This window comes from Typopeltis vanoorti, chromosome 26, assembly GCF_054136105.1.
Source record: "Typopeltis vanoorti isolate ZY-2024b chromosome 26, IOZ_Tvanoo_1.0, whole genome shotgun sequence".
Classification (NCBI taxonomy): domain Eukaryota; kingdom Metazoa; phylum Arthropoda; class Arachnida; order Uropygi; family Thelyphonidae; genus Typopeltis; species Typopeltis vanoorti.
This window is the reverse complement of record NC_143574.1, coordinates 37,830,166-38,118,523: the sequence shown is the minus strand read 5'-3', so window position 1 is coordinate 38,118,523 and position 288,358 is coordinate 37,830,166. Positions and strand designations below refer to the sequence as shown.

At 36.0% G+C, this 288,358-nt stretch overlaps 1 protein-coding gene across 1 annotated transcript; it reads left to right on the top strand.

The window, feature by feature from the left end:
- The first annotated feature begins 152,589 nt into the window (after positions 1-152,589).
- LOC150092472 (uncharacterized) lies at positions 152,590-285,358 on the top strand. Its single transcript, XM_090415164.1, has 5 exons — positions 152,590-152,605; positions 157,862-158,022; positions 188,705-188,803; positions 281,328-281,433; positions 285,275-285,358. Exons 2-5 carry the CDS (start codon positions 157,870-157,872, stop codon positions 285,283-285,285), a joined length of 369 nt encoding a protein of 122 aa, XP_090271290.1. The 5' UTR covers positions 152,590-152,605; positions 157,862-157,869; the 3' UTR covers positions 285,286-285,358.
- The last annotated feature ends 3,000 nt before the right edge of the window (positions 285,359-288,358 follow it).

Here is a 288,358-nt window from a genome sequence, read left to right as displayed (position 1 = left end):
GCAGAGGACATAGTGGAATTGTTCAATGAATACTTTATTAGAGTATTTTTTCATCCTGGTCTAATGGATATGAAACCAAGAGAGGCTCCAGGTTTTGATGGAATTCACCTTAGGGCACTGATAATTCTTTAGCCGCTTCATGCAAAACCCATACCGGTATACCATCAAATCCCACAGATGTATTCACATTAAGGTTCTGTAATTGACTATTCACCTCCACTTTATTCATCACTATTCCTGCATAAACTAATGGTTCCTTCATTTTTTCAATATCACCACCTGGATGATATACTTTTGCAAAGTGCTTGCTCAGTAACTTCACTATATATCAACTGATTCGGTGACCTCCTTACCATCGTCATTCCTTAATCATTTTGCCGTGTACATTTTTTTTTGCTTGCAGCATATTGAAAGAACTGTTTGGGATTCTCTTTAGCTTGCATAGCTAGTTTCCTTTCATAATCTGGTTTTGCCTTTTTTACCACACTAGTCACCCTTCTGGCCTGCACTTTATATTGTTCGTGTGCCTGCAGGTCACCTCTTTAAATTTCCTCCACAGCTGTTTCTTTTTTTGCAGCTCAAACTTAATGGTTATTCATCCATTTAACCTGTACTTGTTTTGCTATTCAGATCCTAGGTATACAATCAGCCATAACCTCCTGGAAATGCCCCTTGACCATTACCATGATCTGTCGACATCGAGCCCTTGCAGTTGTACATGTCATGGCACTGATCCAAGCAATCTCCTAAGCTTGCCATACTTGCCAGCATGGTAATTCCACATATACCCTGTCTTAATCAAATTCCACACCTTTAGCCATCTCTGAGGTCAAGCCCTTATGATCACTCTCACCAGTAGGTGGCAAAATGGTCATATTCATTAGTCAAATTCTCAGATGCTATTACCAGGTCAGGTACTCTCACACTCCTAGTATTTTCAATTACATGCTGTCTCAGATAGTTATCCATTAATAATTGAATATCAGTTTCCTTCCAATCAATGTTACCATAGTTGAAATCCCCCATAATAATTACCCTCCTTCCATCAATTTGTTTATGCATACTATCTCAACCATCTATTCCATCACCTGGTCTATAGCAGCACCCAACTGTATATTTTGTTCTGCCAGCCTCAATCTCACAATGAGCTCTTTTCACTATCCTGCAAATACAACTTCAATTCTCTTTGGCTGCAGTTCATCAGCTGTCATGCATAACACTTCTTCCCCATGTTATTCTCTGTCCCTCCTAAACACACTATAACCTACACATTCTATCCCACTAACTATATCATCTTCCGTCAGCCATGTTTCACTAATGCCAATAATCTGTGGCCAGGAAGAGCCAATCAACGCCAAAAATTCTTCCTTGTTCATAATACTCCTGGCATTAGTATACATGAAATGCAGTGGTTCCCTTGTCCCACCCCTATCTTGATGCGTTATTCTAACTATCCCATTCCGATTTTTTGTCCTTAGTACTGGTTTCTGCACATCCATTTTCACTTCATTCAGCAACACTTTTTCCAGTCTCCTCACACCAAATCCATTCAAATGCAGACCATTCATATTGTATAAATCCTTTCACCCATCAAGCTCATTCCACATCACACTGTCTGCATAACTTGAGCATAATGTCATTTGCAATTATGGCCCTCCTTCTAAACTCCTCTGTCATACCGCAGCAACAGACTCGCCATTCTAACTCTGTCACTCTTTTCTTTCGCTACCTTTAACAATACTTTCAAGTCCTCTCTCATAAAAAATTTATCTCCTTTCAATTCATTCGTACCCGCCATAACTATGAATTCTTTCACCCTCTGTTTTTGCGCTCTAATACTCACTCATACATCACAGATTTGCCTAATACAGTCTCCAAGAAATTTTGCTATGCTGATGACATTGCTCTTAGCATCTAGACACCAATTTTACTACAATGGAAGATACACTAGCAAATGACCTTGCAGAATTAGATGAATACTTCAGCAAATGGAGATTACGCCCAAATCCTAGCAAAACGGGTTTTGTTCTTCTACCTGAACAATAACCAGGCTATTTCAACCACAAACTGCTAAGCTACAACAGATTCCTGAAATATCTGAGTGTCACTTTGGATAGAACTATCTTTAAAACTCATTAACATAGCATCCAAGCTAAAAACATGAAACAATATATTGCAAAAACTATGCTGAACAACTTGGGGTGCCTCAGCAACAATGCTTCATTACACTGCTCTTGGTCTCATTTACTCTGCAGCTGAATATTGCTCACCCATATGGCTGAACAGCACCCATGTGTATCGGGTTGATGCTCAGCTTAACACCACTATTCGACTTCTCTCGGTCCTGTGAGACTCCTTGTTTCCAAATGTAAAAATTTGGTGGGAAAGATATTTCTTCAAACGACTATTTTGCACAATTTGACAAATCCTACTTTTTAGATAGGATGAAAAATTGAAAACTCGCTGGACCAAATGTACAGATCTCGATGGAGACTATGTTGAGAAATACACATCTTTTCCAAAAAAAGATGTGTAACTAAATTTTTTACCAAACTTTTTAAACAACCCTCGTAGATTACATGTCGTGTATCATATTAATGGCACTGTACTCCAAGAAATATGAAGCTAGAGATTTAGGGATGTAGTGGTAGACAGAAGTTTGGATGACATTTTGCTGATGTAGCCCAAAAGATTACTTGGCTATTGAAGAACACGTTAGGAAGTAGAGATAAGGAAGTTATTATTCTGCTTCATAAAGCCTTGAACACCCATATCTGGATTGCTATGCTAAAGATTTCTCCTCAGGGTTTTTGAGTATGAGGAAGTGATGGAAATGATTTTGAGGTTTGTGGCCTGCAGAATATTCGTTATAAAGACAGATTGAGGGTGTGTGGTTAGTTAATAGCAGAAAAAGTGGGGATATGATGAAACTAACATTGTGCAGTCCTGAAACCATCTTTGTTATCCACCTTTGTACCTTTCAACAGTTAATTTATCTCCTTCAAATCCTCAGGACCAAATCTGAGAACAATAGTCTAAATGTAGTCAGTCTTATACAATGCAATGATAACTCTTTTATCTCTGCATGTCAGCATCCTTCTCATTATTGCAGCAATCCTCTGTGTTACATTCACCACCTTTACAATATGTCCCCTGAATTTCATGTTTCTATCAATCATCAACCCCAGATCTCTTATCTCCCTTGCTTCATTCAGTACAGTTTCTTTTTCTTTTCTTTTTCGCCTCCATCTTGTTGCACATGTGTCAATGTGCATATTATCTTCATTTTCAACTGCAGTAGAATCAGCAGAATCACTTCATTATTTTTTCTTTCCCAAAAAAATTTGACTGTCTTTTCATATTTCACGAGTAAAAATACTTTTACAACTATAAAATTAAAATTTGTTGAATATAAGGTTTTTAAATATTATTTTTAAATTTTAAACACAAACCATTGTTATACATCAGTGTACTAATGAACACAGAATTAATGTTCCAGTGGAACAACCCATTGACAGTTTTACAAACATTTGATTGGCTTCTGGTTTTACCATATGATTGGTTACTGGGAAGGGTAAAGATAGCGTATGTGCTTATTTTATTTTCAAACTTGGGCACATTCGTTACAGAGGAGTTGAAACAATTCCAAATAATCTATACACTGCCAAATAGACTAATTTTTGTTAGGTTATCATATGAGTTTGTCACTTAATATATTTAAAAAAATTGTTTTTTTTTTTGAAAAAATAAAGTGAACAAGGGACTCGCAAATTTGAAGAAAATTTAACAAAAGGCTCGTGCAAGTCCCTTATATCTCGCCACTGGTTATACAGGGCGTTTCAATCATCAATAAGATCTATTATCATATATGGTTTTGAAATACATGTGAAATTTCTGTAATCTGGTTTCATGAACCAGATTACAGAAATCCTAATATTCAAACATGGAACTTTTTTCAAGGCTCCAATAAGTAGTGAAGGTGCAGGGGGTGTCTCGCATTAAAATGCAATTCATATGCCATCTGTAGACTAGCAAACAACCATGCCCATAGTAGGAGCCAAACCACAGCCTGTTGTCTGGAGAACAGATACACTAACCATTCTGCCAACTGTGCCATTACAAGGCATAAGAAAAGAATGTCTAGTTGACATACACAAAGTGAGCATAAACATTTGTTTGTTTGAATCGTTAAGTCTCAAAAAAAAACCATCCTTCATATTTTGATTATCTATTATTGATATCTGAAACCTGCTTTTTATATACACTTGTTAACTAGCATTGAGTGTTTGTTTTGTATTGTTTTTTCAGACAGTAAAAAATCTCCTTCCAGCACCATACACAACCAACTGCACTGATTATTTGTCAATTTGGAAATCAAGGGATGGTTTTGGTCCCTTATCAAAGCAGGTGCGTGCTTCCTACTTTACGGTTATTTTAATTCATTTCAGGTTATTACTGCATTATGCAAGAATTTACTAGGATTGTGCTCTGAAATATTTTGGAATATTATGTTTTATTAAGAATTAAATATTTTTAAATTACATATATTTAAGCTGTACTTCCTATGAATTAAGTTACCATCCAAAAGTTCCCAGTTTTTCTCCACTGAAAGCAAACTTCAGAAGAAAGAGGAGAGGCAGATTTTGTGTTTGCAGTTGCACTGTAATGCTATGCTGGGCAGCTGCTGCTTTTGTGTTAAGAGGTATAACAGAAGGTGGAGGAACGATAGTTTGCCAATTTACTGGAGGCGTGACCATGGAAGTAACCATAGAATTGACAGTGCTAAAAGATGGCATCTATGAGATAGAGGCTGAAGTAAATCTGTAAAGGAGGGATCATCAATGAGCCTAATTGCCTGCCTATGGACAACATCAAGGATTTTAAGAGGTTTTAAGTGCACCACCCTAAACATGTGAACAGTATTCTAAGTGTGGGTGGAATTGGGATTTGTATATAGTCAGGAGTTGGTTGGGAGTAAAATAGACATTTAAACCAAAGAGTGCCAAGTTTTTTGAATGCTGAGGAAGCAATTGATGTAACAAGTTTATGCCAGGAGAGACTGGAGATAAATCTTAGCTCAGGCAAAGAGATCTGATCTTGTCTAACAATAAATTTGACTCCTTAAAAACTGATTTAATATTTCATTTAGAATTACTGAAATATCAGTATTATGAAAAACTGAATATGAAGTTGCTCCAAACAACTCTCAGATCATGGAATTCATGTATATTGTAGATAAAATATTATCACTGGACACTGGAGGTCCAGTGATAATATTAATAACAATAATAATAATAAAATTTAGGTATAATGAGCTTCTAAGTTCTATGCCTTAATGATGTTTCTTAAGGGAAGAATGTGATGTACAATACTCCCATCTGTTACCAACTTGCTCATTCTTTTACATGTTCACATTGGGCTATTTCTGCATGTGTAGATATTGCCCGACCAAGCTATGTCACTTCCACATCAGGCAGGCATGTTTTCACACAGTTTATATGGCACATTTCAACTTTTCAAGTAGAAACTTATTTATAAAATTAACATTTGTGAAATCCTTAATGATATTGAAAATCTTGAAGGCCTTTCGAACTGACTTCAAGTGTTTTTATAAATTAAAGATCCCAATAATCTTTCTCACTTGCCTTAGTATCCCATAATGCAAAACACATCTCCTTATGGACATGTATTTGTAGAATAGTCTCAATTGTCCACATTAGAAACATAAACTTTCCACAGCATAAAATTTTCAAAATTATTTAAAAGATGAAAAATATAGTGAAATTTACCTTTTTTTGCCTTGACTAAAGTGATCATAAACTGGTAACGTTAATTTTTTCATTATAATATCCAGAATTCAGATATTATTCAGATAATATTCTGATTATTATAATTATTATTCAGGCCTCCATGGAGTCAAAAGACTTGTCATGGAAGGTCCTTCCTAAGAACATAAAGTCTGTCAAGACTCATTGATGGGAGGTCCCCTCCTAAGAAACACAAAGTCTATCATACCACTCTTTAAACTCATTGACCGTTCTCGCTCTCACCACTCCATCACACAATGTATTCCACAGTTCAACCACCCACCATGCAAAGAAACCACTCCTCACCCTCTTTCTCACAGTTTCCTTTTGTAACTTCCAGGGATGGTCTCTTGTCATCATTCCTTCCCACTGTTCAACCAAGCGAAAGAACTCCCCAGTGTCAACCCAGTAACCACCTCTCAACAGTTTAAGTCTCAATCATATCACCTCTCCTTCTTCTATCCACCAAAGTCTACATTCCCTCAGCCGATCCTCATAACCAAAATTGTACAGTCCTAAAGCCATCTTTGTCATCCGTCTTTGTACCCTTTCCACAGTTAATTTATCCCCTTCAAATTCGGGAGACCAAATCTGAGAACAATAGTCTAAGTGTGGTCTGATCAGAGACTTATACAATGGAATGATAACCCTTTCATCTCTGCAGGTCAGTGTCCTTCTCATAATTGCAGCAATCCTCTGTATTACCTTCACCACCTTTGCAATATTTCCCCTAAATTTCAGGTTTCTATCATATCAGCTTATCATGTGGCACTCTGTGAAATGCCTTTGCTAAGTGTAAGAAAATTGCAGTGTATGCCTTTCCCTCTTCTAATGTTCTTGTAACTTTATTATAATAGGCTAGCATATTGCTATAATAACAGCACCCTTTCGCAAATCCATGTTGACTCTCACTCTCATCTGCCCAATGCTGTATACGGACCCTCACTTCTTTCTCCAAGATCTTAACAACTACTGATGACACACAGACTGGCCTATAATTAGACACTTCCAGTCTGTTACCACCCTTATGCAATGGCACCATCTTACCTTCCTTCCATTCCCTGGTCACCTTTGCCAAAGACAGCCTTTCAATGAAAAGCCAGGTTATAGGCACTGTCAGTTCCCTAGCACATTCCCTCAAAATGCATGGTTAAATACGATCCAGTCCCACAGCTTTACTGACATCCAGAGTACTCGGTATCTGAAACAAACTCTCCTCCGGACCTCGTACCAGTCCTATCCCTCTAGCATTAAAACTGACTCCTCTAGGATGAAATACTCCAATAAAGTGTTCATTGAACAATTCCACTATGTCCTCTGCATCAGTCACTCTATTCCCATTTTTATCCCACAGTATCAATCTTCCACAGTCATTTCTCCTCCTATTGGCCACATAGATAAAAAATTCCCTAGGATTTTCTTTGGATCTTAGCGCCAATCTTCTCTCATATTCCAGTTTTGCTTTCCTTACCACACTAGTCACACTCTGGCCTGTGTCTTATATTCTTCATGCATCTTCTCTTCACCTGTTCTCCTTATCTCTTCCATAGCCTCTTTTTCGCATGCAATTCCTGTTTAATATTGTTTGTCATCCACTTTACTCCAAATTGTGTCCTCTTCTTCACTCGTGGTATACAACTTACCATTGCTGCTAGCAAATATTCTTTCACAATTTCCCATGCACTAATGATATCCCAGCCTTCCAATTCCTTCCTCCATGAAACTTCCCAAAATTGACGTCTAAGACTATTATAATCACCTGCATTATAATTCCACATAAGTTCCCGTCTCTTTGATACTCCTGCATGTATATTCATTTTCCAAGTCAAAACCATATTGTCACTCTCTCCAACTGGTGGGAGAGATGTCATCTCAGTTATCATGAACTCTTCTGATGCTATAACCAAATCCAAAACTCTTGAACCTCTTGTTCCCTCTGTTACACGTTGCCAAAGACATTTGTCCCTCAAGAATTCTAGAAATTCCATTCCCCTATTGCTACATGCATCTTCCTCTCACCAATTTATACTGCTATAGTTAAAATCTCCCAAAACAAAACTTAAGTGTCTAAACATCTCCTGGTCCCCATCCTCAGTGCTCCTGGATCTGTAGCAACACCCCACTAAATATCTTGTCTTACTTACCTCTACCTCGCACCACGCACTCTCAAAATCATTTGTCTCACTTCCTTCCAAACCCTCCATGCTTAGAGGACATAGGTCGTCACTTATTATAAGCAGTACCCACCATCATGCTTTCCCCCTCCTATCCTGCTGAAAAATGCTGTACCCCGCGACTTCAATTCCTGTTATTATATCCTCTTCTGTCAACCACGTCTCAGTGATCCCAATAATTTTTGGCCAGGCTGATGCTATCTGCTCCAATTCCTCTCCCTTATTCCGGATACTCCTGTCATTAGTATAAAGCATATAAATGCCATTGTTTCTATACCCAGCATTATCCCCTCTAGACTGCACTGGGCTCAGTGTTACCTGATGTCGTCTCCCTTCTCCCAAGTATTCATTCCCACAAGAGGCCATCCCTGTTATCATCCTCCCTGGGACACTGACTCATTCAGAACAGCAATCTGTCCAGATGCCTACGTCCTTCCTCACTCAAATGTAAGCGGTCTCTCGCATACAATCCTCTCTTTCCTCAAATGCACTGCAGGCATCCACATATACCAGTCCTCTCTTGTCACACTTTCTAGATATTATGTCATTCAATATTACTTGTCTTCTACTCAGCTCATCATTATGATACCTAGGCAACACGCGCACTATTTTTCTTCTCTCTATCTTCTTCCGTACTGCCTCAAGCAAAATTCTCATATCTCTCACTGCCCAACTTGCATTACCATTCAAGTCATTTGTTCCTACCATCACAATCATCTCATCCACTCTTTCACCTCTCTTAATTGCCATAGCCACCCTTTCTATTGTTCCCCCTGGTAAACACTCCTTTCGCATCCTATCTTGAACACCACGGATCATTGAGTCTCCTTTCATTATACCTCTTACCATTCCCTCTCTTCTATTGTTTCCATTCTCTCCTCTCCTCTCCTTTCATTCCCATAGGTCTCTCTCATTCCCTCTCCTCTACTTCTATTCTCTCTTATAGCATTCCCATACCTCTCTCTCCTACTGTTTCCATTCTCTCCTTTTCTAGCACTCCGATATCCCTCTCTCATTCTGTCTCTCCTACTGTTTCCATCCTCTCTTCTGCTAGCATTCCCATACCTCTCACTCATTCCCTCTCCTCTACTGTTTCCTTTTCTCCTCTTCTAACACTCCCAAAATTCTTTCTCTCCCCTACTCTGATTTGCCTTGCATTTATCTCTTCCATTCTCCTAATCTTATCTTTCATACTTCTGCTCTCATTCACAAGACATTCCACCTCCTCTTTCAGCTCATCTATCTCCCTCTACAGGTCAGTCACTCTTAATCTAATCTAAATTCACTCTCTCAAACAAAACCATCTCCTAAACTTTCAGTCACTCACGCCTTCTACACTATCGATTATTATTTTCTCATTCACATATATTTTTTTCATTCTCTCCTATCACACTACTTGTCTTCCTACATTCATTCCACATTCCTGGAGCAACAAGGTCAGATATTGATATTTCTAATGTACTTATTTCCTCCCACTGCCTGCATTTTGGGCACATACATTCTCCGCTCTCTTTCACAAGCCACATATTAAATTCCCGAGATGCATACTGCCACAAAGTCCCTTTTGATATTGCTTATAATAGTTTTTAAATCGCAGGGGACTCGGCGATACGCCACCTGCGACTTCAGCGGAATCCGCCGTCATTGCTCACTGCCCAATAGCGTAATCGTTAATTATTCAATTAATAAATTCCATTAAATAAATAAGAAGAAAAGTACAATTACAAGCAAAACAAAAGATTTAAGTACACTAAATAAAATGAAATATAACTAAATACAGTAATGAAAACTTAGCTTCGTTTTGTCTTCCACTGTTATGCATTAGATTCTGATGGTAACCAAAATATATTATATCACAACAGCAACTAACTTCCAAAAATCAACCACTAAAGTATACTCTTATTCAGAGAAACAATTTAGCATTCAAAAATGTAGAAAAATGGGGGGAAAAAACGGACTATTCACAGATTAAAAATCACTTTCTTCTGAAAAAAAAAGTCATGCTGCTCCTAATTACCTAGATTACCTTGACGGATTTGTGTTTTATTAATGGATTTCTCCATGAGAGCAGTCATGAGGTCACAAAGATGCCTCCAACAATCTCGATCTTGAGCCTCTTTCTCTTCCATGTTATAACCATAGATTTCACTAATGGGTCTTCCCATCTTGTGGGTGGTTTTCCTGGTTTTCTCTTTATTCTTGGTTGCCAATTAAGTATTCTATATATCCATCTGTTATCCCTGAGTCTAGCTATATGGCCTGCCCATCTCATCTTGTTTTCGTAGACTGCAGTTACATATTTTACACCAGATCTCTCTCTCTCTTAGTTCCATTGTTGTGTTCCATGTTTCTAATCCGTATGTGAGTGATGGAAGAATATCACTATTAAATAGTTTTGCCTTCACAAAGATGTCAAGATTTGATTGAGTGTCTTTTAGTCTGTTGAAGTACATGCAACTTTCTTTCTTTATACTAGTTCTTCAGATAAATCATTATTACTTTTTATTGTTTGTCCTAAGTAATTGTTAGTCAACCTGTTCTATAGCAATATTATTAATACGTTGGTGGATGTCGCTTATGTGGGTGTTTTTTAATCCATTTTTTTTTTTCTAGATTCATTTCGTAGCCCATGTTGATGCTGTTTGTGTATATTTTTTCTCCCATTTCTTTTAGGTATTTTGAATTTTGAGATAGTAGTAGTAGATCATCAGCAAACATTAGGATTTGTTTCTCTGTTTAGGGGTATTTTTCTCAGAATATATTCTAAAGTGTTGGTAAATAGATTTGGGAGATCATATCGCCTTTATAGGTTGATCGAATACAGTTATTTGTGCTGTCTGATTTTTGTTAATTTCTTTTTATCATTTTGATGTGAGTAGGGTCTACATTTATTTGCAGTAAGGCATGGATTACTGTTGTGTGGTATCAAATGTTTTTTTAAAATCAATTTTAATATCAAAAGAGGAAACATAGAGATATTCGGTATTCTCTGCATTTTTCTGTTAACTGCAAAATGGTCTGGACATGATCTATTGTGGAGAAGTCTCTTCTGAATCCTGCCTGCTCTCTACTGGAATTGTCTTCAAGAGTGTTTTGGATTCTATTTAGTATTACTGTGTTCATGATTTTATATATGTGAGAGAGTGGACAGATCGATAATTTTTTGTCTTCCTTATTCCCTTTTTTGAGATGTTCCATTCCTCTGGAATCTTTCTTTCTTTCAAATACCATGTGAATCAGATAGCCAAGGCTTTGAATATGGTTCATCCACTTCGTTGGATTTCTTCAGCCTTAACATGATCAAGTCCTGAAGTTTAGCTTTATTCATTTTATTATGGGTGTGTTCTATTTCTTCTGGAAGTACATCTGATATATTGCTTGGTTTTGGAATGATAGGTTCTGAAACTTGTCATTGTAGAAATTCTGCACACCTGTCTTTTTTCTATTAGTATCAATTTTTTTTTTTTTTCATTTTAATCCTGTAGAGCAGATGGAACTGACTGTTTCAAATTTAAGCCTCTCTATTTTTTTTAAGGCTGGTTTTTCCAATGTTACTTAGATTTCTTTAGGTCTTTTATCTTTTACAGTAGTTCTATGGTTTGAAGTGAGAATCACTCTTTTCTTTTGTTTCACAGGAATTTCTGATTTTTACTTGTACTAGTTGAATTTATTAATAATTTCACTATAGTCATCATTTACATAGCAGCTCTTAATAGCCCATTCAGTCTCTTCTATGCACTTCCTGAACTTGTGGTAGTTTATTTGTTTGGGCTGTCTTTTGTGGTTTGATGTTGCCCAAATATGTTCTTCTTTTTTATGGTCTATTCTTATAATTGCTCAGAGAAGTCTGTGGTCAGACTCTATGTTGAAATGTTTCACCTATTGTGCCAACATTTTGTACTATTACATCTTCAAAATTATGGAAGCAACTACCATGTTAGAGTAAAACTTCAGTTTAATATAAACCAAAATAATCGCTCGACATTTAGGTCATCAAGCATACAGTCTACATGGTGTGCTAAAATAACATTGATTTATTCAGCCATTAAAACTACCTTGGAGCAGAGCTACTGTGATCAAGCGGGTCCCTAGGTGGCGGATAGGGGAATGGCCATCAGAAATGGTGGTTGGCTGCGAATACCCAAATAAGCAGTCCCAGACCAATGTGGGCATATCTAGAGGCCCTAAGATGACAGCCCCATCACCAGAGTAGGCTGCTGATGGTTGGTAACCAGCCCAGCTGACAAATTCTTTTACTCGGAAATTTAAAGGGAATAAAAACCGGACAGCCCAAACTGATAACGAAACGGAAGTGGAAAAAAGGACTATGAACTGAATACGGATTGGAACAGTAAACATAAGATAAACATTAGAGGCATCAATCACAAGATCAAAGAAATACAAAAAGCTCTAACAGAAATGAAAATAGAAATAGCAGTAATTTCAGAAACAAAGAAAAAATCAAAAGATTGCACAGAACTTCAGAACTACAGTTTAATATACATATCTTTCCCATTCTTCTACTAATTCTGTTTCTTTTCCATTGATGCTTCTTCCTAATAATAATAATAATAATTATTATTATGATTATTACATGACACTTAAGAGAGTCCAAGGACCCATTGTATGAGAGCACATTACTCCATTATGCACACAACTCACCTCTCCTACTTAATCCTCCAACTACAACATAGAATGATACCACCGTCATCAGCACACAACAGCATCTGCTATCCTGGGGGGGGGGGGGTGGGGGGGGGGGGGGGTGGGGGGGGGGGGGGGTGGGGGGGGGGGGGGGTGGGGGGGGGGGGGGGTGGGGGGGGGGGGGGGTGGGGGGGGGGGGGGGTGGGGGGGGGGGGGGGTGGGGGGGGGGGGGGGTGGGGGGGGGGGGGGGTGGGGGGGGGGGGGGGTGGGGGGGGGGGGGGGTGGGGGGGGGGGGGGGTGGGGGGGGGGGGGGGTGGGGGGGGGGGGGGGTGGGGGGGGGGGGGGGTGGGGGGGGGGGGGGGTGGGGGGGGGGGGGGGTGGGGGGGGGGGGGGGTGGGGGGGGGGGGGGGTGGGGGGGGGGGGGGGTGGGGGGGGGGGGGGGTGGGGGGGGGGGGGGGTGGGGGGGGGGGGGGGTGGGGGGGGGGGGGGGTGGGGGGGGGGGGGGGTGGGGGGGGGGGGGGGTGGGGGGGGGGGGGGGTGGGGGGGGGGGGGGGTGGGGGGGGGGGGGGGTGGGGGGGGGGGGGGGTGGGGGAGTGTACAGCTTAATTATGATAATACGACATGAAAAAGTAACACCATTACTTCCGATCCGCAATTTTCTTTGAAATTAATCTGTTGTCTCTCATGACTCAAATATTATCAGAACTTATATGTGTCTGTCTTTTACGATCTAGCTCTGCTAGCACATTCCTAAATGCTAACAATGGCAAGTTCTTTCCTAGTATCCTCATTTTTAATGTGATACTGCCATTGATACCATTTATTTACTCCACTGATCTTTCTCAGAACTCTCATATCAGAGGGCTCCAGTCTTTGATGACGTGTTTTATTTTGAACCTACTCTCAGATCTCTGACCTGCTATGAAACAGCTTCTGTTATTGGATATTGGTGTCCGAAACCTAAGGACGAACACTATTCCTGAAGATTACAACCGCAAATTCAGATGAATCAACTTGTAGCTGTTTGTATAATTGGCGATTTGGAGTAGAAAATGGGTGTTCATTTACAGTTTCGAATTGCGTTCAAAGGGATCACTTGGTAGCACTCAACAGGTTAAAATTCTGCGTTACTCAAATTGTGTTTGAAGGAAGCTATTTTCTTTAAGAAAGAAAGTTGCAAACCTGGATGTCCAGTAATGTCCCAAAGACATTACTGGACATCCACCTAAACGATTTCACGTGGGGAAGAATTATTGTAAACCTTGGAAAGGTTGCGGAATTACTGAGACTGCCAGATAGTCTGGAATCTCGCATGGCATTGTATCCAGGCTCCGGGCAGCATTTTGAGTTAAAGGAATGTGTTCCAAACGTTTGCTAAGAGATCACCCTCGCTCTACCATGGAGCACGAAGACAGGTTTTTGGCAATAAGCAAAAAGTAATCAGTGTACTATGGCAGTCCAGCTTGCATGTCGCCGCCAGTCAAGCACCGGTCTCCAGATATCTCAACAAACTATGCAAGACGTCTGCAACAAGTAGGCCTATGTGCCTGAAAGACTGCTATCTACTGTCCTTTATCCATAGAGCATCATATGCCCATTTTTAGTGGTGCTGTTTACACTATTGGGCTAATGTACTCCTTACAGATGAGAATCATTTTATTGCTCCTTACGATTTTAGTTGACACTTGATCCGGCATGAAACCGATACTTCTTACCATCGTGGGGATGTTTTTGAAAGGAATAGATAAGGTGTTCTGGTGTCATGGTGTGGGGAGGGATTATGCTTAATTGACGCCCCGAGCTACAAGTGCTGGAAAAAGGATTATTACTGATGAATGATATTGTATCGAAGTTCTTCAATGTCATGTTCGATTGTTCTGTGGTGCTGTAGGCGATGTATTCATTTTTATGGATGACAATGCCACACCACATCGTACATGAGCAGTGGAAATACTTTTGGAGACCAAGGATATTAATCCAGTTGTGTAGCCAGCACGCTCTCCAGATTTTAACCCCTTAGAATTCGGAGCTATGCTTCTTAAAATTCCCCTAAAGAAAACAAACAAGGCCTTATATTTGTGCTGAAGGAGGAGTAGGCCACTTTGCCTCCTTGGCCAATAACAATTTCGACTTCAAAACATAAATTTCGGTAATTACACCACATTTTTTTTATTATTCAGTTATATAAAATACTGAAATTAATTTCCCGACAAGTTTCGTAAATCGTAGAATTAACATCTTCAGTGGGTAAATAGTATAACTTAAAGTTTAAAACAAGAGAATGTATAAGTACAAATCATAATCGTCTGGCTATTCATAAACTGAAATAACAGAATGCAGATATAAAACGTTATTGACGTTGAACAATACTGGACGATGTCACGCGTTCTTGTTCTCGTTCATACAGTCCAAGCTCAGATTGAGGTAGATTTTTTATTGGAGCTCACCACACTTGGAGAATTAAACCTTGATTTTTATTGAATTGGGTTGGGTTTTTTAGCATATTAGCAACTTCTTTATATTTTCTTATATAACTTTTGTTTTCTATGTATGACATCGTCGTTTTTTGCCAGAGTACATCGTGTCCAGTGGAAGTGGTATGGAATTTTTTTTTTGTTCTCTCTTGTATTGTACGTCTTTTTGGTGTTCAACCATGTATTTGTCCAGATCTTCCTGTTTGTCCTATGTAGCAAATCCTGCAAGAGCAATGGATTTTGTACTCTTTCAAAAAACGACGATGTCATACATAGAAAACAACGGTTATATAAGAAAATTTAAAGAAGCTGCTAATATGCTAAAAACCTCAACCCAATGCAATAAAAATCAAGGTTTAATTCTCCATCAAGTGTGGTCAGTTCTAATAAAAAATCTACTTCAATCTGAGCTCGTACTGTATGAACGAGAACAAGAACGCATGACATCGTCCAGTATTGTTCAACGTCAATAACGTTTTATATCTGCATCCTGTTATTTCAGTTTATGAATAGCCGGACGGTTATGATTTGTACTTATTAATTCTCTTGTTTTAAACTTTAAGTTATACTATTTACCCCCTGAAGATGTAAATCCTACGATTTATTTACGAAACTTGTCGGGAACTTTATTTCAGTATTTTATATAACTGAATAATAGAAAATGTGGTGTAATCACCGAAATTTATGTTTTGAACAAATAAGCCACAGAAGTCTACGCCTGCAATTTCGACTTCTTCAAGAGATTGAGATGTGAGCAAAACTAACTTGTGGTCTGAGATGGTATTACTGAACTTTATGTTTCTTACTTTCTCAACTCTAGGAACAAGGGATGATATTAGTATAAATTAGTACACCTTGTGCTAATGCTTTGACAAGCTATCCAATAGCAAGCAAACTTTATGTATGATGTATCTTCATATGTCTTCCCATGATGAGAAAAAAAAGAAAAAAGTATGAGAAAATACCGAAGCAATGTGGCGTTTGCATACCACGGTGCTTGACCGCATGAAGGAAGACTTCTTGGTTTCAAATCTAGTCGGCGATTAGAAGAAATTTTTTAACCCTTTTTCGACTGGTTCCCGAGTTAGTCGATCTCTAGCACCGGAAAGCGGGATTTTTCTCATGGAAATTCGGGTTTTTCGTTCCGTAAATTCAAGAAAATCGACCGTAGAACCCACATTATTTCTGACATTAAATACAAGTGTTAGGGTTAGGGACCACGAGATGGCGACACCTGTAGAGCCGTCTCTCTTCACTGCGTGCCACTTAATTAGTGATAGCCTTGGACCAGCTATCTCTGATTGGGTACCAGTGGAGATTGAATTGAACTGCCCACTCAGTCTCCAAAAGTTAGATAGGGCTAAACGGCCTCGTCTACTCCCTATATACGGGAATAAAAAAAGGCGTTAGCTTTTTTAGCCGTTTTTTTATTATTATATATTCGTTATATTGAAGCGAATAAATTTTCTGCAAATGACCTCTGATCTAGAATATTTTGATAAGAAGGTGAGGTGTTTTTTAACGACTTGTATTTGGAAAATACATGACTTTTGTATTGATTCAACTTTGATCTTCCTGGGTCTGACTTCTGCTATGTGGTGGTTTTTTTTTTGTTAGATAGCAGGTAATACCTTCTAATAAGTATAATTTCTTGCATTTTTTGAGGTACTAACATTGTACTTACAAGTTTTAACTTCGTATCTTTGTTGTTTCTTACTGACTTTGCTGATACTAGTGGCGGAGGGAATATTGCACCACTATCATGTGATTGATTCGACATAAGGCTACATCTTGCCTCTATTTTATTTTTGCAGATATTATTTCTGACCTATGGGATATTCTGATACTTGCTAGTGGTGCACACCACAGGATTATTTTACTTTCAATTGCCTGGCTGCATATTTATTCCTTTCAAAATATAGAATTTAATTGTTGAGCATAACTATGGTTTTGATTCCTCCCAGAACAAGAACTCCAGAAATAGAGGTGTGAAGAGCTGAGAATAATCATTAAAGTATTAAAAGAGATTAGGAAGGGATGAAATCTACTCCTTCACAATGTAACACGAGGAGAAATAAATAGTAACTAGATATAGTTAAAGGCATCATATCAACAAACAAACTACTTGAAGGTTTATCTGTAGAAAGGATCTTCACAAAACCAGTTATGGTAGAAAGCTTACTGCAGACAGTCAGAATTGAGGGGTTTTTCTATCAAATATATTGAGGGCAGTGATAACATCTTAATTCAAGAATTTGCCAAGTGGGGAACTGCTAGTAACATTAGAGCATATGGAAGTTTTTTTCACTTGACTATGCTACTAATTATATATTTGGTTTTATCCTTTATCCAAGTGTAAGCAAACATAGTTTCTGCCTGAAGTACTTTCAGGACTTGGACAACTCGTGGTAAAGGTGGTATAAGTTCTCATCACTTGCCTTAGTATCTCCTAATGCAAAGCACATCTCCTTGCAGACATGTATAATGCTATGCATTAAGGGAAGGGTCACCACCCAGACCGGTTTCGACCTTTATTGAGGTCACATCAGTGGGAGCCATGCCCAGAGGTGGTGAAACTAAGGTGAAAGTAATGGAGAAGTCATATTTTCATATACGAGTTGCCAAAAGGCGGACACCTTTTCGCAACTCGTATGTGGAAAGCCTGTTAAAAGAAGTAGGCCCACTCACATATAACCCATACACTGCATTAATTTACTAGTGGTTCTGAATCATCTCATGCATAGGAAGGAAGCATACGTAAAATGTCCATTGCTACCAGTGTTTGCCTGATTGAAATTTAATTCCTTTCCCCTTCCCATCTTTTCATAATACTTTATCACCTTTCGTCTATGAGCTACAAGTAATAGCAGGATTTCCTTGTAATATGTTCTTCAATAAATATTACTTTATTGAAGTACATATAAATGACTACAGTATTAGCCCAAGAATGAGTCGGATATCATGTTACTTATTTCCAAATTAAAACTTCTCTTATCCTAATGAAAAAATAATAATAAAAGTAAAACTATTACTGAAAATTGTTATAATATGGTGATCTCATATGTACATTTTAATCCTAGCGTAAATCGTAAAGTGCTTTGTGATCATAGGAAGGATGTATGTTTTAATGCAGACGAACAGCTTTGCAAGACTTATCCAATACTCTGCGAGAATGGAAAAATGCCCACTGGATATGAATTGGTAAAAAAGCTTTGTTGTTATTATTATTATTATTATTATTATTATTATTTTATTTTATATATTATATATTTTATATCTATTATATATTTTATATTTATTATATATTATTATATATTATATTATATATTACATATATTTATTGTATATTTATATATTATATATTATATATTTTATTATTATTATTATCGTGTAGGCAGACGGATGCATGTACGCTGTATCGCTGTTGCTGGTTTTATAGGTTTAAAGTGTTAATTAACTCATGTTTCTAACTTGAAAGTGCTACTATTTAATTCTTTTAGTCACGCTGAAGACAGGGACGTTCAAATTACAAAAATCGGATAAGTAAGATTCAAATTTTCAGAGTTGGAAGTTCATAGAGTGTACTGCAGTCACCTGCCAACGAAGAACAAAGGACGTCGCCATTTTAAAAGTCACACTATAGTCGCTAACGGGCAGAAAGACTAAAGGTCACGGAGACAGCGAAGATCAAACAAAATGAGCTGTAACAAATGCAGTAAGCCATTAAGTGATGAAGGGGTCGGGCCGCATTATTCCGGATGTAACAAAAAACAACACTTCCACTGTTCAGGGATCTCAGAAAGCACGTGGAAAGCAAAAGGAGCTGTGAAACGGATCGAATGGCGATGTCAACAGTGCCGTGAGAAAACGAAGAACAAAGACCAGACACCAAAGAAAAGTAACGACGCACATCAAGGTAAGCCACTTCCGGATCCTAAAATTATAGATAACTTTGATTCATTTAACTCATGGTGAAAGACTTATTAAATGCACACATGGATAAAATTAACAAAATATTCGAGGAGTATGAACATTACATACATTCAATAACGAGACCTCTGAAGGAATGTTAGGAACCATGCGAGAAATAAAGACGAAATTAACGGTAGCGATAGAAACGCAAGAAACACTCCAACGCGAAAATCAAGAATTGCGGAAAGAGGTAAACACACTCAAGTGTCAAATGGAACACATGCTACAAAAAGAAAGAAAAAAAGAACTTCAAATTGAGGGAATAACGAAAGAAAATACAGAAGACTTAAGCAACATAATGCAACTGATCGGCAGCAAAATTGGAATTCAAATCGCAACCACAGATATCACCTATATCAACCGAGGCCCACAAAAAAATAATGAGAGGCCGCCACCAATCATCGCTCGTTTTACCAACAGAAATCGGAGAGACTCCATTCTTACAGCAAGCAAGAAAACAAGGCCGACAACGACGATCCTAACTGATAAGAAACTCCCAACACCAATCTATATAACGGAACACTGGACTCCATACCTCAAAAATCTTCTATACCAAGCAAGGAAGACAAAAACAGAGAAAAACTACAAGTTCCTGTGGACAAAGAATTCCCAGATATTTTTGAGAAAGAATGAAAACACTCGAGTATACATAATTACAAGTGAATCCGACTTAGACAGCCTACCAATATAAAACACTAACTTTTCACATCCATAAGAATAAGATTAGAACTCATTTAAAAACTATGTAATGGAGATCTCAAACATAGGCGTACATATCCAGTCAGACAACATAAACTTCAAGGTCTTTGACTCTTTGAAGAAATGGTCAGACAACATTTCCACCAACACCAACTTCACTATCATACACACAAACATAAGAAGTATAAAAAATACTGGCTTACATTGATAACACAGCTCAATTATACCATGATAAATATAGATGCACTAATACTGACCGAAGTTGCAATAAACGACACAGAAATTTACGCATACAACATAAATAATTATAAAACCTACAACTTATGTAGACCAAACAAAAGAGGAGGTGGAATTGTGGCATTTATCAAAGAAAAATACAATGTGACAGAAAAACAAACTCACTTCGAACATGCAGAAACACTAATTTTGGAACTCACAAATAGCCACAATTGTATCAAATACATAATAAACACATTATACAGACCCCCAGATAATAATCCACTCAGTTTTCTTCACGAGTTAGAAACATGGCTAAACGGCATCGTACCGCGTACAACACACAGGCTCATCCTAATAGGAGACATTAACATAAATACTCTTAACCACGCTTCTTCAACCACTAACATATATCTTGATATTCTAAGTCAGTAGAACATAAACCCTACCATTAACTCCCCAACAAGAGAAGAAATACAAATAACTCACTAACACAATCATGCATTGATCATATGAACATACGGGCTCCCATCCATACATAGACATCATCAGTAATTAACGTAAAAATTGCCTATCACTACTTTGTCTCAACTGCGTTTTATTACGTTTCCTACCCCCCCCCCCCTCCCACCATCACAATACTCGATCATACTAAAGAGCATTATCGATAACCAAGTAAATAATACAGACTGGAATTCCATACTTAAAATAAACGATCCTGTAACATTATACGAAAATTTTCAACTAAAGTTCAGAGAAATATACAAAAAAAGCAACAAAATCTACGCAAACGAGGCGACAAACAGACAACAATCCATGGATAAATGATGACATACTAAATATTATTACTGAAAAAGAAAATCTATGGAAAAAACTTAAACAGTCACCCAGTAACACACATTTACAAACCTTATACAAAAACACAAGAAATAAACTAACAACAAAAATTCGTAGGGCAAAAAGACGATACTACTTCCAAAAATTTGGAATATAACGATAACATTAAGCAAACATGGGCTACACTCAACGAATTAGTAACCCGAAAAAAGAAAACTTCAGCACAAGACTTTATTGCAAAAAGCTTCGGTCAGGACACAAACCAAGAGGAACTAGCAGACTCATTCAACCATGCTTTCACAAACAACATCACACAACTCAAAAAAGACAAACTACCAACGATCAACAAAAAACTACCGACACAAAGTCAACAACAAACGATGTATTTTCCACACATAACAAAACAGGAACTGAAAGAAACAATCCTACAACTAAAACCAATGACCATTCCAGGAATAGACAAAATAAGACTCACAGACCTTAGAACACACTTTGAACAAATAAATCCGATACTTTTGAAACTCGTGAACATAATATTCGACACAGGCATTATTCCACAACAATTAAAATCTGCAGTAATTACAATATACAAACACGGCAAAAGAAACGATACTCAGAACTACAGACCAATAGCTACCCTACCAGTCATCTCAAATATTCTAGAAAAAATAACACACACTAGACTACAGAACTTTTTACAGAAGTACAACATCATCTCAGAAAACCAATACGACTTTCAGGAAACAAAACGCACCATTACTTTACTAGAAGACATCGCCGACACAATAAACAAAGCTCTCGACAAAAACAAGTACGCCGTCCTCATACTACTGGACTTAACAAAAGCATTTGACACAGTTGAACATGACATACTACTCACCAAACTATACTCAATAGGTATAAGAGGAACACTGCATACATGGTTCAAGAACTACCTCTCAAACAGAACACAAGTAACAAAAATAGGTACATGTCACAGTCGGAGTATACAAGTAAAACACGGTGTACCTCAAGGTGCCATGTTATCACCCACTCTATTCAACATATACAGGGTGTTCGGGATAAATTTGACATATTTATAATTAATTATATTTTTCCGTAAGTTACATGTATTAACACACACTTCTCTTCATTTAAAAGTTTGGACCCTTCTTCATTCATATACAAGATGTCAGAAAGGATGGATAGCTGGAACCCACCTGAATCATGGAAGAGAATAACTTGTATCATGATGATTCGTGCCCGCCATCAAAATAAGGATATTACGACTGCTGCCCAATGCTCCCTGAATACAGTAAAAACAATCAGGTATGAACTAGAGACTTGCAATGGTGACTACGAGGATGTAGCAAGAAGAAAGATCCCTAGCAGACGATCTGATTGCGTTCGTACAGCAGAATTCCTCGCAAATCTGCAGGAACAGGTGTTGAAGAACCCTGGCATTGGAATTCGGGCTTTGTTCGTGGAGTTGCTAACTGTAGTCAATCCCTGGATAACAAGGGTAGCCAATGGTAGGCAGTATGTATGGCAGCAGGATTCGGCCCCTTGCCACACCTCTGGGAAAAGTCAAAAATGGTTGTCTGAAAATTTCTACGACTTCACCAGTCCAAATGTTTGGCCTCCAAACTCCCCAGACCTTAACCCCATGGATTATTTTGTATGGGGCGCAGTTGAAAAAGACACCAATCGCACTTCCAGTAATACAAAAGCCCAGTTAATGGATAAAATTAAAACAGTTTTTGCGGCCCTTCCCAGGGAGACTGTAGCATCAGCTTGTTCGAGGTTCCGAAGCAGAATTGAAGCTGTGATCGATGCTAATGGTGGTTATTTTGAGTAAATCTTGTTGATAGTATTGTAGTTAACTCTGCCTGTAATGTTTTTTTGTCAATTCATTAAATTTAATAGATACAAAGAAGATTTTCTTTTTCCTTACGAAACTGTCAAATTTATCCCGAACACCCTGTACATTAGCGATGTTCATAACATATCCATAAGAAGTCAAATATTTCAATACGCAGACGACACTGCACCACTAGCAATCCACACAGACATTAACACAGCTCTCTGCAAAGCACAACAAGACCTAAACGAAATCACAACATACTTCCACCAAAACGCAATTCTAATCAACGGCACCAAAACACAGATGTTGATAATACACAACCCAAGGATCATACGCCCTGCATCACTACCGATACATTGTCACACATACCGCTGCATTAACAGCAAAAATACCTGCCAGTGTTCCGAAATCAAACATGTAACACACGCAAAATACCTCGGTCTCTACATAGATTCCCACCTTAAATGGACAAAACACATAGAATACCAACACACCAAACTCCGGATCATCGCAGCAAAACTCTTCCAAGTTAAAGATATTATTCCACTCGACATAAAAAAACTCCAATATCACGGTATCTGCGAATTCCTACTCAGATACGGAATAACAGTCTATGCAAATACATCAAACAGCCACCTAACAAAATTAGAAACACTACACAGGAAAATCGTGTCAGCAGTGATCTGGACACCTTACAGGCAATAACCAATATCCGACAAGCACATCGCGATACACAGAATTCTGTATTAAAAACCTGAAACACTACATGACATTAACAAGGAATTACTTCAACATCACCTACCGAAACAACAGACACATATCGTATAACACGCCCTACAACAACTCTTTACATCCTCACACCCTTCAACAACTCATACGGTTCTTTTGTGAGATCACATCAGATACCCACGCAACTCAACAACCTACCAAGAAAGTTGAAACACGTAAATAACGACAGAACATTAAAACACGAAATCTGAAAAATATACCAACAAAGTTAAAAAACCAGTAACACTAATATACAGATCAAAAATCACTAGCATCCAATGCCTACATCCCATACATAAACAGTAGCAACAACACAGATAGTGAAGGCTAATCCCACTCTCTTCCTATAAGCTAACCCAAGCTTCGAAGTAGGTGGGATTAACTTGACTCACTCATCTACAAGTAATCCTTATAAGCAAATGCAGAAATTTGTATGTATAATCATTCTTTCTCAAACTTTAAAAAAAAAAAAAAAAAATTATACGAAAAATTCTGTATAATCTCTTTATTAATATTAGAAGAAGATGGGTTGTAAATACATAATATAAAGGCAAAAAAACATTATTAAAAATTGTAATTTTTAATAATTTTTTATAATTTTTATAATTAAAATTATAAATCCAATGTAGGAATTGCAGCACTTGGGGCTGAACTCTATAAAATTATAAGATGCAATGTCACACAAGATGTTTATTGTATGTATAAATATTTTAGCAATCAATTATTACGAGAGGGCGAACTGTTGCATGCTGGAATAGTAGCTCCCGTTTTTTATAGTTTTAAAGTCGTTATAACTCCTGTTTTTAATTTATAAGTGTCATAAAGTAATTATGCGTGTCACGTTGAAGACAGTGATAATTCATCGAAATCGGCCAACTGGAATCCAAATTTTGAGTGTGCTGAAAATTTAACAGAGTTCACAGCAGTCACTAATGACCATAAAACAAAGGGCGTCGCCATCTTTATAGTTGCTCAAGGGAACAAAGGTGAGTCATGAAGTGCAACAAGTGCCCGAATGATTTATCGTCCAATGGAAGTCATAACCTGCAGCAAATGCCTTAGGAATCTTCACTTTGCAAGTTCTGGATTTTCAGAAACAACATGGCAACGCAAATCCAATGCTAAACAAGAAGAATGGAAATGCTTATACTGCAGAGAGAACAAAGAAACGCTGCAACACACGGTGCAACTGATTACACCGGAGGCAGAATCGGTCGATGAACTGAACAGACAAAAAATACCAGTGAGTCTTATAATTTGAATTCCATAAATTTATTACTAGAAAAAAGTTTAGAGAATATAAAAGCCAGCTTAGTAGATCTTGTCCAAGAACTCTTTGATAAACAGAATAAACAAATAACAAAAAAATTAACGAATACGAAGAGTTAGTTAAATATAATAATTCAACAGTTGAAGAAGTCTTACAAATAGTAAAAGACGTTAAAATCAGCATTAACAGATAGGCAACACAAATTGATGAAAGACACATCCGAACTTTGTCAAGAACTTAATTCCCTAAAACTACACTATCAACTTTTAAATCAACAACAACATAAAGAAAAAAAAAACGCGTGTTTTATTTTTTTTCCTCCAAAGTTATCAGTATCAGTTGGAGGTGACATCACTAAAAGATATCCGCAAACGATGAACTCACTCATCTCCACTAGCCTGAGCATACATCTTCTGGAGGAGAGTGGGGAGAATAGGGAGATGATGGGTTTAGGGCGTGGGGTGGGGAGCATTGCAGCAAAGACCTCTGTCACCCTCTTGATGACCTTTTCATTTCCACTACCTAATGCTATTTTTTTCCCATCCCAACAATTTTCGGACATATGAGTGAGAGAAACAGTCACATGGTCTAACATCAAAAACACTTTTTGAGGATAAAATACTTAACATAATGAGGACAAATAATATAGAATACCCTTCGAACCACAGAGATAAGATTTTCCCTATGATGTCTCAAAGTAAGATAATCTCACATCAACATCATATCCAACAGCATGTAGAAACACGTCCATGAATCATCTGCAAAAATTTCATTCTGGAAGGAACAGGCAGGGTTAAGGGTCAGGTAAACAGTACCATAAGGAAAAATAAACGAGTCAAGTGTCTGTGCAGATATGGCAATATTGTGAAATATTTTTAGGTAATTAAATGTTTAATTTTTCTCAGTGAATATACTTATAAATAGTATTTCAGCAAAATAAAATATGCATTTGAAAACTAAAGTGAACAAAGATGTGTTTTTTGTTGTTGTGGTTTTCCACAGTTAATTTTTTACTCATTTATTCTGATTAGAACTTCATATTTAAATCCACAACTTTATACCTTAATGCAATTATGTTTAATTATTTTAAATAAAAATCACTACCTGAAATTAATGCCAGGAATGGGGGGAAAAGTGTTGAAAACTGATATCCATGTATTGATTATTTTAGAAGTTGTCTAATGCTACCTCTTTACATTGTTTGAGTTATCTGAAAACAATTCGTTCACATAATCGAAAATCAGAGCTGTTAGAATTTGGTTGTTTTACAGAGATAGAGTAGATAACACTGGCCAACAAAAAAAAAACATTTTCTGCTGATTATGATCTGACACCTGATTTTTACTAATTTGGGTGCACTAATTTCAAATATCAAACCCATTTTTCTCTATCACGTCAGGTTTTTCCTCTATGGCATTTTCTTTTTGCTAATTTGTAAGTTTCGATAGTTTTAAGGAGGTAGTGCTATTTAGAGGATAAAAAAATCGATTTTTTAATATTATTTTCTGAAAGTATATACTTTTAAAAAGCTGTTCCTAACTTTTTATCAAGCCATTCGAAAAATTCCCGAAGATATAGCCTATTATTCAAAGCGGTGCGCAGATCAGAATTGGAGCGCTCACCGCTCTCATTTGTTAGTAAACGAATAAATGCGTAAGAACCTGTAATGGCATGTACTGGTGCTTTGAATGCGAGAGAGGCTGATAACGGACCTAATACATTCAGGTGATGAAAAGTAGGTGATGACAATTGCCTAAAACAAATGAATGCTATATGTGTCATAGCGGACAAAGAACAATCGAAATCAGTCAATCGTTAATCGATCGTGAAAGTATGATGAGCACTTATAACATTTCAATAAATTCTCTGTTTTTTTTGTCTTGTTAATTGCATGTTAGTCAGCAGTGAAGAAAATACATCATGTCTACTACTCGAAAATGTGTCAATAGTGTAGATTCCTTCTGCTACATTTGTGGCAGCTTTACTGTTCCCAGTCAAAGGACAAATATCAGTGATTTCATTAAGAAAGTGTACTTTGCATACTTTTACATAAAAATTGCAGATCAGGACAAGTCATAGGCTCCAAATAAAGTATGTAAGTTATGTGTAGAAAATTTACGACAGTGGAGCAAGGGAAAACGCCAAAAATTAGCTTTTGGCATTCCAATGATTTGGCGTGAACCGAAAAATCACATAGATGATTGCTAATTTTGTTTAGTTCAAACTTCTGGTTATAATAAGAAGAATAAGAAAAAAATTGTGTATCCAAATCTCAACTCAGCAATTTGGCCAGTTGCTCATTCCAATGAAATAGCCATGCCAATTTATAAAGGGCTTCCTTTACTTGAGAACGAGCATGATCGGGATATGCCAGATGTTCTTGAGGAGAAAGACCCGGATGTTGATTTAGACAATGAAAATTTAATTTTTAGTTCTGGACAACAACGTTTTACTCAAGCGGAATTGAATGACTTAGTAAGAGATTTGGGCCTATCAAAGGAATCATCGGAATTGTTAGCTTCAAGATTAAATGAAAAAAACTTACTGGAGCAAGATACGAAGATAACTTTTTATTGTAGCAGGGAAAGTAATCTTGTACAATATTTTAAACACAAGTGTGGGTTTGTTTACTGTAACAATGTGTCAGGTTTACTAACTGAAATGAGTGTTGTACGATATCATCCAAATGAGTGGCGTTTATTTATCGACAGTTCAAGCAGAAGTCTCAAGTGTGTCTTACTACACAATGGGAATGTATATGGCTCAATTCCTATTGGCTATTCAGTCCACTTAAAGGAAACATATGAGGACATTAAAAAGGTTCTGAAGTTAATAAATATACAGACCATAACTGGATCATCTGTGTGGATCTTAAACTGGTGAACTTTTTACTTGACTTTCAAAGAGGATATACAAAGCTTCCGTGTTTTCTTTGCTTCTGGGATAGTCTAGCTAGAAACCAACACTGGATTCAGAAACATTGGTCTCTTAGAATATCCTTAAATGTTGGAGAGCAGAATGTTATAAATCAACCTTTAATCGACAGAGAAAAAATCATTTTTCCACCTCTACACATCAAACTAGGTCTTATGAAGCAGTATGTTAAAGCTTTAGATTTACAAGGTGACTGTTTCCAATACATATGTGAAAACTTTCCAAGACATAGTTATGAAAAAATTAAAGCCGGTGTACATGGACTGCAAATTAGAACTTTAATCAGAGACCCAAATTTCATCAACTCTATGAACAAAATTGAGAAAGAGGCCTGGACTTCATTTACGATGGTTGCGAATAATTTTCTTGGAAACAAAAAAGCATGTAATTACAAAGATCTAGTGGAAACAATGCTTGAAAATTTCCAGCGCCTATGTTGCAACATGAGCATAAAGCTTAATTTCCTATACAGTCATCTTGATAGATTTCCCAAGAATTTAGGTACTGTAAGTGATGAACAAGGTGAAAGATTACATCAAGACTTAAAAACTATGGAAGATCGGTACCAAGGAAGATGGGATTCTAACATGATGCCCAACTACTGTTGGAGTATTCAAAGGGATTGCCAAAACAGAACACACAACAGAAACAGACATACAGCAGAAATTGCTACAAACAAAAATTTATTTCCTGAAACTCATGTGTAAGTAAAATTGTTATTTTTTTATAAATATTCTTGTAATTTTTAATGAATATTGTGAAGTAGTTATGTATCTAATTACCGGCTTCTCTCGCAATAAAAGCGCCAGTACTTGCCGTTTCAGGATCTTATGCATTTATTCATTTACTAACAAGCGAGAGCGGTGAGCGCTCCAATTCTGATCTGCACACAGCTTTGAATAATAGGCTATGTCTCCGGGAATTTTTCGTATTTCTTGATAAAAAGTTAGGAACAGATTTTTAAAAGTACATACTTTCAGAAAATAATATTAGAAATCAATTTTTTTGATCCTCTAAATAGTACTGCCTCCTTAAAAATATCAAAAACTTACAAATTAGCAAAAAGAAAATGCCATAGAGGAAAAACCTGACAGGATAGAGAAAAATTGGTTTGATATTTGAAATCAGTGCACCCAAATTAGTAAAAAACAGGTCTGATATAAAAGTCAGCAAAAATTGTGTTGGACTATGTAATTAACCCAAAAACATGACTTGAACTCTAAAGAAAAAATGGTATAGAAAAAATGTTTGTACTCTCCAGATAACGTATATACAAATTTTACCTTTCCCCACACAAAGTAAGATAAAAACACACACCAACAGCATAACCAGCAGCATGTGAAAACATGTTATTGAGTCATCTTTGCAAAAGATTCATTTTTGAAGGAACAGTCCAGGTAGGGCATGGTAAGTGTAAACAGTACTATTGGAAAATACCAGAGTTGAGTGACTTTGGACTTAAGGTAATCATTCATCCACTGCAGCTGCTGTATGGTGTTGTGGTGTTTTGTGTTTGGTAATGTAAAAATAATGGGTTAGCCACAAAATTCTTTGAAAGGTTCTTTGTGAAAAGTCCTAATTGTTTAGAATTTTGTAACAAAAAGTTAACACAAAATATACAATCTGAGCTAATAATAATAATAATAATAATAATAATAATAATAATAATAAATAACTATATTTATTTGTGCTGCCATATGAAGTAATCTAAGAAGAAGGATGAAGGAAAACGATTATGAAAAATCGACAGTGGGTTAAAAATACGAATTTTCAGTTAACATTGGGATTAATGATTACCAATTTCTTTTGAATAAGACTTCACATTTATTTCCTAAAGAAATTTTTATTTCTGATGGAATTATTGTAAGATATTCATTGACAAAATCACCTTGTAGTTGGAAAGAATTACCTGAAAGAGTTAAAAAACAGAATTCTTGGTTAATAAAATATAACCACCAGCTGAAGTGGGAAATTAGTTCTCTATCTCTAGACAAACTAAGAAATTGGATGATAGAATCAACATGCAAATATCAAATATTACTCACCAAAGGAAGAGAAAAATCAAAAACATTAACCAGGTTAATAGGGAGGCCTGTTCTTGATTTAAATGAAATTGGATGCCCAAAACGTGAAAACATAATGTGTACTTTTAAATGCTTTTGGAAACATAACAAAAGATTCTGTGCTTTTAATAATTCTCAGAAGTATATGTATTGGTTTCAAAAAAATAAACATGCAACCCTTAATTTTACTACAGTAATAAATTCCCAATGATCACCAGATGAAAATTAACTTTCAGATGAGAGTCACATTGTCAAAAACCACGTGATGGCAATTCCACAAGCATGGGAAGAAGTTTTGAACAACAGTGCAAATTTAATAATAAGAAAATTAAGGAAAAAAATAGATTGTATTTTTCACCTTTATTTATTTCTGTATGTTAGATTCAGTAAATACAATTTGTAAATAATATTTCATTCAAATAAAATGTGTAAATTTAAATGAACAAATTGGGTGTCATTGATGTGTTATACAATTTAAGTAAGACCATAATTTTTTTTTCTCCTTGTAAAATTTCATGCCACAAACTAACCAGAGACTTTTTTTAATCCACTCAGTGAAACTGAGTCAACTCTTGGAAGCAAATGGAAATGGGTATTAAATTAATAGGCAGATTTTAGTGGAGAATATTTCATCTGAAAAGTGACAATTTATTTATTATATATGTAGATACTTGTCTTTTTCACTTTTTTAATTTCTGTATGTTAGATTCAGTAAATAGAATTTGTTAATAATATTACAGTCAAATAAAAGGTAACATAGAAATTAACAAAGTATATATTACAGAGCTAATATTCATTTGAAATAATAAGAAATAACGATTTATTTGTTGTGCTGGCAAAAGAAATTTCTAATAGAAAACCCCATGGCAAGTTCAAAACCTTGTTTGTCACATATCCGTTACTTAAAATTACTAATTCTAAAGAAAAAAGAAATAAAATAAATAAATTTCAGTTACAGAAATAGGTTAAGAGCACAAGCAATCACAGGTAAAATTAATAGTCAATATTGGTTTTAAAAAAATAAATATAAGCATTAATTTACTACAGCAATAATTTCCCATGGGAACGAAGAGTTCCAACCTAAACACACGATTTCTCACCTACGTACAACAAAAATGGTGACCAGATAAGAGAGGTTACAGAGCTGATATTCGTTTGAAATAAATTCCAGTTTCTTAACTACACAAAATGTAAACAAACAAGCCATCTACTTGAAAACAATAAGTATATAAAATCTTTAATCAGAAATGAATAATTTTAGGGTATGTGTCATTAGAATTTTACACTAGAAAAACAGTCGCACTTCCCTGAACTGATAAAACAGCGCAAAACATCAAAGGGAGAATATGAATCATGACAAAGGTGATGATTGGATTGTGGTGTGCATGATGTATTATCAAATCCTCAAGTAAGACCAGGAGAATTCCAATCCCCCAGATGAATAAGTTTAGGAGATGTGTCATCACAAGCATGTGAATGCTAAACACTTAGTCATAAGTAAGTGTTTGAGAAACAACCAACAGTGGGAAAATGATACCTTTTGAACAGTACTGTAACAGGATGTGATTGATACAAACAGATTAAACTAGAGTTCCATAGTCTTTTTTCTGTTGTGAAAATATGTTAGCCCCAGTAATCTATAATGATATAGTCAACTGTATTTTCAGACTTGTGTTTGTGTTCTGTGCTGTGAATATATGTTAAAAATAAACAATTTGGAATATTCAAAAAACCTAGATAGTACAAAGATGTTCCCATTCTGGAAAGAAATGTAAGTTTTTTTTTTTTTAACTTAAACATAACAACTGATATTTGTAATTTCAATAATCATTGCTCATATTTTGGTAAATGTAATTCTAATACTGAATAGTTTTTTTTCATAAGAATAATCATAGGATACATATTAGAGTATCAACATGGATACGTTAGTGACTTTTCATGCCTAATGTGTGTGTGTGTGTGTTTGAGGGACACCAGCATATAATTAAATTATTCAGAAAAGCTCGAAACACAGTTGCCACTAGACTCTACTCTACTCTAAGAATTCCCACCCTTTAACAGGAAAGAAATACCCCTAAATGTACTGGAAAATTAGTACAGCCATCTATTGAAGAAAAAAAAGTTTGTGTTTGAGGGACACCAGTATATAATTAAATTATTCAGAAAAACCTAATCACAGCTGCCATCATGACTCTACTCTAAGAATTCCCACCCTTTAATTGGAAAGAAATACCCAAAATGTATTGGAAAATTAGTACACCCATCTATAGACAACCAAACACAAAACATGATGACAATGACGGATGTGTGTCACCCTGGGAAAATTTCAAGATATCTTATCTCAAAAACATCACCCACAATTTTATAGCCAAACCAAAACACCATGTGATATCACAGAGAGACATATATTCCCCAGAAATTTCCAAACACATAATGTCACGATTCTTATCTCTAAATATCACCCACAATGCTTTATGCGAACCAAACACACCATGTGATGTCCCTGACAGACGAGGGCCCAGCGAAATTCCAAACATTCCAAAATCTATAATAGCAAACATCCATGTAACGATTCCTTATCTTATCTTGATCTTGTTAGAAGTGTCCCACCAATCACGACATGATTCCTTATCCATTAATATATCTCTCTTTTCCATTTAAAACAATAACATCACTTATTTACAACTAACAAATGACATCACTTATCTACATCTCATAACACACACCCACATCACGATTCCTTATCTTATCTTGATCTTGTGAGAAGTGCACCACCACCAATCACAACACGAATCCTTATCTCTACCATCACCCATAATTCCATATGCAAACCAAAACACAAGAACTCACATCACTGACACATATGCCCTCAGGGAAATTCAAAACATTCAAAACACATGATGTCACACACACTGACGACATCTTCTTATCAACCAATTATGTCACGATTCCTTATCTGATCTTGATCTTGTTCAAAGTGCCATCCCTTCTACTTTGGTCGTTATGGGCAAAGTCTGGCGTTTAATCAAGTATTATTGCAAAATAAACAGCTTCCTTAATTTCTGATATTAATATTTCTAAAGATTAGTTTTATTAGCTATTACAGCTATGAATTCATCTCAAGTGTGGTAAGAAAGATAATTTGATCCACAGTTGGCGTACATTTTCATGTGATGTTTTAAAAACCATCAAATACACTAGGTGCGACTCATGCATAAACACTGCAGAACTCCCAATTTTTCTCGATATATAAATATATTTATTAATTTATTTATATTTGCTTGTGATATATAATTTTATCATCAACAATGTTATACAATCGTATAAAAATCCATCTTGTAGCACTTGGGAGGGCGAAGCACACTAGCAGCACTGTGTTTTACCACAGTGTCATGTTGCTACATGTGCAAGCATATGCACGTCATAGTGAGATACGAGCTATTAGCGTAATGTAGCACTGTCCGTCGCGCTGGTCCACTGTTGTTTATATGCAGTTTGCGCCAGTAGTGGTGTTGGTAGTGCTTATCGTGTTTACTCCGTCTCTCTAAATATTTGGACATTACAATTAAAGACATAACATTTGTTACAGTTTTTATTTTATAAGATTATTCTACAGTAGAGCCGACATACATGATTATTGTAAATTATTTGACTTGTTTGTGAAAATTTATAGCAGAAAATAATTTAGATTGTGTTCTTAGTGAAATTACTGTATTGATAAAAATTGTCTTGACAATTCCTATGACTACATCAGAGCCTGAATGCTGTTTTTCAAAATTAAAGACAATAAAAACATTTCTGAGGAGCACTATGAATCAGGATATTTTATAATGTAATTGTGGTGATTTCGACGGAGAAAAAATTCTTCAACAGTCACACAAACATCAAGGAAAAAGTTGACCTTTTTGCATGAAACAAAACAAGAAGAACGGATTTTAGTTTTAAGTAATTTTGAAGTATACTAAACTGTATAACACTATCGATAATAAACAACATTTTTTCATGAAACAAAACAAGAAGAATATATTTTATTTTAAAGTAATTTTGGTATAATTCAAACTGTATAATTTTATCGATAAAAACAATATTTTTCATGTTTAATTTTTGTTTTAAATTATTACCGTAATTTTGCTATTTTATCCAAACACGTTTACACTGTACTTACAGTGTGTATGTATATTTCGAAAGTTGCAGCACTCCCACGATGACAAGCCATGAGCTGCTACTGGTAAACACGCTAAATAATTTTCGCAAGATTCAGAATAAATATCATTAATAAATAAATATCAATAATTTTCTTCAGATTGTATTTGTTTCATCAATTCAGAATCAATTCGACTATTTACATAATTTGATTTTATTTTGCGATATGTGCACATAGCTCGTATATACTCAGTAGAATGCCCGTGATCACATAAGGTTTGTGTTATATTTCTCTAGACATTAAAACCATTCATTAAGCTATTATTTGATTAGAAAACAATTTACAAACAAAGCAGTAAATTGCTTTGCTGGTTTCTGAAAAAAATTAGCCACTCTCGTTTCTCCTTTGTTCCATTCGCCTTTTTACATTAAAAATGTGATTCTTTCACATTTCTGATTGTGTTCTGTGTGCCCTTTTTTAAATTTTTCGATTTTACCAACATTCTAAGGCATATTATATTAATAAATATAATAAATATGATTTATTATATTTATAAATTAATAAATATAATTTATTAATACTAATTGGCCATAATGCTATATCGGTAGGATAAGAGATAGCTTGCTTGCTGGTTATCTCTTATCCTACCGTATAAGTACAGACTCCGATTCAAAATTTTCTTAAAAAGCCCTCTTGATTCGTTTCATTTACTTCTTTCTCTATTTCTCTGTTTTCCACATTAGTTTGATGTTCTTCATTTTCACTTTCGTCTCCTCCTGATATTGAAACCAATGATTCGCTTTCATTCTGAGAAATTTGAGGTACAACTTCAGTTCTATGAAATTCTTCACTTCCTTCGTTTTCAGAAGAATGTAAGACAGGTAAAATTTCTCAGTTTTGACTATTTAGCTGTTTTTCCTTTTCTCTGATATGTTTTCGTTTACTAGCTCTGTAGGTTAAAGTGGGTCTGATGATTGTTTTATAAATGTGTAACTTGTTTAAAATGTGCTAACTTACCTTCTCCGGTTGAGGAGATAGAGCTGGTAAATGGTGAGTTGGTTTTGTTGCAAGCATATAGAATGTGGGGGTTAAAACTGAGATGACTGTCTAGTTGTATTCCTAATACCTATTTTGTATGCCACGGGATCGCAACATTGAACATTTTAATTTCTCCTTGATGCGATGTTTTCTTCTTGTAAAAAGTATAGCAGAGCTTTTGTCAGCATTGATATAACTATCCTCTATTTCTTGAACCACTTTTCAAGGTTTATTGCTGTGTTCTGCAATCACTGCATTGCTAAGTGTGGTCTGAGTGAATTGGTCATAATTTCCATCTCACCCGTGTAAAAATCCACTGTGGTTTAAGCTGTGCTTGGGACATCTGAAATGTAGATGTTGAAAAGTAGCAGGGACAACAGGGAGTCTTGCTGGATTCCTGCTGTAATTCTTCTTGCAGAGGATCTGAGCCCACGCAATTTAATTTGGAATTTCCAGTTTTTCAGGTAGGAGTCGATGAGTTTTTTGAGGTATGACAGAAAGTCAGCAACTAATAATTTGTAAATCAGGCCTTTGTGCTAGACCTTGTCGTAGGCTTTTGCCATGTCAAGGAAGACTGCTCCTGTCTGCTGCTTCCAGATAAACCCAGTTGTAATGTATTCAATTAATCTGTAGACCTACTGAGTTGTGCTATGACCTGTGCAAAATCAGAATTGCTCTTTAGGAATAAGGTTGGTTTTGTTAGTCTCATCTTGCAGATGGTTAAGGATTATTTTTTCTGCAATTTTTCCTGTGCATGATAAGAGGCTGAAGGGCCTGTAGTTCTGAGCGAACTGAGGCGCTTTCCCCGATTTGTCAACTAGGATAATATCTGCCAGTTTCCACCGAGTGGAGAAATAATTGAACCTTAGCACTGCATTAATAAGCTATTATATACTGTACATGACAGGGTTATGAGGAAGCGCCTTTATAACTTTGTTGGAAATCTCGTCAGGTCCAGGGGACTTTTGTTGCTGATAACAGTATATACTTCCATAGGTGAAGTATGACAACATTTTCGCAGCTGCTGGACTAACGAAGTGCGCAACGAATGTGCCAATGAATTTTTTCAATATGTCTGCATGTGAATAGTTAGGGCTGCATTGTAGCCGCAGGGCGTCAGTGAAAGTTTCTGCTTTTTCATCGTCTCTGTAAACTATGCCTCTACTCCATGAATTGGTTGCATATTGGAGGTCCATGCGGAGGGCTTTAACCAGTTTCCACAGCGATTTATCCTCGACTTTTAAGGAGCGCAGCTTTCTTTACCACTATTGATTCCTGTACTCCTCCTTAAGTGCATAACATAGTACATTTGTTGCTTTGTTTAGCTCTTGGCGATCCTAGGGAGATATTTAGTGATATCGGCGTCTAATTTTATTTTTGTCGTGGATTAAGTTTAAAATTTCATCCAACAGCAGGATGGCTTATGTTGGAGTTGTAACGGAGGAGGCTGCTGCCAAGTCAGCATGTATTGTGTTTTTTTAGATTAATGACCACTGAGTCTATTTCCTCGGGGGGAGGTGATAGTTGGTACGGAGCCTATAAGAGTGCGGATAGTTACATTGAATCTTGAGAAACTTGTGCAGGTCTTGCTTGGGATGAGTTCTATGTCCCCGCCTAGGCTTAACAGTATCGGGTTGTGGTCAGAACTGAGATCATTTATCACCTGTAACAGGCATTGATGTGAGATGTTTCTGAATATATCTATATCCATTACATCAGGTCTGCCTTGTGATATGTAGTGAGTTGGTTCAACTGGACCTACAATGAAAATTTCTTAACATAGCAAAGTTGTAGAGAGTAATGCCATTATTAGAAAAGCTTTTACTATTCCATAAGGGATGCTTTGAATTCAGGTCTCCCGCCACGATTATCACTTCATTAGAATCGAGAAGCTGAGAGAGATCTAAGGTTAGGAGAGGTTTGCCAGGAGGATTTTATACTGAGTATAATTTCAGGCTGCTTGCGTTGTTGGTATGGATTTCAATTCTAGTTTATTCTACATTTGTGGTTGAGGACTTTTTTGATTTCATTATATCGGATGATTTTTTAACAGATCTAGCTGTGCCACCTCCTCTGGCATTGAGCCTGTCATTTCTCAGCAGTAAATAATTTCTTAGCTTGGGGTTGTCACAGGGCCGAAAGTGAGGTTCGTTAATTAAGAGGATGTCATTTTTGAAGTGGTCTGTAAATTCTTGAGCTCATGTACTTTGTGACTGAGTTCATTAACATTCCAATATGCTACCTGTATGGAGTCATTTGAGAATGTCGGGTTATCATCATTAAGCATTAAAAATATGACGGGTATTTTTTAGAAACTTGTTTGTATCACTCTGGTTGGGGTTGGCTTTGCTGTTGTTAGCATCTCTCGCAAGGTAGCAGCTAGAATCGCAGCAGAGGGGTTTGACTGCTTCGAATGGGTTCTGCCGACTTAGTATGCGAGGCGACCACTGCGGCATAAGAGCTGCACGTTGTTGAACGCAGAGGGTTTTCTACTGCAGGATGTGTTGCACACTTCTGTGTTTGTGGGTTTCCTGCTTCTCTATATTTAGACAGATTGGCTGAATGCAGTGTGCAGCGTTTGTAGTTTGCCGGGTGCGGACCACCACAATTTGCACATTTGACAGGCGTAGTACGTTGTTTGGAGCCCGAGTAACAAGGGTGCTTGTCACCGTATTTGACTCATCTGTATTCTGCCCTACAGAGTTTCTGTGCGTGCCCGTATTTCTGGCAGTGGCGATATTGCCTTGTTGATGCTTTTCTTCTAAGTGGCTCACTTTTTATTATGAGATTACATACAGTTCTCAGATCGTAAATCTTTCGTTGTTCATTGCTGATTTCCAGCAGAATCAGCGGCATGGGACGTTTGTCAGCAGCCTACATAGAGGAAACCTTTATGGGATCTAGGCCTGGTGATTTTAGTTCACTAGCTATCTCCTCTGATATTATTGTTTAGACTAATGACTACTTAGTTTTTTTTTCACTCTTCAAAAGTATGCTATGGGATCTACAATTCATCCAGAAGTTTAATGAGCCGACGGTAGTCCGTTGCCCTTTCCGGCTGAATGCGGACTCCTTCATCGGAGTTTTTAACCGAGGTAAATTTAATCTCGGTGTTCTTCATAACATTTGCGACTGTCGACCATTTATCTTTCGCTCTGAGAACTACCGGCGAGAAACCTACTTTAGTTTGTGCCGCTGTGTCCATTGGTGCTTCAGTCTTTAGTGCTGGTGCCTTCTTTCATCTCTTCTTTCTACTGACTACCTGATAATAATCGGGTCATTCAACGTCTGAAGTTCGGCGTCTGAGATGAAGTCACTGGTGTTGTTATGGACAGTACTGGGAAGAAGACAGATGGGTTGTTATCTTCTGTTGCAGCTGCCGGGATCTTGTGGAGTTGTACTCTGCCAGGTCATTTGGTGTTGAGTATTATTCCGACTTGTGGATAAATGGAAAGGAGTTGCTTAAAATGTAGTTCCTCAAAAGGAAAGTGTTCCATATTGAGACTAGTAATAATTTTGTATATATATTGTATATATAATACTAACAAAATTCCTGAAAACTCTAGCATATTAACGAAATGTCGTATATATCTATATATACGACAGTATATATATATATATATATATATATATATATATATTATTTTTAATTAAATCTCGGTTTTAGTCATTCAATTTTTTTTTCATAAAAAAAATATATATATACTGATATATCTATTCATATATCTCCCCAACGCTTACCGTTGGGGAGAGAGTGTCGTGAAGTCACTTGGCCTCCAACTCAATTCCTACCTCACTACGAAACCAAGAAACCACCACTGGTCATGATGCAAGTGGGACCTACACGGCCATTTGACCTCATGCACTTTTCGTGCAGAGGGAAAGAATGTAGAATACGAGCTAGGTAGTAGCAAGTGCTATGTGAGAAACACTAAACACCTCAAAAAAGAAAATAGTGCGCGCCTAATCATTAAAATCACTATCACAAGAAAAACGGTGCTGACTCTTCATCGGTCACATCCAGTGGTGAGCTATAAGGGGCTCACAGGGGCTCGCGCAAGCCCTTCGTTAATTTTTTCTCAAATTTGCGAGCCCCTTATTCTTCTTGTTTACTTTATTTTTTCAAAAAAAAATTTTTTTTTGAAACATATTAAGCGACCAACTCATACGGTAACCTAACAGAAATGAGTCTGTTCGGCAGTGTATAGATTATTTGGAATTATTGTTTCAACTCTTCTAACGAATGCGCCCAAGTTTGAAAATAAAATAAGTGCATGCGCTATCTTTACCCTTCTCCCTTCTGGTAGCCAATCGTATGGTAAAACCAGTAGCCAAAAAAATGTTTTATAAAAAAAAAATTATAAAAATTCATTCTTTTTATATTTTGATAGTCAAAAAATGTTTTTCTTATGTAAGATAAATTAACACCGCTGATGGTGTGCAAATATTCCATGAAATATAAATATGATCATGAAATATTTGTTTAAAAATGATAGCCTTCACAGGTTGATTGTCCTCTCATACGTTTTGATTGGAATTTGTACACAGGCTGTATTAATAAAAGTTTTTGTGTGAAACAAGGTTTTTTTTTTTTTTGCTCGATGATGCGAGCCCTTTGTTAAAATTTCCATAGTTCACCACTGGCACATCCCAATGATGACTCATGCCAATTTTATGCAATATAGCATTTCCTGTTAGTTTTCTATCCTAAAGAAAGAACAAAAATGTATTTCAAATGGAGGCAGGAGGCCTCACAAATATTTTAGCGTCCTCTAGTTTTTATATTATGAATTTAATATTTAAAAATAAGTATTTTATTTTGGAACTATAACTAAGCTGTTTTTTATATTGTTGCTTGTGAGGAGTAAGATTTTAAAATGTGGCCCCATAGAGAGTGAGGCCACAGCTTGCGCCTAATGCTCCTTATGGTAAATTCGGCCCTGATTTTAAGCCTTTATGTGGAAGAATAATAATATTGTACTTAAATTAAGGGGATATTAGAACCCACATAGTTTTAAAACCGAATAAGAAACTCAAAGATTGGAATCAGAGAGTTTCTTGCCGAATATAGTAAACTATAAAGTATCGGCGAAACTAGCGTTAGCCAACGCAAGTGATCCTCGTACGTAGTACAATACCGGACGATTCGTTGCAAAGGTGGGGGAAGTTCAGATCGCTATTCTTAGGTATTTTCCATAATGTAAAACACATTTCCAAGGAAATGTATGCTGTTATTACATTATGGAGGGAGGTCACTACCCAGACTGGTTTCAGCCTTATGAGTAAGTAAAGCCGTCTCTAAAAATTCGGACGATCCCATCCCTAGGCCACTCAATCATGGGCGAAAGACCGTCCATCTCAGCGTTGGCTCCACTCAGTGATGGCCTTCCACCCACACGCCACCACCGAGCAGAACCGCTCAAATTCCGAAGAAAATCATTCACCGACAAAGCCCCTCAGCGGGCCGTGCCAGAGAACACTTTCCCCGGAGACTCAAATTGCTCCCTTAAGGCAAAAACCCCAAGGGAGCGAACTCATAATAGCCCCCACCGGTTTCAGCCTTTTTTGAGGCTTCATCAGTGAGTAGCTAGACCTAATACCAAAGTGTATAGCGAAAAGAACTTATGTACTCTGCGAACGAGTTTTTCAAACAGGTGCAACCATTAAGTTACTTAAGTATAAAGAGCTAATAAGCTTCATTTCGGCAATGAAAACATTACTTAAATTAAGGGGATATTAAATCCCGCATAGTTTTAGAACCGAATAAGAAACTCAAAGATCGGAATCAGAGAGTTTCTTGCCGAATATAGTAAACTATAAAGTATCGGCGCCACTATCGTTAGCCAATGCAAGTGTTCCATACCTAAGAATAGCGATCTGAACTTCCCCCACCTTTGCAATGAGTCGTCCGGTATTGTACTACGTACTAGGATCACTTGCATTGGCTAACGCTAGTGTCGCCGATACTTTATAGTTTACTATATTCGGCAAGAAACTCTCTGATTCCAATCTTTGAGTTTCTTATTCGGTTTTAAAACTATGTGGGATTTAATATCCTCTTAATTTAAGTAATGTTTTTCATTGCCGAAATGAAGCTTATTAGCTCTTTATACTTAAATAATATTGTACGCTATCTAGACTTCTTCCACGTAAAGGCTTAAAAACTGAATGTATATTTTATTCTGATCTATTCAACTGATTGTTTTTTTTTGCTTAATAAAATACTTATTTACTATTAATGAGAACATATTTATTAATTTTTCCTTTCTTTCAGATAAATCACCGTCATTTGCGACTTTTCTTAAACAGAGATGAATTTAGGGAATTTGGAGATAAATTTTCAGATATCGCCAAGTCTTGCAATATATATCAATTCGGTAAAAAAAATGTTCCCTGCAGGTAATTTTCTCTGATCTTTCTCTTACCTTCTTTATTAGATACATTCACAAAAAAAAACACTAATCAAAATTATATTAATTTTATTCTTATTTTTTTCCTTTCTTTCAAATTATGTTTTGTACATATCCTGCTTAGAAAGAAGTCAACAGACACCCCCCAGGGGCAAGGTTCATCATGTCATGTAACGAGTGGTGTTTGTAGTTTGCAGTATAAGTTGGAAGAATATGATGTTCTCAAGTAAGTGCAACTGAGTCCAGGTAAAATGGCTGGAGAGAGAACTGACGGAGTTTGCGACATTGTGAGGATGACATGTTACACGATTATCTGTTTGGCAAATTGTTGACAAATTGGACCATCATAGGTCAACAATCATTGATACTATACTGAAATAGAAGCAGAGGGAGTCACGTGCAAGTGCTCTCCACAGTAGATGACCAATCACACACACACCAAATGTAAACGTAGGGTGCTGTCAAGAATTATATGTAAAAACCACCATTCCTCAGCCGATACATTGAATGTGCAGTTCCGGGCATCAACTAGAACATAAATCTGCATAAAAACATTCAGAACTGAGGCTCACAACATGAGTTTCTATGGTAGGACCGCAATATGCAAGTCTCACATTACCCGAAGCAACATTCAGTGCTGTGTTCAGAGAGCATGTACAGTGAGACTTGGAAGTTTGGAAATCTGCATTATGGAGCAACAAATCATGCAACCCCCCCTATCAAGCAGATGAGTGGGGTGATGGATGTCTGGTTAACGTCTTCTCACCTGGAGTGTATAACCCCAACTATGAAATTTGGAGGTGACGGTGTGGTGGTATAGTTTTCTTTTTCCTGGTTTGGCCTCAGACCTCTGTGGTGCTATGAACACTGAATTTCGAGAGGTACCTAAAAATTCTGGACAGTGCAATGCTTCATCCTTTACCACATTTCTATAGAACCGTTCATTGTCTTTTCAGCACAGAATAATTATTCATGGAGAGAATTATTATTGTTGTTGTTGCCCTCTCCAGAGAGTCAGCAAGTTTAATGGGGGAAGTTCTCTCAACCTTAAAATCTTTTTAACACTCCTTGTATTAATAATACATTCTGGTAATGTGTTCCATTCACCCATAATTCTCTATGTAAAAAATCTACTCCTTACACCTTTCTTCACCACACTTTTACACAACTTCCAGGGATGCATCTGGATTTTCTCCTCTAACCTTCTATTTTTTTATAATCCCCCACTGTATTAATCCCTTACTAACTGAAATGCTTCCATCACATCACCTATTTTCTTCTATCAACTAAACTCTGTAATTTCCATTTCTTTAACCTCTGTGCATTGCCAGCATTCCTGATATTGCCATAGTCACTTATGTCTGGACCTTCTCCAATGTTCACTCATCACAATAAAAACTAGTTGACCAAACTGAGCACAACAATTCACATTTGTTATTACCAATGCCTTATAAGAGGCACCACCATCTCCTTATCCCTACATCACATACTTCTGAAAAGCAACAGTATGATGGGAAGTCTTCGCAACACTAGGGATGGCCCACTGTCGACCATCCCAAGATCTTGAATCTTAACTGTTTGCTGAAACACAGTTCAATCAGACTATTACAGCCTTATTCTCCCTTTTAAGGTTACACCCTGGTCAGCATTCATAGTGAAGAATTTATGGAGACACAACACACGTGTTAGAATAATGACTTTAATTAACATTAAGCAAGTAACAATCGACGTTTCGACCTTTGTATTGAGGTCATCATCAGGAACATTTTGCATAGTTCTGCTGCATTATACAAAAATAAAACTATTCTAAAAGTTTCTTAATTATTTATCTTATCCTGACCACTACGGAGGGATTTAAAAAAAAACAGAACTACATTAAACAATTTCTACAGTTCTTTCGTATTAGATTTTCTTCTGTCTGAGATTGTTCTGGGTTGCTATGTGGGTTGAAGATGGGTCCTCCACATTCTTGGAATAATTAATTCATCATTTTTGTTCAGATTTGGATGATGTTTCAGCATTTCACAATCTTCTTTGAACTTTCTTTCAAACCAGGTTTTGGTTCATTGTAGGAACAAAGTGCCTTTCCAGTCAATTTTTTTCTCACGAGAGGTCAGGCTAGGATAAGTGATTAAAAAACATTTATATTCATTGTACTTTTGTATAGTGCAGCGGAATATAGCTTGTACATTGCACATATATGTATTTTTCTGATGATGACCTCAATAGAGAGCTCGAAACGTTGATTGTTTCTTGCTTAATGTTGTAAGTAATTGTTAATTAATTCTCTTGTGAGAATTAATTAATAATGTGGTTGCAGAGTGGGTATGTTAACCACTATACCAACAATTCCAACTGCAGATATTTCAGATTACAGTTTTTTTAACTATTCACAAGATAATTATTATAATTATAGAGGCATCTCCGACGAGTCCGAAGACCCAAACTGTTCACAATCTATCATACCTCTCCTTGAACCCATTAACTAAGCATTCACAGCTGACCTTTCCAACTCATTCCATTCATTCAAAACTCTCCAAGTGAAAAATCTAGTCCTCACACATATTAACCACACCTTTACTCAAATTACAGGAATGACCTCTTGTTCTGCTCCTTCCAGCTGAAACATTTCCCCTACATCAATCCTTTTAAGTAACAAAACTTATTATATTCCCTCATTTTTGCCTATCAACTAACTTCTGAAATCTACATTCCGTCAGTTTATCCTAATAGGGCACGTTCCACAGATCACTCTCCATCCTGGTCACTTGCGTATGAATCCTCTCCACCATTTCCTCATCCTCAATAAAAACCAGAACAACTGCTTACGGTAATGTGGAGATAAATGTTGTCAAGTCCTTATAAAGAGGAATAAAACCTTCCTTATCTCTGCCTGTTATGTTAATGTGTTCTTCAATAGTCAAAAAATCTTATGATCTAACTTAGCAATATCCCTCTGAACTTCAATACCCTCTGTCTACCACCATGACTAAATCCGTAGTCTTGTCTATTTCTTGGAGTGCAATTCCTTTAGTGTGAAACATAGCTTGTAATCTTTGTAACCTGAAAATGCATAGCTTGATATTCCTCTACATTACACTGGTCCATTATCTTTTGCCAATACTGAAGGCCTATTTAAAGCCGTCAGTAATGGTAATGATGTGGCGTCCAAGGTCTCCACATCATTTTGATTATTTATTTCTTTACACAATTTGGTATTATCAACAAATAGCTAATTATCTTATTTCAGATGATTTCCAGTATCATTTATGTACAAATTAAACAGCAGTGGTTCGAGCACATTTAAGTGGTCCGAGCACAACCTAGTGGCATACCACTAGTCACCTGCTTTCTGCTGAATTCTGTTCTTCCTTATACCACTTATGTATTCCTTTTTTCTATCTGTTCAGTAGCCACTCTCTTATCCACATAACCAGTGTCACTTCTATCCCCATGCCTTCCAGTTTGTTCTAATTCAAGTAACAGTTTTATATGGTATTCTGTCAAATGCCTTTAAAAAACCAGCAGAATCATCATGTGACCATTTCCTCTATCCAACTCAAATGTCACTTTATTTAAAAAGTAAATTATTAAGGCATGACTGACCCTTCAGAAAGTCAGGTTGCCCTTCATAGAGTATCATATTCTTACCAACTGATTCTTCAATTCTCTTTATAATCATTTTTTTTTCAGTACACAATTCCAGAGATACTGATTAGTCTATCATTTGCTATGGCAATGTTAGAACCTCCCTTATGCAATGGAATTATTTTGCCTTCTTCCAATCCCTTGGAACTTTACCAGACGGGAAACTTAAATTAAAGAGTTTAGTCAGAGGCATTGCCAGTTCCCTTGAACATTTGTATGAAACACAAACTGATATCTAATCTAATCTCACGGCTGTGTTTACATTGAAATACTGCAATAGCCCAAGACTTTCCAATATATCCACCTATGTTCGAACAGAAGTCTCTGTCACATATGTCACAGCATTAACCTTACTAGTGTGATATACTCTTGCAAAGTGTTCACTCAGTAATTAAACTATTTTAGCTTCTTGTTTCACCTCGTGACGATCAGCACTTATTACAATTATTCTTCCTCTTACTCGCTATGTAATGAAAGAAGGCTTTGGGATTTCCTTTGGCCTGCTTGGCTAATTTCTTCTTATAATCTAATTTCGCATTCCTTACCATACTGATGACCTTTCTGGCCTGACCCATGTTCTGTTCATGAGCTTGCTGGTCACCTTTCTTCTTTTATACCCCCCATAACATTTTATTTTTATTTTTTGCAGCTTATGATAAATCATACTACTCATCCATCTTACTTCTACCTGATTAACCCTCTTGACCTTAGATATCGCTACCTCTAGGTGCCCCTTAACTATTCCCAAACACTTCTGTCATCCTTCTCTTGCAGGGTTTTATGACTTTGAATAACTTCAAGCTTACTTCTAAGCTTATCATAATTGCCTACCTTTGTAGTTTCACATATACACTTTCTTGACTTTACATTCCTCGTGTTTTAAAACTCCTAAGTCAAGTCCTCATGGTCACTTTCCCCAATTGATGGCAATGTGACCATCTTGATAACGGATAGCTCTTCTGATCTTAACACCAGGTCCAATACTCATGCACCCCAAATCCCTTCCATCCAATACTGCCCCAACTACTTATCTCTTAACAGGTATATGTATAAATTTCATTTCCTTCCGATCATGTGATCTTTCTTCATTCCAGTCTTCATCTCCATACCAGAAATCCCCCATAATAATCACTCGACCTGCACTCATTGTATTGATTGGCGGAGAATGCATATCTTTCAGATGATACCTGGAACCAGTAGCATCAACCAGCCATGTATTTTGCCTTATTGGCCCTAAACCACGAAGAATATGATGGTGCAACATGTTGAGATTTCATGCTGACTGATGCATCACCCAGTTAAACAAGGCATCTGCTGTTTTCATCTGAGAACCAGAGGGAGCAGTAAAAATTAGGCTACTGGAAGAGACTGAAGCTTAACTTCTAGTAAAAGATGGCAACCATCAATATAAGGAGCATTAATGGAAAGGAAATCGAGCTTGCAGAAGAACTGGAAAAATACCATGTGGATATAATTGTGCATCAGTGAAACAAAGAAGACAAAAATATGAAATTTTACTACACAATAAGTATACAATGTTATATTTGGATAGTAATGACCAAGGAAACTATCTTCCTTGACTGGAAGGCAGTTTCAAGTATAGTTATGTCGGCAATCTTCAAAATTGGAAAATGGACAATGAAACTTATTTGTGCCTATGGTCTCACAGAAAGATTTATGGAAGTAGAGGAATTTTTGAGTCACTAAAGAAGAAGGCAGCTGACAAAGAAAATGTAAAAAGTGGTGCTTGTTGGAGAACTGGACAGCATAGTAGGAAGTAATTCCCCCCCATCCCCAGGCATATCAAAATGTTTTCGAAAAATCTGGAGAAAACGGTAAGGCTGATAAGAATGGTATCTGCTGGATTTCTGCTCAGCATATGGAATAGTTGATTAACACCATGTTCCAGCATAAAGATGTGCACAAGCTCACGTGGAAAGAAAACACCAGAAATAAGAAAAGCCTCATTATGTTTATTGTTGGCAGTGATATCTTCATATTGGTTCAGGATACAAGAGTGTACAGAGGATTTTAAATTTACAGTGATCATCACTTACTTTCTAATAGGATAAAGATGAGTATCACATTGAAAAGAACAGTATTTAAATCTTTTTTTTTTTTTTGAAAGAATTAAAGTTGAGCAGCTTTTAAAAGTAAACAGTAAAACTCAACTATGCAAATATTATTGAAGAAAGAATGAAACAGTCCAAAAACAAAAACCATACTTGGGAATCTCGCTAGCAAATTCTGAAGCACTTTTTTTATTGTTGCCGCTAGAGGGCTACATGGTGTGTAGTGTTTTCAGAGAACTCCTGACAGCTAAGTATAATTTTGAGTGAAAATTGGAATATTGGTTTAAATCTTAACGTAGTATTGTTTATTTTTGATAAATAAACTGTTGTGTCTGTGTGATTTTGGTGTGAATTCCGTTATATTTAACTTAATATTTTAACGATACGTTTCATAGAATAGCACATGACGCCAATGCGACGTAAGATAATGGCGTCCAAACATACGATGGCTTTGTTCAAAAACTGTAATGTGAGGGAGTTTGTCCAATGTGATGTGTGTGTGTGATGTATGCATTCCCGAAGGAGGCTGGAGTTTGGATGGAAAGTGATAGTGGTGGGAGAATGTGCAGAAAGTGTAAGCGAAGTGAGGAGTTGAAGTATGTGTCAGGTTGTGAGACAATTATGGTTGAAGAAAGCCAGAATGAGAGTGAAAATACTGGCTCGATAGAAAATTGCGATGTTGTACAAGATGGCAATGAGAGCTGTGATCAAAGAGAGTGAAAGCAACTATACAGAGAGAGAAAATGGTTTAAATGATAAAAAAATTAGGAATTTTTTGTAGGGAGTGAGATCGCTAGGTTGCGCTCAGTGATACACAGTGCGCAGCTGCAGTTGAGCACCTGCAAAACTATTTCCAGAGTACCTCGCCTAACGGAAATAAACAAGTGTGTGAAAGGAGAAATAAGCGTAAGAGTGGGAGAGTTTCTGAAATGAACGAAAGAGTGTTGTATGGTGACTCGTTTATTAAAATTCAAGACTACTGTTGCAAATTACCTACCGATCAGCATATCAGGAGTCGTTGTCAAGGTCTTGGAGAAAATAGTCAAGGGAAAAATACAGGAATGGATTCATGAAAATGAGATACTGTACGGGGTCAGCATGACTCTTTGAAGGATACACATGCCTCAGTAACTTGCTCAAGTTTTATAGCAATGAGAACTGGATAAGGTTAATGTGTTTACAGTGATACTGCTGGACCTAGCAAAGGCATTTGACAGGATACCACATTGAATTCTAATCCGTAAATTACAACATATGGGAATGGATATAGGGTTGGTGAGATGGATAGGTGGGTGGTTGAAGGAGAGATATCAGAGAGTAGTTTATTCAGGAGTAGAATCCAAAAGACGGCCTGTGACTAGTGGTGTGCCGCAGGGTTCTGTTCTTGGACCACCGCTGTTTAATTTGTTCACTAACGATATAGGGAAGGATCTAAGAGGAATAGTTCATTTGTTTGCTGATGATGCAAATTGCGTAGGGCAATAGTGAGTGTAGAAGATGTGCAAATCTTGCAGGACGACTTGGATAGATTGGTGTTCTGGGCTAAGGAGAATGGATGTCAATTTAATGTGACAAATTGTAAGGTTATGCATTTTGGGGTGAACAGATTAGCAGCAGTATACCACATTGGTGGAACTGTTCTCCAGGAAATTAATGAAGCCAGAGACTTAGAAGTGTTACTGGATAGGGAGTTAAAGTTTAGGGGGCACATTGCAAAAGTGGCTAAATCAGCTCATCAATTCACTTGGTTGTTGAAAAATACTTTGACGAGCAGAGACAAGCAAGTTGTTGTACCTCTGTACCGAGCGTTGATAAGACCTCATCTCGACTACTGTGTGCCCAGATTTGGTCACCTAGGTTTCTTCTTGATGGGGAGGAGGTGGAGAGGATCCTGAGGTGAGTGACCAAGGTGATAGCAGGTCTATGGGATGAATCTTATGAGAACAGATTGAAGATTTTTGGGTTGCAGAAATTAGTTGATAGGCGGAAAAGGGGAGATATGATTGAGACATTCAAATTGCTAAAGGGTTTTTATAGGATTTATTCAGAGGATATTTTTCAGAATAGGTCTGGTGGTGGGAGAACTAGGGGACACCTATGGAAGCTAGGCAAGAGTGTTGTTAGCAAGGGTGTTAGAGATGGGTTCTTTACTTGGAGAGTGGTAAATGAATGGAATAAGCTGCCAGAGTCTGTTGTGGGTGCTATGACGGGGTACACGACAACTGGGCGATCGAATAAAAGATCAAATATGCAATTCTATTCTGTTGATCTATTACCAGGTAAATATAAATAATATTTTTTTTGAGAAATGAGTTAAAAGAATGATATAAACATAAAATTTGAAAAATCTGACTTATAATTAATTTTATTTTTATTGTGTAGAATTACGAATTGTATAGAAGTTATATTGAAATTTCCCATACAAAAAAATGAGTCAGCTAGTTAATAAATATTTATATTATATATTATCGTTTATATCATATATCAGAATTTGTAGAATCGTTTAAGAAATAGATGGTTAAAAAGAGTGGTCCGAAAATGATTTTAAAATGAAATGGTATAATTGCACAGTAATAAAATAAAGAAAAAATATAGTTTTGTTTTAATTCATTTATTAAGATTATTTTGTAATTAAGAAACATATTTACAAATGTTACATATATACAATAAAACAAAAAAGTATATGAAATTCGAAATATTTTTTTTGAATTTATTAATTCATATTATAGTTATATGCAATACCACGTAAATATTCTATTATATTTTCCCTATCGTAATTAATAACTTTTTTCAAAATTCTTTGGTATCACGTATGCAATTTAGTATACGATTAAGATTATAAATTTTGAATACATACCTTTTATTTAATGAAACTTGTTCTTTGCACGTGGTAACTGTAACATTGACACAAATATCGGAAACGATGTAATAAACAAACAAACAACTATTTAATAGACGTCAAAATATCTTGCGAATGATTATTAAACTAAATAACCGCACACAAAACGCCCAAATGATAAGGTAATAGACCAAGAGAATAGAATTGCATATTTCATATTTTATTCCGTCGCCCATTGGGCCATCGCCCAGTTGACCGTGTCCCCTATGACGGTGAGTGAGTTCAAGGCAAGGTATGATAGATACTGTGAGAATGTCGTATAGTTTTGTGGACATGATGTTTAGGGCCTCCCTTGATGAGTCTAAGGACACCCTGGAGTCACCCGTAATAATAATAAGAAGAAGAATGCCGTGGTGGACACAAGTAGCTAAAGCACTCCTGTAAATGAAAAAAGCATATACAAAAGTCATGGGAAGACTTTGACAAGAATATAGAAGATAAATACCAGGAAAGTGTTAAAGTGTTTTGGAGGCTATTGAAAAAGCTTATAAATGAAGGAAAGAGAACTGTAAAAGGAATCAATGATGATAAAGGTAATTGAAAATTAAAGATAAGGATTGCCTAGATGTCTGGAGTAATTATGTTGAAAGACTGTTAAATGAAACAAGCAGTGGCAGAACTGTAATTGAAAATTTTCAAGAGAAATGAAATTGGATAGGAGTGCATATTAATACTTGAGGTAGAAACAGCCATCAGAAATTTGAAATGTGGAAAGGCAGCTGGAGTAGATGATATTCAACCAGAAATGCTCAAATATGGAAATGTAAAAAAATTTCACTGACTCTCCTGAATAATTCAGAGGACCAGAAGGTCGAATTCCAAATAATTGGAAATGAGCTCTCATAGTTCCCATCTGTAAAAAGAGAATAAAATGTGACAATTACAGAGGAAGTTCTCTACTAGGGCTTCCGGGTAAGATTTATGCAAGTACACTTGAATAGAGGCTGAGAAAAATTGTGGAAAATAAACTGATAGAAGAACAAGCTTTATTGAAGCTACATAGAGGTTCTCAGGTTCAGATTTTCACTTTACTTCAATTAGTTGAAAAATCATGTGAATGTGACGAGGATCTGGACTTTGGTTTTGCATATCTGGGAAAAGCATGCAACAGGTTGCACAGGAAAAAGCTTTTTAAAACACTACAGTTATATGAGGTAAATCGAACATTATATAGGGCAATATATAGTCTGCATTAAAGTTGTAAATCAGTAGTTAGAATTGAATGAAATATAGGAAGATGGTTTCATGTACATCAGGTCTAAGAAAAGGATGCACATTATCTCCACTCTTATTCATCTATATGGATCACATTATGAAAGAAGAAAGTGGGGTTGGCCTGATTGGAGATCACAAACTTAGCTCTTTGCTTTTTGCAGATGATACGCCTAAACACATGCAATGGTTAGAAGTACAAATTTTGCATGAAATCAGTAATAAAAAGACCAAAATTATAAATGCAGGCAGGAAGATAGAAATAGAACAAATAAAATATTTTAGCTACTCAGGCACAGTTTTTAGTGAAGATGGCAATTTGAATCTGGAAATAGACAATAACATAAGCAAAGCTCGTATTACGGAGATTCAGCTGAATAAATTTATACGGAATAAGATAGATATTATTATTATTATTATTATTATTATTATTATTATTATTATTATTATTATTATTATTAAGATTATTTGAAGAGGGCGCTTTAGCAGCAAGCGGTTCGCAAGCACGCTAATTCGATGCTCTCATATTTTAAGTTGCAAAGTAGATTTTTTTCCTTGTGAATTAAAATTTAAAGTATATCAGTGAATTCCGTTCTTCAAGACGAACACATTGATGTAAAAACTCTAAGTATCTATTAAGTAATAAGTAACTTATAAGTATTCAAAGTTTGATCAACTACGCGAGAAGAGAACAAAGGAAGTCGCAGCAAGATCGTCAAACAAGAAAGATAAAGTGCTACAAATGCCAAGAAGACTTAATGGGGGAAGAAAACCATGTAACATGTAGGAACTGCCAGAGAAACATGCATTTTCTATGTTCAGGATTGTCTGAGGCTACTTGGCAGCGAAAATCAAACAAGAATCGTGACGAGTGGAAGTGTCCCTATTGCAGAGACAACAAAGGAATGTCGCCTTCGACCGCAGGCGGAAAACCGCACAGGCAGTAAATAGCTACCAACAGCAGAGGGAATTAAAAACAAAGAAAACAACGGAAACCCAGGTGAGCCAACTTTAAATGCATTACTTGAAAATAGATTACAAAACCTAAAAGACTGTTTGATCGATTTTGTTGGAGAACTATTTCAAAAACATACCGCACAAATTGCAGAAAAATTCAACCAATATGAGGAATTTATTAAATGTCATAACGCGGTAGGTGTATTACAGACCGTTAGAGAAATTAAAAACTGCTTTAAACAGCTAACGGAAAGAGAGCATAATTTAATTAAGGAGACAACGGAACTACGACAAGAACTAAAACTAAACTCTTTAAAGCAACAGTACGAACTCTCAAACCAACAGCAGCACAAAACTGATCTCCTCATAAATTGTCTCCCAGAAATAGCTACGGAACATCTAAGAGACACCGTAATACAACTAAGCCAAAAAATTGGCTCTCCCATTGAATCAAAAGCCATCCAGTCAGTGCATCGGTTACCACAGAAAAGGAAAAGACAATATAATACCCGTCCTTCTCCCGTCGTAGTGCGACTCACCAACAGCTCAACAAAAACTACACTTATATAAGCTAGGAGGATTAAAAAACCAGTAGTCAAGGATATGAGAGGAGACCACGACAATACCCCAATATACTTGTCAGAATACCTAACGCCATATTATCAGAAAATATTCCACCAAGCAAGGAAAGTAAAAACAGAAAAAAATTACCAGTTTATATGGATAAGACACAGCAAAATATTCCTTAGAAAGACATATTGACAACCCGTAAAGAAGGAACAGCACACCAACCAAACATGAATGCAGACCATCAAGCAGACGTAATCACCCCGGAACATGATAATTGCCACATTCTGAAATCAATATCAGAATGGAAACAAGTGACAATCCCCAAAAAAGGACTATCTATTCTCCACATCAACATCAGAAGCATTCAAAACTACCGGCTGACCCTGCAAGCTTATCTGAAGGAAGATATAGACGACATAGACATTTTATTAATACTGACTGAAGTGTCTACGACAAACGAAGAAGCATCCACCTACTGAATGCCACACTTCTAACAACACAAACACTGCAGACAAACAAAACGAGGCGGTGGCATAATAATATTTACCAAACATAAACTAGAAGTAATAGAAGTAAACTAAATTAGAATACGCAGAAAACATATGCATCGAAATTAAAAACACCAAACAAGAAAACTCCCTGATATTAAACGCAATATACAGACCACCCAACTTAAGCACCACAAATTTCCTAGAAGAACTAAACAGATGGCTTTCAGCCACGGAAGTAGGCACCTCAGAATACTTGATAATAATAGGAGACATTAATATAAACATTATGAACATAAATAACACAGAACAATACCTAGACCTCTTATCGGCATATAATATAACCCCATCCATACAGTCGTATACACCAGAAGAGATAGTCAGAAACACAACAACCTCGTCCTGCATTGATCATATAAATATAAGGGCCCCTCCAGACAGCCACACAGCAGCCGTCATAACATGCAAACTGGCAGACCATTATTGCACAGCATTACAGTTACACACTGAACCAGAATCCATAAAATTCACTGAGACTACAAAACAGTATTATAGCATCCGAAACAAAACAATAGTAAACGATGAAATCAGAAAAACAGACTGGATGCAGCTAGAATCTTTAGACTCTGCTGAAGCTGCATATAATAATCTTAAACTTGCATTTAACAAAATATATAACAAAGCATTACCAAAAATAAAAATACGCCCCCAAACGAAACCAAATCCATGGATAACAGACAACATACTAACAGACATAGAAAGAAAAGATGCCCTATGGAAATAACTTAAGTCGCCGAACAATATCGCTATAAAAGCTGAATACAAAAAAAAAAAAACGGAATGTCCTAACAACACAGATTAGAACGGCAAAAAGAAACTATTACAGCAACAAATTAACAACAGCTCAGAAAGACATAAAGGAAACCTGGCATCTGATTAATGAAATGCTAGACAATATACACAGAACGACTGCCTCAGAAACAATAAAACACAGCTTTGCCTGCGACCCCAAATCCCTCAAACAGTTGGCAAACAATTTTATTAGCACTTCGTGAACGCTCTCCAAAATCTAAAAGAATCAACCTTTCCTCACACAAACGAACATTCTCCACTAGTTCCACGAGCAACCCAGCCGATGTGGTTCCCCACAGTAACAAAAGAACTTTCACTGGCAATTCAACAAATTAACCCTAACAAAGGACCGGAGATAGACGGAATCAGACCAAAAGTCATCAAGAAATATTCAACCAACCTACTTCCAGTTATACCAAAACTCGTAAATAAAATCTTCGAAGCGGGACACATACCTGAAACACTGAAGACTGCATTAATCACACCCATACACAAACAGGGAAAAAGAAACATAAGTAATTACAGACCCATCGGCATGTTGTCTGTAATCAACCAAATCATGGAGCGCATCGTGCATCAGAAACTCTCCACATACGTTGAAAAATTTCAAATCCTACCCACAACACAATATGACTTTCAAAAAAATAAAGCAACAGCAACACTCCTGGAAGATTTCACAGATCTAATAAACATTGGATAAAAACAGAATAACATTAGTGGTATTCATTGACCTAACAAAAGCATTTGACACACTAACACACAAAGCCTTGTTAACGAAACTAACGCGTATCGGAATTGGAGGTCGTCTACTCCAGTGGTTTAAAGTATACACGAAAAACAGAAAACACACCACACGTATTGGATCAGCATACAGCAAAGAGGTACATGTAACCTGTGGAGTACTGCAAGGAGCTGTTCCTATCTCCCATTCTATTGAACATATACACACACAACATAATCCACCTTCCCCTGAAAAGTAAAATTTTCCAGTACGCAGACGACACGGCCATAGTATCCATTCACAACAATGCAAATATCGTTTACACAAATATGCAACACGACATCAAACAAATCACTGACTGGTTAACCTAAAACGGCATATATATATATAAACCCTGGAAAAACAAAGCTAATGGTATTCAAAAACCCCCAAACCCTGCCCATAGAAACTAAATATCTCACTATGCAACATTCATCCTCCTATACACAAAGCGCAGAACCTAAAACCACAACCATCACACAGGTGAAAACAACACGCTATCTCGGACTTCGCTTCGATACTGATCAAAGGTGGAATAGCCATACAAACTACCTACATACCAAGCTTAGGATAATAGCAAGCAAACTATACAGATTAAAAGACATTGCCCCAACCCACATAAAAATACTAATCTATAAATCATTATGTGAAAACATTTTAAAATATGCAATCACATCAAACGCATTCTGCGCAGACTACCGACTTAACAGGCTACAATGGTTGCAAGATAAAATGATAAAACTGATATTCTGGGAACAACCCACTCTTATGCAGGAAGCACTGACAAAACAGAAAATATTTAAGGTGAAACACTTACGCCACTACACATTCATGTTAAAACACTACTACAGCCCAACATATAGAGTAACCAGAACAACATATCAAATAATTAGACCACAGTCAACAAACTAAATAACACATAAGTACCACAATCACCACGGCAAAGCCACTCGAAACTTCTACGTACCTGACATGATAAACAAACTGCCGTTCGACAACAGAAACCTAGGAATATACAGAGAGCTGAAACAGGCGCTATATAAATATTATAGCGAGAATGAAAATTAGAGTTTCAAATTCCTGTTTCTCTCTCCCCCACACACATGCACACACAAAAACCTATGACAAACCCCCTCTCAAAAACCATCACTACAAGAACACAAAGAAACAAACACACCATGTCTAAATCCAACCCTAGTTGCAAAAAAAAAAAGAAAAGTTAAACTGTAATAGCTGTAATAACTGTAATAAACTGTAATTCGAAGTCTTCCAAGCACGTACCAACAAACAGTAAAATCAACACCTAGCTTGTGACCAGTATAGGAACATAACCATGAAACCACCACCATCTAACATCTATTATCTTCCTCAGATAAGCTCTGCTAAGCTTCGAGGAAGAAAATTATTAACTTGCAAGTATCTGTTAATCACAATTGTAACATGTTATAAATATTATATATATATATAATTATTACAGCATCTATGTATGCAATTTATCTGAGACATAAAAAAATAAAATAAACAAATTAATTAAATTAAAATTATTATTATTATTATTATTATTAGACACTTCCAGGGAGTCCAAAGACTCATCGAGGGAGGGCACCTACTCTACAGCTCTCTGTCTCCGCCACCCAATCCACCAACTACAACGAACCGCAACTACCTTCATCAAAGTAGAAATATAGAAGACGGTGTTCAAACCACTTTTAAGTTATGGATCTAATAATTGGGTTAGAACTACAACACTAGATCAAAGATTAAAGACCACGGACATGTGAGTTCTGAGAAAGATTATTATTTGCCTGAACTGATGGCATCAATGGTATAATCATATTTAAAATAAAGACATTAGAAGGGAGCTTGTGAATGATTGTTTGCATTCATTTTAGATTAGTACCATACCGCCATTTAAGGTGACCATACCACCATAGATTACTCTTGCTCAGAGGAGTAATCTAAGCTGATATGGTCACTTACATAGAATGGGAGAGGAAAGATTAGCAAAACATGTGTTTGAAGAAACGATGGCACAAAAAAGATCCAGAGGAAAACAAGGCTCTTGTGAAATACTTTACAGGAACAAAACGATATGACAATGTTGGAGTGCTGACAAGTAATAGACAAATTTGGAGGGAAAATTGTTGATAGGAGATTAATAATAATTTAAATTTAATCAGGTAATGCTCTCATAATAATCTAAACACCTATTAAGGGTACATATTAGTAAAGTGATGATAAAAAATGACGGTACGTTGCACTCTTTGTTTAGAAAAGGCCTTAGTTCATTCTCGTTGTGACGGGAGGAATCTTTCTATAGGTTTTTTCCGATTGCAGGTGAATTAGACCAATACTTCCCAAACTTCTGGATGTCAGGGCCCCCCTTTAGAAAATTTAAAATATTTCACGGCTCCCCTCGAAAAAAAATCATAATATAAATATATATTATTATAATATTTATTGTATTTATAATTCAATACAAAACATACAGTACACAGCGAATATTGTAAATCAAATGCAAATATTACATTTTTAGCATCTTACATACACATTTCACATTATCTTATATTTCTATATAGATAAATATATTGTTATTCTACATTTGCAGTACAAGCACATGAAACGTAAAACGATTAGTAATAAAGAAAGAATTAAAAACCTCAAAGAAGTTTAATAACAATTTAATGTGATGGATGAGTTTCAATACTGCTACACAAAAAGATAGTATCGGTTGAAATATTTGAAACTGCAATTCTTAGATTTCTGCTTTGAAATGAAACTTATATGAATAAGCATACATTTACTAATATTCATTAAGCGCCGAAATACGCAGGAAGCAAAATTTGCGAACCCTCACCAATGTGTGATTTTTTTTCATTAAAATATAAAAAATAATAAAAAAAATAATAAATAATAAAAATTAAATAAGTTTCTTTTAAGATAAAAAATCTACTTAGTCTTAAAACATTTTTAATTTGTTTTCATTATTTCACGCCCCCCCTCAACAAAACCTACAGCCCTCAAGGGGGCCGCGGCCCACAGTTTGGGAAGCACTGAATTAGACGATCTCATCCGGAGGTAGCTGGGTTTTTTCCTCCTGGAAACTCGGGTTAATTACCCTGCAGGCAAATCGGCCTTCAGAACAAACATTTACAGATAAAAAATACTAGCGTGGTGGTGGGCAGTAGATGGTCTTGGTTTAGATCAGTGTTTCCCAATCTGTGGTCCGCGAACCCCCGGTCTACAAGTAATTCAAAGGGGATCCGCGGGATAGTTCATTTTCATTAAACTTTATTTTATCATGTTGCTCACACCTGGCCTAATTGATATGTTCATATTCTTCCGAATATCTCCATTTATAACAGTATTGCATTGTCATAAATGACACATTTAGTGTTGTAAAATTGTAATTGATTACTTCAACTTTATGATATGTAAAATATAAAAAATTTCCATTTTGGATTTTATGGGGGCTGTGGTGAATTAACATTCGCTACAGGGGTCCGCGACATATTAAAATTCGCCATAGGGGATCCCCGACATATTAGCATTCGCTACAGGGGTCAGCGACATTAAAAAGATTGGGAAACACTGGTTTAGATGATGGAGATCTATGGCAGTAGTGGAGATGGCGAGTTGTAGAGTAGGTGCCCTCCCTCTATGAGTCTCTGGACTCCTTCGAGGTGTCACGGAATAATAATAATAATGTTGTTTAAAAGTTTTTCACTTGATTATACTATAAATTAAATATGTGAAGGAATTATATTGTTTCATCCTTTATCCAATTGTAAGTAAATAAAGGTTGCACTTGAAGTGACTTCATGACTGGGCTACTTGTATATAGAGTCTAATAACTTCACTACCTTAGTATCCCATAAGGCAAAACACATATACTTACAGACATGTGTGATGTTGTGCATTATGGAAAGGGTCACTACTCAGATCAGCTCTGACTTATTCAGGCAAAAAAGTAAAAGGATGCTCATCATAGTAGTTAATATAGGAGAGCAAGAGAGCCAGACAGTATTAAGAGAAAGAAACAACAGATAGATAGCTAGTATGAGAGAGAGAGAGAGAGAGAGAGAGAGAGAGAAAAGGCCTCATCTTCTTTTATATCATCATATAGTCAAAGGCCATCAGTTTTCCTTTTTCACCAATCTCATATAGATGAACAACAAAAAGACCAATTGAAACTAAAGAGTGCAAAAATTACTGTTACCAAGGTAGTTAGCCCCATCCGGGTTAACCGCTTTGAGTTTGCTTTCTCTGCCTGGGATTGCTCTCCAGTCATCCCGGCAACTGATTATAAGACTACATTGAATTAAGAGGATGAAACTATTTAAAAAAGCTATCACAGCAAGAATAGACAGAATTTTATCTCCCCCTGGTGAATATTGCATAATGTGGGTTGTCTACTCCATCTAGTCAAAAATGTGATATATTCTAGAATGTTTCTTTCAAAATACAAAATTCGCCTGACTGAACAATAAAATTTCCACAATACAATATCATAAAGCATTTGGATGTCATACTGCTGGTTTTCAAATCCATGTTTCTTTCTAACCTTCCATAAATGGTATTTTAATTCATTAATTATAAAAATCAAAATTCTCTTCCCATTGCTGACCCATTGGTGGATACTGCAAAAAAACATAACCAGTTTTGTTGTAAGTAATGAAATGCCCAACACATTACATAATCTGGTCCAAATACGATGAGCAAGAGGGCAGCTGTAGAATGCATGTTCTACTGTTTCCGATTGGAAACAGATGTCATAGATTGGGTCTACAATGATAAAGTACCTTTATTTCATGATATTGTCTGGAAGAAGATGTGCAATTCTGCAAATAAGATCCCTCCTGTTAGGGTATCTTTGGAATTTCAATAAGTTATGAAACAACGTGTTGTTGTCAGTATACAACTGTGGAAGTTAGCAATAAAAAAGATTAAAGATTTCTTTATACCAAATTTCACTTTTTTTTAATGGAAAGAATGTCAATTCCAGAGTGTTGCAGTATTCAGGAACAATCTCAGGTTTTGGACCTTTATAATCATTTACTCCAAACAGGAGAAGATGAAAACCCAGATAGATCTGCATATGTGTGATTGGTCTTCAATATTTTATGTATTTTTGAAGCTGTATTGCTTTAAATATTAAACTTTTAAGACTGGAAGCCCAAGTCCTCAATGTTTCTTTCACTTTTGAAGAAATTCCTTTTTAACTTCTTGGTATCAGCTCAGGGCTGGATCTAGGCTTAAATATATGTCACAAGAGGGAAATGGCTTTGGGGCAGCAACATAGTAAAAAAAAGTAACAGTATTAAGAGGACCAGAGAGTCGAAGCGGGTACGAGCAGTGCCCGCAAAAATGTTCTATATGCACTTTTTTGGCAATAACTATAAATTGCTTTTAGCAATAAAGAATTTTATGATGCCTGTCTTGTCTTACAATGCATTGATAAAACTTTCCTATGGGCGTCACATATCAGCTAGATCAAAAAATTGCTCAGGCTTACTATATACACGTAATTGCTTTTCTTCAGCTTCTGTGATGTCTGTAATATTTATTATTATTATTGTTATTATTATTACTGCTATTATTATGAAAACCACCATGGAGTCAAAAACTCATCGTGGGAGGTCCACTATTATACACAGTTTATCATACCGCGTTTTAAATATATTCACTGTCTCTGCACTGGCCACACTCTCGGACAATGCATTCCAATCACTCACCACTCTCCATGCAAAAAACTTGCTCCTAACTCCTTTGCTCACACCTTCCTTATACAGCTTCCAGGGATGACCTCTTGTTCTACTGCTATCCTCACCCATTCTGTGCAAAACCTCCCCGACATTAATCTGGTAATAACCTCTTAACAGCTTATATGTCTCAATCATATCCCCCCTCCTCCTTCTATCCACTAATTTCTGCAAATTGCATTTTGTCAATTTGTCTTCATACTCAACATTCCAGAGACCAGAAACCACCTTAGTCAATCGCCTCTGAACTTTTTCCAACGCATCTTCATCTTTTTGAAACCAGGTGTTATGACGTTTTCTTATCTTTATCTTAATTATCCTCTCGACTCCGCCTCTCAACTTCGCCCTTTTCTTATCTTGCTTGCTATTTCTTTACTTAATTAGTTGTTTACCTTTAATCTACCCTTTCTTAACTAATCCAGTATTCTATCTTTCTTAAACTCAAAACTCGTCTAACACTGTACCTTACTTATACATATTTATCCCTTATAATTTAAACTCTACAATATCAAATATTCTCTCCTTCAGTGCTTTGCAGTCCTATTGGCCTCTCTATGTACTAAACAAACAATCTGAAGAAGTTCACCCTATAAGTATTAACACATTTATATTTATACTGCGCCAGCTAATACCTAGGTAGAAAAGATTCTTGTTCAGGGTGACCCCTTTAGAGAGTTAATGATTATTTGATCAAGCATAAATTCATCTCCCCCCCCCCCCGCTTGTCCTTTTCTTTCTTACAGTCGCGGCTTACTTATTGCATTAGTATTCATGGGTTTATCCCGCTTGGTTCGTTGTTATTTTTATGAGCGGTAGTTTTGAATTCATATAACATAGGCAGATCAGGCAAGTACATGAATGAAACAATTTAATGAGCTTTAAGGTGATACACTATAATACATTTCAAACAGGATAATATGGTTGCACTCAACTCAGATCAAAAACTCTAATTAACTTGCACTTATCACACATATTAAATATCAATAACCTTAAATACAATCATAAAGTAAAATTCATAGATTATCATTAAGCCATTCGGATACACGTGGCTATCAGTGAACACATCAGCACAATTACACTTTTAGTTTAACATAATCTTGTATCTATTCGGCCTCTTGGGCAAACAATTCTTAACACTGTTTCGGACACGTATCAAGTTGTAGGCTACTCTTACATTTCTTGTAAGTTCAGTCCAATTTAAACGTTCACACAGGAAATTCACTCTCTTCTAGTTAATTTGTACTAATCACACATATTAAATTTCAATAACCTTAAATGCAATTATAAAGTAAAATTCATAGGTTATCATTATGCCATTCAGTTAAATGTGGCCATCAGTGAACACACCAGCACATATTACACATTAAGTTTAACACAATCATGTACTAATTCGGCCTCGTGGGCAAACAATTCTTAACACCGTTTCGGACATATACTTAGTTGTATGTTACTCTTACAGTCCTTTAGGTTCAGTCCACTATAAATGTTCACACAGGAAATTCACTCTCTTCTACAACTAGAATTAGTATTTCAAAAGAACTCTGTCCAAAAACTACAATAAACAACCTTTCCTCACACAAACGAACATTCACCACTAGGTTCCCGAGCAACTCAGTCGATGTGATTCCCCAGAGTAACAAAAGAAGACCTATCACTTGCAATTCCACAAATTAACCCTAACAAAGTACCACGAATAGACGGAATCAGACCAAAAGACATCAAGAAACACTCAACCAACTTACTTCCAGTTATACTAAAACTGTTAAATAAAATCTTCGAAACGGGACACATACCTGAAACACTAAAGACTGCATTAATCACACCCATACATAAACATCGAAAAAGAAACATTATAAATAATTACAGAGCCATCGCCACATTGCCTGTAATCAGTCAAATCATGCAGCGCATCGTGCATTGCAAACTCTCCATATATGTTGAAAAATTCCTAATCATACCCAAAACACAATATGGCTTTCAAAAAAATAAAGGAACAGCAACACTACTGGAAGATTTCACAGACCTAATAAACGCTGCATTGGATAAAAAATAGAATAACATTAGTCGTTTTCATTGACCTATCAAAAGCATTTGACGCAATAACACACAAAACCTTGTTAAGGAAACTTACACATATCGGAATCGGAGGTCGTCTATTGCAGTGGTTTAAACCATACACGAAAAACAGGAAGCACATCACACGTATAGGATCAGCGTACAGCAAAGTGGTACATGCAGCCTGTACCGTACTGCAAGGAGCTGTTCTGTCTCCCATTCTATTCAACACACACACGACATAAGCCATCTTCCCCTAAAAATAATATCTTCCAGTTCGCAGACGACACGGCCATAGTATCCATTCACAACAAGGCAAATATCGCTTACACCAATATGCAACACGACATCAATCGAATCATTAACTGGCTAACCGAAAACGGCAAGTATATCAACCCAAGAAAAACAAAGCTAATGATATTAAAAAGTCCTCAAACCCTACCCATAGGAACTAAATATCTCACTGTGCAACATCCATCCTCCTATACACAAAGCGCCGATCTTAAATCCACATCCATCACACAGGTGAAAACAACTCGCTATCTTGGACTTCACTTCGATGCTGATCAAAGTTGGAACAGTCATATAAACTACCTACACAAGAAATTTAGGATAATAGCAAGCAAACTATATATCGATTGAAAGAGATTACCCCGAAACACACAAAAATACTAATCTACAAAGCATAATGTGAAAACATTTTGAGATACGCAATCACCTCATATGCATTCTATGCAGACTTCAAACTTGTGACAATGGTTGCAAAATAAAATGTAAAATTGCAAAACTGATATTCTGGAACAACCCAAACTTATGCGGGAAGCATGGACAGAACACAAAATATTGCAGTCGAAACCCTTATGCCACTATACAGTCATGTTAAAACACTGCTTCAGTCCAACCTACAGACTAACCAGAAGAACATATCAAATAACAAGACCACGGTCAACAATCTCGATAACATCTAATTAGAATAATCACTACGGAAAAGCCACCCGAAATTTCTACGTACCTGACATGATAATCAAACTACCGTTCGACGACAGAAACCTATGGACATACAGAGAGCTGAAACAGGCGCTGTATAAGTATTATAGCGAGAATGAAAGTTAGAGAAATTCCTCTCTCTCTCTCTCTCTCTCTCTCTTTCAGTCACTCACAACACACACACACACACACACACACACACACACACACACACACACACACAAAATCTATAACAAACTCTCTCTCAAAAAATACCGTTACAAGTCGCAAGTCCCCAAATCCAACCCCACTTGCAAAAAGTTGAACCGTGCACAAGCAGCAGTAGTCTTCTAAGCACCTACCTACCAATAGTAAAATCAACACTTGGCTTGCGACAGGCATAGAAACAAAACCACGAAACCACCGCCATCTATTATCTTCCTCAGATAAGCTCTGCAAAGCTTCGAGGAAGAAATCAGAAATTTCACCCAAAGAAACAAGTAAATATTATAATCGATTTAATAAAAAAGTAAATCATTGTAAATTTAAATGGAACTTTGTAAATGCGTATGTGAAAAAGATGTAAAATCCTCTGTTAATAATCATTACCAATCCAATTTAAATAAGATATTTTCCTGCATTCTGTACAGAAAAAATATTATATAGATAGATAGATAACTAACAGATCCTGAGTAACAGAAGTATAACTGATTGTAAACTATTACAAAAATTGTTATTACTACAAATAACACAAAAATTGTGGTACTATATAACTTGCACACTGTACAAAGTATGAGATAAATTGGAATCTGAATTGAACTGAATGTGAAAAATTGTTGTATTATCTCTTAAATGTTATGTAGTTATATTACGCTACCGGTCGGGACGTATATATACGTCGACATTTTCATGGATGCGAAGTGCATATTAAAATTGTAATACCATTGAAATTTATCATGGATACAAAGCTTTTGGGGGTGCTTATTTGATCTTTAATGGATATATATATATATATATATATGTGTGTGTGTGTGTGTGTATATATATATATGTGTGTGTGTGTGTGTATATATATATATATATATATATGTGTATGTGTGTGTGTGTATTACACAAATTTTACGTATAATTAAATTGTATGTATACGTATGTAGTTTATTAGACAGATAATAAAGCATTATTTGATGTTAAATTATTATCATAAAAATATAGATATATTATTATTATCATCATCATCATAGGCCTGTGTAGCTCAGTGGAAGTGGTGCTTGCATCCTCTGTGCTAGGTCGCTCGAAGGTACAGCTTTGGTTGAAGTTTAGTCGTCTATTGGAGGAACTTTTTCTAAGCCTATTTTCGACGGATTCCCGTGTTAGGCGAACTCTGGCATGGGCAAGTGGGTTTTTCTTCCCAGCAACTCCGGTTTTTCATCCCATAATCTCAAGAAAATCTACTGCAGAACTCACATTATTTCGGACAGTAACATATCCTGTTAGCGTTAGGTACCACTACATGGCAGCACTTGTTTGCCTATCTCTTCATCGGTGCCGTATTTATATAAGTGACAGACATTGGCCAGCTATCTCTGATTGCCTGCCGGTGGAGATTGAAATTCCCTCTCAGTCTCCAAAAGCTAGATAGGGTTAAAATTCCTTTCTTACTCCATATAAGGGAATAAAAGGCATTAGCTGATTTATTTATTTTATTTATTATTATCATTTAGAGAGACCACCAAGGAGTCAGGTACTCATTGAGGGAGGCCACATACCACATGCACACCAGCTATCATAATTTCTTGAATTTAATCCCACTGCATGCACTGACAACATCCAATGGCAATCCATTCCAATCACACTCCACCCTATGAGAGAAAAATCTAACCCTCACCCCATCTTAGTGCCATACATTCTCACATTCCAAGCATGCTTCCTTGTCCTTTCCCAGCCCTCCATAAATAGAAAAAATTCCATCTATTGAAATCTTGTATGATCCTTTCAGAAGTTTGTAAGTTTCAATTATATCATCCCTCTTTCTCCTGTTTGCTAGTATCAGCAGTGTACAAGTTCTCAATCTTTCTTCATAATCAGTATTCCACAATCCTGATATCATTCTGACATTGTTTCCAATATATGAACATCAAAACGGAAATCAGGAGACCAGACCTGCACACAGTGGTCCAAGTGGGTCTTATCAAGGCCTTGTCAAGTGGCAAAATTACATCCTTATTTTTACATGTTAACGTTCGTTTGAGCATTGCGATTATCGTTTGAGTTGAATTTGCAATCTTTTCCATATGGCCCCTGAACTTCAACTTCCTATCTGCTAGCACTCCAAGATCCCTAGCCTCATCAGTTTCTTTCTAGTATAATCCCACCAATATAATACGATGTTGGATATCCAAGCAGAATAGTTAGATCTTTAACTAAAATTCCCTCTGACATTAAAATCAAATCTAACACTCTTTGACCCCGAGTTCTTTCTGTCACATGCTGCTTGAGGAAGGTGTCTTGCAACAGCTCAAAAAATTCATTTTCATTCTTCTCATGGGATTTCACTACAACTGAATCAATATTTGGATAATTAAAGTGTCCCATTATGATTTCTCTTATTGTGCTCATCATTTCTATTTGTGATCATTTCTTCATCACTAGCAACCGATCCACCAGGTCTGTAACAATGCCCGACTATGTAATTGATCTTTTTAGATTCCACCTCACACGGGATGGCTTGAAACTCACTGCCACACGAAATACTGCTACTAGTAGTACTACGATCATAGGTCTCACTTCTAACTGGATTTATGTCATCCAATATCATTAGCAGCACGTCTCCTCTTCTCCAATCCACTCTATCCTTCCTAAAAATGCTATATCTTTCACTCGATACCAGTTAGTATGTCTGTTTTTTAGAGCCAGGTCTCATTAATACCTACAATCTGACGTCACAACATATTGATGAAGGCAACAAACTCAACCACTTTTTCTGAAACTCCTAGCATTTGTGTACAGACATAATAATCTACCTGCATGTCTTTTGTATAGTCTTATCTGCCATCTGCACGTCACAGTTCGACAGCCTGCAGATCTCTATTTTTCTGTAATCCTTTATACATGTAGACATCTTTGCACATGTTAGATGGGTCCGAACTGGAGGAACACAAGTTTAAAATTGTTTACTCATCATCAATATTTCCATGACAAAGCCCATTCCCGTCATTAAAAGTTATATAACGTTGTTGCTCTTACACCCACATTCACACCATTCCTCTCTTTATAATTTAGTTTCCCTGACTCTCTGTGTTAGGTCTCATACCAGTTATTAGTTTTTCTAGACTTCTGATAACAAAGGCATTTAGGTTTAGGCTGGTCCTCTAATTTAAATCCAATTTTTCCTCAAATTCAAATTCCCTCAAACTCCACACATCAAAAAACTCGCATCCTTTCCTTTTACATAGCCTACGAATCAAATCGTTTGCCATTACAGCCCCTCGTCTTAATCCACTGTTATCATATCGAGGTAAAATGCTGACGATTTACACTTTCTCACTCTTTACTCTCGCCTCTTCCAACAACACTTTCATGTCCTCTGTCATATTGAACTTATGGCTAGTTAAGCCGTTAGTACCTACTACGACATACAATATATGAAGAATATAAGGAAGGAATAATTTTGTGCAAACCTTTGTAGTATCTTCCTGGTTGTCATCTTATTGAGCGGTATCTGGCGTATGTGGGATTGTTGTGGGTAACCCACAATCTTGTGCCTTACCCACAAGGTTGTGGATACGGCACAAGTTGAGATTTCAATCTTTCGCCTTCTTTTATCCAAAAGAAGGTGAAAGATTAAAATTGTTTGAGGAAAGGAGAAGAATAGAATATGATGAAACAAGATTATGGGTGGGAATAACGGGGTTCAGCCATTTCGACCGTGTATCATCTTTGGAGCTTGTGGGAGAAATCCAAAAATTTCTATCTTTCATCTGCTTTCCAAAGAATTCACTGCCTACCCTTAAAAACTTGATTTTAAATTTCATTTACCTTGTGTCTTATCTCCAATTTTCCCACATCTCTCTATCTCCACATTTCCAACCCCGCTTTCTTTCAGTCATACTTCAGTAATATCTCCATACGCCAGATACAGCTCAATAAAATGACAACCAGCAACGTCTTACAAAAGTATGTTCAAAATTATTCCTTCCTTAAATTCTTCATATCTTTAAAAGATCAGTAATGCCCTACAATTGAGTAAAAAGCCAATGATATCATAAAAGGGGTACTCCTAAACAAAAATAGGCAAAATAGCTATAAAAAGTAATGTTTCTGTTTCTTTTTTTTTTTTTAATGTAGGGTCCATACATGAAAGGCTGGTTGATCGACCTATTTTACATTCGTACTGTTTTCTCTTTATTTAATTATTTATGAATCGCCTGCCTTAAATATCAACTACCGCCATATATCTATCTCTACTATATATTCTCTGCCACGCTCTATAATCCAAAAAATGTATTTGTTTTAGCGACTGCTAAATTTAGACTTTATATTGAGTATGAGAATATGAGATCTTAAATCAGACTAAGCAGATATCATTTATATTCACTGCTTATATTATTCATACTTGAAACTAGTTGTGTCTTAAATATAATTCATATAAATTTTAAGTTTATGCAGGTTCGAAATTTTTAGGACAGTGCATCGAAAGAATCAGTCAAATGTGTTTTTCACAAATCATTTAATTAAGTCCAACAGAAATATATACAGAATGAGTTACATTTACATATATATGTATACACAATGTTATTACAACTTAGAACTTAGAAGAATCTAGCATAACCGAATATAAGACATACCTTGGTTAAGTCTAATTCACCATTAATATACATTATCTCAGACAGACTCCTGACATACATTCTTGTTCAGTATTGCAACTACTTACAGTTCTTGTTCAGTGCACAGTCTTTCACATTTACCTTTGTTCATACGTAAGCCTTCTTGCCTTTCTTTCCGCTTACTAATTGTTCCTGTTTTTCTGCTAAATTTCTTCCTTGTCTGGGTTGCCGACTTAGCCTTTCCTTATAGGACCCTTAACATAGCTGCAATGTACAGCTTCTTCTTTCAATCTGACTGGATACAGTAGTTCTCAGGTGGCAGTGATCCAGGTAACAGACTTGGAACTCACAATGCTTCTCTTTATACTTCCGACAGCGATTCAAGCCTAATGGGGCCTCAGATAAGCGAAACCTTTCACGAGATGGCAGCACTTGTTAGCCATCTTGTGATCTCTAACCATAACATAATATTTTTAATGAAATAGTGTGGGTTCTATGGACTATTTCCTTTAGTTTACGGGATGAAAAACCCGAGTCTCCAGCAGACAAATACTGCGTGACCATGCCAGAGATCAACTAACTCGGAAACCCACTCAATGTCCGACAGCGATCTTGGCGTGATGGGGAATTAGTTAAAAGAAGCTTAGAAAACCCTCAGATAAAATTCCTTCTAGATGAATTACCGTATATATTCCCTGACTTCTGTTGTGCGCATGCGTGTGTCTCTCGAAATTAGTCATGTATTTACCTTTGGATATGCTGACGTGATTCTTCACGCATCTTTGGAATTCTTTATCCATGGCAGCTATGGTCACATACTGACCTTTGGATATAATGTTATTCTTCAATGGTCTGTGAAAATTTTCAATGTAGATTTGAGCTATGGATAAAAAACGTGTTTTTAAACGGTGTATAGTGTGAATTATTTTGTGAATTGTGCTACATTTTTTCTCAGTAACACAAGTGTTCTTTATTGGTTCTGCTTTTAGAGTTTCGTTGTTATATATTGTGTTATGTTTGGGTTAGGGAGAAGGCGAGGTCACATTCGGTAGCATTAGTAGCGGAAGAGAAGTTATTCGCTATTTAGTATAGTTGAGTATATACATTTGAGTTTAGTATAGTGTATATACTGTATATCTGATCTGATCCTGTGGCTTCTTATCTTTGAGAGGGTTGCAGCTATTTATATATATGTATATATATATGAATGAATGTCGGGAGATGAGTGATGTAATAGGAATGACGAGTGAAATGAATGGGAGAATAAGCAGCGAGAGTGTGGAAGCCTTGAATGACAGTGAAGTTTTTATAGATGGTCTTGATTAGGGGAATAAATGGCGAGTAAGAGTGACTAACTTGCAGAGAGAGAGATAGATGAGCTGAAAGAGGAGATGGAATGTATTGTGAAGGAGATGAGAAGTATGAAAGATGAGTTAGGAGAATGAAAGAGATGAAAGCAAGGCGAATCAGAGTAAGAGAGAGAGAGAGTTTTGGGAATGATAGAACAGCAGAGAATAGAAACAGTGGGAATGAGGGAGCGAGAGAGAGTTATGGGAATGATAGGGGACGGGAGAATGGAAACAGTCAGAGAGAGGAAACGAGAAGAATGCAAGAGAGTGCGGGAACCAGGGACAGAGTGATGCCAGGACAAGAGGTAAGTAGGGGAACACATGAAAGGGTTAGAGGAGAGAGAGAGAGTGAGGGATGCAGGTGAGCAATCAAGGAACAGAGTGGTTAGAGGAGTGATGTATGGAGACTCGATGAACTGTTGTGCAAAATAGGATGCCAGAGGGATGATATAAAATGTGGCTATGGCACTTAAGAGGGGTGAAAAGGGGCACGAATGACTTGAGAGGCAGTGTAAATCTGTCGGCGAGAGATCTGAGATTCTTGCCTGAGATTGTGTAAAAGAAACCGCAGAGAGGAAAGATTGTGTGTGTGTGTGTGTGTGTGTGTGTGTGTGTGTGTGTGTGTGTGTGTGTGTGTGTGTGTGTGTGTGTGTGTGTGTGTGTGTGTGTGTGTGTGTGTGTGTGTGTGTGTGTGTGTGTGTGTGTGTGTGTGTGTGTGTGTGTGTGTGTGTGTGTGTGTGTGTGTGTGTGTGTGTGTGTGTGTGTGTGTGTGTGTGTGTGTGTGTGTGTGTGTGTGTGTGTGTGTGTGTGTGTGTGTGTGTGTGTTACTCAGGTATGACGTAGTGACGAGCTGACCAGAAGAGCAGTAATACTGAATAACATAATGGCCAGAATGTGTCAGAAGAGAGGAATGGAATATGTGGATGCTTGGAGAGCGTTTGAGGACAGAGAGGAATTGTATGCGAGAGACCACTTGCACTGGAATGAGGAAGAACGAAGGCATCTGGAGAGAAATTGCTGTTTTCTGAACGAGTCAGTGTCAAGGCAGGAAAACTAGAATTCCCAAGGTGGATGGTAGTAGCAGGGGTGGCCTCTTGTGGGAATGGGTGCTTGGGGGAAGGGGGACGACATCAGTTAACATTGAGTCCAGTGCGGTCGAGTGTGGACAATGATAGGTATAGAAGCAGTGACATTTGTATGCTCTATGGAGTATCCGAAATAAAGGAGATGAATTGGTGGCGTTGATAGCATCAGCCTGGCCAAAGATTATTGTGATCTCTGACAAGTGGTTGACGGAGGATGATATAATATCAGGAATTGAAGTGGCATGGTACAGCATTTTTCAGCTGGATAGGAAAGGAAAACGTGGTGGTGGTGGTGGAGTACTGCCTATGATAAGTGATGACTTATGCCCTTAAGAGTGGAGGCTTTGGAAGGTAGTGACATTAAAGGTTTTGAAAGCATATGGTGTGAGGTAGAAGTGGCCACGTCAGGATATTTAGTGGGGTGTTCTATAAAGCAGGGAGCACAGAGGGTGGGGAGCAGGAGATGTTTAGGCAGTTGAGCTTTGCAAATGCAAGAATAATGATTGTTATGGGAGATTTTAACTACAGCAGTATAAGCTGGGAAGAGAAAATGCATGTAGTAATAAGGGATTAGAATTTCTAGAATTCTTGAGGGACAAATGTTTCAGGCAACCTGCAATACACGGAACAAAAGTTTCAAGAGTCTTGGATTTGGAGCATCGGAAGAGCTGATAATAACTGAGATGATATGTTTTTCCCCAGATGGAGAGAGTGACCATGTGGTTTTGACTAGGAAGATGAATAGACATGCAGGAGTATCCAGGACCGAATCTGCCGACAGTGCAACACGTGGATTTGCACGGGACGATAAGTTTTGTGGTGCTACCTAAACTATACAAAAAAGAAATCATAAAAAATCATTTATTCCTTCCCTGTTGAAACCACACGTCAGGATGTCGTGGGTTAAATTTTTACATAATGAAACTTCATTATGATTCATTGTACTGTATATGTTTTAAATGTCGTAATCATTTAAAAAAAATAATGTAGTATTATGTTGCGTTTAATATCGCACAGTCACTTTTCATATCAGATGACGTGACAATTGCAGAACACCTCCTATCTTGCATTTATTTTCTATTCCATTGTTGGCCGTCAGTTGACCTTGACCTGACGGTAAATGTCATTTAACCAATGAGACCAAACGATCATTATGAGATAATTGGTTAAGAGTAAGCCAGTTAAAGAAATTGAATCGAAATACATAAATACACTTGTGTAGTGATTGTTAATAATACTTTTTTGATAGAGTTGTTAGGATTTGAATTTCTTAAGAATTTTAACACTCCAATATGCCTGATAAAAGAAAAAAAATCCATCAGGCACAGAAAATCGCAAATAAAAATCCGAAAAAGAACGCAGTATTCAGAAACAGAGCGGAGTTTTGTATAAATATCTAAACACTGAAACCGCTGATGTAGTACAAGAGAAAATAAGCGAAAGGACCGAAACCAAAATTTCTTAGCTCGTGGCAAGTACTTCTATTAGCGATCTCAGTAATTCGATATTAGTAACAATGTGGGCGGCAAACTTTCTAGGGCCACCTCTGTGAGTATCAAAGAAAAGGGAACATGTGGAATTATAAGGCGAGTAATTATAATAGTTTTATATATCAACTTGGGGAAGTTCCCTGGAGGACGGAATTGGAAGGACAGGATATCATTAGTGCTTCGGAAATTGTGAAGGAATATTTGTTAGCAGCAACAGTAAGCTGTATTCCAAGGGTAAAGAAGAGGACACAATTTGGAGTAAAGTGGATGAGAAACAATATTAAACAGGAACTGCGGGTGAAAAAGAGGTTATGGAAGAGATATCAGGAGATGAGTGCAGAGCAGATGCATGAAGAATATAAGACACAAGCCAGGAGAGTGACTAGTATGTTGATGAAGGCAAAACTGGAATATGAGAACAGATTGGCATGCAGATCCAAAAAAAATCCCAGGGAATTATTAGCTATGTGACCATTAGGATTATTGTGGGAAAATGACATTGTGATATAAAAATGGAAATAGAATGACTGATGCAGAGGACATAGTGGAGTTGTTCAATGAGCATTTTATCGGAGTATTTCATCCTGGAGAAGAAAGTTTTAATAACAGAGGGGTAGGGCCGGATCGAGATTTAGTGGTGCAAGAGGAGAGTGTGTTCCAAATACTGAATATTCTGCATGTCAGTAAAGCAGTCGGACTGGATGATGTTTCACCATGGGTTTTGAGATAATGTGGTAAAGAACTGACAGCTCCTTTGACCTGATTTTTCAATGAAAGTCTGGCTACAGGAAAGATATCCAAGGAATGGAAGAAAGGTACTGTAAGATAGTGCCATTGCACAAGGGGCGGTAGCAGAGTGGAAGTGTCTAATTACAGGCCAGTTTGTGTGTCATCAGTAGTTGTTATGATCTTGGAGAAAGTAGTAGTGAGGGACTGTATACAGCATTGGGCAGATGAGGGTAATGTTGTTTGTGAGAATCAACATGGCTTTTTTAAGGGGGGACACATAAAAGGCAATCATATTTGTTAATATGATTGCCTTTTATAAAGTGACAAGAGCAGTTGATGAGGGAAAGGCATACACTGTCCATTTTTTTGGAATTTTCAAAGACATTTGACAGGGTGCCACATGATAAGCTGATATTTAAGTTGCAGCACATGGGTCTAGATATCGGGATGGGCAACTGGATTCAGGATTGGCTGTCTGATAGGTATCAGAGAGTTGTGTATGGTGGGGCAATATCAAGGAAGCAGAAGGTAACAAGTGGGGTTCCACAGGGCTCAGTACTGGTACCTGTATTTTTTAACCTTTATATCAATGACATTGTCAATGGATTGCAAGGGGATATTCAGTTGTTTGCGGATGATGTGAGCTCGGAATGGGTATTAGTAATAGTGCAGATGTGGCTGAACTGCAAGATGATTTGAATAAACTAGACAGATGGGCAAATGAATGGGAGTGTCTGTTTAATGCAGCAAAATGTAAAGTCTTGAAGTTTAGGATGCATCGATGGGAGACTGCATACTCGTTTGCAGGAGCTGTACTGGAGGAAGTAGGGGTGATGATTAATTGAAAACTTAAATTCAGGTAGCATATTGCAAAGGTGGTGATTACTGCAATACAGTAATTCAGTCTGATGTGCCTCTCATGGATAACGTGGTCCGCATTAATGCACACCGTTCAACAGTTGATTCTTGCGTAGTTTCCTCTATAGTCGATACATTTTGTTCATCACAAACGTCACCTTCAGCTTTTCTTTTAGTAATTATAAAGTTATCCATTTTACGGGTAATTCAACACCAATTTGATAAATAAAATTGTGCGAATTTATTGTGAAGCTTTAACAGTAACTAAGCATAAAATAAAAGCACCACCTCTTCGTTTATTCACGTTGCAGTTAGAATAAGCATCAATAATAATTTGTGTGAATAATTGGGGCGCTTTATTTTTATTGGTCGAACGATAATAATACGATAATAGGAATCGAGCGACTACTACGTGATAAAACCACAGGGATGAATTCGGCTGCATTTATTCTCCATTATTTATCGAAATACATTGATATGAAATATTCTTAAAGGTTAAAAATAATTCAAAGATAGTTTGTATATATAATTTTGAGGCCTCTAACTAAAAGTCATACCGGTACTTTGCAAAATGGATTCCGGTGTGGAAATTTTCAGCGATTATTCTGTTTAACGCTTTTTGTTCGCGCGACACACCTTCACACTGCAGCCGACACACTAACGTGGCGCGACACACAGTTTGGGAAACTCTGGTCTAGGTAGTTAAATGAATTCACCTGGTTTAAAATCTTGTTATCTATTACTATTTTAGTTCTTTCTGGATCTTGTCCTTTAAAGGCCATCGTTTTTGATTATTCTGTTGATATTATTCCTCATATTATTGCTCATCATCAATATAAAATTGAAGAACTTTTTTTTGATTGCTCAGAATATTTACAAATTTCTCTAGAGTTCTTCAACCGCTTAAGACCTATTGCTGAACTTTCATTTGGTGAGATGTTGGAGGGAAAACACTTCTAAAAATCATAAATAAGAGAGTACAAATTTAGAGTAGCAGATAATATAATTTCATTCTCAGTACAACCAAAATCCCGCGGGAGTAGAAAGAATGCCAGAGGATCGGGAGCACATTGTCAGTGTCTTCATGAAGAGGTACGATAGATATTGTTTTGTCAGCTTGGATCTTCCACGGTGATTCTATTGACTACTTGGAGTTTCATGTGCAATAATAATATAAATATAAATTTTAACGCTAACAAAGAAAAGAGAGTCTTATCAAATGAAAGCAGCAAAAACAGCAATGAAATATTCACAACTAATTGAAATCTCTAATCTGTAAAATCTGAATTTTTATACTCATGAGAAAGACAGAGTGAACATTTGTAATGTCTTAGTTTGGTGTCTTTCCAAATGATCTCCATTCTCTCAAAATATTTATATTCCTAGATATCTGTGTTTCTCTATTTTAAAAAATAAATATTTCATCTTGATCTTATTTATATATGATGTCAATTCAAAAGAATTTGTTTGCAATGAATTTAATTTTTATTTTTTTAAATATATTTAAAAATACATACATACACACACGCACACACACACACACACACACACACACACACACACACACATATATATATATGTATATATATATATATATTTTTTTTTCAGATCAGCAAATGGTAACTTATCCACATTTGTTCCTATGACAGAACACTTAAGGCAAGTTCCGCATAACTGTTATGCATTCAATTCTCAATGGGGATTTCCGAATGCAGAAGAGAAATTTATTCATAAGGCTGATTGTAAGTTGCTTTAGTACTCACAATTCTCAGTAATTAAAGAACTACTAAAAAAATTAATTATACGTATTTTCATTTTTGAGCATTTTCAGGAATTACCATTTTGTTAACCTTTAATTTTTATGTCTAGTTCAGCTATTAGCATTATAAATATCTGACAGTCAAACGATCGAAAGACTCATAGACAGGGCGGGCTGGTGGCGTGTGCGAAGTGTGCAATATACACAGGCGCCGCAGAAGAAAAGGCTCCTAAAAGATGTCAAAAAATATCAGATAAGATTTTAAACAAACAACGAATGATAACATTCATAATTATATGTACAGAATGGTACATATAATTATGAATGTACGTCGTCTTCGGTTCGGGCCCCTTCAGATCTTCTCGGAAACCAACAAATAAATTCTGGAATTGTATCCTGAACCCGATTATATCACTGTAATCTTTGATTAAAATTTACGAAAATATACCTAAAATAGTTCTTTATTTTTTGATGTATCACAAATCAGCTTATGATTAATTGTCGAGTTCCGTGTAAAAAAAAATTGTATAAGCAGGACTAATCTGTAGGTAACATTATACTGTAAAGCGGTTCTTTTTTTTTTTCTTTTCTTTTTTTTTTCATTTCCTGTTCGTTTTATTCACACTTTATTCAAAAAAAAACTTTTTTGGAAAGGCGCCGAACACTAATTGCACACACAAGAAAAATACTAGGCGCCGGCGCTGCTCATAGATAAAGGTCAACGCTTGCAAAAAAAAATCAACTTAGGAAAAAATCAATGAGCCTTAACTCCACTCACCACACTTTGAGGAAATGCATTCCTCAGCAACCACCCTGCATGCAAAAACCAACTCCTCACTCCCTTGCTGACACCCTACTATATACCGCTTCCAGGAATGGCCTCCTGTTCTACTCTTGACTTCCTCTATTGTATGAAAAATCTTCATGTTGATCTGCCAACAATCCTCCCTCACTAACTTATATGCTGCAGTCATGTCCCTTCTCCATCTTCTGTTAACAAGACTCTGCAAAATTCATCCCTCAGTCTGTGCTCATATTTCATACCTCAAAGACCCATCACCAATCTAGCAAATTTTGTCTGAACTCTCCATAAGAGTTCGTGATTCTCTTGAAAACTAGGTGACCAGATCTGTGCACAGTAGCTCATATGCAAACTTATCAAGGATTTGTATAACAGAACCATACTCTATTTCAATCAGCAGGTTAAAGACTTCCTCATCGTTGCCAAATTCATTGTTTATATCCTCACAATTTGTATGCTTCCAAGAGTTTTAAGAGTTCAGAGAATGCTTCCATCAATATCTATTTTATGTTAACTACTGTATCGGTCTTGATGATTTCGCGTGTCAGTAAGCACATGGAGGCAAAGTGCCCATTGAAATTGAAATAATATTTCATTCTTATTGAAATGATGTACAGTATATGAAGCGTAAATCATATGATATATTGCATGCATATGGTTGTTTGGTTCATTAGAAATCATTCTGTTACTCCTGTTTTCAAATTGAGAAGTGACTCTATTCCTGATAAATTATGACATAGAGTGAAGTAAACTAGGTGAATGAATATGTAATTTTAATTTTCATGTTAATTTAGTCATTATACTGGAATCATTACAACATAAATTCCATTAAAAATAGAAAATTTGAGATAACTGCTAATTAATGGAAATCTATAATAAATACTATAATTTAAAATATCGAACAGTGAAAATAACATGATAACCAGAGTAAGAAACTTTAATGAACAGCACAGATTTTTCGTACTATCCTTTTCAGTACACAAAATCAGTACATTATCAGGGCAACAGGCAATTCAAGAACAGGAATACAAAGTAAATACAACAATCAGTTTACCGATGAAAAACAATTATCATGTGCTAGAATAATATTTAAAAAAAAAACTATTTTTAATATTTACATATGATGAGTCTCCCAAACTTTTGGGAAAAAGAGACAATCATTCTGATTCAGGGCGGGGCAGCGTAAAAGGCTTCCTTCACATCTTGTTTCAAAAGGCATCATATTTAAAACTGTTTCTATGGAGATGATGCGCTTCATCCCACAGGATAGTGTGCTTAGTATTAGTACCATGTTGTGTGGACCATTCTTTTCACTTTTCAGATATTCATTAATTATTTTTTCCACAGAATGACTTCTCTCCCCAAAGTATATCAAATGATATTCACAAACGATCTGATAAACATCAGTTATGGAAAGAGGCAACAGTTTGTCTTTTGTAAATGGTAGCAAATGAGAAATTTTGTTGTTAGGAAAATATGTGGGATTAAAGTGAACCTTCAACGTTTTACCAATCGGTTTAGAGATACCATAAATAAAAGGAATTTGAAGCCAGCAATCTAGAGAATAATTCTTAGATATTGGAATGTAAGAGACAGTTATCTGGATTTGATTAGGGTTGTAACCATTTTATTCCATTAAAGTTTTGGTGGTGACAAGTTCTTATAAGCCTGAAGGAGAGTAGAAAACGTTATTGGCTCTATTAAGCAATGATTTGACCACACTCATTTTTGGAGGCATGATATGAGCAGACTTTTGATGTACAGTATATGCCGGTAAAGGTAGGTTTCCAATAAGAATTGGTTGACAAAGTACTACAAGTTGTGTGAGGTGAGAAAGATGTCCAAGAATGGTAAACTACCACATTTTCTTTTTCCATAGTGAATTTAATAACTCTATAAAGGCCATTGATCCTAAGTAACAAGGTGGTAAATTCGTGTTCAGAATGAAGCCAAACAGCATTCCCATACATGGTACTGTAAAATCCGTTACGATATGTTGCTTCATAACTTATTATTATTATTATTATTATTATTATTATTATTATTTTATTCACATAATTGATACACAGTCAAAACAAGATATCATGTAAGCAAAAATTTGACTGGTGATTCAGAACAATTCAGATTCTACCCAAGAATCTAAGAATAGTCCGTCAGGTAGAGTCGTAAAATATGGACTGTTCCAAGTAATGCTGATTTTTGTAGGTCATATGGGGTCACTTCATTGATTTTTAATTGCTCTAAATAGTTGGACAGCTTCTTTGAAGTTGCACCAAGTGCACTGATAACTATTGGGATGACGTTGATGTATTTAAGCCACAGTCGGCCAACTTCGATTGCCAGAGCTTTTTAGTCATTTTTTCCAGTTCTTTGTTGTTAATATTGTTATCACTGGATACAGTAATATCCATAATCCAAACTTGTCGATTTTCGATAATTGTGATGTCAGGTCTATTATGTTCCAAATGCCGATCAGTTTGTATTCTAATGTCCCAGAGAATTTTTGCTGTTTCGTTTTCCAATACTGTCTCTATTTTATGCTGTCACCAGTTATCAGAAGTAGGAAAGCCATATTTTTTGCATACATACCAATAAACTATTTTGGCCACTTGATATCATGACGGTATTTATAGTCAGTTTGAGATATTTTGCTGCAGGCACTGATTAGATGTTCTACAGTCTTATCTTTCTGATCGCATAATCTGCATTTGCTGTTATTATTAATGTTCAAAATTCTTGCTTTCATTGCATTAATTTGTAATAACTGTTCTTGAGCTGCTAGAATAAATCGTTCTGTTTCTTTTTTAATGTATCCGTGTTTTACCTATTGCTATGTCTTGTTCACGTCAATTTTGTCCTTAGTATCTCGAAGAAATTGACCATGCAAGGGTTTATTTTTCCAGCGCACATATTGGATATTTTGTTGTTCCATTTTGTAATCGGATTTGTTTCCTGTTGCTTTTAGAAGGCCCTCTTGTGTAATTTCTTGAAGCACTGACTCGGAGCTATTGTTGATGTAACTTCTTAAACTAATTTCTTCTTCTTCTTCCACAGCCTGTCTCACTTGCAGCAGACCCCGTACACCTATTCTCCTCGGTAGGTACAACCGGTCAACATCACTTCGTGGATGTAATGCATGATGCATAGTCATTAGTTTTTTAGTTTTGCCGTCTAGTTTTTCCAGGTCTTCTTTTGTCCAATTTATTATGCCAGCTGTGTATCGGATCACTGGTATAGCCCAAGAATTCATTGATCTAATTGTGTTTAATCCATTTAGTTTTGTTTTCAGAATATTTCTAACTCTTTTGGTGTATCCTGTTGCTGCCTGTTGTTTAACTTTCGAGTGGAGAATATCATTGGCTTCTAATATTCCTAGGTATTTATAGTGTTCGTCAGCTGAAATTGCTTTTATATATTTCTCACGATCAAAATTAAAATTGCTGGTGTCATTAATTTTTCCTCTTTTAATAGATAAAATTGCGAATTTATCTACACCAAATTCCATTTTGATGTCCTGACTGAAAATACGAACTATCTTCAATAAAGAATCTATTTTCTGGGCCGATTTTCCACATAGCTTCAAGTCATCCATATACAACAGATTGGAAGACTTTAATATTACATTTTGGAAATTCATATCCAAGTATTGTTTTCTTCAGAATCATAGACAAAGGAATGAACGAAATGTTGAAGAGCATTACTCTTCAACATTGCTCTTCAACGAAATGTTGAAGAGCAATGGTGACAAGGAATCACCTTGGGAAATTCTACGTTTAATGCTGATATCTCCAAATAGTTCATTATTCACTATTAAAATGTTGTTTTCCATGATTTCATAGCAGTAGCCAGAAACGAACATATGTTTTTTGCTAATTCCATATATTTTTAGTGATTTTAGGATCGAGGAGTGTGGGGTGGAATCGAATGCTTACTTGTAGTCTATCCATGCCATGTTTAAATTAGGTTTTCGTCTTTTTTGAGTTTCTGAGAATCATTTCATTAATAAGGATTTGGTCTTTTGTTTCTCTAGAATTTTGAATATTGCGTTTTTGTTCAATCGGATAAATCTGATTATCTAAGTAGGGTATATGGAATTTGCTATGATTGCAGTGAACAGCTTAAGCATAGTTGGTAGGCATGTTATTGGACGATAGTTACTTGGGTCTGCACACTTATCCTTATCGTTCATGAAGAGAAAAGAGCGCCCAGATATAATCCAGTCTTCCACTGAGCCTGACTGCAACAAATAATTAAATTGTTCTGCCATTCGATCATGTAGATTGGTAAGATGTTTTTACCAAAATCCATGCAGTTCGTCTTTGCCAGGTGCACTCCAGTTTTTTTAATTTTCTAGCTCGAACACTGACCATTTCTTTAGTGATAATGACATTTTGCATTTGTTTTTGTTTCATTTCTGGTTCTATTTCCTTAATCCATGAAGCATCTTTATTGTGTTCAATAGGATTATCCCAGATTGACTTCCAAAATTTGAGTGTTTCTTCTTTTCTGGGTGAATGATGGTTTGCATTTGTATTTCTCCGGAGAGACTGGAAGAACTGACGTTGGTTCTGTAGAAATTTCATATTTAGCACATATTGGTTTATTCTTGCTTTACATATTTTAATTTTCTCTGCAGTCGCTATAATGTTTTGTTTTAGCTCTTCGGTAACTTCAGCAATTGTTTTGTTGGCCAAATTATATGTGTCAATCAGTTTGTTTTTGATGTTATTATTTTTCAACCGTCCTTGTTTAAAACTATTTAAGTTGCTTAGATTAGCTCGAAGACTGCTGACCTTTCATTTTAACGGGATTTTCCATGGTGCAGATTGTTTCATCCTCGGCTTTTGCTCTTGCGGTTTGCAACCAAGATTCACTGTAATGATATAGACCGTGCTGTATAGGAGCTGATTTGTTTCCTTTATACTGTTAGTTGTGATGGTTTCAATTACAGCATTTGCGTCTCAGAGGAGCTGTTTTAGCCTTTGTTGTAAAGATTTTAATGGTGGTAGTAGTATACAGTCATTTATGGAGTTCATATGTTCCAATATCCCTGACTTCATTTTACACTGCCCTTCTCTCAAAACATTCTGAGGTATGTCTTCAGCTTGATGTTTACTGAGTTGAATTCCAAAGTTTGATAAAGCTACCTCCTAATGATTTTCTGTTACTGGAGTTGTTGATTTATTACGGAACTCTTGCAGCTCAAGTTCAGTAAATGTTTTGTGACGGAAAATGAAATTCTTTTGGTCCATAAGTCTTTGTTCTGTTATTGCAGGTTCTGGAAATTTTTGTTTCCAAATTAAATGCATTAGCATTCTGAAACCTCGTTTTTCTGATGTTGATCTGTAAAAACATTTCATAATTTCTCAGTTTTCTTCTACGGTCCATATTTTACGTTTTTGGTTTCTTCTAGTCCCTTTTCAGCTTTCTGCCCTGATTGCCCAGCAAGGAGAGCTGGGTCCTGTAGCCCACTTGTCGCCTGATGCCCAGGATTCCCAGCATCTGACACAGTCCTTGATGACCCAGACGTCGACTGATCCGGTATGGATCTCTGCTTTCTTTTCACCATTAAGATGAGGGATGGAACACTGTTAGTCTGGCTCTCAGTTGAGACCTGTCAGACAAGGGTAGCCCTGCTGGCAGCTATGCTACCGCCAGAATAGCTCTCAACACCACTGAAGCATGCAAGCCCCACCGTCACGACAAGGCGATGTTCCTTCGGGGGGATTTTTATTGGTTTAGTTATTATTTGGTATTTTATTTTATTATTTATTAATATTATTATTATTGATATTGGGTACTGCGATATCGATAATCCAAAACTGTCAATATTCGATAATTGTGATGATAGGTCTATTGTGTTCCAAATGCCCATATGTTTGTATTCTAAAGTCCCAGAGAATTTTAGCTGTTTCGTTTTTCAATACGGTCTTTATTTTATGCTGCCACCAGTTAGCAGATGCAGGAAAGCCACATTTTTTGGAAACATGCCAATGAATTATTTAGGCCACTTGATCATGACGGTATTTATAGTCAGTTTGAGCTATTTTGCTGCTGCAGGCACTGATTAGATGTTCAACAGTCTCATCATTCTGATCGCATAATCTGCATTTGCTGTTATTATTGATGATGAAAATTTTTTTGTTTCTTGTTTTTTTTTTTGAAAATTTTCTCAAGAACAGGCATTAGTTTGTTATGCCTGTTCTTGAGCTGCTAATAAATCGTTCTCTTTCTTTATTAATGTATCCGTGTTGTAGCCATTGCCATGTCTTGTTCACGTCAATTTTGTCATCAGTATCTCGAAGAAATTGGCCATGCACGGGTTTATTTTTCCAGCGCACATATCGGATATTTTGTTGTTCCTTTTTGTAATCGGATTTATTTCCTCTTGCTTTTAGAAGGCCCTCTTTTGTAATTGCTTGAAGCACTGGCTGAGAGCTATTGTCGATGTAATTTCTTAAACCAATATGTTCTTCTTCCACACTCTGTCTCACTTGCAGCAGACCCATTCCAGCTATTCTTAATTGTACAACTGGTCAACATCACTTCGTGAATGTTAACCAGCTGTGAATTGGATGACTGGTGTAACCCAAGAATTTATTGCTCTAATCGTGTTTAATCCATTTCGTTTGGTTTTTAGAATATTTCTAACTCTTTTGGTGTATTCTGTTGTTGCCTGTTTGTTTAACTTTCGAGTGGAGAATATCACTGACTTCTAATATTCCTAAGTATTTATAGTGTTCGACAAATGAAATTGCTTTCATATATTTATCTTGATCAAAATTAAAATTTCTAGTGTCATTAATTTATCCTCATTTAATAGATAAAATTGCGAATTTATCTAAGCCATTATTATTATGTATTTATCTAAACTATTCATCTAAATTAATCTAAATAATATTTATCGATACGGTATAACAGTCTATGTAAACACTTCAAACAGCCACCTAACAAAATTAGAAGCATTACATAGGAAAATTGTGTGAACAGTGATTTGGACACCTTACACGCAACAACCAATATCCGACCAGCACATGGCAACACACAGAATCCTGAGCATTGAAAACCTGAAACACTACATGACATTAACAAGGAATTACTTCAACATCACCTTTCGAAACAACAGAGACTCATATCGTATACCACGACCTTCAACAACTCTCTACATCCCCACACCCTTCAACAACTCATACTGTTCTTTTGTGAGATCACATCAGATACCCACGCAACTCAACAACCTACCAAGAAATTTAAAACACATAGACAACTACAGAACATTAAAACACGAACTCTGAAAAATATACTAACAAAGTTAATATATTATTAACACTAATATACACATCACAAATCACTAGCATCCAATGCCTACATCCCATACATAACAGTAACAACAACATAAATAGTGAAACCTAAATCCCACTCTCTTCATAAAAGCAAACCAAGCTTCGAAGTAGATGGGATTAAAGTGCCTCACTCATCTACACGTAATCCTTATAATTAAGAAATGCAGATTATGTAACAATACAGTCAGTAAAGTATATAACAATAAAGAAGATACTGATATTAAAAAAATAAAATGAAATATATAAAAATTGTGTATGTGTAAATAGGCTGTAATAATTAAGCTATGATATCGATATTGAAAAATCAAATATGTGCATTTATATTTTTTTTTAAAAATCACTGTACCCTACATTTGTACTGAACAGAAAATATAATAGTATACTTTATTGTATATATCTAAATACTCTGTATGATGATAAATAAAATGTTATTACAGTTTTAAAATTATTATTATTATTATTATTATTATTACAATCCAGACATTAATAACAAAATCAGACATTAAAATGAGCATTTGCGCACTAAATGACAGGCAACACAATTTTATGAAAGAGACATCCGAACTCCTTTACACATGCTGAAGAACCATGCCTCTCTCTCCTTACAACAGATCAACAAGATCTCCAGAAAGAACTATTCCTGATATCTACCAACCTTTCCTTGAATGGATTTCCTCGAAGACTCGTCCACAAGACACTTTTCTCTGAACCCCGACAAAGACAACAAGATGATATACGTTATATTTCTGCCATCGTCATTCCATACTTAGGGACAGTTTCCAATACGATTGCTAGATTCCTTAGACCACATAAAATAAGAGTGGCCTTTAAACCTACAGAAACGATTAGACAATTCTTAAGATCTCCAAAAGATAGCCATCCTTCCTCTAAATATGCTGGAGTTTATAACATACCCTGCTCATGCTGCTTGAATTACATCGGCAAAACTTCAAGGAGTCTTGAAATTAGGCAAAAAGAACACATAGGTGACGTCAATAATAACAGAGAAGAAAAATCGGGGTGTTAGTTTTTCATTTCTCAAGAAATTACCATACCATACAGTAGAATAGAAGCACAATTCCTTACATGGAGGAGGACTTCCGCTCCCGAATTTGTAAGCAGGCCAAAACAGTTGACCGCTGTATACAAAACCTTAACAGGAACCAAGGGCTAATCTTGCGCCTGTTCTGGAACACCCTTATTAGAACCCTCAACTCGCCAGAACTGAATTATGGTGCCAACTATAGAACGTTCCTAAATAACAACAAGTGATATTGGATGACTTAAATCCAGTTAGAAGTGAGACCTATGATCGTAGTACTACTAGTAGCAGTATTTCGTGTGGCAGTGAGTTTCAAGCCATCCCGTGTGAGGTGGAATCTAACAAGATCAATTACATAGTCGGGCGTTGTTACAGACCTGATGGATCGGTTGCTAGTGATGAAGAAATGATCACCAAATAGAAATGATGAGCACAATAAGAGAAATCATAATGGGACACTTTAATTATCCAAATATTGATTCAGTTGTAGTGAAATCCCATGAGAAGAATGAAAATGAATTTTTTGAGCTGTTGCAAGACACCTTCCTCAAGCAGCATGTGACAGAAAGAACTCGGGGTCAAAGAGTGTTAGATTTGATTTTAATGTCAGAGGGAATTTTAGTTAAATATCTAACTATTCTGCTTGGATATCCAACATCGTATTATATTGGTGGGATTATACTAGAAAGAAACTGATGAGGCTAGGGATCTAGGAGTGCTAGCAGATAGGAAGTTGAAGTTCAGGGGCCATATGGAAAAGATTACAAATTCAACTCAAACGATAATCGCAATGCTAAAACGAACGTTAACATGTAAAAATAAGGAGGTAATTTTGCCACTTGATAAGACCCACTTGGACCACTGTGTGCAGGTCTGGTCACCTGATTTCCATTTTGATGTTCATATATTGGAGACAATGTCAGAATGATATCAGGATTGTAGAATACTGATTATGAAGAAAGATTGAGAACTTGTACACTGCTGATACTAGCAAACAGGAGAAAGAGGGATGATATAATTGAAACTTACAAACTTCTGAAAGGATCATACAAGATTTCAATTGATGGAATTTTTTCTATTCATGGAGGGCTGGGAAAGGACAAGGAAGCATGCTTGGAATGTGAGAATGTATGGCACTAAGAAGGGGTGAGGGTTAGATTTTTCTGTCATAGGGTGGAGTGTGATTGGAATGGATTGCCATTGGATGTCGCGAGTGCGTGCAGTGGGAATGAATTCAAGAAATTATGATAGCTGGTGTGCATGTGGTATGTGGCCTCCCTCAATGAGTACCTGACTCCCTGGTGGTCTCTCTTAATGATAATAATAAATAAAATAAATAAATCAGCTAACGCCTTTTATTCCCTCATAGGGAGTAGGAAAGGCCTTTTAACCCTTTCTAGCTTTTGGAGACTGAGAGGGAATTTCAATCTCCACCGGCAGGCAATCAGAGATAGCGGGCCAATGTCTATCACTTATATAAATACGGCACCGGTGAAGAGATAGGCAAACAAGTGATGTCATCTAGTGGTACCTAACGTTAACAGGATATGTTACTGTCTGAAATAATGTGAGTTCTGCAGTCAATTTTCTTGAGATTATGGGATGAAAAACCGGAGTTGCTGGAAGGAAAAACCCACTTGCCCGTGCCAGAGTTCGCCTAACACGGGAATCCGTCGAAAATAGGCTTAGATAAAGTTCAAATAAGTTCCAATAAAGATCAAATAAGCACCCCCAAAGGCTTCGTATCCATGATAAATTTCAATGTAATATCAATGGTATTACAATTTTAATATGCACTTCGCATCCATGAAAATGTTGACATACATATACATCCCGACCGGTAGCGTAATATAACTACATAACATTTAAGAGATAATACAACAATTTTTCACATTCAGTTCAATTCAGATTCCAATTTATCTCATACTTTGTACAGTGTGCAAGTTATATAGTACAACAATTCGGGTGTTATTTGTAGTAATAACAATTTTCGTAATAGTTTACAATCAGTTATACTTCTGTTACTCAGGATCTGTTAGTTATCTATCAATCTATATAATATTTTTTCTGTACAGAATGCTAGGAAAATATCTTATTTAAATTGGATTGGTAATGATTATTAACAGAGTATTTTACATCTTTTTCACATACACATTTACAATGATCCATTTAAATTTACAATGATTTACTTTTTTATTAAATCGATTATAATATTTACTTGTTTCTTTGGGTGAAATTTCTGATTTCTTCCTCGAAGCTTTGCAGAGCTTATCTGAGGAAGATAATAGATGGCGGTGGTTTCGTGGTTTTGTTTCTATGCCTGTCGCAAGCCAAGTGTTGATTTTACTATTTGTAGGTAGATGCTTAGAAGACTACTGCTGCTTGTGCACCGTTTAACTTTTTTGCAAGTGGGCTTGGATTTGGGGACTTGCTTGCGACTTCTAATGGTGTTTTTTGAGAGGGGGTTTGTTATAGATTTTTTGTGTTGTGTGTGTGTGTGTTGTGAGTGACTGAAAGAGAGAGAAAGAGGAATTTCTCTAACTTTCATTCTCGCTATAATATTTATGTAGCGCCTGTTTCAGTTCCTTGTAGGTAACTAGGTTTCTGTCGTCGAACGGCAGTTTGTTTATCATGTCAGGTACGTAGAAGTTTCGGGTGGCTTTTTCGTAGTGATTATTGTACTTAGATGTTATGTAGTTTGTTGACCCTGGTCTTGTTATCTGATATGTTGTTCTGGTTACTCTATAGGTTGTACTGAAGTAGTGTTTTAACATGACTGTGTTGTGGCATAAGGCACAATAGTTTTCACCTTAAATATTTTGTGTTCTATCCATGCTGCCCGCATAAGTTTGGGTTGTTCCAGAATATCAGTTTTGTCATTTTATTTTGCAACCATTGTTCATAAGTTTGAAGTCTGCATGGAATGCGTATGATGTGATTGCATGTCTTAAAATGTTTTCGCATAATGCTTTATAGAATAGTATTTTTATGTGGGTTGGGGCAATGTCTTTTAATCTGTATAGTTTGCTTGCTGTTATCCTAAGTTTTGTGTGTAGGTAGTTTGTATGGCTATTCCAACTTTGATCGGTATCGAAGTGAAGTCCGAGATAGCGTGTTGTTTTCATCTGTGTGATGGTTGTGATTTTAGGTTCTGCACTTTGTGTATAGGAGGATGAATGTTGGACAGAGAGATAATTAGTTTCTATGGGCAGGGTTTAGGGACTTTTTAATATCATAAGCTTTGTTTTTCTTGGGTTGATATACTTGCCCTTTTTGGTTAGCCAGTTAATGATTTGATTGATGTCGTGTTGCATATTTGTGTAAGCGATATTTGCCTTGTTGTGAATGGATACTATGGCCGTGTCGTCTGCAAACTGGAATATATTATTTTTAGGGGAAGATGGCTTATGTCGTGTGTGTATATGTTGAATAGAATGGGAGACAGAACAGCTCCTTGCAGTACGCTACAGGCTGCATGTACCACTTTGCTGTACGCTGATCCTATACGTGTGATGCGCTTCCTGTTTTTCGTGTATGGTTTAAACCACTGCAATAGACGACCTCCGATTCCGACATGTGTAAGTTTCCTTAACAAGGTTTTGTGTGTTATTGCCTGAAATGCTTTTGATAGGTCAATGAAAACGACTAATGTTATTCTATTTTTTATCCAATGCAGCGTTTATTAGGTCTGTGAAATCTTCCAGGAGTGTTGCTGTTCCTTTATGTTTTTGAAAGCCATATTGTGTTTTGGGTATGATTTGCAATTTTTGAACATATATGGAGAGTTTGCAATGCTCGATGCGCTCCATGATTTGATTGATTACAGGCAACGTGGCGATGGGTCTGTAATTGTTTATAATGTTTCTTTTTCATGTTTATGTATGGGTGTGATTAATGCAGTCTTCAGTGTTTCAGTTATGTGTCCCGTTTCGATGATTTCATTTAACAGTTTTAGTATAACTGGAAGTAAGTTGGTTGAGTGTTTCTTGATGTCTTTTGGTCTGATTCCGTGTATTCGTGGTACTCTGTTAGGGTTAATTTATGGAATTGCAAGTGATAGGTCTTCTTTTTGTAATAGTTTCTTTTTGCCGTTCTAATCTGTGTTGTTAGGAGATTACGTTTTCTTTTGTATTCAGCTTGTAAAGCGATATTGTTCGGCGACTTCTTAAGTTGTTTTCATAGCGCATCTTTTCTTTGTATGTCTATTAATATGTTATCTGTTATCCATGGATTCTGTTTAGTTTGGGAACGTGTTTTATTTTTGTTAATGCTTTGTTTTATTAAATGCACGTTTAAGATTATTATATACAGCTTCAGCAAAGCCTGAAGATGCTATATGAATCCAGTCTGCTTATATGATTTCATCGTTTACTATTGTTTCGTTTAGAATGCTATAATACTGTTTTGTAGTCTCAGTGAGTTTTATGGGTTCTGGTTCAGTGTGTAACTGTAATGCTGTGAAATAATGGTTCGCCAGTTTGCATATTATGACGGCTGCTGTGTGGCTGTTTGGAGGGGCCCTTATATTTATTTGGTTAATGCAGAATGTGGTGTTTTCTTTCGGTTTATGCGTTAGTACAAGTTTACGCCGCTTCTCCTATCGCTATTTTCGCAACGCTATTGTGCAGTTGAAAGGCGACATTTCATATAACCTTTCTGTGAATTTTCGTTCGGTCTACTTCAGTTGCGTGTGTGTAACATTTTTAGAAATCGAAGGAAATAACATACATTACCGTCATGTTTTGGTTTTTTATTTCAAGAAAGGCAAACGAGTTCGGAGGCCCATAACAAAATATGCAGCGTATATGGGGATGGGGCCTTAACAGAACGCGTATGCTAAAAGTGGTTTGCCAAATTTAGTTCTGGAGATTTCAACGTCAGAGATGCGTGTTGCGCCGGTCGCCCAACCGAGGTTGATTCTAGTGTTGTGAAGGATATCGTCGACACAAATCCGTCACAAACAGTGCTGGATATTTCTGCAGTACTGAACATATCTCATACAAGCATTGAAAACCATTTGCACATGCTGGGATATGTTTCAAAACTCAATGTTTGGGTGACGCATGAATTGACTAAGGCCAATATTCATGACTAGCATATCCATCCGTGATTTGCTGCAACGTCGCTAAGAAACCGACCCAATTTTGAAGTGGATGATTACGGTAAATAAAACAATGGGTCGTGTACGATAACGTGATACGTAAAAGATCATGGGGCACAAGAGTGAACCGCCGCAAACAACCTCGAATGCGGGATCGTACCCAAAGAAGATCATGCTCTCTGTGTGATGGGATTATAAAGGTGTTGTCCACTACGAGGTGTTATCGTCAGGCAGAACGATTGATTCAACTGTCTATTGCTCACAGTTAACGCGACTGACCCGTGCAATTAGCACAAAACCTGAATTGGCAAATCGGAAAGGAGTTGTCTTTCCGATTTGCCAATTCCAGACCCCACACATCGTTAACAACCCGGTGTAAGTTGTTACGTCTTAGCTGGGATGTTTTGCCGCATCCTCCATATTCATCGGACCTGGCTTCTTCCGATTACCCCTTATTCCGATCGTGGCAGAATTCTCTCAACAGGAAATCTTTCGCTAATGAGGAGGCTCTCAAAAGACACCTGGATCAGTTTTTCGCCAGTAAACCTTAGGAGTTTTATGAAAGCGGCATAATGAAGTTGGTGGAGAGATGGCAAGAGGTAATTGATAAAGAGGGTCAATATATAACTGACTAGTATGTATTATATATACTAAATAAAATGCGTTTCATTCCACTCTGAAAAACGGAACGAACTTATTTCCCAACCCATTCCGACTATCTCTTCACGCGTTTACGACTGTATGGATGAGGATGGGTTATATAGCGATAAGAGATCTAGGTATTCATCTGCATTGTTATTTATGTTCCTGGTATTTATATTCATGTCGCCTATTATTATTATCAAGTATTCTGAGGCGCCTTCTTCCGTGGTTCAAAGCCATCTGTTTAATTCATCTAGAAATTTTGTAGTTCTTAAGTGGGGTGTTCTGTATATTTCGTTTAATATCATGAGGGTTTTCTTGTGTGATGTTTTTAATTTCGATGCATATGTTTTCTGAAAATTCTAATTTATTGTTTATTTCTGTTGCTTCTAGTCCGTTTGGTAAATATTATTATACCACCACCTCGTTTTGTGTGTCTGCAGTGTTTGTGTTGTTGGAAGTGTGGCATTTGATAGACGGTTGCCTCTTCGTTTGTCGTAGATATTTCAGTCAGTATTAAATGTCTGTGTTTTCTATATCTTCCTTCAGAGAAGCTTGCGGGGTCAACCAGTAGATTTGAATGCTCCTAATGTTGATGTGGAAAATAGATAGTCCATTTTGGGGGATAGTCATTTGTTTCCATTCTGTTATCGATTTCATATGCGGCTGTTGTCATGTTCGGGGGAGATTACATCTACTTGGTGATCTATGTTCAGGTGGGCTGGTAAGTTGTTCCATTCTTTACGATATATCAATGTTCTCTTTAATGTGGCAGCCTATTTCTACAGATATTTGTTTGGATTGGCTTAGCATCTTATGTCATTTTAAGGAATATTTTGCTGTCTCTTATCCATATAAACTGGTATTTTTTTCCTGTTTTTACTTTCCTTGTTGTAGTTATAATAATAGTAATAATAATAATAATAATTGATTGATTGACTAATTGCTAAAATATTTACATATACAATAAACATCTTGAGTAACATTGCAACTTATAATTTTACAGAATTCAGCACTAAGCGTTGCATTTTCTACATTGGATTTCAATTAAAATTTTTAATAATACTTTTTTGCTTCTATATTATGTATTTACAACACACGTTCTAATATTAACAATAAAGATTATACATAATTTTTTGTAAAAAAATTTTTTTTTTCAAAGTTTGAGAAAGAGTGATTATACAAACAAATTTCTGCATTTGTTTATAAGGATTACTTGTAAATGAATGAGGCAAGTTAATCCCACCTACTTCGAAGCTTGGGTTAGCTTTTATGAAGAGAGTGGGATTTAGCCATCAATATTTATGTTCTTGCTAGTGTTTATGTATGGGATGTAGGCATTGGATGCTAGTGATTTGTGATGTGTATATTAGTGTTAATGGTTTCTTAACTTTGTTGGTATATTTTCCAGAGTTCATTTTTATTGTTCTGTCGTTATCTACGTGTTTCAACTTTCTTGGTAGGTTGTTGAGTTGCGTGGGTATCTGATGTGATCTCACAAAAGAACCGTATGAGTTGTTGAAGGGTGTGAGGATGTAGAGGGTTGTTGTAGGTCGTGTTATACGATATATGCCTCTGTTGTTTCGATAGGTGATTTTGAAGTAATTCCTTGTTAATGTCATGTAGTGTTTCAGGTTTTCAATACTCAGAATTCTGTGCATCGCCATGTGTTTTTGGGATATTGGTTGTTGTGTAAGGTGTTCAGATCACTGTTGACACGATTTTCCTGTGTATTGTTTCTAGTTTTGTTAGGTGGCTGTTTGATGTATTTGGATAGACTGTTAATCTGTATCTGAGTAGGGATTCGCAGATACCGTTATATAAGAGTTTTTAATGTTGGATGGAATAATGTCTTTAACTTGGAAGAGTTTTGCTGCGATGGTCCGGAGTTTGGTGTGTAGGTATTCTATATGTTTTGCCCATTTAAGGTAGGAATCTATATAGAGATAGAGGTATTTTGCGTGTATTACAGGTTTAATTTCGAAACATTGGCATGTATTTTTGTTGTTAATGCAGCAGTATGTGTCACAATGTATAGATAGTGATGCGTGGCGTATGATTCATGATTCTTGGGGTGTGTATTATCAACATCTGTGTTTTCGTGCCGTTGATTAGAATTGCGTTTTGGTGGAAGTATGTTGTGATTTCATTTAGGTCTTATTGTGCTTTGCAGAGAGCTGGGTTAATGTCTGTGTGGATTGCTAGTATTGCAGTGTCATCTGCGTATTGAAATATTTGACTTCTTATGGATATGTTATGAACATCGTTAATGTATATGTTGAATAGAGTGGGTGATAACATGGCACTTGAGGTACACCGTGTTTTACTTGTATACTCCGACTGTGACATGTACCTATTTTTATTACTTGTATTCTCTTTGAGAGGTAGTTCTTGAACCATGTATGCAGTGTTCCTCTTATACCTAATGAGTATAGTTTGGGGAGTAGTATGTCATGTTCAAGTGTATCAGATGCTTCGGTTAGGTCCAGCAGTATAAGGCCGGCGTACTTGTTTTTGTCGACAGCTTTGTTTATTGTGTCGGCAATATCTTCTAATAAAGTAATGGTGCTTTTTGTTTTCTAAAATCCGTATTGGTTTTGTGAGATGATGTTGTACTTCTGTAAATAGTTCTGTAGTCTGGTGTGTGTTATTTTTTCTAGAATTTTTGAGATGACTGGTAGTGTAGCTATTGGTCTGTAGTTCTGAGTATCGTTTCTTTTCCCGTGTTTGTATATTGGCGTAATTACTGTAGTTTTTAATTGTTGTGGAATAATGTCTGTGTCGAATATTATGTTCACAAGTTTCAAAAGTATTGGATTTATTTGTTCAAAGTGTGTTCTAAGGTCTGTGAGTCTTATTTTGTCTATTCCTGGAATGGTCATTGGTTTTAGTTGTAGGATTGTTTCTTTCAGTTCCTGTTTTGTTATGGGTGGAAAATACATCGTTTGTTGTTGACTTTGTATCGGTAGTTTTTTGTTGATCGTTGGTAGTTTGTCATTTTTGAGTTGTATGATATTGTTTTTGAAAGCATGGTTGAATGAGTCTGCTAGTTCCTCTTGGTTTGTGTCCTGACCGAAGCTTTTTGCAATAAAATCTTGTGCTGTAGTTTTCTTTTTTCGAGTTACCAATCCGTTGAATGTAGCCCATGTTTGCTTAATGTTGTCGTTATATTCCATTAATTTTTAAGTAGTATCGTCTTTTTACCCTACGAATTTTTGTTGTTAGTTGATATCGTGTGTTTTTTTATAAGGTTTGTAAATGTGTGTTACTGGATGACTTTTTAAGTTTTTTCCAAAGATTTTCTTTTACAGTAATACTATTTAGTATGTCGTGATTTATCCATGGATTGTTTTCTGTTTGTCGCCTCGTTTTGTACGTTTTGTTGCTATTTTTTATATTTCTGTGAACTTTAGTTGAAAATTCTCGTTTAATGTTACAGGACCATTTATTTTAAGTAGGGAATTCCGGCCTCTATTTTTTACTTGGTTATCGACAATGCCCTTTAGTATGATCGAGTTTTGTCAACTTTTGTGGTGGTGGTGGGGGGAACGAAGTTAAGACAAAGTAGTGATCGGCAAATTTGACGTTAATTACTGATGATGTATATGTATGGATGGGAGTCCGTATGTTGATATGATCAATGCATGATTCTGTTAGTGAGTTAATGAGTAGTTCTTCTCTTGTTGGGGAGTTAATGGTACGGTTTATGTTGTACTGACTTAGTATATCAAGATATGTGTTAGTGGTTGAAGAAGCGTGGTCATGAGTATTTATGTTAATATCTCCTATTAGGATGAGCCTGTGTGTTGTACGCGGTTCGATGCCGCTTAGTCATGTTTCTAACTCGTGAAGAAAACTGAGTGGATTATTATCTGGGGGTCTGTATATTGTGTTTATTGTGTAATAATATAATAATAATAATAATAATAATAATAATAATAATAATAATAATAATAATAAATCTATATTTAATGACGATGGTGATATTTTTTTTTCATACTTCAAATATTTACATATACACTATAATCATCTTGAGTAACATTCAGGATATTATTTTACAAAGTTTAGCACTAAGTGCTACATATAATGAGATTTCAATAATAATGAAGATAACATTTTATCACATTATTTTTTCATGTTACATAGTAATATAATATTAATAATATTATCACATAATAATCAGTATCTTCTTTATTGTTATATACTTTACTGACTATATTGTTACATAATCTGCATTTCTTAATTATAAGGATTACGTGTAGATGAGTGAGGCGCTTTAATCCCACCTACTTCGAAGCTTGGGTTAGCTATTATGAAGAGAGTGGGATTTATCCTTCACTATTTATGTTGTTGTTACTGGTTATGATGGGATGTAGGCATTGGATGCTGGTGATTTGTGATGTGTATATTAGTGTTAATAATATATTAACTTTGTTAGTATATTTTCCAGAGTTCGTGCTTTAATACTCTGTAGTTATCTATGTGTTTTAAATTTCTTGGTAGGTTGTTGAGTTGCGTAGGTATCTGATGTGATCTCAAAAGAGAACCGTATGAGTTTTTGAAGGGTGTATAGAGTTGTTGTAGGTCGTGTTATATGATATGTGTCTCTGTGGTTTCGATAGCCGATGTTGAAGTAATTCCTTGTTAATGTCATGTAGTACTTCAGGTTTTTAATGCTCAGGATTCTGTGTGTTGCCATGTGCTGGTCAGATATTGGTTGTGGCGTGTAAGGTGTCCAAATCACTGTTCCCACAATTTTCCTATGTAATGTTTCTAGTTTTGTTAGGTGACTGGTTGATGTGTTTGCATAGACTGTTATACCGTATCTGAGTAGGGATTAGCAGATACCGTTATATAGGAGTTTTTGTTTACGTTGGATGTAATAACGTCTTTTATTTAGAAAGGTTTTGCTGCGATGATCCGGAGTTTGGTATGTAGGTATTCTATATGTTTTGTCCATTTAAGGTGGCAATCTAGATAGAGACCGAGGTATTTTGCATGTGTTACAGGTTTGATTTCTGGATATTAGCAGGTATTTTTGTTGTTAATGCAGCGGTATGTGTGACAGTGTATCGATAGTGATGCGCGGCATATGATTCTTGGGTTGTGTATTATCAACATCTATGTTTTGGTGCCATTGATTACAATTGTCGTTTGGTACAAGTGTGTCAAGTTTTAATAAAGGTATACTGTGAGTAGACATATAGATACAAAATTAAGAACGGAAAACTCACTTACAAAGATTATTTAATAGTATAATTTTCGCCTCTGTGTTACAGGCATCTTAAGTATATTTTAAGCTCAAATTAAAAATAACTGACAATTCCAAAACGCGCCACCTAAGTAGCTGGTGTTAGGTAACTAAAATTGCCAATAAATTTCCTAACAACAACAAAAAAAAAATTATATATACAACAAAAAGTTAGGAAAGATTAGCTGCTTTATAAAGTGCTATCTCCAATTAAGGGGACATACGTAAACCCTGGGATCTGTTTAAGTTAGAATAATGAAGTAAACGTTCACATGTTTCTTTATAAAGACATTTCATGAGGAACCTACTTTTGTGAAGGACTGTTGTCTTTTTCCAATGAACTCTATGTCTAGTAATAACTAATATTTAAGGAATTGACAGCGTATACTAGAAATATAAATTAAATAAACTTTAATATATACTTTCCGATATTTCGGCAAACGTCATGTTGCCATCTTCTTGGGAACTTAATACAAAGACACATGCACACAAGTACTACATAACAGCAAATGAGAACTGAAGCTAGGAAGCTAACGTTTTCCTAAAGTCCTGATGGTGCCCCCTGGCGGGCTATATTGGTGGTTCTTGGCCTTTGGGCTGAAGTTCTTCTGATAAATGTTTCCCAAATTTGGGGCAGTCTCATGCATCCAAATTTATTGAGGTTTGGCATGTTCCTAAGGGCTGAGGCTGATTCCATGAATAGTCTTTCATACTTGAACTTGCTGCGGTGTATGACTGTGGCTTTCTTCCATCTTATTCTGTGGCGAGTATCCAGAGCGTGGTCTGCAAGCCCAGAGTGGCTCTACTGGTGAAATCGGATGTAATCCTTGTGTTCTGAGATTCTGATATTTGCTGTCCTGCCTGTTTGGCCAAAGTAAGACAATTTACAGCTGCAAGGGACCTGGTATACACCAGGTAGGTCTAGGGGAAGTGGTTGGTCTTTAGTGGAGCGGATAAGGGATGCCAATTTTTTATGTGGTCTGTAACAAGTGGTTAAGTCATGTTTTCTTAAGATTTAGTTGATTTTTTTCCGAGGTGCCTCGGATGTAGGGAATGGTGATGGATTTAGAGTAATCTTTTTTGTGAAGGGGAAGGGGTGGTGGGTTATGGATAACTGGGTTAAGTATTTTTTGGATTTTTTTTTTTGGGGGGGGGATAGCCATTGGCTGAGAAAGTGTCACGGATGTGATTTAGTTCAGTGGTTAGGGCTTGATCATTTGAACAGATTATTTTTGCCCTGTTGAATAGTGTCTTAATAACTCCATAATGTTTTGTGGGGGGGTGATGGGATTGTTGGTGAATGTATCTCCCCTGTATGGGTGGGTTTTCTATAAACTGAGAAAACCAAGGTTCCATCAGGTTGGCGGGTGACTAGTGTGTCTAGGAAGGGGAGGTTATTGTTTTCCTCTTTTTCCAGGGTGAACTTGATTCTAGGGTGTTGGTTGTTTAAGTGTGTTAGGAAGGAGAGGAGTGAATCCGGGCCATGTAGCCAAATAGCAAACACATTATCAACGTAGTGAAGCCATATGGTAGGTTATTGTGGGGCTAAGTTTAAGGCTTTCTCTTCAAAAGTCTCCATAAAGAAGTTGGCCAAGGGTGGGGAAAGTGGTGAACCCATGGCTGTCCCCACTATCTGTTTGTAGAATTTTTCCTGCCAAACGAAATAACCTGAGTTCATTGTAAACTGAAATAGGGCTGAGATATCGGTAGGAAATTTAGCTTGGATTAGCTCTAGGGTTTCTTTGAGGGGGCACATTCGTGAATAGGGAGGAGACATCAAAACTGACCATTATGTCATTATGTTGCAGTGTAAGGTTTTCTATACTGGCTTTGAAGTGGGCTGAGTTTTTTATGTGTGATGGTGTGTTGCCAGTATAGTGTGACAGCGCTTTGGCTAAATGCTTGGCTAGTTTGTAAGTGGGGTGATCTTCCTCTATTTGGCTAGAAGAACACCAATCTTATATTAAATACTTTAAACCTGAACAGCCTGGACTTGCAGAATATGCCATCTTCACTAGACATAGAGTTCATTGGAAAATGACAAGAGTGTCCTTCACAAAAGTCGGTTCCTCATGGAACAGCTTTATAAAGAAACATGTGAAACTTTACTTCATTCTCCTAACTTAAACAGATCCGATGGTTTACGTCTATCCCCTTTATGGGTGACAGTACTTTATAAATCAGCTAATCTTTCCTAACTTTGTATTGTATATATATATATATATTTGTTAGGAACTTTATTGACTTTTTAGTTATCTTACACGAGCTGCACGAGCTTTTTAGTTATCTTACACTTAGGTGGCGCTTTTTTTGGAATTGTCAGTTATTGTTTAATTTGAGTTTAAAATGTATTCAAGATGCTTGTCACACACAGGCGAAAATTATGCTATTAAATAATCTTTGTATGTGAGTTTTCCGTTATTAATTTCGTATCTAGAAGTATGTTGTGATTTCATTTAGTTTTTTTTTTTTTTTTGCTTTGGAGAGAGAGTCATGCTGATGTCTGTGTGGATTGCTAGTAGGGTGGTGTCATCTACGTACTGAAATATTTGACTTTTTATGGCCATGTTATGAACATCATTAATTTATATGTTGAATAGAGTGAGTGATAAATATGGTGCCTTGAGGAACACCGTGTTCTATTTGTATACCCCGGCTGTGACAGGTACCTATTTTTGTTACTTGTGTTCTGTTTGAGAGGTAGTTCCTGAACCATGTATGCAGTTTCCTCTTATACCTATTGAGTATAGTTTGGTGAGTATTAAGTCATGTTCAAGTTTATAAAATGCTTTGGTTAAGCAAGCACTATAAGGAAGACGTACTTGTTTTTGTCGAGTCTTTGTTTATTGCGTCAGCGATGTCTTCTAATAATGTGATGTGCTTTTCGATTTCATATATATATATGTGTATCAATTATGAATGTATGTAGTTCTGTAGTCTGCTGTGTATTGTTTTTTCTAGAATTTTTGAAATGACTGTTAGAATAGGCTATTGGTCTGTAGTTCTGAGTATGTTTTCTTTTACCATATTTGCAAATTGGCATATTTATTGCAGTTGTTAGTTGTGGTATAATGCCAGTTTCGAATATAATGTTCATGAGTCCTGAAAGTATTGGATTTATTTGTTCAAAGTGTGTTAAAAGGTCTGTGATTCTTATTTTGTCTATTCCTGGAATGGTCTTTGATTTTAGTTGTAGGATTGCTTCTTTCAGTTCCTGTTTTGTTACTGGTGGAAAATACATCGTTTGTTGCTGACTTTGTGTCGGTAGTTTTTTGTTGATCGTTGGTAGTTTGTCTTTTTTGACTTGTGTGATATTGTTTGTGAAGGCATGGTTGAATGAGTTTGCTAGTTCCTCTTGGTTTGTGTCCTGACCGAAGCTTTTTGCAATAAAATCTTGTGCTGTAGTTTTCCCTTTTCAAGTTACTAATTCGTTGAGTGTAGCCCATGTTTGCTTCATGTTGTCATTATATTCCATGAATATCTGTAAGTAGTAGTGTCTTTTTACCATACGAATTTTTTGTTAGTTGATTTCTTGTGTTTTTCTATAGGGTTTGTAAATGTGTGTTACTGGGTGAATTTTTTAGTTTTTTCCATAGATTTTCTTTTACAGTAATAGTATTTAGTATGTCGTCATTTATCCATGGATTGTTGTCTGTTTTTCACCTCGTTTATGTAGGCTTTGTTGCTTTTTTGTATATTTCTTTGAACGTAAGTTGAAAATTCTCGTATAATGTTACAGGATCGTTTATTTTCAGTAGGCAATTCCAGTCTGTATTTTTTACATGGTTATCGACAATGCTCTTTAATATGATCGAGTTTCGTCGACTATTGTGGTCATGGAAGGGGAGTAGGTAACGTAATAAAATGGATGTAACGCAAAGTACTGATCGGTAATTTTGACGTTAACTATTGATGATGCATATGTATGGTTGAGAGCCCGTATGTTGATATGATCAATGCATGATTGTGTTACTGGTTGCTCGATATTTCTTCTCTTGTTGAGAAGTTAATGGTAGGGTTTATATTGTACTGACTTAGCATATATATATCACGGTATGTGTTAGTGATTGAAGAAGTGTGGGCAAGAGTATTTATATTAATGTGTCCTGTTAGGATGAGCCAATGTGTTGTACGGGGTTCTGTGCCGCTTAGCCATGCTCCTAACTCATGAAGAAAGCTGAGTGGATTATTATCTGGGATTTGTATATTATGTTTATTCTGTGTTTCATACTATGTTAGTAGTAGTATGGGTGGCACGTCTGACCAGACAAAGATCAAGATAAGGTAATGAATCATGATGTGATTGGTTGTTCATATGATGATGTCATTGTGTGTTACATCTGCGTTTGGAATTTCCCTGGGGGCATATGTCCGTGACGTCAGTTCCTGTGTTTTGGTTTGAGTTTGGCATTGTGGGTGATGGTTCGAGATAAGGATTCATATCGTGATTGGTGGGGCACTTTGAACAAGATCAAGATAAGATATGGAATCGTGTCATGGATGTGTGTTGTTATCAGATGAAGATAAGTAATGTCATTTGTTAATTGTAAATAAGTGACATAATTTGTTTCTTGTAAATAAATGATGTTATTGTTTTGAATAGAAAAAGAAGATATATTAGTGGATAAGGATCGGGTTGTGATTGGTGGGACACTCTGAACAAAATAACAGATGAAAATAAGTGATTTAATTTGTTAGTTGTAAATAAGTGACGTTATTGTTTTGAATGGAAAAGAAAGATATATTAGTCGATAACGATTCATGATTCTGATTGGTAGGACACTTTAAACCAAATAGGCATAGCGTGTATGGGGGAAGCAACGTCCATGTCATGGATGTGTGTTGTTATCAGATGTAGATAAGTAAATGGTTTGCATATGGCATTATAGGGGATGGTTAGTGATAAGATAGAGTTTGCAATATTTCGAATTTCGCTGGGGCCTGTCTTCTGTCAGGGACATCACATGGTGTGTTTGGTTCACGTCTAACATTGTGGTGATGTTTAGAAATAAGGAATCGTGACATTATGTGTTTGGAAATTTCTGGAGAACATATGTCTCTGTGATATAACGTGATATTTTGGTTTGCCTATGGAATTATGAGTGATGTTTTTCAGATATCTTGGAATTTTCTCAGGGTGACACACACACGCACTTTTCTTCTTGTCAATAGATGAGTATGGGTATTCTTAGTTTATAGGCAAGATTGTGGTAGTTTTTAGGCATTTCTGAAGATGAATTAATGACATGCTGGTGTCCCCTCAAATGCTCACTTTTTTCACACATTGAAAATTCATCTGAATATTTTAATTTGTCTAAATTTGGATCTTAAATTTCAGTATTTTTCTAATTAACATTATCTTTTTTACAAAACATTTGACTAATGGTGTTCTTAGTTTACAGTCAAGGGAAAAACCAAATGTCATTTCAAAAAATAATTTAATTAAAATAAACAAAAAGACTTAAATGGATTAAAACAACTTTTTTATGTAGTCTAGAAATTCTAATAATTTAAATTTACTTATCGTCTTTCCAGAATGACTCTTCTTAATGCGAATAGATATTGCAAAATTAGTTAAATTAAAGCATATATCCTCAGCACAGCACAATTCAAACAAGCCTGAAAGAATGAAATTTCTTTAAATAACATGAAAAACTATTTGACTATTCTTCCCAAAGAATTTCTCTCTGTTTGGTATTTCATTGCTTCCTTCACATTGAGGTCATATTGTGTTTATATTCCCACAGCAGTGAGTATAAGTTTAAACAGTCTTTGCTTGACTATTATCCGCCAGCGATCAGTAATTTTGCATCTCTCAATGCGTGTTTTTTATATGGTTCTTTTTTTTAAATGATTGGTTTTTGATATTTTACTTTTAAAATTCAGTTAACTACATATTATAACCAGAATAACTGAGTAAAATACATAAATAAAATGTGTGTCCGAATTTATTTTCCCCAATTGTAGATATTTAATGTTTTATCTTAACTTGACTCATTTCCTGTCAAACTTTTGTTGTCCATACATGTGACATCCTCTGATTAGATTTGGAATTCTCTATTAGCATTTTCTTATTGCCACCACAAATAAATAAATAGTTATTTCTTATTATTTAAAATGAATATTAGATCTGTAATATAGTTTGTTAATTTCTATTACACTACAACACACAAACGTTTTTCTTTTTTGTTTAAACCAATACATATAATTCTAATCAATGAATAAATTGTGTGAATTTCTTCACTGTAGATTTTTCGGATGTATTATCTTAAACTGTGTCATTACCTTTCGCTATGCTGGTTGGTTTTATTTCCTCTATTTTACTTTTAAATTCAGTTCCCTACATATTCTAACAGAATAACTGAGCAAAATTAATAAATAAATAAATTGTATGTGAATTAACACAAAACAACAGCACACATTTTTGTTCATTAAGTTACAAATGCATATTCTATATTTTATATTGCTCAAATATTAAATCAATAAATGCTAACAGTCGCACTTTAATTCCAAAGCTCTGAACTTACTTATGCAACTGAAATTTATTTATTTTTCTTTTTTAGCATTAGTAAGTTAAGTAACGAAAATGAGACAAACAAGGTTTTTTGCATTCCTAAGCAAAAATTAAGATAATAAACTTAACACATCTCTGAAAGCATGGTTACCATATTTCTTAAAAACAATATGTAAACAATGTCAATGTCTCTCCTTTTTTGTCATCAAAAAAAGCAAGAAAGAAAGAAAAATTATAAGGAAAAATAAAATTTTTACCTTCAAATAAAAATTTATGATCACAGCAAGCAAGAAATTCATCAGCTTTTCAAAGTTTTGAAATTCCTGCCCATATTGTTTTCATCATTTGGTATCATTTAAGTGAACAATGGGACTGGCTATTAAGTTTGCTAATGTTTTTTGATTTTTCTCTTCCAATGATCAGTATTATTTGATATATGCATGTTGATTCACTTGTTATCTGCATGCTATCATACCTTTTTATTTTCTACAAGAAAGTTTTTAAGAGTGTAGTAACTTGATGGTTTAAAATATCTAATGCCTCTGTCTGTAAATAACAAATTTTTACAGTCATATTGTTAGAATTTGTTACGACTTTTTTTCTACTCTAGTGAAGGTATCTACAGATGTAGTAACAAAATTGTCACATTTCAGTTCATTTGAACTTTATTCACAAAACTACAATTCCGTTATTTGCTTTGCTCTCTGTTTTTAATTTCCCCGGCACTAGAATGTTTGGATGGTAATGTCGTGAAATAAGTTTCAACTCCCACTCAAGTCACTCGATTTTATTTGTGTAATATGATACCTTTTTTTTTCTACAGCAATGTTTTCAAGAGTTTTAGTAACGTGTTCTGTTCAAATATCTACTGTCTCTCTGTAAAATAACCAAATTCAAACAGTTGTACTTAAAGGATGACTGTTTTTTCTAGTCTGTTGGAGACATCTTACAATATAATAACAAAATTGTCACTTTTCAGGTGAAATATTCTTCACTAAAATTCTGGTTGTTAATTTAATATATAATTCCTTTTGCTTCAAGAGTTGACACAGTTTCTTGAAATATTTGAAGGCTTGCCTGAACAAATAGAACTTTTAGATCACTGAGTGGATTTTCAAAAAAAAGTTCCTGGTTAGTTTGTGGCATGAAATTATACAAGGAAAAAAATGGTCTTACTTAAATTTGTATAACACATCAACGTCATCCAATTTTTTCATTTAAATTTAGACATTTTATTTCAGTGAAATATTATTTACAAATTGTATTTACTGAATGTAACATACAGAAAATAATTAAAGTGAAAAATACAATCTACTTTTTGTTCCTTAATCTTCTTATTGTTCAATTCGCGCTGTTCTTCAGAGGTTTTTCCCATACTTGTGGAATTACCAGCATGTGGTTTTTCACAATGTGACTCTCATCTGAAAGTTAATTTCCATTTGGTCAAAGTTGGAAAATTGTTACTGTAGTAAAATTAAGGGTTATTTTTTTATTTTTTTTTAAACCAATAATATATATTTTTGAGCGTTATTAAAAGCACAGAATCTTTCGTTATGTTTCCAAAAGCAAAAAAAGCACGTTTTGGGTATCCAATTTCATTTAAATCAAATACAGGACTCCCAATTAAATCTGTTAATGTTTTTGATTTTTCTCTTCTTTTGGCGAGCAATAATTGATATTTGCATGTTGATTCTATCATCCAATTTCTTAGTTTGTCCAGAGATAGGCAAGCAATTTCTCACTTCATCTGATGGTTACATTTTATTAACCAAGAATTCTGTTTTTTAACTCTCAGGTAATTCATACCAACTACAAGACGATTTTGTCAATGCATATCTTAAAATAATTCCATTAGAAATACAAATTTCTTTAGGAAATAAATTTGTAGTCTTATTCAAAAGAAATTGACAATCAATTATAGCAAAGATAACTGAAAATCCATATTTTTCATCTGCTGTCGATTTTTCATATTCGGTTTCCTTCATTCTTCTTACCTTACTTCATATGCACCACAAATAAATAGTTATTTATTATTATTTTTATTTCACTCATTATTAGCTCTGATCTTATATTTTATGTTAACTTTGTGTTACAAAATTCTAAACAATTAGAACTTTTCATAAAGAAACTTTCAAAGAATTTTGTGGCTCAACCATTATTTTTACATTAGCGTAATCAAACCGCCACAACACAATGCAGCAGCTAAAGTGGATGAAGCATTACCTTAAGTCCAAAGTCTGTCAACTTGATTGTTTTTCCTTATAGTACTGTTTACTTTACCAACCCAATCCTGACCGTTCCTTCAGAAATGATACTTTCACACAAATGACTCAACAACACATGTTTTCGTATGCTGCTGGACATAATGTTGATGTGTTTTTATCTTACTTTGTGTGGGGAAAGGTAAAATTTGTATTTGTGTTATCTGTAGAATACAAACCTTTTTTCTATTTTAGAACCAAATTCTAACAGTTCGGATTTCGCTTGTGTGAATTAAATGTTTACAGATAACTCAAATAATGTCAATAGGTAGCATTAGACAATTTCTGAAATAATTAATTTCATGGATATCAGTTTTTGCCACTTTTTTCCCGTTACGGGCATTAATTTCACAGTAGTGATTTTTTTTACAATAATTAAACTGAATTGCATTAAGGTATAAAGTTATGGATTTAAATATCAAATTCTAATCAGAATAACTGAGTAAAAAATTCACTGTAGGAAAAACAACAACAAAAGCACACATCTTTTCTTAAGTTTACAGATGCATATTTTATTTTGCTGAAATACGATTTACAAGTATATTCAAAGAGAAAAATCCGAAACATGTAATTACTTAAATATATTTCACAATATTTAATTTACACTTTTACCATTTTCCAAAGAGTTCAATAAAGAAAATATTCATTACTCACAGTTTCTTGGTTACATTACGTCAAAATAGCTATTCATGCAAAAGAGATTTAAGATACTATGGTAAGCACAGCTCCATAGATTTGTTATTGTGTCAGTCTGGAAATGACACCATGCCTCCCTAAACTTTCTATGTATTCTTTTGTCACCAAATATTACACAAACAGTTTTCATAAAATGTTTGTAATGTCTCAAAATAAAGAATCTTTATCAAATTGAATAAAATCTTGAAAGTCTAATTTTACCATTGATGAATTTAAAAGATTAGCAATAATTTTCCCCATGTTACGAATAGCTGGTAATTTAGTTTCCAAAAATAGTAAATGATTATCAATGTCGTACATTTTTGTTGAAAATCTCTCAGAGTCTTGACAACTAATAAAGAAAAGTTCACTCCCATTAGCTTCTGTATCATCGAATTAGTTCACCAACATGGCATTTCAGAATATAACACTCACCGAGGTCCATTTCATAGTCAACTTCTTTGCAGGTAGCCGAGGATATCAGACCACTTCCTGCATAACTTTTCCCAAGTGGTCCTGGATAAATACATCACAAGTATATGTCTTGTAAAATAATAATAGGTTTCCATCTTTTTAGAGCTATGTGAAGATTGTCTCATGCTATTTTCCTGAAGAAAGAAAATTGCAATGCCTTTTGTGGCTCACCCGTTATTTTACTTTACTTTACTGGACACAAAACACCACAACAGAATTCGATAGCCACTGGATGAATGAATTGCCATAACTCCAAAGACACTTGAATCGTTTGTTTTTCCTTATAGTACTGTTTACCTGACCCTTACCATGACTGTTAGGAAAAACAAATGATTCAACTCTGTGTGAAACTTTCACAATCATCTTTGTGAAACTTTCACACAGATGATTCACAGACATGTTTCTACATGCTGTTGGATATGATGTTAATGTGAGATTATCTTACTTTGTGACATCATTGGTCAAACCTTATCTCTGTGGCTCGAAGTGTATTCTATATTATTTGTCCTTATTATGTTAAGTATTTTATCCTCAAAAGCATTTTTGATGTTAGACCATGTGATTAGTTCTTTCACTCATATGTCCAAAATTGTTGGGATGAAAAAAAATAGCATTAGGTGGTGTCAGTGAAAAGGCATTCAAGAGGGTGAATGGGGTCTTGCCTGCAAAAAAAATGCATTTTTTCCTCCGAAGTTATCAGTATCAATTGGAAGTGAAAACACTAAAACATATCCACAAATGATGAGCTCGCTCATCTCCACTAAGCTGAGATGTCATCTTCTGGAGGAGGGGGAGAGAAGAGGGGGTTAGGGTATGGAGTGGGGAGTGGGGAGCATTTCAGGGAATACTCCTGTCACCCTCTTCACTACCCTTTCACTTCTACCACCTAATGCTTTCAGACATATTAGTGAGAGATCTAGTCACATGGTCTGACATCAAAAATGCTGTTTGAGATAAAATACTTAACATAATAAGGACAAATAATATAGAATACCATTTGAGCCACAGAGATAAGGTTTGTCCAATGATGTCACAAAGGTGGTCAAATTTACAGAGAGAGATAGCAGATAATTTAACCCAAAAACCTGACTTAAACTCTTAATGTTTGGTACAGGAAAAAGGTTTGTACTCTCCAGATAACACAAACAAATTTTACCTTTCCCCCACACGAAGTAAGATATAAAATACACCAGCAGTATATCCAGTAGCATGTGAAAACATGTCATTGAGTCGTCTGTGCGAAAGGTCCATTTTTGAAGTCACGGACAAGACAGGGTTTGGTAAGGTAAACAGTAGTATAAGGAAAAACAATCAAGTTGAGTGACTTTGGATTTAAGGTAATTGTTTACCACTGCAGCTGCTATATTGTGTTGTGGTGATTTATGTCCGTTAATGTAAAAATAATGGGTGAGCCACAAAATTCTTTCAAAGTTTCTTTGTGAAAAGTTCTAATTATTTAGAATTTTGTAACACAAAGTTAATATAAAATATAAGATCAGAGCTAATAATCAGTGAAATAATAATAATAATAATAATAATAATAATAATAATAATAATAATAATAATAATAATAAATAACTATTTATTTGTGGTGCATATGAAGTAATAGAAATAAAAGAATATGAAAAATTGACAGTGGGAGAAAAATACGAATTTTCAGTTATCATTGCTATAATTGATTGTCAATTTCTTTTGAATAAGACTACAAATTTATTTCATAAAGAAATATGTATTTCTGATGGAATTATTTTAAGATATGCATTGACAAAATCACCTTGTAGTTGGAATGGATTACCTCAAAGAGTTAAAGAACATACTTGTTGGTTAATAAAATATAACCATCAGCTGAAATGGGAAATTACTTTACTATCTCTGGACAAACTAAGAAATTGGTGGAGAGAATCAACATGCAAATATCAAATGAAATTGGATGCCCAAAACGTTAAAACATAACAGGTACTTTGAAATGCTTTTGGAACAATAACAAAAGATTCTGTGCTTTTAATAATGCTCAGAAATATATGTATTGATTTTAAAAAAATACATATGCAACTCTTCATATTACTACAGAACAAATTACCAAGGATCATCAAATTAAAATTAACTTTCAGATGAAAATCACATTGTCAAAAACCACATGATGGCAATTCCACCAGTATGGGAAGAAACTTTGAACAACACTGCAAATTGAACAATAACAAGATTAAGGAACAAAAATATATTTATTCTTCACTTTATTTATTTTCTGTATATTAGATTCAGTAGATACAATTTGTAAATAATATTTCACTCAAATAAAATGTCTAAATTTAAATGAACAAATTGGGTGTCGTAGATGTGTTATACAAATTTAAGTAAGACAATTTTTTTCCTTATGAAATTTGATGCCACAAACTAACCATAGGGTTTTTTTTGAAAATCCACTCAGTGAATTAAAAGTCTTATTTCTTCATCAAAGCCATCAAATATTTCAAGAAACTGTGTCAACTATTGGAAGCAAAAGGAATTGGATATTAAATTAACAGCCAGAATTTTAGTGAAGAATATTTCACCTGAAAAGTGACAATTTTTTATTATATTGTAAGATGCCTTCAACAGAATAGAAAAAAAAGTCGTCCTTTAACTACGACTGTTTGAATTTGGTTATTTTACAGAGAGACAGTAGATATTTGAGCAGAACACGTTACTAAAACTCTTGAAAACATTGCTGTAGAAAAAAAAAGGTATCATATTACACAAATAAAATCGAGTGACTTGAGTGGGAGTTGAAACTTATTTCACGACATTACCATCCAAACATTCTAGTGCCGGGGAAATTAAAAACAGAGAGCAAAGCAAATAACGGAATTGTAGTTTTGTGAATAAAGTTCAAATGAACTGAAATGTGACAATTTTGTTACTACATCTGTAGATACCTTCACTAGAGTAGAAAAAAAGTCGTAACAAATTCTAACAATATGACTGTAAAAATTTGTTATTTACAGACAGAGGCATTAGATATTTTAAACCATCAAGTTACTACACTCTTAAAAACTTTCTTGTAGAAAATAAAAAGGTATGATAGCATGCAGATAACAAGTGAATCAACATTCATATATCAAATAATACTGATCATTGGAAGAGGAAAATCAAAAAACATTACAAAACTTAATAGCCAGTCCCGTTCTTCATTTAAATGATATCAAATGATGAAAACAATATGGGCAGGAATTTCAAAACTTTGAAAAGCTGATGAATTTCTTGCTTGCTGTGATCATAAATATTTATTTGAAGGTAAATATTTTATTTTTCTTTACAATTTTCTTTCTTTCTCCTTTTCTTTCTTTTTCTCCTTTTCTTTCTTTCTTTCTTTCTTTTCTTGATGGTTGACATTGTTGCATATTGTTTTCATGAAATATGGTAACCATGCTTTCAGACATGTGTTAAGTTTAATGTCTTAATTTTTGTTTATTAGGAATGTGAAAAAACCTGGTTTGTCTTATTTTCATTACTTAACTTACTAATGCTAAAGAAAGAAAAATAAATAAATTTCTGTTACATAAGTAGGTAAATTCAGAGCTTTGGAATTAAAGTGCAACTGTTAGCATTTATTAATTTAATATTTGAGCAATATAATATATAGAATATGCATTTGTAACTTAATGAACAAAAATGTGTGCTGTTGTTTTGTGTTAATTCACATACAATTTATTTATTTATTAATTTTGCTCAGTTATTCTGTTAGAATATGTAGGGAACTGAATTTAAAAGTAAAATAGAGGAAATAAAACCAACCAGCATAGCGAAAGGTAATGACACAGTTTAAGATAATACATCCGAAAAATCTACAGTGAAGAAATTCACACAATTTATTCATTGATTAGAATTATATGTATTGGTTTAAACAAAAAAGAAAAACGTTTGTGTGTTGTAGTGTAATAGAAATTAACAAACTATATTACAGATCTAATATTCATTTTAAATAATAAGAAATAACTATTTATTTATTTGTGGTGGCAATAAGAAAATGCTAATAGAGAATTCCAAATCTAATCAGAGGATGTCACATGTATGGACAACAAAAGTTTGACAGGAAATGAGTCAAGTTAAGATAAAACATTAAATATCTACAATTGGGGAAAATAAATTCGGACACACATTTTATTTATGTATTTTACTCAGTTATTCTGGTTATAATATGTAGTTAACTGAATTTTAAAAGTAAAATATCAAAAACAACCAATCATTTAAAAAAAAGAACCATATAAAAAATACGCATTGAGAGATGCAAAATTACCTATCGCTGGCAGATATCAGTCAGGAAAAGAAAGTTTGACCTTACACTCTCCATTGTGGAAATAAAAACCTAGTATCACCCCAATGCCAAGGAATTAATGGACTACAGAAAATCTAATGGAACAAAAGTTAAATAGCTTTTCAGGTTATTTACAGAAATTTCATTCTTTCAAGGTTATGTGTGTTGTTCTGTGTGCTGTGAATTCTGTTCTGTGCTTTAATTCAACTAAGTTTGGAATATCTATTCGAATTAAGAAGTCATTCTGGAAAGACTAAGTAAATTTAAATTATCATTAGAATTTGTAGACTACATACAAAAGTTTTTATAATCCATTTAAGTCTTTTCGTTTATTATAATATTTTTAAACTGTTTGGTATTTCTCTTGACTGTAGCTAAAAACACCATTAGTCATACATTTTGTGAAAAAGGTAACGTTAATTAGAAAAGTAAGGAAATTTAGGATCTTAAGTGTAGACAAATCAAAATATTCGGATTAGTTATGAAAATGAGAAAAAAAAGTGTCTTTGTGGGGACACCAGCATATAATTAAATTATTCAGAAATGCCTAAAAACTGCCACCATCTCGCCTCAAAACTAAGAATACCCATCATCTATTGACAAGAAAAACGTACGTGTGTGTGTGTGTGTTACCCTGGGAAAATTTCAAGATATCTTATCTCAAAAATATTGCCCACAATTCCATAGGCAAATCAAAACATCACGTTATGTCACAGAGACATATGCTCCCTAGAAATTTCCATACACATAATGTCTTGATTCTGTATTTCTAAACATACCCACAATGCTTCACGCAAACCAAACACACAATGTGATGTCCCTGACAGAAGACTGGGCCCAGCGAAATTCCAAATACTGGAAACGCTATCTTGTCACTAACCATCACCTATAATGCCATATGCAAACCATTTACTTATCTATATCTGATAACAACAGATATCCATGACACGGACGTCGCTTCCCCCATACACCCTGCCCCTATTTGGTTTAAAATGTCCCACCAATCACAGCACAAATCCTTATCCACTAATATATCTTCCTTTTCATTGAAAACAATAATGTCACTTATTTAAAACTATCAAATTGTCTCTTATTTCAACTAACAAATGATGTCACTTACCTTCATGTGATAACAATACATTCAATAAGACAATGATTCCTTGTCTTATCTTGATCTAGATCTTGTTCAAACTGCGCCACCAATCATGACATGCATCCTATCTCAAACCATCACCCACAATGATATACATGAACCAAAACACAGGAACTGACATCATGGACACATATTCCCCCAGGAAAATTTTAAACATTCCAAACTCATGATGTCACACATAATGACGTGATCATATGAACAATCAATCATGTCACGATTCCTTATCTTGTCTTGATCTTGATCTGGTCCGAATTGTTACCCATACTACTTATGTTTGTGGCTCTTTGTGATTTCCAAAATTAGTGTTTCCACATGTTCAAAATGATTTTGTTTTTCAGTGACATTGTATTTTTTCTTTGATAATACCATGATGTCACCTCTTCTTTTGCGTAGTCTGCATAATCTGCAGGTCTGGCAATTTTTAATGTTGTATGCGTAAATTTCTGTGTCTTTATTGCAACTTCGGTCAGTATTAGTGATTCTCTGTTTTCATGACATAGCTGAGCAGTTCTATCATTGTAAGCCATTGTTGGTATTGGTTGAAATGTTGTCTGACAATTTGTTAAAAGAGTCAAAGACCTCGAATTTTATATTGCCTGACTGGATATTACTATTATTATTAAGAGATACCTCCACGGAGTCAGAGACTCATCGAGGGAGGCCAAATACTACACACACCAGCTATCACACTTATTCTTGAATTCATCACACTGCTTGCACTCACAACATCCAATGGCAATCCATTCCAATCAAGCACCACCCTACACAAGAAAAATCTAGCCCTCACACCCTTCTTGGCGGCCTTCATTCTCAGCTTCCAAGGATGCCCTATCTCCCCACCCTCCATAAATTGGAAAATTCCATCAATTGAAATCCTGTATGACTTTTTCAGAAGTTTCTAAGTCACAATCATATCACCCCTCTTTCTCCTGTTTGCTATTGTCTGCAGTCTACAAATTCTTAATCTATCTTCATAATCAGTATTCCACAATCTTGATATCATTTTTAACATTCTCCTTTGTACTCTCTATGTTTGCCTGCGTTTGAGATTTCCATTATATAGTTTTTAAGTAATTTCTAATCTTGTTCTTAAGGATTTGAAGAGTTGGTGTTTTATATTGGTAGGCTATGTAGGTCGGATTCTCTTGTAATTATATAAACTCGGTGTTTTCATTCTTTCTCAAAAATATCTGTGAATTCTTAGTCAACAGGAAGTTGTAGTTTTTCTGTTTGTGTCTTCCTTACTTGGTGTAAAAGATTTAAAATAATAATAATATATCTATATTTTTATGATAATAATAGTAATAAAAATATATCTATATTTTTGACGATAATAATAATAGTAATAATAATATATCTATATTTTTATGATAATTTTTTTTCGAGGCCTGTGTAGTTCAGTGAAACTACACAGGCCTCGTGTAGTTTCACTGAAACTACACGAGGCCTGTTAAATGAGCTACATGATACTGGTAGCTCTCTACTTCCGTTTTAACAGATACGTGTGATACTTTCTATTTTGAAGGTAGTTTGTAAACCACCTGTTCAGAAGACTATCTATTCCAACATACCTCAGCTTTTCTAACAAGGTTTGATGTGCGAGTTTATCAAAGGCTTTAGTTAGATTAATAAAGACCACCATGGCGATTTTGTTTTTATCTAAGGCGGTATTAATTGCATCCCTATAATCTTCCAAGAGAGATGTTGTTCCTTTATTTTTGTGAAAAGCTTTTTATGCTTTGGGGATAAAAATTTTTATTTTAATAATAATAATTTTTATTTTTGGGGATAAAATGATGCAAGTTTACTTAGTACAATCCTTTCCATAAATTGATTGTGAATTGGTAGTGTTGCTATGGGTCTGTAATTACTGATTAAATTACTTTTTCCATGTTTGTATATGGGTGTGAATATGGCCATCTGCAACATATTTGGTATTTTCTGGTTTTAAATATTTTATTTATTAATTTTGGTAGGATAAGGCCTAAGATTGTTGCGTGTTGCTCGATATCTATAGGTCTTATACAATAGATTCCTCGGGCTTTGTTTTCTTTGATTTGTGTTTACGGAGAGAAGTTCTGCTTCTTATATGGTTAGGAACCATACTGTCTGTTTTTCTTTGAAAAATATCCCTCCAATCTCAAAATGTGCTGATTCTGATGCCATGTGTTCCCAGTCACCACACTAAGGCAATATTCATGCAATGCTCCACAGATGAAAAGCAACACAAAACAATAATATAAGAAGAAATTGTTAACCACGAAATAAGAAAAATAGACTGGGAACACATGGCATCAGATTCAGCAGATATCTTATACAACAACATTAAACTCACACTGGAGAAAATATATAAGAAAGCTGCCAAGAAAGTCAGAATTCGAACAAGAACAAAATCCTTGGATAACACAAAAATTAATCCTAGAATATATGGGTCTGATTATGGCTAAAGACCGCCATAATCAGACCCATATATAAAACATGGAAAAAGAAATTTAATCAACAATTACAGACCCATAGCAACATTACCAATTATCATAAAATTATGGAGCGGATCGTACTGAAGAAACTCATAGTGTATACAGAGAAATTTCATATTATCCCGAAAACACAATATACAACAAACTCTTAACAATAAGTGGCAAACTCTACAGGTTAAAAGACATAGTTTTCACACCCCTAAAAACACTAATATGCAAAGTACTACGCCAAATATACTAAGATACTCTATAACAACCTATGCTTTCTGTGCACCCTACAAACTAAATAGATTAATGTTGCTACAGTACAAAATGACAAAACTGATCTTTTGGGAACAAAGAGAAAATCACGACCTTATAAACATTGCAATGGCAGAACACAAAATACTGACAGCAAAACATTTATGTCACTATGCAGCCTTGCTAAAACATTATTTTGATGCCAACTACAGGACAATTAGAAATACATACCGTATAACAACACCTCAGACTACTAATTATATCACATATAAATACAATAATCACTACAGAAAGGCAACACGAAACTTCTACATCCCAGTCATGATAAACAAATTACCTTTTGAATACAGAAATCTTACAAACTACAATAGTCTGAAAAGAGCTCTAAGAACATACTATGAACAAGAAACATGCACCCTAAATACCATAGGATTATGTGTTGCGTTATCCAAGGAATTTGGCTCGTTTGTGAATGAATACTGATTTTCTTTGTAGCTTTCTAATATATTTCCTCCACTGTGATTTAATGTTGTTGTATAAGGCAGGAAGCAGTGATAGTATTCCCGAATATTTCTTCTCTAGTGCATGTTATTGTTGGTCTTAGGTTATACATGGATAATATGTCTAGGTATTGTAGTGTTGTTCTGGTTTTCATTTGCAATATTTATGTTTATGTCGCCGATTATCATTTGGTGTTCTGTTGAACATATTACTTGGCATGAAAGCCACCAATTTCGTGCAAAAATTTTATTATATTTAAGTTTCGTGGCCTGTAAATAGCATTTATTATTATGGGATGCTGTGTATTGGGTATTAGTGATTTCGATGCATAGGGTTTCAGCATGCTCAAACTGATAGACAGTTTCTTTTCCTATTAATTTATGTTGGATAAATATTAATATTCCACCCCCCTCTGTTTGTTTGGTGGCATGATCTATGTTGTCGGAAGCCTGGAATTTGGAAAGCAGTCGCTTTGTCATTAGTTATGGATACTTCTGTTAAGACCAATATATCAATAACACTGGTGTAATTCCTCAGATAAGCTTGTAAAAATCACCAATGTTTTTGGATGCTTCTGATGTTAATATGCAAGATTGAGAATCCTCTAGCTTGTACTGTGTGTTGTTTCCGTGCATCAGGCGAGTCAAAAGTACAATTACTGATGTATTCTAGTGTAATTACATGTATGATGGTTCACATTCATTTTTGTTGTGTTGAGGTCTTCTTGTTGAACTAATTTGGAGTCTTTTGTTTCACTCTGGCAACCTATCTATGCCTTCCAAGCTCTTTATTTGTATACACTTGAGATTTGTGTAAACTTGAGAAAGTTTGTGACTTTCTCAAAAATGTCTTGCTGTCTTTGATCCACAAAACTTGATAATTTTTTTCTGTTTTTTGCTTTTCTTGCTTGGTATAACAGATGCTGATTGAATGGTGTTAAATACCCAGATAGAACGAATTGTCAAATATTGTCTTGCGATGTTGTTTATTATTTTAACGGTATAATAGAACACAGAAACTAAGTAAATAATTAATTTATTGACTTGATGCTGATATTTCGCTGGTATTATAACCAGCATCTTCAGAGCACAAAAACACTGTTTGTCACAATACGCGAGACTAAAACAACATGGTGTACTTAACTAAAATTGTAGCAGCAACACAAAGACTAGAGTCCTGATTTTGGCGCCCTCTATCTGGAAAAAAAAAAAAAAAAAAAAAAAAAAAAAACGCTATCATATATTACTAGAGTCCTAGAAAAGTGCTAGTTTTTTCTTAATATGACTGTCTCCCAGATCTTCGGCAAGTTAATACAGCCATATTTGTTGAGATTTGGAGTGTGTTTTAGGGCTTCTGTCGCCTCTAAGAACAATCTCTCTGATTTATATGGGTTTCTGTGTAGTACTTTTGTGTTTTTCCAGTTGATCCTGTGTGCAGGGGTATCCAGAGCATGGTCTGCTAGGCCCGACTTCCCATAATGATATTTCCGGACGTATCGTTTATGTTCACTGATGCGGATATTCACAGTTCTTCCTGTTTGACCGTAGTAGGCTTGATTGCATGAGCAGGGTACTTGGTAGACTCCTGGATGTGATAAAGGAGGAATGCTGTCCTTGGGTGAGCGGATGAGGGTGGCTAATTTGCTACATGGTCTGAATGTGGTGCGTAATTTATGTTTATTGAGGATTCTTGAGATCTTTTCGGATGTGCCTTTAATGTAGGGGATGGTGACTGTTTTGTTGTAGTTCTCTGTGGTAGATGGTGGGAGGGGTTTCTTAGGAGTGTTTAGTATTTTGTTTATTTTTTGTGGATTGTAGCCGTTGGCCAAGAAGGTGTGGCGTAAGTGAGTCAGTTCAGCAGTCAGAGCCTTGTCATTTGAACATGTTCAAATGACAAGGCTCTGTTCAAATGACAAGGCTCTGACTGCTGAACTGACTCACTTACGCCACACCTTCTTGGCCAACGGCTACAATCCACAAAAAATAAACAAAATACTAAACACTCCTAAGAAACCCCTCCCACCATCTACCACAGAGAACTACAACAAAACAGTCACCATCCCCTACATTAAAGGCACATCCGAAAAGATCTCAAGAATCCTCAATAAACATAAATTACGCACCACATTCAGACCATGTAGCAAATTAGCCACCCTCATCCGCTCACCCAAGGACAGCATTTCTCCTTTATCACATCCAGGAGTCTACCAAGTACCCTGCTCATGCAATCAAGCCTACTACGGTCAAACAGGAAGAACTGTGAATATCCACATCAGTGAACATAAACGATACGTCCGGAAATATCATTATGGGAAGTCGGGCCTAGCAGACCATGCTCTGGATACCCCTGCACACAGGATCAACTGGAAAAACACAAAAGTACTACACAGAAACCCATATAAATCAGAGAGATTGTTCTTAGAGGCGACAGAAGCCCTAAAACACACTCCAAATCTCAACAAATATGGCTGTATTAACTTGCCGAAGATCTGGGAGACAGTCATATTAAGAAAAAACTAGCACTTTTCTAGGACTCTAGTAATATATGATAGCGTTTTTTTTTTTTTTTTTTTTTTTTTTTTCCCCAGATAGAGGGCGCCAAAATCAGGACTCTAGTCTTTGTGTTGCTGCTACAATTTTAGTTAAGTACACCATGTTGTTTTAGTCTCGCGTATTGTGACAAACAGTGTTTTTGTGCTCTGAAGATGCTGGTTATAATACCAGCGAAATATCAGCATCAAGTCAATAAATTAATTATTTACTTAGTTTCTGTGTTCTATTATACCGTTAAAATAATAAACAACATGTTCGACGAACACATAAGTCTGTCCACACGTTTATTGTCTTGCGATGCGTTTAAGTCCTTGACAACTGGTTTCTTTTTCCAGTTTTACTGGCTTTTATGAGATTGACTCTTATGGACTTCCTTGTCAGACGAACTATGACTCGTGCGGGTCGTGTCAAACATTGTTTTTTTTTTGTTCTTCCTGGGAATCCGATTTATAGTCTGAATATCATTTTGCTATAGTGGGATGTCAAATGCATCGCCTAACTTTAAAACTACGTCTCTGAGATTTTCTGTGGATGCAGTTTCTGGGAGACCGTTTATGACAAGATCTTCATGCTGTTGCCGATTTAGAAGTTTGTGTTGTAGTTTTAGGGAATTAAGTTCTTGACTGAGCTCAGATGTGTCTTTCATCATTTTGTGTTGCCTGTCACTTAGTCCGTTAATGCTGATTTTAATGTCTTTTACCGTTTGTAAGACTTCTTCGACTTTTGAATTATTAAATTTAACAAACACTTCATATTGGCTAATTTTTTAATTTGTTTATTATGTTTATCAAAGAGTTCTTGGACAAGATCTATTAAGATGGCTTTTATATTCTCAAAACCTTTTTCTAGTAATAAATTTATTTCTAGTAATAAATTTACGGAATTCAAATTATAACTCACCGGCATTGTTTTTGTCTGTTCAGTTCATCGTCCGAATGCCTCCAGTGAATTTATTTCGCCGGGGAGGCGGCGTTTATTTGTTCTCTCTGCAGTATAGGCACTTCCATTCCTCTCGTTTGGCATTGGATTTGTGTTGCCATGTTGTTTCTGAAATTCTGGAACATGTAAAGTGAGGATTTCTAAGGCATTTCCTGCAGATTATATAACTTCGGTCTTTAAAATAAGGTTAAAACACCTTAAAATAAGGTGTTTTAACCTTATTAAATAAAAATCTCTGGAGGAGATATAAATGTAGAAAGTATTTTTTTTTCCTCCAGAGATTTTTATTTAATAAGGTTAAAACACCTTATGGTAACTTGTTTTGGCGAAATACTTACAACCTCTGTACTAAATCTTGGTATTTCTAATTCTAGCCTAGCTCCCACTGACGAGACCTCAATAAAGGTCGAAACCGGTCTGGGTAGTGGCCCCTTGCCTTTAATACAAAACATCATACATCCCCTTCTTGGAGATGTGTTTTGGCATTAAGGGTAAATATTAAGATTAGTGATCGGTTCTTGTTCCACCTTTGCCACGAGTTGCCCTGGTCCTGCACTACCTGTGGGATCAGTTAGACTTGCATCAATTGCAGGCGCAAACTTGACTTTTAGTCTGTTTGCTTACTTGGGAAATGGAGTAAAACCAGGTTTAAAATTACTTGGTATCTTTAACATATTTATACCCAAGGTAAAAATACTTTCTACATATATATATATATATATATATATATATATATATATATATATATATATATATATATATACAATGATCATCTTGAGTGACATTCAGTATATTATTTTACAAGGTACTGCACTAAGTGCTACACATAATGATATTTCAATAATATGATGATAACAGTTTTTTGCTATTTTTTAAAATAACAATCACAGTAGTAATTTACAATTGCATAGTTCAGAGTTACAAAAGTTATATTACATATAGTTTGCTATTTTTTTTTTTTTTTCAAAGTTTGAGAAAGAGTGATTATACAGCAGTATTTACACATATGCCATTAAAATATTATATTTCCTAATTCTCGCAAATATACAATGTAATTATTTATTTAGATACTTTTTTAATAATGATTACGTGTAGATGAGTGAGGCAAGTTAATTCCACCTACTTAATTATAATCATAATAAAAATATTATTTTTATGATAATAATAATAATATATCTGTATTTTTATGATATTTATTTTTTTTTTTAATTTGTAACTACAGTTTAATATCTTTCAAAGAAATTGCATAAGTGTAGAGCACATTTTTACATGTTATTAAAATTATTATGATTGGGAAATATAACACTATAATTAATTTTAAAGTTGATAATAATCCTAAGAAAACAATTTACAGTTACATTAAAACAGTTACAGTTTTACATTAAAATAGTTACAGCTATTTTTGAATTTTGCCATCTGCATTTTTAATTTCATAGTTGATATTTTTATTCACAATTCATAATAATCATTACTATTTCGTTAATGCGCAACAGACAATGCTATATGCATTCATTTCACTTTTCACAATAATATATTTTCTAAATCGACTACAACTATAATTATATTATTATATTATTATTATTTTATTACTATTATTATTACATAATTATATACATTACATTATACAATGAAGAATGAACAATGAAACTTACAATTTTACACCTTTACATTTCTGTACTATGTGTACATTTGGGTACAATCATTTTGTATCACTTTACTTTCCTTTTTATTACCTCTCAGAGAACTGAAATATCTTTTATAATATTTATTTCTAATAATGATAATATTATTATTTTTAAATAATAATAACTTTATTATTATTGCCATATAATATTTACAATCCTTACTTGCACGCTAATCTGCATAGTAGTATTCACACGAACTTCTAACATATTTTTTAATAATATTTTTTGTATATAAGTATATTCTGTATATATATCCATATATGTTTACATTACATATGCAAATGCATTACATATAATTTTTTAAGATTTTATGATGTCTCAGGTAAAATACATACATATATACACAATATGGTAATTCGTATGAATAATATATATAGATATCTTTTTTTATATATTTTTTAAAAAATAAATATATTTTTTAAACTGTAATAACATTTTGTTTATCATAATACAGGATATTTTCATATATACAATAAAGCATACTGTATTGTACAGTCGGTTTTTTTTTTAATATAAATGTACATTTTTTTTCTATATCAATATCATAGCTTATTTTTATACAGCCTATATACACAATTAATAATAATAATTTATTGATCTAAATATTTACATATATACAATGATCATCTTGATTAACATTCAGGGTATTATTTTACAAGGTTCAGCACTAAGTGCTACATATAATGATTTCAATAATAATGATAACATTTCATTACATTTTTTGTTATTTTTTTAAAATAACAATCACAATTAATAATTTCAAATTATATAGTTCAGTGTTACATAAGTTTATATATCTATATCTATCTATATATATATATATATATATATACTTTTTTAATTATAATAATAATTTATTACATTATTTTTTCATGTTACATAAGATTATTATATTAATGATATTATCACATAATAATCAATATCTTCAGTATCTACTTTGTTGTATACTTTACTAACTGTTTTATTACATAATCTGCGTCTTTGGTTATAAGGATTGTGTGTGGTTGAGTGAGGCTAGTTAATCCCACCTACTTCGAACCTTGGGTTAGCTTTTGTAAAGACAGTGGGATTTAGGCTTCACTATTTATGTTGCTGCTATTGATGTATGTGATGTTGGCATTGGATGCTGGTAATTTGTGATGTGTATGTTCGTGTTAATGGTATATTAACTTTGTTGGTATATTTTCCAGAGTTTGTGTTTTTAATGTTCTGTAGTTATCTATGTGTTTTAAATTTCTTGGTAGGTTGTTGAGTTGCGTGGGTATCTGATGTGATCTCACAAAAGAACCGTATGAATTGTTGAAGGGATGTAGAGAGTTGTTGTAGTTCGTGTTATATGATATGTCTCTGTGTATCGATAGGTGTTGTTGAAGTAATTCCTTGTTAATGTCATCTAGTGTTTCAGGTTTTTAATGCTCAGAATTCTGTGTATCGCAATGTGCTTGTCAGATATTGGTTGTTGTGTGGAAGTTGTCCGGATCACTGTTGACACGCTTTTCCTATGTAATATTTCTAATTTTGTTAGGAGGCTGTTTGATGTGTTTGCACAGACTGTTATTTCATATCTGAGTAGGGATTCGCAGATACCGATAGGAGTTTTTTTTTTATGTTGGATGGAATAATGTCTTTAACTTGGAAGAGTTTTGCTGCGATGGTCCGGAGTTTTTGGTGTATAGGTATTCTTATATGTTTTGTCCATTTAAGGTAGGAATCTATATAGAGAGAGCTATTTTGCATGTATTACAGGTTTGATTTCGGAACATTGGCAGGCATTTTTGTTGTTAGTGCAGCGGTATGTGTGATTCTCGGGTTGTGTATTATCAACATCTGTGTTCTGGTGGCGTTGATTAGAATTGCGTTTTGGTGAAAGTATGTTGTAATATGATTTCATTTAGGTCTTGTGCTTTGCAGAGAGCCGTGTTGATGTCTGTGTGGACTGCTAGTAGTGCAGTGTCATCTGCGTATTAAAATATTTGACTTCTTATGGATATATTATGAACATCATTAATGTATATGTTGAATAGAATGAGTGATAATATGGTGCCTTGAGGAACACCGTGTTTTATTTCTATACCGCGGCTGTGCCATGTACCTATTTTTGTTACTTGTGTTCTGTTTGAGAGGTAGTTCTTGAACCATGTATGCAGTGTTCCTCTTATACCTATTGAGTATAGTTTGGTGAGTAGTATGTCATTTTCAAGTGTATCAAATGCTTTGATTTGGTCCAGCAGTATAAGGCCGGCACACTTATTTTTGTCGAGAGCTTTGTTTATTGTGTCGGCGATGTCTTCTAAGGAAGTGACGGTGCTTTTTTGTTTTCTGAAAGCAGTATTGGTTTTTGTGAGATTACGTTGTACTTCTATAAATAGTTCTCTAGTCTGGTGTATGTTATTTTTTCAAGAATTTTTGAGATGACTGGTAGTGTAGCTATTGGTTTGTAGATTTGAGTATCGTTTCTTTTGCCGTGTTTGTATATTGGCGTAATTACTGCAGTTTTTAGTTGTTGTGGAATAATGCCTGTGTCGAATATTATGTTCAGGAGTTTCAAAAGTATTGGATTTATTTGTTCAAAGTGTGTTATAAGGTCTGTGAGTCTTATTTTGTCTATTCCTGGAGTGGTCTTTGATTTTAGTTGTGGGAGTGCTTTTTTCAGTTCCTGTTTTGTTACGTGTGGTAAAAAATCGTTTGTTGTTGACTTTGTGTCGGTAGTTTTTTGTTAATCGTTGGTAGTTTGTCTTTTTTGAGTTGTGTGATATTGTTTATGAAGACATGGTTGAATGAGTCTTCTAGTTCCTCTTGGTTTGTGTCCTGACCAAAGCTTTTCACAATTAAATCTTGTGCTGAAGTTTTCTTTTATCGGGTTACTAATTCGTTGAGTGTAGCCTATGTTTGCTTAATGTTGTCGTTATATTCCATGAATTTTTGGAAGTAGTAGCGTCTTTTTGAAAGACGTTGAAAATTCTCGTATAATGTTACAGGAGTATTTATTTCAAGTAGGGAACTCCAGTCTGTTTTTTACATGGTTATCGACAAATCTCTTTAGTATGATCGAGTTTTGCCGGCTTTTGTAGTTGTAGGTAACGTAATAAAATGAAGTTGAGACAAAGTATTGATCTGCAATTTTGACGTGAATTATTGATGAGGGATGTGAGCCCATAGGTTGATATGATCAATGCATGATTGTGTTATTGAGTATTTCTTCTCTTGCTGGGGAGTTAATGGTAAGGTTTATGTTGTACTGACGTAGTATATCAAGATATGTGTTAGTGGTTGAAGAAGATTGGTCAAGAGTATTTATGTTAATGTCTCCTATTAGGATGAGCCTGTGAGTTGTGCAGGGTTCGATGCCGCTTAGCCATGTTTCTAACTCGTGAAGAAAGCTCTATATAATAATAATAATTGTTTCGTTTGTTTCTTTGGGAGTCATTTCTGATTTCTTTCTCCCTGCAAAACTAATTTCTTTGCAAAACTAATCTGAGGAAGATAATAGATGGCAGTGGGTCGGTTGTTATATTTCTATACTGGTCCCAAGCCAGGTGTTGATTTTACTGTTTGTTGGTACGTTCTTGGAAGACTTCAACTGCTATTACACAGTTTAACTTTCTTTTTTGGCAAAGAGGGTTGGATTTGGACATGGTGCGTTCATTTGTGTCCTTGTAGTGGTGATTTTTGAGAAGGGTTTGTCATAGTTTTTGTGTGTGTGTGTGTGTGTGTGTGTGTGTGTGTGTGTGTGTGTGTGTGTGTGTGTGTGTGTGTGTGTGTGTGTGTGTGTGTGTGTGTGTGTGTGTGTGTGTGTGTGTGTGTGTGTGTGTGTGTGTGTGTGTGTGTGTGTGTGTGTGTGTGTGTGTGTGTGTGTGTGTGTGTGTGTGTGTGTGTGTGTGTGTGTGTGTGTGTGTGTGTGTGTGTGTGTGTGTGTGTGTGTGTGTGTGTGTGTGTGTGTGTGTGTGTGTGTGTGTGTGCATGCGTAAGAGAGAGAGAGAGAAACAGGAAATTCTCTAATTTTCATTCTTGCTTTATTATTTATATAGCAACTCTTTCAGCTCATTTTAGCTCCCAAGGTTTCTGTCGTCGAATGGCAGTTTGTTTATCATGTACACACATAGAAGTTTCGGGTGGCGTTTCCGTGTGATTATTGTACTTATATGTTATGTAGTTTGTGAATTAGGTCTTGTTATCTGTGTTTCAACTGAAATATTTTGTGTTCTGTCCATGCAGGAGTGTGGGTTGTTCCCAGAATATCAGTTTTATTATGCAAACATTGTAACCTGTTAAATCTGTAATCTGCACAAAATGCATATGATGTGATTACGTATCTTAAAATGTTTTCACATAATCATAATGCTTTATACAGTGTGATTTTATGTGTGTTGGAGCAATGTCTTTTAATCAGTATAGTTTGCATGCTATAATCCAAAGCTTTCTGTGTATATTTTTATATGCTATTCCAATTTTGATCATCATCAAAGCGAAGTCCGAGAAAGCATATTGTGTTCACTTGTGTGGTGATTGTGGTTTTAGGTTCAACGCTTTGTGTATAGAAGAATGGATATCAGATAGTGAGATATTTAGTTTCTATGGGCAGGGTTTGGGGATTTTTGAATATTATTATTACAGCTGGCATTACCGTATTTGTTTTTCAATTAGCATTGTTTTTCTAGGGTTTATATATATGCCGTTTTCGGTTAACCAGTTAGTGATTTGATATTGATGTCGTGTTGCATATTTGTGTAAGCGATATTTGCATTGTTGGGAATGGATGCTATGGCCGTGTTCTCTGCATACTGGAAGATTTTACTTTTTAGAGGAAGATGGCTAATATCGTGTGTGTGTGTGTGTGTGTGTGTGTATGTTAAATAGAATGGGAGAAAGGACAGCTCCTTGCGGTACTCCCCACAGGTTACCGGTACTTCTTTGCTGTACACTGATCCTATACATGTGATGTGCTTCCTGTTTTTCATGTATGCTTTAAACGACTGGAGCAGACGACCTCCAATTCCGATATGCATTAGTTTCGTTAACAAGGTTTTGTGTGTTAGTGTATCAAATGCTTTTGTTAGGGTAATGAATATAACTAAAGTTATTCTGTTTTCATCCAATGCAGCATTTATTCGGTCTGTGAAGTCTTCAAGGAGTGTTGCTGTTCCTTTGATTTTTTTTTGAAAGCCGTATTGTGTTTTGGGTATGATTTTAAACTTCTCAATGTATGCACAATGCGCTCCATGATTTGGTTGATTACAGACAAAGTGGCGATTGGTCTGTAGTTAATTATGTGTCTTTTTCATTTCTGTTTGTGTTTGGGTATGAATAATGCAGTCTTTAGTCTTTCTGGCATGTGTCCCGTTTCGAAGATTTATTCAACAGTTTTGTATAACTGGACATAGGTTGTTTGAGTGTTTCTTGATGACTTTTGGTCTGATTCCGTCTATCATCGGTCATTTGTTAAGATTAATTTGTTGACTTTATTATTATTATTATTATTCGTGACACATCCAAGGTGTCCGAAGACTCATCGCTGGAGGAAACCTATTGTACAACTCTTCCACCACTACACTCAATCTCGACTACCAATCGTTTACATCAGCGCCATCTACTGCCCACTACAGCTAGTATTTTTGTCTGTAAATTGCGTGTTCTGAAGTGCCAATTTGTCTGTATACGGTATGAAAAACCCGAGTTTCTGGGAGGAAAAAACCCTTCTACCTCCGTATGAGATCGGCTAACTCACCTTCGATTAAAAAAGTTCGTATAAAGATTCCTCCATATAAAGAATTGCATGTGATAGTTAGTCTTTTGTTACTGTGGGGAACCACATCGACTGGGTTGCTGGTGGACCTAGTGGAGAATGTTCGTTTGTGTGAGGAAAGGTTGTTTCTTGTAGTTTTTGGACAGAGTTCAGGAAGTGCTGATTAAAGTTGTTTCCCAACTGTTTGAGGGGTTTGGGGTCGGAAGCAAAGCTGTGTTTTATTGTTTCTGAGGCAGTGGTTCTGTGTATATTGTCCAGCATTTCATTAATCAGGTTCCAGATTTCCTTTATTTCATTCTGAGCTATTGTTAATTTGTTGCTGTAATAGTTTCTTTTTGCTGTTCTAAGCTGTGTTGTTAGGAGATTCCATTTTCTTTTGTATTCAGCTTTTAAAGCGATATTCTTTAGCGACTTCTTAAGTTGTTTCCATAGGGCATGTTTTCTTTGTATGTCTGTTAATATGTTGTCGATGGATTCTCTTTCGTTTGGGTGCGTATTTTTATTTTTGTTAATGCTTTGTTATATATATTATTAAATGCAAGTTTAAGAATATTATATACTGCTTCAGCAGAGGATAAAGGTGCAATCTGCATCCAGTCTGTTTTTCTGATTTCGTCATTCACTCTTGTTTCATTCAGGATGCTATAATACTGTTTTGTAGTCTCAGTGAGTTTTATGGGTTCTGGTTCAGTGTATAACTGTAATGCTGTGAAATAATGGTCTGCCAGTTTGCACGTTCTGCTGTGTGGCTGTTTGGAGGGGCCCTTATATTTAGATGATCAATGCAGGATGAAGTTGTTGTGTTTCCGACTATCTCTTCTCGTGTGTACGACTGTATGGATGGGATTATGTTATATGCCGATAAGAGGTCTAGGTATTGTTCTGTGTTGTTATTTATGTTTCTAAAGTTTATATTCATGTCTCTTATTATTATCAAGTATTCTGTGGTGCCTTCTTTCGCGGCTGAAAGCCGTCTGTTTAGTTCATCTAGAAAATTTGTGGTGCTTAAGTTGGATGGTCTGTATATTGCGTTTAATATCAAGGAATTTTCTTGTTTGATGTTTTTAATTTTGATGCATGTCTTCTGCGTATTTTAATTTATAGTTTATTTCTGTTACTTCTAGTTTATGTTTCGTAAATATTATTATACCCCACATCGTTTAGTTTGTCTGCAGTGTTTGTTTGTTGTAAATGTGGCATTTGGTAGATGGTTGCCTCTTCGTTTGTTGTAGAGACATCAGTTAGTATTAAAATGTCTATTTCGTCTATATCTTCCTTCAGATAAGCTTGCAGGGTCAGCGAGTATTTTTGAATGCTTCTGATGTTGATGTGGAGAATAGACAGTCCTGTCTGGGGGATAATCACTTGTTTCTATTCTGTTATTGATTTCATAATGTGGCAGTTATCATGTTCCGGGATGATTACATCTGCTAGATGGACTTTATTCATGTTGGTTGGTGTGTTGTTATCTTCTTTACAAAGTCGTTAATATTCCTTTTAATTGTCAGCCTGATGAGATCTTCTGCGGATTTTATTTGGATTTGTTTTGTATCTTGTGTCTTTGTAAGGAATATTTGGCTCTCTCTTATCCAGATAAACTGGTAATTTTTTTTCTGTTTTTACTTTCCTTGCTTGGTAGAATAGTTTCTGATAATATGGTGCGAAATATTTAGACAAGTATGTTGGGGTATTGTCGTGGGCTCCATTCAGATAATTGAATATTCGTTTATTTAATCTGCTTACTTTTATAAGTGTAATTTTTGTTGGGCTGTTGGTGAGTCGAAACGTGACGGGAGGAGGATGATAATTATTTTCTCTTTTCCTTTTTTTGTGGTAACAGATGTACTGAATGGATATCTTTTCATTCAATGGGAGCACCAATTTTTTTTAGCGTAGTTGTATTACAGTGTGTTAGATCCTGAATGGAGAACTTTTGCAAGGAAATTATTCATTCAGGATTTAACATGTTAAATCTAACAACTTAAGGAGATACCTGCACTCCAGCAGAAAATAAAGAAAATTGTTTACTCTATGTGAGAATATACATTCCTTGCATGTAACTTACTAAGATATTGTTGCTCCCTAACTGGAAATCAAAATAGAGAATTTGTATAAGAAAATTATTAGTTTCATTAAGGTATCTACTTTGCTGTAAATCGCTAGACAAGTTGTAAGTAGCAGTCCAAAGGTCTCATGCGAACCATACAAGTTGAGCATAGAGATGGAGGCAATGGCGCATGCAGAAGGTGACGTTAGCATGCTTTCCATGAAAATAGCACTGCAAGAGCAAAGGGAGAGTAAGGGATCAACTTGGGGGGCATGAACAAAAAGGGTCATCTGGAAAATATGCAGCGAAAAAGAGGGCACACGAAGTGGGAATATAAGGCGATGCGCACCATTTTACAGGACCTTTTTTTCCTGGCTTTTCTTCTTGTGACTGGTGGTTTGAGATAGACGTGCATCAGTGCAGCGATGGCAGACAGTGAGCCTTTTCCTGGAGATGCTTGAGAGATCCCAGTCAGAGCTAATCGTGAGATATCGGTCTCTGCAGAATCGAGCCCTCGCTGATGTCCCATCGGAAGGAACGGAGAAAGTTTCCTTACACTCGGTAGCAAGCATGTTCATGGCCAGCGGCAGTTCAAGGACAGCGTAGCCCCAACACCAGGTGCAGAGACAGCCTAATCCGATGGTAACCAGGCCATACACGTGGAAGCGACCTGATATCCGGAAAAGTCGGTAAAGTAGAGAAGTTTATTATATGTTTCAGATGTGTTAGAAGAAAGAAAATCATGTGTAATAGCAGAATGTGGACAATTTATTAGAGAACTTTAGTGAGAATTCTTATTTGGAGTAGATAGCTTCCGTTAATAAGCTGATATTGCAGAAAGCATTTAATTGAATATCTTCAGAATGTATAATGTGTAACTAATGAGTAACTTGTGGTAAAGGATTATAGTTTATGTAGTATTGTGTTGCATTCACCTTATCTAGTTTTGTTTAACATATTCTTGAGCTAACGTAGCATGATTTGAATTAACTTAGTATGTACTGATTTCCTTAGCATGAATTTTATTTGGTATGAAATTGAGATCATTGAATATATGATACATCATAGTTGTAAAATGTCTTAAAATCCCAATAAATGTCTTTTATTATTCATACCTGAGTTTTGCCTGATTACGATATCAAATTACCACTTATAAAATTGAACCTAGACGGGAAGGAATTAGAAAGTGCATAGAGATAGATTACAGGTCACGACTGCTAACTGAAATCTATATGGCCATAACAAAGTGTTATTACTGTGTATATGCCTAAAGTTCTAAGATTGTCTCCCTGAGTAAGAGTCCTTTCTATTACAGGATACTGGCTTGAGCAGCTTAAAATATAAATTTGCCGATATCCAAAATGGAGACAACCCTAGATAGAAATTTCTCAGGTCCGAAAGCAGAATATATAATTGCGATTATAGAGATAATAAAGGTTAGAAAATAGAAGAAAGCAACGGCGTTTCAAGTGTTTGTTAGATGTTCTGTAGCAATTTCCGGGAGACCATCTACGAGGAGATCATTTTTATACTGCTGTTGGTTTTAAGAGTTTGTACTCTTGCTTTAAAGAATTTAGTTCTTGTAGTAGTTCCATTATCTCTTTACTCAGATTATGCTGTCTTTCTGTTAGCTCTTTAACGCAGTTTTTAATTTTTCTGATGGTTTGTAATACATCTTCTACCAAGTTATTATTAAATTTAATAAATTTCTCATATTGGTTGAATTTTTCTGTATGGTATGTTATTCGAACAGTTCTCCAACAAAATCCATTAAACAGTTTTTTATGTTTTTCAATCACAGCCCAAGAATCATGTGCCATGCACCACTGTCGATACACTGTTACACATATCGCTGCATCAAAAACAATAATACCTGCAAAATATCCCGAAATCAAACCTGTAACACATTTAAAAAATACAAACTGGAATTGCATACTTAAAATAAATGATCTGAAACATTATACGAGAATTTTCAACTAAAGTTCACAGAAATATACAAAAAAGCAATAAAGCCTACACAAACGAGACGACAAACAGACAAAAATCCATGGATAAATGACGACATACTAAATAGTATTACTGTAAAAGAAAATCTATGGAAAAAATTTAAAAAGTCACCTAGTAACACACATTTACAAACCTGTCGGGTGGAAACCACATAGTTTGTTGTTGACTTTGTGTTGGTAGTTTTTTGTTGATCGTTGGTAGTTTGTCTTTTTTGAGTTGTGTGATATTGTTTATGAAGGCATGGTTTAATGACTCTACTTGTTCCTCTTGGTTTGTGTCCTGACCGAAGCTTTTTGCAATAAAATGTTGTGCTGAAGTTTTTTTTTTTTCGAGTTACTAATTCGTTGAGTGTAGCCCATGTTTGCTTAACGTTGTCGTTATATTCCATGAATTTTTGGAAGTAATAGCGTCTGTTTGCCCTACGAATTTTTGTTGTTAGTTGATTTCTTGTGTTTTTGTATAAGGTTTGTAAATGTGTGTTACTAGGTGACTTTTTAAATTTTTTCCATAGATTTTCTTTTACAGTAATACTATTTAGTATGTCGTCATTTATCTATGGATTTTTGTCTGTTTGTCATCTCGTTTGTGTAGGCTTTGTTGCTTTTTTGTATATTTCTGTGAACTTTAGTTGAAAATTCTCGTATAATATTTCAGATCATTTATTTTAAGTATGCAATTCCAGTTTGTATTTTTTAAATGTGTTACAGATTTGATTTCGGGATATTTTGCAGGTATTTTTGTTTTTGATGCAGCGATATGTGTAACAGTGTATTGACAGTGGTGCATGGCACATGATTCTTGAGTTGTGTATTAACAACATCTGTGTTTTGACACCGTTGATAATAATAATAATAATAATAATAATAATTGTTTTAATGTCAAATAATACTTTGTTATCTGTCAAATAAATGACATACATATACATATAATTTAATTATCCATATAATTTATAATAAACATATAATTCACGTATTTATATACTACATACAATTTAATATGTGTATGTATATCATAATATCTCTCGGAAGACTAGAGAGCACGTCCCCTGGGTGGCTTATAGGGGAACCCACCAGATATAGTGGGGTGGTCCGAATATGTTGAATAAGGACTCGTGGACTAACAGGGCTACTGGGGCTATCCTCTTGATAGCAAGGGAAGTGGCTCTCCCATGGTCCCCTAGCTGGGTCTATTCTCTCTCCTCCCTCTTCTTTGAAGCAGGCCCCTTGCTCTTTAATCTTTCCTATATGGTATAGCATTCCTAACCCAACTTGTAACTCACGACCCTAATGCTATTAGAGTAATCGAGGGCTATGGGTCATTCTATTTCTATCTGTACTCTATCTCTATGTCTTCTCTTTAAAATTCCCTCCCACCACTTTAAGGCAAGCTTGAAGGCCTCAATACGGCAGCCCCATATCCAAGCTAGACTGCAGATGACCAGTAACCCTCTCAGTCAAAATTTTAACCGACTAAACAGACTCATGAAGATAGTAAACGTACAGACTTTTTTGGTTACGAACTGGCTTGGAATAAGGATTCGAGAAGAAAATGATCGAAAACAAAAAAAAAGCGAAATACACCTATTGGAATATAGCCACCTGGAATGTGAGAAATATCCACCAGAAAATCATAGAACTGGACCAAGCACTAGAAGAAAGAAATGTAAAAATAGCAGTAATTACAGAATCTAAAAAAAAAGCAGAGATGAACAGACGAAACTGAAAATTACATCTATATATACAGTGGTGTAAAAGCAGAAGAGAGAGCTAAATCTGGTGTTATGATCTTTCTATATAAATCTCTTACAAACAATATAATCCATTGCAACTTTTGGAGCGATAGAATAATAGAAATGAGAATTAAAATAGACAGAGGCTATATGACAGTAATTGGAACTTATGTACCTGAAGAAGGAAAAGAGGAGGACTCAGAAAATTTCTACACCCAACTGCAAAACATATTAAATAAGACCAATTCTAAGGATCACATTTTGGTAATAGGAGATCTCAACGCAAGGATTGGCAGTAAACCATATAAACCAAACATAGGACCTATCGGATAACTTAACTGTAATAGAAATAGAAATTGATTAAGAGATTTTACTATAAAGAATAACCTTAAAATAATGAACACCTTCTTCAAACAAAAAGACATCCACATATACACCTTGGAAGCAAGATACACAAGAAGCATTAATGATTACATAATCAGCAATATCAAAATGTCAGAAATGATAATAGATACCAGAGTATACAGAGGATCTGAAATAGAATCAGATCATTACCTTTTAATTTGAAAAATAAAATGGGAAGCAAGATGCAAAACAACAAAAAAGCCCAAGGAAAATAGAAATTTTGAATCCTTCAAAGTTAGACTTTTGGACGACAGTAGTATTAAAAAGACTTGTACCAAAATAGAATAAAGAACTGGATGACAAGTATAAAACAAAATCGGAACATAGAAGAAGAATGGTCAAACCTAAAAACCATAATGACAAAAGCCACAAAAGAAAGTTTAGGAACAAAAAAAAGTGGAAAAGAAAAATAGGTTTTAGGGACTGGGATGATGAAATTAAATGCATTATTGAAGAAAAGGAAAAAGCATATAAAAATTGGCTCAACCTAAAAACAATAGAATCAAAAATTGAATACAGCAGAAAAAAAAGCAATAGCAAAAGCAGCATGCAGGAGGATAAACAGAAACAGATGGAACAATTTTGTAGCAAAATTAGAGAGAGACTGTAAGTTCAAAAGACCTAATGCATATAAAATCCTCAAAGATCTAAGCAATGAAACTAGAGAAAAATCAGATATTAATACCATTAAAATAGAAACATGACAAAATTACTACCAAGATCTATGGTATGATGAAAACATTCAAAACAGAAAACTACCCTTTGTAAACATCTCTGATAATTTGGAAAACATCACTCTAGAAGAATCCACAGAAGCATTAACCCAAAGCAAAAGAGGAACTGCTCCAGGCGAAGACAATATAAACTTGGAACTTATCAAACATGCAGGACTTGAATTCTCACTCAGGTTACTTAATTTTTATAATATGATCTGGAAAGAAGGAAAATGCCCACAAGATTGGACCAAAGCAATAGTTATTCCCATCTAAAAAATGACAGAAATCTGATTGTATCAATTATCGTGGAATCAGCTTACTTAGTACCTGTTATAAAGTATATGCAAAAATCTTAGCATATAAACTTAAACGGATAGTAGCCCCAAAATTAATAAAACAAAATGGATTCAGAAAAAGCAGGTCTTGCATAGACTCTGCATTAACGGTAAAATTATTAATTGAAAAACACAGAGAAATGAACATAGAAACACACGTAGCTTCTATAGATTACACCAAAACATTTGATAAAATTATCAGAAAAAAACTATGGGAAATCCTAGAAGAATATGAAATACCAAACCAACTCTTTAGAGCCTTATATAATATATATCAAGATAATAAAATATCTGTGAAGTACAATAATTCAACACCAAGCTGGAAACCAACAAATCGAGGAGTACATCAGGGTTGCCCTCTCTCACCGGTTTTATTTAATATATACATAGATAAAATTATAAAAAAATGGAAGATAACTAATGAAGGAGGATTCAAGATAAACCGTAACACCATATTAGCTAATCTTCTTTTTGCTGATGACCAAATAATCCTTGTAAATAATGAAGTTGAACTACAAAAATCATTATGCAGTCTAAATAATCTGATAAAAACATATGCTATGGAAATATCAACAGACAAAACAAAAGTCATGGCCTTCAAAGGTGCTAATCCAATAAGAAGCAAAAGAGTAATAAACAACAAAATAATAGAGCAAGTAAATACATTCAAATATTTAGGTTGCACAATGCCATATGAAAATGAAGCTGATATAGAACCAAAGATATGAAACTTTTTAAAAGTTTGATATCTTTGGTTTAACAGGCATTAAAAATAAAATTTTTAAACCTAATTATGTACAAAAGCACACACGAATAAGAATCTACAATATCTATTGTTTCTACAGTGTCTAAACCAACCTTACTTTATGGCAGTGAGATATGGACAATAAAAAAAAGTAGTGAAACAAGAATTGAATCATCCGAGATAAAATTTCTGCGCAGAACTAAAAGGAGTCACAATAATGGACAAAATGAAAAGCAGCGAAATCAGAAAAAAACTTGGAATTATAACCTCCCTAAATGAAACAGTTATTTGCTATAGAGAAAATTTGAAAGAACACACACTGAGAATGAATAGAAGCAGAATACCTAAACAAATTCTAAATTACCACCCAAAAGGTACTCGATGCAGAGGAAGACCCTTAAAAAGATGGAATTGAGTCCGGAACAGGCCACTTAGTCTATAAACCTGGAAAGAAAGAAGAAGAAGAAAAAGAAGAAAATTTAATATATTTGCATACAATTTAAGAGATAATACTACAGTTTTTCACATGTGGTTCAATTCAGCTTCCAATGTATCTCATACTTTGTACAGTGCGCAAGTCATATAGTTCAACAATTCGTGTGTTATTTGTAGTAATAACGATTTTAGTACTAGTTCATGATCAATTGTAGTTCAGTTACACAGGATAGCTTACACGATTATCTATCTATCTATATATTTTTTTTCGTACAGAATGCTAGGAAAGTATCTTATTTAAATTGCATAAGTAATGATATTAACAACGTGTTTTACATCTTTTTTCACATACTTATTTACAATGATCCATTTAAATTAACAATGATTCTTCTTATCCTGTAGTCCTAAACTGACCATTGGGTGATTCATGGCTGGTAGGTGATAGTTTTGATTAGCCTCCTCCAATCATTTCGGTTTCTTGTTCTTGATGTCAGTTGAGAAAGGGAGGAATTTGTCCATTTTTTGATGTTATCAGTCCATCAGCCCCTAACCCTTGTTCCCGGAACGATTCCCTCTAGTGCTTGCTTTGGAATTCCATTAGCCCTCTTCACATGTCTGAACCATTTCATCTATCTTCTTCTGATGACTGTCAGAATATTTTCTCTCCTTCTTCCGTCTATTGAATCAATTAGTTTTTGGACATTTTCATTGGTTTCGTGAGCGGTATGGGGAATTCTCAGAAGAGTTCTGTAAGTTTTCATTTCGGAAGACAGGAGTCTCCTCTCATCTTCCTTCAATAAAGTCCAGGCCTCACAATCATACACGAGGATAGAATTCACCAAGATGTCAATTAGTCTTAGTCTGGTTGTGATTGATATTCTTTTATCTCCCCACAATGGTTGTTTTAACTTTTGTAGGGCCACGGTTGCCTTAGCAATTCAGCATTTAATGTTGTCAGTTTTTAAACGGCTATCTTGACTCAATGTGCTTCCTAGATAAGTGAACTTGTTTACATTCTCAATTTGCTTATTGCCAGTTTGTATCTTTAAGAATTTAATGTCTAATTTTGAGATTATCATTGTTTTTGTTTTGTGTAGGTTTATGTATAATCCATATTTTTTTAATGTTCCGAAAACGCAGCTGGTTATCTCTTGTAATTCTTCTTCACTTTCTGCCAGAAGATTGATATCGTCTGCAAAACGTAAGTTATTTATTCTTAGTCCGCCAACTGCTATTCCACTGTCATATTCATAAAGAGCTTCATCTATGACATATTCCAGAAAACAATTAAAAAGAAGAGGGGACAAGATGCATCCCTGTCTTATCCCCCGTTCTGCCGGAATGATTCATTGCTATACTTTTTAATTTCAATTCTCATATCAGATGAAGAATAAAGAGATCTAATAATGCCAATGATTTTCTTGTCAATACCATAATGTTCTAGAATCTTCCATAATGCCTCATGCCATATTGAGTCAAAGCTTTTTGAAGGTCTAAAAAGTTGTGACAGATTATATTGTTATGTTCTATGTATTTTTCGCCTAGTATGTCTATTGTAAAGATTTGGTCGATTGTACAGGTTTCCGGAAGTCCAGAAGACTTCCGGAAATCTGCTTGTTCATCTGATAGTCTGCTTTCTATTTTCTTTTAGATTCTTGACAATAGTATTTTTTACAGGATTTTGCTTGGATGATTAATAAGGCTTATTGTTCTGTAATTGCTACATTTACTGCTGTTTCCCTTTTTAGGAATAGGTACAAGGACAGAAGTTCGCCAATCAGAAGGCTAAGTCTCTGTGTTCCATACGTCCTGGAATAAATTTAGCAAAGTGTCTATGATGGTGTTCCATTATGACACCATCAATTCCCTGTGATTTTCTTATTTTTGAGAAGTTAACTGCTGCAATGACTTCTTTTAATATCGGGTAATCTCCTTCCTCCGAACCTCCTGCCAAAATTCCGTCCAAAATATCGTCAATCAGTTGAGGGTCCTTTTGAAAAAGCTTGGTTGCATAACATTTCCATCTATCAACTATTTTCTTCTTATCTGTGATAGGAGTTCCGTCTTCATCTTCTATGCTCCAACTAGTTGTAGTTAAAGGTTTGGTTAACTTATTGATAATTTGAAAGGCACTTTTAGAATTATTTTTATTTAAGTCCTTGTCTATATTTCTGCATTCATCTAGTATCCATATGTTTCTAGCGTGTTTGATTTCTTTTTTTAATAATCTTAGTAATATTTTTATACTGTTCTCTATTATCACTGCTATTAATATGAGATTTCAAATATCTTCTTTCGTCGCATAGGTCCAAAATATTTTTGGTTATCCATGGTTTGCTTATTATCCTTTTGTATCCAAGGATTTCTTCAGCTGCCTCAGTTATCTTTTGTGAGAAGTATTTGATTTTAGATTCAATACTATTATATTCCTTGAAGCATGTGTCAAAAATGTGTTTTAATTTGTATTTATATAGTATATTTATTTGAAGATCTTTTCATTTTTCTATATTATATCTTTTACGAGTTGATTTTGTAGGTAATGTATCCCTCATTTTCATATTCACAGTTGTGATGTTGTGGTCGCTGCCAGTGTCGGCTCCAGGAAATGATCTCGTTCTTGTGAGGTTGATGGAGTTTTTAAATCTTGTGCTTATAAGGATAAAGTCAATTTGGTTGTGTGTTTTACCATCAGGGGAAGTCCATGTCCATCTTCTGGAAAGTTTATGGGGAAATAGAGTGTTAGTAATGTTAAGTTCATTTTGTGAGGCAAAATTGATCAATTCAAAACCTCTTTCATTTGTTTCCCCATAGCCACACGGGCCGACAAATGGGAGATAATCGTTGCCAATGTCTGTTTCAATTTTGGCATTCCAATCACCCTGTACAATCAAAAGGCCTTTTCTATTCGCTCCAGTGATGTTACATAAGTTGACCATAAAGTTCCTCTACTTCAGACTCTCGTGGCCTGTGGTTGGGGCATAGACCTGGAAGATGGTGATATTGAGTGGTTTTTCCTCTTAGGCGGACTAGAGCAATTCTGCTATTGATAGGATTGAATTCCATGACAGAATTTCGTGATGATTTGTGTATCAAATACCTGACACCTTCTTTTCTGCTGCAGTCACATCCAGAGTAAAGAAGCGAATCCTTCATATGTTGTTAGCTCTCCTGTTTTGGGCAATCAAATTTCACAAAGTCCCATAACAGTCCATTCATATCCTTTTAGTTCATGCTGCAGTAATTTGAGTTGACCTGACTGCAGTAGAGTCCTAATATTCCAAGTTCCGGTCATTAAATGGTTGCGGAGTCTGAATCTGGATCCAGTTTTTCCATTACTTTTGTCAGTAATAGTGGTGATGATAGCGGCAGTCACTAACTTTTCATTGCCACCCCTAGGGCTGCTACCAAATGGCAACACGGACCTTGTTGAAGCGGGCAATGTCCTAGCCGGCATGGTGTGCTGTGGTAAGTCCTTTGCCATGAATGGCTAATGGGCAATAAATTAAGACAGATGGTGCCAATCTCCTCTTCTGTCTTTGCCTGCTAGCATTTAGCTGGGCATAGTGGGATGGCCTTCACGCCTTGGGAGGCCCTACCAGGAGTAATGATACTCCCGACATGCTTCACCCATCCCACCCAGGGTCACCCCCCGCCATGGTGAGGCAGCATAGCAGCAATTGGGGGGGGGGAGATACAGTGATTCACTTTTTATTAAATCGATTATAATATTTAATTGTTTCTTTGCGTGGCATTTCTGATTTCTTCCTCGAAGCTTTGCAGAGCTTACCTGAGAATGATAATTGATAGCAGTGGTTTCAAGGTTTTGTTTCTTATACCCGTCGCAAGCCAGGTGTTGATTTTCCTGTTTGTAGGTAGGTGCTTAGACGACTATTGCTGCTTGTATACGGTTTAACTTTTTTTGGATTTGCATATGGTGTGTTGGCCTGCGTCCTTGTAATGGTGTTTTTGAGAGGGGTTTGTTATAGGTTGTGTGTGTGTGTGTGTGTGTGTGTGACTGAGAGAGAGAGAGAGGGGAATTTCTCTAACTTTCATTCTTGCTGTAATATTTATATAGCGCCTGTTTCAGCTCTCTGTATGTCCCAAGGTTTCTGTCGTCGAACGGCAGTTTGTTTATCATGTCAGGTACATAGAAGTTTCGGGTGGCTTTTGCGTGGTGATTGTTATACTTATATGTTATGTAGTTTGTTGACTGTTGTTTTGTTATCATCTGATATGCTGTTCTGGTTAATCTGCAGGTTGGATTGAAGTAGTGTTTTAACATGACTGTGTAGTGGCATAAGTATTTTTCACCTTAAATATTTTGTGTTCTGCCATGCTGCCCACATAAGTGTGGGTTGTTCCCAGAATATCAGTTTTACCATTTTATTTTGCAACCACTGCAACCTGCTAAGTTTGTAATATGCAAAGAATGTGTATGCTGTGATTTCGTATCTTAAAATGTTTTCACATAATGCTTTATAAATTAATATTTTTGTGTTTTGAGGCAATATCTTTCAATCTATATATAGTTTACTTGCTGTTATCCTGAGTTTGTTGTGTAAGTAGTTTATATGACTGTTCCAACTTTTATCAGCATCGAAGTGAAGTCTTAGATAGCGTGTTTTCACTTGTGTGATGGTTGTGGTTTTAGGATCAGCCCTTTCTGTATAGGATGATAGATGTCACATAGCCAGATATTTAGTTTCTATGGGTAGGGTTTGGGGTTTTCAATATTGTTAACTTTGTTTTTCCAGGGTTTATATATGTGCCGTTTTCGATCAAATCACAAACTTGTTAGCCAGTTAGTGATTTGATTGATGTCGTGTTGCATATTTGTGTAAGCAATATTTGCGTTGTCGTGAATGGACACACACACACACACACACACACACACACACACACACACACACACACACACACACACACACACACACACACACACACACACACACACACACACACCTGTGTCATCTGCGTGCTGGAAGATTTTTAGGGGAAGTTGGCTTATGTCGTGTGTGTGTATATGTTAAATAGAATGGGAGATAGGACAGCTCCTTGCGGTAGTCCATAGGTTACAGTTACCTGTTTGCTGTACGCTGATCCTATACGTGTAATGTACTTCCTGTTTTTAGTGTATGCTTTAAACCTGTGGGGTAGGCGACCTTCGATTCCGATATGTGTTAGTTTCATTAACAAGGTTTTGTGTGTTATTGGGTCAAATGCTTTTGTCAATGAAAACGACTAATGCTATTCTGTTTTTTATCCAATGCAGCCTTTATTAGGTCTGTGAAATCTTCCAGGAGTGTTGCTATTTCTTCATTTTTTTGAAAGCCATATTATGTTTTCGGTATAATTTGAAATTTTCAAAATATGTCGAAAGGTTGCAATGCAAGATGCACTCCATGATTTGGTTGATTACAGAAAATGAGGTGATGGCTCTGTAATTACTTATAATGTTTCCTTTTTCATTTTCATGTATGGGTGTGATTAATGCAGTCTTCAGTGTTTCAGGTATGTGTCCCGTTTCGAAGATTTTATTTAACAGTTTTTGTATAACTGGAAGTAGGTTGGTTGAGTGTTTCTTGATGTCTTTTGGTCTGATTCCGTCTATCCCTGGTCCTTTGTTAGGGTTGATTTGTTGAATTGCAAGTGATAGTTCTTTTGTTATTGTGGGGAACCACATTGACTAGGTTGCTCGTAGACCTAGTGGAGAATGTTTTTTTTTTTTTTTGTGTGAGGGAAGGTTGTTTCTTGTAATTTTGGGACAGAGTTTGCAAAATTCTGATTAAAGTTGTTTGCCAACTGTTTGAGGGATTTGTGATCGCAAGCAAAGCTGTTTTTAAGGTTTCTGAGGCTGTCGTTCTGTGTATATTGTCCAGCATTTCATAGTGAAGTGCCAGGTTTCCTTTATGTCGTTCTTAGCTGTTGTTAATTTGTTTCTGTAGTAGTTTCTTTTTGCCGTTCTAATCTGTGTTGTTATGAAATATTCTTTTGTATTCAGCTTGTAAAGCGATATTGTTTGCCGACTTCTTAAGATGTTTCCACAGGTCATCTTTTCTTTGTATGTCTATTAATATGTCGTCTGTAATCCATGGATTCTGTTTAGTTTGGGAGCATATTTTTGTTGTTAATGCTTTGTTATATATTTTTTAAATGCAAGTTTAATATTATTATATACAACTTCAGCAGAGTCTGAAGATGCTATCTGCATCCATTCTATTTTTCTGATTTCATCGTTTACTATTGTTTCGTTTAGAATGCTATAATACTGTTTTGTAGTCTCAGTGAATTTTATGGGTTCTGGTTCAATGTGTAACTGTAATGATGTGAAATAATGGTCTGCCAGTTTGCATGTTATGACGGCTGCTGTGTGGCTGTTTGGAGGGGCCCTTATATTTATATGATCAATGCACGATGAGGTTGTTGTGTTTCTGACTATCTCTTCTGGTGTATACGACTGTATGGATGGGTTATGTTATATGCTGATAAGAGGTCTAAGTATTGTTCCTTGTTTTTATTTATGTCCAAATATTTATATTCATGTCTCCTATTATTATCAAGTATTCTGAGGGGCCTTCTTCCATGGTTGAAAGCTGTCTGTTTTAATTCATCTAGAAATTTTTAGTTCTTAAGTTGGGTGGTCTGTAAATTGTGTTTAATATCAACGAGTTTTCTTGTTTGACGTTTTTAATTTTGATGCATATGTTTTCTACGTATTCTAATTTATAGGTTACTTCTAGTTTATATTTCGTAAATATTATTATTTCCCCGTATCGTTCAGTTGTCTGCAGTGTTTGTTTGTTGTAAATGTGGCATTTGGTAGATGGTTGCCTCTTCGTTTGTCGTGGATACTTCAGTCAGTATAAAAATGTCTATGTTGTCATTAGCTTCCATCAGATAAGCTTGCAGGTTCAACCAGTATTTTTGAATGCTCCTGATGTTGATGTGGAAAATACATAGTCTTTTTTGGGGAATAGTCACTTGTTTCCATTCTGTTATCGATTTAAGATTGTGGCAGTTGTCTCCGGAGTGATTACATCTGCTTGGTGATCTACGTTCCTGTGGGATGGTATGTCGCTTACGACTCATTAGTGTTCTGTTTAATGTGGCAGCCTATTGAGTTCTTCTACGGATTTTATTTGGATCGGCTTTGTATACTGTGCCTTTTTAGGATTATTTTGCTGTCTCTTATCCATATAAACTGTTAATTTCTTTCTGTTTTTACTTTCCTTGTTTGGTAAAATAGTTTCTGATATCATGGCGTTAATGTATTGGAGAACATATATCGAACAAGTATATTGGGATATTTTTTGGGTTAATTCAGATCCTTGACTACTGAGTTTTTTGATCCTGCTGGCTTTTATATGGGTAACGTTTGTTGAGCTGATCGTGAGTCACCCCACGACGGGGATTACTTTCTCTTTTCCTTTTTTGTAATAAGCGATGTACCGACTGGATATCTTTTGATTCTATGAGCGCGCCAATTTTTTGGCTTAGATGAATTACAGTGTCTTTTAAATGTTCCGTGGCAATTTTTGGGAGACCATCTATGAGGATATGATTTGTATACTGCTGTTTGTTTAAGAGTTCGTAGTGTTGCTTTAAAGAGTTTAGTTCTTGTCGTAGTTCCATTGTCTCTTTAATTAAATTATGTTGTTTTCTGCTAGTTCTTTAACGTAGTTTTTAATTTCTCTAACAGTCTGTAGTACGTCTTCTACTGCGCTATTATTAAATTTAATAAATTCCTCATATTGGTTGAATTTTTCAATAAATTGTACGGTATGTTTTTCAAAAAGTTCTCCAACAAAATTGATTAAACAGTCTTTTAGGTTTTGTAGTCTATTTTGAAGTAATGCATTCCAAGTCGTCTCACCTGGGTTTCCATTGTTGTATTCTTTGTTTTTCGTTTCCTCTGCTGTTGATTGCCATGTTAGCTGTTTACCGCCAGCGGTTCTTTTCTGCATTGGCTGCTTACCGCGTGCGGTTGAAGGCGACATTCCTTTGTTTTCTCTACAATGTGGGCACTTCCACTCATCATGCTTAGCGTTTGATTTTTGCTGCCAAGTGCCCTCGGACATTCCAGAATATATTACGTCTTCCTGGCATTTTAGCACTTCATATTCTGGTTTAGATGATCTTCCTGCAACTGCTAATATGGCGACTTCCTTTGTTCTCCCCTTGCATAGTTGACAAACGTATACTTCGAACTTTGAATACTTATAATTTATTTATTACTTAACAGACACTTACAGTTTTAAAGTCAATATGTTTCGCCTGAGTAATGGAATTCACTGATTCACTTTACATTTTAATTCACAACAAAAATCTACTTTGCAACTTGAAATATGTGAGCATCGAAATAGCGTGCTTGCTACCGCTTTAATAATAATAATAATAATAATAATAATAATAATAATAATAATAATAATAATAATAATAATAATATATCTATATTTTTAAAACACCAGTAATGTCCTTAAAAATAGAATTAAAAGCAACGGACATAAAAGGTTACTCCTAAACAGAAATATGCAAAATAGTCATAAAAATTAATATTTATTTAGATGAGTAACATACAAATTTTTTAGAAATAATATCTAAAAAAACATTATCAATATAGTAAAACCAGAGAGGGTTGGGGATAAATGGATGAAAACAAATCACCTTCCAGATGATTCAAAGAATAATTTGCCAGGAGACAAAGGGCAACCCATGGCTGTGCTTTCCATCTGTTTATAGATATGTTAAAGATACCAAGCAATTTTAAACCTGGTTTTACTCCATTTTTCCCAAGTAAGCAAACAGACAAAAATGTCAAGTTTGCGCCTGCAAGTGATGCAAGACTAGCTGATCCTACAGGTAGTGCAAGACCAAGACAACTCGTGGTAGAGATGGAACAAGCTCCGATCACTAATCTTAATATTTACCCTTAATGCCAAAACACATCTCCGAGAAGGGGATGTATGATGTTTTGTATTAAAGGCAAGGGGCCACTACCCAAACCGGTTTCGACCTTTTTTGAGGTCTCATCAGTGGGAGCTAGGCTGTGAATACCAAGATTAGTAATACAGAGCTTGTAAGTATTTTACCAGAACAAGTTACCATCAGGTGTTTTAACCTTATTAAATAAAAATCTCAGGAGGAGATATTTAATAAGGTTAAAACACCTTATGGTAACTTGTTTTGGTAAAATACTTACAAGCTCTGTATTACTAAATCTTGGTATTCCTAGCCTAGCTCCCACTGATGAGACCTCAAAAAAGATCGAAACCGGTCTGGGTAGTGGCCCCTTGCCTTTAATACAAAACATCATACATCCCCTTCTCGGAGATGTGTTTTGGCATTAAGGGTAAATATTAAGATTAGTGATCAGAGCTTGTTCCACCTCTACCACGAGTTGCCTTGGTCTTGCACTACCTGTAGGATCAGCTAGTCTTGCATCACTTGCAGGCGCAAACTTGACATTTTTGTCTGTTTGCTTACTTGGGAAAAATGGAGTAAAACCAGGTTTAAAATTGCTTGGTATCTTTAAAATAATTATACCCAAGGTAAAAATACTTGCTACATGTTTATAGATAGTTGTTTTTCCAGCTGAAATATCCTGACTGTATAACAAATTCAAAACTCTACACAACATCAGGATGGAAATCATCATATAGAAAACAAATAGTGGCAGAACGATATATTGGTAAATAGCTCAGTGGATGTGGCATTTGCAAACCACGGCACTTGACTGCATGAAGGAAGACTTCTTAGTTTCGAATGCAATCAGCGACTAGAGGAAATTTTTCAAAGCCTTTTTTCGACCAGTTAGTCGATCTCTGACACAGGCAGACGGGTTGTTTCTCCCAGAAACTCGGTTTTTTTGTCCCATAAACTCAAGAAAATCGACCACAGAACCCACATTATTTCAGACATTAAATACGAGTGTTAGGGTTAAGGAACAGGAGATCGCCGCACTTGTTGAGCCATCTCTCTTCACTGCATGCTGCTTAATTAGTTATAGCCTTGGGCTAGCTATCACTGATTGGGTACCAGTGGAGACTGAACTGCCCACTGAGTCCACAAAAGTTAGATAGGGCTAAAACGGCCTCGCCTACTCCCTATATACGGGAATAAAAAGGCGTTAGCTCATTTTGTTTTTTATTTTGATGTCAAAACTGACTCTTGTATTTGCATATCCTTGATTTTTCAAGAAAATGTGTAGAATTCTTGATGAATGATTTGGATTGTCCAATGTGAGAAGTTAATAGACATGAAACAAACTTTGCAGTTCTATATTAAGGGGACCTTGTAACCCCTAGAGCGCGCGTCCCCTGGATGGCGGATAGGGGAGCCCACCATGTGTGTGTGTGTACATGCGCGTGCGTGTGTGTATATATATATATATATATATATGGTGGGGTGGTCCGAATATACTGAATAAGGACACGTGGACCAACAGGGCCATAAAGGGCAATCATCTTGATTGTAAGGGAAGCGGCACTCCCATGGACCCCTAGCTGGATCTATCCTCTCTTTCTTCTACTTTAAGGAGGACCCACTTACTTTAATCTTTCCTATAAGGCCTTATCAGCCAACTCTTCTTACATTATGACCCTTGTGCTATTAGAGTACTCGAGGGCCATGGGGTCTTTTCATTTCTGGCCTTACAACTATGTCCTCTCTATAAACCTTACTATATTTCTTCTATAATCTACCCTTTCCCCTTCAATATACCCTATTCCTCCTATGGGTTTAAATTCAGAAGAAGGCGAGTTCAGAAGCCTTAAGGTAGCAGCCCTACCACTGAACTATTCCATCGTCAGGCTAGTTCCCCTGACATGGAGAACATAACCATACTTGTAAGCTGACAGAAAAAGATAATCGGATTGAATCTATGGGAAACGACCGTGGAATGGAAAAGGGAAAACGAAAATGGAAACGATAAAATATAATACACATAGCAAACTGGAATGTAAGAGGAATAGCATATAAAGAAATTGAATTAGACCAGTTATTAAATGAAAGAAATTCTAAAATAGCAGTAATCACTGAAACAAAAAAGAAATTAAAAGGAACTAGGAGAACTGAAAATTTTAATGTGATATACAGAGGAGTCGACAGAGACCAAAGGGCACAAGCAGGAGTCATAATTTGGATTCATAACTCCCTTTCAAAACAGTTAAAACATTATAAATTATGGAATGAAAGAATACTAGAAGCTAGAATAAAAATAGATAGAGGCTATTTAACAATAATTGGTTTATATGTCCCAGAAGAAGGAAGAGAACAGGATAATATTGATTTTTATAATCAGCTACAAAACATATAATAAAATAAATAAAAATGATTACATAATTTTAGCAGGAGACTTAAATGCAAGAATTGGAAACACGAAAATTAATAATAATATAGGAATACATGGAGAAAACACTCTAAACAGAAATGGTAAAAAATTGATTGACTTTGTAGTTTATAATAACCTAAAAATAATGAATTCCTTCTACAAACATAAAGACATACATAAATATACTTGGGCAGCAAGAGGATGAAAATCAATATTAGATTACTTCATACTAAATGAAAAGACATCAAAATTTTCACTGGATGTTAGAGTTCACAGAGGATATGAAATAAGCAGTGACCACTTCCTTGTTAAAATAAAATTAAGATTACCACGTAAATGGCTACAAGTAACAAGAACAGAAAGAAAAATTGAAACATTTGTTTATAAAACTAGACTATTGAATGACACAAATGTACAATGGCTATATGAACAAAGAATTAACCAGTATCTAGATAAAATAAAACAAAATGAAGAAATAGAAATAGAATGGCTTAATATAAAAACGATATTAAATGCAGCAGCAAATGAAAGCTTAGGAAAGACCAAAAAATTCAATAAAAGAAAAAAACTGAAGATCTGGGATGATACAATCAAAGAAATAATCAAAAAGAAAAAGGAAGCCTATCACAAATGGTTAAGCAGTAAAAGATTAGAAGATGAAATAGAATATAAAAGAATAAGAGCCATAGCTAAAAGAGAAGTCAGAAAATGACATAGAGAATAATGGAATAAATTTGTTTCTAATTTAGAACATGATTTATATAAAATAAGACCCAATGTATATAAGATTTTGAAACACCTAAATGCAGATACCAAAGAAAACATAAAATTAAACACTGAATTGAAATGAGAAGAATTTCAAAATTACTACACAGAACTGTGGACAGACAAATATTTTAAAAAAGACAACTGGCAAACAATTAACGAAAATGAAAAGGAAATAACTGAAGAAGAATTAGAAATCAGCCTGAAAGAAACAAGAAACGGAAAATCACCTGGAGAAGATAAGCTAGGTTCAGAACTATATAAATACGCAGGAACAAGATTCAAAGGAAGACTCTTATTATTTTTAAATAAAATTTACTCAACTGGTATGCCCCCAATAGAATGGAAAAAAGCAATTGTGATTCCTATCTTTAAGAAAGGTAATAGAGATAACCCTAAAAACTATAGAGGTATCAGTATACTAAATTCATGTTACAAAATATACAGCAGAATCTTAAATAACAAACTAATGAAATATTCCGAAACCTTTATTCTAGAGGTACAAAATGGATTTAGAAAAGGACGATCACGTATAGACCCAGACTAAAATTAATAATAGAGAAAAGAAGAGAATATAATTTAGAAACACATATTGCATTTATTGACTTTGAAAAAGCATTTGACAAAGTTAAAAGAAACATATTATTTAACATATTAAAAGAAAGACAAATACCAAATAATATCCTAAAAGCTGTCACAAGTATATATGAAAATAATCAAACACAAATAAGATTAAATCATGAGCTATCATATACAAGAGAGATAAATCAAGTTTTCCGACAGGGATGTCCCCTCTCAGCAACTCTTTTTAATATCTACTTAAATGAAATAATAATAAAATGGAGGAAAAATTTACATCAAGGAATTAAACTTTCACCTACAGTTAACTTAAACCCTCTCCTCTTTGCAGACGACCAAATAATAATTACAAATTCTGAAGATAACTTACAGAAAGCTATTTTAAATCTAACTGAGATATCCGAAGATTATGGTATGATAATATCAACGGAAAAATCAAAAACTATGACCTTTAAAGGACAAGATCCAGCAAGAACTAAAACAGTAATAGATAACAAGATCTTAGAACAGGTGAATTCATTTAACTACCTAGGATGTATGATCACTTATGAAAATGAAAAAGATATAAACATAAAAATTGCAAAATATTTAAAAATAACAGGAGTAATTAACTGTATATTTAAACCAAACGTAGTTCAAAAACAAACCAGGCTAAAAAGTATATAATACATTAGCCCTACCAGTCTTAATGTATGGAAACGAAATCTGGACAATAAAACAAAAAGACAAACAAAGATTAACAACAGCAGAAATGAAGTTTATGAGAAAAACTGAAGTATACCCTATTTGATCACAAAAGAAACGAAGATATTATGAAAGAATTAAACCTATTTGATCACAAAAGAAACGAAGATATTATGAAAGAATTAAACCAAGAACCAGTAATTATAAAAATTAAAAAATATAAACATAGATGGATGGAACACGTTCAAAGAATGAAAACAGAAAGATTACCAAAACAAGCCTTAAAGTACAAGCCATTAGGAAAAATAAAACCAGGACGTCCTCTTAAACGGTTCAACGATGACTTGTAAGGCCGGAACAGGCCATACTAGACCTAAATCCTTGATACATATGATGATGATGATGATGATGATTTTGATGTCAAAACTGACTCTTGTATTTGCATATCCTTGATTTTTCAAGAAAATGTGTAGAATTCTTGATGAATGATTTGGATTGTCCAATGTGAGATGTTAATAGACATGAAAGAAACTTTGCAGTTCTATATGTCGGAAAGTCAAAACAATTGACAATGAGTCTTAAAGAACCACCTTCTTTTTGGATTTTTGGAAGATCATATAACTGAGGAGGACTTCCAAAATGAGTGTGTACCTTGTTCAAAGTATTTTTATCCCAGCTAACAACTTCATCAAGGAAATTTATTAATTGTTTATTCTATGTTTTGATAGAGTTATAACTAATTTCTTAAAAAGTGGAGGTATTCTGTAAAAAGCAATCTATATTTCTCTCATAGTTTGCCTTATGCATTACAACTACAGCTTTTCTTTTATTCACTTTAGAGACAGATAGAGTAGATTCACATTAACTGGGACGCTTTGGTTCTTGAACATTTTGGCTCAATTAAGTGGCTGCCCTGGTTATATGAAGCTTAGTGTTAATAGTTAAAAAGATATAAAAATACAATCTAACATTTCACTGAGCAACAAATGATTGATTCAAAAAAATTAATCACACTAGCAGAATAATATTTAAAATTTCTTCATCATTAATATCAACAGTGATCTGTTATCCTTCAATGTAATCCTATTAAAACAAAATACACAACACATTAGAAAATATTTCATATTTAAACATTTAACTTATGTAACTTTAATTTAATATCATGCCTCTATTTCCATTGAGACATTAAACCACCTGTTGCTTTAACATTATCATGAGCCATCTCCTGTGACTTCTTTTTTAACATCAGATGACTGATGAACATTCCTCATCCAGTTATAATGGAGAACCACTGATTTAGGGCATCATCAATTTTAGGATCCTCACCTTTATGCTTCTGTTTTTGTTTCCTCATTTCCATGGCATGCCCATTCTTCTCGCAGTTCATTTTGCTGTTGCATTAATGGCATTATCCGGCAATTAGCCTTTGATTTGGTCTAGTAACGCAATTGTTTCAGCTGTTGATAAATCTTATAAAATTAAAATTAAAAACAAAATTATCAAAAAACAGACCACTGAAAGATATCTACATTTTTCTGATTACGCATTGGCTCAGCATGAAAGATGACACAAGTTCATTCACCTAAGGATAGATAGAACAGCTCTCTCTTAGAAGGCAATACGCTATATAAGCTGAGTCCGTGAGAGGATTGATGCCTATATGAGTCATTTTTCACCTAAAGCACATGGAGGAACAAGGCTGATAAATCATTTATGAGCTGCGTTTTGGTACAGCATGACACTTGCACTTGTTGTGCCAATAAGTCTAAACTAACTAACAATTTACAAGTGATTAACTACTTCATCTGCAGCTTGTCCCACTTAAGTAGGGTCGCTGTTTGTACTGAATCTCCTTCACAACCTCCTGTCTTGGGATGTAACCACATCCCAGTTCTCTATCCTCAAGTCCTCCTCCACTTCTTTGGCAGCCCACACTTCCTCCTCCTCCCCTGCACATCCATCTGCATGACCTTTCTTGCCACATACTCGTCCTCCCTCCTCACCACATGACCAAACCATCTCAACCTTGCCTCCTGTATCTTTGCTCCCATTGCTCAGATGATTCTTTCTGGTCACACCTCATATCCACCTAAGAATTCTCATCTCCGCTACCTCCATCCTGCGAATGTTATTTTTCCTCAGGGTCACAATTTCCATCGCATACGTCATAGTTGGTCTCACTACTGTTCTGTAGATTTTGCATTTTAGATTGATCGGCACCCTTTTATCGCATACACTCCAGTCATCTCTCTCTCTCTCTCTCTCCAGTTCCTCCATCCTGCTTGTATCCTGCATCCCACATCCTTCTCAGCTTCACCATCCTCTTTCACTGTTGAACCTAAGTATCTAAAGTCACTGACCTTCCTGATGACATTTCCTTCCAGCTAAAGATCTGTCTCCTGGCTGCCATCCACTTTGCAATTTATTCAACTCGGCCATTTATTTGCCCTAAATAAATGGCTGCCCTAACTAACTGCATTCTAGTGAACATGGTTCATTTATTTTAATGAACACAGCACATGAAATTTAGTAGTAGATAAATTACACAGAGGTAATTTGCTTGTAAAGAGTAAGGCAGTAACTTCTAAAAGCAACAGGAAACAAATCCGATTACAAATAGGAACAACAAAATATCCGATATGTGTGCTGGAAAAAACCCTTGCATGGCCAATTTCTTCGAGATACTGAGGACAAAATTGGCGTGAACAAGACATGGACATGGCTACAATACGAATACATAAAAAAAGAAACAGAAGGATTTATTTTAGCACTCAAGAACAGGCATTACACACTAATACGTTGAAAGCAAAAATTTTGAACATCAATAATAACAGCAAAGGCAGATTATGCCATCAGAAATATGAGACTGTAGAACATCTAATCAGTGCCTGCAGAAAAATAGCTCAAACTCACTACAAATACCGCCATGATCAAGTGGCCAAAATAATTCATTCGCATGTATGCAAAAAATATGGCTTTCCTACATCTGATAACTGGTGGCATCATAAAATAGAGACTGAACTGGAAAACGAAACAGCAAACATTCTCTGGGACTTTAGAATACAAATTGATTCGCCTACATCAAGAAACTAAGTAAGTTGGCAAATTGGTCTGATCTTCAGTTGTTAATCTTACTTAGGAGTAAGTTGGTGGGAAAGGCAAAAACCTTCCTATATTCCTCCCCGATTCTGAAGGAAACTCTAGAATATGATAAGTTTAAAGAAACGTTAGTATCACAATTTTCAAGACTGAGGAGTATTGGACCAAATCTCTGGAAACTACAGGGCAGTGCTCAGAGGGACAAAGAAAGTGTAACAGACTACTATAATCGTTTGCTGACCCTAGCAATAAGTCACACTTAGACTGGGCTGTTCTTCTACAATTCGGACAAGGATAAAGACCTGAGTTATAAGAAAAGGCTGAGTAATCTAGAGGAATGCTATGAGGCTGTGAAAGAAAAGGAGCAAATGCTGGGAGACATTTTTCCCGATTCTCAATTAGTGCAGGTTAATGTGGTTAGAGAAAGTAGTAATTCGGGTAACAATGATAATTTAGAAAAGGGGCAGAAAAGGGAAAAAGGAAGTATATGGAAAACAAGGGAGTAATGACAAACATAAATCCAAAATTGTTAATCTGAAGGCTAATTGTGATGAGTGTACTGTAACAGAGATTAATCAGATTAGTAGGGAGGAAATTAGCTCTATGATAAAACATGATGTGGACCGATCACAGAAGTCTGTAATGGATCGTCTCGATGCTGTGTTGCAACAGTTGGCGACGTGTTCTGTTAAATCCACAGAGCCTCCTGTTATGCATGCAGACGAGATTAGAGAAACTATAAGAGCAGAGGTCGAACGACAAAATCTGCCTTTATTAAGCAAAATTGACGACCTAATGAAAAAATTTGAAACTATAACTGAACAAGGATCCAATGTCTGTAGATATCAGAATCAATATAGTCAAGGAAATTTTAAGGAAAACCCTAGATGTTTTAAGTGTAATAGGACGGGGCACATTGCGAAATACTGTTATTCTAATAGAAGGCCCTCATGGGAAAATGACAGAGGATCAAATTTGGGATATGTGAAAAGAAATAATAAGAATAGAAATAAAGATCATAAAAGTGAAAGGGAATCAAAATTGAAAGTTAAGGGAATAATACAAGGGTCATTTTGCGATGTATTGTTAGACACCGGTTGCCAAGTCTCAGTAATTTCTGGAAAGTACTTCCAGTAGATAAGATCATGCATATGGCGGGGGATTCGAAATCTCCATGAACCCATCAGGCTAGCAGGAGTATCATCGTCCTCAGCGTATATAGACAAAAAGGTTAGGTTGAAACTATATCTGCCAGAATTTAACATGTGAATTTGGCATGAGTTGCTGGTGCTCCCTAAGACATCCCTTACACAATTTCGGGTAGTTTTAGGAACTGACTTCCTAGAGAAGTGTATAAGTTATCTTGTAATCTATCCAGAAATAAGATTAGTCTAATTGGGAAGGAAACGGTTTGGTAGAGAGAATCACGGAAACAAAAATTGGAATAGGAATGAGAGATCACATAAAGAAAGAATGCAAGGAAAGGGTAATCTAATAGAGAAGAATGGAAGAGATTAAATTGAGCGAAACTGTCAGAATGAATCTCAAATTACGCCAATGGCTGATGCAAAATGTATAAATGAAACAAGGCAAAATTTGGGTGATGGAGTAGAAAATGAAGAAGACAAATCTGAGGAAAATTTGGGGCAGAGTGTTCAAAACCCATCAGAGCAAAACGTACGTGTAATTAATCTAGAAGTTTCTGTACCAGATGAAGGAAGAGAAACCCCCCCCCCCCCGGAGAAGATGCGGGAATAAGCATGAAAGAACAAACAAACAAAAAAAAAAAATTTCGTGAGGGAGGATGCCTTTGTTATGTCGGAAGACATAAAATTATTATTGCTTAAATAAGAAAACTAATAATCTACCAGAAATGAAGGAATATGTATGATTTTATTTTAGTATTGTGGAATTTCAGTGTTTAAAAATATAGTAGTTACTTAGTCGGAAATTTGTATGAACAACTAACCATTTGCTAGAAAAGAGAAAATCAAAATACTATACCAAATGTGAAATGGCCAACTTCGGTATATCTGTTGTGTAGAACGGTGCTTTCCCACCCCCTTCATTCAATGTAAAGTTACGAGAGTTTTGGTAGGTTGCCGCGAGTGGCGCTATGTGCTGGGAGAAGCAAGGAGCGTATGACGCATGCGCACCTGACGAGAGAAGGAAACGGCGTGTAGTTTAAAAGCGAGTGTATCACTACGCACCAGGCTTTTTAAGACGTTTTCCTGCTGCTGTTCACATGCTCCATGAATTGCCTGGCTGGTAGTGAACCTCCACATGGTACCCTTCGTAAGTGGTGAGTATGACATAAGAGAAACTACCAGTCGGAGACAAAGGAAAGCCCAGCAGATTTTAATGGTGGAAAACAAGTGTGAAGAATTCCAATCGCAGTAAGAGGGAAAATCAAGGTAATAGTCTGACATAAAATTCTGAAGTGGCCCAGAGAGAAAATGCTGTGAACCGGTAAGGTGAACTTTATATCTACTATTTAGTGAATTAAATGTGAAGATCTGAATTGTGTGATGAAAGACATTCCTAGAACTGTGGCCGATTATAAAGAAAGAAAATGTCAGTAGACTCGTTTGATGAAATGTGTTTGAAAGAGAATAATTTGAGTTTGTTAAAGTTTAAGAATGAGAACTGCATTAATTGGATAGGACTGCTAAGGAAAATCTTGAATGAACTCTTGTGTAATTATTAGTGAGATGAGACTAAGTAACTGAAAATTAAGATTTAGTATTCTGTGATCAGTATTCTGAAACATGAATTTTCAAGTGTGTTATCTAACTTTTGTGCACGAGAGAAGGAAACGGCAATTAGAATACACATACAATGATTTGTATGTGTATTCTAATTGAATGATTTAATTAAGCTTATATAAATGTGTTTGTATGATATCAGTGTAATTAAATTGCTTTATTATTATGAAATTTGTCTTCCCTGTGTCTAGAACTACTGCACTTGCTCACAAAGTAAAACGAACCACATAAAGGCGGGAAACAGTTAAGGTCACGATTGCAAGTCACAAAATTTTGCTGAGAAGAGTGAATGCTGACTGGTTTCTAACTCCTTGGTCATATTTTTCAGTATCTCCTAGGACTCAGAGTGGCACAGCTAAAACAAATTTCTTTGGGTTTGAAAAGGGAGATAGAGCCAGAGTTGGGACAAAGAAATTGGCATTCACCATTTGCAATTCTTTGTCTGACAAGACCTCAGCTTCACTCTTGTCAGAGATACGGCCAGAAGAGGTTATTGAGAGTTAAGAAAGGTAATTTTAAGAAAAAGTCGACACGACACAGGAAAGCGATGCTAATTGTTTATATAGTCCATAAATAGTTGAGAGGTTGTACATTTGTTAGTTTTTCAGATGTGCTTTGAATATATGGAATAGTGATAACTTTGGTATAGTCTGGTCGGAGAACCCAAATCCACACATTCTCTCCCTCTCCACGATGACATATTGCAGTGGTTGTTTTCACTGCAATTTGTCGTCAGATTTTAAATTCTATGTTCAGTCATTTCGTATTCTCCTTTTTCTTCTCCTTATTCTAGTTTAGCTCAAAGTGGCCAAGCATCCAATCTGTAGGTCCCAAATGTCAAAACATTACAGTTGAGATCCATTCATGGGATACACAATAAAATGACATCTGCATTCATTTGCCACCATTATATCATTTTCACATCCTTCTGAAAATCCACATCAATACTATTAATAAAAACCTTCCGAAGCTTCTCATCATCTGCAAACAAATGGTTACTTCCCTGTAACCAACTCGCATAAAAATTGAACAGCAATACTTCCAGTACTGAATCATGTAGAACTTGACTTGTTACCTTTCTATTCCTCAACACTATTCCTGTATTCAATTCTGATATGTATAAAGGCACTTTTCAATCCATTTTGCTAATCTGATATCTAAACCCATGTTTTAACTTAAACACCAACTTATCACATTTCATATGCCTTTGAAAAATCAAAAAATTGACAATTTTCACCTTTTCAATTTCTGTTTTTTATTATTGGACACCTCCAGGGAGTCCAAAGACTCATAAAGGGAGGGCACCTACTTTACAAATCTGTCTCCACCATTGAACCTCATTCAACCGTCATCTACACCAATGCCATCTACTGTCTACCACTAGTATTTTCACAAACATCCATGCTCACAGCGGGATTTGAACCTGCAGCCTTGCTGCTCGAGAGCAGATACACTAACCACTCGGCCAACCATTACTCTCCCATTTTTCCACATTGCTTACCACTTGATCAGATTCATTTTCTGCACTCACTTCCCTACCTTCCAGCAGCAGTCTCTTTAAGCAATTCACACCAAAACCACTCAAATGCAGTCCATCTCTCCTATATAGTTCACTTCGTCTTTCAAACTCATTCCACACATTAACAAACTGCACTCCTTTCTTCACATACATCCTCTCACATATTGGAAATAAAAACTAAAATTTTAATTTAGTCTACGTTGTCATTTTCCTGAAATAACATCGCCTATAATAGGAGTCTTCTATAGATTCTGCCATTGGGCAGATTCCATCACCTAGGTTTTAGGCCTAGAGTAGCCTGTTCCAGCCTTAAAAGTCATTGTTGAATCTTTTAAGAGGACATCCTGGTTTTCTTTTTCCTAATGGTTTGTAATTTAAGGCTTGTTTTGGTAATCTTTCAATTTTCATTCTTTCAACGTGTTCCATCCATTTGTGTTTATATTTTTAAATTTTTTCTATTGCTGATTCCTGGTTTAATTCTTTCTTTGTTTTCTTTTGTGATCAAATAGATTATACTTTGCAGTTTTTCTCAAACTTCATTTCAGCTGTTATAAATCTGTCTTTTTGTTTTATTGTCCAGATTTCACCTCCATACAGTCAGACTAGTATGTCTAATGTATTGTATACTTTTAATCTAGTTTGTTTTTGTACTAGGTTTGGTTTAAACAAATTTAATTACACCTGTTATTTTTAAATATTGCAATTTTTAGGTTTATATCTTTTTCATTTTCATATGTAATCAGACAACTTAGGTAGTTAAATAAATTCACCTGTTCTAAAATCTTATCTATTACTACTTTAGTTTTTACTGGATCTTGTCCTTTAAAGGCCATTTTTGATTTTTCCTCTTGATATTATCATTCCATAATCTTTGGCTATCTCATTTAAATGTAAAATAACTTACAGAAAGGTATCTTCAGAATTTGTAATTATTTGTTCAACAACAAAAAGGAGTGTTTAAGTTCACAGTAGGAGAAAGTTTAATACCTTGATGAAAATTTTTATTCCATTTTATTATTATTTCATTCAGATAAACATTAAAGAGTTGCTGAAAAGGGATATCCCTGTCAGACTCCTTGGTTTATCTGCCTCGTATATGATAGTTAATGATTTAATCTTATTTGTATTTGATTATTTTCATATATACTTATAATAGCTTTTAGAATATTTGGTATTTATCTTTCTTTTAATATGTTAAATAAAATGACATTTTTCAAAGTCAATAAATGTAACATGTGTTTCTAAATTGTATTCCTTCTTTTCTCTATTTTCCTTTCTTTTAAGCTTACATGGTGATCAGAATCCATTTTTGAAAATTATGGAGACAACTACAGTGTTTGAATAAAAACTTTAGTTTAATAACTAAAATCTACATTCAACCTTTATGTCAAGGTCATCTTCTGGAGCATACAACTACACAGATAACAAGCTACACTACAATCAAACTGGTTTGTTAAAGACACTGACCAACTGCTACAACAATTGTTGGCCTGACCTAGTGGGAAAAATAAAAAATAAATTAATTAAAAAAAAATTATACATCAACACTAGAGTCCTATTATTAGTGTTATCTGTTGGTTGTAGAAATACATTGGCACAACAACACATGTTAATATACATATATTAACATGTACATTCCAGCCAGTTGGCATGGAATAGTTTCTAATACTACCTGAAGATTAGGTAGTCCTGACTTATGCTGGATCTTATGTCAGGTAGGCTGAATGTGTGCCATCCAGATCCTTGGAATTTTCATGTAATCTTTGTTTGATATTTGGGTGGTTTATCAGGATTGTGCAAGCAATCCTGATAAACCACCCATAAAGGTCAAAACTAGTCTGGGTAGTGGCCCTTCCCTTAATGCATAACATTAGACATATCCGCAAGGAGATGTTTTGCATTATGGAAGATACTGAGAAGTGTTAGTAGCTTGCTCCACCTTTGCAAGGAGTGACCTGGTGTTGCACCACCTTACCCCAGTCCTGAAGATACTTTCAGGTGCAAACTTTGTTTGCTCGCACGTGGATAAAGGATTAAACTAAATTTATTATACTCAAACCAAGTGAAAAACACCCTCTTTATACATTTCAACATGTATAAAGAGGGTGTGAGTAGGGAGTGAGAGGCAGGTTTTTTGTGCAGAGTTATGAATGATTGGAATGCTGTGCCTGAGAGTGGGGTGTCTGCAAGGAGTTTGAATGTATTTAAGACACAGTATGATGAGCTGTGTGTGATAAAAGGACCTCCCAGATGAGTCTTTGACTCTATGAGCTCTTGGGGTAATAATAAGACTCCATAGAGTTAGACTCATCTAGGAGGTCCTTTTATCATACACACAGCTCATCATACTTTGCTTTAAACACACTCAAATTCTCTACAGACAACACTCTCAGGCAATCTTCTTGCCCTTGGAATAAATTTGCATTGCATCTACTAGATAACACTTTTGAAAATCCCCAAGCTGCATTGATCTACTTCTAAAATAAAGTTTTCAGAATATTTTATTAGTTATTTAAAATTCTGCTATATATTTTGTAAAAGGAATTTAGTATAGTTATACCTCTTCAGTTTTTAGCATCATCTCAACTACCTTTTTTAAAGATGGAGATTACAGTTGATTTTTTCCATCCTATCAGAGGATTACTAGTTGAATAGATTTTATTTAAAAATAAGTCTTTCTTTGAACCTTGTTCCTGCATTTAAAGTTAAAAAGTTGTAGCTAAAAAAAAGTTTAGCTGATCTATTTCTTTCGTGTATGTGTGTGTGTGTGTATATTTTTTTCTTCATTATTTTTCTTTTGCAATAAAAGGTGGTCCAAAAATAAAATCTTGCACATGGCCCATGAAAAGCTAGTTAAGGCACTGCATAAATATTGAATCAAGAATATGAACTGGAATAACTTATCCATTAAGTTAGTGATGGCTCATGCATTTCATCATTCTATATATGAGGGCACCTTAACTTTGCTAGCCATTCAATATATTTCTAGAAACAACCTTGTATCTTCATATTCATTGAAAACCTTAATTGTTTATCAACTATATACTGCTACTGTAATTGGAAAATTAATGATGGCCTGTCATCATAATACATGTTTTAATCTTAATATTATCAATATTAATGTCAAGTGCCAACTAGGTTTTGAGAATTGGCAAATACTCTTTAACAGTTGTTGTTTTCAAAAGTTTTTTTCTTTGCCAAGAAAAAACCTTCAAAATAAATTTGCTCTTATAGCAAGACTTTCTGTTTCATTCTCTAAGTCTTATAAGCAAGACTATAAACTTTCATTTAACAGTTTTAAACATTTTAAATCTGAAATACAGACACAAGATGAAATTTTTAATAACCTGTATGTTTTGATGCAAATTATTTCATTTATATTTTAGCAGTAGTGATGTTGCTAAATTTGGATCCATGGAATTATCTGACACAGTATATGTATCCATTCCATTATGTTACTGTTCACTCTCAAAAGGAGATACTAAATCCATTCTTGAATGGATTTGCTCTACCACCACGACATATTCATAGGATTCGTCTTACAAAGGTGAGTTTTGTATATATTTTTTTTTTAAGTTTATCACTGTGGGTTAGACAGGTTGTTTACACTTCACATTTATTGAATTTCAACATAATATATTAAATATAACAAGAAATTATATTCTTGGTTTCATCCTTTATTCAAGTGTAAGTAAACAAAGTTTGCATGTGAAGTAACTTCCTGACTGGGCTATGTGTATATAGAGCTATTGACCTCACATGGATTGCCTTAATATCTCAATGTAATTCACATATCCTTACAGACACGTGTGTGTGTGTGTGCGTATATGTGTGTATGTGTGTGTGTATATAAGGGAAGGACCACTTGCCCAAACTGGTTTAGACTTTTATTGAAACTCATCAATCGAAGCGACACCCAGAAGTGCTACCAAGGTTGAAGTAATACATGAGTCATATTTCCATATACAAGTAGTCAAAAGATGTCAGTTGCATTATGGGATATTAATGGCACTGATGTTAGTCATTAGCCTCTATACAAGTAGTCCAGTTGTGAAGTCACTTCACTGAAAAGCTTTGTTTGCTTACACTTAGATGTATAACAAAGAATGAAACCAAGAATATAATTTCTTGGCATCTTTAATTTATAGCATAACCAACTGAAAAAAAACTTGAAAAAATTTCAGCATAATCTTTCACCAACAGTGAAACAAATGATATTGAACGGAATGAGGATCATCAAATTCCTGACATCTCCCCTCAAGGGATGTACAGCATATTATGACTACTACCACAAGAAAAACTTACATCATTACTAACTTATCAAAAATTTTCCCCCAAATCAATCTGTTATTTGTCAAGACTGCCACGTTATTAATGAAGAAATAAATTTTCAGTTTTCTCAAGAATTTAAAACTTCCCAAAAACGTGAAGCACGGAAAGACGCAATTTCTGCAAGTGCTGAATATTTCATAGATATATTCTTATTGATGTTTTAAGGGCACACAGTTTTATCAAATGCAACAAAGTATACATCAAATATTTATTGGACTGCAGATTTGCAGACCTGTTCATTGTCAACAGAAGGATATTCAGTGAAGCCACAAAACTCAAAGCATGCATGGGCTGTTTCGACTCCCCCCAAACTTATCCCATCATATCCTTCCCCTTCTCCAAAACGTTTTTCTATATTCACCCCAAAATATTCTTTGCTCACAGTTAATAATATATTAAAAAAAACAGGCTTTTCAAAAAGATTCACCCTTGCCTCAACAATAATTCTTCCACATTGCTCTACCACCACCTTTTCCAAAATCCCCTTCCTTTCAGTCATACTGACATCAAACAGCAGATGAATGTTGTTTCCACACACCAGGATGCCACTGAATAAGACAGCCAGCAACATCCTAAAGGTTTATCAGAATGTTCCCTCTGAAATTCTTCATATTTATCTATGTAAAACTTCAGTAATGCCCTAGAACTCAGCAAAAACCAATGACATGATAAAAAAGCACTCCTAAACATAAGCTAATTTATTTTTTAATTAATAAAAATTAATTAAAAAATTAATAATTTCTTGGAGTAACATGGGAATTATTTTTAGAAATAAAACCTATAATTATATAGAATGGGCTCTCATAGACCATGTGGCCAGATACAAAAGTCTATAGCAAACAGAATCCTGTTAAACCTTTTAGTGTTATTTTTTCTCCTTTCTCTAACATGTATTGAATTTTGTTTTCATTCAGGGAGGAATTGGAAGGATGGGATATCATTAGTGCTTGCAAAATTGTGAAGGAATATTTGTTAGTGCAGCAAATGTAAGCTGTATTCCACAAATGAAGAAGACGCAATTTGGAGTAAAATGGATGACAAACAATATTAAACAAGAACTGCATGTGAAAAGTGGCTATGGAAGATATATAAAGAGAAGTGAAGAGAAGATGCATGAAAAATATAAGATGGGCCATGAGAGTGACTAATATGTTAAGGAAGGCAAAAGTGCAATAACAGGAGAGATTAGCTCTGAGATCCAAAGAAAATTTTAGGTAATTTTTTAGCTATGTGGCCAGTAAGAGGATAAATGACTGGAAGAATGGCATTGTGGGATAAAAATAAGAAAGAGTGACTGAGGCAGAGGACATAGTGGAATTGTTCAATGAATACTTTATTGGAGTATTTTTTCATCCTGGAGAAGGAAATTTTAATACTAGAGGGATAGGGCAGATTCAAGATTTATAGATACAGGAGGAGAGTATATTCCAAATCCAGAGTATTCTGGATGTCAGTAAAGCTGTGGAACTGGATGGTATTTCACCATGCATTTTCAGAGAATGTGCTAAAGAACTGACAGAGCCTTTGAGTTGGCTTTTTATTATACTCTATTTGATCATGAAAGAAATCAAGGAATTATAAAAGAATTAGACCAAGTATCAACAATAGAAAAAATTTAAAAAATATAAACATAAATGGATGGAACATGTTCAAAGAATGAAAATAGAAAGATTGCCAAAACACATCTTAAAGTACAAGCCATTAGGAAAAAGATAACAAGGACGTCCTCTTAAAAGGGACCGTATACAGCATTGGGCAGATGAGGGTAATGTTATCTGTGAGAGTCAACATGGATTTGTGAAAGGGTGATCTTGTTTTAGCAATATGCTAGTCTTTTATAATAAAGTTACAAGAACATTAGATGAGGGAAAGGCATATACTGCAATTTTCTTACACTTAGCGAAGGCATATGACAGGGTGCCACATGATAAGCTGATATTAAAGTTGCAGCACATGGGTCTGGATGTCAGATTGGTCAACTGGATTTAAGATTGGCTGTCTGATAGACATCAGAGTTGTGTATGGTGGAGCAGTTTCAAGGAGGCAGAGGGTTAAAAGTGGGGTCCCACAGGGCACAGTACTAGAACCTATATTGTTTAACCTTTACATCAATGACATTGCAAGTGGATATTCAGTTGTGCAGATGATGCAAAGCTGGGAAGGATTATTAATAATAGTGCAGATGTGGTAGCCCTGCAAGAGAATTTGAATATGCTAGATAGATGGTCAAATGAATGGGGGTGTCAGTTTAATGCAGCAAAATCTAAGGTCTCGAGGTTTGCAAAACATTGATGGGATGCTGCATACTCTATGGGAGGAGTTATATTGGAGGAAGTAGTGGGAGACAAAAGATCTGGGTTTGATGATTGATAGAAACCTGAAATTTAGGGGACATATTGCAAAGGTGGTGAGGGTAACATAGAGGATTGCTGCAATTATGAGAAGGACACTGACCTGCAAAGATAAAAGGTTTATCATTCCATTGTATAAGTCTCTGATTAGACTATTGTTCTCAAATTTGGTCCCCAGGATTTGAAGGGGATAAATTAACTGGAAAGGGTACAAAGATGGATGATGAGGATGGTTTCATATACAATTCTGGTTATGAGGATCGGCTGAGGGAATGTGGACTGCAGAGATTGGTGGATAGGAGAGGTGATATGATTGAGACTTAAACAGTTGAGAGGTGGTTACAGGGTTGACACTAGGGAGTTCTTTTGCTTGTTGAACAGCAGGAAGGAGTGATGACAAGAGGCCATCCCTGGAAGTTACGAAAGGAAACTATGAGCAGGAGGGTGAAAAGTGGTTTCGTTGCATGGAGGGTGGTTGAACCGTGGAATGCATTGCCTGATGGAGTGGTGAGAGTGAGAACGGTCAATGAGTTTAAGGAATGGTATGATAGACTTTGTTTCTTCGGGGGGGGAGGAGCCTTCCCTCGATGAGTCTTGACAGACTTTATGTTCTTAGGAAGTACCTCCCATGATGAGCCTTTTGACTCCATGGAGGCATGAATGATAATAATAATAAAAAGATTCAATGATGACTTTGACTTCTAAAGCCAGAAGAGGCCACGCTAGGCCTAAATCCTTTATGCATATTATTTCAAGGATTTAGAAACAAATACAGTTCGCTGACAAATTCAAGAATTTCTGTTTTATCCAAGAAGAGAGCATACATTACACTGCATTGACAGAAATATTCCTGGTAACAGTGAAGTGAAGGGAACTGGAGATAACTATAGAGAGGAAATTTTATTCCTAATTGGTTGAGTGGTTAATGTAGCCATTCTACAACAAGCTTAAATGCTGAAGGATATAATTTAGGATATTTACTGTGATGGAGTATGGTAATTTAGTTCAAGAAGATCCCATGAGTGGGATCCAATACATGGTGTGCCAGATGATCAATCTGGTCTTGCAGACCATGTATTGGATACCACTTACAAGATCTTCTGGAAGAAAACTGCTATGCTGCATGGTAAATTTAAAAAATGACAATTTTTGGAATCTGCAACAACACTCAGAAATTAACCAAATTTAAACAAATACAGGTGCAAAACACATTCCAAAATTTGGGAAATCTGAATCAGAGGTTCCAATTCACATCTTAGGTCATCTACAAATGCCCATAGAGCACATGCCACCTAGTAGGACTTTAGAATCATCATAGCCATGTTTTTCATTGAGTATGTTGCCTTTGTGTATGTTACAAATATTATTTGAACTCCCTGAAGATTTTTTAGTAAACAAGAGGAAATACTGAAAGCATTAAAATTTGTTTTAATCCTTGCTTAATGCTATAATACTCCATTAACCTCTAACATGAAGTTTGAATCATACTTGGATCTTTATGAAAGACTTTAGGTGAGAAATAAATTTTATTGCTACATTTATTGGAAGCCTGAAGTGGCTTGAAAAAGCTCCATGTTCAATATCTGGAGCAGGATTTCTGAGAGAAAACAAAACACAAGAACTTATCCCACCAATGATACTGCTGGGGGTTGCTTACTTCCATGGATGAGTCACAAATAACATACAAAAAAACCATATGATCATAATGAGATTCACTGCAAAGTTAGAGATGATAGCATTATTGTATCTGCAGCTGATCTGGAATATTGTGCATATTTGGTCAAAGATATTTAATGGAAAAGTGAATGTTGGAGTGGGTTAACAGCCAATATGAAATGCCACCACTGTTTACTGGTGGCCTAAAGTGCATTGAAGAATTCGGTACTTGAAACAGTTTCTGTATTATCTAACCCTTATTTTCCTAATAGTACTAATGAAGGTAGTTTTCAAAATTTTCATGGTTGTGATATTCATATAAAATACTAGCCACAACTGCAAAATATTAGATATGAAGACATTTATAGACAAAAAAATATATTTATTATTATATTAACATCTGCTTTCTATGCAGTCAGATTCATCATTGGAGGTACACACTATTCACATAATGCTCATGCTTTAAATAGATTCAATGTACTTACATTCACAACACACTCAATCAATGCATTCCACTCACCAACCACGTTTCCAGCAAATGCCTGTTCTACCACCTCTTTCATTTTATGAAAAATATCTATCCTGATAACTCCTGACCAGCATATATATATCTTAATCAAATCCACCCACTTCCTCCTATTCATGAGGCTTTGTTACATTCTCTCAATCAGTCCTTGTACTTCACATTCCACAGAATTTTGATTCTTCTCTGGACCCTTTCTAATATGTCTTCATCACCACTAAAACCCAGCAACCTGATCTATAGATCAGTAATCTATATGAAGTCTTATCAAAGCCTTGTACAATGGCATCATAACCACTTTATCCCTGTATCATTGCCATTATTTGTTGTGATGTCTTCAACTTTGTATACTTTGCATCAAATTGTTCCTTATCAAATTTCAAACTCATACTTTGCAACATTGAACTGAATGTTCCACTTATCTGCCCATTCGTGCAATCTATTAAAGTCCTCCTGCAAGGCCATAACATCTGCTTGACACTGAATTTCTGTTTTCAATTTTGCATTGTCCACAAACAGTTGCATATCACCAGTTCAACCCATCCCAATATCATGACTACAAATTGAACAACAATGGTCCCAAAACTGACACCTGCTATACACCACTAGTAACCTTCCTCTTTCAGAATACTGCACCCCAATATAGACCTTTCAGATACATCTGACAGCCAGTCACTGACAACTCAGAAGTCTATCAAATCCCATCTGTTTCAATTTATTTACCAGCTTGTTGTGGAAGTCTTATCAAAACTTTTTGCAAAATCCAAGTACACCACTGTATATTCATCTCCTTTGTCCAAGACATTTGTCATCTTATAAAAGAGAAGTTAGTAAAACATGATCTCCCTTTAACAACCTATGCTTATAATCACAGAAAATACTGCTGTTATCAACTGATTTCTGTATCCTACTTGTTACTAATCTCTCCAGTACCTTCACCACAACTCCAGATATACAGATTGGTTTATAATTTAGCTAGTCTTATCACTACCTTTTATGCAATGGAACAATTTACCCTCCTTCCACTCTTAGAACCTATGCTGCAAGACTCATTGCACAGGCATGCCTGTGCTACTGCCAGTTCCCTGGAACATACCCTTATGATGCATGGTGATATATCATCAAATCCTATCGCCTTGTTGACATAAGGTTTATTTCCTCAAATACCTCCTGCTCACTCACAATTAAGCCACCCTCTCCTTAAGTTCCTCATGATTCCACTCTGATCAGGATGAAACACTCTTATAAATTGATCACTTAATACCTAAAAATTTCTTCTGCAGCAGTTGCTGTTCTACCACTTTCATCCATTAACATCATCTTACCATGTTCATTCTTCCTTCTACTTGCCACATCTAAAAATCTCTAGTGTTTTTCTTCACCTGATTTCCCAATTTCTGCTTGTACTATATCCTTTCATTTCTATTTCTATTAGAATATCATCTTCATTCAATGTTTCACTTCATCCAATGATTTTGGGGCAATAAACTTAATCAGTTAAACCATTTCATCTCCCTTAATTCTGATACTTCTGGAATTTGTAAACATACACGGTAATTCATTTTTAGGTCTATAACCAGTCCTATCCAAGCCACTTACAGGAGATCTTAATGATCTTTATCAACCAACTGTTGTCCAACCAATTTTTTGTTTCATCAGCAAACAAATGAATATCCCTCTTAAATTATTCCCTATATCATTAACATTAAAGTGCAGTTACTCTAGTACAGGACTTTCAGGCCCTCTACCAGTCACCTTCACTCTTCTGAATTCCAGTCCACCTTTTACTGCTTTCTGTCAGCTACCACTTCTCCCTGTTGATGTAATTGGTTTCATATCTATTCCCATTTGCTCAAGCTGATGTAATAGTTTTACATTAAGTACCACAAATGTCTTTGCAATGCCAAGCAGTATAGAATCCCTTATAGCATAGCCATTTTTCTTAATTCTGCTGTCACTTTGTTAATAAATTTGGGTAAATTACAAAGGTGTGGTACTCTCTATAGAGTATTGTTGTGTCCCATTTTAAGATTATGCTTTCAACTATCCTTACTTGTGAAACTACTTGTCTTTATCCAAATCTTATCTATATACAAGATATCACCCAAATACAAATATTCAAGCTTCTTCTCCCCCTAGTGTCCCTAAATATTTATTTTTATACTGCACCTTTTAGGACATTTAGTTCAAGATATAAAATTAAAAAACAAGGAGGAATTACCAAAATATGTCTGAGTGTGAAACTAATATGCAGTCATGACCTTTATCTCGTAACTCAACAAAATTTCTCCCTCCTGCATGATCAGGTTCGTATGTTACAAGTGGTGCATTGAGCCGCAATCTCAGACAACTGCATTTTCATTGAACAAAAGTTTATCAAACTCTTAAACAAGGTACAATTCGTTCCTTATTAAATAAAAATCAATTCAATACTAAGAATATATAATACAAATCAACACTAGCTAAACAAGTATTAGGCTAAGATCCTATATTGGAATTGTGATCATACTGCCATAACAGATTCTATACAAACAAGCATGTGTAGTTCTAGAACTAGTTGACCCTTTATCTAACCCCTTACTAGTCTGATCACACAAATTCTGCACTTTCTAGGACATAGAAAATTAGAGTAACCAATTATATTACTAAGACAATCTGGATTAAAATTATTTTGCTGAACTAATACACACTTTTGACCCTTAAATGATACCTTTTAAACTCTCTTAAATGATAGTGCACATGCATAAATCTCTAGGCACATGAATACTTATTAATTAATAGTAACAAGCTTATTCTCACCTGACATGTACTAAAGTCCTATTATAATTCTCATTAATCCCTTCAACTGTTCTGGTATTGAACAATGATTACAGTCACATGATTTGAATTGACATGAGATTCTTACAATACCTTTTTTTTTACTTGGGTCTTCTACACTGGTTTGTACCTTCCTAGGACAAACTCTTCAATAACTTATCAATCCTAAGTTCCTTTGGCATTAAGATGGGCTTTCACAATCTTTACTTTACATGCTTCAATCAAGGATATACATAGGATCATCTATTCTATGGCTGTGAAATTCATCACGTGGGCACTGACTTCTTCATAGATTTCTTTCTCTCGGTACAATTACTGGATGATGAAACACAGACATTATCTTCTTTCTTTTAACTAAATGGCATCCCTCATTTCTTACAATAGGAACACTGAATCGAAATCCCACACATTTTGTTTCCTTATTGTGTCGGATGGAGGAAACTCCTAACCCGTCACTCAGGAAAACCACATGAGACCTATTCAACGACTCAAAGAAAACTCTGAAAGAAAAGCCACGTGGGGTTGGGGATTCCCTAACGCTTTTATGACCCTACCGGCACCTTCCTCAATTTCTTTTCCCCCCCTTTACTGGAGTCGATTTCACTGACCAATTAGAGTGGGGTTTTCTGCCAAAACATCCTGCGGTCCATGTGTGCACGACTGACACGTGACAGTCAATTCGGAAATTATGCCCTTGAGCTTTGTTTTTCTTTAAGCTAACCTTTGCCATCTGTACTAAATTAATCCCCTTCCAAAATTTTCTAAGAATTAACTCGAATCTTTAATTTCTTATTTCAAATGTAAAAACTAGCCTCTCGCACAAAATCCTATGACTTATTTTCTTTGCTTTACTTAACCTTATTTTATCATATCACAACTATAATAAAATTCCTTTTTTTTTTATTTAGTTAAACAATTTCAGCTATATTTTTCTTGGATGCAAGCATATTTTTTTCTTTTAATTTTATGTATTTGTTACTTTCAAAGGCTCTTAACAATATCTGCTTAGGAATAAGCATGCTTGCTTAGTTATTTATACAGGCTTTTTTATTTCTTCTCTTGTTACATCATGATAACTGAAATTTTCACATTAGGTTATCAGGGTGTAACAGTATCATATTCCTATACACTCATTCTTGGTTAATGATCTTTTCCAATACTTAACCACCACTCGTGTGATACTAATTGGTCTCTAATTACATAATCTTGCCATAAAAACCCAACTTTCACACATCCCCACGAACCTAGTTCCTTTAGTGACACTGTCTGTAGCCAACATACACATGTTTATCAGCAAGTTGTCTAGCTGTATGGGTTAACATGCAGTGGGAAGATTGAGAACCAAGTAGTAGTAATACTACTTCATAAGGTTGTAACGCAGCAACTTTTTATTTTCAATACAATAAAACACGTAGGTTCAGTAGAATGTTTGTGTATCAGGCTATTTACCATTATAACGATACAGAAGATGTATCTGATTGCCAAAAAACTGAAAACTAGTTGACCATGCTGCATGAGGATGCAACAGCATGCGAGGACTGAATTCAAGTCTTCTCCATAATCCTGTGAGAACACAGAAAGTGATGTCACAAGAGATGAACATTTCAGAGTGTCTTGTGTACTAGCTGACCTGTGGGTAAGCATCTATTGTCATTCTACTGGACACTTCCTAACACCGCAACTTATGCAGCAACAGGTAATAAAATCAATCTTCACAGATGAAGATTTTCACCATTGAAGTCTTAACTGCCAAAATGATAGAGTATATGCCCTGGGTGGTTGTACAGCACATGCCATAGTACCCAGGATTCAGAGAAATCCTCACTCCCACATCAGTAATGGTTTGGTATCAGGAATATCCAAGTTGCCTTTGAGAAAGGGGTCAAAATCTTTACCAGAGTGTATCAAGACAATATGCCAAACTGTAGTATGGGCCATGAACAACACCTTGTGTAGCAGCAGATGTTGGACCTTCCAACAGGACTCAGGCCCTGCACACAAGATGAGGACCACACAAAGTGGTTGGAGACAAATGTGTCTGACCACATACTATCCTGATTGGCCATCTGGAAGTCCCAATTTGAATCTGTTGGTCTTCAAATTGTGGTCTGATCTTCAGAGTATCCTGCAAGAAATGACACTCCAGCATTGCCGACCTGAAGGTGGATTTGGAGTGAGTAATTGCAGTGTTTCCATTGGATGTTGTGTCATCTTCTGTGTGTGTGCCACCATCGATATGTGCCCTTACAGATGTCTGTATGTGAAAACAGAAGAGGGATATTTTGAACATAGAGTGCTGCTATGTGCACATTATACATGTGGTTTGTAGGTGATGAAAGCTGTAAATGATTTACTGATAGATTAAAGGTTTATGCACTGTTCAAGTTGTAACTGTTATTTATTGCTACACTAGGTAATATCTCATTTGTATCCCACCTTACGTATCAGAGCTATGGTACCCTATTTTCACTTCCTTGGAACCTACAAATCCAATTCTCTTGGACATTCTTGTAGCATATCAGCTGACATACTGTCCAGTCCAATTGCTATATATTTCCAATGATATTTTTCAGTATGGTAAGTACCTCCAGTTCATCTACCTCTACTAGCAGATCAGTCTCTATCACATCAGCTGCTGCAAAATCTCCAGATGGATGATATAACCTTGCAAAGTTATCAGTTAACTCAATTATTTCTGCTTTTGTCACCTTTTTACCATTGTCAATGATTAAAATGATCTTTCCATAATCATTCTTCCTTACTCACTATATTAGAAAAAATTCTTTTAGATTTTCTTTGGTAATTTTCTTTCATAATCTGATTTAACTACTACTTACTACTAGTCTTCCTTCTACTTTGAACTGCTTATGATTATGCTAATATTTTTTTATTTTATTTTATATTCCCTCAACATTTTTTCCTTTGTTGCAGCTCCTGCTTTATATTGTTACTCATCTTAATCCATACTTAGTTTATCCTCCTGACCCCGAGTATGCACTCAGATACTGCTCCCTTCAAACATTCCCTGACATCTCCCATGCAATACTGACATTTTTTCCTACTAGTTCTTAAGCCATGGTACTGCTGTTTCAAGCTGCCTCCTTTTATAATTATCAGCTTCATAGTTGAACATAATGTTGAACTTGTTTAAGTTAAGGGATATTACATCCCATATTATTTCTTAGCCAAATAAGAAACTAGAGTTTGTTTCATGCCGAATATAGTAAAAACTATAAAAACTATATATAAAGTTCGGCAGTTCCAAGCGTAAGCAAATACCTGGATATTGCAGCACTGAACCCAAAGGGTAGTGCAAGCTGGGGCAACTTGTGGTAGAGGTGGAGCGAGCTCCGATCACTATTCTTGATACCTTTTTTGATTCCTTAACTTAAACAAGTTATGTCGCCAAATTGAAGCCTTTGGCTCTTCACATATCTAATAATTTATTAGAGCACCCCACGGCAATACTCGTAGTAGGGGTACAAGTTCTGTTTGCTACAAACTTGATATTAACTAGGTCTGGCTACTCACTGAGACCTCAAAGGTCAAAACCGGTCTGGGTAGTGACCTTCATTCATAATGTGAACAAATACAGTTCCTAGGAGCTAAGTTCACATTATGGGCAAATATCAAGAATAGTGATTGGAGCTTGCTCCACCTCTACCACGAGTTGCCCCAGCTTGCACTACCCTTTGGGATCAGTGCTGCAGTATCCAGGTATTTGCTTACACTTTTAATCGCCGAACTTTATATATCGTTTTTACTATATTCGGCATGAATGAGTTTCTTTTTCGGCTAAGAAACTATATGGGATGTAATATCCTTTAACTTAAACAAGTTATGTCGCCAAATTGAAGCCTTTGGCTCTTCACATATCTAATGTTGAACATTCCTGTAGGCCAGGAAATTCCACAGATGATCTAGAAGGCATGCATCGCCAAATTAGCACAATGGGTACAGGTTGAATGATTATTAGGGGCATCAACTATGGAGATATAGACAAGAATAATATGGCAAGAAGAAAATAGAATTTATACTCCTGCTGAGAGATACATGCTTAAAGTAGCATGTGATGGAGAGAACTAGGGGTGGAGGACATTGGACCTGGTCATAGGATCAGAATATTCTGTCAAGAAGGGTATATATGGAACTACAAGGCAGGTGATTATGATATGCTTAGGAAGAAGCTTAAATCTGTGCCATTACATAAAACACTGCAGGATAAGGATGTTAATAGTGCATGCAATATAGTTAAGGGTCATCTAGGGCAGTGCTTCCCAAACTGGGCCATGTCCCCCTGGGGACTATAGGTTTTGTTGAGGGAGGCCATGAAATAATGAAAACAAATTGAAAATGTTTTAAGACTAAGTAGATTTTTTTATTTTAAAAGAAACGTATTTAACTTTTATTTCTTTTTTGTTATTTTTTATATTTTAATGGAAAAATTCACACATTGGTGTTGGTTCACAGACTTTGCTTCTTGCATATTTTGGCACTTAATGAATATTAGTAAATATTGCTTATTCATGTTTCATTTCAAAGCAGTGGTCAATTGTATTTACTTAGAATGCTCTCCAGGGAAGCTCCAAATCTTCCTGTCCCTTTCATCATGCGTTAGTAATCAGGGACTGTTGATATTGACTTTAGATACATATCAAAACTCTTGATATTATCACTGTCATCCAAGCTAGTTTTCTGTTACCAATAAGTTTCGCATATACTTCACACATGAAAAAAGCTTAAACAAGTTCATGAGGGGAGATAATAACTCACTTGCAGTGGTAAACAACAGCCACTATACTGCAGAGGCAATAAAAACAAGTACTTTTATTATGCCATTGAATAAGGTATCAGGAGTCTATAATATTTCTCAACAAATAGTGCAATTAGAGAACTGGGATAAAAACACACTAATTAATGAATGACATTTCCCCTCATACAGAAACTATACTATATAGACTGAAACAAAACCATATGTTGCATGGGCAAACAGTGTCTAACTAAAAACTATTGTTATTAATTAGATGTGTGCAAGTTAGATTTCCCAAGGCAGCAATAAAATTCAACCAAATTTGTTAAAAGTAAGTTTATATATATATATATATGAATGTTGTGGCAGTTTCACATATGGAATTCAGTTGAAGAGAGTTAGAATTTCAACTCAATTGTCAGCTATGCTTTTATCTTTTGGTTGCACGATCTTTTGTTAATACTGCACCAATCATATGCAATATTTAATAACCTGCCTTTGCTGTCTGTTTCGCATTAGGCTTAATTACCTTAAAGAGAAAAAGGTCACAAAAGAGAAATGTTCCTGGTCTAGGGATTCCCTTATTCAGGTAATATTCACTAATTTCATGTTATCAGTGTGTGGTGTGCCAGTATCGGTAAGTGGTGATATTTGATCTATTCTACGTTAAAATTTAACCCTGAGATGGATAAGTGGCTGATTTAAAAAAAAACAACCGCAAACAATCGGAAGAAGCAGAAACAGACTCAAAAAAAAAGACTATTTCATATTTTACCAGAACAGCAAAAAATGTAATATGCATTTGATTTTTGCAATATTCACTGTATGTTTTGTATTGAATATAAATACAATAAATATTAGAATAATATCTCTATTGAGTTTTTTTTTTTTTGAGGGGGCCATCAAATATTTTCATTTTTGCAAAGGGGCCCTGACATCTCTAAGTTTGGGAAGCCCTGATCTAGAGGAAGCAGTATTAAATTCTTTACCTAGGGTAAGAAGGGTTAATCAGGTAGGAGTTAAATGAATGAGTAATATCATTAAGACCAAGATGTAGAAGAAAACGATGTGTGTGGGGTTATATAAAGAGAAAGATGACCAGCAAACTCATGAACAGTGCAAAGCTCATGCAAGAAAGGGGACCAGCACTGCAAGGAAGGCAAAATCAGATTATGTGAAGAAAATCCCCAGACTTATTTCATTATGCAATGAGTGAAAGAATGGCTATGAAAGTCTAATCTTAATGAGCAATGATGGTCATGAGGAGACAGAAGCGGATAAAATAGTTGAGTTATTGGAATCCTTATGTTGAGGCTTCAGTGCTGTGATGGCATCATGTTGAGGTTTAATGGAATGTTTTCAGCATTGGAAAAGGATTAAAAACTAATTCTAATGCTTCCAATATTTCATCAGTCACTGCAGGGATTACAAAACTTTTGTAACACACTCAAATACAATACAATACTAAATGAAACACGTGGGTGTATTTAAATAAATACAGTTGTATAAAACTTCCCAAAATTTGGGAAACAGTAATTATCAAGATCCCATGTTACATCCTAGGCCACATACAAACACCCATAGAGGGTGCACCACCTAGATAGGAATAGTCACTCACATGTTCGCTTAATATTGTATTGTATTTGAGTGTTGTTACAAAAGTTATTTGTAATTAATTAAATTAAATGGATATTAAATCGAACATTTCAAAGCCAAATACAGAAACTATAAAAATTTTCATACAGAAACGTATGAAAATTGACCAGAGCTTGTGGGAATACATTTGCCACTATACTATGAGTTGCCATAGCCGAACACATCATGGGAGCCAGAATGCCCAAAGCACCTGTATATTCACCTCCTATTGGTTCATTTGGATAAGATTTCACTGGTCTGACCTGTTTCAAACTCTCTGGTTTTCATAAGAGACCAAGCAGAAAACTAAAAGAGCAAAAACTCTCAGTAACGAATTCCAAGTGTCGGAGAGGTGTATTTTCCCGTAAGAGAACTCTGGGTTAGTGCATAAAGTATTTGCCAAAAGACCTCCCTTCGGCAATACACCTCTCAGGTGCTTTGAGTTCCATAGTATTGAGAGCTTTTGCAATTTCTTCTTGAATTTTGCTCCTGCTGAGGTGGGGGATTGGATTTTGGGAATTTGCCTTCAGAGAGCAAGTGAGTCTTTGGGGAAATAGTTTTCCCGCATGGCCTGTCTGGGGTCTTGTCAGTGGATGCTTTTCCCTGGAATATGAGCGGTTATGTTCAGTGATAGGGTGAGCATGTCACTGAGTGTAACCTACACTGAGTTGGACAATCTTGGTCATTCGTAGAGACTGAGAGATCACCTAATTTTTAGAGAGGCCTTTACTTATACAGTGTCTCTGACAAAAACCAATGAGTTTGAAACAGTTGTCAGACCAGTGAAACTTTATCAAAATGAACTAATAGGAGGCAAGTATACAGCTCTTTGAGCATTCGTGGCTCCCATGAGGTTCAGCTAGGACAAATCATATGGAGGCCAGTGTATTCCAGCAAGCTTTTTGGTCAATTTTTGCACAACTTTTCTGTATTCAGTTTTGAAATGATATTGGATTTAATATCCACTTAATTTATATAATTTTGTATTGCCAAAGTGAAGTGTTTTGGCTCTTTATTTTGGTTATTTGTAATCCCTGAAGATGTATCAGTGACTAAGACAAAATATTAGAAGCATTAAAATTAGTTTTAAATCCTTTCCCAGAGCTGAAAATATTCAATTAAATCTCCAACATGAAGTTCAGTTATTGAGTGATCACTTAGCAAGGTTATATCATCCTAATGAGATTGTAACAGAGGCAGATGAATTGGAGGTACTTAGGATATTGCAGAATCTCAATGTAAATACAGCTGTAGGATTAGATGGGAATAGTCACGGGTTTTGCAAGAATGTACAAGGGAATTGGCAATGCCTTTGACTAGGTCCTTTAATTTAAGTCTCAGCTCTAGGAGACTTCCAAGGGAGTGGATAGAGAGCAAAATAATTTCCTTCTGTTGGAAGTTTCTAAAACTGCAGTAGTAAATTATAGACTAATCAGTATCTCAGGCATGATGGTAAAAGTACTAAACAAAATTGATCAAAGAGAATTCAAGAATGGTTAGATAAAATGGTTAGAAAAAGAATAGGGTGTTGCTACAAACCAAGGAACACAGAGGGTGAGAACCAGGTGATGATTTGACAGGAGCTTGGCAAGTGCAAGAAGAATGGTTGTTATCAGAAGTTTTAACTGCAGCAGTATAAATTGGGAAGGGAAAATTGCATGTAGCAATAGGGAATGGAATTTTTAGAATTCTTGAGGGACAAATGTCTTAGGAAATATGTAATAGAGGGAACAAGTTTTCAAGAGTTTTGGATTTGGTCATAGCAACAGAAGAGTTGATAATAACAGAGATGACATCTCTCTCTCAACAGTTGGGGAGAGTGACCATGTGGTTTTGACTTGGAAGATGAATACACATGCAGGAGTATCAAAGGGACAGGAACATACATGGAATTATGAGGCAGGTGATTATAATAATCTTAGATGTCAACTTGAAGTTTCATGGAGGGAGGAATTTGAATGCTGGGATATCATTAGTGCTTGGGAAATTGTGAAGGAATATTTGTTAGCAGCAATAATAAAGTGTATTCCACAAGTGACGAAGAGGGCACAATTTGGTGTAAAGTGAATGATAAACAATTAAACGGGAACTGCATGTGAAAAAGAGGCTGTGGGAGAGGAGACAGGTGAAGAGCAGATGCATGAAGAATATAAGACACAGGCAAAGAGTGAGTATGGCAAGAAAGGTAAAACTGGAATATGACAGATTGACCCTAAGTTCCAAGGAAAATCCTAGGGAATTTTTTAGCTGTGTGGCCAGTAGGAGGAGAAATGATTGTGGAAGAATATCACTGTGATAAAAATGAGAATAGAGTGACTGATGTAGAGGACAGAGTGGAATTCAATGAACACTTTATTGTTGTATTTCATCCTGGAGCAGGAAATCTTAATACTAGAGGGACAGGCCAGGTTTAGAGGTGCAGGAGTGTTTCAAATACTGAGTACTCTGCATGTCAGTAAAACTGGGACTGGATGGTATTTCACCACAAGTTTTGAGAGAATGTGCTAAAGAACTGACAGCCCCTTTGATCTGGCTTTTCAATGAAAGTCTGACTATGGTAAAGGTGCTCAGGTAATGGAAGGAAGATAAGATAGTGTCATTGCATAAGGGTGGTAGCAGATTACAAGTGTCTAATTATAGGCCAGTTTGTGTCAACAGTAGTTAAGATCTTGAATTTAGTTAGGGACCATATACAACATTGGGCAAATGAGGGTAATGTTACCTGTGAGTGTCAAAATGGATTTGTTAAGGGGCACTCTTGTTTTAGTGGCTTCAGGACTATACAATTTTGGTTATGAGGATCAGCTGCAGGAATGTGGACTATAGTGTGGTGGATAGAAGGAGAGATATGATTGAGACTTAAAATGTTGAGGTGGTTACAGAGTTGATACTGAAGAGATTTTTTGCTTGATTGAACAGCAAGGAGTGATGACAAGAGGCCATCCTTGGAAGCTATGAAAGGAAACTGAGCAAGAGGGTGAAGAGTGGTTTCTTTGCATGGATGGTGGTTGAACCATAGAATGAATTATCTGATAGTGGTGAGAGTATGAATGGTTGAGTTAAGGAGTGGTATGATAGACTTTTTCTTTCCTAGGAAAGACCTCCCACAATGAGTCCTTTGGACTCTATGGAGGCCTAAAAAATAACAATAATAAAAATGAGAACATGAGGGTCAACATGAATTTGAAGGATTCATCATGCCTTAGTAACAAACTAAGTACTAACTTTTTATATTACAGTAACAGCTGAGTTGGATAAAGGAAATGGCTATGCTATGATTTTTTAACAGCATTTGACAGAATACCACATGGAACTCTGTTATGCAATGAATTAAAGATGCAAAAAATAATTACATTCTTGGTTTAATCCTTTATCCAAGTGTAAGACCAGTTTTGACATTTATTTAGGTTTCATCAGTGGGGCTCAGTTCCAGGAGTGTGTTACCAATGTTGAAGCAATATAGAAGTGATATTTCCCTATACTAATAATCAAAAGGTGTCACAACTTATTACTAAAATATCCTACATTATAGATAGATGTTGAAAGTTTTTCCACTTGGATATACTATAAATTAAGGATGCCAAGAAATTATATCATCATCAAATTCCTGTTAAGCAACCTCAAAGGGTGTACAGGATATGATAGTACTACATGAAAAATTTACATCATTATTAACTTCCTATCTACAATTTCCTCCAAATCAATCCTGTTTCCTGCCAAAACCCTAACATTATCATGTCATATCTCTATCTTCTAAGGCACTTTTTACTGTATCAATCCACCTATATCTTTGTCTTCCTCTGGGTCTTTTTCTTATCAGCATAGCAGAGAACACTAATTTTTCTAATCTTTCCTTTCCCATTCTGTTTAAGTGACCATACCACCTTAGATTAGCTCTGCTAGCTCATTCCTGGGAGCTAGCAATGTTTTTCTTAATCCTTGTTTTTAATACAGTATTGCCACTGATGCTATCTGTTCGTGTTTCTGTTCTTTCTCAGGACTCTCATATCTGTGGTCTCTAGTCTTTGATCAAGTATTTTATTTCTAACTGAGCTCTCAGATTCATAAGTGAAAATTGATTTGAACACTGTCTTGTATACAGTGTTCAAATTGTAGTGTATTACAAGACAGTGTATACTTTCCTAAAAATTGACTACAGCTAAAATACTATCAACAAAATTCTCTACACGACCTCACTAAAAAAACAAGATAAACTAGACTATAATAACATAGCATCTGTTAACATTACATCCCATACAACCATCCTGCAATTCACATGGCTGACTTTAACAGCCAGCACACACTATAGAAATATGCTTCCAACAATGAATGTGGAGCCACTTTGACCGAATAGGCAAATTCACAACATGCACCTAATTTCTGATGCAAAAGATGAATCTTCCTTCAGGTCAGCAGCTTGGAACAGGAAGTACAACTCTGACCTCTGCTTCGTCACTCAAGACAACAATGGACAACCGTTACCTATATTGAGAAGAGTTCTCTCCAACATTCCACGAAGCCAACATAAACCAATCTGCAGGTACTCCTTGTCAGATCCATTCATCATCCCTGGTGGAACTTTCAGAAAGCCGACTGAGATACATTTGCTACCTCTCTTGACAAATATGCCTGTTGGATCCCTCCAACATGCAATAATTACAAGAGATTTGTGGTAGCTGTTTTAGCTGTAGGCAGGAAGACCATACCAACAGGCTTCTGGAAGGAGTATATCCATGTATGGGACAATGACAGTACTAACCTGTAGCAAGAATACCTAGTGTGGCAAACCTGACATTGCAGATGAACTCATTCAGACCCTTGACACCAACCAACAAGAAATAGACTGAGACAGTAGAAAGACTCGATTTTCGGCACTCTAGAAGAAAACCATGGAGCCTTCTAAGAACTAGGCAGTCCACGAACAATCAGCTATTTCTCCTAACAAATATACATCACATTGTCAACACATCAAGATATACTGCCAAGGACAAACAACACTCTTCAAATAAAAAGAAATATTTGGAAAATAACAGACCATCAGACCTTTTTTATATTCATGACCTTTCACTCTTGACAATTTGACACTGCTCTAATGGATATGAAACCAAGAGGCTCCAGGTTTTGATGGAATTCACCTTGATTTCGTGTTGAAGACAGGCCAAAAAGCTAGACAGTGGTTGGCTTTTTTCTGACATCCTTGAGATAGGCACTCTTCCAAAAGAGTTTATGAAGACAAATTATCCCCATCTTAAAACCAGGAAAAACCAACAACAAACCCAACACACCAGAAAATTATTGGCTGTTCACCCTTGCTTAGCACCAGTTATAAGCTCCTAAAGACTCATTATCAACAGAATTGCCCCTAAGATAATAGAACAAGTCCCAGTGGAACAGGTCAGATTCAGACAAATAAAGCTGCTGTGATCAGGTTCTGTCACTCACCACACATATAGTGCTACCAATAATGCCTGAAAACAGCTGTAGCTTTTGTAGATCTCACTGCAGCTTATGATAGTCTGGAGGCATGTGGCAATCTGCAAGTTCCTCCATGCAGAACAATAGCAAAATTAATTGATAACATGCTAAGCACCTGCCTATTCAAAGCATGTATGGATGACAAGAAAAGTAAACAAAGAGCACTGAATAATTGATTACCACAAGACTCAGTTCTCACTCCTCCTTTTTACATATTACTATTATTACAGGCAACTCCAGGGAGTCCTTAGACTCATCAAGGGAGGGCCTAAACATGTCCACACAACTATACGACATTCTCACAGTATCTATCGTACCTTGCCTTCTCACTCACCGTCATAGCACCCACAACAGACTCTGGCAGCTTATTCCACTCATTTACCACTCTAAAATTAAAGAACCCTGCTTTAACACCCCTGCTAACCACACTCTTGCCCAGCTTCCATAGGTGTCCCCTAGTTCTCCCACCACCAGTCCTGATCTCAAAAATATCCTCTGAATTAATCCTATAGAAACCCTTTAACAATTTGAATGTCTCAATCATATCTCCCCTCTTCTGCCTATCAACTAATTTCTGCAAACCTTCAACTTGTTCTCATATGGTTCATTCCATAGACCTGCTATCATATTAGTCACTTGCCTCTGGATCCTCTCCACCTCCTCCCCATCAAGGATGCTAGGTGACGAAATCTGGGCACAGTAGTCAAGATGAGGTCTTATCAAGGCTCGGTACAGAAGTACAATAACTTGTCTTGCTCGTCAAGGTATTTTTCAACAACCAAGTGAGTTGATGAGCTGATTTAGCTACTTTTGCAATGTGCCCCCTAAACTTCATCTCCCTATCCACAAACACTCCCAAGTTCCTGACCTCATCAATCTCCTAGAGTACAGTTCCACCAATGTGGTACTGCTAATTTTTTCACCCCAAAATGCATAACCTTACATTTTGTCACATTAAATTTATCCATTCTCCTTAGCCCAGAATTCCAAGTTGTCTGTCAAGATTTTGACATCTTCTGCATTCACTATTGCCTTACCCAACTTTGCATCATCAGCGAACAAATGAACTGTTCCTCTTAGATCCTTCCCTATATCGTTAATGAACAAATTAAACAGCAGTGGTCCAAGAACAGAACCCTGCAGCACACCACTAGTCACAGGCCATCTTTTGGGGCTCTACTGCTGAATAAACTACTCTTTGATATCTCTCCATCAACCACCCACCTATCCATCTCGCCAACCCTATATCCATTCCCATATGTTGTAGTTTACGGATTAGAATTCCATGTGGTATCCTGTCAAATGCCTTAGCCAGGTCCAGCAGTATCACTGTAAACCCATTACCCTTATCCAGTTCACCGTCACTGTGTTATAAAAACTTGAGCAAGTTACTGAGGCATGATCTACCCTTCACAAATCCATGGTGTTCCCCATACGATATCTCATTTTCATCAATCCATTCCTGCATTTTCCCCTAGACTACTTTCTCCAAGACCTTGACAACAACTCCTGATATGTTGATCGGTCAGTAATTTGCAACCGTAGTCTTGGATCCTCCTTTATGCAGTGGAACAATTTTCCCCTCTTTCCACAACTTTGGGACTAAAGCAGACCTGAGACTCAGATTAAACAACACAATCAAGGGCACTGAATTCTTTAGCCGCTTCATGCAAGACCCATACCGGTATACCATCCAATCCCACAGATGTATTCGCATTAAGGTTCTGTAATTGACTATTCACCTCCACTTTATTCATCATAATTCTTGTATAAAACTTAATGGTTCCTTCATTTTTTCAATATCACCACCTGGATGATGCACTTTTGCAAAGTGCTCGCTCAGTAACTCCACTATATATCAACTGATTCAGTGACCTCCTTACCATTGTCATTCCTTAAAATCATCTTGCTGTGTACATTTTTTTTTTGCTTTCAGCATATTGAAAGAACTGTTTGGGATTCTCTTTAGCTTGCATAGCTAGTTTCCTTTCATAATCTGCTTTTTTTACCACACTAGTCACCCTTCTGGCCTGCACTTTATATTGTTCGTGTGCCTGCAGGTCACCTCTTTCTTTAAATTCCCTCCACAGTTGTTTCTTTTTTGCAGCTCAAAATTAATGGTGTTATTCATCCATTTAACCCATACTTGTTTTACTATTCAGATCCTAGGTATACAATCAGCCATAACCTCCTGGAAATGCTCCTTGACCATTACCATGATCTGTCGACATAGAGCCCTTTGCAGTTGTACATGTCCTGGGCACTGGATCTAAGCTTGTCATACTTTGCCAGCACGGTTAATTCCACGTATACCCTGTCTTAATCAAATTCCACACCTTTAGCCATCTGAGGTCAAGCCCTTATGATCACTTCTCACCAGTAGGTGGCAACATGGTCATATTCATTAGTCAAATTATCAGATGCTATTACTAGGTCAGGCACTCTCACACTCCTAGTATTTTCAATTACATGCTGTCTCAGATAGTTATCCATTAATAATTGAATAATATCAGTTTCCTTCCAATCAATGTTACCATAGTTTGAAATCCCCCATAATAATTTACCCTCCTTCCACTTATTTCATCAATTTGTTTATGCATACTATCTCAACCATCTATTCCATCACCTGGTCTATAGCAGCACCCAACTATATATTTTGTTCTGCCAGCCTCAATCTCACAAATGAGCTCTTTTCACTATCCTGCGATACAACTTCAATTCTCCTTGGCTGCAGTTAATCAGCTGTCATGCATAACACCTCTCCCCCATGTTATTCTCTCTGTCCCTCCTAAACACACTATAACCTACACATTCTATCCCACTAACTATATCATCTTCCGTCAGCCATATTTCACTAATGCCAATCTGTGGCCAGGAAGAGCCAATCAACGGCAAAAATTCTTCCTTGTTCATAATACTCCTGGCATTGGTATACATGAAATGCAGTGGTTCCCTTGTCCCACCCCTATCTTGATGCATTATTCTAACTATCCCATTCCAATTTTTTGTCCTTAGTACTGGTTCGTGTACATTATATACATTCTTACACTCAATTGTGTCACTGATGTCCGCATATCCACTTCCCACCCCTCCTTGGTAGTTTCCTTAGTTCTGCACATCCATCTTCACTTCATTCAGCAACACTTTTTCCAGTCTCCTCACACCAAATCCATTCAAATGCAGACCATTCATCTTGTATAAATCCTTTCACCCATCAAGCTCATTCCACACTACACTGTCTGCATAACTTGAGCATAATGTCATTTGCAATTATGGCCCTCCTTCTAAACTGCTGTCAGTCTGTAGCAACACTCTCCATTCTAACTCTGTCACTCTTTTCTTTCACTACCTTTAACAATACTTTCAAGTCCTCTCTCATAAAAAATTTATCTCCTTTCAATTCATTCATACCCACCATAACTATGAATTCTTTCACCCTCTGTTTTTGTGCTCTAATACTCTCACTCATACATCACAAATTTGCCTAATACAGCCTCCAAGAAATTTTGCCATGCTGATGACATTGCTCTTAGCAACTAGACACACCAATTTTACTACAATGGAAGATACACTAGCAAATGACCTTGCAGAATTAGATGAATACTTCAGCAAATGGAGATTACGCCCAAATCCTAGCAAAACAAGTTTCGTTCTTCTACCTGAACAATAACCAGGGCTATTTCAACCACAAACTGCTAAGCTACAACAGATTCCTGAAATATCTGAGTCACTTTGGATAGAACTATCTTTAAAACTCGTTAACATAGCATCCAAGCTAAAAACATGAAATAATATATTGCAAAAACTATGCTTGAACAACTTGGGGTGCCTCAGCAACAATGCTTCATTGCACTGCTCTTGGTCTCATTACTCTGCAGCTGAATTTTGCTCACCCATATGGCTGAACAGCACCCATGTGTATCAGTTTGCTCAGCTTAACACCACTATTCGACTTATCTCTGTCCTGTGTGACTCCTTGTTCCCAAATGTAAAAATTTGGTGGAAAAGATATTTCTTCAAACGACTACTTTGCACAATTTGATAAATCCCTACATTTTAGATAGGATGGAAAATTAAACTTGCTGGACCAAATGTACAGATCTCGATGGAGACTATGTTGAGAAATAAACATATTATTTTCCAAAAAAAAGATGTGCAACTAAATTTTTTACCAACTTTTCAAACAACCCTTGTAGATTACATGTCGTGTATCATATTAATGGCACTGTACTCCATAGAAATATATGAAGCTAGAGATTTAGGGATGTAGTGGTAGATAGTCCAAGTTTGGATGACATGTTGCTGATGTAGCCCAAAAGATTACTTGGCTATTGAAGAACACGTTAGGAAGTAGAGATAAAGTTGTTATTCTGCTTTATAAAGCCTTGAACACCCATATCTGGATTGCTGTGCTCAAGATTTCTCCTCAGGGTTTTTGAGTATGAGGAAGTGATGGAAACGATTTTGAGGTTTGTGGCCTGCAGAATATTCACTATGAAGACAGATTGAGGGTGTGTGGTTAGTTAATAGCAGAAAAAGTGGGGATATGATGAAACTAACATTAGTTCTGAAACCATCTTTGTTATCCACCTTTGTACCTTTCAACAGTTAATTTGTCTCCTTCAAATCCTCGGGACCAATCTGAGAACAGTAGTCTGAGAGTCTTATACAATGCAATGATAACTTTATCTCTGCAGGTCAGCATCCTTCTCATTATTGCAGCAATCCTCTGTTACATTCACCACCTTTACAATATGTCCCCTGAATTTCAGGTTTCTATCAATCAACCCCAGATCTCTTATCTCTCCTACTTCATTCAGTACAACTCCTCCAATAGAGTATACAGAGTCCCATTGTGTCCCAAACCTCAAGACCTTACATTTTGCTGCATTAAACACTGACATTTCATAGTCATTTGACATCTGTCTAGCTTATTCAAATCCTCTTGCATGACTACCACATCTGCACTATTACTAATAACCCTTCCCAGCTTCACATCTGCAAACAACTGAATATCCTCTGCAATCCACTGACAATGTCTTTGATATAAAGTTTACCAATATAGGTCACAATACTGAGCCTATGGGATCCCACTTGTAACCCTCTGCCTCCTTGAAACTTTCCCACCATACACAACTCTATGACACCTATCGGACAGCTAATCCCGAATACAGTTGACCAACCTGACGTCCAAAACCATGTGCTGCAATTTAAATATCAGTTATCATGTGGCACACTGTCAAATGCCTTTGCTAAGTCCAAGAAAATGGCAGTATTGCTTTTCCCTCATCTACTACTCTTAACTTTAAAAGCAAGCATATTACTAAAGAGCACCCCCTTAACAAATCCATGTTGGTGCTCAGATAACATTTCCCTCATCTGCCCAATGCTATATACAATCTCACACTAATTTCTCAAAGATCTTACAATTACTGATGACACCAAATTCAGGGGTGAATGCTGGTCTTGAAATTCATGCTTGCTCTTGTTATTACTACATTATTGCTACATCACTCCTCCAGGGAGTCCAAAGACTCCTCAAGGGAGGACATTACTCTACAACTCCTCATTTCACTACTCCACCAACCATCATCATATAACACGAACGCCATCTACTGCCGACTACCACCACTAGTAATTTCACAGAATCGCAAACAACCATGCCCATGCCGGGATTTGAACCTGCAGCCTTTGGGCTGGAGAGCAAATATGCTAACCACTCAGCCAACCAGGCTGTTATCATTCAGGGGGTGAGAGGTGCAATTTAAGTCTGATTAGCTTAATAATAAATTACTGACCATTTAACACTATATATTTAGAAATTTATGTACATATAATTTACAAATTCAACATTTATTTTAAAAATGATATTCTATCTTTTTCAATTTAGCTACTTCAATACAAATTCTACCCTCTGGTTCTTTATAAACTGGTCAATAACATAAAAAGTTGGTTGTAACTTAATTTTCCTAAGCAACATTTACATTGGTAAAGGTTTGCTAAAGCTCACTGGCTAGAGCTACTTTGACTGCATATGGCCTGTGTTTAAGACAACATGAAGGGAGCAGAAAGGCTATGCACATGCATGAAATCATTGTGCTGCTGTGAGGACCTGAAAGTTCTACAACCAAGCAAGCCTTGTCTAGCTTTGACTAGACAAGCATCAGCTTCAATACACGACGCAAAGCTCAGTTCTTGCCGTGCATGCTTAAGACATCGCCTGCCTACAAAAAATAAAAGCCTAAATAGAATGCTTTTAAATGCATGCATTTAAATGCATGCATTTATTAACAAATAAATATTAATTCTTACTCAATTAATGAGTTTGTGCAGCAAGCATAGAAGCATGGAGATCTTGCCACTGCACAAATTGACCTATAATTAGATACCTCCAGTTTACTACCACCCTTATGCAATGGCACTATCTTACCTTCCTTCCATTCCCTGGCACCTTTCCTGTACCAGACTTTCATTGAAAAGCTAGGTCAAAGGAGCTGTCATTTCTTTAGCACATTCTCTCAAAACTCATGGTGAAATACCATCTGCTCCCACAGCTTTACTGACATCCAGAGTACTCGGTATTTGGAACACACACACTCTCTCCTCCTGCAACCTCCCTCTAAACCTCAAACCTGCCCTATCCCTCTAGTGTATTAAAATTTACTCCTCCAGGATGAAATACTTCAATTAAAGAGTTTCTTGACAATTGTACTGTCCTCTGGATCAGTCACTCTATTCCCATTTTTATGCCACAATGTCATTCTTCCACAATCATTTCTCCTCCTTCTGGCCACATAGCAAAAAATTCCCAAGGATTTTCTTTGAATCTTAAGGCCAATCTCTTTCTCATATTCCAGTTTAGCCTTCGTTACCATATGGTCTTAACTATCAAAATATAATAAGAATAAAATATTTTATAATCACACATATGCAACAGTTTATTTTTTATGAACAAAATAAATTTGTTTTGTTTGTGATAGAAATTTTTATGACAGTCTATAAATAATAAATATTATATAAACACATTATTGAAATAAGTTATATTTCTTTCATTTTTATACTTCAAATGATAATCAACAGTACCAATCAAGGGACACTATTTATAGTCCCCATTTATGTGATTACCAAAACTGTCTTATTTGTAAAATGGTAGTAACAGTAACTATATATTTTATTTAATAAAATCATTTTTGAGACGATGAAACGATTTTACATGGGAAAAAAACTTGCTCCTTCACAGGATAACATTTACAATTATTATGACAACAGCTGCCACACCTTATTTCCTTCCTCCTTCACGTCGTGTGTTCTTTTGGAGGATCTATAGCAGAGCGATGATTTTCTAGAAAAGATTTGACATGAGGGATTCGGATTAAATTCATTCAAGCATTTTCCATTTACACATATTTTATTAAATCCGAAATGTTTTATAGTGACAGAAGATCTCTTCATCATTACAATATTATTCATCACACTAAAAGCTTGTTCAGCTTCAGTCCTGTTGACTGCAATTCTTGCCATAATAACAACTTTGGCTTTTTTCACCGTGCCAGGAATTTCATTTTGTTACTTTCCAGTCAAAGCCATTTCCACTAAATCTCTAAAATCATTGATTTTTATTTCATATTTCAAAATAAAATTTAAAGACCTTATTCTTTTTTCTCCTAACCATGGGCACATAACTTATTCCATGTTTCAGGATAACATACATCTAAAATGTTTTTCAGTTCTTCATCTTCCAAATCATAATTTTAATTTTTAAGTTTAAAATTACTTTGCTACATTAATCTATCCTTTAAAGACATTATAGGAGAGTTTAATGTTTTTTTTGCAGTAGTTTGTGAAATATGATTTTGCTTTCAATTGCTATTCCTTGAAATTCTTTTGATTTCAACATGGTATCAATTTTAGATTCATAAGAACCTACAGAATTTTTAAAATCATTAATTGCCTTAATTGTTTGCATGATTAAGGAATTAGCCTTTATTATAATACTTATATTGCAACTTTGTAAAGTTTCAGACAAATGTGATAATTCCTATAGGGTATCAATCACTAGTGCTAGATCTTTTAAAAATTCCAAATTGGGAAGTCAGTTTAAAAAGCCCTTATATTTATCGTTTGATGCAAAATGCTTGCATAAAGTATAATAAACATACTTTAATCCTTTATCCAAGTGTGAGCAAACAAAGTTTGCACCTGAAAGTATCTTCAGTACTGGGGTAAGGTAGTACAACACCAGGCAACTCGTTGCAAAGGTGGAGCAAGCTAACATCACTCCTATCTCAGTATCTCCCATAATGCAAAACATCTCCTTGCAGATATGTATAATGTTATGCATTAAGGGAAGGGCCACTAGTTTTGACCTTTATTGTCGAAAGGGTCTCTTCAGTGGGAGCCAGGGCCTGGCTCCCACTGAAGAGACCCCAGCCCTGAAGATACTTTCAGGTGCAAACTTTGTTTGCTTACACTTGGATAAAGTATTAAACTAAATTTATTATAGTCTAACCAAGTGAAAAATAAACTTTCAACAGCTTGCATAAAGCTGGGTAATCTCCACACAGCAAGAGTCATTTGGAGAAACTGCAAGCTGTCCATGGTTCAAACACACAGCTGATCTTTAAAATTTCCATACCAACGTCTTTTGTTTTGCAATCATATTTAATTCTCGTTGATTTTTTCATGATTGATAAAAAGCATGTTATTTATCCATAAATATTTCAAAAAGATTTATTTCTGTAATGATTTTTATCGAATTGTCTAATGCTAATTTTAAATGACAAGTTATTCAATGCCAAATCGCAATGTTGGGAAATTTTTTAGAAGTTTGATTGCAACACCTAATTTGTTTCTAACATTACACTAGCTCTATCAGAACAAAATGCAATGAGATGATTTTTTAAATAGTTATCAGAAAATCCATATGAATTTAAAGTAGCAATTATAGTAGCATTATACAATTCATTTTGGTATTTTCTACTTCTACAGGATCTACAAAAATCATACATGGTTCAGTGAGAGCAACTTGTATGTGAATAACTAAAATGCTTATTTTCGATAATGTTGTCGATTCATCTGCTATTATAGAAATTTTTGCAATTTTTTCTATTTTGGAGAATATTTCTAATTTTATTTGTTTAGAAATATGTTCAAGTATTCTAATTCCTGAGAATCTAGAATGCAATGATAATCCTAGATCAACACAATTTTAAAATTTCCATTTTAATTTGCAGCTCGATTAAATCAGACATTGGTCGGTTTCTCTTCACCAAACTATAAACAGAATTAAAATTTTTGAAGTTATCAAAATTTCTTTTTCATTTAGATTGTCAATTAAATTTGATAATATAGATTTGCTACATTCTTCATTTATTTTTATGATTTTATTATGAGCAAATGATTATGTTTAGATAACTTTTTATGCAAAGATGCTGTTCTTGTGTCTGAAGTGTTTCCATTCAGTTCTATTTTCATTTCCACCCATTCCTTTGATAGATGACAACTTTTTTCTCCTTCAACACCTAAGTTTTTATATTTTGAGCAAACATGACATCCTAATTTACCATTTTTAACTTCTAAGCACTTATACTGCATTTTGAAATATGATGCTTGCTTCTCATTCTAAGCAATCAGGTAAATGATTTTCTTTTTCTCCTCCAACTTGTTGCACATTGAGTCAATGTGCGTATTATCTTAATTTTCAACTGCAGTAGAATCGGCAGAATCACTTCATTATTTTTTCTTTCCCAAAAAAATTGAATAAATTTGACTCTTCATATTTCACAAGTAAAAATACTTTTTATAAATTTAAAATTTGTTGAATATACAGTTTTTAAATTTATTATTTTTAAATTTTAAACAATTGTTATACATCAGTACTAACGAACACAGAATTAATGTCCAGTGGAACAACTCATTGACAGTTTTACAAACATTTGATTGGTTACTGGGAAGGGTAAAGATAGCATATGTGCTTATTTTATTTTCAAACTTGGTCACTTTCGTTACAGAAGAGTTGAAACAATAATTCCAAATAATCTATACACTGCCAAATTAATTTTTGTTAGGTTATCATATGAGTTTGTCGCTTAATATATTTAAAAAAATTGTTTTTTATTTTTTGAAAAAATAAAGTGAACAAGGGACTCTTAAATTTGAAGAAAATTTAACAAAAGGCTCGTGCAAGTCCCTTATATCTCACCACTGGTTATACAGGGCGTTTCAATCATCAATAAGATCTATTATCATATGGTTTTGAAATACCACATGCAGAATTTCTGTAATCTGGTTTCATGAACCAGATTACAGAAATCCTAATATTCAAACATGGAACTTTTTTCAAGGCTCCAATAAGTAGTGAAGGTGCAGGGGTGTCTCGCATTATAAAATGAAATTCATATGCCATCTGTAGACTTTAGCAAACAACCATGCCCATAGTAGGAGCCAAACCACAGCCTGTTGTGTGGAGAACAGATGCACTAACCATTCTGCCACTGTGCCATTACAAGGCATAAGAAAAGTATGTCTAGTTGACATACACAAAGTGACCATAAACGTTTGTTTGAATCGTTAAGTCTCAAAAAAAAATACCATCCTTCATATTTTGATTATCTATTATTAATATCTGAAACCTGCTTTTTATATACACTTGTTAACTAGCATTGAGTGTTTGTTTTGTATTGTTTTTCAGACAGTAAAAAATCTCCTTCCAGCACCATACACAACCAACTGCATTGATTATTTGTCAGTTTGGAAATCAAGGGGTGGTTTTGGTCCCTTATCAAAGCAGGTGCGTGCTTCCTACTTTACGGTTATTTTAATTCATTTCAGGTTATTACTGCATTATGCAAGAATTTACTAGGATTGAGCTCTGAAATATTTTGGAATATTATTTGTTTTATTAAGAATTAAATATCTTTAAATTACATATTTAAGCTGTACTTCCTATGAATTAAGTTACCATCCAAAAGTTCCCAGTTTTTTTCCTGTGAAAGCAAACTTCATCTTCAAACAAACTTCAGAAGAAAGAGGAGAGGCAGATTTTGTTTGCAGTTGCACTGTAATGCTATGCTGGGCAGCTGCTGCTTTTGTATTAAGAGGTGTAACAGAAGGTGGAGGAACGATAGTTTGCCAATTTACTGGAGGCATGACCATGGAAGTAACCATAGAATAGACAGTGCTAAAACATGGCATCTATGAGATAGAGGCTGAAGTAAATCTGTAAAGGAGGGATCATCAATGAGCCTAATTGCCTGCCTATGGACAACATCAAGGATTTTAAGAGGTTTTAGGTGCACCACCCTAAACATGTAAACAGTATTCTAAGTATGGGTGGAATTGGGATTTGTATATAGTCAGGAGTTGGCTGGGAGTAAAATAGACATTTAAACCAAAGAGTGCCAAGTTTTTTGAATGCTGAGGAAGCAATTGATGTGACAAGTTTATGCTAAGAGAGACTAGAGATAAATCTTAGCTCAGGCAAAGAGATCTGATCTTGTCTAACAATAAATTTGACTCCTTAAACTGATCAATATTTCATTTAGAATTGAAATGTCAGTATTATGAAAAACTGAATAGAAAGTTGTTCCAAACAACTTTCTGATCATGGAATTCATATATATTGTAGATAAAGCCTTCATAACCAATCATATAATTTAGTAAGTAATATCAGATTTCAAGTAGCATATATTTTATTAAATTAGATGTCTCCTGAAAAAATCTCTCTAATAAAGAATGCTAAGCCTTATTTTCTCTGAAACATAAGAAAATAGTTATTACTAAGGCTGACAAAGGTTGTGCAGTTGTAGTTCATTATTATTATCACCCCAAGACCTCATGGAATCAAAGACTCATCTGGGAGGTCCTTTATTACACACACAGCTTCTCATACCCTGTCTTAAACACTCAAATTCTTAACAGACACCACTCTCAGGCAAGGCTTTCCAATCATTTAATTGGAATGCCTTGTCGAACACCTGTCTCTCACTCTCCTACTCCCACCCTCTTTATACAGTTTCCACGGGTGACCTCTGATTCTCCCGATCTCCCACTATTTTCTGTAGACCTTCTCCAGCATTGATCCTATAACAACCCCTTACCAACTTGTAGGTCTCTATCATAACTCTCCTGTTCACCAGACTGCAAATTACATCTTCTCAATCTTTTCGTCATACTCGACATTCCAGAGGTCAGAAACTACCTTAGTCAGTCGCCTTTGGACCCTTTCCAACATCTCTTCATCCTTCTGAAAACCCAGTGACCAAATCTGGGCACAATAGTCCATGTGTGGCCTAATCAAAGCCTTATACAACAGAACAAGAATCTTCCTACAAGTCAGTGTCCTCCACATCATTCCCAAAAGCCTTTGTGTTGTCTTCACAATTTTGGCTATGTGTCCCCTAAATTTCAGATCCTTATCCACTATCACCCCCCAGATCTCTTATTTCTTCCACCTCCACAATATATCCTCACCAAGCATAAATTCTGCATCCCATCTTTGTTTTTCAAATTTTAAAACCTTACATTTTGCAATGTTGACATTCACTTTCCTGTTTCCATGCCCAATCACTCAATTTATTCAAGTCTTCTTGTAAGGCCACAACATTTTCTCTACTCTTAATGGTTCGTACCAACTTTGCATCATCTGTAAACAACTGAATATCTCCATCCAAATCTTCACCTATATCATTAATATAAAAGTTAAACAGCAATGGACCTAAAATAGACCCCTGAGGCACTCCACTAGTGACTTTCCTTTTCCTGGATATCACTCCCCCATACACAACTTGTTGATACCTATCAGCCCATCTCCAATCCAATGTGCTAATGTAATCTACCAATCTGCTATAGTTTGACTGTCAACTTATGAGGTAATCTATCAAAAGCCTTTGTGAAATCCAAGTATATTACTGTGTATCCTTCTCTATCCAGGGAAGCAGTCACTTTATTGTAATAAGTAGATTACTAAAACATAACCTCCCTTTAGCAAATCCATGCATTAAAGATGATACTATTGTTTTCAACCCAATTCTGGATTCTAGTCTCACAAGCTTCTCCAACAACTTAACCACAACACCTGACACTACACGTTGTGGTTATAGATGTGTAGTTTGATGCTTTAGTTAGATTACCTCCCTTATGAAATGGCACCATCTTGCCCTGCTTCCACTCCTTAGGAACTTGCCCGAGTGCAAGACTCATATTAAAAAATTATGTCAAGGCAGGTCAACTCTGTGGCACCTTCCTTCAGAATACTTGGTGATATATTATCAAATCCCACAGACTTATTTACATCTAGTTTGCTCAACTCCTCATACACCTCTTGCTCACTTACAGTCAGTCTCTTTCCCATCATCAACTGCTCTCAATCTCTCCATGAAGTCACATTCACAAGATTGAAAGACCTTTATGAACTTCTCATTATGTATGTATTTCCACCACACCTTCTGCAATAGCTATCTTTATACCATTTTCTCCAATCAAAAACTCATCCTTCCATAATCATTCTTTCTCTTTGCTGGCTACATATCGAATGAACTCCTTAGTATTCACTTTGGCTTCATTAGCTGGCTGCTATTCATAGCTCTCTTTAGCTACTCTCACCAAACAACTCGTCCTCCTTGTTTAGTCTTTGTAAACTGCATGGAATTGGTTATTTCCACTTCTCTTATGCCTCCAATCCCTTTTTTTCTGTATCACATGCTTATTAATCTCTTTATTCATCCATCTCACACCTACCTTATTTAACCTTCTCACCCTTGGAATACATTTAGACATTGCAATCTACTAGATTGGTTTTGAAAATCCCCAAAGGTGCACTGATCTCTTTTCCAACTAACCCCTTATTACATGCTACACCTGCAAGCTGTTTCCTGAGCTCTTCATAATCGCCCCCCCCTTGTCGTTCCACATATACCCTTTTCTCACAGCAGTCCTCACACTGCTGGCAGGTTTACAAACAGTTGTATGAAGTATCAATTATTTTAGAAAACTAAATCTTCTACTCTGAGATCATTCTTTGTACAGAAGCATTGATAGCAACTCAACTTAATCACAAATCAATACACTTATCCTGTATTGATGTGTGATCAATACAGGATATTGGACAAAGTACATTCTTGCAATGAAGAAAGAATAAAAAGGCTAAACGTTCATCATTCTTTTGCTCCTAGACTGTATGACCTTCCTAAATTACATAAAGAAAATGTGCCTTTAAGATGTATTGTAAACTGGAATATCTCAAAATATCTAATGTTCTTCATATATTTACAGGAAACTCTGCTTCTTTCATAAAATATTCAATAGCTTGTAAGGATATTCCTGAAATTTTATTCTTAAAATTCACAGATCTAGGAAGTTTCGATATAGTTTCACTCCTTAAAAATATCTGTCAGAAAGATGTGATTGAATTAATTCATAATGACTTTCTTCCTGGTATTGTAAAATTATCTGATTTTCGCATTAATTTGGGATACTTTGTTTGCCAGAACAAACTGTACAAACAGAGAAGCTATGGGTCTCCCTTTCCCCAACTCTTACTGATTACTTTATGGAACATTTCAAACAATATATATATATTCAAACAATAGTTATATATTAACTTGATAAAATATACATTAGAAGATAAGTAACAAAAGGACTATATACTTAAGTATATATATTACAGAGAAAGGAAGATTATCCTTTTGGATATACAATAGAAAGTTCAATAAATGAATCAACATTACAGTTCAGTTTCAATCTTAATTTTCTTTCAGATGAAGTGTATTGTCATCAGCAATCCAGAACAGGGTACCAGTTGGGTTCCACTCCTATGAATTTAGCAACAGTTCTTGTTTCTTTGTAGTAATCAAGTTACAGTAAAAGCCTGCTTTGCAGTTTCCAATGAAGGCTATACATGAGCGTTTGGCAATGGATGGGTGCTGGTTATTTCTTGTGTGTTTTAGGTAGAAGCTGTAGATGATGGCCTTATTGCAGATGAAGAGGAAATTACATATTCTGTGTCTGTTTTTTCTGTATGGACTAAATTCCAGTAGTCTTCTTGGCTGTATGTGTAGTTACCAGTGCTAGAGGCAGTGTTCAGGACAGGTTATCATTGCTTTGTTTGCAGGACAGGTTAGATATGTGTTCCAAGGAACCTGAAACTTTGCAGAATAGACACAAATCAATTTCTGAGCTTACGAGTTGGCAGGATGTTATGCCATAGTCTCCATGTCGGAATCTGGTTTGGAACACTTCGATTTACATGGAAGATCATACTGAAAACTAAGTGACATATGCAGCCTTGCAGATGAGAGGATTAAGGATGAATATACAGAGGGCAAAGTTGGAGGCACTGACATGAAGAAATGGTATATTTTCTTGTAGTTAGAGGGAAGAATTGGAAGTGAGGCTTCAGATTTTACAAGCTGAAATATCAGCTTCCAGCAGTTTCTAGAAGGAATATAGATTTTCTGAGGTGCAGAGATATCTGGATAGGCTTTTATAATAGCAGCTTGCATCTGTTGATATGGCTTTTCAGCTTTTGGATTCTTTATTGGTAGGCTCGTGAATGTTTTCCACTTCAGGGTCTGGGTCAGGAAGTCTCTTATGATTCTTATTCCTGCCCAGTTCCATGTAGAAAAAAGAAAAGGCTCCATTTGTGACTCATGTTTCTGTTCAAAAATAATGATTCTGTAAGAACAGCTGACTCTGTTGATCCTGTCAGTGTGTGATGAAGGTCTGTGTTTCCACCGCTGCAAAGAGTCTGTAAAAATGAGGTAGGTTAAGAGATGGTGTGGAACTGGCCATTCGGAGGATTGTGGAAAGTGTAAGTCCTCTGGTGGACGATTTCGTGATGTGGTTGCATAAGTATGATTGCACTCAAGTGTTTTGAGGAGGAAGATTATCCGGATGGTTCTAATCTTGTTTTCAAGGGAAATTAGGCCTTGACCTCCCTTACTGAGTGGCTTGCATAGTTCAGAGTATGTTGTCCAATTAGTATTGTTCCAGAGGAAATGTTTGATTGCCTTTTGAATGTGGTGGAGAAATTCTTCGGGACGTGAGTACTTTGAGGGTATGCCATAAAACACTTGCAGCCATCTGGTTAACTGTTAGTACTCTTCCTCTAAGTGAGGACATGGAATGAATGCTGTTCCATTTACCTAGCACCTGTTTAAAATGGTTGTACAGTTGTGTTCAGATCAGTGTGTTATATATTTTGGTGTTGCAAAGGTGCATGCTTAAGTATATTTGTCCTTCACTTGACCAAGTACACTCAATTGGGGAATCATTTCTAGCCTTTCATCTGCTTGACCACAAGCCAGTGGTTTCTGCAGAATTTAATTTGGCTGCTGAGGCTTGTGCATATAGACTGCTTCTTCAGTTACTGTCATTTCTTCTTCATTTCGGACTATTAGTGACGTCATCGGCATATGCTGGTAGGGTTATTTTTTGATGTGGCTCTATGCTGGTTCATTTGGAGATGGTGTCATGTACTCTTTTTAAGAAGGGTTCTATGGTCGGTGTGTATAATTGTCTAGAGAGGACATCCTTGCTCGATCCCTCGAGTATGACAGTATGAGAGCTTGTTGATTTTTAAACAGAAGTGTGCATCTCTGTAGAGCAATTGCACTATTTCAATGATGAGAGGACCATTGCCAAATGCCTTTAGGACTTCATAAAGGTACTCGTGCTCTACCCTGTCAAAAGCCTTCTCCTGATCAAGGCTGACAAGTGAAAAGTTTTCATGTTGACTGTTTGCGATGTGGATGAGATCTCTTATTAAATGGAGGTTATCATGTATTGATCTTCCTGGAACAGAGCACGGATGTTGGCCAATAACTTCAGGCAGTGTTAGATTTATTCGGTTTGCTATAACTTTGGAAATGATTTTACAATCAGTATTAATTAGGGAGATCGGACGCCAGTTTCAGGTATCTGTGTGGTCCCACTGATTTGGTAATAATCATGCTACAGAGGTCGTGACAGATTGTGGGAGGCTATTGACGTAGGCTTCTTGCAGTGTTTTGAGAAGTGGTCCAAGTTGACTCCAGAAGACTTGGAAGAACTCTGTTGCAAGACCATCAATGCCAGGAGATTTGTTCTTTGGCAGTGATGTACATAGTTTTCAGTTCATCTAGCATGATTTTGTTTTCTAAGTGGTTCGATCTGTTGCAGAGATTTTTTTTGTTTCTTCAGTGTTTTGTGAATGGCATGATGGGATGTTCCTGTGGAGCTGTATGGATTCTTGTAGGATTTCAGAAGTGATTTTACTTCAATCTTCTGTGATGCTGCCATTTTGAAGTCTAATAGAGGAGATGCAGTTTGCTGTCTGGTATTTTTTCCCTGCCAAAGAACAAATCTCCTGGTGTTGATGGTCTTGCAACAGAGTTCTTCCAAGTCTTCTGTCTTCTGGAGTCAACTTGGACCAATTATTTGCAGACACTCAGAATTATCTGCACCTTTTGCAGATAATTTTGAGTGTCTTTGCATGGCTTGGAGGGCTGAATGATATTCAGGGCTTTCTTCTGGGAGATACTTGAGCTGTTCTTCAAGTTGTCTGATGCTAATGCTTCTCTGATTCTTCTGGTGTCTGATTTGTGTAAAAGATTTTAGGTGGAACCACCATGTTTTCATTGGTTCTGTATTCCCATAAAGTGAGTGAGGTTAGTTATTAAAGCCTGAGTGTTTATGTATTCTGGATCTTTGGAGGGTATTGTTGAAGATCCAATAGGCACTTCCTGATTTGGATGCTTCCAACAATAATGAAAGTTGCAGCTTGATGAAGCAATGATCTGAGATGTAGGAAGGAATGTGAGATGTTTCTAACTAGAGGAACAGTGTGTTTGGAAATGTAGTGTCTCTCCAGTCATGCTTGGTAAAGTGGCCTATTATTTGCTGTGGTTGCTGACCTCCATGTATTGGACTTCTTATGTTGATGGCAAAAGACGTCAACGAGTTCATTATTGTTTATCAGTGTTTGAAGTTGGTTTATTAATGACCTACGATGTTCAGTACATCGAAGTCTGTCTTTTTCTTGGTCAAGAGTGCAATTCCAGTCTCCAGCTATTATGATTTGTTTTTGGTCAATACTAGAAAGATGGTTTTGCATGAAATCTAAGATTTGTGATGCCATAGCATCCTGCTGTGGTATATAGGTATTGAACACATGCAGGGTATTATGGTTGTGTGGTTTTATGAGCATGCAAGGCATATCCTGGTATATCAGCAATGACTCTTATTTTGTAGGGAGATTGATGTACACCTAAGCTAACTCCTGCTCCATGATGTTGTTGGGTTGCAGAGTTATGTAGGTCATAAGGCCACTCTGCCCATCTTCTAGATAAATTGGATGAGGAGTTGATATTTGTTTCTTGCAGAAGTAATAGGTCTATGATGTTTTTGTACCTGGTCAAGGACTATTCTGTTGAGTAAAGCAGAGGCACATCCTCTTGCATTGAAAGAAGGCTCAATGACATTATGTTTATGAAAGTTTAATTGTAGGCTGAATCTAATATTGTTCCTGGTATTGTGGTTGTAGCCCATTAATCAGGTAGTATATTCACTTACTCCTGTTAACCTCTACTCTGCTCTGTTTACATTTCAATTTTGAGTGAAGATTCTGAAGTTGAGATATTAGTTCCAGGATTCTTGCAGTGTATTTAATGGCTATAATTAATTTGTGAAGGGAGCCTCATACTTTCTGTATGAAGGATGACAGCTGCTTCATGGTTAGGGGACCCTCAGTGTGGGGAAGTTCCCTTCCCCCTCAGCTTCTTCCTCTTCTAAGCCGTCATATTGGAGTGTAGTTTCCTCATCGTTTGTGAACAGTGTTTCTCCTTGACTGGCTGCAGGTGATGAAAGGCCATTTTGAGCAGTTTCTTCTATCGGATAAGGTTTTGACTTAATGGGAGGCTGGGTTGGTGATTCTGGTTGTTGTCTGTGGATTGCTTCTAATTAGTCTATCTGAGTCATCTCTGTTGGGAGGATCCATGTTTTCATGCTATTTGTGCTGTGAGATTTCGTTATAGAGCTTTGGATGTCATTACTTGACAGAACCTTGTCTTTTCCAGTTTGGAATTTTCTTGGCTCTGAGATTCATGATGGGGAGAGAGGTTTTGGTTTACTTTTTCCTATGCTTGGATTTTCTTAGAGTACAATGTTCTGTTCAACTGGTTTGCTATTCTGTACTAGGATATTTGTTGATGAATCCTTGGTAATATAGGGATGTTGTTTCCTAATGTGACCCTCTACATGACAAAAGAAGCACTGTGATGAGAGATAAGTAGAAAGTGTAGGTTATTCTATTTATGTCCATGAAGATTAATTTTGGAAGGTTGTGTAATGCATTGTTTGGAAAGTGCATTAATGCCTGTCTTCAAAAGTTTAACATGGACGAATTCAGGCTTTCATGGCTGCCAACAGTGTGCATATTTTTCCTGTGACAGAACCATATCTTTAACACAGATCTGAGTTGATGTGGAATTTCAGGGGAACATTTGATATGGTTACTTTTGTCAGGGCCAGTGCTATTGGGGCTACTTTGAAGTGATAATTGCCTATATCTACACCTTTTTTTGCAGTACAGTTTGCGCCCATGAGATGTGGCCGAAATACACCTGCACAATACCAGCTACTCAGGAAGCATCAGTAATATTTTTTGCAGGTACAATTTTGGCGATCGCCATCGGATACTCTTCTAGTGTGATGTTTTCTTTAGTTGCGAAGATAAGAATTCCATTTTCTCGAAGAGACGTTGCTAGCAGTGATAGTTATTTTTCTGTTAATCGGTTTGCTGGTTGATGTGGCATTCATGTGTGAAGTCACTGTTTTGGGATGATAGGATATTTCTGTTTTATACAACATTAGCGTAAGATTTGGAATCAACTGACCTGTTTTCCATGTCCATAGCTCCTGTGAACTTTGCTCTTCCTTCCGGGTCAGAAGTCATGGGGTCCTTGCTTTGCTGTGTCAGTGGTAGTACAAGAATGTGCAATTGCCATGGTAGGTAATCCTTCACTGGTGATAGCCACAGTTGAGGAATGCAGCTAGTGCAGGTGGCAAAGAAGGAATTATGGCATCAAAGTTGAAGAAATATAGGAACTCGTACATCAGGAGAAGAAAACTGTCCTAAATCACTTATCACTACACTATGCATACATGACTAGGATGAGTGGATAGCTCTCAGATTGGAGAATATATCTATATAAAAAACGTCCTTCCTTGTGGATAAACATAAAAGGTAGAAAAGGCAGGAGCAGTATGAATGCACGTGCAACACCTTGGCCACCTAGTGGGTCATATAGATATGTTGATGTTTTTGCCATATAGAACTCCTCTTTATCTGATCTTAATTAATTTCTTGAAAAATTAATTCCATAAACTCAAGAATCAAATTTACACTGAAAGTAGAAGATAACAATTGTCTTCCTTTTCTGAATGTTCTCATTCTATATCAACCAAACAGTCTACAGTTCTCAGTATATAGAAAATCAACTCATTGTGGTAAACACACAGATTCTAACTCGCGTTATCACCCTTATCAGAAATATTGCGTTATCAAATCTTTAGTCAACAGAGCTCATAAAATATGTTCTACAGATTCTATTTTAAACAATAAACTTTTTATTAGCAGAACTACTTTATCTTTAATTTTGCATTTTCTAATACAAAAACTATCGATATAGCAATCAATAATTATGGTCTTAATTGGGAGGATGAATGGCTAACATGAAGAGAGAGATAGATGAGCTGAAAGAGAAGGTGGATGTCTCAGGAATGAGATGAGGTGTGAAAGATGAGAATGGAAGAAAGATGAATGCTAGGAAAATCAGGGTAGGAAGGAGAGAGAATTATAGGGATGATAGAAGAGGAGAGAATTGAAACAGTAGGAAAGAGGGAATGAGAAGAATGCAAAGGAGTGCTGGAACCAGGGATAGAGTAATGGCAGGTGAGTAGGGAACAAACAAAGTGTTAGAGGAGAGAGAGAAAGTGATACAGGTAAGCAAACAAGGAACAGAGTGGTAAGATGCGAGATGAATGCAGGTTCGCTGATCCGTGGTGTGCAAGATAGGATGCCAGAGGAGTGTTTGTTTGGAGAAATGATAGAAAGTGGCTATGACAATTAAGCAGGGTGAAAGGGTGAATGAGATGATTGTGATGGTAGGCACGAATGACTTGAGAGGCAGTGTAAATCAGGTAGCGAGAGATCTCAGATTTATGCTTGAGGTTGTACAAAAGAAAACACAAAGGAAAGATAGTGCTTATGTTGCCTAGGTATGATAATGATGAGCTGAGCAGAAGGGCAGTAATAATGAATAGCATAATAGCCAGAAAAATCAGAAGAGAGAGGATTGGAAAATATGGATGCTTGGACGGTATTTAAGGAAAGAAAGGAACTGTATGTGTGAGACTACTTGCATTTGAATAAGGGAGAGCATAGACATCTGCAGAGATAGCTGTTTTCTGACTGAGTCAGTATGTCAATGCAGGAAAATTAGAATTCCCAGCAGTGGCCTCTTGTGTGAATGGATGCTGTAATGTAAGGGGCGACATTGCCTTACATAATCAAGGTAATGTCATCCTCCTTCACTGTACTCAGGTAATGCTGAGAGATCAGGTGGCGAGAGCATTATCCCCTCTAGACCTCCAGTCAAGTCTAGAGGGGATAATGATAGGCATAGAAACAATGACATTTTTATGCTTAATACTAATGCCAAGAGTATCTAGAAAAAAGGTGATGAATTGGTGGCACTGATAGCATCAGCCTGCCCAAAGATTATTGGGATCTGAGATGTAGTTGACAGAAGATGATATAACAAGGATAGAAGTAGCAGGGTACAGCCTTTTTTTGGCAGGATAGGAAGGGAAAACGAGGTGGTGGAGTACTGCTTATGATACGTGATGACATGTCTTCAAAAAGTGGAGGCTTTGGAAGCCAGTGACACTAATGGTTCTGAAAGCATATGGTGTGAGGTAGAGGTGGGAAACACAGGATATTTAGTGGGGTGTTGCTTCAAGCCAAGGAGCACAGAGGTTAGGGAGCAGGAGATCATTAGGAAGTTGAGCTTGACAAGTGCAAGAAGAGTGATTATTATGGAGCATTTTAACTACAGCAGTATAAATTGGGAAGAGGAAAAGCATGTAGTAATATGGGAATGGAAAATCTAGAATTCTTGAGGGACAAATGTCTTTGGCAACATGAAATGGAGGGAACAAGAGGTTCAAGAATTTTGGATTTGGTCATAGTATCAGAATAGCTGATGATAATTGAGATGACATTTCTCCCAATAGTTGGAGATAGTGACCATGTGGTTTTGACTTGGAAAATGAATAGAAATGCAGAAGTATCAAAGAGAAGGGAACATATGTGAAATTATAAGGCAGGTGATTATAATAATCTCAGATATGAACTTGGAGTAGTTCCTTGGAGGGCAAAATTGGAAGGCCAGGATATCAATTGTGCTTGGGAAATTGTGAGGGAATATATTTTCCCTCATAAGGAGAGGGTGGAGAGCAGATGTGTGAAGAATATAAGACTCAGTCCAGGAGAATGACTAGTATGGTAAGGAAAGGGGAATCTAGAATATGAGAAGAGATAGGCCCTAAGATCCAAAGAAAATCCTAGGGAATTTTTTAGCTATGTGGCCAGTAGGAGGAGAAATGATTGTGGAAGAATGACACTGTGGGATAAAAATGGGAATTGAATGACTGATGCAGAGGACATAGTGGAGTTGTTCAACAAACACTTTATTGGAGTATTTCATTCTGGAGAAGTAAGTTTTAATGCTGGATGGATAGGGCAGGTTTGAGGGGTGAAAGAGGAGAATGTTTTCAAAAAATGCTGATTAATCTGTTTGTCAGTTAAAGCTGTGGGACTGGATAGTACATCACCAAGGGTTTTGAGAGACTGTGCTGAAGAACTAACAGCTCCATTGACCTGGCTTTTCAATGAAAGTCTGGCTATGTGAAATGTGCCCATGGAACGAAATGGAAGGAAGGTAAGATAGTGCCATTGCATAAGGGTGGTAGCAGACTGGAAGTGTCTAATTATAAGCCAGTTTGTGTGTCATCGATAGTTAAGGTCTTGGAATAATTAGTGAGGGACTATATATTTGGGCAGACATGGGTAACGTTATCTGTGAGAATCAACATGGATTTATTAAGGAGCACTCTTGCTTTAGTAATATGATTGCCTTTTATAATAGTGATGAGCAGTTGATGAAGGAAAGCCATATACTGCCATTTTTTTTTTCAAAAAAATGAAATTTTGAAAACAAAAAACAAACTTTTGAATTACAGCGTAAACTCTAAAAAATAGTGATTGTTTCAGATGGGAACACACATGTTGAAGTTGCTTGCATGGAAAAGCAAGCTAACAAGGGACAGACTAATTTGGACAAAAATCTTTTGATAGGAAGTTAATAATAATCTAAACTTAATCGTGTAGTTCTGTCATGCTATACTGTACCATTCTAGAGAACGTACCTCAGGAATTTGATGATTGTAATGAAGATATTCTAAAGGCCTACACATTATGAATGGAATAACCATGTAATAAAAAAAATAAATTAAAGAAAATTGTTGTGTTAGAGAGTAGTGTTCTGGAGCTTAGCAGTGATATTTGGAACTGATAGATAAGTTGTGTATATTATTATTATTAGCATCTGACCTCCATGGTGACAGACACTCATCATGGATGGTACACAATATTGCATACAATGTTTATCCAACTGGGATTTAAACTGATTCAATGTGTCTACATTCACAACACACTCAGACAATGTATTCCACTCACCAACTGAAGAACCTGCTCCTCACTCCCTCCTTGCAACCCATCATCACTTACCAAATCTCAAAACCTTACACTTTGTAACATTGAACTGATAGTTCCACTTACCTGCCCATTCATGCAATCTGTTGAAGTATTCTTGTAAAGCCATAACATCTGCTTGACTCTGTATTGCTCTCCTCAGTTTTACATCATCTACATACAGCTGCATATCACTAGTTAAACCTATCCCAATATCATTAGCACACAATTGAACAACAGTGGGCCCGAAACTGACCCCTGCAGTACACCACTAGTGACTTTTCTCTTTTAGGTTACTGCACCCCCATATACAACTTTCTGATACCTATCTGACAGCCAGTCAGTGATCCAACTCAGAAGTCTGTTATCCAATCCCATTTGTTTCAGTTTATTTAAGAACTTGTCATGTGGCAGTCTATCAAAAGCTTTTGTAAAATCTAAGTACACTACTGTATATGCATCTCCCCTGTCCAAGGTATTTGTCACCTTGTTATAGTACATAAGTAAGATAGTTCACCATAGATTTACAGACCAGCCTATAATTTGAATTCAGTCTTTTCACCACCTTTATGCAGTGGAACAATTTTAAAAATGATTATTGATATACCTGATAGGGAAATTACAGAGAATTTTTCTTTGAAGTGAAAATATTCTTTGAACATATACACACACAATTAGTTTATGAAATAACAAAATCAAATGTTTTTATCTGAAATTAATAATTATCTTCAGTGAACTGACAATTCCATAAAATAACAACAATGAATTTCATAAGATATGCACTACATGCTGGAGTAATGTATATTCATATTTCAATCACTGTCACTCACTGCTTTTGCTGCATTTTCTACACTTCCACAATCCAGCTTTATATCCTTAATATTAGCCACTTCATTCTTCTGCTCCCAACATGATTTGCATTTATTACATTTGCTGACAAAACTTTTACAAAAAAAAAATTTAATGCAGAAATATAAAAATTGCATCATCAACAAAAGAAAGGAAACAAACTGCTTTACCAATCCTCTCTAGGATTAGTAAAGGTTTGGACTATTCCACAAACATTTTCATGGCAGAATAATTCCTGCCTGCATTTGCTCCTGTATGAGTTGCTTAAATTTTTCAGCATACTTAAATTATGTTTGTTACTGTCTCACAAAATTTGGTTTATGAATAGCATGCTCCATCACATTTGTCTGATAAATTTGATATCCCATCAGTAAATGGTGTACCAAGTTTCTTAAGTAACCTTAAAAACTTCCAGACAATAGCCATATCTTTGTTAGAAGAAATGTTGTTTAGTATACTCTGAACAAGTGCTTCACAAGGATCTAGATTCTTAGATACATCAGTATAATCTTTTTCAAGAATACAAATCTCTTGAGAATCTGAAGACTTAAAAGGAGGAGTGGAGGAATCATTTGACTGAGAAACTGGAAATTATAAGCAGGGTTTTACTACTCAATACCTTGCAATCTTATAATTTCAATTTCATGACAAACAAAATATCTGTGTAGGTTCAAAAGTTCCACTTCACAAATAACATCAAAACTATTACTGATGATTTCAGAAGTCCAGGACTCATGACACACTTTTAAATTAAAATCTGGTAGTTCAGTATGAGCTATTAAAAGTTTTCTAGCTATTTCTCTTGATTAAAATTGCCTATCAGATTTACAAACGAATTTAAATTTTCTGCTTCTCATGATTTCCTTGCATGGAATTCCTAAATGATGAAAACGGGCCATCCCTGGAAGTTACGAAAGGAGGCTGTGAGCAAGAGAGTTAGGACTGGTTTCTTTGCATGGAGGGTGGTTGAACAGTGGAATGCATTGCCTAATCGAGTAGTGAGAGCAAGAACAGTCAAAGAGTTCAATGTGTGATATGAGGGACTTTGTGTTTCCTAGGAAGGACCTCCCACAATGAAACTCTTGACTCCATGGAGGCTTGAATAATAATAATATAAGAATAATGATTGGTTAATACCATAGATTCATATCCAGGATATTATTATTATGATGAATTAAGAAATTGAGTGAGAGACAAAGGAAATTCAAAAATAATGTATTTATTTACAAATAATATTGGTTTAGATTTTTGATATTACCTTAAATAGTGTGTGTGAAATGTTTGTTTCACAAGCTGTATACAATATTTTGTATTTTAAATATGTTTATCTCAAATTTAACACAATTAAAGAACATAAAATTACATTAGATTTCTTCTCTTCAAACATTTCAGGATTTTGTGAGAATACACCTGCCTTAAACTCATAACAGCTTCTTCAGCTCTCAGCAGTGGCCATAAAATATAAATTGCTTAACTCATACCTGTTTTTTTTTTTTAAAACAAGAAAATAATTTTTGCACATTCTTAAAAACATTTATCATTATTATTATTATGTAATACCTCCATGGTGTCCAAAGACTCATCGAGGCTCATTAATAGCTCATATTGAAGTACCAGATTTTAATTTAAAATCTGGTAGTTCATGAGTCCTGGACTTCTCCTGAAATTGTCAGTAATGGTTCTGAAGTTATTTGTGAAGTGGAACTTTTGAACCTAAACAGATATTTCGTTTGTTATGAAATGAAATTATAAAACAACTCTGTCTCCACTCCACCAATCGCAATTATCTTCATCATCTACACCAACAGCATCTACCACTGATCACCACCATTAGTATTTTCACAGACAATCACAAACACTCATGCCCACTGTAGGATTCAAACCAACAGCCTTTTGGCTGGAGAGTGGATACGCTTATCACTCGGCCAACCAAGCTAGCCATTTCTTTAATATCTTCTTTACACTATCAGTTCCTTTATTTCTTTAGAAGATGAAGATAATTGTGAAGTTCCCAGTTTTCTTGTGGAAGTTTCATTGTTATTCTTAAATACAAAAAACTGATCTCTTACTATTTTAGTACTTATCTGGAATACGTTTGCTCCATACTGCATCAAAAAGGAACTGCCCTTTGCTTTGGGAGAAACTAAATAATCATTTTTATCTCTCACCACTTCATATAAAAGAAATTCATCCGTTGATTTTGGGATACCTATTCATATATTTAACTATATATGTTTCGCCTCATAAAACTCTTATCCACCTTTTTGGCTTCAGAATTTTCTTAAAAACTCTATTTCTACCCTAAAACTTCCAACTCTCATTTAAAACGTCATCTCTTTCTTTGTTCTAATGAATGCAAAAGCTGTCTATTATTCTCTCTCTCGTTCGTTAATTCAACTTCCTCTATGGAAGTACAATGTTCACAGAAGCATACTACTGGATATCATGGTAAGTAATATGATGGTGAGATGAAGGTTGCTTGTAAACAAGCTTGCATTTTTTCAGTGGCGTGAAAGCATCGTCGGAAAGTTCTATAATTTCTTCCCTCAAATTTATTTTGCAGAAATAAAAAAAATAATATTATAGGCGAGTTCTTTTTACAAATAAAACATCACACTCAAATGATTTCCATTGGGCTGTAAATATACAAAGCTTTCTTATATGAACATTTCCAATTATTACAAGGAATAATGTATTTTTTTATACATTTGAGATAATGTCAGCCTTGTGGCCAAGTGGTTACAGTATCCACTCTCCAGCCAAAAGGCTGTGGGATTGAATCCTGCCATGGGCATGGCAGGATCAATCCCACATGTTTGTTTGTGAATGTCTGTGAAAATACTAGTGGTGGTGGGCAATAGATGGCATTGGTATAGATGATGCGGTTCACTGTGGTTGGTGCAGACGAAGAGTTGTCAGGTACATGCCCTCCCTCGATAAGCCCTTAGACTCTTTGGAGGTGTCACAATAATTTATATTGTGATATATTATAATAATTTAGGAAATGTTTCACTACAAAATAAATAATAAAACCAAAAGTTATAATTTTCTTTTTATTTATTTATTTAATCAGAATTGGCTGCTGCTAAAAGATTAATGTAAGATAATCTAGCACCCCTATCTAGATAATCAAGTGCCTCCATAGTGCAATTGGAAGAATGACTGTATGTTGTGCCTTCAATTGGAAAAGGCCTAAGTTCGATTCTCATTCTGCGAAGAAGAATCTTTATATATGGATTTTTTCAACCAAAGGTGATTTAGAAGATCTCATATAGAGGTAGCAAGGTTTTTTTCTCCCAGAAAATTGGGTTTTTCATGCTGCATAAAGACAAATTGGCCTTGAACACATGCAATTTACAGACAAAAAATGCTAGTGGTGGTGGGCAGTAGATGGCAATGGTGTAGGTGATGTGATAGTAGCGGTTCGCTGTAGTTGGTGGATTAAGTGAAGTTGTAGAGTAGAGTTCCTTCCCTCCCTAAATGAGTCTTTGGACCTCTTGAGGTATCACATAATAATAATAATAATAATAATCTGATGTCGCTGAATAGTTATCCCTCACTATGGTAGTCAAGCATTTACTATTGGAAGTATGAACTGAATGCCATTCTCTGAATAATGTTTACATGGCTTTTGAGTTTACAACACTCAAATTTTAATTTCTGTGTTTAACATTACAAGAATAGAAGTTAGATTTTACATTGGATTTAGGGAGTTCAAAACCTTCATATGACATCCTTTTCATCACATTCATAACAATGCAGATTTTCCCTTTTCCTGTATTTTGCCCTTAGCAAAAGATTTTTCAGATTCCTTATATTTCTCCCTTTAAGAATTTTCTTGAGCCTTTTTAACATTCTTATTATTCAGACCTCCATGGAGTCAAAAGATTCACCGTGGTAGGTCTTTCCAAAGAAACACAGTCTATCAAGACTCATCGTGTGAGGTACCTAATAGGAAACACAGGTCTATCATACCAGTCCTTAAACTCATTGACCATTCTCGCTCTAACCACTCTATCAGGCAATGCATTCCACAGTTCAATCACTCTTCATGCAAAGAAACCACTACTCACTCTCTTGCTTACAGTTTCCTTTTGGAACTTCCAGGGATAGCTCCCTCCCGCTTTTTCACCAAGAGAAAGAACTCCTCACTGTGAACTCCCTTTAACAACATATCAACAGTTTAAAAGTCTCAATCTATCACCTCTCCTTCTATCCACCAAACTCTGCAGGCCACATTCCCTCAGCCAATCCTCATAACCAATATTGAACATTCCTGAAACAATCTTTATTATCTCCCTTTGTACCCTTTCCACAGTTAATTTTCCCCTTCAAATGCTGGGAACCAAATCTAAGAACAATAGTCTAAGTGTGGTCTGATCAGAGTCTTATACAACAGAATGATAACACTTTTATCTGTGCAGGTCACATCAAATCTTGCAGGGCTACCACACCTGCACTATTGCTAATAACACTTCCCAGCTTCGCATCATCCACTAACAACTGAACATCCCCATGCAATCCACTGACAATGTCATTGATATAAAGGTTAAACAATATAGGTCTCAGTACTGAGCCCTATGGGACCCCACTTGTAACCCTCTACCTCCTTGAAACTGTTCCACCATACACAACTCTCTGAAACCTATCGGACAGCCAATCCTGAATCCAGTTGACCAACCTGACATCCCGACCCATCTGCTGCAACTTTAATATCAACTTATCATGTGGCACCCTCTCAAATGACTTCTCTATGTCCAAGAAAATGACAGTATATGCCTTTCCTTCATCTACTGCTCTTGTATCTTTATTAAAAAAGGCTGGCATATTGCTAAAACAAGTGCGCCCCTTCACAAATCCATGTTGACTCTCAGATAACATTACCCTCATCTGCCTAATGCTGCATATGGTCCCTCACTTATTTCTCCAAGATCTTAACTACTGATGACACACAAACTCGCCTATATAATTAGACACTTTCAGTCTGTTGCCACTTGTATGCAATGGCACTATCTCAACTTCCTTCCATTCCCTTGGCACCTTTCCCACAGCCAAACTTTCATTGAAAAGCCAAGACAAAGGTGATGTCAGTTCTTTAGCATATTCTCTGACAACTCGCAGTGAAATACCATCCAGTCCCACAACCTTACTGAGATCCAGAGTACTCAGTATTTGGAACACACTCTCCTATTACACCTCTACACCTCGAACCTGCCTTATCCTTATAGTAATAAAATATACTCCTCCAGGATGAAATGCTCCAATAAAATGTTCATCGAACAGTTCCACTATGTCCTCTAAATCAGGCACTGTATTCCCAGTTTTATCCCACAATGCCATTCTTCTACATTCATTTCTCCTCCTACTGGCTTCATGTATTCATGTATATATGACTATGAGGAGTCCATAAATGCGGGGGGTATAGAGTTAAACGGTTTTAATCTGTTAGTAACTTCTACAGGCCAAGAAGTGACCTTAAGGAGCCTGTGAAGTTTTCTGATTTGCGAGTTGGTGGGATTGTATTCGATAGGGAGGTAAGTAGCCCAATCTAATAGAAGAGCCTTAAGCTTACCTGTGTAGTCTGGTTAAGTACTACAGTTGCATTTTCCTTATCTGCTTTGGTGATGATGATTTCTTTATTATTCCTCATTTCCTGCAGAGCTATATATTACTTATTGGATATGTTGGTTTTGGGTGGTCTTGAATACAATCCCACCAACTCACAAATCAGAAAACTTCACAGGCTCCTTAAAAAGGTCACTTCTTGGCCTGTAGAAGTTACTAGCATTAAAACCGTTTAACTCTATACCCCCCCCCCCCCCCCCGCATTTATGGACTCTCAAAAATACATAAAGAAAATGTGCAATTACATCCCATAGTGGACGGCATTGATTCTCCCACATACAAATTAACTAAACATTTGGCCAAAGCGCTCGCACAATATACTGGCAACACCCCATCACACATAAAGAACTCAGCCCATTTGAAAGCCAGCATAGAAACCTTGCACTCCAACATACTGATGTAATGGTCAGCTGTGACGTCTCCTCCTTATTCACAAATGTCCCACTCGAGGAAACGTTACACCTAATCCAAGCTAAATTTCCTATTGATATCTCAGCCCTATTTCAGTTCACAATGAACTCAGGCTATTTTGTTTGGCAGGGAAAATTCTGCAAACAAATAGAGGGGACAGCCATGAGTTCACCACTCTCCCCACCCTCTGCCAGTTTCTTTATGGAGACCTTTGAAGAAAAAGCCTTAGCTTCTGGACCACAAGAACCAACCATATGGCTTCGCTACGTTGACGACGTGTTTACTATTTGGCCAAATGGCTCTGATACGCTCCTCTCCTTCTTAACACACTTAAACACCAACACCCCAGAATCAAATCACTCTGGAAAAAGAGGAAAACAACAGCTTCCTTTCCTAGACACAAGTCACCTGCCAGCCTGATGGAACTTGGTTTTCTCAGTTTATAGAAAACCCACCCATACAGGCAGGTACATTCACCAACAACCCCTTACCCACACACACACAACAATATGGAGTGGTGAAAACACTATACAACAGGACTAAACTAATCTGTTCAAATGACAAAGCCCTAAACACTGAACTAAATCGCATCCTCAATACTTTCTAAGCAAATGGCTAACCCCCCCCCCCCAAAAAAAAAATTCAAAAAATATTGAAACCAATAAACCACAATCCCCCTCCTCAACAAGGATTACTCTAAATCCATCACCATTCCCTAAATATGAGCCACCTTGGAAAAAATTACCAGAATCTTAAAAAAAAAAAAACATGACTTGACCTCCTGTTACAGACCATACAGAAAATTGGCATCCCTTATCCGCTCCACTAAAGACCAATCACTTCCCCTAGACCCACCTGATGTATACCAGGTCCCTTGTAGCTGTAAACTGTCTTTCTTTGGCCAAACAGCTGGACAGCGAATATTAGAATTTCGGAACACAGGGACTACATCCGGTTTCACAAGTACAGCCACTCGGGTCTTGCAGAACATGCTCTGGATACACGCCACAGAATACGGTGGAAGAAAGCTACAATAACAATACGGTGGAAGAAAGCTACAATAATACACCGTAGCAAGTTCAAATATGAAAGACTATTCATGGAATCAGCCTCGGCCCTAAGAAACTCTCCAAACTTCAACAAATTTGGTTGCATGAGACTGCCCCAAAGTTGGGAGGCTTACATCACCAGACCTTCAGCCCAACGGCCAAGAACACCCTACATGTCCCGCTAAGGGACACCATCAGGACTTTTAGGAGAAAAATAGCTTCCTCACTTCATTCTCAGTTACTGTGTTGTAGTGCCTACGTGCACGTGCCTTTTTTGTAAGTTCCTTTTAAAGATGGCAATGTGACGTTGCCGAAATATCGGAAATATTTATATTAAAGGGTAATTTAATTTATATTTTGTATGTTGTCAATTCCTCAAGTGATTTAGTAATATTATAAATTCCATCAGTTCCAGACGATTTCCTATTTAGCAATTTTGAGATGGCTTATTCCATTAAATTATTATTTATTTCAGTTCCATTGTGTTTTCTGCCTATGGTATTTCAGAGATTTTTATTTCTTCTTTCCATTCACATATGATTTGCAAAAATAATTTTCCTATTATTCTTGTTCTATGATTGGTATATTTATGTATTCACAAATTTCTTGTCTTTGATTTTGAATCATTGCAATCCAATATTCATTTTCCTTACTTGTTTCTGTGCTTCATAAAAGTTGGATTCCAGTTGTTTTTAGAATAACCTTCTCAATATTTTTCTTTATGAGCCTTATTGTGTTATTTATTTCATTTATTATTCTTTTATATTCTTCATATTTAGTTCTATCTTGTAAATATTTATTAAATGCAGTTTACTTGGTTTCTGATAGTGCTTTCATTTCTTCAATATACCAGGGAATCCATCTTGTTTCATATTTTCCAGTTTTTTTTTTCCCTCCCCGTCTCATTGCTTCATATGCTGCTTGTTTAATGCTCATTTTGGAATTTTCCCATGAGAATCTATATCTTTTTCATTACTGATAACATTTGTCTGGAATTGTTTTTTAGTGTATTTTGTTAGAATATGTCTCGATGAGTCTTGACAGACTTTGTTCTTAGGAAGGACCTCTCACAATGAGTCTTTTGACTCCATGGAGGCCTGAATAATAATAAAAAGAATACTCTTATGCTGTCTTCTTGTTATAATTCAACCTTTAAATTTATTTCCTTGTGTTGCTTTATTTTGCTTTTTCACTTTATATATATTTTGTTGGAATCTAAATTTTCCCATCAATATTCCATGATCACGTCCAATATCCGGATATGCTAGAACTCTTATATCCAATATTTCATCTAGTTTTACTGTTCTCTTTGTTTTTATGTAATCTATGGTAGACATCCATCCTCTGTTGTTTCTACGTGTTATTTTTTGTCGACTTTTTTGAGTAAAGAAGATATTATTTATTCGAAACTCATTTTCTGCACAAAACTGAAGAAATCTTATTCCACCTGAGTTTAAACATATAGCTATATAGAGATATATAGGGATATAGACATACCTACTAGCTGCAGTTCATGGAAGACATGGAAGATAAATCCTTTTCCATCCCTCATGCAAATAGCATTCCATAGACCCATCACAGCCAATCATGTTAAAAAAGTTTAAAAATGTGCCACACAAAGAAATCTCAAGACCTGATGGCCTCAGAAAAGAATTCTGCACTGAAGCCTTGGAGTTCATCTTATCCATTTTACTAACAGTGTACAACACATCTCTACACACAGGGATAATACCAAAAGAATTTGCATCAAATTATAGTCTTTATTCCTAAGTCCAGCAGAGATTCAACTTGAATAGAAAATTAGACACCAATATTATTATTATAAAGCCTCCATAGCTCAGTTGGTATAGATGAAGCCCTTAGTCAAAAATACTTAGGTTCAATTACCATCCAAGACGTGAGGAACTTTTATTTATTCTCTTTCAACTAAAGGTGAGTTATTCATTGTTAAGAATTTATGGAGACACGACACACACATGTTGAAATAATTACTTTCTTAATATTAGGAAAGTAACTTTTGACATCATCATCAGGAAAATACATATGTATGAGATATAAGATACATGCCACTGCACTTTACAAAAGTAAAGTGATTCTAACTGCTTATTGATCTTTTACATAGATATTTTCCTGACATCTTGTGGAAAAACTAAATTAATAACAATATTATTATTATTATTTGACACCTCTAGGGAGTCCAAAGACTCATTGAGGGCAGGCACCTGCTCTACAACACTGTCTCCACCACTCAATCCACCAAAGATCACAACTAACAATGGCATCTACTGCCGACCACTAATTTTTCTGCAGACAATCACAAAAATCCATGCCCACGGCAAGATTCAAACACGCAGCCTTCTGACTGGAGAGAGTATACGCTAACCACTTGCCAGCCAGGCTGGCATATTAAATTTAAATAATTATAAATAGATTAAAAAATGAATTAAAAAACAAATATAAACATAAATTAACAATTAAAATTAAATTAAGATAAATGAAAAATAAACACATTGAACATTTTTAAAAATTAATAGATTAAAAACAGAACTACATTAAACATTTCTAAAGTCCTCTTATATTGAGATTTTCTTCTCTGCTTGTTTTGCAGATGGGTCCTCCACATTATTGGAATGATTAATTCATCATTTCTGTTCAGGTTTGGATCATGTTTTAGCATTTCACAGGCCTTTTTCAATTTTCTCTACCAGGTTTTAGTGTGGTGTAGTGACTTGGTGCCTTTCCAGTAAATTCTGTGTTATGTTTGGAGTGTGTGTGGTAGCATAATCCTGTTTTACTATATTGGAGGTATTTAATGTGTAGTTTGTTTTCTTCTTTTCTGATTTGGATCATGCAGTCATGTACATGAAACCTATCCTACATAGGGGAAACGTATTGGATTTTGTTATCCCCTTGGTGGGCCAGGTATGGAAGAGGATCTTTGGAAGAACTGAGTAATTTTTTTTATTTTTTTGCTGGTTTGAAGGTAGTCTTAATGTTGTATTTCTGTAGTGTTCTGTCTATTTTTTTTCTGAAATGCCTCTAACATAGTTATGGCTATAGCATTCTTATAATCCTTTTTGTTTTTAGTGGTATTTTTATAGAGGATCTTGTGAACTTTTTTTTATTGTAGCCATTTTTACAAATGTTTGGTTAATAATTTCAGATTCTTGGTTCAGAGCTTGTTCATTGGAGGAAATTGTTAGGGCTCTGTGTTTGAGGGTGCTTTATGCCTCCTAGTTTTTGTGTTGGTTGGTGGTATGAATTTTTGTGTTATGTATCGGCCAATAACAAAAACTAGGAGTTAATAAGCACCCTCAAACACAGAGCACTAACAATATGCTCGAATGAGCAAATCAAGAATTCAAAATCATTAATCATACATTTTTGTAAAACAAAAAAGCCACAGTAAAAAACAGTTCACAAGATCCCCCATAAAAATACCACTAAAAACAAAAAGATTACAAGAATGCTATAGCCATACCCTATGTTAGATGCATTTCAGAAAAAATAGAAGACTGCATAAATACAACATCAAGAAAACCCCCAGCAAAATTTAAAAATTTACTCAGTTCTTCCAAAGAACCTTTTCCATACCTGGCCCACCCAGGGGTTTACAAAATCCAATGTACATGTAACCTACATAGGAGAAACAGGATGCATGATCCTAATCAGAAAAGCCAAATGCAAACAACACAATGAATACTTCCATTATGGTAAAACAGGACTATCAAACCATGCACTCTAAGCATACCATAGAAAGGTACCAAGTTCCTACACTTCACCAAAACCTGGTTTGAGAGAAAATTCAAAGAAGCCTGTGAAATGCTAAAACACAATCCAAAATTAAACAAAAATGACAAGATTAATCATTCCAAGTATGTGGAGGAACCATCTTCAACCCTTATAGTAACCAGAACAAGCAGAGAAGAAAATCTCGATACAAGAGGGCTTTAGAAATGTTTAACGTAGTTCTATTTTTAATTAATTTTTAAAAATATTTTAAGGGTTTATTTTTTATTTATTATTATTATTATTATAAAAATCCTCCATGGATTCAAAGACTCATTGTGGGAGGTCCACTATTATACACATAGTTTGTCATACCATGCCTTAAATATATTTACTGTCTCTGCACTACACTACACTTTCGGGCAGTGCATTCCAATCACTCACCATTCTCCATGCAAAAAACCTGGTCCTCACTCCCTTGCTCATGCCCTCCTTATCCTTATACAGCTTCCACGAGTGACCTCTTATTCTCTTCCTATCTTCACCCATTCTGTGCAAAACCTCCCTGACATTAATCTGGTAATAACCTCCTAACAGCTTATATGTCTCGATCATATCTCCTCTCCTCCTCCTATCCACCAATTTCTGCAAATTGATTTTGCCAATCTGTCTTCATACTCAACATTCCAGAGACAAGAAATTACCATAGTCATTAATCTCTGAACTTCTTCCAACACATCTTCATCTTTTTGAAAACCTGGCGACCAAATTTATGCACAGTTATCAATATGTGGCCTGATCAAAGCCTTGTATAAAGGAACCATAACATCCTTACTTCTACAAGTCAGTGCCCTCTACATTATTCTCATTATCTGCTGTGTTGTCCTTGGCTACTATTACTACCAAATCGCTCATCTCCTCTACCACTTCCAAGTTATTTCCACCATTTCTGCTTCCAAATTTCAAAACCTTGCACTTTGCAACATTGAACTGACAACCCCCACTCATGTACTCATACAGCCAGTGTATTCAAGTCCTCTTGCAAAGCTTCAGCATCCGCTCTACTCCTGATAGCTCTCCCCAAATTTGCATTATCTGCAAACAACTGCATATCACTCTTCACACTCTCCAAATATCATTTACATACAAAATAAACAGCAATGGACCCAAAAAAGATCCTTGGAGCACACCACTAGTAACTTTCCTCTTCTGGGATATCACTCCTTCATACTGTTCCTAATCTACTGTTCAGTCCAATTCGCACCAATTTAATTACCAGCTTGTCATGTGGTAATTTATCAATACCTTTACAAAATTATTATTATTGTTGTTATTATTTCGGGAAACTCCAAGGAGTCGACAGACTCGTCAAGGGAAGCCCTAACATCATGTCAAGAACAACTATTCGACATTCACACAGTATCTATCATACCTCGCCTTGAACTCATTCACAGTCATAGCACCCACAACAGACTCTGGCAAACTATTCCACTCATTCACCACTCTCCAAGTACAAAACCTAGTTCTAACACCCCTGCTAACCACATTCTTGCCCAGCTTCCATGTATGGCCCCAAGTCCTCCCACCACCAGTCCTATTCTCAAAAATATCTTCTAGATTAATCTTGTAGAAACCCTTCAGTAATTTGAATGTCTCAATCATATCACCCCTTTTCCACCTATCAACCAATTTTTGCAACCCACAAATCTTCAACCTGTTCTCATAAGGTTCATTCCATAGACCTGCTATCATCTTGGTCACTCGTCTCTGGATCCTCTCCACCTCCTCCCCATCAAGAAGAAACCATGACGCCCATATCTGGGCACAGTAGTCTAGATGGGGTCTTATCAAGGCTCTATACAGAGGAACAATAACTTGTCTCTGCTCGTTAAAGTATTTTTCAGCAACCAAGTGATTTGATGAGCTGATTTAGCCACTTTTGCGAAGTGCCCCCTAAACTTCAACTCCCTATCCACCAACACTCCCTAATCCCTGGCCTCATCAATCTCCTGGAGTATGGTTCCACCAACGCGATGTACTGTTGCTAATCTTTTCACCCCAAAATGCATAACCTTACTCTTTGCCACATTAAATTGACATCCATTTTTCTTAGCCCAGTCCTCCAAACTATCCAAATCATCTTGCAAAATTTTGACATCCTGTGCACTCATTATTGCTCTACCTAACTTTGCATCATCAGCAAGCAAATGAAAACTTCCTCTCACATCCTTTCCTATATCATTAATGAACAAATTGAAAAGTAGTGGTCCAAGAACAGAACCCTGCAGCACACCACTAGTCACACACCATCTTTTGGACTCTACTCCTGAATAAACCACTCTGACATCTCTCCATCAGCCGCCCTCTTATCCATCTCACCAACCCTATATCCATCCCCATATGCTGCAGTTTACTGATTAGAGTTCCATGTGGTAACCTTTCAATGGTCTTAGCAAGGTCCAGTAGAATCACTGTAAACCCAATTACCCTTATCCAGTTCAGCCATCACTGTGTTATAAAACATGAGCACGTTACTGAGGAATGATCTAACCTTCACAAAACCATGTTGTCCCCCATACAGTATCCTATTTTCATCTATCCAATCCTGTATTCTTCTCTTGACTAATTTCTCCAAGACCTTGACAACGATTCCTGATATTATGTTCAGTCGGTAATTTACAACAGCAGTCTTGGAACCTCCTTTATGCAGTGGAACTATTTTTCCCCTCTTTCCATCCCCTTGGGACTAACCCAGAACCCGAGACTCAAAATAAACAAAATGGTCAAGGGTACTGACAGTTCTTTAGCTGCTTCACATATGACACGAGCTGATATACCATCCAATCCCACAGATGTGTTGACATTCAGGTTTTGTAATAGACTACTCACTTCCACTTCATTCACCCCCAGAATGAAGTGGAGGTGAGTAGTTCTGCCATATACATTTTTTCTTTTACTTGCAACATATCGAAAAAACTGCTTGGGATTCCCTTTAACCTGCATGGCTAGTGTTCTTTCGTAATCCGTTTTTGCTTTTCTTACCACACTCGTTACCCTTCTAGCCTGCGCTTTATACTGTTCGTGTGCTTGCTGGTCACATTTCTCCTTAAATTCCCTCCATAGTAGTTTCTTTTTTTGCAGCTCAAGTTTAATGGTGTAATTCATCCATTTAACCCTACTTGATTTATTACTCGAACTCTAGGTATACAGTCAGCCATTGCCTCCTGCAAACACTTCCTAACTGCCTCTCAATCACTATCAACATCTAACCCTTGCAGTTTTACATGCCATGTCTGGAATATCTTGATGTCTGGAGTGTGTTTGAAGGCAAAAGACAGCTTATTCAACAGATGGGTTGCATCTGAACATGGAAGGTCACAAGCGATTGAAGAAGTTTCTGTTTTCTGAACAAGTGGAAGTAATTGGGCAGGGAAACTAAAATTGAAAAGGTTGAGTGTAAGAGGGAGAAACTTAAGCAGTGATTGTTTGTTTGGCAATCTTATTCACGGAAAAAATTGCAGAAAAGAGTGGTTAAAAATGGGCATGGGACTTCTGAAATTATTGACATGTATATCAGTTCTAAAGCTGGTAAAAGAACTAAAGAGAATCTGCAATTTTTGTATACTAATGCAAGAAGAATTTTTTGCATTAGTCAGTGCAATCTCACCAAAAGTTGTAGGCATTAATGAAACTCAACTGTCAGCAGAAAATCTGTTCCTGGAACTGAATTTGAAGGGTACAATATTTTCAGGGAGGAGACAGAAGATAGAATGGGAAGTGAAGCACTGTTGATGATAGCTGATGAGTTGCAGCCAAAGAAATTAGTATATCAAGATGATAGACATGTAAATGATAGTTCATTTGAGGCGATCTGGTGTGAAATAGTGACCAATGCAACAAAATATACAGTTAGTTGCTGCTATAGGCCAGAGGGTACAGGAGGGGTGATGTTGAATTCATGCATCAGCAAATTAGTGCAATGAGTGCAGGGTTAGTGCTCTGGGGGATTTTAATTATGGTGATATCAATTGAAAGGAGAAATATCACGTGACAAAAAGGAAATGGAATTCATACCTCTTCTGCAAGATAATTACTTGAAACTATACATAACTGAAGGGACACATGGTGTGAAAGTTTTGGACCTTGTCATTGGTTCAGAGGATATATGCATAAGTAAGGTGTCCTCGTTACCTCCAATTGGTGAGAATGATCATTTGGTGTTGACTTGGGAGACTACAAAATTTTTGGATTTCTCTCTTAAGATGGGGTATATACAGAACTATAGGTTAGGTAATTATAACAAGTTTTGGAGAGTTACAGCCATCCCATGGCAGAACATATTGCAGGGGAAAGGTGTTAGCAGTGCATGGGATAAAATCAGCAGGTATCTAAGGAAGACAATATCAGAATGTATCCCCCCGTGGTCAGGAAGATAAGGTAGGCATTCGATGGATGAGTAGTATCAAACATGAACTGCAAAAAAAAGAAAATGTTATGGAGAATTTACAAGGAGAAAGGTGATCAGTACACCCAAGGCTCAAGCCAGGAAAGTTACCAGCATAGTAAGAAAAGATAAATCAGATTATTAGAAGACCTTAGCCGAGGAGATCAAGGGTAATCCCAAAGAGTTCTTCCACGATGTGGCACGTAAAAGGAAGAATGACTTCAGAAGGATAACATTAGTGGTGATGATGATATTGACATGACCAATTCGGATGTAATAGTAGAGTTACTTAGTGATGAATTTTCAAAAGTCCATCTCCCATGTTGAGGATATCTCTGTGCCTGTTGCAATAACTAATGTAAGAATGGAAGTTTAGAAATCAGAAGTACTTAGTACGTTGCAAAATTTAAATGCAAACATTGCTGTAAGTTTAGATGGAATATCAGCTCTGGTGTTGCGTGAAAGTACAAAGGAAATATCAATACCTCTTACTTGGTTATTTAACTTAAGTTCGAACTCAGGTATGGTCCTTAGGGAGTGGAAGGAAGGAAAAGTTTAAAAGTAGTATTAAAAGTTTAAAGGTACTAAAACTGCTTTAGTTAATTTACAGGCCAATGACCATCTCGAGAGTGGTGGTAAAAATATTAGAAAAGTTAATAAAGAAAAAATTCATGAATCGATGGATCAGAATATGATACTCTATACGTGCCAGCATGGTTTTGTTAATGGTCAATCCTGTCTTAGTAATTTATTAACTTTTTATAATAGAATGACATCTTAGTTGGACAAAGGAAATGGCTACACAGTGGTACTTCTGGACTTTGCTAAGGCTTTTGACAGGATACCCCCATGGAACACTGTTGCACAAATTGGAGCAGATGGGAATGGATACTAAATTGGTGATATGGATAAGAGAATGGTTCTGGTTCATCGAGAGATACTAGAAAGTAATGTATGGAGGAGAAGAGTCCAGGATGAAGCAGGTGACCGGTGGTGTGCCTCAGGGCTCTGTGCTTGGGCCATTGTTGTTTAATTTTTACATGAATGATATAGGAAATGTCTTAAAGTGAGATATTCAGTTGTTTGCTGATGATACAATGTTGGGTAGTGCAATAAAAAAAATCATGCTACTGTTGACAGTTTGCTGGATGATTTAAATAAGCTGCCAAAATTATTATTATTATTATTGTTTAGGCCTCCAAGGAGTCAAAAGACTCATCGCAGGAGATCCTTCCTAAGAAACACAAGTCTATCGAAGCTCATTGTGGGAAGTCTCTCCAAAGAAACGCAAAGTCTATCATTCCACTCCTTAAACTCATTGACCATTCTCACTCTCACCACTCTATCAGGCAATGCATTCCATGGTTCAACCACCCTCCATGCCAAGAAACCACTCCTCACCCTCTTGCTCACAGTTTCCTTTCGTAACTTCCAGGGATGGCCCCTTTTCATCACTCCTTCCCACTGTTCAACCAAGTGAAAGAACTCCCCATAGTCAACCCTGTAACCACCTCCCAACAGTTTAAAAGTCTAAATCATATCACCTCTCTTTCTTCTATCCACAAAACTATGCAGTCCGCACTCCCTCAGCCGATCCTCATAACTAACATTTCAGAGTCCTAAAACAGTCTTTGTTATTTGAATCCATACTCTTTTCACAGTTAATTTATTCACTTCAAATTTTGAGGACCAAATCTGATAACAATAGTCCATGTGTGGTCTGATCAGGGTCTTATACAACAGAATGATAACACTTTGATATCTGCAGGTCAACGTCCTTCTCATTATTGCAGCAATCCTCTGTGTTACTTTTATCTTTGCAATATGTCCCTTGAATTTCAGGTTTCTATCAATCATCAACCCCAGATCTCCCGTCTCCCCTGCTTCCTCCAGTAAAGCTCCTCCCAATGCACTGTCCAAAATCTCAAGACCTTACATTTTGCTGCATTAAACTGACATCCCTCCCATTCATTTGCCCATCTATCTAGCTCATTCAAATCTTCTTGCAGGGCTACCATATCTGCACTATTACTAATAACCCTTCCCAGCTTTACATCATCTGCAAACAACTGAATATAAATCCCAGCAATCCACTAACAATGTCATTGATATAAAGGTTAAACAATAGAGGTCCCAGTACTGAGCCCTGTTGGACCCCAGCCTTCGCTGAATCCAAGAAAATGGCAGTATATGCCTTTTCCTCATCTACTGCTCTTTATCTTTATTATAAAAGCTAGCATATTACTAAAATAAAGTGCCTACTCACAAATCCATGCAGACTCTCACAGATAACATTACCTTCATCTGCCCAATGTTGTATACGGTCCCTAACTAATTTCTCCAAGATCTTGACAACTACTGATGACACACAAACTAGCCTATAATTAGACACTTCCAGTCTGCTACCGCTATTATGATGGCACTGTCTTACCTTCCTTCCATTTCCTGTGCACTTTTCCCATACCCAGACTTTCATTGAAAAGCCAGGTCAAAGGTGATGTCAATTCTTTAGCACATTCTCTGACAACTCGTGGTGAAATACCATCCTGTCCCACAACCTTACTGAAATCCAGAGTACTCAGTATTTGGAACACACTCTCCTCTTGCACATCTAAACCTTGAACCTGTCCTATCCCTCTAGTATTTAAATTTACTCCTCCAGGATGAAATGCTCCAATAAAATGTTCATTGTTCATATTTATCTATTCCCATTTTTATCCCACAATGCCATTCTTCTACATTCATTTCTGGCCACATAGCAAAAAACTCCATAGGATTCTCTTTGGATCGTAGAGCCAATCTCTTCTCATATTCCAGTTTCACCTTCCTTACCATACTAGTCACTCTCCTGGCCTGTCTTTTATATTCTTCATGCATCTTCTCTTCACCTATCTCCTTATATCTCTTCCATAGCCACTTTTTCGCATGGAGTTCCTGTTTATTATTGTTTGTCATCCACTCCAAATTGTGTCCTCTTCTTCATTTGTGGAATACAGCTTACTTTTGCTGCTAACAACTTTTCCTTCACAATTTCCCAAGCACTAATAATTCCACATACATTCGCGTCTCTTTGATACTCCTGCATGTCTATTCATCTTCCAAGTCAAAGCCACATATTAGTTCAATGTGGAAAAGTGTCCTTATAATTCCACATACGTTCCCGTCTCTTTGATACTCCTGCATGAATGTTCATCTTCCAAGTCAAAGCCACATATTAGTTCAATGTGGAAAAGTGTAAAGTTATGCATTTTGGAATTAAAAGATTACCAGCTGTGTACTACATTGATGGAACAGTACTCCGAGAGATTGATGAGGCTTGCGACTTACGGATGTTGGTGGATAGGGAGATGAAGTTTAGGGAGTGGTAGGGAGATAGAAGATTTTTGAGTTTCAGAAATTCTTGATAGACAGAAGAGGGGATATATGATAGAGACATACCAATTACCTAAAGTTTTTTAGAAGACTGATACAGAGGAAATTTTTCAATATAGGACTAATGGAGAGAAAACTATGGGTCATCCTTGAAAACAGACAAGAAAAAGCATTTTTTTGGTGGTAAAAGTATTGGAAAAGTTGGTTAACCACATTACCTGCCATATAGATAAAATACACACTCCACATACATTTCCTATCCATCATATATTTCAATGCAATATCAATGGTATTACAATTTTAATATGCACTTCATATCCGTGGTAACCTTGATATCAATGGATGTCGTGATCGGTGGATCAGAATACAACAGTCTATAGGGACTAACCTGGTTTTGTTAAAGATCAAACCTGCCTTAGCAATTTATTAACTTTTATAATAGAATGACATCTGTGTTGCACATGGGAAATGGCTACACAGTGATACTTCTGGATTTTGCTAAGACTTTTGATGGATGTCCCCTGGAATACTGTTGCACAAATTCGATCGGATGGGGATGGATACTAAGCTGGTGAGATGATGCAGGTGACCAGTGGTGTGCCTCAGGGCTCTGTGATTGGGCTGTTATTTTTTAATTTGTACATAAATGATATTGGAAATGACTTGAAGTTAGATATTCAGTTGTTTGCTGATGATGCAAAGTTGGGTAGCACAATAAAAAATCAAGCTGATGTTGAGAGTTTGCAGGATGATTTAAATAAGCTGGCAAAAAGTAATGGTATCAGTTCAATACGGAAAAGTGTAACGTTATGCATTTTGGGATTAAAAGATTACCAGCTGTGTACTACATTAATGGAGTGGTACTCCAAGAGATCGTTGAGGCTGGAACTTATGGGTGTGTTGATGGATAGGGAGATGCAGTTCAGTGGAGACATTGCTAAGGTGTCCAATATTTGTTATTGAGGAACACACTAACATCCAGAGATAAAGAGGTTATTATTCCCCTTTATAAAGCGTTGATACTTTCATATTTGGATTACTGTGCTCAGGTCTGGTCACCTCAATTTCTTGAAGATGAGGAGGTTGTGATGAGAGTTCAGAGGAGAGTGAATAAGTTGGTGAGTGATGTAAAAAATGCTCCCTACATTGATAGATTGAGGGCTTGTGGATTGCTGTGGTTGGTTGATATGCCGAGAAGAGGGGATATGATAGAAACATTTCAATTACTAAAACGTTTTTATAAGGTTGCTGGAGGGGAAATGTTTCAGCTGTGTTGATAGTGATAGAAGAACATGACATCATCCCTGGAAATTAAGGAAAAGTGTGGTTAACAAGGGCGTGAGAACGAGGTTTTTAATATGGAGATGGTGAGTAGGTGAAATGCATTGCCTGACTCAGTTGTGAGTTCTTCATCTGTGAATGAATTCAAGAAGGGGTATGATAGATATTCATAAGAAAGATTCCGGTAATTGTACCACATGTTTATTACGATAAATAACAATAAAAAACAAACTCGACAAGTTTTGTAAGTTGTATGACTTACATCTTCAGGGGCCAAAGGTAACTAAAAGTTGGAACACACGAAATGAGAAATTACTGAAAATAGTTCATTTTATGTAGTTGTCTAACTGTTCATTAAATTGAATATCTGAATGTAGTTCAGTGCAATGCTAAGTTTGAACAATGCTGGATGCTGTCACATTGTGTTGTTCACATTTACATTGTCGGAGGCCTGACTTGGGTATATTTTTTATCAGTACAGTACTGACCAAACTTGGTGCAGAATTAGGCCCTGGTTTTTGTTGCATTGCATTGGAATTCTAAGCATGTTTGTAGCTTCTTTAAATTTCCTTATAAAACAATTTTTTCAATGTAAGACATGTTTGTTTTTTGCCAGAGTACATTATGGCCAGTAGAAGTTGTATGGTTGCTAAGCCTGATTTGTGTTCTCTTCTTTTTTGTACGTCTTTTTGCTGTTTGTTTGTACTTGCGAATTTCCCCTGATCTTCCCGTCTGGCCTACATAGCAGATGCCACAGGAACAATGAATATTATATACACCTGGTTTTTTTAAAGGATGATGTGGAGGTTTTGGACGATGTAGAGATCTTTGAAATTTTTTCCAACGGTGGAAAAGCCACTTTGATGTTATGTTTGTTTAGTAATTTGGCCATTTTGTCTGTAACATTCTTGATGTATGGAAGCGTGATTGCATTCTTGAAATCTTGCTTTTGTGAGATGCTTGTAGGAAGTGTGTTCAGGATTTTTTTGATAGTCATAACCATTTTTTTTTAGGATCTCAGTTAAATGTTGAAGTTCTTAATTTCTTTGTTTTACTGTGCTGGAAATATTATAAGCTCTGTCCCTCAAGGTTTTAATTAAACCTATCTTTTGTGAGGGGTGGTGGTGGTGTGAGGCCGCATTAAGAAATCTTATTGTGTTGGTGGGTTTTCTATAGATGGAGAAGGATAATTTATTATTTTTTCATTGACTTCTATTAGGATATCAAGAAAGGGAAGTTTTTATTATAATCTTCTTGTTCCAAAGTAAATTTTATGTTATTGCATATATTATTCAGTTAATATTTGAAAGCAATTCGTTCCTCTGTTGTTCCTGGCCATATGATGAAAATATTGTCTACATAGCGTAGCCAGATTTTCGGTTTTTTGTGATAATTGTTTAAAGCATTATTTTCAAAATGTTCCATATATATATAGGTTAGCTAAAGCCCAAAAGAGGGGGGGGGGAGCCCATAGCCAGTCCTTTTTGTTCACAAAATTTATTTTGAAACATGAAAAAAGTACTTTTTATGCAATGTTTATAAAGTTCTATGATGTCTGGAGGAAAAAGGTCTTCAAGGAGATTCACTGTTTCATTTCTAGGAACATTTGTAAACAGGTTGATTACATCCAAACTTGCTAAGATGTCTGAAGGTCCTATGCATATATCCTTTACCTTATCAATAAAATGTGCACTGTTCTTAATGAAAGATGTTGTTTTTCCTATGTGTGGTAAGATCATGTTGGTGAGGTGTTTTGCCAGATTGGAGGTAGGAGAGTCTCTTCCATCCACTATCGGTCTTAAAGGAATACCTATCTTGTGAATTTTTGGAACACCATATATTCTTGGAACTAATGGGTGTTTTGATTGTAGAGTTCTTTTTAGTTCTTCCGTCCAACTGGGTATCTTTTTAATTAGATCATTGGTTTTATTGTGAGCTCGCCAGGTGGGATCTCTGTCTAAAGGTGTATAGGTATTAGTATCTTCAAGAAGAGTTTTCATTTTTTTGTTATAATCCTCTGAGTTCAAAACTATCATTGCATTCCCTTTATCCGCCTTAATTATAATGATATTTTTGTCTGATTTTAGTTCTTTGAGGGCTGTTTATTCCATATGAGGTAGGTTCCTAGGTGGTAATTTGCTTTGTAATAGTAATGCTGTGCTCTGTATACTGATGAGATCTGATGTATCACTAGGCAAATTCCGTATTCCTTTTTCTATTTGGGCTATGATGTAAATTTTTGGTAAGTAGCGTGGCGTTAAAGCGAAGTTGAAACCTTTCAGAAGTAGATTTTTTTCAGTTCTTGATTGAGTTCTTCTTCAAGAGTGCTATCAAGAACCGAAAAAAAGATGTCAGTCATACGACTTACGAAACTTGTCGAGTTTGTTTTTTTATTGTTACTTATCGTAATAAGCATGTGGTCCAATTACCAGAATCTTTCTTATGAACTGATAAACCACAGAAACCTTCGCATACATGATAGATATTGTTTTGATAGTTTGGGTCTCCCACGATGAGTCTATTGACTCTATGGAGTCAGTAGACTCATCGTATCTAATCTTGAAAAAGAACTCTATCAACAACTGAAAAAATCTACTTCTGAAATGTTTCAACTTCGCTTTAATGCCATGCTACTTATCAAAAGTTGATACCCGTAATAATAATAATAATATAGTGGGCACCTTAAGAAACAATTTCATTAATATATTTTTTGGTATCCTCGAGCAAATTCTCATTAGTTACTGGACTCATCAGTAACCTGGCCAAAACTAAATTACAGATCTATAGAGATTGGTACATCTAGGACATTCCATTTTCTATCATCCCAGAAATAGAACCACATTGTGTTCTATAAGTCCCCTTCTTTGTGCATCCTCTATTGCAAATTCAAAAATTAAGACAGAATTCTCTAGAAACCTTTGAATACTGGAAAATTGCACCACTCAGTTTTATTTCAATAGTAACCTTTCCTAAAGCACTCATTCTCCATGCATTGCGGTATGTTATCAGTATTTCAGATAATACTGAAGTTGAATCAGCAATATAGTCAGCCATTAAAATTTCTCGGGTACAACAGATATAAATTAAAAATGAATTCCTTCAACTACCTATTAAAAAATAGAAGATGTGATCTGCCAGTTCTGAAAGACAGGTTTATAAGTAAGACAATTTGTAGTATTATCAGAAAATTATTACACTCTAACCACCCAGGTGCAGACCTGCTCCATTACTTTTTAGGCTGCAATTTCTGGTTTCTCGAAACAGCAAACTGTACAGGCCCTAAAGCAGAATTAATTCCTGAATGCTACAGTATTACTTGTCAGATCTTGCGCTGTTCAAGCAGTCAGCAACAAACACCCACAATATAAACGGCATGAAACAAAGGTAAAGTTATATTTCATTCTCTGTGTCAAGAAGATATGGAACTAGGAACAGACAATGACACCTTGTTTACAAACCTAATAAAGTTCCAAGGATATCTAAACAGGAGGAATCTTGCCTGGAGGGTCGCTTATGAAAGGCTACCCATAAATGCAATCAAATGGAGATACTTTGGATTCTCTGATCCTTTATATAATATATGGCAAAACATATACACTCCAGAACATGCCTTCTACAGCTGTCCTCTGGCTTCAAAAATTTAGGCAATATTCAGTGAAAAAACAAAACAAGAAAGTGATATTTTTACCATTGCCTTACCCAGTGAGAAAAATTGACAAAATTCGAATGATTGTATAAATGAACTAAATTTCACCTGATGCTTCACTCGCAAACTTTATTTAACAAGATTGTAATAATAATAATATATAATTTAATTTATAGCCTAATGAAAAACATTTCATCAATATCTAAAATATCTGCATGCAGGTCAAATAGGTGGGTAACACCACCCACAAAAAGTTGAACTTTTATGTAATACATATGCACCTTTAAAAAAAAAAAATTCAAATCCATTTTCTTTCCAAGATAATTGTATGAAATAGTATAATTTTTAAAAATAAAAGTACAACTATGATTACTATAAATTAAAAAAAAAAAAAAAAAATATATATATATATATTTTTAAAATAATGAAACCTATGGTGTGATCATAATTAAAAGAAACACACATATTAACCACAGTGAAAATTCTTTAATTGTAAATATTTCATCCTAAGTATCTTAGGACATCATCAGTACAGATGATGTCCTAAGATACTATGTCCTAAACAATAAGAGGAATAACATACCATTAGTTGTTCCTATTATTATTATTATTCCTAACGGTATGTTATTCCTATTATTGTTTAAACTACTGTACTGATGTGTCCTAAGATACTTAGGATGAAATATTTACAATTAAATAATTTTCACTGTGGTTAATACGTGTGTTTCTTTTAATTTAAAAAAAAAAAATTTTGATATAGGTGTAGTGTTGGAAACAGCTCCAGAAAGATAAGTAGTATTTTCAGTAACAATCGACAGTATTACATGAATTTTAGAATTGTACTATTTATTTTTGATGACAAAGTGTGTGTGATTTTTGGCATGATTTCTGTGTGATTTATTAGTTTAAATTGACTCCTTTAAATATAACACAATGGCGGTACTCACGAGATCAACCATGCAGGTGCTGCCCATTGCGACTAGGTGAGAGCAGCGAAAATCAAGTGGCATTAATGACATAGACTTTTCAAAAATTATTTGATGTCATGAATGTCATATGTATGCATGACAGAGTGTAAGATATGTGTTTATGGTGGGGAGAGAGAGAGAATGAATGGGAGATGAGCTAAATTATAAATTTGTGGAAGTGCGATATATTATTAGACCACAAGAGCATTATTATTATTATTATTATTATTATTATTATTCAGGCCTCCATGGAGTCAAAAGACACATCGTGGGAGGTCCTTCCTAAGAACATAAATTCTGTCAAGACTCATCGAAGGGAGGTCCTCCCCTAAGAAACACAGTCTATCATACCACTCTTTAAACTCATTGACAGTTCTCGCTCCCACCACTCCATCAGGCAATGCATTCCACAGTTCAATCACCCTCCATGCAGAGAAACCACTCCTTACCCTCTTGCTCACAGTTTCCTTTCGTAACTTCCAGGGATGGCCTCTTGTCATCACTCCCTCCCACTGTTCTACCAAGCAAAAGAACTCCCCAATGTCAACCTTCTAACCATCTCTCAACAGTTTAAAAGTCTCAATCATATCACCTCTCCTTCTTCTATCCACCAAACTCTTCAGTCCACATTCCCTCAGCTGATCATCATAACTATCCATGTACAGTCCTGAAACCATCTTTGTCATCCATCTTTTGTATCCTTTCCACAGTTAATTTATCCTGTTCAAATCGTGAGGACCAAATCTGAAAACAATAGCCCAAGTGTGGTCTGATCAGAGACTTATACAACGGAATGATAACCCTCTTATCTCTGCAGGTCAGTGTCCTTCTCATTATTGCAGCAATCCTCTGTGTTACCTCTACCACCTTTGCAATATGTCCCCTAAACTTCAGGTTTCTATCAATCAACAACCCCAGATCTCTTGTCTCCCCTACTTCTTCCAGTATAACTCCTCCCATAGAGTATGCAGCATCCCATCGATGTTTCTCAAACCTCAAGACTTTACATTTTGCTGCATTAAACTGACATCCCCATTCATTTGCACATGGATCTAGCTTATATAAATCCTCTTGCAGGGCTACCACATCTGCACTATTGCTAATAATCCTTCCCAGCTTCACATCATCCGCAAACAACTGAATATCCACTTGCAATCCACTGGCAATGTCATTGATATAAAGGTTAAACAATATTCTGTCTCCTTGAAACTGCTCTACTATACACAACTCTCTGATACCTATCAGACAGCCAATCCTGAATCCAGTTGACCATTCTGACATCCAGACCCATGTGCTGTAACTTAAATATCAGCTTATCATGTGGCACCCTGTCAAATGCCTTCGCCATGTCTACGAAAATTACAGTGTATGCCTTTCCCTCACCTAATGTTCTTGTAACTTTATTATAAAAGGCTAGCATATTGCTAAAACAAGAGCACCCTTTCACAAATCCATGTTGACTCTCACAGATAATATTACCCTCATCTGCCCAATGCTGTACACGGTCCCTCACTACTTTTTCAAGATCTTAACTACTGATGACACACAGACTGACCTATAATTAGACACATCCAGTCTGTTACCACTCTTATGCAATTGCACTATCTTAACTTCCTTGCATTCCATGGTCACCTTTGCCAAAGCCAGACTTTCATTGAAAAGCCAGGTTAAAGGCACTGTCAGTTCCCTAGCACATTCTCTCGAAACTCGAGGTGAAATACCATCCAGTCCCACAGCTTTACTGACATCCAGAGTACTCAGTATCTGAAATACACTCTCCTCCTGTTCTTCTAAACCTCGAACCAGCCCTATCCCTCTATCATTAAAACTGACTCCTCTAGGATGAAATACTCCAATAAAGTGCTCATTGAACAATTCCAGTATGTCCTCTGCAGCAGTCACTCTATTCCCATTTTTATCCCACAATATCATTCTTCTACAGCCATTTCTCCTCCTACTGGCCACATAGCTAAAAAAAAAAATTCCCTAGGATTTTCTTTCGTTCTTAGGGCCAATCACCTCTCATATTCCAGTTTCGCCTTCCTTACCACACTAGTCACTCTTCTGGCCTGTGTCTTATATTCTTCCTGCATCTTCTCTTCACCTGTCTCCTTATATATCTTCCATAGCCTCTTTTTCGCAAGCAATTCCTGTTTAATATTGTTTGTCATCCACTTTGCTCCAAATTGTGTCCTCTTCTTCACTCGTGGTATACAACTTACCATTGCTGCTAACAAATATTCTTTCACAATTTCCCATGCACTAATGATATCCCATCCTTCCAATTGCTCCCTCCATGAAACTTTCTGAAATTCACATCTAAGTCTATTATAATCACCTACATTATAATTCCACATCTCTTTGATACTCCTGCATGTCTATTCATTATCCAAGCCAAAACCATGTGGTCACTCTCTCCAACTGGTGGGAGAGATGTCAACTCTTCTGATGCTATAACTAAATCCAAAACTCTTGAACCTCTTGTTCCCTTTGTTACATGTTGCCTAAGACATTTGTCCCTCAAGAATTCTAGAAATTCCATTCCCCTATTGCTACATGCATCTTCCTCTCTCCAATTTATACTACTGTAGTTAAAATCTCCCATAACAATCATTCTTCTTGCACTTGCCAAACTTAGCTGTCTAAACATCTCCTGGTCCCCATCCTCTGTGCTCCTGGGTCTGTAGCAACACCCCACTAAATATCCTGTCTTGTCTACCTCTACATCACACCATACGCTCTCAAAATCATTTGTCTCACTTCCTTCCAAAGCCTCCACTCTTAGAGGAAATAGGTCATCACTTATCATAAGCATTACCCCACCACCACGCTTTCCCCTCCTATCCTTACGAAAAATGCTATACCCAGCGATTTCTATTCCTGTTGTTATATCCCCATCTGTCAACCATGTCTCAGTGATCTCAATAATTTTTGGCCAGGCTGATGCTATCTGCGCCAGTAATTCCTCTCCCTTATTCCAGATACTAATGGCATTAGTATAAAGCATATAAATGCCATTGTTTCCATACCCAGCATTATCCCTTCTAGACTCCACTGGGCTCGGTGTGACCTGACATCCTCTCCCTTCTCCCAAGTATCCATTCCCACAAGAGGCCACCCCTGCTATCATCCTCCCTGGGACACACTGACTCGTTTAGAACTGCAATCTCTCCAGATGTCTACGTCCTTCCTCATTCAAATGTAAACAGTCTCTCGCATACAATTCTTCTCTTTTCTCAAATGCACTCCAAGCATCCACATATACCAGTCCTCTCTTGTCATACATTCTTGCTATTATGCCATTCAATATCACCGCTCTTCTGCTCAGTTCATCATTATCATACCTAGGCAACACGCACACTATTTTTCCTCTCTCTGTCTTCTTCTGTATAGTCTCGAGCAAAAATCTCATCTCTCTCGCTGCCCGACTTACATTACCACTCAAGTCATTCGTTCCTACCACACAATCACCTCATCCACCCTTTCATCCTCTCTTAATTGCCATAGCCACCCTTTCTATTGTTCCTCCTGGCAAACACTCCTCACGCATCCTATCTTGAACACCACGGATCATTGAGTCACCATACGTTATACCTCTTACCATTCCCTCTCTCCTATTGTTTCCATTCTCTCCTCTTCTTTCATTCCCATAGGTCTCTCTCATTCCCTCTCCTCTACTGCTATTCCCTCTTCTAGCATTCACATACCTCTCTCTCCTACTGTTTTCATTCTCGCCTCTTCTAGCACTCCCATACATCTCTCTCATTCCCTCTCTCTTATTGTTTCCATTTTCTCCACTTCTAGCACTTCCATCTCCCTCTCTCATTCTGTCTCTCCTACTGTTTCCATCCCTCATCTTCAAGCATTCCCATACCTCTCTCTCATTCCATCTCTCCTACCATTTCCATTCCCTCCTCTTCTAGCACTTCCATATCTCCTACTGTTTCCATCTTCTCATCTGCTAGCATTCCCATACCTCTCTCTCATTCTCTCTCTTCTACTGTTTCCATTCTCTCTCCTCTTCTAGCACCGCCCCATACCTCTCACTCATACTCCCTAAATTCTCTCTCTCCCCTACTCTGATTCGCCTTGCATTTATCTCTTCCATTCTCCTAATCCTATCTTTCATACTTCTGCTCTCATTCACAAGACATTCCACCTCCTCTTTCAGCTCATCTATCTCTCTCTGCAGGTCAGTCACTCTTAATCTAAATTCACTCTCCCAAACAAAACCATCTCCTAAACTTTCACAGTCACTCATGCCTTCCACACTATCAACTATTATTTTCCCACTCACATATTTTTTTTTTTCATTCTCTCCTATCACACTACTTGTCTTCCTACATTCATTCCCTGTTGCTGGAACAACAAGGTCGGATATCGATATTTCTAATGCACTTATTTCCTCCAACTGCCTGCATTTTGCACACATACGCTCTCTTTCAGAAGCCGCATATCCAATTCCCGAGATGCATACATGCCGCAAGTACTGCATGCCACAAAGTCCCTTATGATATTACTTATAATAGAGTTCTTAAATGGCGGAGGACTTGGGGATACGCCACTTGCGACTGCAGCTGAATACGCCATCATTCCTTACTGCCGAGTAGCGTAATCTTTAATAATTATTCATTTAATAAATTCCATTAAATAAATAAGAAAAAAAGTACAAACAATTACAAGCAAAAGAACATTTAAGTACACTAAATATAATAAAATAAAATGAAATATAACTAAATACAGTAATGAAAACTTAGCTTCGTTTTGTCTTCCACCATTATGCATTCGATTCCGACGGTAACCAAAATATTCATGACTTATTTTTCACGGTATTAACAACACCAAAACACTTTTATCAACAAAGATGTTTTATTAACGCTTATATTTCGCTGATTTTCAACTCAGCATCATCAGAGCACAACACACATGTAAATGCGACAGTGAGTGAGTTAAACAACAATATTGCAAAAGACAAAAGATCTAGAGTCCTATTTTTGGCACCCTCTAATGAAAAAAAAAAAAAAAGCAGTTATCCAGGAGTTTTTCTTAGGATAACCGTCTCCCAAATTTTTGGCAAATTAATGCAACCATATTTGTTAAGGTTGGGAGAATTCTTCAAAGCCATTGCTGACTCAAAAAATAATCCTTCAGATCTATAACGACTCCTAAATAGCACATTCGTTTTCCTCCATCTAATCCTGTGTGAAGGAGTGTCCAAAGCATGGTCTGCCAGTCCCGACTTGCCATAGTAATAGTAGCGAATGTATCTTTCATGTTTTTCCAGGCGGATGTTCACTGATCTTCCTGTTTGCCCATAATAGGCCAAACTTCTACAAACTCTACAAACAGATTAATGGTTCTGCTATGGGTTCCCCCCTCTCTCCCCCGTTAGCAAATTTTTACATGGAACACTTTGAAAACAATACAAGCCACAAGTGTGGTTGCGCTATGTAGATGATATGTTCGCCATCTGGCCCCATGGACAAGACACTTTGGATGCTTTTGTCACCTACCTAAACAGCCAACACCCCAAAATTCACTTCACAGTAGAAAAAGAATCAAATAACTGTTTACCATTTCTTGACACATTAGTCACCCGCCTTGCAGATGGATCACTATCTTTTTCTATTTACAGAAAGCCTACACACACAGGAAGATGCCTACATAAACAATCACATCATCATCCAGTCCAACAGTACGGCATTTTAAAAACACTTACACACAGAGCCAGAGCCATTTGTTCTAACGATACAGCTCTGGCCACTGAACTCCAGTACCTGCACCATACGTTCTTAGCCAACGGCTACAATCCCTACAAAATAGATAAAATACTACATAGGCCAATTACTCTGCCCTCCCCTAATACACAAGAATACAACACAACCATTTTTATTCCCTATATCAGAGGTACATCGGAAAAGATAGCCAAAGTATTGTTGAAACATGGCCTTCGCACCACCTTCAAACCTCATGTCAAGCTGGCAACTCTGATCTGCTCGCCTAAGGATAAACGTCACCCTTTAGCACACCCAGGAGTGTATGAAGTCCATGTGACTGTGACTTGGCCTATTATGGGCAAACAGGAAGATCAGTGAACATCCGCCTGGAAAAACATGAAAGATACATTCGCTACTATTACTATGGCAAGTCGGGACTGGCAGACCATGCTTTGGACACTCCTTCACACAGGATTAGATGGAGGAAAACGAATGTGCTATTTAGGAGTCATTATAGATCTGAAAGATTATTTTTTGAGTCAGCAATGGCTTTAAAGAATTCTCCCAACCTTAACAAATATGGTTGCATTAATTTGCCAAAAATTTGGGAGACGGTTATCCTAAGAAAAGCTCCTGGATAACTGCTGTTTTTTTTTTTTTTTCATTAGAGGGCGCCAAAAATAGGACTCTAGATCTTTTGTCTTTTGCAATATTGTTGTTTCACTCACTCACTGTCGCGTTTACATGTGTGTTGTGCTCTGATGATGCTGAGTTGAAAATCAGCGAAATATAAGCGTTAATAAAACATCTTTGTTGATAAAAGTGTTTTGGTGTTGTTAATACCATGAAAAATAAGTCATGAATAACCATCAACACCTAAGCTTATCTGTTAGGATGGTAACCAAAATATATTATATCGCGACAGCAACTAACTTCCAAAAAACAACCGCTGAAGTACAGTCGTATTCAGAGAAACAATTTAGCACTCAAAAACGTATTAAAACGGGTAAAAAAAAACGGACTATTCACCGATTAAAAATCACTTTCTTCTGCACAGGTCAAATTCACTGCCACGTGCTACGGCGACGCTAGCACCACGCTACACTAAGACCATGCATGCTAAATGGAGTGTAAAGATAAGATCGTGTAAATGGAAATTAAATGAAAATTAGTGAAAATGAAGGAGTGAAAGAATGCAAGAATTGTAGAAGCAAAAGTTACTGATAAGGGAGCAAAGAAAGTATGAATGAGGAAACCGAAGCAAGTTGCAGCAGAACAAGAAGTAGAGAGACTGCGGTAGTGAGGTGATTGAAATTTCCGGAATGCAAGAAGTGATGAAAGAGTTATTGAAAATGACTAATGAAATGAATAATATGTGCAGTGATGTTAAGACATCTAGTGAAACTAATGAAAGTGTGCAAGAGAATTGAAAGAAAAAAAAGATTATAAGAAGTGGCAAGTGATAAAAAAAACGAGATGAAATGGTTTCACTGATTGAGTTTAATTGCCCCAAAATCATTGGAATAAGTGAAATGATAGAATGAAAATGATATTCTAATGGAAATAGAAATCGAAAGATACAGTATTTTCTTCAGAATACAGAAGACAAAAAGGGAGGGGAGTGTGCTGCTGATGATAGCAGAGGAATTATGTCCACATAGGGTTGACATGAAAGTCGGAAATATTTGCATTGGTTATGAGGCAGTGTGGTGTAACGTGGAGTTTGACAGGAAGACATATTTAGTAGGATCATGCTATAGGCACAAAAATGTGGAGGACGTTGATGAAGAAATGTATAAACAACTTGGATTAGTAAACAAAGGTAGGGTTATTATTATGGATGATTTTAATTATGGCAGTATGGATATGAAGAGATAGCATTTCGGAATAAGGAAAATTAATTTCTTGAGAGATAATATCCCAGGCAGCATGTAAAGGAGGACATAATAGGATCAAGAGTTGTAAATCTGATCATATCATCAGAGAATGAAATTGAGAGTGTGGTTTCACACTTAACTCCAGTCGGTGAGAGTGATCATGAAGTGATCGCCTTGTTTGTTACTAGCCATATGTAGACTTTTCTGAGGAAGGGATATATGCGAAATTATAAGGCTGGTATTTATGACAAACTTAGGAGACAGCTTGGAGCTATAGCATGAAAAGAGGAGTTGAGTATACTAAGGAAATAAATGCTGCTTCGGAATTGATAAAGAAAAATTGCTGGCCTGGTTAACCAATTGTTTAGTGTATCCGCTCTCCAGCCAAAAGTTCGAATCCCACCTTGGGCATGGATGTTTGTGATTTTCTGTAAAAATACAAGTAGTGATGATGGCAGATGGCTTTGGTGTAGATTGCAGGTTCCCAAACTTTTTCGGGCCACCGCCCACTTTGCAAGACATAAATTTTGTAATGCCCCCCATTATAACAGTTTTCCGCGTTCAAGCCATTTGATATTTTTGACGTAAATAGCAACTAATAATACATTACTGCTTATGCCGTTAAATTTTTAAAAAGAAGTGGCCAATATGTGCTTCATCTTGAACACAGTTATTGCTATACCGATTTTGGTGAACCTAGCCCATATGCAAAGATTGTAAAATGTATGCCCGAATAACATTATGCACAGTTTCATACGGTGGTTTAAATATGAAAATGTGGAATACAATTAAGAGATTGCATTGCATTAGTAAGAATCTTATTGTAATAATTAAAACACCATTAAATATATTACAAAATTGTTTATTTCTAAAACTTATAAAGTAAAAATACAAAGCAAAAATAACAAATTAATGTGAAGTTTCATACAATGGTTTAAATATGAAAATGCGGAATATATATATTAAGAGATTACATTACATTAGTAAGAATCTTATTGTAATTATTAAAACACCATCAAATGTCTTAGAAAATTGCTTATTTCGAACTTACAAAGTAAAAATACAAAAAAAAAAAAAAAAAATTAATGTGAAGGATGAGCCTGGTGCATTTTTAAAAGTTTGTTAATATTGAGTTCAACTTTCGTTAAAAACAGTCGTAAATCGCCATGCTCAGTTATATGCAATCGGTTCCTTTTCTTAGATAGTAAATCCACTATAGCACTAAACTCTCGCTCAGCCAAATAAGAAGATGGAAATGCAATTAAAAATTTCTGCACTATTTCCCATAATCCAGGGTACAATGTCGGTATTGATTTTTGAAGCCAGAACTCTTGGTATCCAGTTTTGAATTTTATTTTTAGTTCTTCATTTGTTGTGAGTTCTATGAGTTCCACTTCTAAATTTGATGATCCTGCTGTGCTTACATGTGAGAAAGGATCTAGAACCCAATTTGGTATATTCATGTTTAGAATATCCTTGAATCGCTCATTAAATCAGCATGGAGAACCTCCAAGTGTTGGCAGTATATAAGTAAATCTTCCTTTTTGAGAGACATTGCTGATAAATTTGAAAAGTGGCTATGTTCCCCTCGGCCCATATTCCGCTTGAACAGAAGAAGTTTCCCCACAAAAGCGGCAATAGCGTTTTTTGTTTTAATTCAATTCAATTCATCACCTTGTAGTTGTAGATTGACTTCATTAAATATTTTATAGAGGTCTGTCAAATAAGCGATGTCATTTTTGGATGTGATCAGGTTGACCCACAATCCGTCGTCTCTGTTTTCTAGGAACTCTGGTACTAAATCAAAGAAATTGTAAAATCGATTCAGACAAATACCTTTTGAAAGCCAGCGAACTTCTGTGTGAAGCAGCAAACAATTGAAATCTTCATCGTTTTCACTACAAAGTTAGCTAAACAATCTGTCACTCAATGAATTGCTTCTAATCTTGTTGACTACTCTAATAACGTAATGGAGCGACGTGTGCAGGCGTTCACTTAAATTTTTCGCAACCAAATGTTGACGATGAAGAACACAATGTATAGGAGTACATTTGGTACTACTTGTTTCAAATGCGCTATGAAACCCTTGTGGCGCCATGTCATTGCTGGAGCCCAATCAATAGCAGCAGACAAAATATTACGAATAGCAATGTCTTTCTCTTGAAAAAACTTATTCATGATATTAAACATAGATTCCACCTTTGTACCACTTCCAAGTTTTTAGCAAATAATAATTCTTGACAAACTTTTTCTTCTTTTATGAATCGTACGTATGATAAGAGTAGTGGTTCGTTAGTTGGGAGAGTTGATTCATCGAGTTGAATGGAAAATTGGCATGTCTTCAAATAATCGCACAATGATTTTTCAACATCTTCAGCCATTTCATCGATTCTTCTTTGCACTGAATTATTGCTCAAAGGAATTTTCCTGATGATATCTGACGCTGGCTTATAAAGCCCAGTGTTTATTACTTCTTTTACTGCCAGAAAGATTAATTCCTCACCAATTGTGTGGTTTTCCCGCTTTTGCGATTAATAATGAAATATTATAAGAAGCTTGTAATCCATCATTATCTTGTTTAGTGGATGACGTAAAAAGTTTTGATATACTTAGACATTTAAAATATTTTTCTTCTAGTACTTGAAAATAGGACAAATCTTTATCCTTTTTGTCAGCATGCATTTTAGTCAAATGCTCTTGTAGCCTAGAAGGCTTCATTTGGAAATACTTTTTGGCAAATCAAGCACATGGGTTATAATTGGTTCATAGGAGACTGAATAAAACCATATTTCAAATACTCAATACTGTACTGTCAACATTTCTTCTTATATTCAGACATAATGAAGTAATAAAATTTCCAAAAATATTCACAAAATAAAAGATTTAATTTACACTTTGTATGACTCCACTTATCTGTCACACTTTTGACTGGTGATTGTTGGCAAAGCACACAAAAAATGATGAAACTTATTCCTAAACCACTGATATTTATAGATTTGAAATCTAGCCCAAATCGACTTGCATGCATTGACTTGTTTGCGATACCATCGTACTCATGCTTTGAAGAAGTCACTGCAAGCACCCATATTCCTGTCAAAACATGCTCAATTGAGTGAATTACCTACATAATAGTTGACCGACATACTACTAGTTAAGACTTGTCTGCTGCATGGATAGACTAAAGCCTGTATGGCATGATCAAGTTTTACAATAGCAAAAAATGAATAAATTTCTTAAGTATATAAAAAATAGAAGTTAAAATATCCTGTATGACACGTTCAATTTTTTATTTTGCACGCAAGCGCATTTTGTTCATCCTACCACGACATTGTCCGAATAATTATAAATAATAATTAATAAATAAAATACTTACACAAGATATAAACAACAAACCTACAAAACATAACCACAGAAAACAGTATAATAAGTTTCGAATAATATTTGCTTTGTTTTTTCCCTCTAGTTAGTAATATAAGTTAGTACTAACTAGGCTAACTAAAATTTATGATTTTATTTCTTTCTTGCCATTATTATTTTTACTGGTAATACTGGTAATATTAAATTATATAAAATTGGGTTTATTTTTGTACAAATCAATTAGAAAAATGGTTATATATATTTTGAAATGAAATATAACAAATATATTTGCTACTGTAAACATAACCTATTATAGACACATATATACATGTTCTATTTTCTCATTGACATCTATTTCTATCTGACATGGTAAATTTTCAAATGATTAAATAATTGAAATAGAAAATTGATAAAAAATTGATCGTGTAAGATGGGCATAAGATGAATCAAAATGCAATATTTAAATTTTAATTGATTATCTAATTCCAAAATCACGCAAATAATTAATTTTTAAATATATATTATTAATTCCTTCTATAAAGAGCCACTGACCCCTAGACTGCCTGAACTCCCCCAAATGCTTCTGATCCCACTATAGCCTCCCTAGAAGGCTTTAGCACCCACTGGGGGCAGTACTGCCCACTTTGGGAACCTATGGTGTAGATGATGAAGGGAATTGCAGTTCGTTGTAGTTGGTGGATTGAATTGTGGAGACAGAGCGTTGTAAAGTAGGTACTCTCCCTCAATGAGTCTTTAGACTCCCTGGAGGTGTCACGTAATAATAATAATAAAGAAATACATAACGGCATCAATGTGTGAATCTATTCCCAAGGCCAAAAGGCTGAATATGATAGGTGTAGGATGGATGAATGTGGAGCTTAAGCATGAAATCTGGAAGAAGAAGGTACTTTGGAGGTAGTACAAGATAATGGTACTAATCAGTTACATGAAAGCATAAAGAACTACCAGGAGAGTGACTCCATTAATAAGGAAAACAAAAGTGCAGTATTGAGAAGAAATTATCAAATCAGGCAAAGAAAAATTCTAGCGAGTTTTTTATACATGGGGCATATAGAAATAAGATGGTGTTAGTGGAGAAAAATGGTAGAATGGTAACTGCTGCAGAAAAGATTGTTGAGGTGTTCGGATCAATTGATAAGGGTGTTTCATCCTGATCAGGGTGGAATCATGAGGCACTTAAGTGCAGATATATAATGGGTATACTTCATCTTTTATGAATGACCAGGAGGTATTTGAGAAAATAAACAAACTTGATGTCAATAAGGTGATAGGAATTGATGACATATCATCACACATCTTAAGGAGAATGTTCCATGGAACTGACATTGGCATTGGCATGCCTGTTTAATAAAAAGTCTTGTATCAGCACAGGTTCCAAGGGAGTGGAAGGTGGTTAAAATTGTCAGATAAGGCTGTAGCTTTAAATTATAGGCCAGTCTGTATATCTGGATTGTGGTGAAGGTATTGGAATACTTTTATGAGTTCCTCTGAAATATCATTGGATAGAGATTTTTGATATTAAAAATAGTCTCACAATTGGAATGTGAGTAATGCAATTTAGCATCATTTTTTGTTCATAAAAACAGAAAAGCTTATTTGAAGCATGACAATACGTATAATGGTATTTTGCAAGGAAAGAATACAAGATTCATATTTATTTGAATAAATGTTATTTGAAAAATATTATAAATTAACATAATTATTTCAGTGCAAGTATTTCAGAATTGCACAAAATAATTTCTGCAATAGTGTTATTAAAATGAGAGAACATGAATTGTCTTGTTCCATTGCACTGATTATTTGAAGAATAAAAGACAGCAAATTTACTACTACTAAATAAATTCATTGCAAAGGCTGATCTGTGGTCATTTTATGATTGATTATTTATTTTCACACATGTGACATTCATTTTTATCTTTGAAAACATACACAGTAAATAAATTTTGCAGGAAAAAGTTCAAATATTGAAAGACAGTGAATGAAATTCCAAGTAACCAGTATATTTTAAGTCAAGTGTGGTAAAGGTCATTCCATTTCATTTAATCTGTTAATGGCTCTATCTACTATTAAGGGATTAATGACAGAGGAGGATAATTACATGACAAAAGGAAAATGCCAATGATGTTTTGTCATGTAATTATCCTCTGTCATTTTATGACAGAGGATAATTACATGACATTGCAATTAGATGTTTTACTAGCCAGAAATGTGCATGTTGCCAGAAGTTAGTACTAAAAGCTGTGAAACTGAAAGTATTGGAGTGAATAGAGTTCCAGGTTTAAACGATGGATGAAACAAATAGGAAATAGAATATAAATGAGGTGATTGAAAGCAGTGGTAAGATAGCATATACGAAAATTGCTGTGGCAGAAATTCAGGATAAACTAGAAGATCTGAACAAAGAAAGAGCTCACTTATATGTAGTCCTTCACAGGACAAAGTGCGAGATTGAAAATCTGCAGAATCAGCAAGAGATTAGTCGAAATGAGAACAGCAAAAAAGCATGAAATTCAAAGTTCAAAAAGAAAGTTGAAAGAATAAATGAGAGAAAGAGCGTTAAGTAGATAATATTTTATGGTTATTCTGTGATAATGGGTGTACTTCATAAAAATGCTACAAAATCTTGTTTCCCTGGTGAAAAAATAAATAACATTAGTAATGCTCTCCAAATGGAGAAAGGGATGGTGAAAAAGTGATTATTTTGGCTGGAAACAATGACCTGAGAAGTAAGAAGTATTGCATGAGGGAAGATGTGAAAGAATTATTGGAAGAAACAAAAGAGAAGGGCAGGGTGAAGCTTGTAAGTCTCCTGCCATTCTATGATACAGACGAAATGAGAAAGAGGGTGATGATAGCTAATCAATGAATACACAGGTTGTGTAGAAGGAATGATGCAGAGTTTCTGGACCTGTGGTTTGAGTTTAATGGATGAAAAGATTTATACAATGCTGATGGACTGCAGTTAAATGGATACAGAGTTAGGTGTCTAGACAGAGAGAGAGAGAGCTTTATCACTGACAGTTTCTAAGTGCAAAGTGAGGAAAACTAAAGCAAGTAGAATGGATGCAGACTGTGCGTGCATGTGTGTGTGTGTGTAAAGGCATCCATGAGTCAAATGACTGAGAGAATGACCAAGTTCATAGTCTAGTCTCTAACACAAGAATATTGAATAGGGTAGTCACCTCAGTAAGTAAATGTGGTTGAGGGTCTAAAGGGATGCAGTAGTTTCTATATACTAATGCCAGAAATATCAGTAATAAGAGGGAGGAGTTTTAGAATTGGTTAGTGCAACATTGCCAAACATTATAGCCATTAATGAGACTTGGCTAACAGCAGATGATGTAGTTATAGGGATTGAAAGTAATCAACTTAGTATTTTCAGGGAAGACGGAGTTGACAAGACAGGAATATTGCTGATGATAGCAGATAAATTGCAGCCAACAAGAGTAGGAGTTAGTCAGGCAGGTGGTAGTTCTTTGGAGTCTATCTGGTGTGAGATTGAGACTAATACGAGAAAATATAAAATGGGTTACTGCTATAGGCCATGGGGTGCCAGGGATGATGTGGATGGCATGCAGCAGCAGATTAGTATAATGCAGCAAGTCGGGTAATCATAGGGAACTTAATCTTTGGAGACATAGATTGGAAGGATGAAAGATTACATGGCAGAAAGGAAATGGAATTTATACACCTACTGAAAGATAATTACTTGAAGCAGAATGTGATGGAGGGAATTAAGGGACCAAGAGTGTTGGATCATGTTATAGGATAAGAAGTCCTGTCCATAACTAATGTGATTATATTGCCTCTAGGTTGGAGAAAGATATCATGTGGTCTTGACTTGGGTGGTTACAAAACATTGAAATTCCAGTTAAGAAGGGTATATGTGTAACTACTAGGCAGGTGATTATGATACACCTAGATTTTTATGCCATGGTACTTGAAGCAGCACCATGGCATAAAGATCTGCAAGGGAAAGGATGTTCACAAGTGCATGTGGGATGGACAAGGGGTATCTGGAGGAAGCAATATCACATTGTATATGTAAGGTCAGGAGAGTAAATTGGGTTGGAGTTAGATCGGTGAGTAGTATCATCAAGCATGAGTTGCAAACAAAGAAAGACAAATATGACCAGCTAATTCATCAGCAGTACAAGGAATCAGGCAAGAAAGGTGACCAGCATGGTAAAGAAGCTAAATAAGTCAAAATCAGATTAGGAGAACAGATTAGCTGAACATGCAAAAGGAAATTCAAAAGAGTTCTTTTATTATGTGTCATAGGAGGAAGAATGACTATGAAATGATAACTTTCATCAGCCCAGACGGTAGAGAGGTTATGGAGGCAAAAGAAATTGTTGACATACTGAGTAATAATTTTGCAAGGATATACCATCCAAGTGAAGATATTGCTACGACAGATTCTGATGTGAGAACAGAGTTGAAGAATTGGAGGTACGTGGTATATTGCAGAATCAGAATGCAAATACATCTGTGGGATTGGATGAGATATTAGTTTTCCGTTTTGAAGAATGTGCAAGGGAACTTGCAGCTAGCAGTATATAAAGGAGCAGAATCCAGGAGAAGTTGTGTACTACATGGCCCTTTGCTGGGCCCACTGCTGTTTAATTTCTACATAAATGATATTGGAAATAATCTGTAGGGAGCTATTCAGTTGTTTGGTGAAGATGCAAAGTTGGATTGGATAATAATTAATCAAAGTGATGTAGAGAGCTTGTGAGATGATTCAAATAGGCTGACTGTATGCACAAAGCATAGCGGATGTCAATTTAATGTGGAAAAAATAAGTCATGCATTTTGGGATACAATGATTACAAACTGTGTACTACATTGAATGAACTGTAGTCCAGGAAATTGGTGAAGCCATAGATCTGAGGGTAGTAGATAGAGAGCTGAAATTTAGAGGGCATATTGATAAAGTCGCCAGGATAGTTCACTGGATTTCTTGGTTATTGAAGAGTACACTAATAAGCAGAAATAAGAGAGTTAAGATATATGAGATAAAGTTAAGAGATAAAAGATTAAGCTTTGATATGACCGCACTTGGATTACTGTTCTCAAGTCTGGTGTCACCTGGGCTTCATAACTATGATCTGTGGAATTACTCCCTAATGAGAATGGATTGAGAGTTTGTGGATTGCAAAAGTTGGTTAATAGGCAAAAAATGGTGAATGTGATAGAAATGTTTACGTTACTTAAAGGATTTTATAACATTGATGCAGGGAAAATGTTTCCACACTTGGCTGGGGCTGGCAGAAAAAGCTTAAAAGTTGGGTAAGAGTGATGTTAACAAGGATGTGAGGATCAGATTATTTCAATTACACTTGAAAAGTAGTGAATGAATGGAACGGGTTGCCTGAGTCAACTGTGAGTCCTTTGTATGTTAATGGTTTTAAGGAGAATAAGATTGATATTAAGTGCCTCCGTAGCGCAATTGGAAGAACGACGATACATTGTGCCCTTCGATTGGAATAGGCCTAAGTTCGGTTCTCGTCACGACGGGAGGAATCTTTATCTGGATGATTTTCAATCGAAGGTGAGTTAGCCGATCTCATACGGAGGTAGCAGGGCTTTTCTCCCGGAAACTCGGGTTTTTTCATCCCGCATACAGACAAATCGGCCCTTCAGAACACACACAATTTACAGACATCGAATACCAGTTGTGGTGGTGGTGGTGGAAATGGGCAGTAGATGGCATTGATGGAGACGATTCATAGTCTCCATCATTCATCTCCTGAGACAGTTGTAGGTGTCCTCCCAGCGATGAGTCTTCAGACTCCTTGGAGGTGTCAGGAATAATAATAATAATTGTGTTGATAGTTTGGGTCGCCCATGATGTGTCTTGGGACACTGGAGGTCCAGTGATAATATTAATAACAATAATAATAATCTATAAAATTTAGGTATAATGAGCTTCTAATTTCTATGCTTTAATGATGTTTCTTAAGGGAAGAATGTGATGTACAATACTCCCATCTGTTACCAACTTGCTCATTCTTTTACATGTTCACATTGGGCTATTTCTGCACGTGTAGATATTGCCCGACCAAGCTATGTCACTTCCACATCAGGCAGGCATGTTTTCACACAGTTTATATGGCACATTTCAACTTTACAAGTAGAAACTTATTTGTAAAATTAACATTTGTGAAATCCTTAATGATATTGAAAATCTTGAATGCCTTTCAAACTGACTTCAAGTGTTTTTATAAATTAAAGATCCCAATAAATTATACTTTAGGTTTAATCCTTTATCCAAGTGTAAGCAAAGTTTGCACCTGAAGTAATTTCAGGACTGGGCAACTCACTTGCCTTAGTATCCCATAATGCAAAACACATCTCCTTATGGACATGTATTTGTAGAATAGTCTGAATTGTCCACATTAGAAACATAAACTTTCCACAGCATAAAATTTTCAAAATTATTTAAAAGATGAAAAATATAGAAATTTACCTTTTTTTGCCTTGACTAAAGTGATCATAAACTGGTAACGTTAATTTTTTCATTATTATAATATCCAGAATTCAGATAATATTCTGATTATTATTATTATTATTATTATTCAGGCCTCCATGGAGTCAAAAGACTTGTCGTGGAAGGTCCTTCCTAAGAACATAAAGTCTGTCAAGACTCATCGAGGGGAGGTCCCCTCCTAAGAAACACAAAGTCTATCATACCACTCTTTAAACTCATTGACCGTTCTCGCTCTCACCACTCCATCACACAATGTATTCCACGGTTCAACCACCCACCATGCAAAGAAACCACTCCTCACCCTCTTTCTCACAGTTTCCTTTTGTAACTTCCAGGGATGGTCTCTTGTCATCATTCCTTCCCACTGTTCAACCAAGCGAAAGAACTCCCCAGTGTCAACCCAGTAACCATCTCTCAACAGTTTAAAAGTCTCAATCATATCACCTCTCCTCCTTCTATCCACCAAAGTCTACATTCCCTCAGCCGATCCTCATAACCAAAATTGTACAGTCCTAAAGCCATCTTTGTCATCCGTCTTTGTACCCTTTCCACAGTTAATTTATCCCCTTCAAATTCGGGAGACCAAATCTGAGAACAATAGTCTAAGTGTGGTCTGATCAGAGACTTATACAATTGAATGACAACCCTTTCATCTCTGCAGGTCAGTGTCCTTCTCATAATTGCAGCAATCCTCTGTGTTACCTTCACCACCTTTGCAATATTTCCCCTAAATTTCAGGTTTCTATCAATCATCAACCACAGATTTCTTGCTCCCCTACTTCCTCCAGTATAACTCCTCCCATAGAGTATGCAGCCCCCATCGATGTTTCCCAAACCTCAAGACCTTACATTTTGCTGCATTAAACTGATACCTCCATTCATTTGCCCATCTATCTCGATTATTCAAATCCTCTTGCAGGGGTACCATATCTGCACTATTACTAATAATCCTTCCCAGCTTCGCATCATCTGCAAACATCTGAATATCCCCTTGCAATTCACTGGCAATTTCATTGATATAAAGGTTAAACAATATAGGTCCTAGTACTGAGCCCTGTGGTACCCCACTTGTAACCCTCTGCCTCCTTGAAACTGCTCCACCATACACAACTCTCTGATACTTATCAGACAGCCAATCCTGAATTCAGTTGACCAATCTGACATCCAGACCCTAGTGCTGCAACTTAAATATCAGCTTATCATGTGGCACTCTGTGAAATGCCTTTGCTAAGTGTAAGAAAATTGCAGTGTATGCCTTTCCCTCTTCTAATGTTCTTGTAACTTTATTATAATAGACTAGCATATTGCTATAATAACAGCACCCTTTCGCAAATCCATGTTGACTCTCACAGATAACATTACTCTCATCTGCCCAATGCTGTGTACCGGCCCTCACTACTTTTTCCAAGATCTTAACAACTACTGATGACACACAGACTGGCCTATAATTAGACACTTCCAGTCTGTTACCACCCTTATGCAATGGCACCATCTTACCTTCCTTCCATTCCCTGGTCACCTTTGCTGAAGACAGCCTTTCAATGAAAAGCCAGGTTAAAGGCACTGTCAGTTCCCTAGCACATTCCCTCAAAATGCATGGTTAAATACGAGCACATTCTCTCGAAACTCGAGGTGAAATACCATCCAGTCCCACAGCTTTACTGACATCCAGAGTACTCAGTATCTGAAACACACTCTCCTCCTGTACCTCTAAACCTCGAACCAGCCCTATCCCTCTAGCATTAAAACTGACTCCTCTAGGATGAAATACTCCAATAAAGTGTTCATTGAACAATTCCACTATGTCCTCTGCATCAGTCACTCTATTCCCATTTTTTATCCCACAATATCAATCTTCCACAGTCATTTCTCCTCCTATTGGCCACATAGCTAAAAAATTCCCTAGGATTTTCTTTGGATCTTAGGGCCAATCTTCTCAAATATTCCAGTTTTGCTTTCCTTACCACACTAGTCACTCTTCTGGCCTGTGTCCTATATTCTTCATGCATCTTCTCTTCACCTGTTCTCTTTATATCTCTTCCATAGGCTCTTTTTCGCATGCAATTCCTGTTTAATATTGTTTTTCATCCACTTTACTCCAAATTGTGTCCTCTTCTTGGTATACAACTTACCATTGCTGCTAACAAATATTCTTTCACAATTTCCCACGCACTAATGATATCCCAGCCTTCCAATTCCTCCCTCCATGAAACTTTCTGGAGTTGACGTCTAAGACTATTTATAATCACCTGCATTATAATTCCACATAAGTTCCCGTCTCTTTGATACTCCTGCATGTGTATTCATTTTCCAAGTCAAAACCATATGGTCACTCTCTCCAACTGGTGGGAGAGATGTCATCTCAGTTATGAACTCTTCTGATGCTATAACCAAATCCAAAACTCTTGAACCTCTTGTTCCCTCTGTTACACGTTGCCTAAGACATTTGTCCCTCAAGAATTCTAGAAATTCCATTCCCCTATTGCTACATGCATCTTCCTCTCTCCAATTTATACTGCTATAGTTAAAATCTCCCAAAACAAAACTTAAGTGTCTAAACATCTCCTGGTCCCCATCCTCAGTGCTCCTGGGTCTGTAGCAACACCCCACTAAATATCCTGTCTTACTTACCTCTACCTCACACCACGCGCTCTCAAAATCATTTGTCTCACTTCCTTCCAAAGCCTCCACTCTTAGAGGACATAGGTTGTCACATATTATAAGCAGTACCCCACCATCATGCTTTCCCCCTCCTATCCTGCTGAAAAATGCTGTACCCAGTGACTTCTATTCCTGTTATTATATCCTCTTCTGTCAACCACTTCTCAGTGATCCCAATAATTTTTGGCCAGGCTGATGCTATCTGCACCACCAATTCCTCTCCCTTATTCCGGATACTCCTATCATTAGTATAAAGCATATAAATGCCATTATTTCTATACCCAGCATTATCCCCTCTAGACTGCACTGGGCTCAGTGTTACCCGATGTCGTCTCCCTTCTCCCAAGTATCCATTCCCACAAGAGGCCATCCCTGCTATCATCCTCCCTGGGACACACTGACTCGTTCAGAACAGCAATCTGTCCAGATGCCTACGTCCTTCCTCACTCAAATGTAAGCGGTCTCTCGCATACAATCCTCTCTTTCCTCAAATGCACTGCAAGCATCCACATATACCAGTCCTCTCTTGTCACACATTCTAGATATTATGTCATTCAATATTACTTGTCTTCTACACAGCTCATCATTATGATACCTAGGCAACACGCACACTATTTTTCTTCTCTCTATCTTCTTCCATACTGCCTCAAGCAAAATTCTCATATCTCTCACTGCCCAACTTACATTACCATTCAAGTCATTTGTTCCTACCATCACAATCATCTCATCCACTCTTTCACCTCTCTTAATTGCCATAGCCACCCTTTCTATTGTTCCCCCTGGCAAACGCTCCTTTCGCATCCTATCTTGAACACCACGGATCATTGAGTCCCCCTTTCATTATACCTCTTACCATTCCATCTCTCCTATTGTTTCCATTCTCTCCTCTCCTTTCATTCCCATATGTCTCTCTCATTCCCTCTCCTCTACTTCTATTCTCTCTTATAGCATTCCCATACCTCTCTCTCCTACTGTTTCCATTCTCTCCTTTTCTAGCACTTCCCATATCCCTCTCTCATTCTGTCTCTCCTACTGTTTCCATCCTCTCTTCTGCTAGCATTCCCATACCTCTCACTCATTCCCTCTCTTCTACTGTTTCCTTTTCTCCTCTTCTAACACTCCCAAAATTCTTTCTCTCCCCTACTCTGATTTGCCTTGCATTTATCTCTTCCATTCTCCCTAATCTTATCTTTCATACTTCTGCTCTCATTCACAAGACATTCCACCTCCTCTTTCAGCTCATCTAACTCCTTCTACAGGTCAGTCACTCTTAATCTAAATTCACTCTCTCAAACAAAACCATCTCCTAAAACTTTCACAGTCACTCACGCCTTCTACACTATCAACTATTATTTTCTCATTCATATATATATTTTTTTTCATTCTCTCCTATCACACTACTTGTCTTCCTACATTCATTCCACGTTCCTGGAGCAACAAGGTCAGATATTGATATTTCTAATGTACTTATTTCCTCCTACTGCCTGCATTTTGGGCACATACATTCTCCGCCCTCTTTCACAAGCTACATATTAAATTTCCAAGATGGATACTGCCACAAATTCCCTTATGATATTGCTTATAATAGAGTTTTTAAATGGCAGAGGACTCGGCGATACGCCACTTGCGACTTCAGCTGAATCCGCCGTCATTCCTCACTGCCCAATATCGTAATCGTTAATTATTCAATTAATAAATTCCATTAAATAAATAAGAAAAAAAGTACAAACAATTACAAGCAAAACAAAACATTTAAGTACACTAAATAAAATGAAATGTAACTAAATACAGTAATGAAAACTTAGCTTCGTTTTGTCTTCCACTGTTATGCATTCGATTCTGATGGTAACCAAAATATATTATATCGCGACAGCAACTAACTTCCAAAAATCAACCACTAAAGTATACTCTTATTCAGAGAAACAATTTAGCATTCAAAAATGTAGAAAAATGGGGAGGAAAAAACGGACTATTCACCGATTAAAAATCACTTTATTCTGAAAAAAAAAAGTCATGCTGCTCCTAATTACCTAGATTAACTTGACAGACTTGTGTTTTATTAATGGATTTCTCCATGAGAGCAGTCATGAGGTCACAAAGATGCCTCCAACAATCTTGATCTTGAGCCTCTTTCTCTTCCATGTTATAACCATATATTTCACTAATGGGTCTTCCCATCTTGTGGGTGGTTTTCCTGGTTTTTGCTTTATTCTTGGTTGTCAATTAAGTATTCTATATATCCATGAGTCTAGCTATATGGCCTGCCATCTCATCTTGTTTTCCTACACTGCAGTTACATATTTTACACCAGATCTCTCTCTCTCTCTTAGTTCCATTGTTGTGTTCCATGTTTCTAATCCGTATGTGCGTGATGGAAGAATATCACTATTAAATAGTTTTGCCTTCACAAAGATGTCAAGATTTGATTGATGAGTGTGTCTTTTATTCTGTTGAAGTACATGCAACTTTCTTTCTTTCTTTATACTAGTTCTTCAGATAAATCGTTATTACTTTTTATTGTTTGTCCTAAGTAATTCTTAGAGTCAACCTGTTCTATAGCAATATTATTAATACATAGGTGGATGTCGCTTATGTGGGTGTTTTTTAATCCATTTTTTTTTTTTTTTTCTAGATTCATTTCGTAGCCCATGTTGATGCTGTTTGTGTATATTTTTTCTCTTCCATTTCTTTAGGTATTTTTGAATTTTGAGATATTAGTAGTAGATCATCAGCAAACATTAGGATTTGTTTCTCTGTTTAGGGCTATTTTTCTCAGAATATATTCTAAAGTGTTGGTAAATAGATTTGGTCGATCACATCGCCTTTATAGGTTGATCAAATACAGTTATTTGTGCTGTCTGATTTTTGTTAATTTCTTTTATCATTTTGATGTGAGTAGGGTCTACATTTATTTGCAATAAGGCATGGATTACTGTGTTGTGTGGTATCAAATGTTTTCTTAATATCAAAAGAGGAAACATAGAGATATTCGGTATTCTCTGCATTTTTCTGTTAACTGCAAAATGGCCTGGACATGATCTATTGTGGAGAAGTCTCTTCTGAATCCTGCCTGCTCTCTACTGGAAATTGTCTTCAAGAGTGTTTTGGATTCTATTTAGTATTACTGTGTTCATGATTTTATATATGTGAGATGTCTTCCTTATTCCCTTTTTTGAGAAGTATGATTTTTGAGATGTTCCATTCCTCTGGAATCTTTCCTTCTTTCAAGTACCATGTGAATCAGATAGCCAAGGCTTTGAATATGGTTCATCCACTTCGTTGGATTTCTTCAGCCTTAACATGATCAAGTCCTGAAGTTTAGCTTTATTCATTTTATTACGGGTGTGTTCTATTTCTTCTGGAAGTACATCTGATATATTGCTTGGTTTTCGAATGATAGGTTCTGAAACTTGCCATTTACTTGAATAAAGGTCATTGTAGAAATTCTGCACACCTTCTGTCTTTTTTCTATTAGTATCAATTTTTTTTTTTTTTTTTTTTTTTTTTTTTCATTTTAATCCTGTAGAGCAGATGGAACTGACTGTTTCAAATTTAAGCCTCTCTCTATTTTTTTTAAGGCTGGTTTTTCCAATGTTACTTCTCTTAGATTTCTTTAGGTCTTTTATCTTTTACAGTAGTTCTATGGTTTGAGGTGAGAATCACTCTCTTTTCTTTTGTTTCACAGGAATTTCTGATTTTTACTTGTACTAGTTGAATTTATTAATAATTTCACTATAGTCATCATTTATGTTGCAGCTCTTAATAGCCCATTCAGTCTCTTCTATGCACTCAGAGCAATTATTCTTATAATTGCTCTGAGAAGTCTGTGGTCAGACTCTATGTTGAAATATGTTTCACCTATTGTGCCAACATTTTGTACTATTACATCTTCAAAATTATGGAAGCAACTACCATGTTAGAGTAAAACTTCAGTTTAATATAAACCAAAATAATCACTCGACATTTTGACCTTCACATTTAGGTCATCAAGCATACAGTCTACATGGTGTGCTAAAATAACATTGATTTATTCAGCCATTAAAACTACCTTGGAGCAGAGCTACTGTGATCAAGCGGGTCCCTAGGTGGCGGATAGGGGAATGGCCATCAGAAATGGTGGTTGGCTGCAAATACCCAAATAAGCAGTCCCAGACCAATGTGGGCATATCTGGAGGCCCTAAGATGACAGCCCCATCACCAGAGTAGGCTGCTGATGGTTGGTAACCAGCCCAGCTGACAAATTCTTTTACTCGGAAATTTAAAGGGAATAAAAACCGGACAGCCCAAACTGATAACGAAACGGAAGTGGAAAAAAGGACTATGAACTGAATACGGATTGGAACAGTAAACATAAGATAAACATTAGAGGCATCAATCACATGATCAAAGAAATACAAAAAGCTCTAACAGAAATGAAAATAGAAATAGCAGTAATTTCAGAAACAAAGAAAAAATCAAAAGATTGCACAGAACTTCAGAACTACAGTTTAATATACAGTGGAGTATCTGATATCCAACGAAAAACGAGCAACTTCAGGTATAGCCAGCATGATCAGCGATAAATGGAAAGACAAAATTGAATCATATAACTGGATCTCTGAAAAAATAATAATGGCTAGACTTAAATTAATTAAGAAATTTATTACATCATAGGAATATATGCTCCTGAAGAAGGAAAAACAGTCTGAAACAGAAGAAGTCTATAAAAACCTCCAAAACGTAATTCAGAACAAAAATAAACAAGACTACTTAATCATTGCAGGTGATGCATTTCACCTAGAATTAAATCAAATACATTTAAAGATTTAATAGGTAATCAAGGAGAAAACACTATAAATAACAATGGAACAGAACTCAGGGAATTTGTAGCCTATAATAGTTTGAAAATCACCAACAGCTTCTTTAAACATAAAGATATACATGGGAAGCCAGAGGACAGTGGCACACCCAGAGGGGGTGCCAAGGGGCCCGGGCACCCCCCAAAGAAAAGGAAAAAACACTAGAAAAATTTCCAAAAATCTTTTCCTAATTAAAATTCATTTTTTTTTATTTATGTTGTGTGCTACTGATGAATTAGCGATAACTGCAGATGCTCAGTTATAGGTCATATGCAATGTGTAGTGTGTATTCGCAAAACGTCTACTCAACTCGGCCCCCCCCCCCCCCCAAAGGTTAAATCCTGAGCGCTCAGCCCCCTCCAAGATTAAATCCTGAGTGTGCCACTGCCAGAGGACATAAAAGCATCATTGACTATATAATAGTGGATGAAAAACTAAAAAGTTGGTAAGAAATTGAAGAGTATACAGAGGATGCAATATTGACTCAGACCACCATTTATTAATCAGTACTGTTAAGATCCCAAACCAGAGAAATGGAAACAATACAAGAACACAAAAGCAGGAACAATTTAAGATAAAGTCATACAAAGAAAATAAATGAAGATACAAATATAGAAAACAAATGGCAAAACATTAAACAAATAGTACAACAGGCAGCATATGATGTCATAGGAACAAAACTGTGAAGAAAAAGGAAAGGACTCAGAACCTGGAATCCAGAAATAGAATCTTTAATAAGAAAGAAAAAAAGAAATCTACCTTAAATGGTTAAACAACAGAACCATAAGAAATGAAATAGAATATAAAAGAATCATAGCAATAGAAAGAAGAGAAACTGGGAAAATCAGAAGACAAGACTGGGAAAAATTTGTATCTAGATTAGAGCACGACATATGGGCCTCAATAAAGAACTATAAAATCATTAAAAAATTACTCAAGAAACAAAGGATAATCTACAATTAGAAGGCCCGTCCACAAAAGAATGGACCAATCACTACACCCAGCTTCTAAACAATAATAATCAAATTGAAATAAAACAAGTAATAAGTCAAGAAAACAAATGAAGAACCAATACAGCTAAATGATCTAAAGAAAATATTGGAAAAATCTAAAAAATAGAAAAGCTACAGGAGAAGATGGAATAAATTCAGAACTATACAAATACAGCTCTAAACCGTTTCAATTACAATTAATTAAATTTCTAAACAGAATATGGGAACAAGGAAAATCCTTCAAGAATGGAAGACAGCAATAGTCATACATATTCAAAAAAGGAAACAGAAAGGATTCCGGAAACTACAGAGGAATATCCTTATTAAATGCATGCTATAAAATATATCTAGGCATAATTAAAATGAAATTAACACCATTGGGCGAGGATATTATTGGAGAAGAACAATGCGACTTTAGGAAAGGAAGATCCTGCACAGATCCCACATTTACACTCAAATAAATTATAGAAGAAAGAACAGAATTTAACCTGCCAACATATATGGCCTTCTTGGATTATGAGAAAGCATATGATGAAATCAACATAACAAAATTAATCAATATACTGTATGAATTGAAAGTTCCACCTCAAACCAAAAACCAATAGCAAATGTAATGAAAGAAAGCTATATAAAAATTAAAATGAATAATAAAACAACTGAAAAAATTAAAACCTATAGAGGTCTCATCCAAGGAAGTGGCTTATCACCAATACTTTTCAAAAATTAAAATAGGAAATGAAGAATTAATCAGCCTTTTGTATGATGACAAAGTTATTTTTGCTGAAAATGAAGACCAATTACAGAAAAATCTACACATATTGAACAAAACAATAGAACAGTATGACATGAAAATCTTAAGAAATAAAACGAAATCAATAGCATTTCAAGATAAAGAAATTAAAAGATGTAAACTAGTCATCCACAACAAAGTAACAGAACAAGTGAACAAATTTAAATATCTAGGAAATTACATAAGCCCCAATGGAGAAATCGACACTGCATATATAAAGCAAAAATTCCTAGTAGTCATTTGAACTTTGAATAGACACTTCAGTAAACAGATGTAACCCAAATAAAACTATAAAAAAAAATAATAGCTAGACCAATTCTGAAATATAGCATTGAAACATGGACTTGGGGAGAACAAGATAAAAGACAAGTGGCAGCTCTAGAAATGAAGTTCCTAAGACCACTTGCAGGCTATAAAAGAACAGCAATAGATAAGATAAGAAATGAGGAAAACAGTTATCCATAATTTATATAACAGAAGACATCATAAACTATGGAAAGAACTGGAAAAAACACACAAAGAATGAATGAGGAGAGATGACCAAACATTGCTTGGAAATATAAACCACAGGGACACTAATCAAGAGGAAGACCCAGGAGAAGATGGGCAGAAGACTTTTTAAACCCTTGAAAATATTACACGCAAACAATTGCATAATACGGGAAGCCAAGAAGAAGAAGAAGTTAAAACTACTGCTTGACCTCTGTGGGAAAAAACAACAACCTTACTACATCAAAGCTAGAGTCCTGTTATTATTATTACCTATTAGGTTACAAAATTAAGCTACACAGCAACAAGTTCACACAGAAAAAGTTACATAAGTATACATATATAGCCGTATACATGTAGGCTGGCTTGGTTTGCAGAGAGATTCAAATCCCGCTGTTGGAATGGATGTTCGTGATTGACTGTGAAAATATTAGTGGTGGTGATGGCAGTGGGTGGTATATGACATTGGTGTAATTGCAGTTCATTGCAGTTGGTGGATTGAGTGGTGGAGACAGAGCTGTAGAGTAGGTGCCCTCCCACGATGAGTCTTTGGACTACCTGGAGGTGTCAAGTAATAATAATAAATTAAAAAAACCCCCATGGATGGTGGCCAATAAAAGTTGAAACATTGCTTCTAGTCCAAAACTCACGGTTTGCTGGAAAACTCAAAGGACTAAGTGGGCTGAATGTGTGCCATCCAAATTCTTGGGATTTTTATGCCACTATTATTGTCAAGATTAGGGCAGTTAATCAAAATTTCACAGGCTTCTTTAAGTTTCCATTCATACCAGGTTTTTGTATGATGTGAAGAACAAATACTTTTCTAATCAATTTGATGTAGGATGCGAACAGCATGATCTGAGAGGCCTGCTTCACCAAAATTATTAACTTTAATGTGACGTTTATGTTCTTTTTTACAGATAGGGATTGTACATCCAGATTCCCCAATATAAGGTAGGTTACATGTGCAATAGATACAATAAAAGCCACAGTGAGCCAATGTTGGGAGAGGATCCTTAAAGGAGTTGAATATATTTTTTAATTTTATAGGTGGTTTAAAAGTGGCATTGAGATAATCGTGTAGAATTCTATTAATTTTTTCTGATAACCCTTTAATGTATGGGATAACTAACGTTTTACTGTAAAAAAAAAAAAAAGGAAAAAAATCAGTTAACACCTTTTTCTTATTTCACCTCATTCCCAACCAGAGATAGCTGGTCCAAGGCTATCACTAATTAAGCGGCACACAGTGAAGAGGCAGCTCAACAAGTGCAGCCATCTCATGGTCCCTAACACAATATATTTAATGTCTGAAATAGTGTGGGTTCTACAGTCTATTTCTTGGGTTTATGGGACGAAAACCTTGAGTTTCCAGGAAAAAAAACTGGCTTGCACATGCCAGAGATCAACTAACTCAGGAACCGGTTGAAGAAAGGTTTAGAAAAATTTCCTCTCTAGTCACTGACTAGATACAAAACCAAGTCTCGCGCTTTGTGCAGTCAAGAACTGTGTGCAAATGCCACATGCACTGAGCTATACAGGCTTGTGATTTTACTCTAACCTATATTATTTTTTGATGAAGTTTTATGAAGAACTTTATTAATAGTATTTTCTATAGTGATTATTTATAAATGTATTGCTATTAATTAGTAATTCTTGTTTAAGAGTTTGTTCATTAGAGCAAATTGTTATAGCTCTGTGTTTTGAGGGTTAATGATTCCAAGTTTTTACGTAGGGTGATGATACGAGTTAGCATGTATATATTGGCCAGTACATGTAGGCTTCTGGTAAACAGTGCAGGATAGACTGGCTGAGGGAAGAGGTGTGATCAGTGTATCCAGAAAAGAAAGAGAATTCTGATTTTCAATTTCAATAGTGAATTGTATGTGCTCATTTTGTTTCTTCATTTGGTTAAGGAATGTGTTTAACGTTTTGGTGGCTGTGTGGCCACATAACAAAAATATCATTAACATATCTAAGCCAAACTGTAGGTTTTAGAGTAAAGGAATATAGAGTATTTTGCTCAAAAGCTTCCATATAAAAGTTAGCAATTGGGGAAGTATGGTGGAAAGTCCATGGCCATACCTTCTTTTTGTAGGTAAAAATTATTTTATTATTATTATTATTCTTTAGGTCTCCATGCAGTCAAGAGACTCATCGTGGAAGGTCCTTCCTAGCAAACACAAAGTCTATCATAACATTCCTTAAACTCATTGACCGTTCTCACTCTCACACGGTTCAACCACCCTCCATGCAAAGAAACTACTCCTCACTCTCTTGCTCACAGTTTCCTTTCATAACTTCCAGGTATGGCCCCTTGTCATCACTCCTTCGTACTGTTCCACCAAGTTGAAGACTCCCCAGTGTCAACCCTGTAACCACCTCTCAACAGTTTAAAAGTCTTGATTGTATCACCTCTTCTTCTTCTATCACTAAACTCTGCAGTCCACATTCCCTCAGCCAATTCTCATAACTAACATTGTAGAGTCCTGACACATCTTTGTTATTAATCTCTGTACCCATTCCACAGTTAATTTATCCCCTTCAAATCCTGAGGACCAATTTGAGAACAACAGTCTGAGTGTGGTCTAATCAGAGTCTTATACAATAGAATGATAACTCTTTCATCTCTGAATGTCAGCGTCCTTCTCAGTATTGCAGCAAGCAATCCTCTGGGTTACCTTCACCACCTTTGCAATTTGCACCCTGAATTTCAGTTTTTCATCAATTATCACCCCCAGATCTCTTGTCTTCCTGCTTCCTCCAGTACAGCTCCTCCAAATGAGTATGCAGCCTCTTATTGATGTATCCCAAACTTCATTTTGCTGCATTAAACAAATCTCCCATTCATTTGCCTATCTTTCCAGTTTATTCAAATCCCCTTGAAGGGTTGCCACATCTGCACTATTACTAATAACCTAGCCAAGCTTCACATCATCTGCAAACAACTGAATATCGCCTTACAATCCATTGACAATGTCATTGATATAAAGGTTAAACAATACAGGTCCCTATACTGAGTCCAGTGGAACCCCACTTTTAACCTTCTGCCTCTTTGATATTGCCCTACCATACTCAAATCACTGATACCTATCAGACTGCCAATCCTGATTGACTAACCCAACATCTAAATCCATGTGATGTAACTTAAATATCAGCATATCATGTGGCACCTTATCAAATGCCTTTGCAAAATCAAAAAAAGTGGCATATTCCTTTCCCTCATCAGCTGCTCTGTATATAGTGCCTCACTAATTTCTCCAAGACCTTCACAACTATTGATGACACACAAACTGGCCTATAATTAGGCACTTCCAGTCTGCTACCTCCCCCTTATCCAATGGCACTACCTTCCTTCCATTCCGTGGGTACCTTTCCTGTAGTCGGACTTTCATCAAAAACCCAGGTCAATTCTCAGTTCTTTAGAAAATTCTCTCAAAACCAGTGGTGAAATACCATCCAGTTCCCCCAGCTTTACTGACATCCAGAGTACTCAGGATTTGGAACACACTCTCCTCTTGCACTTCTAAACCTCGAACCTGCCCAGTCCCTCTATTATTAAAACCTATTTCTCTAGGATGAAATAATTCAATAATTGTTCACTGAACAACTCCACTATGTCCTTTGCATTAGTCACTCTTTACCCATTGTTATACCACGATGTCATTCTTTCACAATCATTTCTTCCCCTACTGGCCACATAGCTAAAAAATTCCCTAGGATTTTTTTTGGCTCTGAATGCCAATCTCTTCTCATATTCTTGTTTTGTCTTCCTTACCGTAATAGTCACTCTCCTGGCCTGAATCTTATATTCCTCATGCATCTGCTCTCCAACCCTCTCCTTATATCTCTTCCATAATCTCTTTTTTTCACCTGCAGTTCCTGTTTGATATTGTTTGTCATCCACTTTACACCAAATTGTGTTCTCTTTTTCATGCGGGGAATTAATCTTACTATTCCTGCTAACAAATATTCCTTCACAATTTCTCAAGCACTAATGATATCTCGCCCTTCCAATTCCACCCTCCATGGAACTGCCTCTAGTTGACATCTAAGACTATTATAATCACCTGCCTTATAATTCCACATACGTTCCCTTTTCTTTGATATACCTGCATGTCTATTCATCTTCCAAGTCAAACAACATGGTCACTAAATCCAAAACTTTTGTATCTCTTCTTCCCTCTATTACATGTTGCCTAAGATATTTTTCCCTCAAGAATTCTAAAAATTCCATTCCCTTATTACAACATGCATTTTTGTTTTGTTTGATTGATTGTTTCCCAAAACAATCAATCTTCTTGCACTTGCCATGCTCAACTGCCTAAACATCTCTTGCTCCCCACCATCTGTGCTCCTTGGTTTGTAGCAAAACTCCACAAAATATCTTCTCTTGTCCACCACCTTACACCATATGCTTTCAAAACATTAGTGTCACTGCCTTCAAAGCCTGTACTCTTATAGAATGTAAGTCATCACTTATCATAAGCAGTACTCCAACACTACAAGTTTATTTTTCACTTGGTTAGACTATAATAAATTTAGTTTAATCCTTTATCTAAGTGTGAGCAAACAAAGTTTGCGCCTGAAAATATCTTCAGGACTGAATATGGTGTTGTACTACTTTACCGGGGTAAGGTAGGTGTTCTACTACCCTACCGGGGTAAGGCAGTACAACACCTTTGCAACTCGTAGCAAAGATGGACCAAGTTAACAACACTCCTATCCCAGTATCTCCCATAATGCAAAACTCAACTCCTTGCAGATATGTATAATGTTATGCATTAATGGATTGGCCACTACCCAGGCTAGTTTCAACCTTTATTGAGGTCTCTTCAGTGGGAGCCAGGCCCAGAGGTGGAGATACCAGACAGAAGCAATAGTGAGGTCATCTTTACCTATAGGAGTTGCCAAAAGGTGTGCCACCTTTTTTATTCAATTACTCTGGATTTAGAGAAAGATGTTGCAAGTTTATTTTTCACTTGGTTACACTATAATAAATTTAGTTTAATCCTTTATCTAAGTGTGAGCAAACAAAGTTTGCACCTGAAAATATCTTCTGGACTGAATATGATGTTGTACTGCCTTACCCCAGGAAGGCAGTACAACACCGGGCAACTCGTAGCAAAGGTGGACCAAGCTAGCCTTACTCCGATAGGGTAGTACAACATCATATTCAGTCCTGAAGATATTTTCAGGCGCAAACTTTGTTTGCTCACACTTGGATAAAGGATTGAACTAAATTTGTTATACTCCACCACTGCGTTTTTCCTTCCTATCCTGCTGAAAAATGTTGTACCCTGCTACTTCTATTCCTGTTATATCATCTTCTGTCAACCACAGCTCAGAGATCCCCTTAAACTTTGGCCAGGCTGATGCTATCAGTGCCACCAATTCATCTCCTTTATTCCGGATACTCCTGGCATTAGTATAAAGCATAAAAATGTCACTTCTTCTATACCTATCATTATCTTCTCCAGAACCCACTGGACTCAGTACCTGATGTCGTCCCCCATTCCACATGCATAGAGTAGAGTAGAGATGCGAAATGTAAATAGTGGCAAAGGATTTGAGTTGGTGTGGTTTGAGGTGAAGGTGGAGAGAAAAAGATCTTTTGCTGAATGCTACTATAGACCAGGCAGTGTGGAGGGTACTAATGAAGAAATGTATAAATAACTTGCTTTACTGAACATGGGAATGATGATTATTATGGATGATTTTCATTATTACAGTAAAAACTGAAATTATTATTACATGTCGCCTACAAGACATCCAAAGACTTATCAAAGGAGCACACCTACTCTACAACTATCCCTCTTTATAATCTAATCCACCAAATACTGCAAACTACCACTACCATAATCTACACGAATGCCATCTACTGCCCACCATTACCACCACCACTAGCATTTTTTGGATGAAATTTGCATGTTTACTCGAGGCCAATTTGTCTGTATGGATGATGAAAAACCGAGCTTCTGGGAGAAAAATGCTGTTAACTCCCTGAGATCACCTAACTCACCTACAATTGAAAAAAACCATATAAAGATTCTTCTCATCAGGATGAGAATTGAACTTGTCTTTTACAATCGAAGGGTGCAATGTACTGTTGTTCTTCCAATTGCATTACAGAAGCACTTGAATGAAGCAGAAGGATATGGAATGAAGAGGGAGCATTTATAAATAAGAAAAATAAATGTCTTGATCCTCTCCTTTAGTGTTTCATGGTGATCAGCATTCATTTCACTAAAATTAATGAGACTAAAAACCATGTTAGGAATAATTACTTTAATTTCATGATGTTTATACCTTCAATCCCACCAATGGCATGCTCTTTGTGAAAATTGTTTGTAAAAATACTAGTGGTGGTGGTGGACAGCAGATGTTATTGGTGTAGATGATGAGGTTGAGTGTTGGAGGTGGAGAGTTGTAAAGTAGGTGCTCTCCCTCGATGAGGCTTTGGACTCCTGGAGATGTCAAATAATAATAATATTGCCGGCCTGGTTGGCCGAGTGGTTAGCGTATCTGCTCTCCAGCGAAAAGTCTGTGGATTCAAATCCTGCATTGGGCATTGATGTTTGTGATTGTCTATGAAAATACTAGTGGTGATGGTGGGCAGTAGATGGCGTTGGTGTAGATGATTATGTTGGTGTAGTTGCAGTTCGCTGTAGTTGGTGGATTGAGTTGTGGAGATGGGGAGTTGTATAGTATGTGTCCTCCCTCAAATAATAATAATAATAATAATATTATTAAGGTCATCATCTGGAGTACACGCACATATACAAAGTAAATCTATATTACATTTCAAATAGTTTACCGAAGTAACAATGTTTTGATTAACCATTATTCAACTGGCCTGGCCTTTAGTGGAAAAAACTACATCAAAGCTATTTGCTATTTATATAACATCATTAGTGAAGAAATTCACAGATAGTTTTAATACAGTAAAAGTGGTGACCTAATCCATAATTTAACATGCGTGTTGTTATATTAGAGTTAAAATCCTAGATTACTTACAACACTAATTATAATTTACTCTTAGACCAAAAGGTTATATGTGTAGAATATGTGCCATCCATATTCTTGGAATTTTTAGACCATCATTACTGTTAAGATTAGGGTGGCTGATAAGAATTTCACAGGTCTCTTTAAATTTATGCTCATACTATGTCGTGGTATGATGCAAACAAGAGGCACCTTTCCAGTCAATTCTTTAGAGTATTCAGGGCATGATCAGAAAGGCCAGATTTACCTTAATTTATTTATTAATTTAGGAATAAAAGGAACATAAAACAACACATTAAATTTATTAAATTTAATGTGTTGTTTATGTTCCTTTATCCGGATAAAAATTGTGCGTCCTGTTTTAGCATTACTATAAAACTGTACCCATTCAATATATTAAAGGGATATCAGATAAAATAAAGAGAAATGCAACTCTAATGCCACCTTTAAACCACCTGCGAAGTTAAAGAACTTCTTCAATCATCCAAGGATCCACTTTCTCTGCTGGCCCACCCTGTAGTATACCACATTTATTGCACCAGTAATTTGCATATACACAGTTCCTATCCAAAAGAAAAAGAAACTTAAACAGTACATTAAATTTATTAACTATGGTAAATCCAGCCTTTCTGATCTTGCCCTGAATGCTCTAAATAGAAATAACTGGAATGACACCTGTCGTCTACATCATACCAAAATGTGGTATGAGCATAAATTTAAGGAGGCCTGTGAAATTCTTATCAACCACCTTAATCTTAACATAATCGTGGTCTAAAAATCCCAAGAATATGAATGGAACATATTCACCCCAAATAACCTTTTGGTCTAAGAGGACTGTAATTATTAGGATTGTAAGTAATCTAGGATTTCTGTCTAATTTAACACTCATATTAAATTATGAATTAGGCCAACACTTTTGCTGTATTAAAAGTATCTATGTGAATTTGTTCTCTGATGATGTTATAAATAGAATATAGCTTCGATGTAATTTTTTTTTCAGTAGAGGTCAGGCCAGTAGAATAATGGCCTGAGGGCCAGGAAAATAATGGTTGATCAAATCATTGTCACTTTAGCATAGAAATACAATATACAGATCCATTGCCAGATTAGATCGCACCCTGAGGCAAACAATTAAATATCGCCACTGATAGATTATAAGACAAATATATAAGAAATCTCCAATTGTTATTTTGTTTTTATTACAAGAGAATACATAATAACATTAAATAAATCTTCATGGTTTGCCACTGAATCTCGAATTTTTGGGTCATGTTTTCAAATTGTTTCTCTTTTTTTAAAATAATGTTGTGTAGTTTAGTCTTCAGTTCACCTCTGAAAACTGCTTAACTTTAATTCATTTTAAAACTTTCTTACATACTCTGCTTTTTATATGAAATTCAGTTTATCCAGCTCAAAATCAAATGGTGATTACTTCCAATTTCAAATCCTCTGTATACTGTTGTTTCCTGAACCAGTGGGGAAAACATTGCTATCTACGGTAACATTATTATTATCATTATCATTATTCAGGCCTCCATGGAGTCAAAAGACATGGTCAATGAGACCTGTCTAATTTCTTGCATCTTCTCTCCAAGAGAATTTGTGAATATCTTTATGTTGGAACTTGTGTAACTTTTGATGTTGAAACCTGGTGTTATGATATAATAAACTTTGTGTTTCCTAACCATGCAGATAGGTTTATGTGTTCGTCACACATGTTGAATTGTATTTAAATGGTATTGATGCGAACACAGATTGATAAGAAAATTACTATTTATTAACTTACAAGATAATATCTCGCTGGTATTATATCCAGCATCTTCAGAGCACACAAACAAAGTTAGTTGCAAATGCGAAACAGCCACAATCCGGTGTAACAATGGGATTAGTATAAGTAATTGCAGCATGCAACACAAGACTAAAGTCCTAATAAGGTGCCATCTAAGTTAAAAAAAAAAAATAGACCAAAGTTTTGAATCGTTGAAAGTTTTGAAAAATAGCAGTCCAAAGTTTTGAAACAAATAAAATAAAAATTTTAAAAAATTTAAAAGTATTAATTTGGTCTTAGGATGACTGTCTCCAAAATCTTTGGTAGATTTATACAGCTATACTTGTTAAGATTTGAATTACGTTTTAAGGCTTCTGTTGATTTCAGGAACAACCTCTCTGATTTGTAGAAGCTTCTGTGCAGTACGTTTGTTTTTTCCAATTGATCCTGTGTGCCAGGATATCCAAAGCATAGTCTGCCAGACCCGATTTCCCATAGCGAAAGTGCCGAATATATAATTTTTGTGCTCACTGAGGCAGATGTCCACAGTTCTTCCTGTCTGTTCGCAGTAGGCTCGATGACATGAACAGGACACTTCATAGACCCCTGGATGTGATAAAGGAGTGAATCTGTCCTTAGGTGAGCGGATGAGAGTTGCCAATTTCACATAAGATTTTAGTACGGTGTGTAGTTGGAGTTTGTTAAGCACCCTAGATATCTTTTCAGATGTGCCTTTAATCTATAGGATGGTGATAATTTTGTTGTAGTCTTCTGTGGTAGATAGTGGGGGAGGGATTTCTGGGTAGCATTTAGTATTTTATTTATCTTATGGGGATTATAGCCATTGGTTAGGAAGGTGTGACGCAGGTGAGAAAGTTCAGCAGTGAGAGCAATGTATTTGGAACAAATTGCTCTAGCATCTATGGGTTAGTGTTTTTAACAGACCTGGCACTAGGGTCTTTGGCACCCGCATGCAATTTCTATCTAAGAACCCCTGTAACGATTCAAGAGAGTGTGGTTCTTTTATGATAATACAAATTTAAATTATTTGAAATTTCTTAAATAAATTTTGATGGAACAGCCACACGTCGGTTCGCTAAATATAATGAACCAGGGGTGTTGGCTAGGAAGGATAATCGTTAAAAACCAGAATATTCAAAATATTCTCAAAAGTTAAAGCAAATTTTGATAAAGCCATTTCACTTTAATCATTGAATATAATGATACAGGGATTATAACCTTCTCACCGACCCGAATTGGTAACAAAATTAAAATGAATTTTAATTAAAGTTAAAATTTATTTGAACTAAAGTTTAAAAAATTCTTGCATTTTACAAGTTACTAAATTCTTAGTAACTTGTAAAAATTTTTTAATAATTTTTATAAGTGGAACTATCTTTTATAAAAATAAAAGAAACTCAAAATAGATGAGAAAATAAGAAAACAATTCAGAAATAATTAGAACATTTAATATAAGTATTCAAAAAATGACATCTTTACAGCATAACAGAAAATAAATTAAATTACATAAATATACTTAAAATTTTTTTTATTAAAATTTCAAGGTTTTTGATTTCATATTCACTAAATTGGAAATAATGGTCTTAACGTTTAATTCTGCATATATATCATTTTCAATACCTATTAACGCCAAACTAACGAGTTTTTTTTGTGACATACTTAGAACATTTAATATAAGTATTCAAAAAATGACATCTTTACAGAATAACAGAAAATAAATTAAATTACATAAATATACTTAAAATTTTTTTTATTAAAATTTCTGTGCTCAGTTATGGGCACCAGGGTTTCTTCGTGATGGGGAGGAAGTGAAAAGGGTCCAGAGACGAGTGACCAAGATGATAGCAGGTCTGTGGAATGAACCTTATGAGAATAGGTTGAAGATTTGTGGGTTGCAGAAATTGGACGATAGGCGAAGGAGGGGTGATATGATTGAGACATTCAAATTACTGAAGGGTTTTTATAAGATTGATCCAGAAGATATTTTTGAAAATATGACTGGTGGTGGGAGGACTAGGGGCCATGCATGGAAGCTGGGCAAGAGCGTGGTTGACAAGGGTGTTAGAGCTAGGTTCTTTACTTGGAGAGTGGTAAATGAGTGGAATAAGCTTCCAGAGTCTGTTGTGGGTGCTACAACCGTGAATGAGTTCAAGGCAAGGTATGATAGATACTGTGTGAATGTTGAATAGTTATTCTTGACATGATGTTAGGGCCTCCCTCGATGAGTCTGTCGACTCCTTGGAGTTTCCCGGAACAATAATAATACTTGTTCTTAAGTAGGTTTTAATCAATTTCAACTTGGAAAAGGAACGTTCACCACTCGCTACACTAACAGGTAAGGTTAATAGTATTCTTAAAGCAATTGAAAAGTTAGGGAAAGATAAATTATTGGACACAATAAAATTAAGAATATCAATAGGGTTTTTGAATATTTAAATTATCCTTCCGAAAAATATCCCGGAAAGCACATAACTCGTCATATAGTTCTATTGCATTTACGTCTTTATTGTCGCAGTCCTTCAAAAGATTCTCTAAATCGTCACAATTTTTTCATAAATCTTCATTATTAATTTGTAGTAATCTATACAAGAAATTGAAATTATCATAATATGTTTTTAGTTGTTCAAAACGTTCTAACATTGCAACGTCTATAAGTGTATAAAACACATTCACTCTAAATTTATCTTGTGGCGTTTCGTCATGATGTTCATAGTCAAATTGTTGTGTCTTCTTTCATCGTCGAACTTCCTTACCAATTTTAAATTCTTGTTCTCCATCCACCTCTTCACTCAGTTCTTTTGCCGTTTTTAGAACTTCTTTAAAATTTGTATCTGATCGATACTCTTGTAAGAATATTTTTAAGCTTTCGATAGCTTCTAAAGCAAGTGCAATGTTCATATTTTTGTCTTGAAGCATTTTACTCACTGGGTTTATTCTAAAACACTCGTCCAGTGTTTCTTTTCAATTTCATACGTGCTTTGAGTCTGGAAATCAATAGTAGTTTTGTTTTTTTAAATTTTTATCAAGTTCCTTCCATTTAAAGAAATTTTTCATGTGAGTTAAACTAGTCTCATGTCTATGTAAAATTGTACTTACATTTCTCCAATCGTCATAACCTTCTACAAGACTCAGTAGGTGATTCAGTTGATTTAGTAGGTGCGACAAGTTTGCAACAAAAGCAAAAAACAGAATTTAAAGTTTTGGAATAAATGAGCCATGTTCTTAGCATGTGCTCCCGTTTTCAATTTTTCTATTATAATACGTGTCACCAAATTTACGACCATATGTATCTCTGGGATATATTATATTTTTCTTTTGAACAGGTCCCATTTCAATTAAAACAGCTCGTAATTTTTCATCAATATTTTCCCATTCACCTAAATCATCTCAATTTACAGAGACTAGCAATGTGTTAGTTTCGTGGTCAACTACAACTAAATCTTGTTGTAGTTGACAAAATCCTAACTAATTTTCACTTAAATCTTGTTCAATAGTTGTAATAGTACCTTCATGAAAACTGGATAATGTGCACGGTTCTACAACTCTGATTTCTGATGTATCGAGTTGGTTACAATCTGCATCAGAATATTTTAACAAATTTATTAAGAGCTCCAGTTTGTTTCTTAATATCTGCTTCTTTCGCAGCATGATGCTTATGATTTTGTGCACCGAATAACTTTTTCTTAAAATTTTGATACCATTTCTATTTTATACCCACAAGATATTATTACACAACATGACACAGAGACGAAATAATAGTCGACACTGTGCCACTGTCAGTAGCCTACTGAGATGCGTACCATATGACTGGTTAACTAGCAATAAATTTTTTGCATGAAAATTTGTTTCTGCATGTAAAAACCGTTCATCGTTTCACTTTAGATAGATGCAGGCAAGCATTTAGCCTACTCTAGCTGCAAATTGTAAACAGCCAGCTGATCAAAGAGCGGCAATATACATTTTTTTTTAAATTTTTTTTCGGTGTATCCAGCCTTATTTATTTTAATATTTATCATTCTAAGAATTTTTTGTTTTTATGATAAAAATTTTGTTTCTTAAAAATTAACGTACGAACCGTTCCCTGGCGGCGGCACTACCATCGTAGCGCCGCCCACATGCACCGTATGCTCTGCATGCCTGCTTCCGCCGGCCCTAGTTTTTAAGATACCATATTGTTGAGAGGGGTAATGGTGTGATTGTTTGTGTAAATATCTCCCTGTATGTGTGGGATATATATGGTTTTCTATAAACCGATAATGATAAGGAAACTTCTAGGAAGGAAAGGCAGTCATTGGCTTCTAGTTCCATTGTAAAGTGGATTTTAGGGTGCGGGCTATTTAGAGGCACTAAAATGTATTCAATGTGTCTGGGCCATGTGGCCAAATAGCAAACACATTAACAACATAGCTTATCCAGAGACTAGGTTTGAGAGTGGCTGTGTTGATAGCTAGCTTTTCCAGATGTTCTACGTAGAAGTTGGCTAAGGGGGGAGAAAGGGGATATCTCATAGCTGTCCCATCTAATTGTTTGTATATTTTCCCTTTCCATGTAAAATAACCTGCCTGTACTGTGAATTTAAATAACTGAAATATATCAGGGGGAAATTGTGAATTTAGTAAGTTAAATGTTTCAGTCAATGGTACATTTGTGAATAATGAGGTGATATCAAAACTCACAATTAGTTCTGAACAATTTAAGGTGTGGTTTTCTAAAATACTTTTTAGGCGGGTAGAATTATTAACAGAAGAGGGAGAATTGTTTGTGAAAGTGGCTAGTAGTTTGGCTAAATGTTTAGCTTGGTTATATGTAGGACTGTTTATACTATCTACAATTGGGCAGAAAGGTGTACCTTGTTTGTGAATTTTTGGAGCTCCATATATTCTGTGTGTCTTACCGTGAAAGGGTTTAAGTTTGTTGACTGTTTCTTTTGGCCAGGAAGTGATTTTGTTCAATAACTTGCACACCTTATTCTTTTGTGAGTTGGTGGGATCTCGATCTATAATTAGATATGTTGACCGGTCTTGGAGAAGTGCATGCATTTTGTTTTCATATTCTGTTGTATCCATTACTACAGTTGCATTTCCTTTGCCTAATTTGGTTATTGTAATGTGGTTATAGTTGCGTAGCTCTTTTAGAGCCATTATTTCTTTATGTGAGATATTATTTTGGGGAGGTTTAGAATGGATAGGATATTGGCTATGTGTAACCTAATGCTATTGCTGGAGCCATTATTTTGGTTTATGGAACTTCTTTAGGAGTAATGGCAAAATTGTGTCCCCGACTTAATATACTCATGACTTCTTTAGTTAGGGTTACCAATGATAAGTTCACAACGACGGCATCTTGATGTAATTGCGGCCGCTTCGTAGCACTGTGTTGCTGGAGGATTTCAGATTTCTTCTGGTGATGGTTTTTAACTTTAGTGAAATCATTCTTGGCTGTAGATTCAGAGATTCTATCCAGAATGTCTCATATCTCCGGGTTCAAAATATCAAATCCCAAATCAGACAAAGGAAACACAACTGTAGTAATGGATACAGCAGAATATGAAAGCAAAATGCATGCACTTCTCCAAGACCGGTAAACATATCTAATTCTAGATCAAGATCCCACCAACTCACGAAAGAATAAGGTGTGCAAGTTATTGAAGAAAGTCACTTCCTGGCCAAAAGAAACAGTCAACAAACTCAAACCTTTTATTAATTATTACGGCTATTGTAGCCTGTTTTTGTGTAAGAGTGTCCCTTATATTAAATACGTTGGCTATTTTTACTCAAAAAAAATTATATACATATATTTTAGGGCATTATGGATGAGTATTGAAGGCAATTATAGCAGAATAAAAGAGGATGAAAAAATTTGTATATGTTGTTTTGATCCTAGAAATCTTCAAATTCCATGTTTCTGCTGAAGGTCGTTTTATAACAAGGGGAAGAAAGTGTGTGTGTGTGGGGGGGGGGGGGTTGACGTGGTAATAATAAATTGGAAACCCAGGGTTTATTTTAATAATATTTATATATATATATATATATATATTATTGTGTTTAAGGATGCATTTTTAGGGGGAGGGAGGGAAGGGATGGGTTTACTTATTGGAAAACTGGGGTAGAGAAGAACGTTAACAGGGTGCAATCCATTTCAGTCGAGTGACCATCATCAGAGCTTTTTCGGAATGAGTGTAGGGCTATATTATGACTGCAATTTGAATCTGCGAAGAAAGGGCATTTGTTGTTGCTAAATGGCCGGAGGCGTGGCCTGGTTTGTAAGTTGTGGATCGTCCAACATTCGGAAATTAGGTAATTTATTATTAATTTGTCACATTAATCTGCCATCATTAATCTGTCACACCACATGCTCACACCCGACGAAATCACCATCCTAAAACAAAGGATTTAACTTCGCTATATCCCCTAAATATGTACCGAAAAAAGACATCATTATCGAGGTCCAAGCAAAACTTGAAAATTACACAAACAGAGATACTGTATTCCAAAAATAAACAACATTATAAATAGCAAAATAATAGTGAAACCCAACATTACTCCCAACTTGCAAAAAGCTATTTTACTTAATAAAGAACCCAGATATCATGATCACAAAAGTTGACAAAGGAGACACTAGTCATCATCAACAATTACCATAACAAAATAACGGCCGTCTTAAACGACCAACACACCTACCAAAAAAATCCGTAAAGATCCCACTGCCGACCTCATAAAACAAATCAACAGCACCCTACACACCTTAAAAAGTCAAAACAAAATAGACAAAACCACAATGAGACACACAACCCCCGCACTACACGCACCCCCTATATGTTCGGAACATCAAAACCTACAAAGGCAGTAATCCTATACGATCTATAGTCTCCTACAAGAACAGCACCACAGCTCCTTTATCAAAATTTGTTGCCAAACTTATCAAAAAATTACAACAGTCTAACTGTATGATTAAAAATACAGGCGACCTATACTAGAAAATAACTAACATTACTTCATCCCGAGATGACATTCTCACCTTACTAGATGCAACTTCATTATACGCTAACGTGGATGTCCCCAGAACATTAGACATCGTACACACGCTACTCACAGAGGACCACACCCTACACACACACACACACACACACAAAATTTACACCAAATTACATTATTAACTTGATCAAACTCACAATATCTACCAACTTCTTTAAGTTCAACAACTCCATATATATTCAAATTTTTGGTCTCCCAATGGATGAAAACATCAGTGCACACCTAGCAGAATTATTCCTGGCACACATAGAATCACTCCTATTCCACCCTTCCCTTCCCACCGGCATCACCTTTTATGGCAAATACGTAGACGATATTCTAAGCATTGGTAAACCCTCGCACATCACCACTTTATAAGCATCCCTCAATGATTATAGCAACAGACTCAAATTCACCATGGAAACAGAACAAATCCATCAATTTCTTAAACCTGACATTAATCAGAACCAACAACAAAATAGCTATGAAGATATTCCACAAACCCACACATATCGGAAACTACCTCCATTTCAATTCATACCACCCATATTCCGTTAAATAATCTGTCATCCTATCACAATTTACCGATGCTTACGAATTATCTACCAACAGTAATTATCTTAACATGGAATTAAAGTATTTTACACAGGTTTTTAAACGTAACTATCCTACAGATCTAATAAATTAAGCGAACAGTATGGTAAAAGCCTGTCATAACAACAATACAACCAAAACAGACTTCCTGACACGCATGGTCATCAAATTGCCATATATCCAAAACACATACAAAGCCTACAAATACATTTTCAAACTACAAGCTAGTATTCACCATGAACCAAAAATTAGCAACTCTCCTAAAACCCACTAAATCTCTCACACGCAAAGAAATATTCGAACACCACAATGTAGTCTACAGATTTCCTTATCAAAAAGACTGACATCACCTACACTGGCTCTACCATTAGGTCTTTATGGACTAGACTTTCAGGAGTGCAACATCCCCATTCTGGAACATTTAAACACAAAAAAACATCGCAACATCAAAAAGAAAAATAGAGTACAGGGAAGACAGAAATTGCAGCTCATGCCCCGGAACTGAAACATATCCCACAAATCGACAAGGCCATAATCATAGACAAACAAGATAACGAAACAATTGCCATAAAATGCGATGAAAACTCTATCAACGTCTACCGACCCTACCTAATTTCCAAATGTTGGACGATCCACAACTTACAAATCAGACCATGCCTCTGGCCATTTAGCAGCAACAAATGCCCTTTTTTGGCAGATTCAACTTGCAGTCGTAATATAGCCCTACACTCATTCCAAAAAGGCTCTGATGATGGTCACTCGACTGAAACGGATTACACCCTGTTAACGTTCTCCTCTTCCCCAGTTTTCCCATAAGTAAACCATTCCTTTTCCCCCCTCCCCCCAAAAATGCACCCTTGAACACAATAATATAGATATATATTTATATATCTATATTATTAAAATAAACCCCCAGTTTCCAATTTATTCTTCCTGTGCACCCCCATGCTTTCTTCCCGTTTGTTATAAAACGACCTTCAGCAGAAACATGGAATTTGAAGACTTCCTACTATCAAAACAATGCATGTACAAATTTTTTCATCCTCTTTTATTCTGCTTTAATTGCCTTCAATACTCACCCATAATGTCCTAAAATATATAATTTTTTTTGAGTAAAAATAGCCAATGTATTTAATATAAGGGACACTCATAAACAAAAACAGACTATTATAGCCATAATAATTAATAATAGTGTTTAAGAGGAGTAGCATGGGAATTTTTCCAGAAACAATATCTCAAACCCTTTCATGGTAAGACACCCGGAATATATATGGAGCTCCAAAAATTCACAAACAAGGCACACCTTTATGCCCTATTGTGGATAGTATAAACTAACTAAACACTTTAGCCATACTACTAGCCACTTTCACAAACAATTCTCCCTCTTTTGTTAATAATTCTACCCACCTAAAAAATATTTTAGAAAACCACACCTTACAGTTCAGAACTGATGGTGAGTTTGATATCACCTCATTATTCACAAATGTACCATTGACTGAAACAGTTAACTTACTAAATTCACAATTTCCCCCTGATATATTTCAGTTATTTAAATTCACAGTACAGGCAGGTTATTTTACATGGAAAGGGAAAATATACAAACAATTAGATGGGACAGCTATGGGATCCCCCCTTAGCCAACTTCTACACAGAACATCTGGAAAAGCTAACTATCAACACAGCCACTTTCAAACTTAGTCTCTGGATAAGCTATGTTGATGATATGTTTACTATTTGGTCACATGGCTCATACACATTGAATCCATTTTTGGTGCAATTAGATGGGATTAAATAGCCAGCACCCTGAAATCCACTTTACTATGGAACTAGAAGCCAATGTCTGCCAGCCCTTCCTGGACACACTGATTACACGTCTTCCAGAAGGTTCCTTATCATTTTCAGTTTATAGAAGACCCACACATAAAAGGAGATATTTACACAAATATTCACACCATCACCCCTCTCATCAATATGGTATCTTAAAAACACTAACCCATAGAGCTAGACAGGGGCGTGCCAGCCATATGTGCAATGTGTGCGACACACACAGGCATCAGGATAGTAAAGGTGCCAAAGAGGAGGAAATGCTTAAAAAAAACGTTTTTTAAAGTGAATTTTTATTGGAGTGGGGGTATAGGGGCGCCAACTAAGTTTTGCATGCAGGTGCCAGACGCAACTGGCATGCTACTGGGTATAGGGGCGCCAACTAAAGTTTTGCACACAGGCACCAGACACTACTGGCGCACTCCTGGAGCTAGAGCAATCTGTTCCAATGACATTACTCTCACTGCTGAATTTTCTCAACTGCGTCACACCTTCCTAACCAATGGCTATAATCTCCATAAGATAGATAAAATACTAAATGCTACCCAGAAATCCTTCCCCCACTATTTACCACAGAAGACTACAACAAAATTATCACCATCCCATACATTAAAGACACATCTGAAAAGATATCTAGGGTGCTTTACAAACACCAACTACGCACCGTATTTAAACCTTATGTGAAATTGGCAATTCTCATCCGTTCACCTAAGGACAGATTCCCTCCTTTATCACATCCAGCAGTCTATGAAGTGCCCTGTCCGTGTCATCGAGCCTACTATGGACAGACAGGAAGAACTGTGGACATCCGCCTCAGTGAACACAAAAAATATATCCAGCACTTATGCTATGGCAAGTCGGGTGTGGCAGACCATGCTTTGGATATCCCGGCACACAGGATCAATTGGAAAAAAACAAACGTACTGCACAGAAGCTTCTGCGAGTCAGAGAGGTTGTTCCTGATATCGACAGAAGCCTTATAACATATCTCAAACCTTAACAAGTATGGCTGTATAAATCTACCAAAGATTTGGATGATAGTCATCCTAAGGCCAAATTAATAATTATTTTATTTCATTTTATTTAAAACTTTGGACTACTATATTTCAAAACTTTCAAAGATTCAAAACTTTGGACTATTTTTTTTTTTTTTCATTTTTTTTTTTTAACTTAGATGGCGTCTTATTAGGTCTTTAGTCTTGTGTTGCATGCTGCAATTACTTAGACTATTCCCACTGTTACACCGGATTGTGGTTGTCTCACATTTGCAAAAAACTTTGTTTGTGTGCTCTGAAGATGCTGGATATAATACCAGCGAAATATTAGCTTTTTAGTTAATAAATAGTTGTTATCTTATCAATCTGTGTTCGCATCAATACCGTTTAAATACAATTGAACATTTTTGTTTCCTAAAAAAGGACCTCCCACGATGAGTCTTTTGATTCTATGGAGGCCTGGATAATAATAATAATAATAATAATAATAATAATAATAATAATAATAATAATGAATGTTTGCTCTATGGGGATATCACACAATAAAACTGTGTATAAGCTCTTACAAATTTAAATTATAATCTATGTCTGCCTCTATCGATATATTTGCTAGACCAACCAATCTTTCTTGGGTCATTGCTGTTCGCAAATAATTTTTAATTAGTTTAGGCTTGGAAAAACTTCTTTACGCTCACAGTAATTGTTAGCATAGTGATGGTGCCTACTGCAATATGGCTGAACAAGCGCCCTTATTAAGCCCTGCAGTTAGGCAGCCTACCTATATGTTACACCCTGTTGACGGTACTGGTAATATATCTTGCTTTGTGTATATATATATATATATATCTGTACTCCAGATAGTGACCTTAATATGAAGGTTGAAACATAGGGAAATTAAAGTAATTATTCCTAACACAGTTGCAGTCTCCATAAGTTTACTGAAATGAATGAATTTCTTGACTTCTTGAGAGGTAAAGGTAAATCTTATATAGTATATAAAGAAGGGCACATGTTAGAGTTTTCGATCCGATTATTTCATCTGAGGATATGACTGTGAATGGGGTTTCAAGCTTTCATCCAGTTGGTGAGGGAGTGATTACCCACTGATTACTTGGGTTGTGGGTAGTGATGTGAAGACTTCTGTGATAAAAAGATACATATGGAATTTCAAGACTGGTGATTATAAAAAAGCATTGGAGATGTCTTGGAGCTATCCATGGAATAGTTCTTTAGTGTGATAGAGATAAATGCTATATGAAAACTAACAACTGAATATTATTACAATTTTTATTAACATCTGACTTCCATGGAGTCTGGAACTTATTGTGGGAGGTATGCACTATTGTGCACAATGCTCATCCAGTCGTGCTTTAACCACGCTACTGGCCTGGACGTATATATACGTCCACCTTTCCATGGATGCAAAGTGCATATTAAAATTGTAATACCATTGATATTACATTGAAATTTATGATGGATATGAAGCTTTTGAGGATGCATATTTGATCTTCAATGGCCGGTAAGGTGGTTAAACTAATTCAATGTGTCTACATTTACAACACACTCAGGCAACGTATTCCATGTGCTAGCCACTCTACATGCAAAGAACCTACTCCTAACCCCTTTGCTCACACCCTCCTCATACAGTTTCCAGCAATAGCTTCTTGTTCTAACCCCCCTCTCCCATTCTATGAAAAATCTCTTCCATGTCAACCTGATAACAACCCCCTGACTAGCTTATTTGTCATAATCATATCCCCCAACTTCCTCCTGTTCACAAGGTTTTGAAACTTACATTCTCTCAGTATGTCCTCGTACTCCACATTTCAACGACCATTTGACTACCTTTGTGAATTTTCTCTGGACCATTTTCAACATATCCTCATCACCATGAAACCCAGCAACGAAATCTGTGCACAATATAGAGCCTTGTAATCAAGGCTCTATACAATAACATCATAACCTCTTTTTCTGCATGTCAGGATCCTCTGCGTCATTGTCATTATCTGATGTGATGTGTTCACAACTTGAGCAATGTGGTCCCTGAATTTCAGGTCCTTGTTAACTGCCACTCCCAGATCTCTCATCTCTGCTACTTCCTTTAAAGTTTCCCCACCAAGTGTATACTTTGCATCCCATCATTGCTTACCAAATCTCAAAACCTTACACTTTGCAACATTGAATTGACAGTTCCACTTACCTGGCCATTCATGCAATCTATTCAAGTCCTTCTGTAAAACCATAACATTCTGCTTGTTCTGCATTGCTCTTCCCAATTTTGCATCATCTGCAAACAGCTGCATATCACTTGTTATACTCATCCCAATATCATTAACATACAAATTGAACAACAATGGTCTAAAAGTGATCCCTGCGGTACTCTACTAGTGACCTTCCTCTTTTGGGATGCTGCATTTCCATATACAACTTTCTGTTAGTAACTGCTACAATTCAGAAGTTTTTTTTATTCAATCTCATCTGTTTCAATTTATTTAACAGCTTTTCATGCAGCAGTTTATCAAGAGCTTTTGCAAAATCCATGTACACTGCTATATATAAGCATCTCTCCTGTCCAAGGTATTTGTCACCTTATGATAGTACATAAGTATGATATTAAATCATGATCTACCTTTAACAAATGCATGCAGATAACCACAGAGAATACTTCTGTTATCAACCCACTTCTGTATCCTACTTCTCACCAATTTCTCCAGTACCTTCACCACAACTCCAGATATAGAGATTGGCCTATAATTTGAAGCTACATTCTTATCACTACCTTTATGCAGGGGAACAATTTTACCCTTTCCACTCTCTTGGAACTTGTGGTGTTGTAAGACTTTTATTAAATGGGCATACCAATGCTAATGTCAGTTCCATGGAATATTCCGTTAAAATGTGTGGGGATATGTCATCAAATCATATCGCCTAATTGACATCAAGTTTATTTCTTCCCTCAAATACCTCTTTCTTGGCCTTTCTTCCTTGTAATTGCCACATATCTAAAAAACTCTCTAGGGCTTTCCTTTGCCTAATTTGCCAATTTCCTCATACTACACTTTTTGCATTCTTTACTATCTTTAGTTTTCATGTCATCTCTGTTCCTTATGCAGTAATCTTTCCTCCATTTCTAAGCTTTTTCAATAGCCCCCAGAATATTTCGCCACCTTCCTTGATATTTATTTTATATCAAGATGTGGTATCTATTTTCCTTGTACATCTATTTTCTTACCAAAGTCTTCCTATGACTTTTGTTTATCTAGTTTTACACAGTGCTCTTCTTTTTAACATTTCTCTTTATATTCTCTAACAGTACAAGTTGACTAACTGCAAAGTACTTTCAATATGATTTCTTCTTTTCCTTGCCAGGCTCTTTAACTTCCTGAGTCCCCAATGCATTTCTGTTTTTTCTATCTTTGCTGACAACTTCACAACATGCCTCTCTGGCTGAATCAATCTATCAATGTTTTCTTCATTGGGTCTTGTTTTTGGGTCTTGTTTATAAACTATTTCTCTTTTATTTTTAAAATAATGTTGTGTAGTTTAGTCTGCAGTTCACCTCTGAAAACTGCTCAACTTCAATTAATTTTAAAACTTTCTTACATACTCTGCTTTTTATATGAAATTCAGTTTATCCAGCTCAAAATCAAATGATCATTACTTCCAATTTCAAATCCTCTGCATACTGTTGTTTCCTGAACCTATGGGAAAACATTGCTATCTACAGTAACATGGTCAGTTAGACCTGTCTAATTTCTTCCATCTTCTCTCCAAGTGAATTTTTGCATATCTTTATGTTAGAACTTGTGTAACTTTTGATGCTGAAACCTGGTGTTATTAATAACTAGTCCATGTCCTGAACAGAAATTCAGTACTTATAATTATTAATTGATTAACTTTGCCCTTTTCTACAAATTTTCCCAAAACATTTCTATGTGTGTGGTAATCACTTACTAATCTGCTATTTGGATCTCTAACAAGGATCAGCATTTCCTATTTCGGTGTGTCAGATGCCTTCACTAATGCGCTGAAAAATTCCTTATTACTGTTTGACCACAGATGAGAGAACCCTCAACACTTCTGCACATGAAAAGAAGACGAATCCAATTTGATAATAGGATAATAAGTCCGTCTCCTGAGAGGAGTTTGTTTATTATTACATGATGGAAAATTCTTTTATGAACATTCTAGTTTTTAAAGTGGTATCTATTTTCCTTATATACCAGCTGGAAAATTTTATGTATAGTTTTAAGAAAATTTAAAAATACATATAAAATAAAAAATACCTTTATAAAATTTTGTTAATATTGTACGTAAAAATATGCCAACTGCTATACAAGCGAAATAGTTGCCACCTTAAAAACTAGAATGTTCATAAAAGAAAAGCTAATTTTTATTATTATTATTATTCAGGCCTCCATGGAGTCAAAAGACTCATCATGTGGGAAGTCCTTTCTAAGAAACACAAGTCTATCAAAACTCATCGAGGGAAGTCCCTCCTAGGAAACATAGTCTATCATACCACTCCATAAACACAATGACCGTTCTCGAACTCACCACTCCATCAGGCAATGCATTCCATGGTTCAACCACCCTCCATGCAAAGAAACCACTCCTCACCCTCTTTCTCACAGTTTCCATTCATAACTTCCAGGGATGGCCCCTTGTCATGACTCCTTCCTGCTGTTCAACCAAGCAAAAGAACTCCCCAGTGTCAACCATGTAACCACCTCTCAACAGTTGAAAAGTCTCAATCATATCACCTCTCTTTATTCTATCCACCAAACTCTGCAGTCCACATTCCATCAGCCGATCCTCATAACTAACATTGTACAGTCCTGACATCATCTTTGTTATCTACCTTTGTACCCATTCCACAGTTAATTTATCCTCTTCAAATCCTGGGGACCAGATCTGAGAACAGTAGTCTAAATGTGGTCTGATCACAGTCTTATACAATGGAATGATAACCATTTTATCTCTGCAGGTCAGTGTCCTTCTCATTATTGCAGCAATCCTCTGTGTTACCTTCACTCCCCTTTGCAATATGTCCCCTAAATTTTAGTTTTCTATCAATCATCAACCCCAGATCTCTTGTCTCCCCTACTTCCTCCAGTTTAACTCCTCTCATAGAGTATGCAGCGTCCCATTGATGTATCCCAAACCTCAAGACCTTACATTTTGCTGCATTAAACCGAAATCCCCATTCATTTGCCCATCTGTCTACCTTATTCAAATCCTTGTGCAATTTTCTGACCTTTAATAATAAACAAACTCATGGCATGAGATGGATTGATTACCCTATTATTTTTAAGGAAGCTATATAAAAAATTATAATTATACAAAAGAATAAAGTTTTTCAAAAGCACTTAGCCAGTCTAAAGTTACATTTGAGAGAACTCAGATACTTTAATGTCCTAAACTAATTGAAACTATGTCACTTCACTCCATGATAGGTTTCCTTTTATTCTGTGACTTTTGGAAACAAAATCAGATTTCATTAAGTTTTCCTTAAAGTTTATCTTTTCAAAGGAAAATTAATTTTTTTTTCTTTCAGCACAGGAATCAATTTAGGAACAGTTTGTACTTTTTTTTCCTCGACCATAAAAATTTGTGAATAGTTCTTATTACATACATCAAAATTATTCCAAGCTATGTTTTTGATAGTTTTTTCCCTCTGGCAGTTTTTAGGAGATTTAAATTTTGGCTAATCTTCGTCTTTTGATTCCTGCGAATTCTTTTAACAGTGGTATCTGTCATACTTGCAATTTCACTTGCACATTTTGTGGCCTGAGAAACTGGAACAAAGGAGACTGCCTTCTAACCATTCTTTTTCACAGAATGTCAGCACATTATCCAATATTCTTTTGCAAGCACTACTGAAAGGTTTAACACCAGAACTTCTTGACCGAACTACATCCATCATACAGATAAATACAAAAAGAAAAATCAATCGAAAAAAAAGTGACAATAGAAATCAAGCTAATGCAGCAACAGACAAGAAAACATGTCATTTTGCATGTTGGAAATTAAATATAACATTATATTGGGTTGGCAAATAAGTTCATTCAGTTTATGCATTAGTACAAGTTTACGCCACTTTTCCTGTCGCTATTGTTGCACAGCGCTATTGTGCAGTTGAAAGGTGACATTTCACATAACCTTTCAGTGAATTTTCATTCGACCTACTTCAGTTGCGTGTGTTTAACATATTTTTTTAGAAATAACTTTAGACTGGCATATTTTGTTTTTTTATTTCAAAACAGCAAACGAGATGCAGAGGCCCATAAAAAAATATGCAGCATATATGGGGATGGTGCCTTAATAGAATGCATATGCCAAAAGTGGTTTGCCGAATTCTGTTTTGGAGATTTCAACATCAGTGATGCGCCTCACGCCAGTCACCTGACCGAGGTTGATTCAAGTGTTGTGAAGGATATCTTTGACAAAAATCCATCACAAACAGTGTGGGAGATTGCTGCAGTACTGAACATATCCCATGCAAGTGTTGAAAACCATTTGCACAAGCTGGGATATGTTTCAAAACTCAATGTTTGGGTGTCCCATGAATTGACTGAATCCAATATGACTGCTGGATCAGTTTTTTGCCAGTAAACCTCGGGAGTTTTATGAACACGGCGTAATGAAGTTGGTGGACAGATTGCAAGAGGTCATTGATAAAGAGGTTCAATATATAACTGACTAGTATGTATTATATATATTAAATAAAATGTGTTTCATTACACTCTGAAAAACTGAACGAACTTATTTGCCAACCCAATATCCCTCAGCCCTCCTTCAACATGAATTGACTTTTCTTGGCACTTGCAAGTTACTGTTCTGTCAACTGTAGGCAGACAGTAGAACTTTCTGTAGGACAATAGACACAAATAAGCCTCAGGATCCAGTTCTCCATTATAATATTTGCCCACATTACTCTACTTGATATTGCCCGCCACCATTCAACAAAATTATGTTCACATTTAGTGGTAAGTACAATAGCTACTCCTTCTTTTTTTCTGATCATATTACCAGAATATAATATCTTCTATTTGTTGGTTAGAAAGATCTCACCTGTCTCTTTGTTTTGGTAACACCTATATGTCAATTTGGTACCTATCCCATCCTTCTGCTAGTTCCATTTCTTTTCCATTGATGCTTTTTCCTAATAATAATAATAATTATTATTATTATTATGATTATTACATGACACTTAAGAGAGTCGAAGGACCCATTGTGCGAGAGAGCACATTACTCCATTATGCACACAACTTGCCTCCTCTCCTACTTAATCCTCCAACTACAACATAGAATGATACCACCGTCATCAGCACATAGCAGCATCTGCTATCCACCAATAGTAATTTTCATCTGTAAATTTTGATTGTTGAGGAATGATGGTTCTGGTTATTAATTAAAAATATCAATAAATTTCAGGATGTGTGCATATAAGTCTTGCTGTTAATGTATGAAAGGTCCAGACGTCAGTTTTATTTTGTGATAGTGAAAGAAGAGTATTCTTGCAAATTATAAAAGATAATTTTTTCAAAAAACTATACCTGGAAAAAAAAAAACTTGTAATCTCCCAAATTTATTTAACATAATAAATGATTAAGCTAAGTAATTTTAAGTGTTTAATTTCTGCATGAATACTATGCATACAAGAAACGATGAAAACTTAATTCTGTTTCAGATGTGTATTGAAGAATGCAAGTTGAATATTTCTCTTATCAATTCAGGATGTGTGCATATAAGTATTCATTATCCAAATATAGAACGGTTATGTACTACCCCAGAAGGTAAGAGCTAAATAATTAAGAGTGAAATAGTGGTAATATTTGATGTATTGTTTAAGCTCGTATTGCTTCTCGTATTGTTGTCTTTCAATAAAAATAAATACATTTGCTAGTCAAATATTATTATCATTATTATTACATGGGCAACTGAGTGGAATCTGCAGACTCAACATTCACACAATATCTGTCATTATTATTATTATTATTATGGGTATCCATGGAGTCAGTAGACTCATCACAGAAGATCCAAACTATCAAAACAATACCTATCATACCTCTTCTTGAATTCATTTACAGATGAAGAACTGACATCTGAGTCAGGCAATGCATTCCATTCATTCGCCCACCCTTCAGGAGAAAAATCTAGTTCTCACACCCTTGTTAACCACACTTTTGCTTAATTTCCAGGGATGACCTCTTGTTCTTCCATCACTATTGCACAGTTGAAACACTTCCCCTGCATCAATCTAATAAAAACTAATATTATTTCAAAGTCGAATAGAGAAACTACAAGAGTCTCATGCCGAATATAGATAGAAACTATAAAATTTTCACAGGTACAAACGTAAGCCAACCTTTCATGACAGGGGAAACTCACAGTAAAGGTGGTATAAGCTCCAATCACTATCCTTAGTATTTTTCCCATAATTTAAAACACATCTCCTAGGAGATGTATGATGTTATACATTATGGGAGGTCACTACCCAGACCTGTTTGGACCTATGTATAGGTGAAGTGAGCTCTTAAAATTAGACGATCCCGAAAGATCGCCCAACTCAGCATTGTTCCACTCAGTGACAGGCTCACTGCATGGAACAATGAGCAGAGTCATAATCTCACCTGTGGCCCCACTCAGAGACAGGCAAAAACCTACCCCCAAGCACAGCCTCTCAGAGTCAGGCCTGAACCAGTTTCAATCTTTGTTGAGGTCTCATTAATGGGAGCCAGACCCATAAATACTCAGGTTGTAGTGATGCAGAACTTATACTTTGGCATACGAGTTGCTGAAAAGGGTGACATATCAAAAAAGGCACCAAGAATTACTTAAAATGAGAGCTAAAAGGCTTCACTTCACTCTCTTTTTAAGTAATTCTTGGTGCCTTTTGTGATGTGACACCCTTTTTAGCAACTCGTATGGTAAAGTATAAGTTCTGCATTGCTACAACCTGAGTATTTATGGGTCTGGCTCCCACTGATGAGACCACAACAAAGGTCGAAACCGATCTGGATAGTGATCCCCTCTATAATGTATAACATCATACACCTCCTAGGAGATGTGTTTTACATTATGGGAAAATACTAAGGATAGTGATTGGAACTTACTCCACCTTTACTATGAGTTGCCCCTCTCATGAAAGGTTGGCTTATGCTTGTACCCGCCAAAACTTTTATAGTTTCTATGTATATTCAACATGAAATGCTTGTAGTTTCTCTTCGGCTTTGAAATAAGGTTGGATTCAATATCCACTTAATTTGGATAATTTTGCATTGCTGAAGTGAAGCCTTTTGGCTCTCTTTTTAAGTAAGTTATAAAAAAATATTTTAGTAATTTAAATGTTCCTATCATATCCCCTCTTCTCACCTTTCAACCAACCTCTGCAATCCACAAGCTCTCAATCTATCAATCTAGGGAGCATTTTTTACACCACTCACCAACTTAGTCACTCCCCTCTGAGCTCTCTCCACCAATACCTCATCTCCAAGGAATCCAGGTGACCAGACTTGAGCACAATAATCCAAATGTGGAAGTATCATTGCCTTATAAAGGGGAATAATAACTTCTTTATCTTTGAATGTTAGTGTGCTCTTCATGTTAGTATGTTCTTGGACAACTTCGCAATATGCCCTCGAACTTCATCTCCCTATCCACCAACACCCCGAAGTCCCTAGCCTCATGAATCTCTTGGCGTACCGTTCCATCAATGTAGTACCCAGCTAGTAATCTTTTAATCCCAAAATGCATAACTTTACACTTTTCCACATTGAACTGACATCCATTACCTTTTGCCCATTTTGCCAGCTTATTTAAATCATCCTGCAAACTGTCAACATCAGCTTGATTTTTTATTGCGCTACTCAAATTTGCATCATCAGCAAACAACTGAATATCTCCCCTCAAGCCATTTCCTCTTTCATTTATGTACAAATTAAACAACAATGGCCCAAGCACGGAACCCTGAGACACACCACTGGTCACCTGCCTCATCCCGGACTCTGCTCCTCCATACACTACATTCTGGTATCTCTCCCTGAGCCATTCTCTTTTCTATATCACCAGTTTAGTATAGATCCCCAGCTGCTCTAATTTGTGCAACAGTATTCCATGGGGTATCCTGTCAAAAGCCTTAGTGAAATTCAGAAGTATCATTGTATAGCCATTTCCCTTGTCAACTCAGATGTCATTCTGTTATAAAAAGTTCATAAATTGCTAAGGCAGGATCAATCTTTAACAAAACCATGTTGGTCCCTGTAGAGTATCATATTCTGATACACCCATCAAGACGTCTTAGATGTCAAGGTTACCATGGATGCGAAGTGCATATTAAAATTGTAATACCATTGATATTACATTGAAATATATGATGGATACGAAGTGTATGAGTGTGTATTTTATCCATATGGCTGGTAGTGTGGTTAACCTACTTTTCCAATACTTTTACCACCACTCCCGAGATGGAGAGTGGTCTGTAATTAACTACCGCAGTCTTAGAACCATCTTTATGCAAAGGAACCACTCGGGGGCGATTCTCTATGCTTGCTGTGCAAGCTCATTAATTGAGAAAGTAATATTTATTTGTCAATAAATGCATGCATTTATAAGCATTCCATTTAGGCTTTTATTTTTGTAGACAGAATAAGTCTTAAGCTTGCGTGGCAATAATTCAGCTTTGCGTTGTATCGAAGGCCGATCCTTGCTCGTCTAGTCAAGCTACCTTGGCTTGCTCAGCTGCAGGAACCTCCAGGCCCTCACAGCAGCACTGCGTGAGGGCCTGGAGTGAGTCGGTGTGAAATGGCGATTCATGTGCATGCATCGCCATTTCACACCGACTCACTATGTTGCTTAAACACAGGCCATGACGTAGCTCTAGCCAGTGAGCTTCAGCCACCCATTACAAGTGTGTGTGTTGGTTGGGAAAATTAAGTTAAACCAACTTTTTATGACTATGTTATTGACCACTTCATAAAGAAGAGCCATAGGGTAGAATTTGTATTAAAGTAGCTAAATTTAAAAAGATAGAATACCATTTGTAAAATAAATTTTTTATTTGTATGATTAAATGTACATAAATTTCTAAATATATAGTTTTAAATGGTCAGTAATTCATTATTCAACTAATCAGACCAATCACACCTCTCACTCCCTGAATGATAATAAGAGGAAATGTGAATTTCAAGACCAGCATTCACCCCTAGAACCACTTTGTTAGGGACCATACAAGAGTTCAAACTTAAGTTAAATAGCCAAATAAGAGGCATTGACAATTCATTTGCACATTCATGCAATACCTGAGCTGACAAATACAGAGATATCCTCATTTGGGTGATAGACTTTGAAAAGTAAGTACCCAGTAACTCTACTATTACATCTGAGTTGGTCACCTCAATACCATCTGCACCCTTCTATATTGAGGTTATCCCTCCAAAGTATTCTTCCTTTTACTTGCCACATAGCGGAAGAACTCTTTGGAATTACCCTTGATCACCTTGGCTAAAGTCTTCTTATAATCTGATTTAGCTTTTCTTACTATGCTGGTAACCTTCCTGGCTTAAGCCTTGTACTGCTTATACTTGTACTGATCACATTTCTCCTTGTAAATTTCCATAATATTTTCTTTTTTTGCAGATCAAGCCTGATACTACTACTCATCCAACTAACACCTACCTTGTTTGTCTTCCTGACCATGGGAATGCATTCTGATATTGCCTTTCTCAGATACCTGCTGATTATATCTGATGCACTACTATGCCATGGGATGGCTGTAAACTCACTCTGAAGCTTATTATAATTACCTAACCTATAGTTCCATATATATATATATATGTTAAAGATACCAAGCTATTTTAAAACCTGGTTTTACTCCATTTCCCAAGTAAGTTAAGTTTGCGCCTGCAAGTAGCGCAAGTCTGGGTGACCACACACGTAGTACAAGTCTAGGCAACTCGTGGTAAAGTGGTATAAGCTCTGATCACTATTCTTAATATTTACCCTTAATGCAAAGCACAACTCCTGGAGGAGCTGTATGATGCTATGAATTAAAGGCAAGGGGCCACTACCCAGACCAGTTTCAACCTTTATTGAGGTCTCATCAGTGGGAGGCAGGCTTAGATATACTAAGATTTAAGTAATACAGAGCTTATAAGTATTTTACCAGAACAAGTTACCATAAGCAGTGCCGCATTTATACTTTTGGAGGCCCGAGGCACAACATCATTATGAGGCCCTCAAAAATAAGCATTTTTTTAGTGTATTGAAAATAAAAGTCAACATTTCCATAATAACTCATTTTAATAACACAATACAACATTGTTATACATATATTTGCATTTTAAAAAAGTATAAAAATAAATCAGTTTAAATTTAAATAAAAAAAAATTAATAACTAAAAGTTTTTTTTTCTGGCTTTGGTTTTAGCAAATATATCTATAATATCATCATAATTGATCGAATCTATTACATCTGATTCAATGCATAATAACGACAGGTTGCTTGTTTTATTTTGGTGCAATTTGCTTCTTAAATAATTTTTTATTCATTTCAACACTGAAAATTAGCGTTCAGCACTTGCATCGTCAAAAATATTTTTAAAATTGTTTCTACGTTCGGAAAAGTAGACCTTAACCTATCGTTTATAAATTTGTACATATTTTTAATTGAAGAATTTTCTTCCTTTATCATTATTAAAAATTACTTAACTTTATCAGTAAATTTTCCTGAATCAATATCAGTCCCATAAGTTTGTAAAATTTTATAAATACTAGTCTTGTACTTGTCTTGATCTATATCTTCCTTCAAAAAAATGTCAAACATATCTAATATGTCAGAATAACTTTTTGTTCTTTCATTAATTTCCAAAATTAGCTTATCGCAAATGACATTAAAAGTGTTCACAGAGAAATTTTCTTTCCCATGTAATATAATCTCACTGTTAGATTGTGAAACTTCGTCACTCGTTTTTTGTTTGTTTTATAACTCTCCTTTTCATCTTTAAATTTTGTCTCATCTGGTAATAAATTCACTTCTTCATTTACAGCAGCAAAACTATTTCTTATATCTAAAATAAAATCAACTAAAGAGTCTCTGCAATAAACAGCAGAGACTCAGATAAATGAGGGGATGGAAGAAGATTCCCCCAACACTGACCTCCCCACACCCAACAATGAAAAAGTTCCTCCAATTGTACTACGGGAAAAAGAATGATGGATGGCCCTCAGGCCTATTATGCAAAACCACCAAATTGCCTATTCATGGGCAAAAAACGTAGACGACAGAGCTAAAATCCAGCCTGCCACAGTAGGCGACTACAGACACCTCACAAAAACCATGGATGAGTGAGATATTAAATATCATACTTACTCACTGAAGTCGGAGAAAAACCTAAAAGTTGTACTCAGGGGAGTAACAGAAAACATCTGCACAGATGAAATAACTGAAGACCTCCGCCTCCACGATCTCCCACCTGTCAAAGTCAGCAGAATGTTATGGGCCGACAAGAGTCCAATGCTCCTAGTACTCATAGAGTTACCCAACACACACACACAAGAACATATACAACATAACGATCTGTGGTCTGAAAATCACAACTGAACCACTAAGGTAAAGAGCCTCGTCGGGCCAATGCCACAGATGTCAGAAGTACAGACACGCACAGAAACTCTGTAGAGCAGACTACAAATGCCTCAAATGTGGGAACCCCCCCACAGCAGCCTGCTCAAAACCCAGGATCTCACCAGCCAAATGCGCGAACTGCGGGGCCCCCAACCAGCAAACTTCAGAGGCTGCAGTCACTACCCTAAGAACAACACAGACAACAAAAGGAAACAGATCTCTCAACCCTGCCCACAGGCACCAGATTCGACGGCTCCCCAGTTGCCTGACACCCAACAAAAAACAACAAAATACCAGCTCTCACAAATGGAAAATATCAACAGTCTGGAAAGCCACCATCGAAGCAGGACATACGCCAAAGTAGCCTGCTCATCCAAAGATATCCAGCAGGACCAAATTCTTTCAAACATGACAACAGTCATCACAGCCTCAATGGCAAACATGCTTCAAGACTTCAGTAAGTCAAACCCTTCACCAAACTCCACAAAAAGATTTCTAAAAGAAACTCAAACCATCTTATCAGTACTTGTTAATGAACAAAACTAGATTACTCCCAGACTCACTACAGATCACCGCTTGGAACGCCAATGGCCTAAAAAACAAGACACTAGAGCATCAAGAATTCTCTCACAGATACAACCCTGACATCATCCTAATTAATGAAACTCATCTAAGACCTGCAGACAATCCAAAACTGAGAGGCTACACACTATATAGAAATGACCAACTGGACTACAGAGGCGGTGGTACAGCCATAATTATCAGGAATTGCATCAGGCACAATGGAATACTCACTCCCCCAAACCTCCAACCTATAACTCACCGGTGTTGAAGTCCACACAAACTCAACTGGAAGACTTAAAATCTATGCTGCCTACTATTTTCTGATTTGGATGCTGTACTAGGCATGAATGAATCCATCATCGTCGCTGGGGGACTTAAACTCCAAACATCCCTCCTGGAACAGCAGAACCACAAATAAAAATGGCTGTATCCTCTTCAGCTACACAGGATTAAACAACGCTGTCATAACAGGACCCACTGAACCAACCCACCAGAGCCCAACTGGCACAGCCGACATCCTAGACATCACCATCCTAC

Coding starts and splice junctions, on each gene's coding strand:
- LOC150092472 (XM_090415164.1), top strand. CDS start 157,870: ATGTTGCTAAATTTGGATCCATGGAATTATCTGACACAGTATATGTAT. Junction 158,023..188,704: donor ATAGGATTCGTCTTACAAAG/GTGAGTTTTGTA, acceptor ATTGTTTTTCAG/ACAGTAAAAAATCTCCTTCC. Junction 188,804..281,327: donor TTGGTCCCTTATCAAAGCAG/GTGCGTGCTTCC, acceptor ATTCTGTTTCAG/ATGTGTATTGAAGAATGCAA.